The sequence below is a fragment of the Dipodomys merriami genome, unplaced genomic scaffold (assembly GCF_024711535.1).
Source record: "Dipodomys merriami isolate MVZ:Mamm:240054 unplaced genomic scaffold, mDipMer1.0.p SCAF_29, whole genome shotgun sequence".
NCBI classification, from domain to species: Eukaryota; Metazoa; Chordata; class Mammalia; order Rodentia; family Heteromyidae; genus Dipodomys; species Dipodomys merriami.
The window spans coordinates 18683263-18911625 of NW_027204381.1; the positions used below are offsets into that span (position 1 = coordinate 18683263).

Below are 228363 nucleotides of genomic sequence, written 5' to 3' on the forward strand. Positions count from 1 at the left end.
TGGCTCAGGGATTGCAAGCCATCAGGGAAAAGAAAGAAGTGCTTTTGTATACATTTTCACTAGGGTCTTTCGCCTTCATTGCAAGACACTTGGATTAAAGTCATCCCTACTCCTTACTATTCTAAAAAGGAAGAAGTCTTTCTGAAAGAGGCCTATGGAAAAACCACCAACAAAACCAGACTTGTGTCCTGTCACCATTACTACAGCGGCCAGGTGCTCTGGGACTGGACGGTTACTAGAGCGGCCAGGTGCTCTGGGACTGGACAATTGGCTGGATGCAGCGCCATCCAGGTGTGCCCTCTCTCTCTTCCTCCTCCAGGATCTCCCGAGTGCCCACTGATGAACATGTCACCAAATGCCAGCCCCGGACCCCCTGACCGGTGGGGGGTGCTGGCAGCTGTGAAGGAGTGGATTTTGCTCAGTGATTAGCAATCCATTTCACAATTTATGTTCCAATGTGCTGATGAGTCTGCCAGGGGCAGGGCCCCGTCCTGCGCTAGGCCTGGTACCTAACAGACACTCACCAAATATTTGCTGGATGAATGGCACTGGCAAAGGGTCGTGGGAAGGAGCAGGCCTTGGTGGCAATAAAGAAACTGCCCTCAGCCCCATGCCAGACCTGCTCGGAGCGCTCATCTGAGGACAGGGGAGGTGGATTGAGACGGATGAGCTGGGGCTGGAGGCTTGAGTCAAGGAGAGGAACTCTCCCACACCAGTATTTTCTACACATCTGTTCTGTTTGAGGATCTTGTGGCACAGCCCCCGCCCCCCCCCATCCCACGCTGGGCATTAGGGCAGGGCAGTCACCAATGCTGCACAATCCTCCTGCCCTCTTTCTCAGGCAGCAAAGCCCATCCACGGCCAGCACGGGAGGCACAGACAAGATGGGTCCCGGCAGGGGAGGAGGATGGGGAAGAGCCCCGCATGATTGCTATTTTCTAGAGCCCAGAAGTCTCCAGACCTGGATCAAGGAGATGCGCTCTGCCATCTCCGGGAGCTAGTTTCAGGGAAGCGGCATGTATGGCAAATATACGGGGTTCCAGAGACTGGAGAGCCCGCTTGGTAGACTTAGTGGTAGACTCAGGACTTCCAAAGGCCTGGACTTGAGTCCCAAAGACCTTTCTCCCCCCCTCCCCCGCCTCCAAGAACTGGGCGGTTATGTCCTCTCCTCACCCAGTGTTTCCGTATTCCTAAGCTTTTTTTACAGAAGACTTCCATTCATTCTCTCAGCCTTGCCAGGACCCTGCAGGACATCCTACCCCGCCATCCTAGAATCTGGGATGGAAAAGTCAAGTCCCCTTTCTGTTCTACAGCTTGGGTGGGTGCTTGGGTGGGTACCATGTTGCCAGGCTGGGTTGGAGTGACCCATCACCCCACAAAGATTCCAGTGAGGGCCCCTGGCAAGGCACTCCCCCGCCCCTTCCCAAGGAACATGCCTAGGATTTTGTTTTCCATCCACTCAGCAAACACAAGTGCTCCCTGCAGAGGGGGTAGAGTCCAAGCAGGTGTCTGGGACACAGCGTGAAGAGGAGTTAAGTTTCTAAAGAATGCCAGGTTCAGAATGCAAGGTGAGATAAAGAACGGCTCAAAGCCCCGCCCTGAGCCCCCAGCCTGAGCTCGCTCCAGCCCCACCCGCCAGGTGCTTCTCCCCAGCTAGACTCTGAACCACAAAGTAACACATCAGCATTAGAACATAATCAGGTTTTTATTTTCACAACCTCCTACTGTCCATCCAAGTTACTAAGTTGTAAAAGCCCCACACAAACAAGGACAAAAGGTCTTAGTAACTTGAGTCTGGAGATTTTTTTTTTCTTTAGTTCAACATAAATGAGAAAGAAAAAAAAATACCTCTGACATTTTTCAAGAACAGAAACTGGAAAGTATATTCATATACATTCAACATATACTGTGCATATTATTACTACAATACAAAGCAATGGTGTTTTAAAAAGTCTCGTTTGCAAGATGGCACGGTTAACAGGCTCCCTGGCTTTCTCTTCCACACACCCCAGGACCCTGTGAATGGCTCAGGCTGCATGGGCCTGAGCAGCCTGGGTCGGGGGCAGTCAGTTGGCATGAGCCCACAGAACTTGCCAACTGCCTTCTGAGCTTTCTTGGCAAGCCCCGTCCTGGCTAGTTGTTGAGGACCCTGCTGGACAGAGGCGTGGCTGGGGGCATGAGGACGTGGGATGGGTTTGCGGCAGTCCACGCGAAGCACAGCGGGTCCAGGAGCCGAGCTGCTGCTGTCAGTGGAGGATGAGTGCGTGGGGGCCCTGCCAGAGACGCCAGGAGGCCATGCTGGGTACCCGCTTTCTTCTGTGCAAATTTAGGATGAAAGACAAAGGGGGCTGGGGACCTTTGATGCTTTTCCCAGTCAAAATAAGTAAAGTGTCTCTGGCTGTGGAGATCAGGAGAGAAGCCAGACCCCTCTGAGCCCCCAAGCAGCAGAGAAGACTTTGGTTTCTAACGACGAAGAGGAAGAAAGTAAGGATGGAAGCACTCGCTAGTGTGTACACGCTGCTGGAGCTAGGGAAGGGAGGCCACGGCGCCTGGCACTGGCACAGGAAAGAGCCGCTCACAATCACAATGCCAAAGGAAACGCTTCAAACAAAAGGTGCAAGTCACAATGCAAATCAGAACAAAATCTGGCTAAACATTTCTCTTTTAAACAAAAAGTCCTTTGTCTTTATTTATTAATAACAATAACAACAATAATAATATCAACATTTACCAAAAACAATTCCTATATGATCAAGAATTAAAATATAGGTGCCAAGGATGCTCAGAGAAGAGGCAGAGGAGGAGCGGGGAGGGGAGGAGGGGGGAGGAAGAGATTAGGAGAGGCTGGACCCAAGACAACCTCCTATTCTTATTCTTGTCTGTGACAAAGAGGCAGAAAGAGAAAGGCATATATATGTATATATATACATATATATGGAGAAATAATCCCTTTTATAGCACAATATAAAATGAGAATGAAAGATGACACAAAAAGCATGGAGCACCACTGTTGGGTGTTCAATACATGGTAGAGCCAGCAAGATGGTAAAGTTTATAAGTGTGCAAGTCACAGAGGGGAACTGCATTGTAACCAAAGGAGCCTCAGGCTGACACCTCCTCACTGGAACCCACCAGTGCCGGTCACCCTCACCTCTGTGCAAAGTCCTGATATGCTCTTGCTGGGCCATATGTTTTCAGTGCTGCCAGCTGTAGAGACCTTTGCAGGTCCCAGGCTTGGGGTTTCTCTCTCTTTTGCTCTCTGATTGCTCTCTAAAGGTTGAAGACCATTGCCCCTGCCCGTCTTCCCTTCTCCGCCATAGGGCTTCCAGAGAAGTTGAGAAGTTATGTGCCAGTGTCTGCTCCTGCAGAATGCTGCGGAGAGGGAGATGCTGCCTGGCTGACGCTGGCCTGTGGCGTCTGGTCTCTGAACACTACCTGCTTGCTCTCCTGTCTTCACAATGGAAAGAAAGGAAAACAAAACAAAACAAAAGAAAGATCAAGAAAGACAGAAAAAAAATCATTTCTAAAAGATGATACCAAAAACACAAAACAAAACAATCACAAACCCAAAAACGAAACAAAAGAAACCACCAACTCAAACACACCAAATACACTTTCACGAAAGGTGGAGAACATGGATTTCCTGTTTATTTCCTTGGTGACTTGGTCATACAAGCAAACATAGCAAACCCCTCAGAACCCCAAACAGCAGCACACTGATGAGCCTAATGGAAGGAAGGAGCTGCAAGGCTCTGGGCAGGGAGAAACACAATGGCAATTTGGTGCAATGCTGCTGGACACTGTTGGTTTACAATCAGCTTTCTTCCCAAGCTGCACGCGATCTGCAACAAAGCAGACACAGGATGCGTTTGACTCAAATACTCCCTTGAAGTCTGCTCCCCACCCCCACACTGGAAATGGAACCCAAGGCCCTGTGCATACCAGGTGAGGCTGAACTACATCCCAGCTCTGTAATCTGGAGCTACTTTTTTTTGGTCGGTCGTGGGGCTTGAACTCTGGGCCTGAGCGCTGTCCCTCAGCTCTTCAGCTCAAGGTGAGTGCTCTACCACTTGAGCCAGAGCACCACTTCCGTTTTTTTGAGTGGTTTATTGGAGATAAGAGTCTCACATACTTTCCTGCCCGAGCTGGCTTTGATCCGTGATCCTCAGATCTCAGCCTTCTGAGTAGCTAGGATCACAGGCGTGAGCCGCCGGCGCCTAGCTGGAGTTATTTTTTAAATATACACCTTCCACATTTTACCTCAGGTACTTGAAGAGGCTTGCTGTACTGAGACTTTGATACACAGTTGCCTCCATGGCTTCACTTTCTTCAAGTCTTTTCAGTATAGCTGGATGTGTTTTCTTACTGGGTTTCATCCTTTAGGACTTAGCAAGTTACCCAGAGGGCAACTCTGTCCTTTGCAGCCATAGCTCATGGTCCCTATGAGGTCTAAAGCACCTCCATCACCAGGTGAGTCACGTGTTTTTTCTCTGTAATTAAACCATTCCTCTGCATGCCCCCGCCCCGAGGTGTAGTTGTGAAAAAGAGTGGCACCACACGTGGAATGTGTCACCTGGTGGGATCAGGAGCTGGCACTGGGCCACCAGGCTGGGTTGGCCCTGGCCAGGATGACACTTACTCTCGGTCTCTTGTTACACGCCCGCCTGCTCCATGCTGAAGGAGACCTCAGGGTGCTTGTAGCTGAGCAGAATATCCGTAATACACGTGGACGGGTAGCAAGAAGAGTTTAAATGCTGGCTGCCGTCACTCAGGTCTGGGTGTTCGGGACCTCCCAGACTCACCCCACATTCTGAAAGACCAAAGGAACATGTGAGATTAGCAGGCAGCCAGGGCTGGAGGGCAGGCGGGCAGGGGGAGACACAGAGGGAGGAGCCCTGAACATCTGCCTGCAGCTCCAGCTGTGTGTGCTCCTGTATCCTTGTCCTCGCCCCTTTCCCACCCTCAAGTTCGAGCAGACGGTGTGGCTCCTCAGGAGCCGGGCCTCTGGAGGGGGACAGTGAGGGCGGTGCCCACAGGTTCCCAAGCCTGAGCATTCCATCCAGCAGTCACACTAAGGTCCTACCCGCAGAAAGCCAGGATCCCACACAGCACATGCTAAGATGGAAGGGCTGCTTTCTGCTTGCTTCCTGCTCCTAATGGACAAGGACCTGTAGATCCGAGAAGCTGAGCACTGGCATGCAGAGGAAAGGACCCCGGGGAGGATGGAGGGAGAACCTGCAGGACTTCCCCGGGGTTGCTAGGCTCAGGCCCCTCACCTTCATCTTCTCCGTCCTGAAACTGCTGGCTGCCCATGAGTGACGTCTGACTGAGAACCGCATCTGACATCCGGGCCGAACTCAGTGCCTTCCCAGCCACCAGGCTCATTCCTGGCAAGTTATCCAGCTGAACCTGCGGCAAACAACCAGGAATCGTGAGGACCCCGGGCGGCCGGCCCCTCTCTGGGTTCTGCTAGCAGAGCCCCAGTCATGGCTCCTCGGCATCACCAGTGCAGGGGACTGGCACAGCAGAGCTCGGCTGCAGGTGTATCACCCGCAGCCCTCCCCTCCCCTCTCCTGAAGGCCAATTCAGGGCACCCAGTGCAGTCACTCCCCATGACAATGGAGCCGTCTCTAGCTACCTGGGCTAAGGGTAACTAGTACAATGGAGGAACTGAACTTGTAATTTCGTGTAACTTAGGTTGACATTCGCACAGACACGCATGGCTGGTTCCTGTCATATTGGTATCACCGGAGGAGCCCGCCATGAAAGACAAGGCTCCACTGGGCCAGGTCAGGTGCGCTAGAGGGTGGCAGCTGCTGGTCTCCCCGCTGGGCCTGAATCTAGAAGAACTTCTAGAACATTCTAGCTGCTGGCACATCCTCGTGATCCCCCAGCCGAAGGTGTAGAGGCTCCACCATGTGAAGGTTGGTCTGAGGGTTAATTCAAAGAAAGGCTCCCGCCTGTCATCCTAGCTCTCAGGAGGCTGAGATCTGAGGATGGCAGTTCAAAACCAGCCTGGGCAGGAAAGTCTGTGAGACTCTTATCTCTAACCAACCACCAGAAAACTGGAAGTGGTGCTGTGGCTCAAGTGGTAGAGTGCTCGCCTTGAGCTGAATTGCTGAGGGACAGCGCCCAGCCCAGAGTTCAAGCCCCACGACTAACAAAAAAAAAGAAAAAGAGAGGAAGTTCCCATAGTTGCCAGAGGAGCTGGATTGAGAGGGGGAGTGGAGGCTCCCTGGATTGCTAGGTTCTGACTTCCGCAGCCCTCCACCCCTCTCGGAGGCGGGTGAGACTGACATACGTAGGCATCGTCGCTATTCTGGATTGTGTGGTGTCTCTGGAGGGTCCGGGGCCTGTGGTGTTCTCCGACCAAGGGCCGCACTGGGTACCCCAGCCCGGTGTGATCTGGCAGCTCCATTGCTTGTCCCGGAGAGCTTCCATCCATGCAGTTCCCTATGGCTGCATCTAAGAGACAGAGCAGAACAGGGTCAGTGGGCCGACAGCTTCTCCCAGCGAGGTCAACTCCCATGAAGGAAATGACAGGCCTCCCCAGCGAGGCTGGGCAGGCACTCACCGCTCACCCCAGCTGCTTGGTATTGGTGCTTAAAGCAGCCCAGACCAGCCTGACAACCCCTGGCCTTACAACAAATCTGCTTCCCCAGCTCCCAGCTCAGGCCTCTCCTCTCTCTACTTCTCTAAGTGCTGCCTCTGCCTCCTGTGGCTTCACCTTTAAAACTATTTCTTTTTTTTGTTGTTGTTGTTGTCAGTCGTGGGGCTTGAACTCTGGGCTTGGACGCTGTCGCTCAGCTCTACCATTTGAACTACAGTGCCACTTCCAGGTTTCTGGTGGTTTATTGGAGATAAGAGTTTCACGGACTTTCCTGCCCAGGCTGGCTTTGAACTGAGATCCTCAGATCTCAGTCTCCTGAGTAGCTAGAATTACAGGCGTGAGCCACCGGTGCCCAGCTTGGCTTCACCTTTTATAGGCAAATGCTCTTCTTCACGTTTCTGTCATCTGGCTCCAAGGCTTCAACTACTCTGCCTCTACATAAAGGATTCCTGAAATGTTCCTTGAAACTCCAGATCTATATATATCCAACTGATGCTAGACACCTTCCCCTGTCCACCCAGGTACATGACACTCTGTCCAATTCCCCCATAACCTGTCATTCCTTCACTCACCCTTATGTTGGTGCTTCATTTGCCTAATCTTCTAGGGTTAATGTCATTACCTAATTCCTGGTCCTTGAAGTCTAAAGAGTCTACCTGGGCGGCGGTGGACACTTCTTCATCTTTCCAGTCTCACTGAGAAGTCTTGGATTATCCTGTAACCACCCCCAACCATTCACATACAACAACTCCTCTATGGATGTCCAAACACTTTCTCTCACAACACACCTCCCATCCTGTCTTCCAACAGCCTCACCCACGTTGCCCACCTACACATCTTGAGTTCTAGTCTGATGGAGCCATTTAATTCACAGTTCCAAGCATCTGCACCTGCTCCTACTGTTCCCGCTGTTACAAGACATGCCGGCTCCTTCTACCTCCATTCCTGCCAACCCACATCCATGCACCCATCCAGGTCCACTCAAGTGCTGTCTGTCATCTTTATGAAACTGTCCCTTTCCAACAGAAACAGATCCATACTTTAAAATTTTATTTTTCCTGATTTCTTCTTCTCACCTTCAGAAGACGATGTCTCCAATTATTCTAACATTACCTGATACCATGTTCAACTGTGCAGTCTTAATTATTCAAAGACAAGAAGTTCTTTGAGAGCAAGAATTATTTTTTTATGTATGTCTGTAAGCTGCAGTGTTCCAGACTATTGTTCTATGCCAGTAAGTATCTGATCATTGTCTCTTCACTGGATATTAATAAACAGTTTTCTTAATATGGATGGAGCTCCTGCGGAAGAGGAATGAGCATCTTGCCCTGAGCAAGGTCAGCCAAGAAAATATCCAGGACATGCCGAACTTGACAGGACCTCTCCTGGTGGCACTTTTGGCTTTAGTCTTTAAGGGTTAGGAACCAACATATGTTGGTTTTGTTGTTTTGTGCCAGTACTGGGGCTTGAACTCAGAGCCTCAAACTCTCCCTTCGCTTTTTCCCTTAAGGTTGGGCCACATCTGCACCTTTGGCTTTTTGCTGGTTAACTGGAGCTAAGTCTCTAGGAGTTAATTCTTCTGCCCCAGGTTGGCTTCAAACCAGGATCCGCAGATCTCAGCCTGAGTAGATAGGATGACAGGTGTTAACCGTGGCACTTAAAAAAAATAAATACAACTTCCCTGTGTTTGAGGAGCAGGTGCTCTACCATTTGATTCACACCACCACCCTTTTTGCTTTTGTTATGTTTCAAACAGGGGTTGGCTTTTTAAGCCAGCCTGGACCCGAGTCTCTTATTTATACGGCTCATGTAACTAGAATGATAGGTGCATGGCACCATGACTAGCTTTTAACTGGTTGAAATGGTGTTTCAAGCACTTTTTACGTGGGCTGGTCTTGAACCTTGATCATAATGATTTCAGCCAAACAAAGCAGCTAGGATAACAGGTGTGAATCACTAACACAGAGCTAATGCTAACTGTGCCATTATCTATTTGGACAATGAAAGCAAACACAATACCTAAGTGTTGGGCAAAGGGTTTCAGGTCTCTTTAATCAAATGGCTTCCTGTGATAGTCAAGGAGAGGCCGGGCTGGGGTAGGGGGAAGGGGGAATAACCGCTCATGGCTAGGAATGCAAGCCATTCAGGGGAAAATCAGAGGATGGAGGTGGGGAGACTTCCCAACTACCAAAGATGAAGACAAAGAGATATCTCTGGAAAGTTCTTGGAGTAAACAGGCCAAAGGAAAAGCCAGAAACCAGCTATTTTGCTACTGAGAGCTAAAAGCCAGCAGAAAGAAGATAAAAGTAAGCCTACACAAGAACACCTACTTGCTCTATGAGATTAGCTTCAGCCATCTTGACCACTCAGCCAATTCCTCTGTTAAGACAAGGTCCCATGTGGCCCCTGGGCCAACTTCAAGCAGCAGCAGGAAGCAGAAGTGGTGAACACCAGCTTTGTGGTTCCGAGACACAGCATCAGTAGCTGAGTCTTACTTTTTCTCCCTTCCTCCCTCCCTCCCTCCCTTCCTTCATCCTGTCCTCTTTTTCCTCCCCCACTCCTTTTGTTTGTTTGTTTGTTTGAAGACAAGGTCTCAGCACGTAGCACAGACTGGCTTTGAACTCCTGATGTTCCTACCTCTGCTTCCCAAGTGTGGGAGTAACTAGAATGGTAGGTGCACAGCACCATGCCCCGCTCAAAGTAGTTGCTAATATCTGTACTCTCGTATAATAATATCTTTCTTCTCTCCCTCTCTCTCTTCCTTTCTCCCCTCCCCCAACTAAGCTCTGCTGTCTATCCACTCAATTTCAGAGGTGGGGGTCTTCCTTCCTTTAAACCTTGATTCAGAGGTGGATGTAAACCCCACCAGCTGCACTTCCTTGCTTCGCCCAAAGAGAAACACCAGTGCTCTTCTGTTTAGGATTTTGTTCTTGTTTTTGTTTTTGGATCATTATCAAACAAGAGAGAGCAAAGTTGACACAATGCACACAGTCCTGGTTCTTGGTATTTGGTGCCTTTCTTCCTAATTTAGAGGACTGCGGTTTTTGTGGCCCATGTTTTGTTGTTTTCCTTTCCTTTCCTTTTTTAATACTTAAGATTGAGGATTTTCCAAATCCAAATACCCAATACCTTTTTGGCTCTGCCAAAATCATGCTGATCTGCTCTCTTCCCAGACTTCCTATCTGGGATGCAATGCAACTCAACAAGTTAGATCTCTGAAGGGGACTTGGGACCCTAGCCCCCACCCCCCCTCCGGTTCCTAGCCACCATAGGTGAGTACCTTCCCTTTACCACACACTCCTCATGCTCCGCCCCAGCCCAGGCCCTTAGCAAAAGAGCCAGCCAGCCACAGACAGAAACCTACACCATCAGGAGCCAAAGTAAATCTTTCCTTCTTGTAGAGCAATTTTCTCAGGTATCTGTCACAGTGTTGAGAACTAATTAACAACTTGTCTCCCAACTTGGGCAGATCCTGTAACCTCTCCTTATTTTCAATTTCTCTGCCTGAAAAATGAGGGTGGCCCAAGGACTCAAAAAAAAAAAAAAGATAAGCATGAAAAGGTCTCTGATAAATGTAAAGGATTACACAAGTCAGATATGATTTCCAACAGGAGGTGGAGCCCCATCTAGAAGTCCTCTGTAGCTGAGAGCAGATTAACCCACTGCATGGGCAGACTAACCCACTGGCCAAGGGACATGACTCCCCGGCCTCCAGAAACCAGCAGGACTATTGCAAGGAAGATGTCTTCCAAGAGGTCAACCCAAGAGCATTAGCCACGCAAGGCTGCCAGGTTCAGAGGGGCGGGCAGCTGTCTCATTGCACAAGGGAAATGCACAGGACCTGCCACACCACCGCCCACCCCAGGGGACTTTCGGGCAGCTTGCGTAACTTCTGTTGAATCTGTCAATGTTGACTCATCCTTATTCATTTACTGGGTTTTTAAGCATAAATGAGAGAAATGACATGTTTACATATTCCTCTAAAGGCTGCAGCTGACTGAGCTCAGAGAAGAGGATGTAGTTTTCAGAGGGCTCAAGGTGGCAATCTCACTGGTGCAGTGGCTGTGCTGTTGCATGTGTTTACTTGCAACACCTGAAAATCAAGCCTATGTGACACTGAGAAAGGAAGACACACCTTACTTTTACTTTCAGAGTGGCAGACAGGGTTAGTTCTGAAATGTCTATGCATTTGCAAGGAAGCACTGGCAAGCTGCGGCTCAGTGCCGTGCCGACAAAGCATGCAAAGAACCACAGACGCCGGGGCAATGGGGTCTATGCTTCCTTGGGTAACGCCACCATTTCTGCTCATCTTCCCGTAGGAAACTCTACAGATCACATGGGCTCTGCTGTTTGATCAGACCTCCCTCCCCCCACTTTTTTTTTTTTTTTTTTTTGCCAGTCCTGGGGCTAGAACTCTAGGCCTGGGCACTGTCCTGAGCTCTTTTGCTCAAGGGTAGTGCTCTATCACTTGAGCCACAGCTCCACTTCTGGCTTTTTCCTGGTTAACTAGAGATAAGAGTCTCATGGCCTTTCCTGCCTAGCCTAGCTTCAAACTGGGATCTTCAAACTACAGGCTCCCGAGTAGCAAGGATTACAGGTATTAGCCACGGGCGCCTGGCTTGAACGCCTCTTATAGCACTCTCTGCACTCATTACTTGCTTTCCCCATGGAGAAGGGGAAGTTCCCTGCCGGAATGTCTTTCACTTTTTCCTCTCTACATTCTCACAGCATCTGTAATACCTTTTAAACTACTGTTGTACAAGAGAAACTTAGTAAACGACATAATTATTCTACCATGAAAGTAAACAGTGGAGTGTTTGGGACTAGGAAGTAACTACCCAGAAATGGAGGGTCATTAAAAGGTCATTAAAAGAACTAGCAGGTTTTCCTCCCTGATCAAACATAAACACAAGGGCTAGCTCCCCCTTCTTGCCTGCAGAGAGGTGGCGTAGTGCAGTGTTATAACCCTTTCCAGGCAAAAATGGACAGCAGATAATCTGTCAAAATTCTTTGGTAAAGTAAAAATGTAGCTTAGGTGTGGTGGTTCATGCCTGTAATCCCAGCATTGAGGCTGAGGTAGGAGGATCATGAGGTTCAGGATAGCCTGGTCTATACAGTGAGACCCAGTCCCAAAAGAAAAAAAAGAGAGTGAGCTGTGGTACGGTTGGAGCATACTTTAGTAAAGCACACTGGGTAGAAAGGAAGGCAGCTTGTCTTTGCCCTCAAACGCAGCAGGAATGAAGGTCACAGCTTCTAGGAAAGCTCTGATGAAAGGTCAGAGGGAAAAGATGAATTTCAAAAAGCAGTGTGTGTGTGTGTGGGGGGGGACCCAGCTAAATTGGAAGTAACACAGTAAGATCAGGGCAGCCTTGAAATGAAGTGTATACACCCTTTATTAGAACTCTTCCACCCTTATATATATTTTTAAATTTTTATTCTTATAAAGTCTCTGTAACTGCCAGGTTTGCCTTCAATTGGTGATCCTCTTGTTTCTGCCTCCCAAGTAGCAGGCATATTCCCTGGCTCTTCCAGAAATCCACAGTACTGTTTGTAAGGGATAACAGCGGTGATACTGATGGATGTAAGGAAGCAGGGAGGAGGAAAAGGGAGGCAGCAAGCTAGAGGAAAAAGCAGGACAGAGCTGACAAAAACTTAACTAGAACAACAAAGCACTGCCCTGAAGTACAGCCTCAGCTGGACAGAGGGAATTCTACCCAGGACCAGGTGATGGTCTGAGAATTGCCCTCTGACTGCTCTGCTTGCCAAGAGAACAGAGCATTGTGCCAAGGTTCTCTCGACATGATGCAGCCGGAACTAGCCCACATGCTGCATCTCTCCACTTGGCTTCTCCTAATTCCTTCATGGACAGGACACTACAAACTAAACAAGCCTGCTCCCTGGCCCTCAGATTCCCTTGAGACATTCTCCCCAAACCCAAACACCAAAATTCTTCACATTCAAATGCTGTTCAACTGCTGGAACCTGACCTATTCCCTTGCAAAGTCCACCTCTCCCTCCCTGGGTGCTCCCACACAACATGGACCATAGCCTGCCAGAGCTTTCTTCTGATAAGGAGACAATAGTGAAGATGAGTCCTCCTGACGTTCCAAACAAGGATGGAAGGTGAAGAGAAATCAGAGAAAGTAAGCATTCAGGTAACATACTCCAAAGGTATTTAAATATTCCCTTCCTCTTTTCCAATATGGGGGCTGAACCCAGGACCATTGCACACGCCGAACAGGAGCTCTACCGCTTGACCCATGTCCCCTGGTCCCAAAGGAATTTAAACTCAAGGCAGTCCAGGCTGAGGAGGGAGGAAAGGTGAGGCTCCAGCTTGGCTCTTCCTTCAGTGCTCTGCACAGCAGGACATGCTGTGGGGTGAACTGAGTCACTGGGGGCCCGGGAGGACAGTTACTACTTGCTGGCTTTGACCCTGCACCAAGGTCTTGATCTCTGCACCCCAGTTGTCTTTTTAGTAATATGGAGATAATGAGTCACCTTAAAGATTAAATGAGGGCTGGGTACAGCTCAGTGGCCAGAGCACTTGCCTACTGTTGATCAACAGAAGATGGGATGGGGGGACAGTAGAGAATTATTTTGAGCAAATTATAATATATGCACATTTGAAATACCCTTAGTGCAATTAATACAAACTTACAAAATGAATGATAAGAAAGTCAAAACAGGGTCTGATGGGGTTTGAAGTGGGAGATGGCTACCAGCAGGAGAGGGGAGAGCTATGGAAAAGAGTGAATGAGGTTGAATTTGGCTTATTTACATGTATGGAAATAGAACGATGACGAGGGAGTGAGGCTCATGGGCACATGTTGTATATACATGTGGGAATGTCAGTGCGATCCCGCTTGTACAACTATGTATTCCAATATAACAAAATTGTTTGCCTTGTATGCATGAGGCCTTGGCTGGATTCCCAGCAATGTAGAAAGAGAACTGAATGACTTTGTGCACAAACTGCATTTGGTGTGTGGCACATGGAAAGCACATCAGGCTCTCTGGGTCTTCCTTTCATACCAGCCACATAATGCCAACCTGCTAGAAGCTCAACTGGCACAGGAATCTTTTCCATAGCATGCTCGGCCTCCTGGCCATACCCGTCCTCTGCTGGAGGGTTCCAGGCTGTGAAGCAGCCTGTTCTGTGCACAGTTCTCCCAGGGGCTCTTCCTAGGAGCTGAAAACTTGCTGCGATTTCTATCCCGATCTTAGTTCTTCCCCATAACACAAACCCAGAAAAGTTGAACCTCTGTGATGTTTCTCCTTAGCTGTTCCCTCCCTGGTGGACACCCCCAAGGTCTGTCTGCTACTCTGCATCGGACCTGTTTTGAAAGCTCCTACAGCCCATCCACCTGGAGTACAGCAGCCACGAGGAACACAACTGGATAATGCCATCTGCTCAAAAGCTTGGGACCTATTTTCCCTCCTATCAGAGCACATAATAAGCACATGTGAAATCAACGGGTTTCTTTTCTTCACATCACTAGCTTTGTGTTACAAGATCTGATTCCCCAAAGAGCTGAAGTGTTTGTGAGTTTAAGGGTACAGGAGCAGATGCAGGCAGTGGATGCAGGGAAGGACGGAAGGAAGGCCCACTGTTGGCAATGCAGTTGACAGACACATCCCTTGTGGATGTCCCCTGTGGATATCTCCTGGTTGTCTAGGCTGAATGCTGATGGAATTACATTTCTGAGAATGACTGACAGGAACCCTTACCTCTTTCACATGGAAATGAATGTACTCATTAATTCTAAAGTGCTATGTGACAAAATAGCACAAGGCCCCCGTGACAGTGGAATAGTAGATGATTAGCTCATAATACTTCAAACTGATAACATTTTCATCACAAATTCTTTTGCACACAAACATGTAGAAACATGAATCTTCCCAGGGCTGTGCAAAGGAGAATTATTCATCCTGTCCCCTTTTCACAGATGAGGAAAATGAGACTCAAAGCTTTAAATGACAATTTTACTGCAGTCATGGTAGAGATAAAGGCCAACAAGAAGCTGTTTTGACTCCTGGTTCAACATTATCCTATTTCCCTAGTGCTAGCTGACTTTTCTACTGTAGTAGCTATTTTGATGGCATTCTGAATTTCGGAATTAAAAGAAACCATGATACAAATAGGGGAAAACAGATACCTTAGTGCTTATTAGTCTCTTATCATTTTATCATTTGATCTGGAAAACTGACTATCCACCAATAACTACTTTTCTTCCTGCTTCTCCTGGACTTATGTGGAAGGTGCTATAGGAAACTCTTCCCCCCACCCCCCTCCCCTTAGGAACACAAGAGTGCAAGCAGAAACTATTGACATTCCTGAGTCAGGCGAACTAGGGCAGACTCTTACCTCGGCTGGGCACCTTATTTCTACTGAATGTGGCAGTGGGCTGATGTCCGTAGGGATGCATCCCCAAGTCCTGGGCGTGATTCACGGTTCCTAGCAAAGATTCCGCGTCCCCAGGTCCACCGGTACTCAAGAACAGAGGGCTGTTGTGGCAACCTTTGGTCAGTGCACTTGAGTGCTTGCTGTCTGGAAAGCCCTCCTTGGCCCCCTCGCACAAGCAGTCCTCTTCCATGCTCTCTGAATGCATTAGTGCTGGCTGATGGGCATACCCATGGGTCGGGGTCGGCGAGGAAACCTGGGACATACATTCTTGCGCCCTGATCTGGAGAAGATGCTGGGGGCTGGTGTGGTGATGATAGGAGTCAGCACTGTGATAAGATAAAGCCTGGCGCTCTGTCATACTCTGTCCCCCGAGGCTGGGTGCCAAGCTCCCAGCATCCCCTTGGTTCATGTGCCTGAACAATTCTTGATACTCTTGTTGCTGCTGCTGTTGCTGCTGCTGCTGCCGCCTTTTAATGAGCTGTGCAAACTCTGCCGGAGGCAGCCGAATGTCCGAGTGGCCAGTGAGTGAATGCCGGGGAGACAGCAGTCCTTGAAGGATGTGGGGTACCTGCTGGTGTCTGCTATAGTCTGGCGGCGTGGGGGACAGCAGAGCCTGCTGTAGTGCCGATGTAGTATAGTGTGGCGGCTGGTGAGGGAAGGTAGGGAGCTGGTCAAGTGGAGGAACTTTCAAGGCTTGCGTTGGAGGGAACCCCACTCCTGTTGAAGGGCTGTAGCTGCTGGGGGAACCTCGGGACTGGTCCGAAAAGAGATGGGGGTGTAAATGTGCCTGGTCGTAGTTAGCAGGGGAGAACCGATTCACATTCAAGCTGCAGACACAAAAGGGAGTGAGTTCCAGACATTGGTGTGACAAGTGTACTAGACAGATGCCCTGGGAAAACAACTACTACTGTGCCCGCCCAGGGAGCACCCACATCCAGAGAATGGCGGTGCATCCCGAAGAGGAGACTGCACCCCACACCTCACTCGCTTTTCCAAATCATTCAAGGGACTTGGGGCCCTAGGAATGTAATTACTTCAAAGGCAGCAAATGGACCTATCTTGAAAGATCACATGAGCTATTAAGAGACATCAATCTCTTAGAAGAGTGACAGAGAGGGACTGACTCCTGTAAGAATAGACAGGGGGAACTTGTATTTTCACACACTCCTTCATAGGCATTTTCTTCTTTATACGCCACCAGTGGGCACTTGGCTGGTTTTCTCATCTGTCTCATTACCATTTCAAGTTCATCCTAAACCCACCGCCCTGCATTTAGAAAGGGTGAAACAGACTTCATTAGACACATTCTTTTCTAGCTTTTGCTCATCCTGTTTGGAGCTTCCTTTTGCCCAGCTTACCTGGATAGAGGGCTGGGTATCACTGGGCAGCCTTACCTGTGGGCCTCTGCACTGTCAGCACTCAGCTGCTTGGACAAGGGTCGATGCCCGTAGCTGAAGGTGGCTATCAGGTTGGCCCGGTGCTGCATCTGAATCTGGCTAGCACTGGGGCTGATGGAGATGCCCCTCCCAGCGGAGCCTGCAGTGGCCCCCGCCATGGTGCTGAGCATGTCAACCGGCTCTTGTACTTGGATGGTCACCTGCTGTGACTGGGTGGGCGGCTGCATGCCCAGGCAGGTAAGTGCCACATTGGGAGGAGGCGAACAGTTCTCAGGCTGCTGCTGGAAGATTGCACTGCGAGAGGGTAAGCCTTGAAACTGGGAGGGAGGTGTAGCACCTGGAGAAAAATCCCAGAGTGACCATGAACTGAGTAACAGAGCCAACAGGGAGACTGGTATCAGACAGCCTCTGAAAGTCCTCTCAAACTTACTGCATGTAACACAAGACAGAGAACTTGTTAAAAAAAAAAATTCCCAAATCCTACTGTGACACTATGATTCAGTAGGTATCATGGATCCCCCAAGTTCCTCTGAAAGTTAGTGTGTGGATAATACTTTGAGTAGCTCAAATAGAGAACACATCTCAAATTTGAATGTCTCTACAAATGGACCAGAGATCTGGTTAAAGTACACATTTATATTCTAGTTATTACAAATGAGGGAAACCATGCAGCCTATGTTTCTTTGGGTCTGGCTTGCTTTGTTTAATATAATTTTTTCCAAGTCTTTCCATTTCCTTATGGATAGGGTAATGTCATTCTTTCTGATGGAAATTATATATATATATTCTTAATACATTCATCTCCTGAGGTACATCTGGGTTGAATCCATATCTTAGCTATGGTAAATAATACTGCAATGAACATAGTTGTGTTGGTAGCTTTAGTGTGGCCTTGTTTGTGGTCATTTGGGTAAATGTCCAGGAGTGGGATTGCTGGATCATAGGGGAGCTTATGTTTAGTCTTTTGAGGAACCTCCATACTGCTTTCCAGAGTGGTTGAGAAAGTTTACATTTCCACCAACAGTGCGGTAACATTCCCTATTGGCCACATAATAACACAATCTGTTATTATTAGTTTTTCTGATAATGGCTATTCTAACTGGGGTGAGATGGAATCTCAATGTTATTTTGATTTGCATTTCTTTATGGCCAGAGCTGTTGACTGTTTCTTCATGTGTCTATTGGCTGTTCTTATTTCTTCTTCAGAGAAGTCTCTCTTAAGCCTTTGCCCACTTACTAACGGGGTTGTTCTTTCTTGGATATTTTTAGCAAAGGATCACAACAGCTCAACAGGTATGTACATATGACCATATAAAATGATACTTATTGAAATGAACTCTAAGAAATGGAAACAGGAGTTTTTTTGTGTACTGTTTGCAGTTATTTCTTTTCTTTTTCTTTTGGTTTACTTCCTGTTGTTACTGGTTTTTATTTCTGTACCCTTTGTTTTGTACATATGTTTATCTGACTGGGGGAAGAGAAGGGGAATCACAGAAAGGGAGGCACAAAGGGTGAACCAAGGCAATAGTAATACTCACTAGACACTATGTTGGAAATGAACTTTATAACTTGCAGGAAAGGAGAGTGGGAGAGGGTGGGAAGTGGGAGAAAATGGGGGAGGGGGTATCACTGTTCAAAAGGAAATGTACTCATTACCATACTTATGTAACTGTAACCCCTCTGTACATCACCTTTACAATATACCTAAGGCTTCACAGCCAAAAAATTCAAACCAAGGTGGTATGGCTCTATAGCCCATAACCCTAAATACTACGTTATTTTGCCTTTCAAATTATTCATGGCACTCACAATTAAGAGGCTAAAAACAAAACAAGAAATTTGAACAAGCAAATCAAAACCACTCAAACAGAATGTGTCATATAACAGTTTGACTTGGACTTTTCCACTCACCATGAGACTGAATCATGGTACTGTTGATGGGGGGAGGACTATTACTTGGTTGCTTGAAGAGATGGTTGTTGGGGTGGTTGGGGGGTGGGCTTGAAGGTTGAATCCTTAACCTTAAAAAGGACAAGATGGATGGGGGGAAAAATTTCCGTAGGTGACAGAACCATCTTGAATTAAGTCTCAGCCATATAATACACATCAGTAGAACCATTATTTTTTAGTTTTGATAGGCTACTATGGTAGAAAACCACAAATAAGTCATCTACCACAGTCAATTTAAATCTTCTCCACATCTGTTTTACCATCTCCCCTCCTTCCCCTCCCCAAACTCAGAGGCAGAGGTCACCTTGGACCACTGTCTGGCTTTTGTACAAGATGCCAGATTCCTTTGCTCAGAGAGCTAAGAAAATGAAGTGGTGATACAGGAAGCCAGGATTTCAGAGATCCTGAGCTTAAATTGATTTGTTTTTCCAGCAGATTCTTCCAAAATAAATGCAAAAGTTGGTCAATTTCTCCCATCAATCAGACAAGGACATTATGCCACAGAGTCGATGACTTAGGCATAACACCAAGTGATTCATTACCTCTGGAGCTGGTGGGTGAGGAGGGCGGGCTGATTTTCACATACAGCCTGAAGAGGTGGGGAAGGCTGAGGAGGACAGATAGAGTCCTAAAACACACATGAGGGGAAGGAAAAGAAAACTGTGAGCTTAAAAAATAAGCAGAGCTATTCTCAGGAAAAGAAGAAACAGAAAGAGCTATCTGTGATTTATGCTTCAGTTGGTCCTTGAAAGGTCTGGTAACCTTTACTCAAATATAATCAACCAGAAGTGAAACTCCACTTTGCTCAGAGCATTCCCCAAACCAAACCAAACCAACCTACCCCACACGCAGGCAAATCAGCCTGGAAGCAAACTCCAAACAAGTTGGAGAAAGCAAAGTGACAGCCTACTTGAATTTGCTGCTGGAGAATCTGATGGTGCTGCTCCTGCTGGTATAGCATATGCTGCTGCTGGGTCTTCTCCAGGGTTCGTTCATCAATCTGCCCCCCGTACATCTTCTGCAGCTGCTCACATTCCTGAAGGGGAAGTAATTCATATGGATAGGTAGTGGCCAGGCCTACCACAAGCAGTGATCTCAGTAGATACAGATTTGTCCCAAGGGCTCAGGGGCAAAAGAGCCATCAAAGTAGAAGGGTCTTTGATGAGCAGTTTACACGGGTATCTGTACACTAAATACCTTCATACTGTTCTATGTAAATGAATGGGAAGTTCCAAGGACACCAAAGGCCCAGGAAAGAATGAAACTATCCAGTGTAAACTCTGTGTGCAGCACACATGTCACTCAAAGCTTGGTAATTGGGAAGGTAAGGGGATGTTTCCTATTTCTTGGAGCACCAGTCCGTACCAACGGGAGAGCCAATTCCACTAAGACCCAGCACCTTACATCATAGAGTACCAAGGCTGCTCAGAAATATCTTCCCTGGTGCTTCCTACTAAAGCCTGGGCTCAGAAACCCCTTTCCAATGAACTACAGAAATGAGAAAATCTTAATCACTTAACCCAGGAATCAAGTTTGATCCTGGGGAGAGCTACACTTAACAAAAAAGTGGGATGGGCAGCGGAGAAAGAAGGATCAGAAAGCTTTATTTCAAGGTTAAAAACTGCAGTGCTGCTGACATGACAAAGTAGGAACTTTACCACCCTAGTTCTCCTGCAATACTGGTCTCTGTCACCCATGCTCCTCTAGAAAGGCCGCCATCTCTCCCATTACCTGCTGCAACTGTTTGATGCTGCTGCTGTTGCCCATTTTTTCCAGATGAGCTTTGAAGGCCTGGATGCTTGCAGCCCCATCTGAGAACCGGCGCACAGGGGAGAATCGCTCCGTGGGGAGGTGCAGGGTGTTGGAGTCCTTGTAGGTGGAGCTGAATACATGGGAAGAGAAGGTTAGGGGCTAGGACTCAAGTCACAAGGGGACTGCTGTTCCAGATGAACACAAAGATGGCTGGCTGCATGTGAAACCCCGCGTTTATGCCACTTCAGAAGACAGTCGGTTTCCTACCCTACTTCCCTTTAGAGAGCTCCATGTACTCATTTTTTTTTTTTTTTCATTTTCACTTACCTTCAGTTGTCTACTTTCCAGGCCTGGAGAGGTCCTGGGATCCCATGCATCCAGTTCTTATAAATATACTACAGCAGAGAGAAGTTCCTCAACACCGTGGAGTGGCTGTACAGGAGCTCTGGTTTTTATGGTTTTTAAAATCACGTCACTAGCTGATGTCTTTAGAAAGCTAAAATTCACCAGTTCACCCAGTTTTTCCCTGAACAGTAACCTCTGTATGACCCCAGTGAAACCACAGTCAGCACTATGGTCAAAGGTCTGACAAAGAACTCAGGGTTCTGAGCTACAAAGAAGAGGGTGGAAGTTGGGGGAGGGTGGAAACGGGGACTTCTGATCCTGGGATGGAGACAGCACATGCTTCGGGAATGTGGGCCTCAGGATCCAGCACATACTTTGTGAATGCAAATGAGGCTCAGAGCAGCCCCCACCCAACCATCATGGACACACCCCACTGCTCAATCAGAAACAGCCAGCATCTTACAGAAAGAAAGAGTAAGCTGTTGATAAGGAATGCCCAAGACAGCATCAGGGCTAGAAGCTAACACTTGTACTTGTTACCTAATCAGAAAGAGATATTTATGGTTGGAGGTATGCAAATAAAAGACTGCCATGGCAGCATTCCAGAAGCTGATGGAAAGGGTCATGGCTGCATGTCCAGGGCAGAGATGACATTAGACTGAGCTACGGGTGAATGATGGAACACTCTGCCAGCTCTCACTATGGACTGAAGCAGAATCATAGCAGGTTAACAAGCAAGCTCAACTACAGAGTGGACAGGGAAGGACTGAGGAGAGATGGTTGTGCAGAGATGTCAAGAGAATTCTGTCAGCAGGTGAAAGCCCTTTACCCTGTCATTCATTTCTGTTTCCGATGTTACCTGAAGCGGACATGGTGGTGCATTAATGACATGCATGTCAACACCTACTTGCTTCTTTACTTAAAAGACGCATGGATTTCAGGGAGAGGCAATCCAGAAACAGTGTTCACGAAAGTTGATTTCAGGAACATGTTCTCAAAACTTTATCTTTCTGTCTTTCCTTCAGATTGTTTTCGTTAAAGCAAGTGCATATAATTTTCTCTGCACTTTTCAAATCCTAGCCTTCCAATATTTTCAGATAGTGGACAAGTTTCAGATTTATCAGCAAAGCTATGATCTTCGAGCAGTCAATACAGTCTTTCTGCACAAGCCACCATTCTCTTCCATCAGAGCAATCACATCCCAGGTCTAGGTAGTTTATGATTCTTTCCGAAGCTGAGGTTATGAAGCGACAGTCCCAGTCATTAATTTCTCAGGAAGAGTTCTAAAAGAGCTGGCTGCTCTGGAAGCACTGCTGGAATCAATTATGCTTGATTTTAATTTTATTAACAGTCATGCTCAAACTCAAGACAGCCTTCTATGAGGCCAATGTTCCCACTACACTCTTCAAACAGAGACTTGGTTTCCCAACTAAGTAGAATTCATCTTCTGCTAAATATTTTTAGTTATAATTTAACTTAAAAAAAATCAGGGGCTGGGAAGGTGGCTCAGTGGTAGAGCGCTTGTCTTGCATGCATGAGGCCCTGGGTTCGATTCCTCAGCACCACATAAGCAGAAAAAGCCAGAAGTGGCGCTGTGGCTTAAGTGAAGAGCTGAAGAGCTGAGGGACAGCGCTTACACCCAGAGTTCAGGTCCCAAGACTGGCAAAAAAAAAAAAAAAAAAAGAAAGAAAGAAAGAAAGGAAAAAAAAAAAAAGAAATCATGCACTTTGCAGGAGTGAAAAGGTTGGTCAGATCCCTCTTTGGTCTTCCTGGTGGTCTTCAGTCATTACACCCCAGAATGACAGGAGTATCTGTTGCTGTTGTTTTTAAAAATAATTTCCTCTAGAAAATGAAAGGAATTCAGTAACATCCAGGCCACTCATTTCAGTGTTTTTATGGCCTTGGAAAGTTTCTCTTCTCCCCTGAAAACTAACTTCACTCTCTTGTGTTTCATTGTGTACAGTGACCCCCACCAAGACATGCTGAGCTTACACAAATGTCCCACCCATTACACAATCTGCCACTCATAAGACACTCATTTGCTTCTAGTGTGAACTGCCTGGGCCATAGAAACCCTTGAAATACCATAAAGTGCTCACATGGAAACAGCGGACGGACCTCTAACAGGCAAGGCCTTGATAGTGACTACAGGCAGGATGGATATCACATAGTTGTGCGCCAAGTGGCCTTCCTTTAGCAACAGATAGAGAGTCTGTGACAAGGATTGATTGGAACTGTGTTAATCATCCTGTCTTCCTGAAAGAGTAACTCCGAGGAACAACCAAGACCTAACTCAGAAGACAGGGCTAAACAGCAGACTCTGAAGAGGGCAGAAACATCAAGTGGCAGACTAGAGGAAGGAAAAGTGAAGAGGAGGAGAGAATTAATTTAGCATCTTCCAGATAAGAGTACAGAGCCCAAAGCTGTAAGTAGTTACAGGAAATGCACAGGAGAGGGATGGAAGAGGAGTCAACTCTCCAAAAATCATCAGAGTACTTGTTGACATGCACTAACAACATAGGTCCTGACAGATTTTCATTTGAAAAAGACTTTTTTTCATGCCACCAGTTTCCTATGAGAATCTTCACTCTTGCTACTCCTAACAGACCTTTTGCTAAGTGATTCAGTCATATAAAAAAGCTTATCTTACTTAGTTCAGAGTTCCAACGTGGCACTAATTATGTCTGGGTCTGCTCAGAGTTCACCTGTCCCTGCTGATTACGTGATGCCTAGTGGGTAAGCAGCACAATAAAAAACACTGTATCAAGCTTGGCAATGTGAGTTGGTCACAAGCTCTCATAACCATACAAAATCTCAATTTTGTAGAAAAGCTCAAACAGTTGGTGGTGACTTTGAAAAGAGCTCTAGAATAGACATGGCCTAAGGTCTTCACAGAAGAAAATTATCTGCTTACTATAGCCAAGTGTCCTTTCCCTCCTGCTTGTAGGCTAACTTGAATTCAATGATGCTTTTCTGATCAGGAAGGTTAAAGTTAAGAAAATTCATTATAAATATGGCAGGAACCTAAAAAGAGATTTTGCCATCAGAATAGTGAAAGGATGCCTTCTTAAGCTAACCACTCAAGAGGATGCTCATTCCCCAGAGATGTGTCTGCTTCAAATGTGTTGTTCGGGGAATACAAAAGGAAGTGCCCATTCTTTTGAAGGTGATGAATTATTAAAGGTCAAGTCTATCAATATTGCTACTCCAGCTCCTTCTGAAAGTTTCACTTCCTTGAAGGTTTCAAGTTCAATTCATCTATGATTCAATTCATCTATGATTCAACATCTAGAAGCACAGGAATCAGCTGTGGACAATAGACAGGTCTGCAAGGTAATGGGAAAGAAGAATCTCACATTGCTCCAGGGTCCAGAAAACTTTTGCCCTGTGGACTGCTGAATGCCAGGAGCTAAGAAGAGTGAGTTCAGGATGACAGCTGGCTCTAATTAAAGCTAGTCACTGGGAGACTAGTCAGAAGGGCGCCTATCCGATGAGCCTCAAGGTGCTCACACTGCCATGTGGCTACTCACCGATGCTGATCAGGTACCAGGTGAGGAGGCCAGACCCGGGAACGGAAAGGTTGCTGTCCTAGCTGCCGCTGCAGGTCCGGTGGGATCTCAGCTGTAGGGTTGGTCATGGCCAGTGTATGTCTTTTGGACCTATTTGCCAAGTATCTGCAACAAGCAGGAGCACATTTCACAGTAAAAAAGACAGACAGAGATATTCCTCCACAAGAAGCAACAGAAGTTAATCCAAAGTGCTCAGTGAAACAGTGCCAGAGCTCCGAAAGGGCTCCATAGCAAACAGATCCCTGACAGGATGGAAGTAAAACATGTCTAACTGGCCAACAAAAGCCGGCATAACACGAAGTGGCTGGATTTTGAATTTCAAAATAGCCACTGAAGAGAAGAGAAATGCAGATCCAGCTCACAAAGATAGGAGGATTCGTTTTCCTTACTTCACATCATTCCACAGAAGAATTTATTTTCTCTTTGTCAATCTTCCCTCCTAAATTCCCAAGCTCCAAGTCAGAGAAAATAAGCCCTAAGACCTTTTTTTCTAGAGATGAGTCAAGGGAGATATTCAGAAGGATTCTTCATATAGCCCTAAGTCCCACAGGCCCCCGGTTTTGAGGCTACATTCACTACACACGATAGAAAACAGACTCTTTCATTTGGGGATAAGTGAGTTTCCAAACTACCTGATACTCTGTGATTACAACTCGGTCACAAGAGAAGAAAAACTGATGCTGGCCCCAGGGACCAAGGCTCTGTAGAGGATGAAGAAGTCAAATCACATGTAATGTTTAGATTGGGGGGGGGGAGGAGAGGGGAAATGCAAGAAAAACAGACGAGTCCTTCCTAGCTGATGACTTAATTGACTCTGAGGGTCTCCAGAGCCACACTTGGTCAGCACCATGACCAGACAGGTGTCCCCTTCATCTGGATGATGGCTTCCCCACTACAGATCATTTTCTAGGGCATGAATAAAAGAAGCACTATTCCTTGCCATTCCAGCAAAATGGAGGGCATTCTATCCTTTTAATGTCAGCTGAAAGAAGACAGAAGGAGAACCTGGAAAAACCAAAGTCCAAGACAGAGATACTGCTGTCTCTTCAGATGGTAAGGTGGTAAATTTACTAATTTCTTATTTCTTCATGACTCTTGTAGGGCTCATTTGTAACCTTATATACCCTGTCATCAGCAAACTACAGAAACAACAGTAACAAGGCAAAGAGAAAACTCAGCCCCATTTCTCCTCTTAGTAAACTGTGGAAGGAGCTGAACACATCCCTGCTCACTGTGGGCTCACCATGGTTCTTCCCACACTGGGCCAGTTTCTCATTAAATAGCAGCTCCTGAGACCAGGAAGACAGTCTTGGCCAGCAATCAATAAAATCTTTTAAAATGGTCTTGTTTTATTTCTAACTACCTTGCCCACTTTAGCTAAAATCAGGTAACAGGCTGCAGAGTATTCAGTGGTTTGCAAACTTGCCAAAGAGTAAGGTATCAATCATTTAATGTCTACTTGATAAAGACACCCAAAGTTTCCCCAAGAGCCCATGAAAACCACTTTATTTCAATTTCCTCAAAGGAAAACATATAATCTTGAAGAACACCTGTATTTCTGGGGCGGGGAGGAGGGGGAGAGAGATACATGCTGGATTTTGGTGAAGTCCCTCACCCCAGAAACTACGAAAGACGACTCCCACAAGGGGGCATGCATGGAGCTGAAGATCAGGGCTACGGATCTGAGGTCAAATGAACAGTACAGCATGCCTGATGGTCATTGCCGTTCGCTGTGAATTAGGCATCTTTCAACAAGGTTCTGCAAACAATGGGTATTTACATCTGTGCCTGGCCCACATCCCATATTCTTTTTTGTTTTGTTTTTGTTTTCCTCCAATATCTCTTTGTTGGTACAAGGGAGTGGAAGAAACACACGACAAACAGTACAAGAGGTATTCTTTCATCCTCCTGGAAAGAAGAGTCCATGCCAGAGGTCCATGGCCAGACTAGCTAGGATCACTGTCATCTTAAATCTCCAATTCCTTTTCAGTAAACAGTTCTTGGCAGGTAGGAGCAGGCTTTGCGCCTTCTGAACACTATCGGAGTTGCAATATGAACACAGGGGGCAAGGAAGGAAGGAGGGAGGAGAGAAAAAGTTCTTATGGTTATTGCTGTCACTTAGGGGGCTTCCAGTGGCGCTTACAGAAATGAACTTTTCTGGGTAGTCTTCTGTTACTTCCATGTGGGGAGGAACATGCCATCTGGCTTGAGCAAAGAGACCACACAAATGTTGAAGCTGCACTGTACCACCGCCTTGGGCAGAGGTGACCTTTCGCTGGTTGCAGGGGGAGCCTGCCCAAGGACGTTCTGCAAGCACTGCCAGATGCCACATTACCTCTGCACAGCTTCCTGATCGGGCTCCCCATCCGAGCTCTCCTCGTCCACAGGGGTAACTGCTGGCACTGCCTGCAGAGACACAGGGAGGAAAAGTCCAAGGTGGCGGCTCATTCTATAATGCCTCTCTCTCCAGCAACCAAGGTGGAGCCAGATTGTCTGTTAACTCTCCTATTTACAAAACATCCCTAGGACCTCTGGCCTACACGGAACTTTCATATGCCTGTTTGTTCCATTTTTTACCTTGCTCTATTTCTCTTCATTCATCCAATTATTCATCCAACCAATACCTGGATACATACTATGTTATAAGATAAAATGAGAATTTATAGATAAAAGTTCTTGCCCTCGCTTAGTATTGTAGTGGAGGACCATTATGAAAGCATGCCCAGACCCTTTAGAAGGCGGTGCCTGGGAATTACAGAAGGCTCCTGGACGAGGTGACTCCTGACACATGAAGGGTGCATAGGGGCCAGCTAGCAAACAGCAAAGGCTCAAAGGCTGAGAGACAGAGGAGGTCTGAGGGTATAGTGTCAACCTAGACTGTCTAGAAACTGGCCTGTGATTTTATATCCACTGTTATTTCACAAGTTTACATGTCAGGACTTCAGGAAAGTGTAATGATTTCTGAAAGCACACGTTCATATATAACAATGACAGTACAATTCAGATAGCTGCAATTCAATGCTTTAAAATGGTATCACCCATAAAACCAAATGAGATGAGAACCATCCTTGTGACTATGCCTCCTTCAAAGCTCAGTCCCAGCCTGGCAGTCACAGGAGCACCTCCTTCAGGTTCTACAGCAAAAACAATGCTTCAATGCTCACAAAAAAGTATTTTTTAGAACAATGAATGATGATTACAAAACAAAACAAAAAAATCTTTTTGAAATAACTATGGTGTTTGAATGCTTCTAGGGTTCTCAGCCTTTACTATAGTTCTGTAAGGGGAAGGTGAATAGTCAGGCAGAAAGTAACTGCAGTTAAGGCAGGGGAAGAATGTGGTGACCCTTTACAAATGGCCTTGAGTATCACACAGAGCAGCTTATTTTGAGAAGGGCAGTGGTAAATCACTAGAAGGTTCTTATCATTAAGTAGATAAGCTCTTATAAGATCTGTATTTTTTAAAACTCTCTTAGTTACATGGTAAAAATTGATCGTGGTGGAAATAGGAACAAGCCTAGAAGTCGCTAGTTTGGAGGCTACTGTAATAAGCTAGGTGATGAATGACAGTGACCTGAGTTAAGGAAAGGGCAGTGAGGATAAAGAGAATTGAGATACTTAGTTTGCAGGTGTCAGATAACTGATTTGATAGAGAACGTGAGGGAGATGGAAGAACTAAAGATAAAGTACAAGTTCTTAACATTATAGACAGTGTTATTCACTATCATGGGGAGGGAGAAGCAGGAGAGAACTGGTTTTTTGGGGTGCCATATGGAATGACAACTGTGGACACTTGTGAGAGACATGCAACTAAATCTATCCATAGGTGATCATTCATACAGTTGTGCGGAAGTTGGAAGAGCACCAGATGGTCATGGAAAAGCTTATCCAGAGAGTATATCAAGTGAGATGGGAACAGGGCTTAAGAGAAAACTCTGGGTTTTTGTCAACTTCCAGGAATAAGCAGAAAGGAACACAGAAAAGGAAATGGAAAAGGACAGGCAGGAGGAAAAACAGAGAGTGGTATTACAGAAGCCAATAAAAGAAAATATTTCAAGGGGGGAAAATGGGTCAACAATGAACTAATAGAGTTGGGACATCCAAAAAGATAAAGATTAAAAATGCCCACTAGATTTATCAACAAGAACTTGTTAGTGACCTTGGCAGAAACAGTGTCAGTGGACAGAGTCAGTCACCCCATCTGTCATGAGTCTGTTCCTGATACTTCCTAACCAGTATTGATCTTGCCTGTCCCTGAACGCCTCTGACACCTACTGTCCATGCTACCCATACTGGCTCTTACATACAAATACAGGCTGTTAATACTGTTCAGCTAGTCTACATAGAATGATCTCATCTTCCATATGATAACCTCAGTGTATCAACAACTACAGACACAAACAATTCTTTTGTGTCTTGGACCACAGTGTTACTCAAAGCATGCCCCGTGGACTCATGCCAGTCCACACAGTGTTTTGTTACCCATCTATGACAGGACAGGAACAAAACTCAAAAGCAAGCTTGGAGACACTTTGAAGAATAATTTTGTCTGCTGAATCATAAATTATTTTTGTGTTTTTTACATATTTGGTATGTTTTTAACATGTCATTTTTCTAATGCTTCACTTCTACTATCTGTTATAAAGCTAGCTATTCATGATAGACTAACATGGGGAAAAGACTCTCAACTAGAGTTGGCTGAGAAAGCACTCCTAAAACATGTTGAAAAGGCTCTGGACATAGTTAACACACAATTTTAAAATACTATGAATGAACAAATTATTTAATGAAAGAGTGATCTAGGACAAAAAAAACCCCAACAACACAGAAAGAACAAAGCAGGAGGGCCAAAAAAAAAAACCTTTCAATGTTGCCATCAGAAAAAAATTGATATGTTACCTGGCCCACATGTACTCACACTACTGGGAAGACTGAGATCTGAGGATCATGGTTCATAGTTAGTCTGGGGAGGAAAATCCATTAGATTCTTATCACAGAACAAGCCAAAAGTAGAGCAGTGGCTCAAGTGGTAGGGTACTATCTTTGAGCAAAAAGAAACTCAGAGAGTGCTCAGGCCCAGAGTTCAAGCCATTGGACCAGTGAAAAAGAAAAGAAAAGAAAAGAAAAAAAAAAAAGGAAAAATGTGATCAAGAGACACCGACTGACTAGATTAGAGCCAAATAATCAAGTAATGTAGGTTTTACCAAAAAAATATGAGGAGGTTGCCAGAGGCATGGCTCAAGTAGCAGAACACCAAACTACCAAGTTACTCAGCCCTGAGATCACATCTCATTAGTGAATAAAGAGTTGGTGAGATGGTCATTTTGGAAATCAGTCTGATAAAAGATTAATGACAGAAGGCACCGTTTGATTCAATGGCCTTCCATCAGGGAAAGTGCTCTGTGGGCAAGAAGCTGGGCCACTCCAGCTGGAATGCAGGTGGACTTAACTAAAGGTCTGGCAGCCGGGTCCAAGAGGAAGAGGTTCTCCAGGAGGTCTACATGGAAATGATCTAAGAAGTCAGTCAAAAATACACACCAAGTTGAGCACCAGTGGCTCCTGCCTATGAATCCTATCTACTCAGGGGGTAGAGATCCAAGGACTGAGGTTTAAGACCAGTCTGGGCAGAAAAATCCATGAGACTCTGATACCAAAAAACTAACCCAAAAAGGCTGGAAGTGGAGTTGTGGCTCAAGTGGTAGAGCACTAGCCTTGGGCAAGAAAGCTCCACGACAATGCACAGGCCCTTACTTCAAGCACCAGAACAGACACAAATAAACAAACACCAAAACACACTGTCTAAAGAAAATGGGAGCCAGGTGCCAAGGGCTCATACCTGTAATCCTAGCTACTCAGGAGGCCAACATCTGAGGACTGGAATTTGAAGCCAGCCCAGGTAGCAAAGGCTATCAGACTTCAATAAGCTTTACTTAGAAAAAGCCAGAAGTGACGTCATTGCTCAAGTGGTAGAGCACTAACTAGTCTTAAGCAAAAAAGCAGCTCAGGGACAAAGTCCAGGCCCAGAGTTCAAGTCCCAGGACCAGCCAAAAAAAAAAAAAAAAAAAGAAAAGAAATGAAAACAGGAATACACTGAGCTTGGAAAAAGAGAAAATGGAGACATTTATGTTGGTTACCAGTCCCAGGCCTTCATCTTCCTTATCAAGAGCTTCTGAATAAATCAGCTAGGCTCTGTTGCTACTCACTGGTGTCATGGTGACAAGTGGGGAGGGTCCCCGTGGGCGCTTCAGCAGCTGCTGAGCATGCAGTTGGATGTTGGCTCCTCCATCTGATGCCCTTCGGCCAAGGGGGCCCATTCCATTCAGCAGCTGAAGGGTGGGTGGCTGTAGCAGAGACTGCTCCTGCCGGGAGACCAGGAAGGACACACAGATGAGATGCGCAGAGAACAGCCACGCTGTCATCTACTAAAGTTAAAGATGCTTTGTGATGCTCTCCCATTATTCAATCTCCTTTACAAAGAGGAAATCACCCTACTCTAAGAAAGAAGGGAACCCTGAAAGGGAAGTCCCCTGAAGCCTCTCATAAGGAGAGGTTTCTCCTCTGGCAAACCCTTTCCCATATCAAGTACCTTATACTCAAGCTGCCCTGTTGGCTGCAGATTCTGCATGGGCAGCAGGTTGTGCATGAAGTTCATGTGAGGCGCCACCTGTGGGAATGGGGCTTGCGGGCTGACTCCAGGAAAGCCAGGAAGGAGCTTCTGCAGGTCCTCCATGACCTCCGTCCTAACAGAAAACAGGAAGATCAAGGAGTTGTGGTTAATACTCTCACTCAAAGTGTTTACTCTCCCAAAATGATAGCATTGCTAATCTATGTTCATTACAGTCATTTTTAAAACTTTCTTCCTAATTTGCGTTTTTCTCTAAAATCCCAAAGTAAAGCAGAAGTCTCATTTGTGGAAAGTGAGTCTATGTCACTTTTACTGCTGAGAACTGGAAATCACTATTTTTCATTGACCATTGCATAAAACCAATAGCTCTGAGCCAAAAGGCAACACTGGCATGAGCCCAGGTCAGGTTTTCAAAGACTGGAGATGAACAACATGTTTCTGAAGAGCACAGGCCATCGTTAAGATAATGGCTGCCTGAAGTAGCAATTGATTCTCCAGGGAAGAAATACAATTACTCCTGTGAGCGCTGACAACACAGATAAGCACTGGATGGATGTACAGGGCTGTCTTACTACAACAGTAAGTTTTACAGCAGACTTTAAAATAGGAGATCTTTCTACTAACTGCAACTCAGGACTCACTTCACTCCTCTGCAGTTGATACATTCTAAGGAGCCACTATGGTCTCCTATTGCCTGTTTGATCATAGGCTGAAAACAAGAAACATAAAGCAAAGGAATCAGCAGGTATAGGAGTCTTTTTTGGAAGTTCACTCAGAGAAAAGAAGTGTTTATAAGAAAACCAGTTTTGCTCCTAGTTGAGCTTTCAGTATTCTTGCTCAACCTTTTCTTCCCTCCTCAGTAAAGGAAACATTCAATAGGGAGGTAAGCCATTTTTGATGCTGAGAGTCTTCAAACTAAAGAACAGACATGGAGCAAGCTGGCCTTCAGTCCACAGAGCATCCATTGGGGAACAGCATGACAAATAGCTGTCAGGAAACATACTGGGAAACTGGTGTGGTTTTGGATTCTTGTCACATGTATAAATTACATCATATCACTTGTCCTCTCTCTGGATGAATCTTGTAGTCGAATGTGTGGCAGGTATTTCTATTTGTGAATGTTAAAGGGCTTTCTGTTGGTGTCTCAGAAGACCTCCATCTCTGTGGACAAATGTGCTATCAGACTCCTCACCAAACTACTGGCATGATGGCTGCTAAGTATAGTCAAGCCATTTCTGACCCAGCAGAGTCGGTGATATTTCAATCAGGTGCCTTGGCCACTTACTTAGATTGCATTTGGAAGATACTATGAAGTAGGAAAAAAATGTGCCATGGTAGGCACCAAAGCCAAAGTAGGCATTCTTTGCCTTAGTGCTGGGCAGGGCTGTTGCCCACGCACTCACCGTGGGTCAGCCACCCCCACCGTGTGCCTCCTCATTGACAAGTAGCGAACCAAGGCTTCGGGGGAAGGCTCTTCACCCTCATCGCTGTCCAAGTTCACTGTCCCATCCGGCTGAGGTGGAGGGAAACACAATCGACAGTTAGAAGGAGGACAGAAGGAAAGGAGGTGGGTGTGGCTTCAGTGGCCAACTGCCAGTGGGTGCTACTTGCCTCCACAATTTGATTCTCAGGGTTGATCAGCTGCACCTGGGGGACGCTGATGCTCATGGCAGTGCCTGTCTGCTCTGCCTGCAAAGCAATACATATAGACACACACATACTTTAAATAATGACAGCAATAATGACTGCTAAAGCCTGTGGTTCTTCTGTTCTTAGAAGACACACTAAGGAAGCATTCTCTGAACAAGACAGTATCTCATCAAAACATCACGTTGCTACATCTGCTGTGGCCATCCATCCTCTCAGTCAAAGGAAGGTTCAGATCTTGACTGGCCTCTGACAAAGGCAGAGAAGACACTCTCTTAATTTAGGGTTGGGGAGCAATGGATGACCCTTACACTCTGGTGTTACTTGTGATGATCTAGCTCACTGGAGATAGTGCCTACCTGGATATTGACTGGTGCTTGAAATGCCATGGCTCGGGGCATGCTAGGAAGTGCTCCAGGACGCAGAGTTTTATGTCTCTTATGTCGATCACACAGCAGGCTGTAGATTGCACTATAGTGATCATAGGCATCTGATCTCAATGACTACCAAGAGAGAAGGGGAGAAGTGAAAATCTCTGATGAAGTGATATGTCAGTGACCAAAAACCCTTCCAATAATACCAGCAAAAGACCAAAGCAACTTCTTTCCTTCCTTCCCAGGCCCAGCAGAGGTAGAAGAAAAAAACGAGATGAAAAGAAAAGCACCCAAGTTCTCAAGAAAGATTAAAATAGCCAAGCAGGATAAACACCACATCTCACTTGGTTCTCCACTCCATCCCACACACCTGTAGTGTCCGCTCTTTGTCCAGCCCCATGTCCTCCATAGCCAAGAGGACATCATCATTCAGGGGTTCTGTCTGTCTTTCTTCCTTCAGTTGCTGGCATTCAGCTATTAACTGTAACATGAACAGAGGCAAGCTGTCAAACTCCTATTGATCATGTCAATATGGCAAATCATATGGAACTATCAAGCTGTTCTATGGCCCCCTAGAGTAGGACTTTTAGGGCCTCAACATCTAAGTAAGACAGACAGGGCTCTTCTATTTTCTGAGCTCCTTGGGGTAACTGGAATGGCTATAATGATTTAAATAAAGGTATGTTACAAAAACCACTGAACTGAACACACTAAGAGAAAGAAGACATAGTGAGCCGTAGAAGGGTGGGTGATCTTGTCTCCAAAAATCAACTACAATTTGGAGGCAAATGATCAAGAGCCTATATTACCATTCCAACAGTTGAGTTGATTTTTACAGTTCTTCCTGCTCTTGACTTGCTTGCTGCTGTTGCATTACTCAGTACTTGGTTGCCAATGCCCATGTGTTCAGGTCATGGCCAGATCACAATCCCATGCAGGAGAGACTGCTGTATCTAAAAGGAGCTTCCTGAGGCCAGGGGTTCCCAGCTCACCCTGTCAAAGTTGGGATCGGCATCCCCTAGCTTCATCCACTTGTGCTTGCAGATCTGCTCCATGGAGAGGCGTTTATTTGGGTCTAACACCAGCATGTGGCGGACCAAGTGCTCGCACTCTGCAACAGACAAAGAGCCTGTCTTCAATCTCTGGTGAGCGGAGGTATCAGTGCAGCCCAGGAACCAGAAGCATGGCCAACAGGAAGATTCTCAAGCCACCTGTTCCAGTTTTGTCTTACTCTCCCCAACCCTTCACTATTCCTTTGCTTACTCTGGAAGGAGCTGGGAAGAGCAGAGAAATCAAATGTGCAGTCTGGATAGTGCCATCACTAAGAGCCTGGCCAGAAAAATCTGGGGACAAATATGGATTTCATTTATTTACATTATCGATAGCCCCATTTAAAGTAATAAATGACAAATATAATGTCCTCTGAAGAGATTATCTTATGCAGTTCTCAAAGTATTACAGTCTCCCTTCCTACACGTATTGTTATGTGCATATTAATGGTTTTGGCTTAGGTGTGTAATACATTCGTCATAACAATGGCACCAAGTGTGTAGGAAGAGAGGAAAAGGCATGGGTCACCCCTACCACACACTGACAATTAGCAACCCTTATTTAGATTTTTTTCAATGTTAACACTACAGGTACAGAAAGCTGGGCTGTGAGCTACAGAGACTCAGATCAATAGGTATTTCTTACTGGGGCAGAAAAAAGAAGATTCAAAATTAATAAAACTATATACAGGTTTCAAAGCCACTCTCTTATTTCTAAATTTTCTCATCTGTAACCTAAGGTGCTGAGGATCAAGGGAGCAGTACTTGGGACAAAGTTGGTAGGCAATGACGAAACAGTTGTAATAACACTTTCTGGTTATTATTATTATCTCAATGAATCCCACAGCAATCCTGAGAGGAGTGGACTATCATCATTCCCAATTGGCTGGCTATGGTGTTGCATGTCTAAGATCGCAGCTAACTGGGAGACCCTACAGATAGAAGAATCATGATCCAAGGCAGGCCTAAGCAAAAAAAAAAAATAAAATAAAATAAATAAAACAAGACCCTGCCAGAAAACCAACTAAGGCAAAAAAGAACTGGGGGCATGGCTAAAGTGGTAGAGCATCTGCCTTGCAGGCAAGAAGCCATGAGTTCAAACCCAAGTTCCACCTACCACACACACACACACACACACACACACACACACACACACACACACACACACACACACACACACACACACACACACACACACACACACACACACACACACACACACACACGTACAAATTAGGCATCTGTAGATTTCAAACCAACAGACTCTCCTTCCACCTGGTGGTCTTAACCATGATACTCTATGATCTCAGTATTGTAGGAGCTGATGGGGGTAGAAATCCCTGCACTATTAATTCAACATCTTCCTTTTAACCATCATCCCTTGCTTAGATGGATGCTCACTGGCTTTCTGCCTTCATTTTTGTTCTATTGCAATCTGTTCCCTAGAGAGAACCAGAGAACTTTCAGAAGCATAAATCTGGGCCTACTGGCTGCCTGAATAGAACCCTGCCATCTCCTCTCTTAATCCTCAGAATAAAATTCCATATCTGTGGGCTGATAAAGTCCCCGACTAGTCTTTACACATGCTCAGCACTCTCCTGCCTACTGGCCTTCACACATGCCTTTCCTTTAGCCAGAATGGTCACTCCTCAGAGCTGGCTCTTCGTCATCATGCATGTAAGAATGTAAGTGTCACTTTTCCAGAAAGCTCTTCCTGACATGTATGTCAAAGCTGGCCTCCAGTCACTCTCCATTATGTCACATAAACGTTCTTCATGCAAGCAACTTCTTTGTGAAATAATCACACTTATATATTTCCTTGTTCATTGACTGACTGTCCCATCCCAATGCCATATAGTATCAATTCTCCAATACCAAAAATGTTATCATAGCTAACAGGAGCTGAATAAATATCTACTGAATAGATGAATATTTATCAAATGCTTAATCAAACAAGATTATGTTTGTGAATATGCTTTGTAATTCACTTCATCTTTATAGCCACCCTAAATTAGCTACTATTATCACCCTCATTTGTAAATGAAGTGTTTTAAAAGGCTAGTGGGGGCGGGAAATGTGACTTAGTGGTAGAGTGCTTGCCTAGTATGCAGGAAGCCCTGGGTTCGATTCTTCAGTACCACATAAACAGAAAAATCTGGAAGTGGTGCTGTGGCTCAAGTGGTAGAATGCTAGCCTTGAGCAAAAAAAGCTCAGGGACAGTGCCCAGGCCCTGAGTTCAAGCCCCAGGACTGGCAAAAAAAATAAAAGCTTGTGGACTTAGCACCAAAAGAATGGCAAAGCTGGGACTTCAAGCTATATTCTGTGGGGGAAGGGGCAGTACTTAGGTTCAAACTCAGCACCTTATCCTTTTGCTAGGCAGGTACACTACCACTTGAACCATGCCTCCAGCCCTCTTCATTTTTCAGATAGGGTCTTATGTTGAGCAGGGCTAGCCTCAGATTTCCACAGAGATTACAGGTATGCCACCATACCTGGCTTACCTTTTTGCCTAAACTAGCCTCAAAAACTACCATCCTCTTGGATCTCTGCCTCCCAACTAGCTGGTGTTACAGGTGTGAGCCACTATACCTGGCCTAAGCCAGCCTCTTGACTACCTTTACTGCACAGCTTCTAGTGAATGTAAATTCTGTTTGAAATAGGCCAAACTCTGCAACTTCTATAGCATTTGATATATGCCATTCTATATCACTTCTTAAAAGGAATATTAAAATATTGAAAGTAATTAAAATAAACTATTTTTTAATGTATTCTAACTTTAAAATAAAATACAAAAATTCTCTAAATCAAAACAATTTTATATTGGTATCAATTTGTCTTGCTTTATAATCCAAACTATAAATGTAATATGGATTTAAAGGCTACATTTTCTAAATTCTCTGAAACAAAATACCTTCTGTTATGGAAGTTTTGTTAGGATTACATTTCCACAGTACCAAGCTATATCCTGCAACTGACCGACATGAATGTTTATAATCTGAAATTACTTAAGGAAAAAAATAATGTTCCTAATTGGAAAGTAGCTAGATTTCGTGTAGGGAGACCAGGGCCTGCTTAGAAAGTCGTGAAGTTGTTATTAAGGCCTCTAGATGGCACTCTTCTGTTTCCCTTTGGTCTCTCCATACAACATAAAACTCAAATGATCAAGGCCAAATCAGGTTTGGTCATGAGCCTGCTTTAACATGAGACATTTTTTTTTTCTCCCAGACAATTTCCTTAATCTAAAACAAGCAAACTTCTATAATGTCCTAATGTTTTAAAATGTATTTAGTCAATTCCAGAACCTTGAAACTTGTTTTGGGTCAGATTTAGCTATTATTTAGCCTTAGATACCATGAAAAATCACTAGAAAATTTTTGCATCAGAAATTACTCACAAACCTTGCATATAATATTTAGTTGCTGGGGGGGAGGAGGAGCGGGGAGGATGGGAAGGGATGGGAAGGGGAAACAAAGGAGGAGGCTACCAATGCTTGATAAGAAATGTACTCATTATCTTGCCCATGTAATTGTAACCCCTCTGTACAGTATTTTCACAATTAAAAAAAAGAAAAATAATATTTAGTTGCTAAGAGTCCATGATATCTAGATACCCAAGATACCTGGAGGTCCAAGATTAGGAACTCTTGGTTACAGTGTCAATACCTCAAGGATGGGGCTGGGAAGGTGGCTCAGTGGTAGAGTGCTTGCCTTGCATGCATGAGGCCCTGGGTTCGATTCCTCAGCACCACATAAGCAGAAAAAGCCAGAAGTGGTGCTGTGCCTCAAGTGGTAGAGCACTAGCCTTGAGCTGAAGAGCAGAGGGATAGTGCCCAGGCCCAGAGTTCAGGCCCATGACTGACAAAAAAAAAAAAAAAAAAAAAAAGCCTCAAGGATAAGAGCTTTTATCTTGGCTGTCCTACATAATACCCAACAGAAATCTAACATATCTCATCTGTTGTGCAGACAATAAAGGATGACAAAAGGCAGAGTGCTAGAGTAGCAGTATCGATTCATACTTTATCAGTGTCATGCAGCTCATAAAATTAAGCTCAGATCTGGACAGAATGTTCTTAGTATATGGGAAGAGGGTGAAGATGAAGGAAAGAAATGCTCCCAAACATAAAATCACAGCCATAGGATGGACAGTCCATTTAAATGAGTAGAAGACAGAGCCTCAGATCAAAGGGTATAAAACATCAACTTTTCCAGATGCCAAAACGTGCTGGATTTTAATGTCTAAAATGGTCCTATCCCTGTCCCCTCCTAGGGGGCAGAGTCTCTCCTGCTGATGAACCTGAAACGCTCTGGGCCAGGCAGGAGTACGCGGCTCTGCTGTGTGAGCCAGAGCAGTAGCTACCCCTCCCAGGCCACTTTCATCTGCTCACACACTGCTGCCGAGTGGTCTCCTCAGTGAAATCACTGTTGACCACGAAACCCCATCTGCCCAGAGCATGCCTGCCCCGTCCCCCGACTGCGCTCGCCCCCACGTCGAGGAGAGCCAGCTTCTGTATGGGCAGGGAACTAAGATGGGAATGAAGACAGCCAGTGTGATTTCACTGACCACAACTTTCTGAAAAAGACTAGTATTTGACTGAGCGGGGAGGATTTAAGGATGGGAGGGTGGACCAAAGACCTACTTAAAATTCATTAAAAACAGTTTCATAGAAGCTCTGCCTCCAGTTCCTGGCGAAGAAGAAATGAAGTAACCTAAGAAAGAATTCCCATTTTCTGACTGAAGCATTGAAAACCTGACACCTGAAGATAGGATCAAAGCCATGAGACTTATTTATCCTGGAGAAGAGAAAGAATGGGGGGGGGGGGGATATGCTGAATGCTCTTCAAGAATCTAATAGGTTTTTTTCCCCAAACAGTTGATTTGTATTATGCTACCCAAAGGCCTGGATGTGAGATCATTAGGAAGTTATGAGTTCAATGTAGCACTGATTTCTAAGAATCTGGGGAAGTGTGAGGAAGCGTCCAGCAGACAGGACTGCACCTGGGGCACAACTCATTTCACTCAGTACTCGGGCAAGATTTTCCTTGAAACAACTGAACTACTTGCTCCCCTCCTCTCCTAAGTCCAAAAAACCATATGTAATCACATTAAGGCAATCGGTTGTCTACAAAGTGGTAATCTTACTGTAACTAGAAATGCAATCAGAGGCTAGTATTTGAGATGACATCAGAGGACTCCTACGCATAAGGAAGACTGGATAGCTCTCAAGGATGTCAAACATATTTTACCCAGTGTGCATCCTTACTGCCTACCAAAGTACCTGCCACAGGACAGGCCCTCAAAAGATGGCAGTTGAAACAAGCACTGGGCTAGTGATTACCAAAACCCTTTTGAGCAATTTTAATACCTAAGAAGCGGGGAGTGGTAGTGGTAGTGCACACCTGTAATCTGATCACTGTAATCCTATTACTCAGAAGGCTGAGGGACTGGTGAGCTCCAGGCCTGAATGAGACAGTCTCCAAAAACAAACACCAGAAATAACACATGGGAAATCCTAAGAATCTGAAAGATTAGGCATTCTCCATGCTTGAAGCTGGAATAGAAAGCCTGTCACTATTTCACTGAAGATTTTGATGTGCCATGATATACAAAAAAATTAATTGATCAATTCACTCAAAATATCATTTAATAAGAATTACTCCTCTGTACATCACCTTTATAGTAACAATAAAAATTAATTACTAACATTTATTGAGCACTTAAGGATAAGCAGAGTAAACTCTTAAGCCACTTACTTTATATTCTAGCCCTTATTGCTTACTAGTTAGTACCTCCACAGTTTATAAAGACATTAAAAATCAGAAGAAACGCAACCAGATAATAAAAGGGAGAGTCAGTTATTTGTGGTTAGTCTTTTGTTTTGTTTTGTTTTTATTTTTGAGACAGGCCAGGCCCAGGTTGGCCTCGAAAGCACAGTTCTCCTGGCCTCAGCTTCTAGAGTGCTGTAATTACAGGCATGCACCATCACTCCTAGTTTCTGGTCCCATTCCAGTTCTTAACTTAAATTGTATATAAAGTAATAATTACTACTACTGTTTTAAGCAATGCCAGCATATCTTTATAAAAACAATTTAGGGTGCCAGTGGCTCACATCTGTATCCCAACTACTCAGGAGGCTGAGATCTGAGGATCATAGTTCAAAGCAGGTCTAGGCAGGGAAGTCCCAGAAACTCTTATCTCCAAATTAACCACCAAAAAAACAGAAGTGGAACTATGGTTCAGGTGGTAGAGCCTTGAGTTCAAGCCCCAGTACAGGCACATAACACACACACACACACACACACACACACACACACCTACATCACAACACAACACAATTTAATTCTCTCCTCTGAAAGATTGAGTACCATGTAATCTTCATATATTTCATCATGACAGAGTCACCACAAACTAGATTACTTCCAAATGTGCTGGGTAAAATCATGGTCAGAAAGCTATGAACTATCTGGGAAACAGCTTTAAAGGGGAATGGCAAGTTGGATGAAATGAGAAAACCTTTCACTGGGAAGAATAAAGCACACTACAGAAGAGCGAGCTTAACCTGTGCAAGTGGTTACTGCAAGGTGATGAAGTCAATGACGGAGGAGGAGAACCACAGTGCTCCCCAGGCACGCAATTGCAGACAGGGAACAGGGACAAGCAGAAACCAGGGAACCGGATCATCGGAATCCTCAGGCAGATCCTGTGAAGGATAGCCAGCTGTTCCTTAATCCCTTCATGTGATGCCAAAGTACAAGACATGGCAAAGTAATCATCTTCAGCTATGTGGTGGAGAAATGGTCTGAAGAAACTGAGTCATAGATTCTTCCTGGCCACATAAAGCTAACTTTGAGCTGGTGGAAACAGGACATCTGTGTGCCAGAAGACACTGGGAAGAATGCAAAGAAGAAACAATTGCCTGGGAAATTTGCCCTTTCTATAGGTGTCTGGCCTCGGGTCTCCTAGGCCCTTCCCATTCAGTCAACATTGGGGTGCTCAGAGGTAACCTCAAAGCACCGAGCCCAGCAGTACTTTGTGTCTGATCATCTGAGCATGTTTCTAGGTAATGTTTAATCCTTGATTAATAATCTGCTTTTACAATTAAAAAAAAAAAGTCCAGAGCCGGGCGCTGGTGGCTCACGCCTGTAATCCTAGCTACTCAGGAGGCTGAGATCTGAGGATCGCGGTTCAAAGCCAGCCCGGGCAGGAGAGACCGTGAGACTCCTATCTCCAATAAACCACCAGAAAACCAGAAGTGGCGCTGTAGCTCAAGTGGTAGAGTGCTCGCCTTGAGCTGAAGAGCTGAGGGACAGCGCTCAGGCCCAGAGTTCAAGCCCCACGACCGACAAAAAAAAAAAAAAAAAAAAAAAAAAGTCCATTCACTGTGTCCGGCTCAGGCACTGGTATGGGACAATCCTGGCATAGAACCACATTGTTTGGGGCCTGAGTCTCTATGCTCTAGAATTATTCTAAATGTTTGAGATTCAAAGCTCCCCTTTCATGCTGTCTACCAAAAAGAAAACAACAGCAATAAAAAACTACACATAAAATATGCAGTTTTTCTTCCTGAAAATAAAGTGTCATAATAGACTAGTGGCCATCTTGAAATGTCACAGCATGACGCTGAAGAATAATTTAAAAGTAAAACACAAAGTGGATGTGTGGCTCAAGCAGTAGAACACCAGCCTTGAAAAAAAAAAAAACAACCTAAGAAAGAGCACAGGCCAAGTTCAAGTCCCAGTAATAGGACATATACAAATACAAAAACAGTAAATAAAACCATATGGGGGGGGCGGGTGCAAGATCTTTTCCTTTGGGAAGAAGCTGACCTTAGTTAGGAACCCTCATTCTACTTGTAGACTAAGCCCTAGAAATGACATTTGATCAGAATGCCAAGGAAGCTCTATCACTGCCCATTACTAGCTAGGGTGACAGGTATTTTTACATAGTTGCTGTGTGACATTTGTATGTATAACAACTCACTAATGTGCTAGCCTGTAGATGCATTCAGATTACCTAAATGTTATGTCTCACAAAATAAATGGATTTTGCTGTTGCAATGAGATTTTGTTATGTTGGATATTGCCAGGCTAGTGTAAAACTACATATTTTCTAAAAATGTGCCAAGAATTTTTACTTTATAGTCTTTCTTTCCCACACAGGGCCTTATTTTGCAGCCCAGGCCAGCAATGAACTCTTGATTCTCCTGCTCCAGCCTCCACCTGTGGTTGTCTCCCCCCCCCCCATCCCATTCACGGAATACTGGGAGTACAGGGCAGGGACCACTGTAATTTATAATTAATTAATTTTATTTTATTGCCAATCCTGGGACTTGAACTTTGGGCCTGAGCACTATCCCTGAGCTTCTTTGGTTCAAGGCTAGTGCTCTACTACTTGAACCACAGTGTCACTTTTGGCTTTTTTGAGTAGTTTATTGGATATAAGAATCTCATAGACTTTCCTGCCTGGGCTGGCTTCTAGCCACAATCCTCAAATCTTAGCCTCCTGAGTAGCTAGGATTACAGGCACAAGCAACCAGTCCCTAGCTCCCGCTATTATGTATTATATGTTACATATGAAAATATATAAGCAAATTCTATTTAGGGGCAATACTGGGGTTTGAATTCAGGGTCTTTTGCTCTACTACTCAAGCCACACCCTAGTCCTAACATTTCTAAATCCAAAGTTAAAGGAGTGGTTATTTAAAGTATTAGTTAATACCACAGTTTTACACAACCAGACAAAATATACAACTTAGAATTAACTGTAACAGAACTTGATCTAAATCAGCACCGACTACTAAAATTTCACTCAAAAATTAATCACTAGGCTTAGTTCCTCTAACACAATTGGCACTGAGAAATATTTGTTTTCTGTTCTTTTGGGAGGGAAAAACAGGAGTTCAATACAAACTAGAATGCTTCAGTAAAATTTCAAAAAGGATCAAAGTATAGAATTCTCTGTATTCTTGCCCTCCCTCCCCTGCAACCCAGACTGGGGCTTGAACTTGGAACTTCATGCTCACTTAGCCTGCTTGTTCATGGCTGGCACTCTACCATTTCAGCCACACCTCCAGCTTGGCTCTTTGGGAGATGGAGTCTCTAGGACTATTTTGTTGGCTTTGAGCCTTGATCCTCCAAGTTTCAACCTTCTGAGTAGCTAGGATTACAGGGTGAGCCACCAGTTCCTGGCTTGGTTTTAGTTTTTAGGGCAAGGACCTTCTTTCTTTTCTTTTTCAATTAATTCAATATGCTATTAATCACCAACCATACACCAGTGAGAAGTTAGACATGTTAGGCAAGCAAGTACTCTAGAGCTGAATTTCCTTATTTTTTCCAGGTAGTTGTGATGCTGCCAGAATTGAGCCAGCAATGAAGTGACATTAAATATGGAGATGCCCATATTTAATTCTAGCCCCCACTTTGAAAAGCCCCAGCTTCCTATACTGTGCCACTAAGAGTTGTCCATTTTAGAGCTCACCTTCATACAGGTTTGCTGCTCATACCAACATACCATTATTCAGATGCTTTTCTGAGTTCTTCTATCAATTATTATTATAGAATAAAATTCTACCTCAGTTTTACTCCAAGCTAATACCCACTACATGTGAACTCTTTCTTTGATAAAATTATGCAGATGTAGATGGACAAACAGATCCACTCCAGGAATCCTTTTTACTTGGAATAAATTGTCAGCTATGTATTTATTGAGAACTAAAATGTAATCAGTCCAAGGTAGATGGTCTCTGGAGCCTGACTGCCAGGGTTCAAATGTCAGTTCTGCTACGTACTAGAGGTGTGACCTTGGGGGTGTTCCTAAATCTTACTGGACTAGTGGTTCCCATCACACCTTACCTCACATAACAGCTTCACTCACTGGGTTGTTTTGAGTATAAGTAATAATGCCAGGGCTGGGAAGGTGGCTCAGTGGTAGAGCACCTTGCATGCATGAGACCCTGAGTTCGATTCCTCAGCACCACATAAGCAAAAAGAAAAAAGCTGGAAGTGGCGCTGTGGCTCAAGTGGTAGAGCACTAGCCTTGAGCTGAAGAGCTGAGAGACAGCGCCCAGGCCCAGAGTTCAGGCCCCACGACCGGACCCCCCCCCCAAAAAAGAACTCTGAGCCCGTGAGTGCAGAGAGACTGGTGGGTGAGCAACTTCTCTCTCCTGCCCTGTTCTCTCTAAACAAAGTGCTTTTAGCCATGCAAGGAGCTGTGTGGTTCTTGATGAGTAAGCCCAACAGGGAAGAGCTATTCGTCTGTAAGTGGAAGCTTTTTGGCAGTAGCTGCAGGGTATATTCTCCATCAGAAGCATTATGTAAGCCTGGGTCTTGCATTCCCAGTGATAAAATGCTTATGCAGTATTACAACTAATTAAGTCACAATGAAGTCTAATCAATAAAGGCTCGGAAATATTGTCCACAAGAGATCTCTATGCACTCACCATCACTGAAGTTTTTTTAACTGTAAATTAATTTTCATTCAGTTAAATAAACAATCTTGCTATGTTTCCTAGCAGGTGGTAAACTAGAGGAATAGGGCAAACTAAGCCTTAACACGTAGGTATCCCTTGGTTGAAAAAATATATAGTTAGTGAATAAATCTGATACTCATAAACATTTAAGTTGCTACCTTCTAGTAGGAAGAGAGGGGGGTCAGTAACAGCACTGTTGACATGTATGGCCATCTAGGTTTTCTACTCTGTAATAGCCCAGAAAAACAAAGTTTTATCCTCTGACCCTTCCACAATTTAGGCTGGAGGTTATCTAAAGGATGTGCTCTGAGATCTTATAAGAAGTTGAACTCCTAAAACACGGGTCTGAACCCAATCTGTTTTGCCTGGAACAACAAAAAAATGCCAACTCTATAGTAGATTGACATTGTTTTAAAATTTCAAGTCACCTGGGCTGGGAAGGTGGCTCAGTGGTAGGCTGCTTGCCTTGCATGCATGAGGCGTGAGTTGGATTCCTCAGGACCACGTAAGCAGAAAAAAGCAGGAAGTAGTGCTGTGGCTCAAGTCATAGAGCACTAGCCTTGAGCTTGAGAGCTGAGGGGCAGTGCCCAAGCCCAGAGTTCAGGCCCCACGACCACCACCACCACCACCAACAAAACAAAACAACAACAAACTTCAAGTCACCTATAATCTACAAAATAACCCAAATAATAAAAACATATAAAAACCAATTGGTCTATTGAATAAACAATTCAGACCACCTTGAGTTACCTAGGCAGGAACAGGTGGCTCACATTTATAATCCTAGCTTCTCAAGTGGCTGAGCTACAAGGATTGTGGCTTGAAGTCAGCCTAGGCAAGAAAGTCCATGAGACTCTTATCTCCAATTGACCATCAAAAAGTCAGAGTGAAGGTATGAGGGTAAGGTTCAAGACGTGGAGAGCCAACCTTGAGAGAAAAAGCTAAAAGACAGATATGGAGTTTAGTACTGGCACCAAAAAAAAAAAAAAAAAAATTAAGGGTGATTTTTTTCTTAACTTGCCATGTAGGCTAAAGATGGCCTCAAACTCTCAATCTTCCTGCTTCAGTATCCCAAGTGCTATGATTACAGGCATGTACCACCACACCCGACTTTTACAGCAACTTTTTAAAGATCACTGTAGTTACTATGTTACTACTATGCCAAAGGTACAAAGACTAAGGAAGGAGACCAGTGAGCAAGAGACTTAGAATAACTCAGATGAATGATGTTGGTGGCTAGATTCCCAGAATGATATAGAGTTGGTGCTGGTTAAAAGTCAAATTCAAGGAAAGCTACATATTCTTAGGTAGACATTGGTCATAGTATTTTATAAACATAGACTCCTTTGAGCACTGTAACAACTCTTTATGAGATGTTAACATTGCCACCCTCCTTTTGCAGGTGATGGTACTGAGGCTAGGAAATACTAAGTGGCAGAACTAGAAGCTGAACCTAGACAGTGGGGCTCCAACAACATTCAGCATTTAATCGGATGTAAAGAGAGAAAAAAAAGGTCAATGAAAGGTTTTGGTGTGAGCAACATGGAGGAAGTGTTGTTAACTTGGATGGGGATAACTGAGGAAGACAGCTTCAACGGGAGAAATATCTCAGACCTGTCAAGTTTGCCTAGGCAGCAGGTGTCCACCTGAACTGATACCTCAGGTTAGATATCAAAGTAAGATGCTGTTGAATTGAGGACATGTATTTGAAATCATCAGTGTAACACTGAGTACAACAAGATGAGACCACTCTTGGGGCAGTCAGGGACTATGCACTGGAACATACTAGTGTTCAGAGATGAAGGAATTAAAGAGGGATCGTCTACAGAATGACTAGTGTGGAAATCCAGAGTCTGCTTGTCTGAAAGCAAAGTGAAGACAAATGTCCCAAGAGAGGAGCGAGGAGTTGTGGAGCTTCTCAGTCATGGAAGAGGACCCAGAACTGGGTGCTGGATTTACAAGTATGGCTTTGGTGGATCACAGGAACAAGAGCCTAAACCATGTGCTATGAGAGGAAGTGAGTGGAAGGCAATGAGAAGAAAGAACTAGAGCACTTTTCAATTATTGTATGTTTTAATTTTTCATAACAAATCTTGAGAATCCCACACCCCCAAATCAGACCATGTCATTCCTCTGTCAAACCCTCCAATTCTTCACATTTCACTCATAGTAAAACAAGCCTTTCCATCAACTGACTAGCCCTCCGTGGGGCTTCCCTTACCTCTGTGACCTTCCTTACCTTGTGCTGCCACCCTTCCCTCCTAAGCACACATCCATCAGGTGCTCAAGTGTTGGAGCACATTCCCTCCCTGGGGTTGCTGCAGGGGGGGAGGGGCACTCTCACACAGTCTCACTGTCTTTCAGTCTTTGCTCAAATGTCTCCTTCTCTGACCACACCCTTCCAGACCATCTCCCACCACCAACCAGCCTGAGCAGCTTCCCTATTGCATTCAGCAGTATCTCATATACAACTAAGTCATCAATTCTGAAGAGACACAAAGTTAAATCTAGTCCACATTTCTACTTATTTTAAAGTGCAGTTCCCATGTACTTATATTTTGCTGCCAATTCAGTCAACATATATTCTTTAAAACGAAAACAGATGATTAAGCAAAACCCAGTTCTATCCTGAAAATGTCTACATATATATGTACATATATAGCTATATACATATATACGGTGGAAAATGTTGTACAATCAGGCATGATGGTGCACACTTGCAATCCCTGTACTTTGGAGGCTGAGACAGGAAGATTGTGAGCTGGAGGCCAGTTTAGACTACATATCAAGACCCTATCTCAAACCCCCTAATTAGTCAAAAACAAAAATCCCAGTAGATGCCAAGTATCTGCTAAATGTAGACTTTGGGTATCTGTTTTTGGTGTTAAATTTTTGCAAGGACTACTTACCCTACTGCCCACTTCTTTAAAAAAATAATATTATTTGAGTCTAGTTATCTATGACACAACCAAAGAAATGAATGGCATGAAGACTAAAGCCTGCTTTCCCCTTAGCATTTTGTTATAATGAACAGGAGTAGGGGACAGGAATTTTTATTGCATCACTACTGTGGAATGGGTCTACTGACCCTTTACATACATTATTTAACTTAGTCCACATAGCAGTTTATACTTTGAGGAAGCTAAAGCTCTGACAGACTTAGTAATAGGCAGGATCCAAATTCAAACACAGGCAAAGCTGTGTGATGATGCCAACGCTGGTCCTCCTCTTACCAAACCTTGCCTCCTGCGGGTGTCAGAACAGCTAACCAGCAGTAAGAAAGGTTGTTTAAGTATGTCATTTCTCCACCATTACAAAACCCCTGGGATAACAAAGCATGTCTCAGTTTCCACGAACCCAGTAGTAGCTGTGTGCTGACAAGTTCCTTACCTGTGGACATAAAAAATGGGATGCGGAACTTTCCACTGAGCACCCGGGCCCGCAGGTTCTGCAGCGTGCTCCCGTCAAAGGGCAGGGCACCGCACACAAGCACATAAAGGACAACGCCAAGACTCTGCACCCCAAACAGAGAGGACCAACAATTAATCCACCAGAGGAGACAAGAGAGGCTGTTACAGTTGTGAAGATGGAGAGTCACACAACAAAGGATGGAAGTCTTCTTTTTCTTTTCTTTTTTTTTTTGCCGGTCATGGGGCCTGAACTCTGGGTCTGGGCGCTGTCCTTCAGCTCTTCAGCTCAAGGCTAGCGCTCTACCACTGGAGCCACAGCACCACTTCCAGCTTTTTCTGTTTATGTGGTGCTGAGGAATCGAACCCAGGGCCTCAATCTTGCAAGGCATGCACTCTACCGCTGAGCTACCTTCCCAGCCCCGAAGTCTTCTTTTTCTATGACATACCATGCAGCAGTGTGGAGGCCAACCTGCATCTGAACAGTTAGCTCAACTCTGCCTCCAGACCTGAATTTGGGGTAAGATCCCCAATTTTTCCCCAGGGCTTGTTCAGGCATAAGGCATGCCGCAACGACAAAGAATAATGTCTGTTCTTGGTAAGGGTGCCCAGCCGCATTGGCCCTTGGGCTTTTTGTAGATGTGAAAGGGTTGGTTTGAAACCCAAGGCTCAACCCCTAAAATGAGTGCTGGAGAGAAGACTGCATGCAGAATGGGGAGTGGAAAGAGTGTGTGACCATGCTCTCCACTCACATGCAGTGCTGAGCGTCCTCCAGGACGAGGATGGGTGCCATCTGGTGATGGGCTGGCTGGGAGTAAGAGAAGGCAGCTACTCACCCAGATGTCCACCTTGGGCCCATCGTACTCCTTTCCTTCAAAGAGCTCGGGAGCCGCATAGGGAGGGCTGCCGCACCATGTCTTCAGCAGCTGCCCAGGAGTGAAGAGGTTACTGAAGCCGAAATCTAGAAAGACAAATGGACACGGCTCGTGTAGTCATTAGATGAACGTTTGGAATCGTCAGGTTTGAATATAAAATTCAAAAAGAGAATGTTTGAAGCTGGGTGGCTCACACCTATAATCTTAACTACTCAGGAGGATCTAGGTTCAAAGCCAGCCTGGTTAAGAAAGTCCCTGAGTCTTATCTCCAATTAAACACCTCCAAAAAAGCTGGAAGTAGAGCTGTAGGTCAGGTGGTAGAGCACTAGTCTTGAGCAAAAAAGGCTTGGGGACAGCACCCAGGTCCTGAATTCAAGCCCCAGGGCAGAGAGAAAGTAGAGAAAGAGGAGAGAGGGAGGGAGAGAGGGAGGAAGAAAGAAAGGAGGAGAGGAGAGGGAGGGAGAATGAAATGAAATTAGTGGGTAGATCAGTGGTAGGGAGTTTGCCTACAGGTACTCCAGGCCCTAGCTTTCATCCTCAGTGGAATAATGGAGGGGACTGGATGACTGATGTTAATATAACAAGGACTTATAGGCTGCTTTTGTTTTTGTTTGTTTTTTAAAAGCACCGATTCTTCACTTAGTCCTGCAGACTTCCAAAAGAAACTAAAAGTAGGAAAAAGACATTCAGTCTCTCTATCTGCTTCCATTTTATATCTGTCTCCTTGCTCAATCTTTCTCTAGTACACTGACTGACCTTGGGCTCCAGGAACAAAAGATCTGACAGATAAATGTCTTGAGACAAGAGTGGAATCTACCCCCAGGCAGCTGTGGCTCTCCATTATTGTGACAAGGTCTGCCTGGCCCATCCTGAGATGCAGTGACCAACGAAACCACAGATGACCAAGACTGACTGGCTCTGCATGCTTCTCAGTCTGTGTGTCTCTCTCTAAAACCTGGGAGCTCATGTCAGTACCCCCTGAAGACAGGGCTCACGACTCTGGTCCCCTAACCTTCCTGGTACAGCGATAACATACTGGATGAAAGTTCCTTCCCTGCTTTTCACCGTCATTTTTTTTTTCTGAAGAACATGTTAACTTATTTTCAAACTGAACGAGAAGGTTTATAGTTTGGCTTCAGCTCCCTCCTACTATTCTAAGGGGTGGAAAGAGTAGGAGTGAGTCTTTAGGAGAAATACTAAGAACATGAGCCATCATCAAAGCTTGTTTCCTTTGACACTGTTTTCTTTGTGAAGATTTACTGTTCAGACTATCAATAAACAAACTTGTGCCATTAAGTTTGTGCTTCTCCCCCTCTACAAGGAGGAAAATGTTAACAATCATAGACAAGGCATTAGGAATCCAACATGAGAAATATCCTATATAATGGATCTGCTAATTAGGAAAATTTATAGCTAACCTGTTTAGGCCCTGGGCTTAGACTGTTAATAGATACAGAAACTATCCCTACTTCTCATCAGCATGATGGGAAAGAGGAAGGCCAGTCATGAAAAGGACCTGGTGCAGGTAGATCCTTGCAAACCAAGTTTTAGAGTTGTCTTTCTACATTATTCCCAAAGACTTCTAACTCCTAGATCTCCTTTCTTTTTTTTTTTTTTTTCTTTTTTTTGGTCAGTCCTGGGGCTTGAACTCTGGGCCTGGGCGCTGTCCCTCAGTTCTTCAGCTCAAGGCTAGTGCTCTACCACTTGAGCCACAGTGCCACTCCCTAGATCTCCTTTCTTGAGCCTTTTAAGAACTTACTATCCATTCTCTTCAGAAAAACCTTGGTAATGTTCAGTGTATGCAGACCTTAGGTGCAAATTAAAGTTTTTGTGTTTCAATACTTGTAGAATAGCCAAGAGTGGTAGCACACATCATAAGATTGGGAGCCTGAGGCAGGAGAAATATGAGTTAGAGGTTAGCCTAGGCTATTTAGTTTAACCCTGTATAAAGGAGGGGGGAAAAATTAGTTGGTAAGGCTTTACATTCAATTTCATTCATAGGCAACATCAGTTAAGTACTCATTGTAACAAACATCATGTTAGGTATTATGAAAGAGTTTAAGAACAAAAGAGTTCCTAAAGAAGTAGAGGAAGAATACATCTTTACAAGAGAGACAGGTGTTTCATTTTGTTTTGTTTTAAAGGAGATAGAAGAATAGGTCTTATGTGTAATATGTGAGTATAGATAAGTAGGGGACATTTCTTATAGGGACTCAGGAAGACTTCAGAGAAGTCATTTCTGTCCATTGATGAATGAAAATATTTAGTTTCCCATTGCTGTCATGATTCTAATTGTGGTCCTGACCTCCAAACCCCTGTGATCAGTAAGATAATTTTAGAAGTTTGGAAGGAATGACTAGGAGGGAGAAGCTCTAGTAGCTGGCCCACTGCCATCGTTAATGTGAGAGGAACTAGCAGCCCAGAGGTTCAGGAGAGGACTAGCCCAATTAGTTTATAGAAGTTTAATTCTGTGACTCTTTGAGGTTCTGCTGTATATTAAAAAAAAAAAAAAACCCACACAGTAGAGACCAGGATAAATAAAACTATGTCCCCTGCATTCGTTCACAAACTAGTAGAGGGTATAAATACATAATACCACTAAGTATACTGTAAGGCAGAGTGATGGCTGGAATGGAGAGGTATAAACAAAGGGCTGTGGAAGCATGGAGGAGGAAGCCATTAGCACGATATTTTCTGCAGGAAATCAGTTAACACTTTATACAGGAAGTAATATTTGACTAGACCTTGAAAATAAATGATATTTTAAAGGTGGAAAGAGAGGAAAAGGCCTGGCATAGAAAGGAAATGGCTTAAGAAAGAATGTAAACACAGGATGTTAACAGTCTACTAATGCTAGAGATAGACAGGAAAGGTGAATTGGGGCTGGGCAGAGAAGGCCCTTTAAAGACAATGCTCAGAGATGAGACTTTGTGGTCAGCTCATGGCAGCCACCAAATGATTCTGAGAAAGGAAGTAATAGCATATGATTTATATCATCCAAAGCTTTGAGATGAAATGATGCCGATAGTAAGGAAGCATCAATCCACAGCTTCTCACCTTGAGAAGATATGAAATGAGTGGTAGGAAGGTGCCTAGGCCAGCCTTAAACTGTGATCCTTTCAATTGTCACCCTCAGAAGTAACAACAAGCCTTGGAACAGAAAGATCCTAATCACTCCTCTAAAACCACAGGTACTTAGTCATTTGGAAGAACTCTGGAGGGCTGAACTATCCCAGCTCATCAGTCTTGGGAAGAAAAAGGGAGAAGGCTTGGGATCATTCTAATGGCTTGCTTTCACGGAACAAGTACTATCAACCATACTATCACATGCTCAAGTTCAGTTCACATGGCCCAAGATGAAGAACAGTATTAGATCAAACATTAGTAAATGTAATGATAACTTCATGAATTTTTTTGAATTTTTTTTTTTGGTCGGTCGTGGGGCCTGAGCTCTGGGCCTGGGCACTATCCCTCAGCTCTTCAGCTCAAGGCTAGCACTCTACCACTTGAGCTACAGCGCCACTTCCAGCTTTTTTCTGCTTATGTAGTGCTGAGGAATCGAACCCAGGGCCTAATGCATGCAAGGCAAGCACTCTACCACTGAGCCACCTTCCCAGCCCTATAATGATAAAGTTAAATTAAGCACAGAACAAGAACAGTACAAAAATAACATGGAAACTTAAGACATTCAGTGCTTAATACACAAATGGGAGGGGAGGGAATGGGAGGGGAAAGTGGGGAAGAGGAGGGCAAGGGAGAGGAGGGCAAGGGAAGGGATGAGAGGATTCAGTGTTAAGTTCAAAAGGTTAAGTAAATATGCTGGTAGTTTTGATATATACTAATAAATGCCAAAGGAAAGGGTAAAGACCTTTCCAGAATATCTGTTTTTACAATAGGGAATGGGTAAGTAAAGTAAAGCAATCATTAAACATGATGACTACATATGGAATAGCATGGGGAAATTCCTGATTTAAATGTAAAAAGTCAAAAGCAGCATGTAAATTATACATACACTGATTATAATTATGGAAAACTTACACTGGAAAAAAAGCAAAGATAAATCCATTCAACAGGATGACAGGCTTAGAGTCTCAAAGACAGTCTCAGATGACAGTCTCAAATTACAGTTTGAATATTTAGAAATCTCTTGCTCAAATCTCTTGTAATTAATTTTTTGAACATAAAGATTTATACATCATCTTGAATACAAATTAAAACACTGAACCATTAATTTCAGATAATTCTCAAATGCCAAGGTTGATTTAAAAAAAATGATGTCTGTTAGTGTTTATCTGCGGGCAATGGGAAGGATTAATGTCCTTATCATGTAAAACAGTCTGAAGAGTTTCAGGAGAAGAGAATGAGAACATGAGGCGTGGGTTAGGATGGGTCTCCAACACAGCAGAAGCTGTGATGTGGGGAAGTGTCCCTCCAGCCACGTGGCCTTTGCTCACTTACTGCTCTACTCCTAATTGGTTCTTACCATAATTTGTTAAGTCTCCTTCCCAATGCCCAACACCCTAGCTGGTTAGCATTTGTCTGCAGCCTGAAATGGCAATTTAAAACCCGTTCTCTTAATGCACAGCAGCAGACTTTAATTTGAACCATATGTCTGTCTTTCAGGATGGTTTAACTACCAGAGCTTACTACACCAAGTATGAGAGCTGAAATTCTTTATCCTAGGCAGGATCTTCAGCCTGGGGCTATATAAGGGTTATATATTGAATCCCTAAAAATAAGGCTATCATTAACTGGCTATGTGTAATGTGGTAAGGGGAAGAGGGAGAAATGAGTGGCATTAATTTAAAAATCAGAACAAAACTGCAACAGGAAATTTTCTTATTTGGTCCACCACTTCACAGCAATACCCTTGACTTCTTTTTTGGCTGACCAAAAAACAATCCAAAGCAGATGTAAAGAGATTCAGCAGTAAGCTACAGCAGCCAAGCCCTCTAGGAGTACCCGAGTTTCCCTTCCCTGTATAAACTTGGAAGAGCAGAGAAAAAAAGGAAAAAAGGAAAGTGGGAAGGACATTTATCTATCCTATATGAAGAACTGGACCAGAAAACACTGTGACAAATTTTCATTTTTTCAAATCAGAAAGCTTTTGAGGACCCACAACCTCAACAATTGCCATCAGAGACAAAGACCAAAAGCAGAAATAATTCTGCCCTTGGCTAATTTCTCAATGGACTGGCAGGGAAGTGGAGGACTTTGGTGTACTTGCTAGAGGTGACTCAAAGAGCCAGTGATTAACACCAAGAGAAGATCCTTATGTAAACAGGATTTAGACTGCTATACAGACTGTTAAAATGGAATATGACACAGATAAGGGAGCTGTTTTTCTTTTCTTATACTGTATTAGTGGACTAGAAATCATGTCACCTGAAGGTTCTAGAACTGAACAAAACAAGAGTCAGAATTATGATGAGTGATGGTGTGCTTCAAAGCCCCTAGGAATCCTTTCAATCTTAAGAACAGGCCATGGGAAGTCTTCAGTTTTTAGAAATCCGTTCCAAACCCTGGCTCAACTTCCTAACTAGGGGCTAATAAAGAAGTAATGCCAAAAGCTACTGCTGACAGACCGAGGATATTTACACAAGAGAAAACTTCATTGTTGGAAACAAGAAATCAACTTATTTCTGGGGGTGGGGTTGATACCGGCAAGAGATTGGCATTCTCAGGGGTAGATCTGGTATTTTCCTCCAACACACTTAGCAGACAGGATCACTAAAAACCCTCGCTATTTGTATATATTATAACCCAACCTTCTGCATTCTACCCTTCTGAAAAAGCCAGAAGCCCCCAAAACTTCATCATCAGAGAGACACTTTCTACAAGCCATGCAAATGGAATCCACTAGAATTCTTGAAAATATTAAGTGAGTATATTATAATCATATTTCTAAATTATATGAAGGTAGAATTATGGAAACTCAATTATCCAATCAGGTAACTTCCCCCATACAAGGGCTTGAACTTAGTTCCTTATGCTCTTACTCATGGCTGGTGCTCTACCACTTAAAAGCCTCATTTCCTGCCTAATTTTTTGTAGACTAACTGAAGTTAGAGTCTCTCAGACTTTTCTGCCTAAGCTGGCTCTAAATCTTAATTTTTCCAGGTCTCAGCCTCCTGAAAGCTAGGATTACAGGAGTAAGCAACTGGTCTGGAGTTCAATCTGGTAATTTTCTAATATACGATGCAGTAAAATTTCCTTAAATTTTCAACAGAAAATTTTTTTCAACAAATTTAAGATATCAAACGGAAATATAGTAAATGGGTATAACAACTATTTGTTTATCTATGCTTTTTCAAGACAAGGTCTCCTTTCATAGCCCAGGCTGGACTTGAACTCATAATCCTCATGCCTTAGCATCTCAAAGGCTGGGATTTCAGGTGTATAGCACCAGGCACAGCTCATATTTTGTTTTGTTTTGTTTCTAAAAGATAAAAGGATAACAAGTTTTAGGCAGTAAATAACATTTTTAATTAAAAATAATGCACTAAAATGTTGGTAATATATTGAATTTTACTAAATACATGTGTGTATACATTTTATATAAATGTAGTATGTACATATTATGAATGCTTGAAAATTTTCAAAATTGTCGTTTTTCTGCAGCTTCACTAAGATGCTGATAAATTTCTTTTGTTCTTTTCTATGTCCTTCTCTCTTTCAATTGTCATCCTTCAATTCTTTTGTTTTCTAGTTATCACCTAAATAAGTGATTTGCAATTAATAGATGATAGCATGGAGATCCTGGAAGCTGAGAAGAAGCAACAACAATTTCAAGGTACACAAACCAGATGTTTATGTAAGAAAAGCCTATGGCTGGGGAGAATTCTTATCCCAGCTTCTCAAGTCAGCATGTTTACATATCCTCAAGTGCAACCTTAGGATGCCAAGTGGTACAAAAGCTATAACCTGAATAGAATGTGTCTTGCTGGAACACATCCTAGGTTAAACTAAGTTAGTAATCTTAATATTAAAACAAATAGAACACAAAACAGGGGTTGGGAAGGTGGCTCAGTGGTAGAGCGCTTGCCTTGCATGCATGAGGCCCTGGGTTCGATTCCTCAGCACCATATAAACAAAAAAGAAAAAAAGCCGGAAGTGGCGCCGTGGCTTAAGTGGTAGAGCACTAGCCTTGAGCTGAAGAGCTGAGGGACAGCGCCCAGGCCCAGAGTTCAGGCCCCACAATCGGACCCAAAAAAAAAAAAAAAAAAAAAAAGAACACAAAGCCGACAAGAATGTTAAAGTTAAAGCTTGTGATTAAAAGTTTGTTTAAAGTAGGTCACCCCAGACCATCCTTGTCCCCACTCTGTATGAGTTCATTCCCTTCCCTGTGTGGGGAACCATAGTGGGGAATCTGAGACATTCTGGGAACACAGTTATGGTGAGTAAGACTCTACAAACAAAAAGTTGTTCTTGATCTTAGTAGGGTGTGATTGTTTTTCAAGATCGCTAAGACTCCACTCAAACCCCAAATCTACAATTGATACTAAATGGATGGCTTGTGTTTTTAACTTTTTTTTGAGAGGCTTAAGCACTGCCCTTTAGCTTTTTTGCTGCTGCTCTGCCACTTGAACCACAGCTCCACTTCCAGCTTTTTTTTTTTTTGCTGGTTAATTGGAGATAGGAGTCTCATGGATTTTCCTGCCCTGGCTGGCTTTGAACTCAGATCCTCAGATCTCAGCCTCCTGAATAGCTAGGATTAGGAATGTGAGCCACTGGCACCCAGCCGATTTCCCCCCCTTTTTTAAAAAAAGAGATGCAATGGACAGCACTGAGGTCAAATTCTTCCACAGTACCTTAAATCCAGGCACTCTGGAAATTCTTTCCAAAATATTGGCGTTTCCGTAGCTGCCCTCCAGATCTCTGCTATGTACTGGCTGCCAACTAAAGCAGAAGCACGGGAGCGGAAACTGCCTCAGGGAGCCATTCTGGGAGTCGACATTTAAAGGGAAAAGTTTCCAACTCCCTTAGATTAAAAAAAAAAGTTTCCATAATTTTCAAAACATTCTCATAATATCTGATTCTTTGAAGGACCTTTTCTTCAGGAAGCCAGCTACCTTTCAGGGTTTTTTTTTTTTTTATCTTTTTTTCTTCTTGTAGTACTAGGATTTGAACGGAGGGCCTCATGCCTGCTAGGCAGGTACTCTATCACCTGAGTCATGCTCCCAAGCCCCAGTTGTTTTAATTTTATTACTTAACCTCTGGGGAAAGTTCTAGAATTTCTTTCAAAGAACAGTGTACCCAACATTAAAAAGTAAGACATCATTTTTGCTGGCAAAATTGCTCATGCCTGTCATTCCACTAATGCAGATGGCTATAAGCAGGAAAAATGTGGTATAAGGCTGGTCCCAGGCAAAAGTGTAAACTCTACCTAAAACTTAGTAAAAAGGGCTGGCTCAAGGAGTAATGTACTTGCCTAGAAAGCACAGGCCTTGAGTTCAAATCCTGGTACCATCACCAACAGCAACAAAGAAAATGACATTTTTATTTAAAGTTTTAGCACAATCTCCACTCAAAATATAGCTTTGAAAGTGCCTTCTTTTGGCTCGGGTATTTGATTGGTTATCTAGTCTCAGAAATTCTCCCATGTTTGTCCCCTTGTACTTGTTAATTTCTGCCTTTCCGTATCGATTATCACCACCCTCAAGCAAGATTTTTAACATCTGGCAATCACTGACTGGTCTTCTATTACTTTTCTGTCCCCGCCCATCTTTTTTCCCTATCTAGTCTGAAGTTAACTTATTATGCCTTATACTCAAGCAATCTCATAACCAAGTAAAAACAATAACTCTACCATGTCATGCACGAGTCCTCTACTTTATTTTAGAAGGGGGGATAATGTACCATGTGCATTCTCCTCAGCTCATGCTGCTCCAACTTAGCTTCCCAAAATAAAACCTCACATCCTCCCCTGTGGTGTACAACTGGCCTTTGCCAGTTCTCCTCCCACTTCCTTTTATGGTCTAGTCATGTGACCTTTCTCCCACCTCTCAAGTCCGTTAGGTTCATCTCTCTCAGGCCTCCACGCTGCTCTTCTTAGGCTCAGAGGCTTTGACTGTCCTAGATAACTAGATATCCAGTATCTCACCACAAGGCATTCTATCACATTATCAGATTCTATCTTCACACAGTCCTTAGAAGAGCTTCCTGGCCTGCGAGTACTGTCTATCAGTCCCCATCAGAATGTTAGTTCTAAGGGACTGTTTTATCCACTGCTGCATCTCCAGGGACTCAATCAGTGTCTGAACAAAGGAGATGCTGACTGACTAAGCCTCTGGAATTCTCATCTGTACCCTACTGGTCTTAACTCAAATGTTATAGCAAGGGCTATGTCTTTATCAGCCCTGGTCCAAAGTTATGATGGTACCTGTCACAGAAGAGGTCCATGCTAGCCAGTGGCAGTGGGAGGGAAGGGGAGAGGAAGGGGAGGGCAGGGAGGGCAACAAACAGGATATGGCAGGATATGGTTAGCATCCCTGAGGAATTCGCCGTTACAGAATTTTACAAACTCAAGTAGTTTCTTCATCCTCTACAATCCTGCGGTTATTAGGTTGTCCTGTTAACATGGTGAGGAATCACCACACAGCGAGGCATCGAACTCTAACCAGCTAGCACCAAGGGATCAAGTCTCAAGCTGAGAGTCATGTGCTGGCTCTCCATCCTTCACCTGCTTCTCCAGAATACCTCACACATAGGAAGCATGGGAAATAAAGGTCAGAAACGAAGAATCCTCTTCCCCAACAATGAAACTCCATATGGAAGAAGTTCACGTGAGTACCCTTTATAAGAAGAGGTGCCACTGTTCAAAAGTAAATGTACTCATGACCTGATTCTCGTAAATGTAACCCCTCTGCACATCACCTTTACAGTAATAAAAATAAAATAAAATAAATTTAAAGTTTTGAGATGGTTTTGTATGTGCATGCACATGTGCTGATACAGAACCTGAACTCAGGGCCTGAGTGGTGCTCCTTAGCTTTGCTCCAGTGGTACTCTATCATAGCTCCACTGATAAGAATCTTACAGACTTTCCTGCCCACGCTGGCTTTGAACTGCAATCCTCAGATCTCAGCCTCCTGAGCAGCTGGGATTACAGACGTGAGCCATTAGTACCCAGCTAAAGTTTTGGAATGATATATATGCCAGAAAATGAAGGGGTTCCAACGCTACGTAATAAACTGTACTGAAAACACCCACTGTAATGAAATTAAGTGATAAATGTGAATTTGCTTTATGAAGGGCTTTAAAGTATAATTTTGGTGATAGTCAACTTTTATAGCTCTACAGGTGTGCTGCCCATTGAGACAGTGAATCTTGCAGGCAGGAATGATATTTCAAACCACTGTTTCTCTTCTCTGATATCTAAGCTCGCAATCTTTTTGAACAACAGGTAAGTCCCAGATAACCACTGAAAATTCTTATTTCTGAAAACTTTGTTAACTTTACTTTTCCAAAATAAAGTCTTTTTTTGCTGAAAATGACCAATGCTTATTCTATATGATTCATGGCAGAAATATAATTTTAAAATTCTACAGTAAACAAGTTTGCTACTGTTATTAAGAAGAATTATTTTTTAATTCTAAGCCCAGGAAGTAAAGTTATTTTCCAAGGTTTCATTATCTAGAAGTAGAACAGAAATTCTCAGACAAGACTTGAAGCACAGAGAAGTGGGAAGTACTGAATGATGGCTAACTCTTTTTTTTTTTTTTTTTTGTCGGTCGTGGGGTTTGAACTCTGGGCTTGGGCGCTGTCCCTCAGCTCTTCAGCTCAAGGCGAGCGCTCTACCACTTGAGCTACAGCGCCACTTCCGGTTTTCTGGTGGTTTATTGGAGATAGGAGTCTCACGGTCTCTCCTGCCCGGGCTGGCTTTGAACCGCGATCCTCAGATCTCAGCCTCCTAAGTAGCTAGGATTACAGGCGTGAGCCACCAGCGCCCGGCTTTGATGGCTAACTCTTATAGCAGCTCTAAGTGCAGTGCCCAGGAGCAAGCTTGCTCTCTAGGATGGTACTAAACATAAACTGCCATTCTCTTACAAAAAGGAGAAAAAAAGCCACTTAATAGTAAACATTAGCATAAAGAAGACTTTCTTACATTTCTTAATTTGAATTATTATTAGCTCCAACTTAATTTGCTACTGTAACATAGAGTTTAAAAATAAAATACTGGGGGCTGGGAAGGTGGCTCAGTGGTAGAGCGCTTGCCTTGCATGCATGAGGCCCTGGGTTCGATTCCTCAGCACCACATAAGCAAAAAGAAAAAAGCCAGAAGTGGCACTGTGGCTCTAGTGGTAGAGCGCTAGCCTTGAGCTGAAGAGCTGAGGGACAGTGCCCAGGCCCAGAGTTCAGGCCCCATGACCGGACCCCCCGCCCCCCCCCCCAAAAAAAATAAACACTGGGGCTGGGAAGGTGGCTCAGTGATAGAGTACTTGCCTTGCAATGCATGAGGCACTGGGTTCGATTTCTCAGCCCCACATAACCAGAAAAAGCCAGAAGTGGTACTGTGGCTCAAGTGGTAGAGTGCTAGCCTTGAGCTGAAGAGCTGAGGGACAGCACCCAGGCCCAGAGTTCAGGCCCCACAACTGACAAAAAATAAATAAAAAAAGAAAAAAAAGATACTTTATAGTAACAGTATCTTCTTTCCTTTCAGTACAAAAGATCAAACTTACAATACCAGATAAGCATTTTCCCACTAAATTCCATCTATACTCTTACTTTTTTAAAAATAGGTTTCAATATGTAGCTAGCCTTCAATCTCACATTTTCCTGCCTCAACCTGCCAAGTGCTGGGACTATAGGAATGTGACACTTCACACAATAAGACTAACTATATCTTTAATATATAACTAATAACTAAGATGAACAAAGCTTTAATGTAATAATCTCTTGTTCTTAGCTTGGGGTGGTAGTCGTTTTTTAAAAAATCTTTTTCATGTATTTCTTTTTTCTTACTGAGATTTATAATATGTTATCAAAAATGACCCATTGAAAAGATCAAGGATCTAGAAATTACTTTTCGTTCTTAAAATTACAGCAGATTTCATTACCTATCTGACCTAATCCTGTCAAAACCATCCAACCTACCTCTCCATAATTAGTCATGTTCTACTTGGCTTCAACTGGAATCATTTCTCCCACTGGCCCATTAATTGCAAAGAAGACTTGGCAGGTAAGAATGGGAACTTCAATTGTATCTAATTTATGTGCAAGAAAGGAAGTTCAGGCAATGACTGAGATGCGGAGTAAGGGTGGCATGTAGGAGGGAAAAAAAAATAACACGAGCAAAGGTAGATACTGTGTCAGGCCACAAAAGCTAGGTGCTTATTTACTCCTTATGTGCTCTGAAAACAAGTAATAAAAATGTAAACACTGGGTTAACAAACTTAAAAATCTTGCCCAAGTATATGCACTAACATGCAGAGGGCCCTAGGCTGGCCGCCTGCACCCCAGAAATCCGCAATCATATCCAGCATGTTTAGACTCTTACTGTGACTACCTAGCTGGCAAAGAAAGCACTTAGGCACCTTGGCCAATAATGTAATAAACTTGAGCTCTCAACTCTCACCCTGCCAAGGAAGAAAATCTTTAGAAATGCATTTCACAAGCTGGGAACGTGGCTCAGTGGTAGAATGCTTGCCTTGCATGCATAAGGCCCTGGGTTTGATTCCTCAGCACCATATAGGCAGAAAAGGCTGGAAGTGGCACTGTGGCTCTAGTGGTAGAGAACTAGCTTTGAGCTGAGGGATAGTGCCCACGCCCAGAATTCAGGCCCCATGACTGACCAAAAAAAAAAAAAGAAAGAAAGAAATGCATTTCACACCTAAACTTTTCAAGGTAATTATATTTTTAACTGTATTTCAATCTTTGATATAAAACACATGCTTTTTTTTAAATCTGGGAGATAGGGGATATACAACGTAGTTCTGGGAAGAGTCTGACAACCAAAATGCTTTCTCATTTATAGTTTTTATGTGACCTGCAGTCACTTTTTTCTATCAATAGGTGGTGGGCTTGTATTTGTAGGCAAAATGTGAATTCAGCAAATGTGAAGCATGAGCAGATCAAGACAGTGAAAAGAGCATTTTGGGCCTAGTCAGATGAGTAGACTAGTCAGATTTGAGGCTGGCTTCAAAAACACAAATTCTGTTTAAAACTAACTGAGAGCCTGGTGGCATCAATAGCTAACGCCCATAATCCTAGTTACTAGGGAGGCTAAGATTTGAGGATCGAAGCCAGCAGAGGCAGAAAAGTCCGTAAGACCCCTCTAAAATATCAGCAAAAACACTAGACTGGAAGCATGGCTCATGTCATGAAATCTGGACATATATATTTATGTAAAGAAAAGAAAAACACTCAGAAAAAGCTTAGAGATAAGGTTCTTAATCTACTTTGAAGCATCTTAAGATGGGATAACTTTTAATAAAGCATTATATATGGGAAATATAATGCTTTATATACTTGAGAAATAAAAATAGCTAACTACTTGTATACAACTGTAAGATCTATTCTTATTAAATTATTATAAAATTTTGGCCTTTAGAAAGAGCAGGCTTTATGTTGCCAGCAAAGGCATAGACAAACCTTTGTCATCAAAGCTCAGAGGGCAAACAATTTTAGCAATTTCCCTTTCTACTTTATTTTATTCTTGATTATTCAAAAAAGATTCATCAACTAAAATAACAGTATTTAAAATATCACCCTTTCCTTTCTTTCTCCCTAGTTTAATGACTACTGATATTACATTTTTTTAATGTTTTTGTATCCATTTTCAAACTATTAAAAAAATTCCAGAGCGAGGGATGGTGGTGAACATTGACAATCCCAGCATTCAAAAAGAAGAGGCAAAAAGATCGAAGTTCTAGACCAGCCTAGGCTATAAAGTGAGACCCTGTCTCAAAAAAAAAAAAAAGAAACCCAAGGGCTATGGATGCAACCCAGTGGTAAAGTACTTGCCTAGCTGCAAAGGCCCTGGGTTCAATCCTGAGCACTGTAAAACATGAATGAATGAATGAATGAATGAATGAATGAATGAATGAATGAAACTCAGACTTGGTATGCAGCTCAGTGGTGGAACACAAGCTTAGTGTACACAGCCTAAATTTAATTCCTAGCAACCAACCAACAAACAAAAGCAGGTTTAATTTTTGCTATGTATGCATTACTTCTTTCTGAATAGATGGATTAGATGATCCTTTGCTTTAAGAACTCTAAAGGAAAAAGGCTCCTTTGTTCTCTGCACACCCTAGCACACTTCTCACCTGCTATTTTGATATTCAGATTGGCATCCAGAAGCAAATTTTCAGCTTTTAAATCACGATGAACAATGTTCCGACAGTGACAAAAATATACAGCTGTGACGATCTGTTTGAACTTCCGTCGGGCTTCCTTTTCTGCCATTCTGCCATGGGCCACCAGGTGGTCTGTGTTAAAGAAGAACACAGTCAGTTCTCTCTCTTTTTTTTTTTTTTTCTGTCGGTTGTGGGGCCTGAACTCTGGGCCTGGGCACTGTCCCTCAGCTCTTCAGCTGTCGACTAGCGCTCTACCACTTAAGCCTCAGCCCCACTTCCGGCTTTTTCTGCTTATGTGGTGCTGAGGAATCGAACCCAGGGCCTCATGCATGCAAGGCAAGCATTCTACCACTGAGCCACCTTCCCAGCCCCAACAGTCAGTTCTCATTCTGATGCTGATACAATTTCAAAAGGCAGACTATGAGGGATGCAAAGGGACCACACCAAACAATAAAAAAGTAAAATGGGCAAAAAGACAATACCAAACTTAGCAGTCCTAGTTGGTACTATTTGAGAAAAAAAAAAAAAAAACTCTTTCGAAATATCCAAAGTATTTTAAGTATAAATCCTGTTGTGCATGAGAATGCGCTCGCACCACCATAAGAAGTAAGTGTTTAGAGGATTGAATGGTATTGTTCAAGAATTCTAACATTCAACATCTTCCTCTTCATATCCCGATTGCCAAAGATTACATATACATGAACAAACACGCATGAAGATAAGTATCAAAAGTATTTTCTGTGTTAAAGGATGTTCAAAAAGCAGAGTCCCAGTAATCAATTGTTTTAGGAATGGGTAGACTTGTTGGAGAGAAAATTACCTTCTACCAGACTCCATTAGACTTCCTTAAAGCTCTATAATTTGACATAAAACATACTTCTCTGGTCACTTAGCAACACATCTTCATCTTTAAATCTGCATTTGTTGAGCTTCCCAAATGTTTTTAGAACCATGTCATTAATTTTTACAGATAATATCAACAGAAAAGCAAATGAAGCTTCTGCCAAGTTAAATGAAATTATTTCATTAGCTTCATTGCTAAGGTATAGCAAAATAATTTACATGTAACAAACAGTAATAGGCAAGTTATCTCAAAATTAAAAAAATAATTTGACTGATCCATAATTAATACAGCAAATTATTTTAAGTACCATCCAAAATTGGCAATATGTATACACTAAACCAATGACATATATACATTTTGAATGCATTTGTCATCACATGTACCCTGAGATAGTAATAAAGTAAAAAATAAACACTACAGATAAATGTACTGTTGTTTATCAACAGTAGTAGTTCATTACCACTACCTAGTTATAACCTAGTTGTTTTGGTGAAATCTCATACAACCTCAGAACTAATCAATAATCTTTTTTTCCCTTAGAATAAAAAGTAAATACATAGTAAAACCTGACTGTCAAGACTAAGAAATGAGAGAAAGGGCTAACAATCCATCAACAGTAAAGTTGGAAAAGAAATCAAACTATATTTTGACTACAAAATCCTGGAGTGGAAAACTATTAGTAAGTTGAGTATCTAGGAGTGGGGGAGATACAGATCAAGGCTACAGCATGTACTTTGCACGCTTGAGGCCCTGGGTTTGATCCTCAGCACATACATACACTTACAAGTCAATAATTTAGATTATTAAGAAAGACTACTCCAAATTTAGTGTAGGATGGCTGTAATCTCAGCAATGGAGAGGCTGAGGCAGGAGGATCATAGAGTTCAAGGCCAACCTGCACTAACGTTTCTAAAACAGAAAGAAAGGAAGAAAGGAAGAAAGGAAGAAAGAAAGAAAGAAAGAAAGAAAGAAAGAAAGAAAGAAAGAAAGAAAGAAGAAAGAAAGAAAGAAAGAAAGAAGGAAGGAAGGAAGGAAGGAAGGAAGGAAGGAAGGAAGGAAGGAAGGAAGGAAGGAAGGAGGAGGAAGAAAGAAAGAAAGAAAGAAAGAAAGAAAGAAAGAAAGAAAGAAAGAAAGAAAGAGTTCAAAAGAACTTCAAGAATGGTTGTAATTTATGTTTACTTATATACAAGATTTTGAAGTATGTCCTTCAAAAACAATCACTGCTATTTCCCAGGTGCCCGACTCAATAGAAAAAAGGAGAAAGAAGGCTTTATCCTAGATGTCAGAGGCCTGAAAGACAGCTTCCTATAGGGACTTAGATGAAGTGATAAGTGAGTACACACTCTGGTGTGTTTAGGCTTCTGAGAGAGCTGTCACATGAACTTTAATCCCTGCCTAGGGACAGTAACTTCACATAAGCTTACAGAACCGGACATCCATCCGATGCAGAGTGTTATATTTTAATTGAAGAGGTCATTCTCTAACAGTACCTGTGTCTCTGACCCCTTATTTCTCTTAAGAGGGGGCTAATTATTCTAATAATATGTTTTAGTTGCTAAACTTTGTCTAATTAAAGAGCTTTGAAGAGACAGCTATTCTTGAGAAACATAAAAATAAACTCTTATGAAGGTTTACCATCAGAAGCTCATTTGGGCAAGCACCCATTAATTAAAATGCCCAAGAGACATCCATCTGGCAGTAAACACTAATTACCAGAACACATCAAAGAGCTTCTTAAATGTGACAGAATGATTAATTTTGTGATTTCCAAAGTAATTGATTTTCTTTTATTTAAAAAAACTCTTTATAAATGTCTAAAGTATTTTATCATAGAGGCCAGGAGCTGGTGGAATGCAGCCGAGTTCTGTTTTATCTCCATAATGACACATTGGTCGTCCTTGGACAAAACATTTATACTGCCAATAACCCCCACCTCTGGGTCTGTTAACCAGAATTAACTCTCACATGGCATAGGCCTATAAGGGCTGGTATACTGGAATGAACTTTCACTTAAGAGTTACCAAATGTGACAAAACTTTAATTTTCAAAGATGTTTAAGAACACCTTTTTAAAGGTCTACTCAGTACTATACAGAAAATATTTAAGCCGGGCGCCAGTAGCTCATGCCTGTAATCTTAGCTACTCAGGAGGCTGAGATCTGAGAATCACAGTTCAAAGCCAGCCTGGGAAGGAAAGTCTGTGAAACTCTTATTTCCAATAAACCACCAGAAAACTGGAAGTGGTGCTGTGGCTCAAAGTGTCAGAGCACTAGCCTTGAGCTGAAGAATTCTGAGACAGTGCCCAGGCCCAGAGTTCGAGCCCCACGACCAAAACAAAATAAAATAAAATTTAAGTTTTTCATCAATAGATGACGATTCTGAATCATTTAAAGATAATTACTCTGCACATCAACTTCACTGTTAATAGTCCTAGTGGTAATACACTGGGTAAAATTGTAACTTACCTCACACATAAGTCAAACTACAATGCCCCCCCAAGTCACCTTCAATATTCCTGTAATTATAGATATAAAGTAGATACACAAATCACTTATGGTTTCTTGAGATGTAGCCATTGGGGTTTGCCTCAAACTTGCAACTCTCCTGTTTTCACCTCCCAAGTGCTGGGATTACAGTTGTGCATACCATGCCCAGATACACAACTCTCTTTTTTTGAAAAACAAATACATACACACACACACACACACACACACACACACACACACACACACACACACACACACACACACACACACTCTCTCTCTCTCTCTCTCTCTCTCTACAAACATTAGGTACTTCCTCCTTGCCATGGTATCTGGGTTCATGTTTTCTTTTGTTAGAATCCTGCTCTTCTTTGTGGCTCAGTCCCATTCATACCTTGGCCTTGGCCTCAGCTTTTACTTTTACCCATCTGATGCCCCTCTTTAGCCCCTGAACATTTGCTTTCAGTGTAAACCTGCAGGATCCTGTGGTGGTGCCAGGAAGCCAACAGCTTGCCGTGGTTTTCAGTCCCTGCTGAAAATGGACTTTCAGCTGCCCACTGACAAATGACTGCTTTATATTCCTATATGTTCCACGGGCAGGCTGCAAAAATTCAAGTTCTAATTTGATACTTCACTTTTGAGTGAAGAAATCCAGTGCACAAGCCCAACCTAAACTTAACACATAGTTAGTTTACAGCATTTGAATAAATACTGGGGTTCTTTCAGAAGGCAAATAAAACAAAATGGCCTCTGAATCCACTCAATATTCAAAGTAAAATAGAGTTTGAAACTTATGATGAAAAATTGTTCCACTTTTTACAGGCAATTCAGTAAGCTAGGTCTCCTGAGGACTGGCAACAAATCCCACCACAGCCTCAGCCCCACTCCCCACACACCAGCCCAGGACATCTTCTGGTATGTCTGAATTGCTGCCCTCCTTCCTAGACAAACCCTCAATGAGACATGGGCTGTATAATGAATGTCCACCACACTAAGTCCCTCCCACTGTCAACTAATTATTTATCTACCTACTAGGTCTGGAGCAAATTTAAAGTTTTCTTTTACCATAATTCGCTTTAGCCAGCTGAAAAACCACACAGATGAGATAATTCTTGGTGTTCTCCCCTTCCAAGTCCTTACCACATGCAGGGACTAGGTTCTCTCATTTGTAGGTCACCATAAATCACTTGACACTGAACGTCTTTGATCTTTATCTGCTCTTCTCACTGATTTTTTTTTAAAGTTAGTGACATTAAGAGATTTATATCCCTGCAGAGGGGTAATAGAACTAGAGAAGGGAATGAATTCTGCAGTTTCAAAAGTAGTGATGCACCAACACATAAAATTTGCTTCAGAACCTACTGTAATTGTGTTCTAATCTGGTGGGGGGGAGAAGGAAGGGAGGGCAGAATGCCTTGTGGTTCTAACCTCAGGTTCTAACCTCTCAAAGAGCAAAGACACACAGGAGCCAGTCTTCACTTCCCTAGCCCTGCTTCACTGGAGTGTCAGAGGAATGCCACTAATAGGTAGTGGTGGGAGCTAACCTTTCTCAAAATAAGCCACTTTTCCACCCTCGATGGACAGTGTCTCCATTTGTCTGCTGCCTACGAGTCACAGCTAATGCAAATACTGCTAAAAAGCAGCAGACCCTGAGTGCAGGTCAGCAGTGGGCAGCAACTCTGCATTTCTCAGATGAACAGTGAGCCGAGCCAAGAAAGAAGGAAAGCAGCACGCATACAAGTCTTATGTGGCTACCTGAAGACATTTCTGCCCACTCCGAGCTCACCACAGCTAGCCCGTTCTTGACTCTGCCACTAGTTCTATCATTTCTTCTTCCTACACCCATGGAAACGACTTCCTGTTTACCAAATAAATGCTTCTCTCCAAAAAAGCCAGGGCCAGGACAAAACAACCCAGCTGCTGAGAGCAGGTTAACACAAGTGCACTCACTTTTTCTTTTATTTTAAGAGGACACTCTTCTCTTTAAATAGTACACTGACGCTGGGCATGGGGCACCATTCCTGTAATCCCTGCGCACAGCAGCAGAGGCAGGAAGATGAGTTCAAGACAAGCTTGCACTATATTTGCAGCCCTTGTTTCATAAGGGCTTAGGCCTAGGGTACCTCTGACTAGAAGAGTGTTTGGGGCTTTATTTCCTTTAAAAAAAAATCCATCTACCGCACACCACACCACCTGACTTGTTGCTTCTTGTCGTCTTCCTTTTGGTATCATTGTGACATGCAGCTATTACCTCTACCTTCAAACACATCCCCAGTTCAGTCATTCCACATCCCATCTCCATCTCTCTCTAGTTAGGGATAACTGAGCAGTCACTGTCTTTCTCCTGGATATTTCTCATTAGATACTATTGCAAACTCTTCCTAATATTTCACTGAACTAGCATTCTTCCTTCTGCCGATAGCCTTCTGCATCTGCTCTCAGAAAAACAGCAAAGGTGATCTTTACTTTTTACTTTTTGAAAAATTATAGGTTCACAAGTAGTTGCAAAGATATTACAAACAGGAACCGTGCACCCTCCACTGTTTTCTCAGTGGTGAAATTTTACCTAATTCTAAAACAGTATCGAAGCTCAGAGTCTGACATGGGTACAAAGTGTGTACCGTTCTAGGCCATTTTAGCACACATAGAGTTAATACATGTGGGGTCAGCCCAACTCCTACACATGCACACACACCCCTCTCTGAATGTGCCCTTCCTGTTTTACATCTTTTTTTTTTAAACATGCAACATCTTGCATGACTAAAACACTTAAAAATTGAGTCAAAGGAAAGAAAAGGTAATTTCTGAAAGTTGAAGGCAAGCTGTAAGAGGAATAAACACAATAATTCTGTGTATGTGTATGGTTGTAACATAACCAGTCAGAGGAAAAATTTTAACTGAAAATAAAATTCAGAATTTTCCTATGTATCTTTGTAATAGCTTGAGTATTTGTATATCTTCAAAATTCATGCTGAAACTTAATCTCCAATGTGACAGTAGGAATAGGCAGAGCCTTAAGGAATTATTAGGGCCTAAGGGCGGTGTCCTCATAATAAGAATTCATGCCTTTATAACAAAACTTAAAGGAAGAAGTTCCTACCCTGGAGCTTTCTCATGTGAGGACACATGAGCAAGGCACCACACAGGCACGAAGGAGAGAATATACCTTCATGTGACCCCCTTCATGTGACCCCCAATCTGTGCTCCTTGATCTTGGACTTCTAAGCCTCAGGCTACAAGAAATAAACTTCTAGCATTTATAAATTATCCAACGCAAGGTGTGTTCTTATAGCATCCCAAATAGCGGAAAAGAAATTCCTCCTGGGACATATTCTAAATGCAACACAAATAACAGCACAAGAGTATCCTTATTATTTGTAATACTATTCATCCTAGGGTTTTGTTTTATTTTGTGGTGCTAGGGATACAGCCTGCTGATACTGTTTTGATAAGTTATTATGGTAAAGTCATTTGGAGTCACAGTTTTCTGCATAAGAGATAAGACAGTAAAAATGTTGAAATTTTGAATTTCCATTGGAATGTTAGTACAAACTCCTGTTTACTGTTCTCTCTGTCTGTCTCTCTGTCTCTGTCTCTCTTTCGTGTGTGTGTGTGTGTGTGTGTGTGTGTGTGTGTTTCTTCCTAGTTTATCCCTGAAGAAACCTTAATCAATGACAACCCAGTGGCACTAATGAACATTCCTAGTCTCCAGACTCCAATCTCTAAATGCTATGTTCCACTAGATTACAAGAACCTCATCTCCAAGTCTGGGACAAGATAGGCCTGTGCTATTTTGTTTGAAAACAAAAAGGCTATCTCAGATTGTTGAGATCCTATTGATAGGATAAAGGGTCAACTTAAAGAGGCTCCCATAGGCTAAGTGGATAATTTGAGCTTCAACAGAATAAGAAATCAGTAAGCTGAAATACATCAAGCATATTCAAGTTTATATTTCATAATTATACTTGAAAACATACAAAGTCAACCTGACCGGTCTCTACTAGAGATTGATAGGGTACCAGTACATTATTTTGAAATATAATATAAAAAAGAAATCATGCACTTACATTATAGTCAGTATAGTTTCTAAATAGCTTATGAGGTAACGTTCCTTACAGAAAAACTGTACTTAATAAACACACAAAGAATGAAGGAATTAGAAAAAGGTTGCACTTTTAATAAAATAATGTATCAAGGAAATTAAAAGGGTAATTAAAACATTTCGCTAAAAGGTGATGGGAAACTTTACAAGAAATGGATTATGTGAAAAAAATACTGAAACCAATAATTATTCTAAATATCACTGAAAGTGAGAAAAATCAGACTTTATGCAACACTTGAAGTAATGCAATATGAAAACTATGAAGTATTCCTGATTTCCACCAGAAGACCAAGTTGCATGACATAATATGGATATGACTACTCAAATACAGAATATAAAAAACGGAATATAATAACCTCGTTTGTTAAATAACACATAAAAATATACTGGCAGGGTAGGAGGATGTCACAGATTATAACATGTTTAAGACACTTACCAACTCAACCAATGTAATGATTTTTTGTACTCTGATCTGAGCAACTATTAGAAAGATACTTTGAGACACCTGCAGAAGGCTAAATATGCCTTACCTATTATATAATAGTAAGAAATTACTGTTAATATTATTGAATATAAAAACAAATTTCCTACAGATTGTAGATTTCTGTTGTTTATGAACAAATAGCTGGTATTGGATTTACTCTCCTACTTTAACAATAATGAAAGCTGGACCATTTGTAGGCATTGAACAATAACAAACTCAAAACTGTAAGTTTTTACAGAAAATGAGTACAAGAGGTAAGTCCCATATTCACCCTATGCCACCACCTAAGAAAACAGAATCCAAACAAAGAAAAAGTAGGTTAGAGTAGAACAAACAAATCAGAGTTAGGAGATGGCTAGCTCTTGGATGGTAGGTTGGCAAAAAACAAAGGAAACAGAGAGAATAAAAGAGTATCAAAGATCAGCATAGAAACTCCACTCACACCCTTGTTAACTCCCAAACTGCACATGGGCAGAGCTAGATTATGAGGAGGCATAGTGGAAAATCACGGCCAGGAGGCAAAGAGCTAGCCAGAAATTTCTGGAAGCCTCACAGTACCCAAAAGATATTATGTCTCTGCTTAAAAGCAGAGACTTTGGTGAATATTCCAAGCACTAAGTTGAAATTCTAGAAACCTATACCCTTAAAATAAGGGCTATGCCATAAGTAATGGCAAAACTGAAACAGAACCACCTAACAAAGTCAAAACTCAAGCCTCAACAGGATCGAGGTGATCCGCCTGTAATTTAATTGCCTGACTGAACAAACTTGGCACTATAGAAGTAATCCAGAATCTCTGTAACAATCACTTTTCATGTCCAATACACAATGAAAAATTGCTAGACGTGGAAAGAAGTGGGAAGAGTGAGCAATAATCAAGAGATTAAAGTCAGTGAGAGCAAATCTGAGAGGCAGATATTCAGAGTTGGCAGGCATGGACTTAAATAACCCCATGATCACTATATTAAAGAAAACACAGAAAAGGATGCACAAAAAGAAAAAGCGAATTTCATAAGGGAGACTTAGAATCTATAATATATATCATCTATAAACATATATTCTAACACTGCAAATATCAAAGAATTTATTAGCTGGTTTTAACCCCTGGCTACGACAAAAGGTAAGATCAATGGCCTTGAGATAGGTGTCGTAACTAAATTGTGGGGTTTTTTTTGTTTTTTGGGGGTTTTGTTTTTTTGGGGTTGTTGTTGTTGTTGATGATAGTTGTGGAGCTTGAACTCAGGGCCTAGGCACAGTCCCTGAGCTTCTCTGCTCACAGCTAGTGGCCCACTACTTTGAGACACAGCTCTACTTTCAGCTTTAAGAGTCCAGCAAACTTTCCTGCCCCATAGGTGAACAATCTATTTGCCATCTCAGCCTCCTGAGTAGCTAGAATTACAGGTATGAGCCAGTGACACCGGCTTAATGATTAAGTTTTTTAAAAAAGTCTTTACATACAAGAAAAGTATTAAATATTCATGAGTGAAATCATAGAATGCCTTAAGTTTGCTTTAAAATATTTTATCAAAATCAAACATGGAAGAGAAGTTATGGAAAAATGAAAAAATCAGTAAAACTATTAGTATTGTCAAAACTTGATGAGTTTTATAATTGTTCTCTTTCTCCTTATATACATCTGAAAATGCTTACAGGAAAAATGGACTTTTTCAGGGCTGGGAATGGCTTGGTGGCAGAGTGCTTGCCGAGCATGAATGAAGCCCTGGGTTTGATTCTCAGTACCATATACACAGAAAAAGCTGGAAGTGGCACTGTGGCTCAAGTGGCCGAGTTCTAGCCTTGAGCAAAAAAGAAGCTCAGGGGGCTGGGAAGGTGGCTCAGTGGTAGAACGCTTGCCTTGCAATCCATGAGGCCCTGGGTTTGATTCCTCAGCACCACATAAGCAAAAAGAAAAATGCTGGAAAGTGGCGCTGTGGCTCAAGTGGTAGAGCGCTCGCCTTGAGATGAAGAGCTGAGGGACAGCGCCCAGGCACAGAGTTCAGGCCCCACAACCAGAACTCAAAAAAAAAAAAAAAAAAAGAAGCTCAGGGACAGTGCCCAAGCCCTGAGTTCAAGTTGCAGGTCTGGTAGAAAAAAAAAAGGACATTTTCATTGGTTTACCTGCTCATTTATAACAGTGAATAACACAAAAGCCAAATGTAGACACTCAAAGTCTATCACTAGATGAATGGATAACAAAATATGGTGTGTGAAATATAAATGGAATAGTATTCAGTCTTAAAAACAAAGGAAACTCTAACTCATGCTCCAACATGAATAAATTTTAAGGACATTATGCTAAGTAAAATAATCCAGACACAAAAGGACAAATATTGCAAGATTCCATTATATAGCATGCATAGAATAGTCAAGCTTAGATATAGAAAGGAGGATGACTGACAGGGACTGAGAAGGATGGGAGTTCCTGTTTCTCTGCCTCTCTCTACTCCCTCCCTCCCTCCCTCCTTCCCTCTCTCTCCCTCCCTCCCTCCCTCCCCCCCCTTTCTCTCTCCTTCCCATCCCCCCCACTCCTCACATACACACACAGAGGAAATATCCTCAGGACATCAAAACACACTGAAATGCAGAACACTGATTCCAGATATGAAATGTTTAAAAATCTCTTAGTAGGTCAAGTATTTATAAAAGTTATGACTAAAAATATTTTTTTCAGGGGGTGGAGACAGTTCTGAGGTTTGAACTTGGGCCTTGTGCTTGCTAGGAAGGTGTTCTACCACTTGATCTATGCCCCCAGCCCTTAAAGATCTTTCTATATTTCTATTAGCTTGTCAGTGAAAATACATTTTCAAAAGAGTTAAGACTTCATAAAACGCTCAGGAAAAGTATGACTAGAGAAACCAGGCAAATGCATTCCTTTGTAACTTACATATAAACTATGCACACACTGCACACAGTCATTCTCTTTGGCATTTACTTTTAGGTCATGATAGAATGACAGGATGACCAGGCAACTACGGCTGTTCTGCACGGAAGTGAGGTCAGCTGTGGGTGGCTTCTTCATACATCTTGGAGAGATCACAAAGATAAATGCTAGCCATGTCCAGAAGTAAGAAAATAAAAAATAGAGGGAAATGAATGAGAAAGTTAATCAGAGGAAAAATAGACAATAGTTGTTTTGGTTCAGAGTGACTAGATAAAGATACTATGATACGTTGTTTGTGTGTTAGGATACTTTAGCTTGGTCTTAGCTAGTTTGTATAGCAGGAGGGAATAATTTATTAAGAAAAAACAGCTGTAAAGGTATGAAGAATATTGAAGATAAATTAAAATGTCTTTTTTAAAAGCCCCATACTAGCAAGTTCAAAAGAACATGGTAGTGTTCCTGAACATGGAACAAGAGAAAATGACTTATTGAAACACTTGGCTACATACCTAGTCAATATCTGGTACATGAAGGAAATGCACTTAAGTGTTTTCCACTCCCTATTCTACCACTAAATGTTTGCAGACCCATGGCATAAAGAAATGTATAACATATAATGTTATACATATATGTATAACATATATATATGCATGTATGTGTGTGTGTGTATGTCATCATTAGGAATGTTATTTTAAGACACTGAGAGTGTTCATAATAAATCATACACATTTCAACAGGCTCTTCTTAAATTAGTAATTTGTTTTAGATGCCCATGAGTTCCGCCTCTATTCAGGAAACTTTACTTGATAAAGTGCTGGATTTATGACAACATGGTCTCCAGCAGGAAGTTGGGGATATGTATCTAAAGAAATCATATTGTGTAAGTTTTAAATTATGAGTTTAATGGTTTACAAAAAAAACTAGTTTCTCAATTCTTCCGGTATTTATTAAGCAAGGCCATACTGTCAGGGCTGTCCCTTTATAATACAGTGCTAAATACTTGACATGCGATATCTGTCTTAATAAAGTTGGTAATACTCATTCAATAACCATTTAGTGAAATCCATCACAGTGTTTTTAATTCATAATCTGCATAGTTAATGAGAAAACCCAAAAGATGTTTCAACTGGGTACCGTGGTTTACACCTATAGTCCTAGTTACTCAGAAGACTGAAATCTGAGGATCAGGACTCAACACCAGTCTGGGCGGGAAAGTCTGGGAGACTCATCTCCAGTCAATCATCAAAAAGCTGGAAGTGGGGCTGTGGCTCGAGTGAGTGGTTGAGCACCAAAGTTAAGGGGAAAAACTCAGGGATACTGCCCAGGCCCTGAGTTAAAGCCATAGTACCAACACACAATGTTTTCTCATTCAGGTCTTCACAGAACAGTGACATTTGACATGGGTCACAAAAGTTAAAAAGAGCAGCAGGGCTTTTGAATCTGTGTCCTGATGCCTCCCAGTTATAGCCACCATTTCCACTACCTCTTGTGAAGCTAATCATTAGTATCTTGAAGGAAAAAAAAAAAGACAAACATTCTTCAAGTAACTGGGAAGTCATTTATGAAAGCTCTTTAAGTAGCTTCACATGTCTATGGTTCATGCTTAGTCAATGTGCATACACCCTCTTCTACTTCCCTGGCCTCCATATTTATCAGATAGTGAAACCCAGTTCCAGTCACCCTAGGCAGTGTTTGTACCCACAGCAGTGGACAATTACTTTGAATTCTTTTCTTTCTGGTGACAATCTATCAAACTCCACTGAGTTCAGCAACTACTCCTGTGATCATATCTTCAACTTGTCTCTGCTTAACATTATGCTATCTCCAATGCAGCCTGACTATTCCTTTTTTGAAATGCTTGGGACCACAAGAATTCCCTACTCCATAGTTACTCAGAGTTTGCAGGTTTTATCTGTTCATCCCTAATCCAAACATCCAAATTCTGAAATGCTCCAAAATTAAAGGTTTGGTGTTTTTTTTTTTTGAAAAGTCATGGGTATCAACATACCTGCTACAGTTCTACAAGCCTAATTCCCACTAGGCAATGCAAAGAGAGCCACATGACATCTCATAGTGAATAATAAACAACATTCATAAAAATCATTTGTTTGAGATGGGTCTTGCTTTTGTAGCCCAGGCTAGCCACAAAGCCTCCATTCTCCTGTACCTCCATGCCCTGAGAACTAGGATTACAAGTAAGCACCACCACACCTGGTTTTCTTTTAGTATATATTTTTTATTGTAAAGATACTGTATAGAGGGCTTACAGTTACATGAGTAAGGTACTGAATACATTTCCTACCACACCTGATTTTTAAAAAGTTTTTACTTTTATCATTCTCACCATGGTATGTCTATTTGTGGATCACTGTATTTAGCTCACTTATGAGCTCATTGAGTTTTCTATATTCTTATAGGTTATTGCTTTTCAGTATATTTGTAAAGTTTTCAACAATTATTTCCCTTTGCCCCCCCTCCTTTTTCTCTCCTCTCTTTCTATACTCCCCAGTATACATACACTGGTATACCTGATAGTGCCCCAAATTTCCCTGAGGCTCTGTTTTTAGTTCATCATATCTCTATTCTCTGGTTTGCGCAATCTCTATTGATCAAGTATGCTTTTTCTTCTGCCATTTTGAATCCATGTCTAAGCCTCTCTAATGAATTTTTCTATTTCATTTATTTTACTTTTTAACTCCATAACTTTCATTTGTTTTCTTAAATAATTTCCCTTCATTGGCATTCTCTATTCTAAGTAACATCACACATTCATTTATTACTTTAATTTTGATTCCTTTATTTCAGGAAACATGTTTATAATGTCTCTCAAGTTTTTCTTCTAATAAATCTGACATCTGGTCTCACTAAAATAGACAGTTTCAGTGGTCTGCTTTTTGTCCAGCAGATAGTTTGTACTTTTCTTGGTTAGTTTTGCTTTGATTTTGTATGTCTTATAGTTTTGCTGTTGTTGGAAACTGGACATCTTACATCATTCATTACATGTACATGTCTCCCATCTTCCCAGGCTTGTTATTGTCAGTGGAGCTTCAGACACTGCTCCTCTGGGAGGTGAAGCTATGCTATACCCAGCATTATGCTAGGATCACCATGTTTTGGGTAGGATTCTCTTCTGGTCTTTTTCTGATGAAACCCAGCTCTTAAACTCCACTGATTATGGCTGATTGCTCCATTGTTTTAAACAATGCCCAGGGGCATAAATTGGCTTACAAACAATACAATCAAATTCTGGCTCCTTTGAAGGAATGGTTTGTTCAGATTGTAGGAAAGTTCTTTCCAGATGTCTTATTCCCTGAGTCTCTCTGGTGCAAGTCAGGCTGAGGGCTGGGCCAGTTTCCTGAAACTTCTCCCTCACTTACTTACTACCACCCCTACAGCTCCCGAGTTCCTTAAGGAAGAAATTAAGAGCTGTTTTATGGTGTTTTTCTCACCAGGCAAAAAGTGAGCCAGGACCTAGAACTAGAGGTGGTAATAAACTTCTGAAAGATAACCCAATGCAGGAAATGAGAGCTTAGGGAAGTAGAGGGGAGTTCAGCTTGCAATCTTCTCAGTGTGCCTCACCTGGCATAGAACCACTGTCTTAGGCGGCTAGGTAAGAATGCCCTACATCTCTGTATTCTCAGCATGTTCCCCTGATTTCTACAAACCAAGGCTGCGTAGGAGAAGAAAGTCTTCATCTCTCCACTGCCTCTGCAGGACAGCATCAGCAACAGATAACTAATTGGGAGAAATATGGTAACTGCTGATGACCTGCTCTTCCTGGGAAGAAAGCAACCTGTCCAGATGCTAGTAGAAAGGAGACTTAGCTGCACAGGTATAAACTGAATGGATTATATTGGTTCAAGTACTACATACTATCAGATGCACCAAATTTTCATAGATGTTCATGAGTTCCTTCATTTGCCATTTGTCCTTAGGACTCCTCCAACCCTAGACTCTTCCATATACTTTAGAAGGCCTGTTCCTTTTATTCTTTCCTGGGGGAAGGGGAAGGGGTTAAACTCAGAGCCTTGCACTTGATAGGTATGTATGTGCTCTACCACTTGAGTCATGCTTTTAGTCACTTTTTATGTTCCAGATAAGGTCTCAAGAAAGAGTCTCACTTTATTCTAGGACCAGCCTGGGCTAGGCTCCTTCTACTTGTGCTTTCCCCATGTTACTGGGGAAACAGTGTGCATCCCTTTGTGCTGGAATAAACAGGAAAATACCACCATGCCCAGATATTGGTTAAGATGGAGTCTCAAGAACTTTTATGTCCAGAGAGGCCTCAAATTGTGATCTTCCAATCATTTCTTCAAGTAAGATAGGATTACAACTATGCCCAGCTTTTTGTTCTTTAAAAAAAAAAGTTTTTAAAACAAGCTCTGATAGGGTTAGTGGTGAGACTTTCAGGAAGGGAGAAGCAAAATGCCAGACTGGAAATGTGACTTAAGTGGCAGAGTGCCAACCATAAGCAAGAAAGTCCAGCAAGAGTTAAATACATACATACATACATACATACATACATACATACATATCTACATAAGGTTTTCATAGTAGTCTTTGCATTAATCATGCCAACAGTTGATTCCCATTTATTTTTGTGTTAGTCAGCAAATGGACCTTGATCCTCCTATTTTATATTTCCTTCCATAGCTAGGATAACAAGTATGCCATCATGACCAGTTTCTTCTGTTGAGACGGGCGTTGTTGGCTCACATCTGTAATCCTAGCTACTCAGGAGGCTAAGATTTGAGGATCACGGTTTGAAACCAGCCCAAGCAGGGAAGTTCATGAAACTCATCTCCCATTAACCACAAAAAAAGCTGTTACAGAACTGTGGCTTATGGGGTAGAGTGCTAGCCTTGAGGAAAAAAGCTCAGGGATAGCTTCCAGGCCCTGAGTTCAAACCCCAGAACTAGCGCACACACACACACACACACACACACACACACACACACACACACACACACACACACACACACACACACACACACACACACACACACACACACACACACACACACACACACACACACACACACACACAAGTGAATTTAGATTGGAAAGTTTACTCTCTTTTCCTCTACTTGACTCCACTAATCACTGTTAGCAAAGAGAAGACTTCTGTTTATTTTGACCACTTCAAAGTCAGATCTTCTAGTAACAAATTCTCCTGCTTATTTCTGATATTGTGCTAAGGGTAAGTGTAGGAGGAAAAAAAATCACAAAACCTCCAAAACTATGAGAAGAACCATGAAGGGAAACAGGGAGCCCGGTAAGGATTGCAGTTACATGTTGTATTTGAACAAGCTGTAAGGTGTCACTAGGGCACGAATTCTGTTCCCAGTGGTGCTGACTCACATGACAGACACACTTGAGGGAGTGTTGTTACACCTGACCTTAGCTAGAAACAACTGCCAATAGGAAGGCCCTGTCACAGGATCAGAGGGACTGCTTGTTTGGGGACACCTTTAATCTCAACTCCCAATACCTCACTAGAATACAAAATACCTTTGCTAAGCAAACAAAGATGCTAGAGAAATTTAACTAGGTGAATCCAAAGAGTTAGAATTATTTTGTTGAAACCAAATAGCTGTAGCAGAGGACAGTTGTTCACATGACCTAACACTGAATAGCTCTTTTTGCTTTGCCAGTGTGCTCAATAGCTGGTTAGAGAATGCAATAAATGTACTTACCAAAAATTTCCCCTCCACTAGCATATTCTGTCACCAGATAAATCATCCGTTCTGTCTCCATAACCTGGTGCAAAGGCAGGAAAGTGACAGACAGTGACACAAATGACAGGCAGATATCAGAAGAAGAGAAACTGATAACTTTTCTCATTTGAAATATTGATAACCATTACACTTAAAGGAAATGTAAAACACTTTGGGGAAAACAGATATAAATGTTAGGAGTTCTTCAAGCAGGAAGCATTCACTACTGAGACACGGACACAGAGCTTCCGTGGAGAGCTCTGCAATCTGTTAAGATCGCAAAGCTGAGAGGCAGAGCAGAAGCTAAGAACTAAAATGTCACGTTCAACACCAATCAAAAAGTGCCCGCAAACCCAACCCAAATAAAAAACACTTTAATGAAAATATGAGGAATTGTTCTAGAACTGCACAGAACTCCATAGAGCCTTAAAAAAAAAAGGAAATGATAACTTTCCTTCCTACCATCCATTTACTCAAAAAATACAAACCCTTTAAGTAACAAATGATTTATGCGTATTATGTCTTGATCCCCATTTTGCAACCCTTTCAAAATTCATGTTGTCAGTCTTGTCTTCCTTTTTAATCAACATATTCCAGCAGTCAAATATATGAATATATACCACACTTGCTGAAAACATTTTAAATATCTCATATATAAACAATAGAGTAAAGATTTCCCCAGTAACTAACTGCATTTCTAGCGCTCCTCTCAAGGAGCACAGGATAATGTACCATGCACTCCTGCAGAGCAGTGTTGCACAACAGAAACACAGGCATTGCAAATACAGCTTTAGCTTTTCCAGTTGCCACCTTTTTTTTAAGGGGGTAGGAGGGAAAGGGGAGTGCAGTACTGGGGCTGAAACTCAGGACCTCATGACTGTTAGGTAAGCATTCTATCACTTGAGCAATGCCCCAGCCCTATTTACATTAGCTGTTTTTCAGAAGAAGGTCTTGTGCCTGTGGTGGTTAAAAAGAGATAGTCTCTTAGAAGACTTTCTTGCCTGTGCTGGCTTTGACCCGTGATCCTCAGATCTCAGATTTCTGGGTAGCTAGGATTATAGGCATAAACCATCAGAGACTGACTAAAGCCAAAGGTTTTAAGACACCTTCAAGCCTATAGAATAGGACTTCAGGAAATACCAAGAAGTATGTTCTTGGGTGTCATTTCACTGAATTCTGTCTGATACTCTTCAATAGTTCTGTTCCTACTAATTCATTTCATCACATAGGCAGCTGAGGCCAGCAGAACTCTAAAGCTACAGCCTCAGCCACACATTAACATCGCAGCATGTTTTCTTTTCCATAAAAATAACAGGCCATGCAAGTGGGCCCAGGGCCCCATGCTGTTGGTGTGCTTTCTTCAGTCTTATGCATACTCCTGTGTCTGGGTCAGAAGCCTTGACTGCAGTCTAAGAGCAGCAAAGGAACTGAGTGGGTGGCCGCCTCCTTCACAACTTGGGAGGGGACTCCTGCAGTGGAAAGCAGGGAGCAGGGCTGGTCCTGAGCACAGGCAGCCACTGCTACCAGCACACTGCAATCTGAGCAGTTCCCAAAACCCCACCTTGCCCAAAATATGTCTTCCACCAGCCTGCTAAGTCCCTCCCCTTCTGTCTGAAATTCCATCCATCAGATTTACTGCTTTTTCAGTAGGGCTAAAGGATCACTCTGATGATGGTATGAAATATGTGTATTTCTTTTTTTCTTTTTCTTTCTTTTTGCCAGTCCTGGGGCTTGAACTCAGGGCCTGGGCACTGTCCCTGAGCTTCTTTTGCTCAAAGCTAGCACTCTACCACTCGAGCCACAACATCACTTCTGGCCTTTTCTGCTTATGTGGTACTAAGGAATCAAATCTAGGGCTTCATGTGAAATATGTATATTTCTTAGGAAAGGAAGAAAAGTATAACAAAAACCTCTTCCATGACATAGAATCTCATCCTAGATTATCAAAATTAAATGCTTCCTTAGAAAACTACACCCAGGACTCTGTTAGAAAAGGGGTAGGTTTTGGGGCTGGGAAGGTGGCTCAGTGGTAGAGCGCTTGCCTTGCATGCATGAGGCCCTGGGTTCGATTCCTCAGTACCACATAAGCAGAAAATAAAAAGCGGGGGGCTGGGAAGGTGGCTCAGTGGTAGAGCGCTTGCCTTGCATGCTTGAGACCCTGGGTTCGATTCCTCAGCACCACATAAGCAAAAAGAAAAAAGCCAGAAATGGCACTGTGGCTCAAGTGGTAGAGCGCTAGCCTTGAGCTGAAGAGCTGAGGGACAGCGCCCAGGCCCAGACTTCAAGCCCCACGACAGGACGCCCCCCCCCCAAAAAAAAACAACAACAAAAAAGAAAAGGGGTAGGTTTTAATTGAGGTAAGAAGCTATTCTTAAAATAGCTTGTGCCTCAAAGTGGTAGAGTGCTAGTCTTGAGTACAAAAGCTCTGAGATATTACCCAGGTCTTGAGTTCCAGACCCACAACTGAATTGCCATCACAATTTTGAACATGAGCACAAAAATTAATTTCTGAATAATTTTATGAGAGTCACCAATGGCTCATGCCTATAATCCTAGATACTCAAGAGGCTGAGATCTGAGGATCACAGATCAAAACCAGCTGGAGCAGGGAAGTCTGTGAGACTCTTAACTCCAATTAACCACAAAACAGGTCAGAAGTAGAGCTGTGGATCAAGTGGTAGAGCCTTGAGTCCCCAGGCCCTGAGTTCAAACCCTAGGACTAGCACACACACACACACACACACACACACACACACACAAATTGTACAAGAAAATAATATTCATTATTATGTTTTCACCTCTCCAAAGTCTTTGTTCCTTTGGGTTTCCCACCCTTCTTTAGGACTGTGAACTTAAGTAAAGTAAGGTCTTATCACCTTCTAAACAATCTCTTTGGGTAATTCTTGCTGAGAAAGTCAGCAAGTTCTTAGGGTATTATTTTGTTTTGTTTATGTTTTGAGGGTAGGGGTGTTTGTTTATTCTTAAAGCAGGGACGCATACAGGCCAGGCTGGCCTGGAACTCAATGATCCTCCTATCTCAGCTTTCCAAATACTAGGACTACAGGTACTTGCCACCTTGTCCAATTTAGAAAGGATGTGTTTGTACAGGTGTGTTTTTTGATTCACACCAGAACCTCATTCATATTAGGTAAACTATACCACTGAGTTACAAGCCTGTCCCTCCCCCAAAAAAAATCAATGTTATTTTTTACTTTTACTGCCAATCCTTGGGCTTGATGTCGGGTGCTATCCCTGAACTTTTGTGCTCAAGGCTAGTGCTCTACCACTTTGAGCCACAGTACCATTTCCAGCTTTTTGGTAGTTAACTGGAGATAAGAGTCTCTCAGACTTCGCTGTCTGAGCTGGCTTTGAACCAAGATCCTCTTGAGTAACTAGAATTACAGTATGAGCCACTGACATCCGGCTAAGGAATCAAATTTTAAAGAATGAATTAGTAGCTGGGTGCTGGTGGCTCATGCCTGTAATCCTAGCTACACAGGAGGCTGAGATCTGAGGATCACAGTTCAAAGCCAGTCCAGGCAAGAAAGTCTGTGAAACTCTTATCTCCAATTAACCACCAGAAAACCAGAAGTGGCCCCGTGGCTCAAGTGACAGAGCACTCGGCTTGAGCTGAAGAGCTCAGGGACAGCTCCCAGGCCCAGAGGGCAAGACTCACAGCTGACCAAAAAAAAAAAAAAAAAGAATTAATAGGACCTATTCAAGGTTAGTCAGACCTCACTAGTAAATAGTGAGGAGAAACAGGATATTAAATACTGAGTGAGAAAGTGAGTAGATAGTGAGATGGACATATGAACACAGAAACAGAGAAAGTCACAGATTGTCAACATCCACATGTTCTTCAAAGGCAGCTTCAGATAAAACAGACCAATCTGATTCTACAGCCATTCACCCACCATGCCAGGAATCTTCCTACCTGGTAGAGCCTGATGATGTGAGGGTGGCAAAGCATCTTCATTATTTGGACTTCCCGGAATATCTTCTTCAAGTTTTCTTCATCCAGCTGGGTCTTATCTATGATCTTAATAGCAACCTGTTGACAGAGGAACAGTTCACTTAGGACAATCAAATTCACTTCAAAATATAGTCTATAAAATACACTGCTAGTGTTTTGCTTTCAGAATGTCAATGAGGAAAACAAATTTAGTCTTTGTAAAAGGACAGGAAATGGGGCCCTAGAACAAGGTCGTGCCAAAGGAACAAACTCTAGAAGCTAATGGGTCTTCTGAATTTCTTAAGTTGCTTTCGGGGGGCAGGGGGGGGCGTTATATGCAGCCTCTGGGCCCCATAAGATGTGGAATCATTTGGTACATGACTGGATAGACAAGTATGTTTCTTGCAGGCTCCTGGTTGACTGCCCATGGCCATCTTCCTGTATTGGTCATCTTGTATGGCCCGTGGATGATAGTATAAATATCCCATTGGCCCTTGGCAGAAAAAAAAAAGGTTCTAAATCCTTGGTCCATTCAAACCCTTGACCAAATATTTCTTGACTGCACAGATGTGGTTATGGTCCCAGAGAGCAGTATATAAGGCCTCATGTCAAGATAAGAAGCTTATAGGACAGGTATGTGAGATTTTAGCAAGGCTCCACCAGAACTCACACAGGGCTACTCACACTTCACCAGTGCTTATGTAGCTCAAGAGGAAGAAGAGTAGGGTCAGTTTTGTGGTAGCAACAATTCTGAATAGTGATTGTGTGTCAATAAGTAATCCTTCTTCATGCTTTACATCTATTAACTCATTTAAATCCACAACACCAGCCAGGCACCAGTGGTTCATGCCTATAATCCTAGTTACTCAGGGGGCTGAGATCTGAGAAGAGCTGAGATCTGAGGATCATGGTTCAAAGCCAGCCCAGGCAGGAAAAGTCTGTGAGACTCTTATTTCCAATTAACCACCAGAAAAATGGAAGTGGCACTGTGGCTCAAGTGGTAGAGCGCTAGCCTTGAGCTGAAGAGCTCAGGGACAGAGCCTAGGCCCAGAATTCAAGCCCTATGACCCCTCCCCCAAAAAACCTGCAACACCAGTATTATTATGAATCTTGTCTTGTTAATATGGAAATAGAGGCACATAGTAAATAATGAACCTCAGAAGTGATGTACAGCCAGATCCAAAGATCCTTCTGTGCCATATAGACATTGCTCCCACAGAGAATGTGTCATTCCATTTGACCCATTATTCTGAAGACATCAACATCAAACTCTTTTGTTGTTTGGTGTTTTTTTAAAAACACAAGTTATTGATGTGTAGCCCAGGCTGATATGGAACTAGAGATTTTCCTGTCTCTTCCTCCCAAGGTATATACCATCACACAGCAGAACAAACATTTTAAAGTAGAATGAAAGGTGGAAAACTTGGTTGTAACCCACTAAAGTGCATCACTGAAAATGATAAGGAAATATTTATATCTATTTCAATTACTTCAGTTATCACCAATGTAAGTTACATGAAAACCTGAGACTAGACAAACCTTAGCCCCCTCCAATTCTTTAGATTCCAAGTTGGTTTTTTTTTTTTTTTCCAGTTTTTTGTTTTGTTTTGTTTTTGGTCAGTCATGGGGCTTGAACTCTGGGCCTGGGCGCTGTCCCTCAGCTCTTCCGCTCAAGGCAAGCACTCTTATCACTTAATCCATAACTCCCACTTCAGGCTTTTTCTGTTTATGTGGTGCCAAGGAATCAAATCCAGGGCCTCATGCATGCAAGGCAAGCACTCTACCACTGAGCCACCTCCCCAGCCCCTAGATTCTAAGATTTTATATTCTGAGAAAGGGAAAAAAATTCTACTGAGAAGCAAGGAAAACATAAGGAGCAAAATTCTCAACTCAGAGAAATAAAGACAGAATGGAACATACATGGTAAATTATTTGAACAAATAAAGTAATGAATACCATGAAGATAACTTTAGTTGGATTTTTTTCAGAGATGTCAGCATGAAGAATATAGAAGACAAGTTTCAGCTCAATACTAAGACCATGGAGCCTTGCTTGTAGATGGAATGTGATGGACTGAGCTCAGGGGACAAGGAATAACCAGCCATGGCCCTAACTTCAAGGAACTCACAATCTAGCAGGGAAAGAGACAGGTGCGCAACAGATGATAGAACACCACAAGTACAATGAACAAATAATAGAGCTCTGCACAGTTACAGGGATGGAATATAGGTGGATGGTCTTCAGCTAGGGAAGAGACTTATATACAGGGAAAGAATTCATGAAGAAGGAAGTTTGACAACAGAAAGAATTACAATGGGTAAAAAAGGTGGTAGGGAAATTAATTGAAGAGAAATAAAATCATCAACAGATCTTGCCAACTGTTTGGTCTATAAGAAATCTTGAGCCACGTAAACCTTGAGTCACATCCAGGGTCCCTGTGACCTTGAACGACTAGCATGTGTGTGGTCTGTGTCAGATCACATACAGAACTGTAACTGCAGCAACTGGTCTGCTATCTGCACCTGCTTCCCTCAGGACAGCTCTCAAAGCACAAATACCATGATAAGCGTGTCTATTGAAGAAATAGTTGGGTTCTTCATAATTATAAATAAAACCTTAATTAGGACTGGAAGGAGTGCTTTCATTTATGTAATAGGATCAAGAACTCACAAGCAAATGCTCACAACAGAACTCCAGTGAGGTATGTTGGAAATGGTGGGAGGTGCGTTCTGAAGGAGCAGTGTGTGTTACGTGTGCTTGATGTGTATGCCACGTTGTGTAAGAGACGAGTGTTGATGTGAACATCAGGACCTTCCCACCCCTCACATCCCACTGGCTGACAGGACATTCAGAGAAAGCTCTTGAGATAATTGACCAGACTTTTGCACTTTTTCCCTCCCACCTGGTCACACTGTAATTGAAGAAGTCATAAAGTAGACATTTTGTAGTGGACTCACCCTGAACTGCACTGGCTCTCTGAGGCACAGAACATTCAGAATGGAATGGTCAAGAAAACCAACCCTATCATCAATGCGCACAAAACTGGACCTTAACATATATCTGGTTCTGAATAAAAGATTACAGTTTAGTGAAGACAAAGGTACAGTATAAATGTGGGTTTACTTTTTTTTTTTTTGCTCGGTTGTGGGGTTTGAACTCTGGGCCTGGGCGCTGTCCCTCCGCTCTTCAGCTCAAGGTGAGTGCTCTACACTTGAACCACAGTGCCACTTCCAGTTTTCTAGTAACGGTTACTTTTTTTTTTTTTTTAAAGGAGTGCATTTGACTTCTTCGCATAAGGGACTGCGGTCCTATATATTGAAATGCACTTTTATCTTTTAAAGGAAATTCCACTAAGAATAAATTGTTCCTAGAAGGTAGGAGTTGTTTTAATACATTAAAACATCAAATTCCTGTCTGCTCTTCAGTGCAGTGAGATTAAAGATTCCATAAAACAATGGAGGGTGAAGCGTGCCTAGCAACAGCATATACAGCCTAAAAGTAAGGACCTAACAGGCCTGCATTCACAGCAGTCAGGAAACACAGGAGAATCTCAAGTTCAAGGCCAGCTTAGACTATGCAGTAAGAACCTGTCTCAAAAAAAGAAAGAAAAACAAATACTCTGAAGAAGTCATGCTGCTCAGATTCAAAATTCTGGAATTATTGATTCATACTATTAAGCAAGTCATTTCATTTTCTGGTGGCTTTATATCTATAAAATGTGGACAACAACAGAACCTTATTTAAAGGATTGTTGAGGATGAAGTGCTAAGCACTAATGAGTAAAACCTGCTTACTATACAGGGTGGCATGAGATAAACACATTGCAATAGTAATTGCCTTATCCACAGCTTCACTCTCCCCAGCTTCAACAACATGCAGTCAAAAACAATATTAAGTGGAAAATTCCAGAAATAGACAATTCTGAAGTTTTAAATTGTATACCATTCTAAACAACATGACAAATCTTGCACCACCCTGCTCCATCCTGCGGGGGACATTAATCATCGCTTTGTTCAGCACTGAACATGCTATCTTCTCATCAGTCACTTAGTAGCAACTTAGTTAACAGGTCACAAGACTGTCACTGTACTGTAGTGACCCTTATTTTACTTAACCAATGGTCCCAAAGTCCAAAAGCAGTGATGTTGTCGATTCAGATTTCCCAAAGACAAGTGATCATGTTCTGTAAGTGAAAAAGTAAAAGTTCTAGTTTTAGTTAGAAAAGAGAGACTGGACAGGTGTGGTGATGTACATTTACAATCTCAGCACTCAGACTAGCTTAGGCTACAAAATGCAATCCTTTCTTAATTTAAAAAAGGGAAGGAAGAAGGAGCTAGGTATGGGGACACATGACTTTAATCCCAGAACTAGGAAGGCAGAAGTAGGAGGATCTCCATTTGAGGCCAGTCCATGTCTGTGCTACACAGTGAGTTGTAGGCCAGCCTGAGCTATACAGTAAGACCTTGTCTCAAGGGAAATAAACAACAAAAAAAAAATGAAAAGAAATTGTGTACTCTAGCTGTAAAAATTTGTGCACAGTAAGACATTGAGAAAGAGCATATTCACATAACTTTTCTTATACTACACTATAATTGCTCTACTTTACTATTAGTTACTGTTGTCAACTTCTATACCTACCTTATAAACAATCTTAAGTAACTATGTATGGGAAAAATGCTGCATATAAGAGTTCAGTACTACCCACAGTTTCAAGTCATCCACTAAGAGTCTTGGAACATATTGTCCACTGTGGTGGTGTGGTTACCATCTAGATTAATTACAGATAGTGCTACTGCTAGTTCAATGTTTTCTAGAATAGAGCTTTAAACTTTGGGCATAAAAGCATGGATAAGACTGACTTCACTAAGTAACATAATCCTGAATCTAAAACACATAAAATCCTTATTCAAAGAGCACACTGGGGGGCCCAAAAGCAAAGCAGCTAACCATTAGTGGTTGACATTCAGAACCAACTGGTTAGTGCCTCTGATGGGGGAAGAACAGGAAGGGAACAGAGCTGGGGGAAAACACATTCCATTCAGGAAAGTCACCCTGGGCCACAGGATGGAGCCCACAGCAAGACCTGACCACAAGGCTGCACTTCTTCACAGCAAGCCAGACGCCCCCTGCACTCTCTAGCAAGCAGCTAAGGCCCCCGAGGAAACTACTGCGACTTGGTGGTGGAATAAATGCCTCCTGGGATGACTTAGGAGGAAGGTGCCTTCCTGAGGCTGAGCTCCTACTATAGACACAAACTGAAAAAGGGAGGCTTTCTAACATGCAGACGAATATTCATGAAACAGAGAAAATGCTAAGTGGGAGGGACGCGTGATTATTATGAGAATACCGAAACAGAATAATAGGTGCGAATTTTCACAGCTTCAGGCCACACAACAAATGTTTACCTTCAAATACAGCTCAGTTGCTTGAAAAATTAAATGTCTATAACAAAAGTAAATCACCAAGTAAACAGAAGACAAACTCCCAAAGAATATGCTTTCAGACTGAGGCTGGAAATCTGTGAATCACAAAGACATATCCTTCTTAAATTGGCATATAATAAGAAAATAATGAAACTCAGATCACTCTAGAAGGGGGAAGAAAACAGACATTTTCCCTATCAGTGTTCACTTCTAAAACTATAGTTCCTTTAACTCATCTCATCATAAGCACAGTAATGTTCAAAGAGAATGAAGTTGGACAAAAACAATGTTTTTTTTTTTACAAAAAGGTTTAATTCACTTGTATATTCTGCTATCACATTGATAGGCAAGAATAAAAACTAATGAACCAGGGGAAAGTTTAGCATTAAGATCAGAACTTGTTTTGATCTTAATTATAGGCACTGGTGGCTCATGCCTATAATCCTAGCTACTCAGGAGGCAGAGTTTTTAAGAATAAAGGTTCAAAACTAGCTTAGGCAGCAAAGTCTGTGAAACTCTTATCACCAATTAGAATATGAGGAGTAGTGCTATGACTCAAAGTAGTAGTGCTAGCTTTGAGTGAAAAAGCTCAGGGGCAGCACACAAGCCCTAAGTTCAAGCCCCACCAAAAAAAAAAAAACTAAACTAAAACTACAAAGTATGCAAGGTGGTATGGTTTAAGTTGTAATGTATCTGCTTGGCAAGCAGAAGTCTCCAATTTGAACTGTCCCCTCAAAAGAAGAGGAACGTGTGGCTGGAAAGGTGGCTCAGTGATAAAGTGCTTGCCTTGCATGCATGAGGCCCTGGGTTCGATCTTCAGCACCACATAAGCAGACAAAGCCAGAAGTGGCTCTATGGCTCAAGTAATCGAGCACCAGCGTTGAGCTGAAGAGCTGAGGGACAGTACCCAGGCCCAGAGTTCAGGCCCCACAATCAACCAAAAAAGAAAAAAGAAGAGGAATGTAAACTATCTCACTGATAAATTTTATATTAATTATATGTGAAAATGATCATCTTTTGATACTAAGCTAAATGAAATATATTATTAAAACTATACGTTTCTTATAGCATTTAAAAAATCACTATTAAAAATATAAATTTTATTTTTATTTATTTATTTGGGGGGGGTACTGTCATGGGGCCTGAACTCTGGGCCTGGGCACTGTCCCTCAGCGCTTCAGTTCACGGAAGTGCTCTACCACTTGAGCCATAGCGCCACTTCCGGCTTTTTTCTTTTTTGCTTATGTGGTGCTGAGGAATCGAACCTAGGGCCTCAGGCATGCAAGGCAAGCGCTCTACCACTAAGCCACCTTCCCAGCCCCAAAAATATATATTTTATATATGGCCCTCAAGCTACTGGATAGAAGTGGTCTAGATGAAATTAATAAATTAGATAATGAACCTATCAATTAAAGGAAGTGTTAGATGGAAATGACTCTAAAAGATCTGACACAATATGGAGAACAGACTGTTACTCATACCACAGAAACTTGGCATAAAGACAAAGGCATTCAATGCTCAGTCAAGGCAGTGGCCTTGGAAGAAATCAAATAAGGTCTCAAAAGTCTAAGAATTCTACTGAATTCCATTAAAAATGTATATCGAGCAATTGATCCATTTCTCGTGCCTGAAGGGTTCACTACAGCCCGAAGACAGTGGCAGTTCTCAAGGTTTTTGGTCTAGGATTCCTCTTTAAAAATACAGAGAAGCCAGGCACTGATGGCTCACACTTGTAATCCTAGCTACTCAAGAGGCTGGGATCTGAGAATCATAGTTCAAAGCCAGCCTGGGCAGGAAAGTCCGTGAGACTCTTATCTACAGTAACCACTTAGAAAACCAGAAGTGGCACTGTGGCTCAAGTGGTAGAGCACTAGCCTTGAGCTGAAGAGCTGAGGGACAGTGCCCAGGCCGAGTTCAAGCCCCATGACTGACAAAAAAAAAAAAAAAAAAAAAGATACAGAGAATCTTCAAGAAGTCTTGCTCAAGCAGATAGTACATCTTCACTATTAAAGTAAAGTAAATTAAATTAAAGCAAACTTTTAAGACATTTCCTTAGCCAGTCACTCCATTTTTTTTTTTGTAGGACTTCATTCTTTCTCAGAGCAAGAAAGGGATGGTTGCTAAATGATACTCAAATGCTTTTTACGTCAGCCACAGTGGATTTCTTTTCTTCAAAAATTACCCAATAGATTACCAGAGAAATGGGTTAAAAGAAACCCCAAACCAACATAAAGTCTTAAGCTAAACATGATAAACACTAAATGGCCGTGGTTAATATTGTGTCACATGGCTGCTGTCAAGATACAGGCTGGCCACACATGGATGCAGTCAGGGTACAGGCCAGCCACATTCTTGGGAAGGTCCTAACCTTTGCACTGGAACGCATTTTCTAACTGGCATCCACATTTCAGGGAACAAATCATCAAATATCAAGAGCCAAAGCAAAGATGCGTATTTGGAAAGAAGTGCTTATTCATGCATGTGTGCGTGTGTGTGTGTGTGTGTGTGTGTGTGTGTGTGTGTGTGCGCGCACGCGCATGTGCGCGCATGCACACCAGTCCTGAGGCTTGAACTCAGGGCCTGGGCACTGTCCAAGAGGGTTTTTTTGGTTGTTTTGTTGTTGCTGTTGTTGTTTTGCTCACAGCTAGAGCTATCCCACTTCAACCACAGCTTCACTTCCACCTTTTTGCTGCTTAACTGTAGATAAGAGTCTCATGGACTTTCCTGCCTGGATTCAAACCATGATCCTTAGATCTCAGCCTCCTGAGTAGCTGGGATTATAGGCGTGAGTCAACAGTACTTGGCTGTATTCTATTCATTTTATACACGCTCATGATTGTTTCTGTAAAACTTAAGGAATGGATGGAGTACAGGTTGCTGCCAACTCCAGACAAGGGGCCTCAACATGGCCACCACCGATAAGAGTCTGGCAGCTCTCAATAAACTGCAAAGGAAATAGTTAACCATAACTTAAAATATCTAGCATTTCGGGAGGGAATGGTTGAACTTTCATTTTTCTGTGCTTATCTGGTCTGTATCCCGAATGATGAATACAAAAGAGCTCATGTGTTTGCTGTGCATGCAGGATAGAGAATGGACAACCTACTGAGAATGGGAAAATATACCATGAAACATGTATTATTCTTGGAAGCATTTCTAAGCTGGAACATGGTATATTGTGCATAATTAATACATGGCATCTGAAGCAAGGGGAATTTTCTGGTGATTACTTAAAATTCAAGGCACAGAAGGAAAACTTCAAAGACAAAAAGAAAATGATTTCTCCGTTCCAATAATTCCCATCTGGTTTACATTTACCCTCTCAGAAAGCAGAAGTCCTAGAAGTGTCTCTGATCTTATAGGCAACTCTCTTAGGCATACTGACATTATTGTGGTTATTATTGTTATATTAACATTTACCAAGTGCCAACAACAGCGTGCCAAAAAGGGAAAAAACAAAACCCAAGATGTCATGGAGCCTGTAAGAGACGGGAAATGAGGTTGGAGCTACAGGGTAGAAATAGGGCAAAGAAGAGACCAAGAAAATAGTTTGGTACTCATTTTTTGCTGAGGAAAAAGAGAAGACAGGATTGAACCCAAAGCTCCTGCATTCTAGGCAAGTGCTCTACACACTGAACTATACCCAAATCCGGGAGATGCTTTGAACAGAGATGGATTGAATAGAAAAGTATTAGAAATGAGGAAGCAAAAAGTTTGAACTAAATGATTAAACAAGAAAGTTCCAAGAAACAATAATCTAAGAAAGGGGTATAAAGACAAAGTAACTGATATAGAAATGTTTTGAAATGAAAGAAAAATGAAAAATATCTCACCCCAAAAGTAATTTAATTTAGAAATAAAGGTATGGTGGAATGATGTGTGGAGAACTTGGCAATGAGGCCTGAAAAGAGAAGTTCCAAGGCAGAAAGCTGAATGGATTTCAAGATGAACGTTCTCAATGAAGTACACACTACTCCTTTCTGGAGTGCTAACTCACAGATAAAAATAACACAGACTTGCAAGAACATGTTTGTGAGGGAACACATTTAGACACAATACCTAGAATGGTCAGGCTTTTTAAAGCACTTTATCCCACAGAGATTTATTACACTGGGTATCTTGCTGACCTTACAAAGGCAATACTGTTCTCAGGAACAAAACCAAAATGGCTTATATGTTAAATTACATGAACATGGCCTCTGAGGCCTCATCATACTGTCTGCATGAAATGACAGGAGTTGGAGGGGAGGAAGGAAACACAGGCAGAGCTCAATAGCTATTCCTCCTAATTGACATCTCCCAACTGTTAGGTAATGAGAACTACAGGAAAACAGGATGCAATCTCCATTATCAGAGAACACCTCACCATACTTGTTTTTGAAAGTCTTATTTATCAGGTATGCTTAGATACTGGGAGAGTGAGCTAAATCTTGGCTGGGGAGAGGGGAGGCGGTAGCTCACACCTATAATCCAAACCACTCAGAAGGCTGAGACCTGAGGATAGTAGTTCAAAGCCAGCTCAAGCAGGAAAGTCTGTAAGACTCTTATCTCCCCCTAAAAATTACCCCAAAAAAGCTGTAAGTGGAGCTGTGGCTCAAGTGGTATTGTACAAGTCTTGAGTAAAAGAAGCTCAGGGTCAAAGAGCAGGCCCCAAGTTCAAACTCCAGGACCAGCACCAAAAGAAAAAAGAAAAAGGTGAATTTTGATCAAACCATGAGGCCTAGTCTGAATGGTCATGGTACTGAGATGCCTGCCTTGTGCCTCCCAGCGGTAAGCAGCCAGCTTCATGAGCCCACCAGGAGCATGGCACCATCATCTCAATAGCTTATTAATCAGAACTGCACACCACCTCAGCTGGCAGGTAACACCTTTCTGGAATTCCATCAAAATCAGAATGCTTTGTGTGATGACTTTCCATTAGCTCTAGCTGAGTTCTTTTTCTTTAATAATGGTCACATTTTTCAAAAAAGAATTCATTTCCATAATGAACTTAATATTTCATACAATGGGCAATGTGGTTTATATAAAACGAATCTCTGGAAAGTCTGGTAAGCATTAATTCTCAAATTAATTTTCAAATCAGTTCTCAAAATATTTACTCTAAAAAGTGGGAGGGGGAGGAAGATAAACAATATCCATTAAAATGTAGCTTATTATTACTGAATTACACATAATCACATTAATTGTCCAATCACAGCTACATGAAAAAATATACTTAATATAGGAGAGTTAACATTTAACAAGATCGGGCCTTTCTCTTCACAGATTACATGCATCCTAAATACTGACCATCTCTGAGAGTATTAAACTAACATTGAAGTACAAGTCTAGAATCTTCAAAAGCTGAGAAAGCAGCACCAAAAACTTAACTTAAAGAAAATTATCAACTGTGTATTGATTCAAATATTGAATATTGTTATAGTGAAAGGAATTAATAATTAAAATTATTAATTGCAATTTAAGCAAAAGCCAATCTATTATACCATCTATTAAACCTTTTACATCTCGTGATGATAGTAATTTAGCAAACTGACATGGCCTTTAATTCATTGCTAAAGAGACCCAAAAAATCATCTAGACATTAGCAATAGTTTCACTTAGAATAAACATATTTTAGACATTAGCAATAGTTTCACTTAGAATAAACATATTTAAAGGTTGGGGATATAGCTCAATGTAGTACACTTGCTTAGCATGCTCAAGACCCTGAGTTCAGTCGCCAGCACTGGACATGGCTCAAGTGGCAAAGCACTAGTAATGAGCAAAATTTAACTAAATATGTATTTGTGTATGTATATATACATAGAGAAACATATAATCCCAGCACTAGGGAGGCTGAGGGGAGGATTCCAATTCTATACTAGCCTGAACTATACAATGATACTCTTATTTTTTGTTGTTGTTGTTTGTCATGGGACTTGAACTCAGGAACTGGGTGCTGTCTCTGAGCTCTTTTGCTTAAAGCTAGCACTTTACTACTTGAGCTACAGCGCCACTTCTGGTTTTCTGGTGGTTAATTGGAGATAAGAGTTTCATGAACTAAAAAAAAAAAAAAAAGAGTTTCATGAACTTTAACTGCCTGTGTTGGCTTTGAACTGTGATCCTCAGATCTCAGCCTCCTCAGTAGCTAGGGTTATAGGCACAAGCCACCAGCACCCTACTCCATGCCCTTTCTAAAAAGCCAGGAAAGCAAACAAACAACACATGGGACTAAACCCTGGAGTCAGGAAGAATGGAAATCTAAGGCTAGCCTAGGCTACAAAGTAAGACTCTGTTTCAAAAGAAAAAGGAACAAACAAACACTAAAAAAGCAAATCATAAAAATGACATTTGTTTGCATAAATACTACTTTAGAAAAACAGATCACATTAACACCAGCCTGAAAAAAAAATCACAAGGAAAGAGATTTATGATAAGAAAATGAAGCAGGACACTGAGAGCTGGAAGAGTATAAAACGTTGGCTGATAATAACTTTATAGTGAAAGTCATTCTTTCTCTGTATTTAAAAGTCCTTATGAATTTTCCTGAGGATTCTGGGTCTCAATTTTCTTTAAAGACAAAGCAAGCATTTTTTGGAAACAAAGTCCAAAGAAAAATCTCTGCAGTAAATCTTTCAGAGTAAAATGGCACAGGGAGGATGAAAGAACTATCACATACAGCAGAAAAAACCTGTTCTCTGCTAAACAAAACCTCACAATAAGCCCTACCATGCGAGGCCAAAAACGAAGGTCTACTGTAATTAAACCTGAGTAGCAAGTTCAGAGATAGACACAACTTTGAAGAAACTTCGCTCTGGTTAAGTTTGCACATCACTGGGCCAGCACACAGAGAGAGCCGTAGGTAGAAATTGGGACTCAAGAGCTCCAGGCTCCACTCAGTCTCTAAGAAACACTTGTGACTCAGGCAGACACTTTACCTCTGGTGTCCCCAATGTTCTTGTCTATTAAATAAAGGTGTGTCTGTCCTGAATTACTCAGACAAGGTTGTCACTGTGGCAGCTCCTAATTAGAACTCTGGGAGATCTGAGGTTTACTTTTATAAATTTTTATTTATTTTTAAATTCTAAGGTTCATTCATATAAAATAAATCAGAATCACTAGTAAGATAACTCACTGGGTCTAGAAATAAGACCCCTTGGTCAATAAAACTCTTGGACAATAAAACTATTCAAGCCTTCTAGTTTATAGTTCTGTACTGTAAGGCCAAATGATAGTATATAGAATGATACACTTATCCCATGTTAAGATACCCCTGGTAAATAAGTTAAATGTCACTGTCTTAAGACAAACAGCAATCAAATCAATTAAGCTAAAGCATAACACTATTTATCTAGGAAAGCTTTGTCAGTTGTTATTAATATGTGCATTAGTGGAAGGTCAATGTTTTCTACCATTAATATCAAGAACACTAAATAATCAATAATCTTGACATTACTTCCTATTCCGCTTACAAAACAATAATGAGAGGTTAAGTGGGATGTGATTCAGGCTGCAATTAAGTCAGACTAACTAAATCATAAATCATGAACTAATAGGGAGATGCTACATGGAAAACCAAATTCAGTGACTTTATTCAAATTTAATGGTATTTCCACCTATACTAAGCATCTTAGAAATGAGAAAGTTAAAGTATAGGTTTCGTTTGTTTTTTATCTAGAGTAGATCAGTATATTAGCATAAACATAAACATAATAATAATAATAGCTAAAATGTATTGAGTACTTAATACGTGCCAGGACATTTTTCACATATTGGGATGAAAAAAATTAAGTAAACAAAAGTAGATACAATAATAAAATTAAAGTACCAATCAGCTTCAACAATTATTAATTCATAGAGAACTTTTGTTGAACTTCCTCCAAAATCCCAGTCACCTTATCATTTTATCTACAATTACTTCAGTATATACCTAAAAAACAATCTACTTTTTTTGGAAACATTTATGATACCATTATCACACTTAAACAAATGAACAGTAATTGCAGGCACACACAAAGATGTTGGTGCTATTATCACCATTTTATAGACTTTTCTGAGGCATATGCCGCCCATGACATCATTTATCCTGGTGATAAAGCAGTGTGTAGCAGGAATGAGATTTCCACTCAGGCAGTGGAGAACTTTGAGTTCTATGGTGCTACTTCTCACAACTAAGTTTTATGGTAATGAGCTCTTAAAGCTAATAAAGGAAGGAATGACAAGCAGCATCAGATTTCAGCAAAATTTGGAAATAAGTAAAATATATCCAGCACTCCACCTAATGACTCCCTTCCAACAGCACAGTACAGAACAAGGAGAAAAAGAGTAACTTTATATGGACAAATCTGATGAACTTCAACCAGGTGATAAGTCACCATCAAGAGTAATGGCATGTGGACAGTAAGTTCTCTTGATAGGTGATGTGCTTCTGTTATCTTATTCTCCAAAACTTACCACCCTATTCTGATCAGACAATTTCTGCTTAAGAGACATTCTACAGAATACAGCAAACTGTCAAAGTCATCAAACATAAGGCAAGCTTAGAGAGCCTGTGGAGATGAAATGATGATTAAATGTAACATGGCACTCAAAAAGGACATTTAGGAACGTTGTAAGCTTAGCACAGGACTTAGGACCCAAGAAGTGGAACCCACTTACGGTGTTTGAACAACTGTTAATAACTAAAGAGACTTCTTGTGATTTAAGGGGAACTTCTATATTATTACCTTTTAAAAAGCCAATGAGTAGAGAAAATGTTAAAAATTGGTTTCAATAATACTACATTACCAAAATAATGAGAGCAACAGAATTCTGACAGAAATGAAGTAACTTAGGCAGTAATTAAATAGGTGACTAGTCAAAACTATTATTCAAATCGATTCACTCATGAATATGTATAAAAGTGTATGTTTATATCCCACCTGCTTAAAAAAAAAGACTAAGGTATATAGAAAATCAAACATATGAAATGGAGTAATTAAAAATAAAAACAAATAGGTTCTTTCACCCTTGTTTTCTCAAAGCCACAGTGCATGGGAAAGGGATAAACACTACCAATCAGCAAATACTCCGTGGCTTTACCAGCATCATGTGTACATGTGCACACTCGGGCAGAATTCTGGAGCATGAGCAAGGGCACATTCAGAGAAAAATAGAAATCTCTACTTTTTAACAACAACAAAAAAAAAAACGATAAAGAAAGTTAAGGGAATTTGGGGGGTTGGATGGGGGGAAGAGGGTATTGTTATTCAACATATTGTTGTTTTGTGGTCCTTCGTCCAAAGTAGGTCAGGTCTGTGCGTAATTATTGGATTTATTATGACTTCAGAAAAGGGAAGCGCTGTCAATGCAAGAAGGCTTTTAACAAACAGCAGAACTGGGCTAAAGGAGAAGCAAAGAGTGCCTCTGCTGCTAAGCTTAAATGCACACGTATGTGCATACATGTATGCATACATACATGCATATACACATACACAAAATAAATTAACTCTTGTTTTTAATAACAGTAAAACAATTTAGAAGACAGGAAAAGAAGCCTGGTTTCTCAGTCTGGACCTATACTACTGAACTTGAAACTTGTGGATAAATTCTCCTAACTTTATCTTTTTCCTTAGGCTTGTTACCCACTAACAAAGATGACACTAAAGAAACTCCAGGGGAAAAAATTAAAAATAGATTTACTGGAGCATTTTATGTGCAAGAACACATGCCAAAAAAAAAAAAAAAAAAAAAAGAACTAGTATTTGCATTACCAAAAAAAAAAAAAAAAAAAAGCATCCCTTTAGCGTTCAAAAACACTTGTAAGAACTTACTATAAAATATATCATAAACAAACCATTGTTCCTTATGTTCTTTCCACTACTCCAGTCCCCTCACTCCAAGAAAACCACTATGCTGAAAGTGGCTAATCATTGATTTGAATCATAATTATTATTATCTCAAACTTCCTCTTTTGATTCCTGTTATACTTGCAATATTCCTCCACAAAGATGAAAATAGTGGTGGTTAATTTATTTTATACTTGTTATCCTTTTGTGAGTATACCAACTGTATTTCTTGCTTTACAGTTACTATGTATTTGGGCTGCCTGGATTTTTAGCTATTTTGAACAGTACTTTAAATATTTTTTACACATTTTAATCATGTTTTCTAGATTATGAGTACAAGAATAAGGTATATACCTAGGAATCACTAGAAATTAACTCATGTTATGGTTGTACCCATCTGCAGGGCTGCTCCTACTGCTCTTCACCATCCCAACAACTTTCATTCATTTAAATTTTTTTCTAGTAGGGGTGAGGAGGAGGAGGGAGTTAAGAGAGGACAAACAGTTCCTACATTTTTTACATTGCATTTTTGATTACTAAAAAGGTTGAGGATCTTTTCATTGGTTCACAGATCATTTGTTTTTGCTTCTGTGAAATAAACTTTGTGACTTCTATGTCCATTTTCTACCTTTTAATTTTTTGAGGGATTTTTTTTTAAATACTTAAGATCTCTCAGTATATCTTCTCTCAAGTCATGGGAGCAGAACTCAGGGCTGGCTTGTTAAAGCAGTGCTTCACTTGAGCCATGCCCTAGTCCTTTGGCTTTAGTCTAATTTTCCAGACAGGATCTCCAAACTTACACCTAGCTTGGACCATGATCTTATCTCCTACTCCACTCCAAATAGCTGGAATCACAGGTGTGCACCGTGCCCAACACATCTCTACTTCCTGTAGGTATACAAGCAAAGTTGTATAGAGCAAATAGGCCTGGAAATACTATTTTAGCCATATTTGGAATACCACCTGCCACCACCTAACCAACTCATACTTACTTGCTTCTTCTGCAAAACTGCATCTTGCAACTTCATTTAAAACGTTCTTTGAAATAGATCTATAATACGGGTCTCTACAAAGACATGAACTTGATTCTCCCAGATACTGGGGATCCACTGGGGTTTCAGTTTAGATATTTCAAAGCTTCATGGGTCGTAAGAAAGCTAGCTGCAAATTCCTGTGATTATGGACATCTGGTAGTGTCAAAGGAAACTGTTTTCTCCCTCTATCCAGATACAAGATTGTAGTGAGCAAGTCTCTGTAAGTGAGGCATGACTTCTCACTCTTGCACCAAGCAGTTTTCCCTGCCAGGGTCCCAGTGATGTGCTCAAATCCTGCAAGAAAACAGCACAATGCCATCACACTTCACCTTACGTCCCAGGAGTTTGCTTTTCTTGTGCTAGCTTCAGAACTTCACACGGACTCTAGCCATATCATTTATTCTTCACTTCCCTAGCTAATTTAAAATTGTACTGACCAGAAGGGATTTCTCTACACATAGAATCTACAGCATTAATGGGGGCTGAGGGGGTGTTTTGTCATTCATCTTAAGGTAGTTCATTTTTTAACAAATTGATCGATACTTTCAAGAATGCATCTATATTTTAAGAAACATAATCTACTTTATATATGAAACATTGTGTATCATTTCAATGAAAACAGTTTCAAAAATGTCCTTAATTGCTGAAGGCTTGGATTAAATGGTACAGGCCCAAGGTCCTGAGTTCAAGCCCCAGTACTGGTTTTTAGGGAGGATAAAAGTCCTTAGTTGATCTGCTTCTTACAAAGCAAAGCTTAAGAGATGTTAAATTTTATTAAAGGCATCGACTTGTGCACTAGATTCCTCCTATATTTTAACTATTATTGAAGTTTGTGCCTTGTAAACACTATTAAGAAGGTTTCGAATTATACTACCTCAGAATAAGAAATTTTTACTAACTTAAAATCCCAAGTGTGTGTTGGGTGTGGGGACCAAGAAACTATTTCTAGGGTCAATATCTTCTCTCATTCCCCCCTCCCCCCCATCATAGGGCTTGAACTCAGCCTGGATGTTGCTCAAGGCTAGCACTCTACCACTTTGAGCTACAGCTCCACTTCTGGTTTTCTGGTGGTTAACTGGAGATAAGTGCCTCATGGACTTCCTTGCCCGGGCTGGCTTTGAACCATGATCCCTAGATCTCAGCCTCCTGAGCAGCTAGGACTACAGGCATGAGCCGCCAGTGCCCAGCCTTTGGGACAGTACCTTAAGTTTACACAAATGACACTAATCTATTGTGAGAAGACCTAAATTCAATTCTCTTTGGAAAAAATGGAAATGAGGAATAATTGATATTTACAAGCACTTCTTTGAAATAGGTACCCATAGTCTAATCTTTTTTTTTTTATGGTGCCATTAGTCCTGGGGCTGGAACTCTGGGCTTAGGCTCTGTCCCTGTACTCTTCAGCTCAAGACAAGCGCTCTACTGCTTGAGCCATAGTACCACTTCTGGTTTTCTAGTGGTTTATTGGAGATAAGAGTCTCATGGACTTTCCTTCCTGGGCTGGCTTTGAACTGTGATCCTCAGATCTCAGCCTCCTGTGTAGCTGGGATTACAGGTGTGAACCACTGGTGCCCAGCTACTTTCAGCTTTTTCTGAGTAGTTTGGTAGAGGTAAGAGTTTCACAGACTTTCCTGCCTGAGCTGGCTTTGACCATGGTCCTCATATTCTAGTCTCCTGAGTAGCTAGGATTACAGGCACGAGCCACCAGTACCCAGCCCACAATCTAATCTTAAAAATGAATCCACAGTAGCATTCCAGGCTCAAAAGCAGCATCAGTTTACAGAGGGGAGCACTAAGTAAACCTCTATGACAGGAAGACAAGACCCTGGCAATGTTCCATCTCACCATGCTGAAGGCAATGGATACAAATGACCATGTTCCTAAAAGAATGGTGGGCAAACTCTTATATCTCGCAAGATAAATGGCTATTGTGGTAACAAGTTGGCTCTGGCAGGAGGGTTTAACAGCAAGCCATGGAACAGGCCACTTACTGTTCTCCATCTTCTGTAGTATCAACTTTCCAGTCAGCCTGATGAGCACCAGCACATGGAAATACATTCCCAAGCAGCTCACCCCACAGGCTGCATGCACATTCTTCATTTGACCTTACTCTACTCCCTTCTAGGTCCTAACAGAACTTGGCAGATGTTAGAATCTGCTATGTATAAGCTCTAGAGACTAGATTAGAAACTCAGCAAGATATGCATTGGGTGCTGGCAAAAAAAGGGGGGACGGGGGGGTCTTAGTGTACTGATTTGGATTTGCTCACTTAGGACATGGACAATTCCAAAAATGTGTCTTGGACCAATGAAGCAAACAAGCAAAACTAATTAGAAAAAAAGCACATGTCATGCACATCCCAACAGGGGCTTGCAAGTCTTCTGAGATCATCCTTCTCTCCAAACCAACAAAATACCAAAGCCATTATGCAATTTGTGGTTTCTTTGCATAATTGAAGAAATTAATAGCTTCAGATACAAAACTTAGCTCTACCCTGAAACATTCTTTCCCTGCTTTGGATCTCTGCATGTAAAAAGTTCAAAAGTACCACACTCCCAAACCAGGGGCCACAGAAAGTTCTTCACATTCATTGGCAAACTTTCTTCCACAGCAAAACTTCAAAATTATGTTTGGATGAGTTTGGTACATGTGAAAAGAGCCTGCTTACACGTCCTGTTGTATAATAGTTTGTATTTACCAAATTAAAATTTGTCTATGCTATACTGTATCTCCTATTTTATATAGTTAATTCTCTTATGTTAACAGCAAATTGTTAGGCATCACAACCAGGTAGAATATAAAGTGGGACACATGTTACTAAGTTTAAGAGTTAAGCCTGCACGAAGTGAGTCCTCAGCCTGAATTGTAAGTGACCTGCAGACTTCCAGGTCTCAGGGGCAAAGTTACATTCTTCAGGTTTGTTGTAACAGAGTAATGAAGATTTCCTCTGGGTAATGAGGGTGTTCATAGAAGTTCTCTGATCTTCCTAGTACAGTTTATACTACTAAATAAATATGATGCCTGTTCATGCATCTGGACATTAAAATGAGAGTCAGTACTCTGGGCCCACTATAACCCAGTCAATTTTTGTCAGCTTTGCAGTGAATGTCTTTACCTCCATTGATCTACTTGTATCTTTGGAAGAACCTTTAGATGTGTTAAACAAGACAAAAGGGTTAGCATGAATTGAGCACACTAAGAAAACTGGGTTCTCTTTTTCTAAATTTTATGTTTATTTAGGTCAATAATGAATATACTTAAAGAGAAGCTGCTGCTGGGGTTTTGTTGTTGTTTTGTTTTGTTTTGTTTTGTCAGTCATGAGGCTTGAACTCCAGGCCTGGGCACTGTCACTGAGCTCTTTTGCTCAAGGCTAGCACTCTACCACTGTAAGCCATAGAACCACTTCTGGTTTTCTGGTGGTTAATTGAAGATAAGAGTCCCATGGACTTTCAGATCTCAGCCTCCTGAGTAGCTAGGATTACAGGTGTGAGCCACCAGTGCCCAGCTGAAGCTGTTGTTTAAATGAAATTTTTATACCTTTTAACACCATCCTAGAACAAATTAGTATTACAACAAATGCTTGACCAATAAATGGAATAACTAAGATTAAAAGGGCTTAATTTCCCCCTACAAAGAAGTTGAACAACTTATTAATTAATCCTAATTTAGCATTTCAGACATAAGCCACCTTTTCATAGCTGTGAAAATTTAAAGGAAGGATGTCTTTTGCTCATAGTTTGGAAGGCTGGGTCCACAACTGGTTGGCCCCATGCACTTGGACAGAAAACATGGTGGCAGGAGTGTGTGGCAGAGCAGGCTCTTAACAGGCAGACAGCCAGCAGAGAGCAGGCAAGGGACCCAGGGACCAGGTATGTAACCCTTAAAAACAAAGGCATGCCCCCAGCAACCTGCTTTCCAACAGAGCACCTATCAGCTACGTAATAGGCGTTCAACACAGGAACCCATGGTGGACATTTCATATTCAAACCAGAACAGGGACCAAATGTGAACAGGACCTACATTTATAAAACTTTATTTGATCTTCCTTCTCTTGGTAGTAAAAATGTTTTTCATAAACATAATAGTTTTCAAAGACAAATAAATCACAACAAAATCCTATAGATACCATTTTCAGATTTTTCTCTCAATAATATCTCACAACCCATAAGACTGGCATAATCACAGAAAGTCAGTTTAACTGGGAAGTATTTTCTCTATTATTTAGCTTAAACACACACACACACACACACACACACACATACACACAGACACAGAGTGATAACAGAATAAACTTAGCCCTATGATTGAAACTGTTATAACTGACTCAAAAAAATTTTTTTTGATTTTTAGTATTTTTAGAAACCTAAAGGTGATTTCTTTTCTGTTCCTCTCCTAAGAAGACAACAAAGGCAGATGTTTAGGAAAACCTGCATGTTCCTTTGGTGCAGTCCTAAAGCAACTGGAGACTTGGGAGGGGGAACAGAGCAGAAGAGGGGCAGTAAAGACGTCAGCAGGGTGCTAGGGGAAGCCAAGTTGCCTAAGAAACCAAACACAGAAGAATAAGAGAAGAAAAAAAATCATTAGTTGAAAAAAAGCTCTGAAATGCTTTTGCAGGAGCTCAATCCCTTATCCTAAAACACACACAGCAAATGGATCAATTGTCACCAATGACAAATGGAGCCCACAAGCACACTGCCGGCCAGAGTGCCTTTTCTAAATTACATAGTACTCACCTTGAGATTAGTGACCAGAGCACATTAGACATGGATAAATCTTTTGACAGCCTAAACTCAAAATATACACGTTTGTATGTTTTAGTTATTTTATTTTGTTTTTGCCAATCTTGGGGCTTGAACTCAGGGCCTGGGTACTTTTCCTAAGCTTCCTTTGCTCAAGGGTAGTGCTCTACCACTTGAGCTTTTTTTGGTAGTTCACTGGAGATAAAGAGTTTCGTGGACTTTTCTGTTAGAGCTGGCTTCCAACCACAGTCCTCACATCTCAGCCTCCTGAGTAGCTAGAATTACAGACATGAAACACCAGTACCCAAATCTGTATTACTTTTCTCAAAAAGCATTAAATTCAGCTTAGCATTCAGGGTTGGGGAACCCAACATACATTCCCTACCTCCAGCCAATAAAGTCCAAGAAATCATTTGGTCCATGACAAACCTGCACATCTGCAGCCCATAGCCTGTCTGCCTATATTGATCATTTTAGATAGTCCTCAAATAAGGTTATAACTTACAAATGGCCCTTGGAAGAAGAAAGGTATACATAACTCACTCCTATTTATAATACAATGTCCATAAAGTAACTCAGTAAACCAAAATAGCTAGACTCCCTTCCTTAGCCTTAAAATTCAATTTCAAGTTATGATTTGCCAGGTAAGAAATTACACGGTATTCTTTCTTGTTATTTTACTTTACAAAGTATTCTTCATGGGTAAACAGTAAATAGTCATGAAAAAAGTTTGAAATGGACAGACCTATTTGAAGTCCCCAAGCCAAATCTTTGTTCTAAAACAACAAGGCATGTTCTAGGATAGGAAGAATGGTACACACCTACAATCCCAGCAATGGTGAGGCAGGAAGACTGGGAGTTTGAGGTTTGCTTGGGCTACTCAGCAAGACTCAATTAATGAGGGGGAAAAATACATAATAAAGCAAAATGGTATACATACATAGAAATGTCACAGTGAATAACTGCCTATATGCCAATTTTTAAAAAGCAATGTTAATCATACTTTCTCTGAAAAATCTTATTTTAAAATGAGCAATTCTTTAAAGGATAGATGTTAAGATTTGGTTTCTGAAGCCTGTACTTCTCTTTATAACCCAAAGAAAGTTGTTTGCCCTTGAAATTATATGTGAATCCTAGACTTGTGGTTGGTTTCAATGAAATAACAATTAAGGGAAAAACAGTGCTTGATAAGGATTCAATAAAAGATCACAAAACCCCTTTGGGAGTATCTAATCAAGCTCCTCATCCCGACCACAGTAGAATGATTATGTAATTCAAAGTATCCCTGCATAATACATAGTCAGACTTTCTGAAACACCCCTGTCCTACTGCACTAGAGACTCCAAACTCACACCAGCAGATGGCTTTCAAGATCCTCTAACAGCTATCTTCAGCCTGGCACTTGTGGCTCACACCTGTAATCCTAGCTACTCAGGTGGATGAGATCTGAGGTTTGGGGTTTGAAGCCAGCCTGGGCAGAAAAATATCTTTTTTTCATATTTTTTATTTATTTTGCTTGAACTCTGGGCCTGGGCACTGTCTTTGAACTTCTTTTTTTTTTTTTTTTTTTTTTTGCTCAAGGCTAGCACTCTACCATTTGAGCCACAGCACCACTTCTAGCTTTTTCTGTGTATGTGGTACTGAGGAATTGAACCTAGGGCTTCATGCATCTGAGGCAAGCACTCTACCACTAAGCTACATTCCCAGCCCCAGAAAATTTTCTGATTCCTATCTCCAGTTAACCAGCAACAAGCTGGAAGTAGAGCTGTGGCTCAAGTGGTAGAGTGCCAGCCTTTAACAAAAAAGCTAAGCAAGAACATGAGGCTTAGTTCACGCCCCAGTACTAGGACATGCATGCGCACACACATATGCACACTCAAAGCTCCAAATCTGAACTCCAAAATAATTTTGTTTAGGCCTACTGCTCTTCACTGCCATACAAAGCATCCCAATTTTTGCTTCCTTCTTTGCAAAATTATGTGTGAAAGGGTCTGTGCTTTCATTCCTATTGTACCTGTGAAAATTTTACCTACTGTTTAGAAAAGTAGCCACCTGGGAAGACTCCAATATTCTGATCCCCTACTGATCACACCTAATCCTCCCAACAACCTAGTTCCTGCCAGTAAGCTTACCTGTTCTCTACTTGTGCCAATTAATTATCTACCAGATAATGATCTCCTTGTATCTTCCAAAAGAAAACTATCCAGCAAACTATCTGGCAAAATGCATGTACTTTTATAATGCTGTGTACCTGCTTGTTTTCAAAAATAAATATATAAAGAATTTTATTCAATAAATATATAACCTTTTAATTTCATGTTATGGCTTGATTATGCCAAAAAAGGTGAAAATACAAAGTATTCTTTTAAATATAACTGTAATTTTATTATCAGAAAAATACCAATAGCTTATACAAATTCATCCAAATCCAGTGAGTGACATAAGGATACATAAAAGAGCCATGTGAGGGCTGGGAAGGTGGCTCAGTGGTAAAGTGCTTGCCTTGCATGCTTGAGGCCCTGGGTTCGATTCCTCAGCACCACATAAGCAGGGGGGGAAAAAGCCGGAAGTGGCACTGTGGCTCAAGTGGAAGAGTGCTAGCCTTGAGCTGAAGAGCTGAGGGACAGCGCCCAGGCCCAGAGTTCAGGCCCCATGACCAGACCCCCCCCAAAAAAGAAAAAAGCCATGTGATACTATGTTGAAAATAAACTTTACAATGTGGGCTGGGGGGGGGGGGCAGGCAGGAGGAGGGGGGAAGTGGGGAGGGAAGTGATGGTAGGGGGAAAACAAAGGAGGAGGTAACAATGCTCGCTATGAAATGTACCCATTACCCTACTCATGTAACCCCTCTGTTCAACATTTTTTTTACAATAAACATAAAAAAAAAAAAAAGAGCCATGTGCTGGTGGCTCACACCTGCAATCCTACCTACTTTGGAGGCTGAGATCTGAGGAACATGGTTCAAAGCCAGCTTAGGAAGGTGTAAGGTCCGCTCCTGGATGGCGAGCAGACTCCACCCTCCTCGCAGCAAAGTCTCCACCCAGTACCTGCGTTACCTAGGCAACTGGGACACCTGGAAGAGGTCACATCTGCATCCGCTGAGGTCACATCTGAATTTGATGTGGCCACACCTTTCCCCACCCATACCCTACATAAGGCCTAACCCAGGTCCAGACTCTCCCTTTTCTCTCTCTGTTCGTTTCTAGCTCTTGCTGCTCTTTTCTTGCTCTCTTGCTCTCTCTCTTTCCCAGCCACGTGGAGTGCCAACCTTGCCTGGTCCCAGCAGGTCTACCCCTTACCTGAATACCACGTGAGTGCTACTGTTCTTACCCCACTCTCTGCTCTTTTCTCTCTCTTTCCTCTCTTCACAGCTCTCTCTCATTCCCAGGCCTTTCCCAGCCACGTGGAGTGCCACCCTTGCCTGGTCCCAGCAGGTCTACTGAATAAACCTACCCCTTATCTGAATACCACGTGCGTGCTGGTGCTGTTCTAACTCGGCTACCTCTTTTTAAAAACCTAACAGAAGGAAAGTCCATCATACTCTTATCCTTCAATTAACTACCAAAAACCCAGAAGTGAAGCTGTGGTTCAAGTAGTAGAGTGTTAACTTGGAGCAAAAAAGCCCAGAGGCAGTGCCCAGGCCCTGAGTTCAAGCCCTAGTTCAAGCACGCACGCACGCACGCACGCACACACACACACACACACGGAAATGGAGATGGAGATGGAGATGGAAGAGGAGGAAAGAAAAAGGGAGAGAGAGAGAAAAAACAGAGAGAGAGAGCAGGGAAGTTTATTGCTTAAATGCTGAAAGTCTCTGAGCAATAAACTCTGGAACATCTAATCCCCCAGAAAGTCTCAGCCAAGGGCCTGGCACACGGACAGTCCATCCAGTCCAGGGCTTTGCTCTTTCTACAACTTTAAGATCATCAAAACGTTCAAGAATCACCAGAGAATTAAAATTCTATGTAGGAAGTTAAAAGTAAACTTTTTGTTAAATAAACACAGTTGAAAGTATAAATTAATTGACCTATGAATATAGAAATTAACCATAATCTAAAACCAACCCAAAAAATTGTTCTTAATCAAACTAAGAATATACAGATAATTAATTTGACAGAGCTGGGGCTCAGTAGTAAAACACTTGCCTAAGATGTGTTGAATCCCTGAACTATGCAGGTACAGGTTGGGGGGTGGAGGGAGAGACACTAATTTTACAAAGGGACCCATCTTGACCAAATCAAACAGAATACAGACAACTCCAAGCAAAAAGGTTACAATACAATCAAGGCATGTTCCAAATCAGATTTTAGATTTATATAACTAATGACTGCTCAGAAAATTCCTGAAAAAAATATTCATTTTCAATACTGGGCATTGTGGCTCACATCTGTAATCCAAGCTACTCAGAAGGCAGAGATCAGAAGAATTGTGGTTTTAGCCTGGCAAGGATAAAATGTTCATGAGATCCTAACTCAACCAATAAAGTTGACCATGGTGGTATATGCCTGTCATTCCCAGTTATGCGGGAGGCATAACATCACAGTCAGTCCAGGCCAGCCTGGGCAAAAGCTAGACTGTATTCAAAATAACTACAGCAAAAGAGCTTGGGGACATGGCTCAAGTGATCAAGTGCTTGCTTATAAAATCCAAGGCCCTGCATTCCCCAATAATATCCAGAATAGACAGGGAAAGAGGAAGAGTAGAAGGAGGAAGAAGAGGAAGAGGAGAAGTAAAGGGAATGGAGGGAGAGAAAGAGGAGGGATGAAAAGGACAGGAAAAAGACCATCTAACCCTAATCTCCTAAATATGTCTGTATTTTTTCCTATGTATGTATTTACCTATACAAAATACATACTTCCTACACACACACATACACACAATTATGAAGTTTTTGGTTCATGAAGATATAGTTTTTACCATTTAAGAACACATGTTATTTAGCTTTCAATAAGACAATCTCAAAGATGAAACTGAAAATAAGGAGTATAAACCAGGTGCCCATGACTGTAATCCTACCTACTCAGAAGGCTGAGAACTGAGGATCACAGTTAGAAGCCAGCCCAGGAAGAAAAATCCATGAGACTCTTATCTCTAATCACAAAAAAAAAAAAAAAAAAAAAAAAAAAGCCAGAAGTAGAGCTGTAGCTCAAGTGGTAGAGTGCTAGCCTTAAGCAAAAGAAGCTCAGGGACAGTGCCCAGGCCCTGAGTTCAAGCCCTAAGACCAGTACAAAAAATAAAAATAAGGAGTAAACGTTTCCAGTTTAGAGACCTATCACTACTTAATTGCTTCCTGTCAAAATGTGTCCCTGTGCACTAAGAGTCCCAGCCCAGCATGTACAAGGCTTTGGATTCCTTGCCCAGGACTGCAAAACAAACAAATAAGTAAAATAAAATACCTACCTAGTCCCTACCTCCACAACAATGCTTTTTGTCTTTTTAAAATAAATCCTGCCACTTTACAAGTAAAACAAACATAATTGTAACTGTTATCTTCGATTGTGAGTGACATGGACATAAGATATATATCTAATATTAGATGTTTATTAGATAATTGTATTCTGTTACTGTTGCCAAAAACTTCTGCCAGGTCACATTTAGCTCAAAAATCTTATGTAACCTCTAAATATTAGCAGTCTTTTCAAAAACACAAAGTGCAGTACCAAATGAAAGTATTCTGCTCCCCTGCTTGCCAGCTACTTCCTCAATGCCAGCGCAGTTGGAGGCAGCAGCACCCTTGCTTGTACAGGACTGCAAACGACACAAGCCTTCACACACCACAACCTTCTAGCAATTAGCTACACATTGTTCCAATTTGGAAGTCATATCAATCCACTTGGGATTTGTTTGTTTTTTAACTACTTTCTTAGACGTCCCTTTGAAAAATCTTAAGTGCATTTTAATGCATAGTTCTGTCAGGGAGCCAAGAAATAATAAAATAGGGATAATATCAGCTCTCTTTAATGTTGTCACATTACTAAAACATTAATGACAAAGCGCGTCACATTAAAGTGATATACCATATAAAAGTAATATTAGATCCCATGAAATTACAACAGATTCATCTGTTGTTACCTCCCCTCAAACTAATTTGAAAGACAGAATATCTTTCAGGCACAAGATTTTTTTTTTCCCCGATTTGTCCACCTCATTCAGATACTGAGAAGGACAGCCAGCATGTGTTTCTTAAAGACTATTTAATGCACTTGCTGATGCCAACATAACTGGAGGGAAGATAACTAACCCAATGAGATCTTCAGTCACTGACACTGGATCATGGTGACGTTCAAAAAACTGACAACAGGTTGCTTAGCAGCACTTTTCCAAATGCGGTCACATGAACAGAACTGATACTGTTCTTCCCCACAGACTTGTAGACCAGCTCTACCCACAGAACAGTGCCCACTGATGTCTCAGCAAAGAAACTCAACTGAAGAGGTTAATTTGCTTGGCAAATATTCTTCATGTAGAAGAAAAGAACATAGGATTACCACTCACCCAAATGTATAGGTGGGGGCAGTAAACAAGTCTTCCTCTCCCATCATTCTCTCAGACTACTAAACTAAATCAATCAATATTATAAATCATCACCTCTCAAGGTCTAGAGACCAGTTGGGGATCTGGTTCTGAATTCTCATCCTAGTTAACGACTATTATTCAAGACCACTAAAAGAAAAAAGCCGGAAGTGGCGCTGTGGCTCAAGTGGTAGAGCACTAGCCTTGAGCTGAAGAGCTGAGGGACAGCGCCCAGGCCCAGAGTTCAGGCCCCACGACCAGACCCAAAAAAAAAAAAAAAAAAAAAGTTAAAGACCACTACAAGTGTACAACTCTGACCTTACTGCCAACGATTTTCATCCAGACCCTAAATGTGTCAGCCCAATCCCATTACTGGATTAACCACAGTGTCTACTTACTCCAGATTAAAGTGCTAAACTCTTATTTCTTTTACTTTGTTAGCCCCATCCTTTGCTACCTCCCTATCTCCTTTTCTCTGAATTACAGATTTTTCACAATTTCCAACAATGACAATACTTGCCCTGAAATGTTCTGAGTAACAGCTCAAACATAAACCTTCCGTCCCACAGTACTGTTCTCTGTGCAGGAACTATGACAGCACTCTCCAGCCCCATGAGAATCTTCAATGCTGTCTCCTTCCCTTTTCTCCCAACTGCTAAGTTTCTAAGTTTCTAAGAGCAGATTTTAAGGAACATGTCTCAATGCAATGAAATCTGCCTTGACTAAGGTTACCAATTAACCCAGCAAGTATTTCTCAGCTCCTATCATAACTTCCCAGATGATCTGACAGAACTTGCCACTCCTACTTACTTCTGCTTCCTAAAAAAGGAAACCTTTCTGGCCTTTCTGCACCTCCTTATTATCCCCTCTATTCCTCTTCCCCCCACAACCTGGCAGTGGCAGAGGAGAGGGGAGGAGGGCTCTCTAAAAGTCTAATTTGATCATGACACTCTCCAGATTACAGCTCATTTGCGGTTAAGCAAACTCCTTAACATGGTTTTAGGTGACTGCTTAATTCCCTTGGCCTCATTTCTCTACACACTTTTCCTTTCTTTGCACAGTCCAGTCAATTCTTCTAACTCCGCTGGCCATTTTCAGATATTATTTCCTCAACTCAAATACTTGTTGCTTACTAAATCCCACACTTGCAGTTCACACAGCTTTCTTTGGCTGGCTCCAGTCTAAGCTTAGAGTGAGTTAAGATCTACAGTGTCACAGTTAGGATCTACAGTGTTTCAGTACTCACCAATGCTAATTGCTTAGTTCTTGTCAAATCTGCTGCTAGACTGTATACTTCCTGAAGCCAGCAACTCTATCTTGTTCATTTTAGTAACCCAATGTATTACTATGTGCTTAACAAATGACAGGAACTTAATACGCATCCCAAATTAATGAATGGAGTGTGCCTTTTTCTGAATGTCTAGTACAATGTCCTTAATTCAGATCACGCACACTCACACTGCTGATGGAGCCCTGAGCCTGGCACATTCAAGGCAACCACTTTACCACTGACTTACATCCCCAGCCTAGGGTCTAATGATTTCTTGCTTAAATGATTTCAGTAGTCTCCTAATAATGAGTGACTCTCACAAGAAAGGTATTCAAAATCTCCCCATTATCTACAGAACAAATGCAAACTCGGCTGCACCAAGACAAAAGTTCCTCTAGAGTCTAGTCTCCACTCCCCTAACTATCCTTCCCAGCCACCACCACTTCTCACACTGCCACAGGCTTGGCCTTAAGAAACCACTGAGGGTTCCTCAAACTCGCCAGGTCTTGCCAAACCTGTCTTTGTATCTACTCTAAGTTCCCTCTCCCACTGTTTGAAGCTGCCTTTTGAACATGCTAATAACACTTAAAGAACTTTTGAGACTCTAAACTGATCTTAATTTGCAAATATTGAGGTAATAGCCTCAAAAACCAAAACGAAATCCTGTCCATTCTAAATCATTTTTCTCAACAGAAGCAGAATCAATTCACATGTTTAAGTTTCTTTCGTTGTCCATGTGGGCACCTTAACCCATTACTAAGAAAAAAAAATTCCACATTCTGGAAAAAGAAGAAAAGAGAATATTTCACACAACATTGGCATTATAAGAAATACACTTTATAGGGGGAGGCTGGAAAGGGATGTGAAGGGTAAACAAAGGAGGCTGCAATGCTTGATAAGAAATGTACTCATTATCTTGCCCATGTAATTGTAACCCCTCTGTACAGTATGTTCACAAAAAAAATCAAATAAAATAAAAAAATAAAAAAAAGAAATACACTTTAACCTAAAACAGAATCAAGTGGAATTCTCCATCTAATAAAACACTTGTCACCAGCACTTCTCTTGTGGAGATCATGTAGGAGGAAGGCTTGTCATCTGACAGTATCTCCCAAGTTAGCATTATGCAAGTATCAGAATTAACAGGCAGAAACTAACAGTTACTGTCACCAAAGGGCCTGTATCCCTGGGTGAACTCTACTGTGAAATGAGGTGGAAGATGTGGTTTTCCTGTTCTGAAATCCAGCCTGTGCACAGAGCTTACAGGTAGCTAACACTGGTAGAGTGCGGGTTTGCCAGCATGAAAGGCAGTCAGTGTTCTACCTTAAGCACACATGCCTTGTCAAATAAATGCTGCCCTTGTACCTGCAGGAGCAATTGCCACCACGAGGAACAACAAAATGAGCTAGGCAAGAAAGAGTTGTCTGCTTGCTACCATGCCAGCTCCTTTCTACGGTACTGATTTCTACTCCATGATGAGAAACTAGCATAGACTTTATCAGGTCTACACTATTTGAAATTGGACAAGATCTAAACAGACTCAAACAAGGCTGCATGTGCCAACCCTCACTCATTTCTGTTCAAGGAGTCTCATGAACAAGACAACACAGAAAGACTTGACTCAGGGCAAATCTGGCGTGGAATTCACTTACTGGCTTTGCATTTGAGGTAATCTGTTTAACTTCTGTAAGCACAGTTTCCTTCAATATAAAAAGGACGTAGTGAAAGTATGGTTTTCAGGATTAAATAAAATAGTGTATTCAATGTAATGCCAGGCCTATAGTTTGCAGTTACTTCTATATTGCTGTTACAGCTGTCCTATTGCGTTACATTGCATCAATACCAAATTCCACATACAAACAGGTAAAATTCAAGATGAGAATTTAGAGTCAGAGGAATATATTTATTGATGGGCCTCAGGTTAGTCACCATTTCAGATGTAAAACAAGAAAGGTTCAGAAGTAAACCCTAATTACTGTGTATTACTGCCTTCACCTGGGCAGCCACAGAAACCATGGAGAAGAAACAGCAAAACAACTACTAGATCAAAGTAGTAGCAGAATCCCACCACAGGAATCACACATCAAAAATTTTCTCACCAGGCACTGGTGGTTCATGCCTGTAATCTTAGTGCTCAGGAGGCTGAGATCTAAGGATCATGGTTCAAAGCCAGCCTGAGCAGAAAAGTCCATGACACTCTTATCGCCAATTAACCACCAGAAAACCTCAAGTGGTGCTGTGGGTCCAGCGATAGAGAACTAGCATTGAGCTGAAGAGCTCAGGGACAGCACCCAGGCCCAGAGTACAAGCCCTACAACTGACCAAAAAAAAAAAAAAAATTCCAAGGCTGGGCACCAGTGGCTCATGCTCAGAAGGCTGAGATTTGAGGATCGTGATTCAAAATCAGTTCAGGCAGAAAAGTCCCTGTCAGACTCTTATCTTCAATTAACCACTCAAAACCCAGAAATGGAGCTGTGGCTCACAGTGGTAGAGCACTAACCTTGAGCAAAAGAGCTCAGGACAGCGCCTAGTCCATGAGTTCAAGCCCCACGACTGAAAAATACTTTCTCCAAACCGCATCCTATCATTTATTGACGAGGAATAAAATTGATAGAAACCTAAATATGCAACCCTAAACAGAACTAGTCTAGATCAAGACTGGACTTAACCTTCATTAGGTTTTGTCAGGGCAGTTCAATGAATCCCCCTTTAGGAATCTCTGTTGGTTAAACTAATGAGAAGCATTAGTTGGACTATTCAAACAGAATCCCTAGAAACACCTGGGAAAGTATATTTTGCTAATGACTCCTGACAAAAAGTATTAAGAGAAAAACATAAACCAAAGACAGCAGGCACTAATATTGGACCCATTACTTTTGTTCTCTTCTTAAATGCACCACACCACAATTACAAGAGCATTCTTCCTGCCTGTCAGTAACTTGATTCCAACCCACTGTGATGTGATTCCCACCGCCTCTACCCCAGGACCCCACCCTGGGCAACAGGAAAGAAAACAATATTTGATGGTGAAGTCCCCAAACCAATGCTTTCTAAGTGAAACTTCATGTTATAGGACTTACACGCTGGAAACCCTGTAAACAGACATCTGGTCCAGCTATTGTAATTTAAGGAATTATGAATAGCTCTGTCTACATTCAACTAGTTAATGTCAAAGCTAGGCAGGATTAGCATTCAAAATCTCTATCTCTTAATCCAGTATTTTTTGTGCTAAATCTGAGACCAATTTTTTAAATGACCTCTTCTCCTTTTTCCCTATTGTACACTGAAAATATAAGACAAAAGATGAACAAAGAATGAAACTCTTGAAACAGGGAAAAACTGCTAACATTTACTGAAAACATGCTATGTAACAAGCATTGTGTTAAGCTCTGAAATTCGTCATCTACTTTAACCTTTATAATAATCCTATAGATAGGTGCTACTCTTAGCATCCTTTTACAGAAAAGGAAATTGATGTTAAATAACTCAACTAGAAAATGATAGATGTAAAATCTGAACTCAGTTTGATCTCAGTGTCTATGCTTCGGTGGCTACAGAAAAGGAATCACTAGAAAAGAAGCCCCACTGGTCAACATCTACAAAATGCCCTCCTTCCAAGGACACTCTGTTGGGGTCTCTATTTTGGCCTTAACAGGTCAAAGCCCCAGAAGTTTCTGTACAGGATTCAGAGTGCTGTAATCTTCCCAAATCTAGTTAGGCAGTCAATATCTGCCTTTGATAGAGCTATCAGAGAGTAAGTACAGCATGTCTCTTGGATATGGACCAGGTTGGACCAGGCTATTGGCCAGTTCTAATTTGAAGAATGAAGGGGCCAAAGAGGATTTCTCTTATTAAAACTAGACATGGCCAGGTGCTGGTAGCTCACACCTGTAATCCTAACTACTCAGGATGCTAGGCTCTAAGGATCCCAGTTCAAAGCCAGCCCAAGCAGTCAAGTCCATGAAACTCATCTCCAATAAATCACCAGAAAACTGGAAGTGTGCTATGGTTCAAAGTAGTAGAGCACTAGCCTTGAGTGAAAAAGTTCAGATACAGCGCCCAAGCCCTGAGTTCATGCCCCAGGCCCACAAAACAACAACAATGAGACAAACATCACTGAGGTAACTACACATATTTTCTATTACTTTCCCTGCTCGATCTGCTTTACTCTGATTGTGTCCCTTGGCATATGATATGAAGGCTGAAATAAGCAAAGTCAACAAGGATTCTTTTTTGTTGTCTGGGCTTCTTTGTTTAGCTCTGTTTTGTTTGTCTGAACTTGTCTTGCTACCTAGTCCAGGCCAGCCTTGAACTTGCAAACCTACTACCTCAGCCTTCCAGCTGCTCTTTCTGCTATAAAAGGACATGGAATGAAAGCAGGTAGTAGTAGTGAAGAATAGAACTTCTGGAAACTACGTGAATGGTTAAATGTAAAGCCTGGGGAGGAGGTGTTATTTTTGCTCACACAGGCTCCTCAGGCTACCTAGCTACAGAACAGAATGCACAGTTGGCACCTGCTATATTTTTCTCCCCAAATGAAAACAACAACCTTCACAGCAAAGCCCCTTGTCCCCAATTAATCTTGTGTTGAAAAATTACACAACTATCATAAAGAAAAACCAACTGATTATAAAGTGGCCCTTGCAAAGCCACTAACAACAGAACAATCCTGTTCAATGAAAAAGAAAATATAACTAGAGCTTATGTCTCAAAATTGGATTACCACCCAGAATTCACTATGATCTCACCAAACCCACGGTGAGCAGGCTTAGAAGCAGCAGCTCTCTACTGAAAGCAAAGACAGAAGAAGAAAAAAAAAAAACAAACATTATTTTGGTGAACTAAATATTTGTGATATGTCTTTGATTAAAGGCTTCCCTTACAGAAAACAATACTAGTTTCTCTAAAAAATAATAATAATCTTAAATTCCAGAGTTACTTTAAAATTCCGTTAGAACAGGCTTTTAATTCAATTTATACATTTAAGACAGAAAATAAGGAAGACACGAATAATGTTTGGTCATATAATCTATTGGTTATATAAATCAAATTTAACCAATAGCTAACAGCTTCTGAATCAAAAAACTGAATTGGAAGTAGCCTTGTGTTTGCTAAAATTATTTCTTTGAAGAACGCCATGAAAGCAACCTGGAGATAAAATTACTCCAAATATGTTTTTTAAAGTTATGCCAAGTAGGATGACATTGTCCAGAAAGAAATGTACTCATTACCTGACATATGTAACTGTAACCCTTCTGTGCATCACCTTTCTAATAACAATAAAAAATAAAAATATAAAAAAGTTATACCAAGTAAAAGTAATTAGATAAAAATACTGGTTGTTATTTTTAAGAAACTATAATGCAGAAAGTCATGGTTTGTTTAAAATGTTACCATTTCATAAAAACTGTAACAATCACAACTGCTTCATAGGACATACATCTAAGTCCACTTATTAGCATGCTCTAACAAATGTGTGGATCAATATGCCTTACAAATCCTTCAGAGATTCCCCATTTAATAATTCACCCTTATTAACTTTCTTTCGTAATTAATAAGCCCAATCCTGGGTCAATGCCAGACAGACAGAAAAGTCTATGGGAGGTTATCTCCAGTTATCCTGCAGCTAGAAGAGCGGTGTGGCTCAAGTGGCAGAGTACCAGCCTCTGAGCGAAAGGCTAAGCAAGAGCATAAGACTTGTATTCAAACCCTAGTAACAACACTCAATCGATCTATCTATCTATCTATCTATCTATCTATCTATCTATCTATCTATCTATCTATCTATCTAGTACATTATATGTTATACAAAACAGGTTATATATACAATGTATAATATCATATATAGTATATAACATATATATACATATATAATTGAGAAATAAGGTCAGAGATGAAATCTCGAATCTCCACACCCCTCTTTTTGTTTCCTTCAAGTAGAAGTTGCAAATGTTTTGCTCTAAGAATGCTGATGTGTTCAAATAGCTTAGTCACACTAAACCACAATGAGGTGAGAAGTAATAAAACCATGGCAAAGAGGGGTGTCTACGCATGTATGTATGACTCTGGGTGTATTAGGATTACATTCTTAATTCCAAAAGATGGCTTTGCATGAGTCATTGTTTTGTACCATTTTCTATCTACTGTCATATGTAACAGAGAATGGACTATTCCCAAATGGTTGTTTTCCACAAGGATAAAACAGGGAATTTCTCTTTTTCCCAGAAACAGAAATTCTGGTGAGAATGGTGACACCCACAAAGAATCATTTACCCACAGTTTTTCAGCACTGAGAGAAGTTCTTTGGGGTGCACCCAGGATCCATTCATACATAAAGTTCTGTATAGTAAAGCTGAACAGGTGCCACTATATAAGGTTCTCTAATTGGTAATCTGGCTGGATAAAACCCCAAACTGGTTTCTTTTCTCCTTTCCTCTTCCCCCTCAAAAAAAAAAGTGGGGAGGAGTGACTTGTTTTGTTCTGTTCTGTTCTCTCTGAGGAAGGCCTTGCTCAGGCTGTCCTGAAATTCAGGATCCTCGGGCTTCAGTCCCTCAGTGCTAGGACTGTAGTATGTACCACCACACCCACACATGAAAGGTTTCTGAAAGTGCAAAAGCACAGGCCTAGTATAGACTAAGCTCTCAGTAAAGATTACTGTAAATTTGGGGATGGAGGGATGGGGGGGTTGAGGAAAATTTGATGCTCTATCTATTACCACTCCCACTTCTTTATGACTTTTTTAAAAACAAGATAGCACTGAATTGATAGGAATCCTATAAGAGAAAAGGTCCTGTGTATATGAAGAGGTCACATATGAACTAGAATTCATTTGACTCCAGATTAGCTATGCCATAACCCTAGTGGGAAGAAGGCTGGTTATATAGCTGTTTTATAGCCAAAGGAGGCAAAACCTATAAATCCTACACATGAGAAAGGCAATACAGATTTCATTATTAGCATTAGCACTTGGCCCTAGCAAATCTCTCTCTAAATCTGTTTTCTCATTTGTCAAAGAAAAATATTTAATGGATTAGATAGCCTCAATAAGGTTCAAATTAGACAATGTTTATAAAAGCACTTCATGAGCAAAATATAAAACATATAGTATTATTAATAATTAAGCAATAATATTTTGTTATGAGTAGAGATACCATGGATGGGGGAATATGAATGTGTGAAGAAGTGATAACCCCTGTGCTAGTTACTTTCCAATGTCTGAGAGAGATTTGTTTTGGAGAAGAGATTTATTGTGAATCATGGTTTCGGGGTTTCAATCCATAGTTGGCTGACTCCATTGCCTGTGGTGAGTCAGAGAATCATGGTGGCAGGAGCATGTGGAAAAACAAAACTTTACCTCATGGCAGCCAGGAAGCAGAGAGACTGACAGAGCGAGATGTAACTGACAAGCTCTACCTTCTAAAGGTATGCCACCAATGACCTATTCTATCCAAGCAAGCCCCCATAGTTTCCACTATCAACCAAGATTTCACTCAATTATGAATCCATCTGTAGATTGATCTGGTCAGTAAAGCATAGTCCTTTATGATCCAATCCATTCCCAGAAACATCAGCTGCACTAGGAACCAAGTCTCCAACACATGAGCCTTTGGGGGATGCTAACCATAGCAGCTCCTAAATTGTCATAATATCTATGGATGTAAGCAGTGAAAGGATGAGATCCCAGATATTTATGCAGCACCTAAAAACAATAGCGTTCAGGTATTCTATAGACATTTATTTGCTGATTCTGAGCAAATAACAGTGTCAGAAGAGAGAACTCCTGTGACTTCATCCTAGACTGATTATCTTTGATAACAGGAACTAATATTAACAATGTTTAACAAATAGAATAGGTAGACAGCTCCTAGCCAGTCAATACACTGTCAGAAGGCAGATGCTGTGAAGGAGGCAAGAAGGAGAAATATCAACGAGAATAGAAATTCCAAATAATCAAAAAACAGAGTTACTGTAACATTACAGAAAAGGGATAGAACCTACAATCTCAAAAACGGGATGGGCACTAGAAAGCACAACACAAGTCTTAATTTTGCAAATGAAGAAATGTGAAGTCCTGAGAGCAAAACTGCTCTTCTTATTTATTTATTTTTGGTCGGTCATGGGGTCTGAACTCTGGGCCTGGGCACTGTCCCTCAGCTCTTCAGCTCAAGCTAATGCTCTACCATTTGAGCCACAGGGACACTTTTTCTGCTTATGTGGTGCTGAGGAATCAAACCCAGGGCCTCATGCAGGGAAGGCAAGCACTCTACCACCGAGCCACCTTCCCAGCCCCTAGAACTGCTCTCTTAAAGGTCACCATGGGTCAGTGGAAGCTAAGTGGCTTCAAAACAAAGTCTTTAGCAGTTAAGTTTCATTCACACCCCAAAAAACTCATTACAAACTAAAATCTCTCCTCCTCTTGGCCAATATTTTCATTTAAAAGTCAAATCTTCCTTAATAGATTGTGAAACATAGGATTCAGTCCCTCTCTGATCAAATTCTCATTCATTACCATTTTGCTTGATAAGGCTGGACTTCAGGAAAGTCAAGAACAAATACTGGAATTACCAAGATTTCTAAAGGATAAATGATTCCAATATACTACAAAAAATGTCTAATGAAGCTGAATGCCAATGGCCAGCCCAGGCAGGAAAGCCCATAAGACTCTTATCTCTAATTAACCACCAGAAAACCAGAAGTGGTGCTGTGGCTCAAAGTGGTAGAACACTAACCTTGAGCAAAAAAGCTCATGGATAGCACCCACGCCCTGAGTTCAAGCTCTACAATTGACAAAAAAAATAAATAAATAAATTACCTAATGAATGTTTTAGCCATTGAGACTCAAAATGGAGATTATATCAAAAACCTTGTCATTGTGAAGGTGGTACCTAATTGTGATTGTGAAGAAATTGCCCTTTGTTGGAAATCTTCTTTTTTGAAATAGGGTCTTGCAATGTAGCCCAGGCTGGCCTTGAACTTGGATCCTCCTGCTTCAGGCCCCTGAGTGCTGGGACAAGTATGTACCATAGGCTTTAGAAATCATTACTGACAACTAACACCAGAGCCATAAAGCAAATCATTTTCTGCCCCTGAATTTTCCTTAATCAAAGAACACAAAACAACAATTTACTGATTCTTCTGAGCTGTAGGGGGGGTACCCACTTCTACTTGAAAGGGAATGTAGTTCAAAGCTGTACCCTCCCTAAGGAAACCACAACCACATCAACTACCAGTAGCTAAAATAAACACACACAAGAAGAAATAACCTCCCCCGAAACCAGGGAGTTGACTAATGAGCCAGATGAAACTATATATTCATTTGTCAAAAATAAATAAATAAAAGTACAGTAAAACAGCCAAGTTGGAAAAAGCACACATCCTTTAGGAGAAAGCCTATGTCATGTGTGGTAGAAAAGAAGTAGCCTTCAGAACTATTTGGGCAAAAGGGAAATGGAATCACGAGTCCGTCAGAGAGGCGCTTATCAAAGGTCAGCCAACAAGTACAAATTTGCTCAATCACTAGGGTCAAAGCACATGGACAGAACTCCACAGCAGCATGGTGACGTGAATGAGTTTTACGAATATTCTGGGGACACAAAAAAAGTGAAGACCTGACTAGTACAATGGTCTCTGATGTGTACTTGGTAGATAGACTACTAAAAAATGTGTATTTTTAGCTCTACTTTTTCTTTTTTAACCAGTCTTGGGGCTTGAACTCAGGGCCTGGACACCGTCCCTGAGTTTCTTTTGCTCAAGGCTAGCATTCTACCACTTGAGCCACTGTGCCACTTTTTCTGTTTATGTGTTACTGAGGAATCTAACCCAGGGCTTCATGCATGTGCAGGCAAGCGCTCTACCACTAAGTCACATTCCCCACCCCCTTCACACACCCTCCCCCTCCCCCATCCCACCCCACCCCTGCTTTTATAGAAAGCCATTCATTCTCAATTTCATACATCAGGATTGTGTTGCGTTGTGTTATGATGTGAGGATGTGAGGATAGAACCAGGACTTGACTTACAGCCCTTAAGGCTAGTTTACTTCTCAATGTCTTTGTTAATCATTATTCAAAAATCCCATTAATTAGTCTAGAACTAGCTTAGAACACTCTTTGCTTACAACCTCAGACCTGCCAACCAAGAAAGAATTCTTTCAAAGTAAGTTTTCCTTTATACTAAACTATCAGTTGCTATAGAAACAAAGGTCTGGTCATTTTATCAGACAAGTAACTGAATTGGAGACTGACTGAAAAGAGGTCCAAGTGAACTATCTGAATGACTGAGACTTTCTCTATCTTGATTAAGATGATTAAGATAGTAGTTTTAATGACTCATCAAAACTCTTAACTGTATGCTAGGCATTTCATGGTTTGTAAATTTTACTTTAAAATGTAAGAGTCCAAGGCACTTTTTTTTTGTTGGTCATGGGGCCTGAACTCTGGGCCTGGGCACCATCCCTCAGCTCTTCAGCTCAAGGCTAGCTTAAGCGATAGCACCACTTCTGGCTTTTTCTGCTTATGTGGTGCTGAGGAATCGAACCCAGGACCTCAGTGCATGCAAGGCAAGCATTCTGCCACTGAGCCACCTTCCCAGCCCCTCCAAAGCACTTTTTAATTGCCAAACCTTTGAATTAGGAAGCAGCAAGGGTAAGGCCCACGTTGTTCTTTTTTCCTGTGGTTTACATTTCCACTTCTGAGCACTAATTAATTCTTCAGGCGTTAAATACCCGAGGGGCTTTCCCAGCAGGCTCTGGGGAGAAAGAAGGGCCTGGGGCAGTGTGGACACTAGCATGTAAACCACATCCATCAACTAGAGCTGCCTCATACATCATCTTAAACAAAACAAACTGCCTTGTGTTAAAGGCATCTTCAGCGTCATCATGTGATAGCTCCTCTTAGGCAGATGAAGAGAAGAAATGAATTGCAGTTTCATATATGGCCTCGTGGTCTAATGCGTCTCTCAGTCATCAGTGAGCTGCTTGTCAGATAGCTGAAGGCCAGAAAATGCAAAATGACACAGTTGTAAATAACTAATATACAAGGAAACTGCTACCATCTTCTGAGAGTAGACAAAATGATAGTTTAGCCAAGCAGGTCTGCTCTGTCTAGAAACAAACATAAGCAGAAATAAATATACATATGAATCTGTTTTGAGAGTTAAAAAAAAAACAACCCAGGAAAGAAAGTTTACTCTGGAACAAAAAGAACTCCTAGGTAGAAACAGCAGTTTTAATATTGGTAGACCATAGAAAACAACTAACTGAGGTTAAAATACAACAACAGATTCAGTTCTTACACTAACTCCAGTGCAACTCCAAAGTCATTTTTAGTAACAGTCTTCTTAAAAAGTACGTTTTACCTGGTGAGTTTGATTGGGATACATCGTATGCATGTATAGATATGTCACAAAGAACGCCCCCCTCCATACAATTAATGCATGATTATTTTTTTTAAGTGTATTATTTTCAGGGACTGGTGGCTCATAGCTGTAATCCTAGCTACTCAGGAGGCTGAGATATGAGGATCATAGTTCAAAACCAGCCCCGGCTAGAAAGTCTGCAAGACTCTTATTTTCAATAAACCACCAAGAAGCCAGAAATGGAGTTGTGGCTAAAGTGGTAGTACGCTAGCCTTGAGCATAAAAGCTCAGAGACAGCACCCAGGCCTGGAGGTTCAAGCCCCAGAACACACACACACACACACACACACACACACACACACACACACACACACACACACACACACACACACACACACACACACACACACACACACACACACACACACACACACGTATTATCAATAGACACTATATATCACATTTTAATATATATTTATTTAAATAATTAATTACTGTTGTTGGAGAAGGGTCTTGCTCTGTGTACTGTCTAGCCTCACTAGAACCTTCCTGCCTCAGCTTCCCAAGTGCTGGGAAAACAGGTGTGCACCAAGCCCGTAACACACATCAGGTTTTCTAACTGGTTATCTATCAGTAGGCATGGTAACACACACCTGTTATTCCAAACTCAGGCGGCAGAGACTGGCAGCTTCCATGTTTGAGGCCAGTCTGAACCACACAGCAAATAATAAAAGCTGTCCATATTCATTTCTGACATTTTTCTTTTTTTTTTTTTTTTGGGGGGGGGTCCAGTCGTGGGGCCTGAACTCTGGGCCTGGGCACTGTCCCTCAGCTCTTCAGCTCAAGGCTAGCACTCTACCACTTGAGCCACAGCACCACTTCTGGCTTTTTTTCTTTTTGTTTATGTGGTGCTGAGGAATCGAACCCAGGACCTCATGCATGCAAGGCAAGCACTCTACCACTGAGCCACCTTCCCAGCCCATCTGACATTTTTCTTTATTTCCTTAATAAAAAAAAAACCTCTGCTTTGGTCTTCTTCGTTCATGTATTTTAATTGTATGAAGGAGCTGCATTGTGCTATTATTTTGTTCTATTCTTATATACATGTATAAAGCACTTCAATCCTATACAATTCTCAACTTTACCTCTCATTCTCTCATTTCACTCTTCCTTCATCTCTCATTCTCTCCGTCAACAGTGCCCCAATTTTACACTCATGTCACTCATTAAAAAGTCACTTTAAGCCAGGCATTGGTGGCTCACACCTGTCATCCTAGCTACTCAGGAGGCTGAGACCTGAGGATTGAGGTTCAAAGCCAGCCAGGGCAGGAAAGTCCATGAGATTTATCTCCAACTAACCTCCAGAAAACCAGAAGTGGTGCTGTGGCTCACCTTGAGCTGAAGAGCTGAGGGACAGCACCCAGGCCCAGAGTTCAAGCCCCATGACTGAAACAAAAAAGAATCACTTTAGCAAAATCCCATGTCTCATCGTATATGGAAGAGGCAGAAGGATCAAGAATTTGATGCTAGCCTGTGCTGCACTGTGAGTTTGAGGCCAACCTGAGCTACACAATGAGACCGTCTCCCAAACAGAAACAAGCAACCACAGAACATGAAAAAAAAGAATGGAAAAAACTAAAGCCAAAAATGTCATTAAAAATGTGTGAATGATAAGAAGGGGGAAAAACATTCAAAGAATTCTTAACACCACTGGAAAGCCTCTTCTTGTAGAAAACTTGGAAAATACTACAGATGTAAGTTTGTTTCAGAACCTAAGAATTTCTTACCAAAAAAAAAAGTTGTGTTTCTAAGCTCATGCATATTCATGATGTGATTCATTTGCTGGGAACACTCAGTCATCCAGATGCAGTGGAAAAGCTACCACTTTAAATGTTCAATCTCTCCCATCAGCCTTAAAGGTTATAGTAGCATTTCTTGACAGCGCATTAGTCACCATGGTGCTAACTATACATTCCTACAGAGAAAAGGTGGAAAACAAGGCGGGCTAGGAGTACACAACAACAGTTAGAAACGTCAAACCACATTAGAAAATAACATGGAACTCTGCATGCTTCATCATCCCGGAAAGAGTACATCACCAACTGTAAGAATTTTGGGCTCCTTTCTGTACACCTGACTCACCATGACCTATCTGCTAGGTCTGAACATGTGATGAGACAATGCAGAACAGTACGGTTAACAAGGCAGCAAAACTACAGCATGAATGGTAACATAATCTGGGGATTGATGGTTATGTTTACCTAGTTTTAAGTAATTCCCCTACTTCAATGAGACAGCACATTACATGTATAGCCTGAATGGACAGGAGACTTGTTATTACTGATAATGATTATAACTAAAATTTGCAGATTATTTCTTACTTAAAAAGACATGTTTGTTAGACATCTACTGTATATTAGTAAGATACTATTTTCAACTCCTAAGGAAATAAAAAGTAGATACAGCTCCTGCTTCAGGTGTTTGAGAAGGTGCATTATAATCTAGTCTATTGGTCAGGGAGTGGGGGAAAGGACATGCCATGAGGGAGAAGCTTTTCCCTGAAGAAGTTCCTCTCCATGGGAAGTAACAATGTTAAGCTAGTGATTGGCATGAAGAAATCTGGGAAGTACATGGGAGAGGGAGGAAGCTAGTCAGGGAAAACAAAAGCAAGTCCATAAAGGCCAGGGGAAAAAATATCAACTAGAGGAAGGCATTGCTGTCAAATACCTGAAAGCCATACTTGGCAAAGGCAGAGGTCACACTGACAAATCAGCTCACAGGTACCATGGAAGGTGAACACATGAGTTTATTTTACAGGAGATGTGAGACATTGAGATTGAGGAAAACACTAGAACTTATCAGTTGAAAAGAAAAACCAGTTTCAGTGAGCAGGACTGAACTAGGAATATGGACCCAGAGCTATGCATACTAATAAGACTCCAATACAGCTGGGTGCCAGTGGCTCATACCTGTAATCCTAGCTACTCAGGAAGCTGAGATGTAAGGATAGAGGTTCAAAGCCAGACCAGGCAGAAAAGTCCATGAGACTCTTATCTCCAATTAACCACCAGAAAACCAGAAGTGGCGCAAAATGGTAGTGCATTAGCCTTGAGCAGAAAAGCCCAGGGACAGCACCCAGGTCTCCAGCCGTGCCCAGAGTTTAAGCCCCATAACTGACAAAAAAAAAAAAAAAAAGGTCCAATGCAGGAGGGTAGTCCATTTGAGGACTGAATTATGACAATGAGAAAGGGTAGTAAAAATACTGGTCCTTTGGAAGTTATTGACAAGAAGCGCTGAGTAAAATTCCAAGAAAAAGGGAGTGAGGGCCTAGAATTCAGGCTTTTCCACTCGGTGGGGCATGGTCAGCAAAGACGGGAAAGTTGGTTTCGTTAGAGAAAACAGAGAGCCAGGGGTTAGTTCTGAGTGAAGCTTGTCTGAAACTGCCCAATTGTCCAAACTGCAGAAGAAATAAGACCAAGCTTTAATTCTACAAGAAGAATGGTTTAATTTTATAGTATAACTATGCAATGAACATTATGAGCCCTTTAAAAATTATATTCACCCTTCTGTACATCACCTTTCTAATAACAATTTTTTAAAGTTTTAAAAAATGTTATATTCATAGATAATTTTAAGTGATACACACACAAGATGTTGAATATTTTTTGTGAAAATACCATACAGAGGGGTTACAATTACATGAGCAAGGTAATGAGTACATTGTTGCCTCCTCCTTTGTTTCCTCTTACCATCCCTTCCCATCTCCCCCCACCCCACACAAAAGAAGATGTTGAATATTTTGAAGAGTGGGACATAATGTTATATATTCACTTAACTAACTGTATAAAATAAAAATGCACAGATTAAAAAGGTATAAAACTCAACAAAATGTTAATGGATATTAATTAAGATTATGACAATATGGCTTTTGTTTCAGCTTTAGCTTTCTTTTCTGCATTTACTAAATTTAATGGTCTTCATATATTACTTTTATCTATTTTACAATTAAACTCAATATTTTGAGTATACTCATTATCATTTTAATCTATAATGCCCTAATGGCTTATGATATAGAAAATTTCTGCACTTACACAAAGTCTGCACTTTCTCTGTCTCCTTGTGTCTTTTCTAGTTTCTAATTGGCTTATTTGGGTTTTGTTACTAGAGCCCAAAGTTCTTTTTTTGTTTAAGGTCAAAGATTAGGACTGGAACTGATGCATTTGCTCACTGGCTACTCCTCTACCGACTAAGCCACATCTCCAACTCCCAGAGCTCTTTATGTATTCTAGTCACCTCATGGGTATCTGCAGGTGACTACTTCCAGGACAACCCCTCCCATACCTAAACTCACAGATGCTCAAGTCCCTTGTACAAACTGGCATGGTATGTGTATATTGCTAACACACATCAGTCCACAGACATTCAATCAGCTCTACATTACTTAGAACACCTAACAGAAGGTAAATACTATCCAAATAGTTGCTGCACTGTATTTCTTAGAGAATGACAAGAAAAAAAATCTATACATATCCAACAGTCATACTTAAATTTTTTTTCAATCAACAGTTGAATGGATGCACAGATGCAAAACCCAAAGATATGGCAGGCTAATTTTTCTAGTCTTTTATTGAATTTGAGATTGACAAATACTTGTAAGAAATTAAAGCAAAAAGGGTTGGAAGTATGGCTCAAGGGACAGAGTATCTGCCTATTGAGCATAAGGCCTTGAGTTTAAACCCCAATACTACTGGCAAAAAAATAAAAGATCATTGAATATTTTTGCTTTTAGATGGGTGAATTTTATTGTATTTGAGATAGAGACAGAGACACAGAAAGAGAGAGCTACTAATCTACTAGTAATATCTATGTAGCTCTGTGTTATTCTGAGTTTTCTATTCTATAATGCTGGCCTATGAGTCTAACCTTCACCAACATCACACAATAAATAAGATAAAATGATTATTCATATCTTTTTTTGTATTAAGCTATTCTAGTTCCTTTGCATTTCCATATAACAATTTATAACAATCTTGTCTCCTTCTATAAATAACAAGGTTGGACTTTTATAGGAGTGGCATTAAATTTATATAACAACTTGAGGATAATTATCTTTACTATATTGAATTTTCTAATTCTTGAACATCAATATATCTCTTTGCTTATTTGGGGTTTTCTGCAGAGTGGAGAAGTTCAAATGACCAGACCAGTTTCCATCCAGTGAGCAGAGAGGGGTGGTGTGTATACTTGTCCCCAAATACATGCACATATCAGGTCTTCCTTGCAAAAGTCTTCTACTCACTGATTTATTAGATAGTGAACCTAATCCCCACAAATACAAAAATATAACAGTAATAGTAATAAAGGACCTAGTTCTCTCGGCCTCAGGTGCTCCCTCTTATAATCCTAGCTATTCAGGAGGCTGAGATCTAATTATCCAGCCCCGGCAGGGAAACACATGAAACTCTTATATCCAATCAACCACTAAAAAGCCAGAAATATAGCTGTGGTTTAAGTGGTAGAACACTAGTCTTCAGTGGGAGGCTGAGGGAAAGTATACAGGCCCTGTGTTCAAGCCCTAGTACCAATACACATACACAGACACACACGCGCACATATACCTAGCTCTACCCTAGTTCATCTTGTTTCTAGCTGGAATATAAATAAAAAACAGAAAGCAAATAAAAAGGTGGAGAAAAGGGTGTACTTCACATCTCTGAATGCATTATGGTTGAAGAGAAGGGCCTCTTGGGATCTTGTTAAATCTTAATTTTAATAAAAATCACTATTAAATTTAATGTGCAATATAAAAGGAAGAAAAAGTAGAAAGGGGAACCAGAAGGGAAAAAGTCTGTTAGAGTTGCAGCAAGGGCCACTCAGCATAGGGGAAGAAAGAATATTACAAAACAGAATGCAATAAAATGTTCAGCTCACTGAATTCATGAGAAAAAATCCCTGTGCATCTCAATATAATAAATATTTACATGATGACCCTAAGACAAGATGATGCGTAATATGTTAAATGTGCATTGCCAGGAAAGTGTCACCAATACGATCCTGGGCTTTGTATCTAGTAGATCCTTGAACTAAAACACATACTGGCTCTATGACCTTGACAAGTTCCTTAGATTCTTTGAGACCCAGTTTCCTGTCCTATAAAAGGGAACAAATAAAAAGACAATGAGTAACGAGAGAATCCTACTGAGAAAAATGTGAAGCTTGGCTGCGAGAGAATTATTTTTGGTGAGGCAACAGAAACAGCAAAGAAAAACACGTAAAATTGAAAAACAGAAATAGAAATTAAATAATGTTATGTGAATTTTGCTATAATTCAAAAATAATTTAGCTGAGATCCTCTGAGTCATATCTGTAATCCTGGCTACTCAGGAGACGGAGACCCTATTCAAAAACAGTGTGAAAAATATATTAAATGACTTCTTGGGAAGCTGGGAATGTGGCTTAGTGGTGCAGTACTTGCCTTGCATGCATGAAGCCCTGGGTTCAATTCCTCAGTACCACACATACAGACAAGGCCAGAGGTGGTGCTGTTGCTCAAGTGGTAGAGTGCTAGCCTTAAGCAAAAGAAGCACAGGGAGAGTGTTCAGAGTGTTCAGGCCCTGAGGAGTTCAAGCCCCAGGACTAGTGAGAGAGAAAGAGAGAGGGGAGGGGAGGGGAGGGGGGGGAAGGGAAGGAGAAGGAAGGGAAGGGAACCCCTTGGCAGAATATGGCTTCCAAAAGGACAAAGAAAAACATAAAATAAGAAAAAGTTGGGACTGGGGAGGTGGCTCAGTGATAGAGTGCTTGCCTTGCATGCATGAGGCCCTGGGTTCGATTCCTCAGTACCACATAAGAAGAAAAAGCTAGAAGTGGGGCCAAGGCTCAAGTGGTAGAGCGCTAGTCTACAGCTGAAGAGCTGAGGGACAGTGCCCAGGTCCAGAGTTCCGGCCCCATGACCGACAAAAAAAAAGAAAAGGCCAGGGCTAGGAATGTGACTTAGTGGTACAGCGCTTGTCTAGCATGCAAGAAGCCCTGGGTGTGATTACTCAGTACTACATAAGCAGAAAAAGCCAGAAGTGGCACTGTGGCTCAAATGGTAGAGTGCTAGCTTGAGCAAAAGCTCAGGGACAATGCCCAGGCCCTGAGTTCAAGCCCCAGGACTGGCCAAGAAAAAAAAGAAAGAAAGAAAGAAAAAGATTTTTTGTTGCTGTTGTTTGTATGGAGACAAGGCCTCACTATGTACTCAAGATTGGCCTGGAACTCACTATATAGCCCAGATTGGCCTCAAACTCTTGATCCTCCTACCTCAGTGTCCCAAGTGTTGGGAATACAGATATGTATGGTAATTCCCAACAAAAATGACCATTTCAATTCATTAACAAGAAGGGGGGAAAAAATCCCTAAGGAGCTAGGAATGTAGTTCAGTGGTAGTCCTGGGTTCACTTCTAATGTTACAAAGTAGACAGAGCTACAAAATAGACAGAGCAAAACTAGAATGTTTTATTTAATATTTATTAATATGCAAGGTCTTAACATTTTACTTGTCATATAACAACTACTGTATGTCATTTGTTCCCATTTTTTATATTAAGCCTAAGTTCAGGATAGTGTTATTTCTCCTTCTCCTCTTCTCCCAAAAAGGAAAGGTAAGTATTAATCTAGGGAGACGTGTGATTTCCAGTCTTTACTTTAAATCTTGGTTATATTTTAGTATTGTGGGGACAACAGGATAGCAACGTTTTGTTGACTTTTTTTGTGTGTGTGCTGGTACTGGGACTCAGTAGTACCTCATGCTCTGGCTCAGCATTTCTGCTGACTAAAGCTCTTAAGCCATGCCTTCAGTTTTGGCTTTTTGCTGGTTAAATGGAGATAAGAGTATCAGAGCCTTAAAATCCTAGTTACTCTTAGATCTTAGTCTGAGGATTGAGGTTCAAAGCCAACCCAGTGGCAGAAAAACCTGAGAGATTTATCTTAAATGAACTAGAAAAAAGCCAGAAGTAGAGGTGTGGCTCAAGTGACTGAGTGAAAAAGCCCGCACAAGCACAGGCCTATGCACACACTGTGTCTCAGATCTGTCTGCGCAGGCTAGCTTTCTACAATAGCCATAGATCTCAGCTTCCTGAATAGCTCAGTTTATAAATACGAGACAACAGCATCTCTCAGAGATGCCAATGTTTTTATCAAGGCACACTCAGGAAAAGTCGAACCAATTCTGAGAAGTTTCATAATTTATCTACCATTGCGTAATACCACAGTAGAAAGAGTGAACAACAGCCCTTGCCCTCAAGCAGCTTACATTAACAGTAAGTCAACCACAAGATAATGCAAAGCAAAACAAGATTAATGGCCACATGACTCAGAGATTAGGCTTTTCAACTTCAAAGAGAAGATGATCACCTTGGGCAGAGAATGCCTCACTAAGGCTGAGAAGCAACTTGAATTAAGCAGGTGGTCAGGAATGGTGAAGGTCTCTGGAAAGAGCACTGGCTCACACTGGGTCAGGACCCTGTCCACCCAGTCATCCCTGCCCCGACTGCATTCAGAAGGCTCCAGGCAAAGGAGATGAATCTGACTCCTTTTACCAGCATAGAGCAGCAAATATGAATAAGATAGAAAAAAAATTTTAAGATAGAAAAATATCTAACAATTCCGTTCCTGTCACTCCCAAATAATGAAGTAAGCAAACATCCAGTCCTAAAACTGGGAAAAATAAACTTCAATGACTCAGCTTAGGACCAGCTGTAAATGAAGGCTTAGAATTTACCTCCTGTGTAAGTGCAGTAATTGCCTCAGATAAAGAGTCATCTCCCAAGGCAGGGAAAAAAGATGACAATCTAGCAGAAGATGGGGGGAGAAATGCACAAAAACCAACAGAACCACCACAGAGCCAAGAATTCAGAGGTGTTTTCCTTGCCAAGAAACAAGTTTGTTCCTATGCTAAACACCTTTCCTGTTTTCACATGGTTTTTCAAATGCCAAATGCCACAAGAAATCTTAAAATCATACCACTTCAGAAGATCTAAAAAGTTTTCTGATGTCTCTTTTTGTTGTGTGTTCTTGGGAAAAGAACTGTTTTTTGTTTTTTTCTTTTTGTTGTAGAAAGGATTGAAGTAGGGCCTCTAGTTAGGCAACAACTCCACCACTTGAGCCCCTCCCCCGGTACCAAAGAACCAGTCTTATCCTAAATCAAAACAAAGCAGAACCTTTAATCCAGAATCATTTATACCAGATATGTGAGTTTACATAGCAGACAATATTTTTTAAGGCAGAAATATCCTGTGTGGGGACTCTACTTTTAGCAATGCTGACTGGTCTTGGCCTAAAGACAACCTTCCATCTTCCAAACACAATCTTCCTGTTTGCGCAGCCTCCTCTGAACCCACTCAACCAAAAACAAAAAAACAAAACACACTCAAAGAAAATGTCAGAGGACTGAGTGCAGTGGCTTATGCCTGTAATCTCAGATAGTAGGAGGACAAAGATAAGAAAATCAAGGTCCCATACCAGCTCCAAGCAAAAAAAAAAAAAAAAAAAAAACAGAGTCCCTATCTAAAAAATAACTAAAAACATGAAAAGGAGCTAAGGTCATGAATGGTCGATCACCTGTCTAGCAAGCTCCAGGCCCTGAGTTCAAATCCTAGTAGCATCCATTAAAAAAAGAAGACAGAAATTTCAGACTATGAACTGTGAAAATTCATAGCCATATCGCTCCTGGCTTTAATCTAGAATGAATTACAAGATTTATTATTTGCCTGACTCTCCCTTCATCTCTGCTATGAACTTTGTATTTCTTCCCTGTGAATCAGAGGTAAGACACTTCCAAACATCCCACATTCATACAGGATCTCTGATCAGAACTACTTCAGCACTATAGGAATCTTCAGCTAAAGGGCAGACTCTTGACTCTTGAGAAGGTGACGTAAAAGAAAAGGCAGCCAGCTACCAGGGGCTCATGCCTGTAATCCTAGCTACTCAAGAGGCTGAGACCTGAGAATCACAGTTCAAAGCCAGCCTGGTCAGGAAAGGCTCTGAGACTCTTATCTCCAAATAACTACCAGCAAACTGTAAGTGCAGCTGTGGCTCAAAGTGGTAGACCACTGGCCTAGAACAAAGGAGCTTAGGGACAGCGCCCAATCCCTGAGTTAAAACCCCATAAAAAAGAAAGAAAAGGCATATTAACAAAACACACCTTCCATAATAAATTAAAATAGCTGGGTATTCAGACCCCAAACATAAAACTCAAAGGCAAGAAAAGTTTCAAAACCAACACTACAAATGACTCAATTCATGACCTGGCTAGATATTAATGTACCTAGAATTCTTACTGGCCATCATAAATGGACTGTCTTCAGCTCTCCAATTAAAATTCAGTTGAGGTTACTGGTTTAAAGATAGTATTCTTCTTGAGGCTGGGAAAGTGGCTCAGTGGTAGAGTTCTTGCTTTTGCATGCATGAGGCCCTGGGTTTGATTCCTCAGCACCACATAAACAGAAAAAGCTGGAAGTGGCACGGTGGCTCAAATGGTAGAGCGTTAGCCTTGAGCTGAAGAACTGAGGAACAGAGCCCAGGCCAAGTTTAAGCCCCACGACCAACAAAAAAAACAACAGTATTTTTCTTTAAAACACACACACACACACACACACACACACACACACACACACACACACACACACACACACACACACACACACACACACACACACACATTTTGTAATTCTTTCAAAGTATTTAATAGCTGATAAGGTCTCTGAATGCTCTTCTGACCCACAGAGGTGAGGAAGGTGAGAATGGCAAAGACAAGCTCAGCACCCACAGTCCCAAGCAGAGTAATGCATCAACATCAACTACATCCGCATCTGGGGGAGGGAGGAGTTGGGGAGGTAGGGAGGGAAGGGATGGTAGGGGAAAAGCAAAGGAGGAGTTAACAATGCTCTATAGAAAATGTACTCATTACCTTACTCGGGTAACTGTAACCCTTCTGTACAGTATTTTTACAATAAAAAACATATATAAAGCAAAACAAAAACAAAAAATAAAAAAAAAAACTTCCACATCTTCAGAACAGACTCAACAGGAAAAAATGTTAGTGCTGGGGCTTTGGGCTCCTACATCTGGCACTCCCTAATTTTCTCTTCTGAATCTTAGACCTGTGCAAATGTAACCATACCTCAGCTTGTTAATACTTAGGCATCACCAAATGATGCTGCTGAGACTTTACTTTTAGGTAGAGATCAGGGAGGTCTCATGGAAGAGATATACCAGAGCTAGACCATGATTTGAAAGTGGAACAGAATCATAGAACAGTCTAGAAAGGAAGCTCCATTGAAGAAGTATTATAAAGTATGGTGGTCGATAAATCTAGAAATGGAGGGAAGATAAGGGCCAGACAGTTAAGAAGCCAAAAATCCAAAAAAGATGTCAGATATAAATACCATAATCATGTCATATCTTTTTCTCTTTTAATTATATATATATATATATTTAAATTATATTTTAAGTACATCAGTGTTCTGATATACTTACATAGTGAAGTGACTACAGTAGTCAAGTACATCAACAAATCATCTCATAAAGCTATCCTCTCCCCACTTTTTGGTAGTCCTGAGGTTTGAACTCAGGGCCATAGGGATCTTGCTAGACAAGTGCACTCTTGAGTCATACCTTTAGGCTTTTTTATTTCATTTTTTCTGTGCATGTGCTGATATCAGGACTTGAACTCAAGGCCTCAAGCTTTCACTTACCTTGGGTCTACCTGGACTTTGATTCCTTCCCACAATGGCTAGGATGACACACACACCCAACCAACATACCCAGTCTTTTTTGTTGAGATGGGAGTCTCATAAACTGTTTTTTATTTTGGCCCAGGCTGGCCTCAAATCATGCATGATATTCTTGGATCTTTGCCTCCCATGTAGCTGGGATGACAGACAAATACTGCCACAACTAGAGATTGGTTGATGTGAAGTTTCACTACCTTTTCCTTAAGGCCTCAAATTGAGAGCTCCTAAATAGCTAGGATTGCAGAAGTGAGCAACCATGCACCTAGCTGCCCACTGTCAACCCTGCTCTTCTTGAGAAGAGCATCTACAAATCTACTCTCCTAGTAGAAATCATGAATAAAATACAACATTGTTAACTCGGTCTTTACCTTGTACATTAGATCTCTAGAATGTTGAATTTTTAATGTAACTAGTATTAATATGCTTGGAGAATGCATAGATGGAAGTGACAAAATAGAACACTAGGAAATCAGCGGGGCTGGGAATGTGGCTTAGTAGCAGAGCAGTTGCCTAGCATGCAGAAAGCCCTGGGTTCGATTCCTCAGTACCACATAAACAAAAAAAGGCTAGAAGTAGTGTTGTGGCTCAAGTGGTAGAGTGCTAGCCTTGAGCAAAATAAGCTCAGGGACAGCACCCAGGCCCTGAGTTCAAGCCCCAGGACTGGCAAAAAAAAAAAAAATCAAACCAGGAGTGGTAACATTCATCTATTAATCCAAGGACTTGGGAGAATCAATAGTTTGAAGCCAGCCAAGAGTACCCAATGAGTTCCAGGCCAACCCATCTTAAACTAAGAGTAGATTAAATAATATATGGGGGGGGAGGGGGGAAGGCAGGTAAAAATCCATGAAGAGGCAGTGTCTTATAGCTCTGTAATCTGTCTTCAGGAACACTGCCACGGGAAGCTCACAGACTATTCTGGAAGTCACTCTCATAATCAAGCAACAAAGCAGCAACAAGTATGAGCCACAGGCTTGGGTTCCTACTGGACAAAACTTTCCAGGTTGTTCTCGGAAGATAATGCAACTAGAATTAACTTCTGATTTCCGTGTGGAACACAGCCCAAGGATTTCACAAAGTATTTTCCTCCACTAATCAAAAAAAGAGGCTGGCAGAGCCTGTTTATCCTCACCGGTTTTTTTTCGTGTTTTTTTTTTTTATTTTTTCTTTCCAATTTATCATTTTCCATTCTCTACTCTCCCTTTCATACTGGCCCACTTTCTTCCTACATCCTCCTGTTCTCTTTATTTCTCCCAGCGCTTTGTTCAACTTATCCTCTTGAGCCTGCGGGCTGTCATTCTCAGCAGAGACAGTGTTGCTGCTAATGACTGGCATGCAGGACAAGAACAGGCACACGCACTGCGATGCCTCCATTTGCAGCCACAGCAGACACTGATCATCCACCAAAGGGCCGTTTCCACAAAGCCCATAGCCTGCCAACAGAGGGCACAGCACATCTCACCTCCTGAGGGCGAAGCCCTTCACACAGGTCCTGTGTGTTCTCCTCGGCACTCTTCAGATTCCATCTGCTGAAATAGGAAATTCACTAACACACCTGGATTACAGTTAGAGAGGGAATACAAATAGTTATGAGACCAGAGTTTCTCACAGCACATCTCCAGGCATCTTGTTTTACAAAATCAGTACCCTTGTCTTGAGGAAAGCAGAGACCCTTCCATAGTCTTAGTATCATAACCAAGAACCTTTGCATGCTCACTACATAAGGATAACAAAATGGATGAGGATGAAAACACTTTCAGGAGGGTCTTTTTTTTCTCCATACTGACTACCTGAATGCTTTCAATAAGCACTGCAGAGCTGGTTTCTCCTCTGAGAATGAGTAACTATCTCCTAACTAAGGAGAACCAACTACTAACATGCTGTAAAACAAAACCTTGCCTTAAAATAATTAATATCTTTCTCTGTTCAGCTAAGAATGTGAAGTATAGCAACATGAAGACAAATATAAGACTCAGTCAATGATAGCATATAACTAAGCTAATTAAGATAAATTTCAAAAATTGTTTACTTAGTAGCCGCCAAATTCTATAAGGAAAATAACTGTTGGTATAATTATGCAGTTTTGTATCTCATTAACTACCATAGTGGAAGATTATGTATTGTGCAACAATGATATTTGTTGAGCCAATAAAATCAAAAGCTACTGTCAGAAAGCTGTGTTTATATATCCGTTAGAACAGTAAATCCTTTTCCCCTTTCAAAAGTAAGACAGGGTCACAGGAGTTGCCAAAACAATCTCCATATGTAAATTCCAAATTGTTTACTCAGTTTCTTTAACCTATGAAGATTGAGAAATACAGTAGTCTTTGATTCAACAAAGAGTATTCTACCCAACTCCATAGGACCGTGAAACAACTCCAAAGACCAAAGATAGTCCAGGTTTAATATTAAAAGACAACTACAGAGAAAGAAAATAGAACAAGCAATTTCTAAACTACAAATAACTTCTGCTTCCCTAGGGGTGACATGGATCGAGATATATTTATTCAAACTGATTTCTTGAATGGTAACTCCCCTGTACTGCTACTTAAAGGATAATAAAATATTAATTTTTTAAAATCTATATTATATAACTGTAACCCCTCTGTATATTAATTTTACAACAGCAATAAAAATTTTAATCTATAGTTGATCATGTAAATCAAAATCTACTAGCATATAATAATAAAGTGAAAGTTTAATCCTTTGCCTGAAGAGACATCACAATTTTCCATTAGTTTTAAATGCATTTTTGTTGTTGTTGGTTGTGGGGTTTGAACTTAAAGCCTGGGCACTGTTCCTGAGCTTTTTCGCTCAAGGCTAGCATTTTACCACTTTAAGCCACAGTGCCACTTCTGGTTTTCTATTGGTTAACTGGATCTAAGAGTCTCATGGACTTTCCTGCCTGGGTTGGCTTTGAACTGTGATCCTCAGATCTCAGCCTCCTGAGTAGCTAGGATTACAGGTATGAGCCACTGGTGCCCAGCTACATTTTTTTTTAAATACTGAAGGCAAGCTGGGTATGAAGTCAAGCTGTAATCTAGCTACTCCAGAGGCATAGGCAGAGGCAGGAGGATGACCAACTCAAGCAAAGGTAGGAAAGAAAAGACCCAGTCTCACAAATAAAATGAAAATAAAATGGCTAGGGACCTGGCATGCATGAAACCCCAGGTTCAATCCCAATCCCACCAAAAAGATACTGAAATCTGTTGAATATTTAACTGTGTATTAACAACTATACACGAAAAGCACTATCATTCACAAAACTAATTGCAAATGACATTATTGCACAATTTCTCTGAAGACATCTAAAGTCTTCCCGATCCCGCTGTTTACACACAGCCTGAACATAACAAAGCCTACCTTTATATCAAGTCATTACCCAGATGAACATTAGCCTGAGATGTTCAGCCAAAAAGTTCATGTCTAATCTTTCAGCCACATCTTGGACTCCAAATCTCATTGACATATTTCCTGTTCTGAACTTTATATTTTATATTATTACATTCACTTTCTATCAGCCACCTCAAATCTTCTGTGAAATGAAACACAATATAAGTAATGTTTTATTCACTTTTATACCTCAACATGTAGTACAAGACCTGGCACCTAAGTTCTTAATTATTATTGACTTGACTTGAAGTTTACTGTAGTTCTGGCTCAGTAAGTCATGTCAGAAGACTACAGTGAACATTAGCAATATTGATTATTTAGGTGGTAAGAAGCCACAGGCCCTACTTCAATGATCCTGACAAAGATTTTGTCAATGAAGAACAAAGGAATGCCAAAAACTAACTCTATTTCTTGAATTTCTTTAAAAGAAATAGTCACAACATTTGTACATAACCAATGGAAAAAAATAAGTACAGGCAAAGAATTATTGGATTACAAAATTAAAATTATATTGTTTTTACTTTTATCTTACTTTCTAAACTTTAGGGAGTAGATGAATATTAAAAATCTTCTAAATGAGTTTAGTACTTTTTTTTTTAAGGCCATTTCAAGCCTGGGACTGGCAGCTCACTCCTGTAGTAATCCTAGCTACTCGGGAGGCTGAGATCTGAGATTGCAGTTCAAAGCTTGCCAGGTAGGGAAGCCCATAAGACTCTTATCTCCAATTAACCAGCCAAAAGTCAGAAGTGGTACTGTGGCTCAAGTGGTAGAGCATTAGCCCTGAACAAAAGGTTCAGGGACAGTATCTATGCCCTGAGTTCAAGCCCCAGGACTGGCACAAAAATAATTTTGTTTTAGTAATGACAGCACACCTGTACCATTCTAGTTCTATATACAGCAAAGTACAGTATCTCTATACTGTAAGTCCTGCTTAAACAAGATGTGAGTCTCAGTGACTAAATTTTAATTATGACTCATTCAGACAAGCCAAGACACACTACTAAACAAAAAGTAAACTGCTGACTTAGAGATTTAATGATACCAAACAATGTTTGAGATTTAATGATACAAAACACAACAATGTCTGCCAGAACAGTGTTTGCCTCCTTACCATCAAAAAGCACCAAGACTGATCAGTTTATAAAGATGGAAGACCTCTTCATGCCATGTTTTTTTTTTTTTTTTGTCGGTCGTGGGGCTTGAACTCTGGGCCTGAGCGCTGTCCCTCAGCTCTTCAGCTCAAGGCGAGCGCTCTACCACTTGAGCTACAGCGCCACTTCCGGTTTTCTGGTGGTTTATTGGAGATAGGAGTCTCACGGTCTCTCCTGCCCGGGCTGGCTTTGAACTGCGATCCTCAGATCTCAGCCTCCTGAGTAGCTAGGATTACAGGCGTGAGCCACCAGCGCCCGGCTTCATGCCATGTTTTTATCAAGTACTAAAGAAAAATATGGCTCAAAACTTGACAGTGGCCAGGTCCAGTGGCTCACACCTGTAATCCTAGCTCCACAGGAGGCTGAGATCTGAGGATCACAGTTCAAAGCCAGCCCAGGCAGGAAAGTCCATGAGACTCATATCTCCAATAAACCACTCAGAAAACTGGAAGTGGAACTGTGGCTCAAGTGACACAGCACTGGCCTTGAGCTAAAGAGCTCAGGGACAACACCCATGCCCAGAGTTCAAGCCCCATGACATGAAAAAAAAGAAACTTTAGGGTCCTAGCTGGAGTGTCACTCAATGGTGGAGTTCATGCAAAATATATTCTCAAGGCCTTGGGTTTAATTCCCAATACCCAAAAGAGCCACCAACCAGAGCATGACTTTAGGGTCCAATCCAAGTTTCTACATAAAGAAGGCAAGTATGTGAAACTACCAATACTGATGCTCCAAATAGACAATAATGTCTCTACATCAGACCCGTCTCCATGTGAGACACTGCCTAACAATGTTCAAGAACAAAACAAGGAGTTCCACACCGGTTAAAAAAACAGTCACTGTAGAAAGTACCCATGCTAACTCTGTACACTTCAATATTCTTCTTAGCCTCCAAAGTCTTCCATTCTAGAATTGGTTACAGTTTGTCAATAGAAAACCAAATATCTGCTTCCTGATTTGGGGGTGGGGGGAATCTCTGTTCATCAGCCAAGGTACTCTGAACAGTGAGAGCTGCAGATGGCATCTCCCCTCTCTGGCCTCCTAATTCCACATGGGTTTGTAGTTATTCTTGTACTACAAGAGTATCAGTTTCAGAATGTAAGTCTTATAAGCCCCCAGGAAAGCCATTCTGGTGGAACTGTTCCAGGGAGTTTCACTTGAGCTCTATAAAGAACCTAAGAGGCCCAGTCTATGACAAGAGCAACAGTAATTGCTCTATTAGTTCCCGTCTCTGTCCTATAAAGACCAAAGCCTGGAATTGTCTGTAATCCAAAAGCCATTTTAATATTCTACTAGAACACTGAAAGAATGGGGCTTTCATGGAAGGCACAAGTATGAAGCTAATCATGATTCTCAGTTACTAATCTTGATGCAGACTTGTTCCAATTCCCAAATCCAAAGAAGTAGAAGAAATCCATTTTCCCTCTTCTCCTCATCTTTCTTCTTTCCCTCCCTCCCCTCATCTTTGCTCCTTCCTTTGCCCCCACCACCCCACCCCTGTCCACTTTTCCCCTGTGGTGAGACCTATGACATGTTTAACAAGCCATGAACAGATTTAATCGCCTTTGAAATCATCAGAAAAATAATGAACCCTAAGCTAGTCCTACATCACATTAAGTAGCATGCTCCATGACTTTGGAACCTGTTTTCTAAACTTTAATCACACCTGTAATAATCATTTGTGAAAAATGTATCTACTCAATTGATCAAATTTAGATTTCAAATTTGAGAGATACAATATCATACCATTTAATTTTTTTTTCCAGCACTGTAGATTGAAGGCTGGGCCATGTGCATGCTAAGCAAGTGTTGATCATTTGAACTACGGCCCCAGCCCCAGTGACAGCTTTTCTTATATGAGGAAAACAACATTTGATCTGCTGAGTCCTTTGGCCAAGGTCACCCAGCCTGTGATAGAGCAAGAATTAGGGTTTCCTGACTCCCAGTTTCTGTTCTTTATGAACATAGGAATCAGATAATGAGAAAAAGCCCTACTTTTCATCAGCGGTTAAGTGCAATGGGCACTTTTCCTATCCATCTGTCTGCTAAAGTATACAATCCTTCTCTGTTCTGCACAATAGCCTGTGTGGTAACAGGCACATAAGGGCCAAATCACTATTCAAGGGTCATTTACGGAGCATGACACAACACGAAGGCACAATGCCCAAGCAGCAAAATATCGTGACTCAGTAAAGGCTTTATTCTGGTCCAACTATGTATAAGTATCCCCACTTTATCATTAAACTAAGAAGGTACTGGGGCAGAAGCCATTTCTTTTCCATCTTCACAGTCTTTATACCATACCATTCAGAAAGCCTTTATCCAAAAACAAGTTTGAATATTTTTAGGCCAATGCCTACAATTCTTTAATAAAAGTTTAAATCGACGCAAAAAGAAAAAATAGTTATACTTTTACTTAAAATATCAGAATGTGCCCATTTATAGGTCATATGTAGCTGGATATATGGCTCAAGTAGTAGAACAATTATCTAGCAAACACAAGGCTCTGAGTTCAAACACTAGTACTGTCAAATATACAAATTAAATTAAATTAAATGAGCCTCTAAAAGCCAAGTGTGAAAGCACGGGCCTGTAATCCCAGCTCTGAGTGGGAGAAGCAGGAGGATCAAGAGATTTAGGGCAGTTGACTACCAGTGGCTCACACCTGTAGTCCTAGCTACTCAGGAGGCTGAAATCTGAGGATCGTGGTTCAAAGCCAGCCAAGGCAGGAAAGTTTATGAGACTCTTATCTCCAATAAACTACTTAGAAAAAGCTGGAAGTGACAGTGTGGCTCAAGTGGTAGAGCAATAGCCTTGAGCACAGAGAGGGTCTGGGACAGAGCCCAAGCCCTGAGTTTAAGTCCCAGGACCAGCAAAAAAAAGGCGGGGAGGGAGCCTGGGAAGGTGGCTTAGTGGTAGAGTGCTTGCCTTGCACGCAAGAGGCCCTGGGTTCAATTTCTCAGCACCACATAAGCAGAAAAGAAGTGGTGCTGTGGCTCAAGTGGCAGAGCACTAGCTCTGAGCTGAAGAACTCAGGGACAGTTCCCAGGCCCAGAGTTCAGGCTCCACAACTGACCAAAACAAAGACTAATTCTAAAAAACAATTATTATGACACTAATTTTAATCACTAATTGCAATGAAATCTCAACACTGAACAATTTGATACTCATTATCATCCATTTTAAAACTATAATAAATAATATTCATTTCTTGGCTGGGTGCTAGTAGCTCATGCCTGTAATCCTAGCTTCTCAGGAAGCTGAGATCTGAGGATCACAGTTCAACGTCAGCTGGGGCAGGGAAATTGGTGAGACTCTTATCTCCAACTAACCACCAGAAAACCAGAAGTGGCACTGTGGCTCAAAGTGGTAGAGAGTTAGCCTTAAACAGAAAAAGACCTCAGGGACAGCGCCAAGGCCCTGAGTCAAGCCTCACAACCAACAACAAAAAAAAATTTATTTTTCATATAAAATGCTGCATTCTTGTTCTTCCAGAAAATATGTATAAATTACATTTATATTCCATTTATTTCAAAGTGTTTAATTTTAACATAATTTTAGTTCAACTTTCCTATAAAGAAATATAAATTATGTCTGACTTAAAGTACTTTGTTGTACCTGTTAGTAGTACACAACTGATGAAGATAATGCAAATATGTTATAAACTTTGATAGCTACATAGAAAAAGATTAATCTCTTAGCCAGGTACTATAATCCTAGTGACTCAGGTGCAGTGGTTGGGACCATTGGTTCCGTGTGTGTGTGTGTGTGTGTGTGTGTGTGTGTGTCTGTCTGTCTGTCTGTCTGTCTGTCTGTCTGTCTGTCTGTCTGTCTGTGTCTGTCTGTGTCTGTGTATCTGGGGAGGGGGGGGAGAGAGCACAACTCTATGAGAAACATATCCAACATAGAATGATAGAATTTTAACCTACTATACACTTAACAGTGTCCGAACCTACTTCCTTTAAACTATTTTATCATTCCTGAGTTAATAAATTTGCCTGCAATCTAGAAGATTTTTAGAACTTAATCAACTATTTAATAATATAAATATTTACGAAAAATAGAGTAGATGCCAATCATCCCATAAATGCTTTAGAGGATAAATTATAAGGAGGTATACAAAGTCGAAAAAGCTTTTCCAAAGTTTGTTTATCTAATTTTCTTTTGTAGAAGGGTAATGAGACATGTGGATTCCATCCTTGCCTGGTCTGCTACTACATGCCCACCCGCGTCCTAGGGCCCTGAGTAATAACCAGGCTGAAGTCTGTGACTTTCTTCTCCCACGAGGCCTTTGCCTCACTTGGAACTCAGAACCTAAGAATTATTTTTTTATTTTTATTATTTTGCTGGTCCTGGAGTTTAAACTCAGGGCCTGGGCACTGTCCCTGAACCTCCCATGCTCAAGGCTAGTGCTCTACTACTTAAGCCACAGCACCTCTTCTGGCTTTTTCTGTTTATGTAGTACTGAGGAATCAAACCTAGGGCTTCATGCATGCTAGGCAAGCACTCTACCACTAAGCCACATTCCCAGCCCCTTAAGAATTCTTTCACCCATATTTTATCATGCTAAGTGAACAGTTCTGAACCACATTACAACTTGGAGAGGGAGAAGGAAAGGGGGAGGGGGAAAGGAGAGGAACATATATTTAGATCTAATTCACATACTATAAAAGTTTGTAATTTGGTAGCTTTTAGTACAGTCAGAATATTATATAACCATCACCACCAGAATATTTTCACCACCCCAAAGAGAAATCCTATTCCCACTGGCAGTGATTTTTCCCTCCCTCCTTCCTCCCAGGCCCTGGCAACCACTAATCTATTCTCTGTCTCTATGGGTTTGCCTATTCTGGCCATTTCATTCAGATGGAATTATACATGATGTGGCTTTCCATGGCTGGCCTCTGTTACTTAGCACACTGTTTTCAGGGTTCCTCTGTGCCAGCATTATAATAGTACTCTGCTCCTTTGTGGCTGAATAATATTCCATTGCATGGATGCAGAACATTTTGCCGATCCATTCTTCAACTGATGGATGTGTGCATCTTTTCCACTTTTTAGCTACTATGAATAATGCTAATATCAACATTTCTGTACATGTTTTTGTGTGAATATGCTTTCACTATCTTGAGTACACATCTAAGAATGGAAAGGCTGGATAATATCATAACTTTTCTATTTTTATTTTTCTATTTTATTTTATTTTTTCTATTTTTTATTTTTACAGTACTGGATTCTGAATTCAAGGTTTCAGGCTGGCTAGGAAAGGGCTCTATAGCTAAGCCACACCTCCAGACTTCTACACACTGGTTATTTTGGGATAGGCTCTTGCTTTTATCCCAAGTCAGCCTAAACAGCAAACTTTCTATTTATATTTCCTGCTATAGATGGGATGAAAGGCATACACCTCCACACTCATCCTTTTTTTGTTGTTGAAATGAAGTCTCAAACATTTTTGTCCAGGCTGGCATGGAACCAGAGTCCTACCTCAGCCTCCCATGTAGCTGGGGTAACAGGCATAAACCACCATGACTATGATTGGCTGAGCTGGGATTTCACCAATTTTTTTCCTAGACTGGCCTCAAAACCTAATCCTCTCTAGCTCTACCTCCCTGAAAGCTAGGATTACAAACTGGGGCCTTTAGCACCTGGCTTATGTTTAACTTCTTGAGGGCGTGCCAAACTTTTCTAAAGTGACTACTACCTCACTTTACAGTCCCACCAAAATATATAAAGATCCACTTTGGAAGATAAATTTTATTTTCAAAGCTTTCCCTTCCAAGACCTCATATTCCTTTATAATAAAAAAGCACAAGACTCTAGGATGAGGGTCAGTAGCAGAGCCCTAGCCTACCATTCACAAGGTCCTAGATCCAATCTCCATTACCACCACACACACACACACACACACACACACACACACACACACACACGCACACGCACACACACGCACACACACACACACAAAAGCTTGTTTTTCCTAAACCAATGTGTGGGGTGCTTCTCTCTCTCCCTCCTTCTCTCTTTTTTGGAAAAAAAACTGTTTGAGATTGAATGTCGCCCACAGCTAGAGTTCCCTGCCCACATGTGGCACAGCCTGATTCTCACCAGTCATGATTAGAATCTAACTGTGACTACATCTTCTTTTTTTCAACAATGAGCATCACACACTAGGCAAGCACTCCACTGAGCTCATCCCCAGTTAGTGTATGTTTAAACTAGCTTATTTTAGGAAAACACACTCTCTATGAAGAACATAAGTGTTAAGAAAATAAGATATTGAGACTAGCTTCACCAACACACACAAAATGAGTACTGTGCCCCCATTTAATTACTTAACGAGGTTATACACCCTTTCTGCCTTTGGAAACGCCTCTTTTGAAATTACGTTCAAGGCCAGTTCATAAAGGCAGATACAATCAGTCTTATGATGTCATATAGTCATATCTTTTTCCTTTAATACTGGACTGCCCTGTTTAATCACTCGGCTAATTTGTTTTACAGAGTTGAGTCCATATGGTACATGGCCACTGCCACAAATCCAGTCCAGTGGGAGGGAAGAGAGCCTAAAGGAAGGGAGGGGAATGGAGTGAAAGGGAGGAGGAAAGGGCAATTTTTTACTACTGAGAAAATTTTTCAAAATGGGAGTTTGTTCTGTTTTGTTTGCTTGCTTGCTTGGTTTTGTTTTTAGTGTCTCAAACTGGCCTATAACTCTTGATCCTGTAAATATTAATTTTGAAATTTCTTGTGATTCTATAAAATTTTAAAATAGAAGTGAATCCACTGGAAAATGGATTTCAGGGCTAGGGATGCTTAGCAAGTGCAAAGACCTGAGTTCAAATCTTAGTCCAAATGAAAAATATGGCTCTTAAGAAAGAGGCATCCAAGGGCTGGGAAGGTGGCTCAGTGGTAGAGCGCTTGCCTTGCATGCATGAGGCCCTGGGTTCGATTCTTCAGCACCACATAACAAAAAAGAAAAAAGCCGGAAATGGCGCTGTGGCTCAAGTGGTAGAGTGCTACCCTTCAGCTGAAGAGCTGAGGGACAGTGCCCAGGCCCAGAGTTCAGGCCCCATGACTGGACCCCCCCCAAAAAAAAAGAAAGAGAGGCATCCATTATGCCAAGAGTAGGAAAAGAGGGGGGGGGGCATCCAGCCAGGTGCTGGTAGCACAACTGTAATCCTAACTACTGAAGAGGCTATGAGCTGAGGATCATAACTCAAAGCCAGTCCAGGCAGGAAAGTCCATGAGACTCATCTCCAATTTCCAATTGACCACCTAAAAACTGGAAGTAGAGCTGTGGCTCAACGTGGTAGAGTGGTAATCTTGAGCAAAAATGTTCAGGAAAGCACCCAGGCCCAGAGTTTAAGTCCCACAACCAAAAAAAAAAACAAACCCACACAGCTCATTGAAGAGCACAGTGAAAGAAAGGGAGAAAAGGAGAGCAGAATCAGGATGTAGGGAGCTCTGTGATGGTTAATTTCTCTGTCAAGTTGACTGGGCTGGGGGATACCCAGATAGATAGATAGCTGGCAAAACATGAATTCTGAGCATGTCTGGGGGATTGTTTCTGGAGTATACAAGCTTTGAGTAGTACACTAAATACAGAAGATCCACCCTCACCAACATGGGTAAAAGGCCCTAATCTGTGAGTCTCTGCCCCCACCCCTCTCACCTCCCCTCAACAAAGGAAAAGCAAAAGGAAGACAAATTCACTCCCTCTTCTTGAACTGGGATATACAACTTCTGCCCTGAGACTCCAGTTTCTGGTTTGTTCTCAGGCTTTACACCTGCATACAACTTCTCCAATACTCAAGCCTTCAGCCGTGCTATCATGGTTCTCAAGCCCTCAGGCTCCACTGAATGACACCTCCAGTTTTCCTGGTTCCTAGCTTTCAGAAGGCATCTCATGGAACCCCGCCTTCATCATCACGTAAACTTCCTCAAGTGTGTGTGGACATGCATCTCCTATTGTTCTGTTTTCCTAGAGAACCCTGATATGTCAAGCTAAAGAATTTGGAACCCATCCTGTACACATCTTGGAGGATTTTGTATAATGCTTGAGAAAAATCAAAGCAGGGCTTTAGAAAGATTAATATGGCAGCAGTAGGCAGGACAGACTGGAGAGAAGAGCCTCAGTGTGGAAAAACCAGTTATTATTGCAATAGACCAAGCATGGTGTGATGTGAAAGGCTGGCAGTGAAACCGAACCATAAGGGGTTTAATGACTTAATACTCTGCATTTATTTAAAAAGCCTGCAACTGGTATTCATTCTGAGTTCTGTACCTCGCTTAAAGTAAGAAATCTCTTCTCACCAACACTTGGGGGCTGAGGCAGGAAGACAGAATTCAGGGCCAGCATGGACTATACAGTGAGACCCTGCATCTAAAGAGGGGGACATTGTGGGGAGAAGAAAAAAAGAAATCTCTTCTCTGAATTACTAAAAGAGGAAAGACTTTTAACATTTTAATCTTCAGTAGGATTAAAAGCATAAACCTGAAAAGGCAGAAACAGTTCAATTTATACCCAATATAAAAAAGCAAACGAACAATTGGATTTGCTGGTACCCTTTCCAGCCATGGACTAACCTTTTAAGTAAAACTCTTTCAAAGGTCTTATGCATTGGGAGGAACTTCCAATGAAGAGCTAAGGGACAGCCGGCTCTCAGGTACACTCTACCTGTTAGAGGTAGGAAACTTGATTGTAGTAACAAATGTCTGGTTCAGGAGCCCACTAGACCAGATCCTGAACAGTTTTGTGTTTCATGTCATCCTTTCAGAAAGCAATCATTTCCAGATGTCTGAGGCGGATAACTATGATACTGGAGACTCTGGTACCTTACTATGGGCTAAGCAAATCACACTGCTGATGGATGCTTATTGAGGCCCCATGTGTAGTAGACACTGATGACAAAATAGGTATTAGAACAATACTACCTTTAAAAAAGCCACAGTCCATTGGGAAAATGTCCACAAAACGAGAACTGTAATACACACTGGTAAATGCTATTACATATAAAGGTATGTAAGAAATGTTTTGGGAATAATAAAAATAGCTATATTTATATTTCATTTTGGAAGGCCCTTTTCAAAGCATTTTTTCTATAGTAAATCACTACAGCTTCACAAGACTATTATTATCCACTTTTTATAGATAAGGAAACTGAAGCACAAAGAAGTTAAATGTTTTATCCCAGTTTTGCAGCTATATTATTAACCAAGGAGTCTGACTCCAAACTAAGGATTGCAATTACCTGCTATACTGTCTCCTAATGAAGGACCGGTTACTGCTGTTTTGGAAGGCAGTTAAGACAAAAGAAAGAAGAGAGTATATGACGTACCGAAGACCCACCTTGAAGGATGACCCACAGTTCACCAGTCAGACAAGACACTAGGAGTAGAAGGCTGAGAGTTTATTTTCAGGGAATGGTTAAGGGACAATGCTCAAGAAGAAAAAAGAATGCAGGAATAGCAACAGTAAGTCAGACACAAAGGCATGCAATTTTGAGGACAAGATTGTAGGTTCCAGGAAGAAGACAGGAGGCACTTGGACTTGTGTCTACCAAGTCTCTGGGAGGTTGGTTCACAACATTTCCTGCTTGCTTGTGTGTGTGTGTGTGTGTGTGTGTGTGTGTGTGTGTGTGTGTGTGTGTGTGTGTGTGTGTGTGTGTGTGTGTGTGTGTGTGTGTGTGTGTGCGCGCACAGCCATGCACACTGATATTGGGGCTTGAACTGGGGGCCTTGTGCTCTTGCTTGTTTTTTCTACACAAGGCTGGTGCTCTACCACTTAAGCCACAGCTCTACTTCTGACTTTTTGCTGATTAATTGGAGATAAGAGTATCATAGACTTTCTTGCCCAGGCTGGCTTTGAACCACAATCCTCAGGTATTAGTTTCCTAAGTAGCTAGGATTACAGATGTGAGCCCTGCTCTTTATGCATTGAGAATCTAGCAAGAAAATCTCTGTTAATTATCCATGTGATTTATGAAATCATACTTGGGACATCTCCTCATTTCCACCACTCACAACAGCTTAAGTGTGTCATCTGCTCTAAGGTGGGGCCTTGAGAGCAGAATTAGGTTGTGAGGACTCCTCCCTTCATGAGTGGGATTAGGAGCTCAAATAAAGGGCTTAATAGAGGGAGTGCATCCCCCTGTCTGTTCTCCCACATTTCCCCATTCAAGGTCACAGTATTCCCACTGAGGAACACAGCATTCAAGACACCATCTTGGAAACAGAGACTACACCTTATCACGCAAAAACTGGCCTACATCCTGCTCTTGGACTTGTCAGCCTTCAAGCTGTGAAGTTTTTTATAAACTACTCAGTTGGCTGGGAAGGTAGCTCAGTGGTAGAGCGCTTGCCTTGCATGCATGAGGCCCTGGGTTCGATTCCTCAGTACCACATAAGCAAAAAGAAAAAGGCTGGAAGTGGCGCTGTGGCTCAAGTGGTAGAGTAATAGCCTTGAGCTGAAGAGCTGAGGGACAGCGCCCAGGCCCAGAGTTCAGGCCCCACAACCGGACCCAAAAAAATAAAATAAACTACTTAGTTTTAGGTATTTTGTATTTTGTTAAAGCAACACAAATGAACTAAGATAGTTGCTAAGGAAGTCCTTTCAGTGGAAGGACTTGTCAAAGAATAGGCAGACAGAACCAACAGAGGAGACAGAGTAGATAAGAGCTAATAAAACACAGTCCAGTCAGACACCAATGGCTCACACCTGTAATCCTAGCTACTCAGGAGGCTGATATAAATTTGATATACAGTTTGAAGGCAGCCTGAGTAGTAAAGTCCATGGATTCTCTTCTCTGCAATTAACCACCAAAAGGCCAGAAGCAGAGCCATGACTCAAATGGTAGAGTTCCAGTCTTGAATGAAAAAGCTAAGGGACAGCACCCAGGCCTAGAGTTCAAGCTCCAGTACTGGCACAAAAACAAAACAGAAACAAAACATATCCCCAAAGAACAAGTGGCAGGATGGAATCAAGCCAATGCAGGTGATCACAATTTCTATCCTAAATGCTGGAAAGTGTTTAGTGGTTTGGAGGTGAGCCTACCAACTCCTTTCCAATGTGCACATGTCTTTCAGCCCTTTGTCCTACTCCACAACATGGCAAGGCATATAAAGTCAAGTGTGGAGATCACTGCCTAAAGTATGAGGGAACTCCCCTTTCATAGTGTTGGGAGACTGGGAATGACTTAAAAGTCCATCAACAGGAGAAAGGTGAAACAAAGTCAAATCTGGTGAGATTTCCGTTAGTTTTTTGTTTTTTTGTTTTGTTTTGTTTTGGTTTTTTGTGGCCAGTCCTGGAGCTTGAAGTCAGGGCCTGGATACTGTGCCTAAGCTTCTTTTGCTCAAGGCTAGCACTCTACCACTTGAGCCACGCACCACTTGCGGCTGTTTATGTGGCACTGAGGAATTGAACCCAGGGCTTCATGCATGCTACGCAAGCACTCTACCTCCAAGGCCATGTTCCCAACCTCCATAACTTATTTTTTTTTACTGTGTGAGAAAATTGTACTCATGTTTGGTTGTAAAAAATAGTACCTACCTACCCTCAATGGTGACATCTAAGCAAAATTATAATGTTGTAATTTAATTTACAATTTAAAAACTTTAGAATATTATGCATATAGCAGATATTGTATTTTTAAGTGCCCATACAATGTGTCTAAGCCCAGAAGAAGATACCTATCCATTTTTTCTTTGCCCTTTTCTCTCTCTTAAAACAGAATCTCATTGTGTAGCCCGGGCTGGCCTCAAACTCAGGATCCCTCTGCCTCTGCCTTCCAAATGCTGAGATTACCAGCATGAAGCACTATGCCCAGCAAAGACATATTTAACTGACAACTGTAAAAAGTGTAAAGTTAAGGAAGAAAATAGAGAGCATAATGCAAATTTTACACTGCCTTCCCTTTATTTAGTTTTGTGTGTGTGTGTGTGTGTGTGTGTGTGTGTGTGTGTGTGTGTGTGTGTGTGTGTGTGTGTGTGTGTGTGTATCTTTCTAGGATAAACACAGTAAACAAGTAGAGGGGTTAGATTCTGAAACACGGTTTCTTTTAACCAACAAGTAATTCAGTCATTTAGTAACAAGGGCTCTGTCATAAATTACTCAATGCCAGGCTCTGTCCAAGGCACTAGTGAATAAAAAATTAACCTGACAGATGTGATCTCTGACCCCAGGAGTTTAGAGTCAACTAAGAATGTAGGTATTAACCAAAAAAAAAAAAAAAAAAAAGGAATTGCACAATTACAAGCACCATTTCAATACAGGACAGCAGTTTACAACACAGGCTCTGGGTTCAAGTTTGCTACCAAGTGGCTGTGTGACTCAGAACAAGTGACTTCATACTCTTGCTTCAATATTGTCCCCTATAAAATGGAAACAATCATAGGTCCTTTTCTTCTTCACCTTCCTTAACTCATGGAGGTCTACGTGGAAAGTGCTTAGAACAGTCTCTGGCCCACAATAAACACTCATACTTTTGTTATCATTGTTGTTGTTACTTCGATACTGTTATTATTTCAAAAGAATCTAAGCTACCTTGAAGCAGATGGGAGGTCAGGGAAAACTTCTTTGAGAAAGTGACCTGTAAACCATATTCCCAAGACAATCACAAATTAAACAAGAAAACAGAAAAGGCATCCAGTAGAGAACATACAAAGCCCTATGCTTGCTCACGGTGAACTTGGCAAGAGAAGTGTCTGAAATGAGGCCAGTGAGGCCGGAGCACTGGACTAGGAGCCCAGACAGGCCACGTCAAACTTCAGATCTTACGACATTCATCTGAATAATGGAAGGTATTATACAGGAAATAATACAATAGATGGGTTGTTTCTTTCTTTCTTTGAAAGGTCACTCTGCTGAAGTTCGGAGCCAGCTGCGATGGAGGGAGGTGACACCAGCTTAAGGAAAATGGGTAAGGATTTAGAGAAAACAGCCATTCTGATGACAGAGAAAGAGACAACACTAACGAGAATAACAAGCACAGATGTGGCTAGACTCATGAATTAGTAATAGAACAAATTAATACGATTAAATCATTTCTTTTAAGCCCTAGTGCAGGAACACAGAGAAAGGGCAGTATTGTGAATCCACAGCTGGAGAGCTGCATGGCGTGTGGGAGAGAACAAAGATGCAGGAGAATGGAGGCCACTTATGACTCACTGAGGAGTGACCAATCCTGGTGCCCATACGGGTCAGTGATGCCAGGAAGAACACCACAAACTGAGAGCCACGGAGGATGAAAAGGGGCTGGTGAAGTCACAGCAGAAATTCAGCTAACAGCAGAACTGAAAAGATGGGGAACTGCACTCGGAGCTAGAGGCATGGCTCAAGTAATGAGTGCCTGCCTCGCCTAGCAAGCCTGAGGCCAGTTCAGTCTCAGGAACTGCAAAAATAAATAAATAAATAAACACACAAAGATCTACTTAGGTGTTGGGATAGGCACACTAATCCCATGGGTCAAGAGGATTAAAAGCTCAAGGTCAGTTTAAGATTCACACTAATGACCTGTCTACACACACACACACACAGACACACACACACACACACACACACACACACACACACACACACACGATGACAAAAATCAGAATGAGATTATAATGTTAAAAAGTAATACACATGGATACTAAACTATTTACAAGGATGCGCCTAATTTTTAGTTAAGATTCTTAAATATTACACCAGAAGGAATGTATTTTTAAGTAGAATAAAACAGGATGTCTTGACAAAAAAAAGCTTAATATGTTTGTTCTGCCAAGAAATTTTCAAGGACTTCCCTGAATAGCCATTTGTGACTCAAGCTCTTAGAAAGACATATAGAAAAGGAAACTTACTTTTTTCTTTTTTCGAGACAGCCGTACTATGTTGCCCCAAATAGGCCTTGAACTCATAATCATCCTGCCCCAGCCTCCTAGGGTAGCTAGGAACTACAATTCACATCGTATGTGAAAGCTAGAATTAAACAGGAATGTAAGGTTTTAACAAGCCACAGTATCTGATAAATCAAAATACACAAATCTTAAAACTCACCAATGAGAAAACAACTTAAAATTAAGAAAAAAAGACCAGGCCCTTGGGAGTCTGAAGCAGGAGGATAGAGAGCGTTCAAGGACAGCCTCTGGTACAAAAGGAGTTCCTGTCTCAGAAACAAAACAAGCCAGGAGCAATAGCTCAAGCCTGTACCCATAGCTACTTGGGATGGAAAGGTTGGAAGATTGCAGAGGATTCTAGGCTAGCCTAGAAAAAAGGTTCATGAGACTCAAGCAATGGCCAAGCAATTACCTGTTCCTAAAATATTATGACATCTGGAAATTTTCTCATGTTATCAAAATTATCCTAAGTTTTGGGAGGGTTTTGTTTGTTTTTGCTTTGGTTTGGGTGTTTTAGCTGTGTTGGGAAGTGAATGCTAGGCAAGTGCTCTACCATTTGAGCTGTACTCCTCGCCCTTGCTAGCTTCTCTACTGTTGCTTGATAGTACTGGAGTTTGAACTCAGGGATTCATGTTTGCTAGCCAGGGCTCTTCTGCTTGAGCCACACCTACAACCCATGGTCTTGTCTTCTGCCCAAGACAGCTTGGACTACAATCCTATTTAAGCTTCCCACACAGTTGGGATGACAAAAGCATATCACCACATTCAGCTTTCTAGCCTCAGTCACCTATTCCAGCCTCCTGATTGGCTGGAATAATAGGCATGAGCCACCCATGCTCTTGTTTTTGAGACAAGGTCTCACTACTACCTCTGCCCTGGCTGGCCTCAAATTCATAATCTTGACCCTGCCTCTCAAGGAGCTAGAATTATAAACATGCATAATCACATCCAGCAAAAATCTCCTAAGAATTCTTAAAGTAAAATGTGTCAACTATTTGTGCTCTCCAAATGGGCTACCATATTTAATTTCCAAAGGCACTCTGACAGAAGCCAGTCCCAGGTCAAAAGTGAACTGACTAAACCAGTCAAGATAGTTAACGATATAACACAAAATACTGGCCCTAAATAGAAGCCATATGTCCAAAATATGCCTAATAATACCAGATTGCAACTGTTTGAAAGAATCCGGAAGAAAATATAGCAACTTAATATTCACTTCTGTTTTAATTAAGAATCATTTCACAGTCACTAACCTGTAGGGAGGGGGGATTTCTGAACCATTTGTCACCTCTCATTAATTGCAAACTCTAGCCCCCAAATCACTAAGTGGAAAAAATGGTATGCTCTGAAGAAGACTGCCAATGGAATGTTTTTTGTTTCATTTTGTTTTGTTTTGTTTTTCCCCCCCAGAAAAATGGTTCACACAACAGAAAATGCTCATTTAGGTTCACTTGACTACCAACTTAATTCCTAACCAATTTGGAATTACTAGAAGTAACCAACCAAGAACTAAAACATAATGGACAAGATGAAAACAAAATCAAACACACTGAAAACACATAATGGGGCTCCACTTTGGTTTTTCATCTCTTTTGCGAAAGTTGGAATATGAAGCCAGTTAATCACACCTGTACTCCTAGCTACTCAAGAGGCTGAGATCTAAGGACCTAGGTTAGATACCAGCAGGGGCAGATAAAACCAAGATATTCTTCTCTCCAACTAACCAGTTTAAAAAAAAAAAAAAGCTGGAAGAGGAAATGTGACTCAAGTGTGAGTCAGCCTTGAGTGAAGCCCTGAGTTCAAGCCTGAGTATCTCTTTCTCTCTCTCTCTCATTCTCTCTCTCTCACACACATACACATATACACACATATACCCCCTCCCCAAAAAAATGATTCCCTAGAGACTGTAAAATTAAAACATTCATGTGCTCTATAAGCTGACTCCATCCCATCTATAGAGAATACCTTCTATGTTCACCCAACTAAATTCATTTGCTCTCCCCCAAACATAGTATTTTCCCTTCCCGGAATGCTGCCCCTGTATTACTCCCAAACTGTATTTTTAAGTGTGTATGCGTGGCACCAGTGACTCACACCTATAATCCTAAATACTCAGAAGGCTGAGATCCAGAAGATGGAGGTTTGAAGACAGTCTGGGCAGAAAAGTCCAGGAAACTCCATCTCCAATTAACTAGCAAAGTACAGGGTTGGAGGTGTGGCCCAAGTATTAGAGCACTAGCCAAGCAAACAAGCCAAGCAAGCTGAGTTCAAGCCCTCATACCAGGGAGTTTATTACGGAACCAAACATTCTTTCCTTTCTCTGAATTTCTAGTTTTAATCAGTAGAAAAAAAAAGGGGGGGGGCTGGGAAGGTAGCTCAGTGGTAAAGTACTTGCCTTGCATGCATGAGGCCCTGGGTTCAACTCCTCAGAACCACATAAGCAGAAAAGCTGGAAGTGGAAGTGGCGCTGTGGCTCAAGTGGTAGAGCGCTAGCCTTGAGCTGAAGAGCTGAGGGGCAGTGCCCAGGCCCAGAGTTCAGGCCCCATGAGCAACAACAACAACAAAAAAAATGGCATTATTTTTCTTTTCTCTAATTGTGTTTTGCTTTTAAGTCTCTATCTCCATCTATAACAAAGAACAGTCTTAAAGATGGGTGGGTAGTGTGTTTCTCCCGTTGGAAAGATGGTGGTCCTGCTATCCGCAGGGCTGCACTGCATCTGATGCAACGTTCAGAGGATGAAAACCTAAACCATATCCACTTGGAAATATCAGCAGTAATCATGAGCTCTGCTAGGACTTTTACCCTGTCCTAGCCTTGTTTATCTCTGAGGACTGGATACCTGAAGGCTCACAGGTGGGCCAGCTGAAACCAGCTGGATCTAAGGGCAGCCCAAGTGACCTCTACATAACCTCTAATTATTATAATCCCATCTGCATGCTAAATGACACACCCTCACTGTCTTGACAGTTGACAATTGCCATGGCAGTTGACAGTTGCCATGGTAACAAGTAAGAAAGCCTCACAAGAAGGAAGCGAAGCAGCATCTGATTTCCCAGAAAAATCTCTGCCCATTCTCAGAAGTCAGGAATATTCTTCCCCTCTGGTGTCCTAGCCCATCCCTCTTTTCTTTTTTCTTTTTTTTTTTTTTGTTGGTCGTAGGGCTTGAATTCTGGGCTTGGGTACTATCCTCTCTCAGCTGTTCAGCTTAAGGTGAGTGCTCCACCACTTGAGCCACAGCGCCACTTCCAGTGTTCTAGTGGTTTATTGAAGATAAGAGTCTCACGGACTATCCTGGCCAGGCTGGCTTTGAACCACAATCCTCAGATCTCAGCCTCCTGAGTAGCTATGATGACAGGCATGAGCCACCAGCACCCAGCTCATTTCTTTTACTCTATATCCAACCACCACAGTTCAGAAGCTGCTTTTATTAATTTATCTATTGCTTCTACTATTGGACAAGAATAAAAGTCTCTCCTCCCCAACTGGTGCTTGGTCTTGTTATTGATCCCAGAATTCCAGGACACTGTTTTGGAGCAAAATCTGTTACAACTCCAGTGAGGAAGGGAGAAGATAGAGGGATAGATCCAACACAATTCCATACATTAGTTGTGGGACATTCTTAGCTGGGGGGGGAGGGGAGGATCATTTCTATTTTGGAAATTTTTAGACATATATATAAATAAAACCCATCTATTGAGCCTCCTTCTACTCATCAGCTGGCTTAGACAATCTTATAGTCCATTCCTATCTCTATTCCTGACCGGTTCTTCTCAGACTCCATTATTCTCTTATCCATCTATACTTCAGTGTATACTATCAATACTACCTAAAAAATAATAAATTCTTTATAGTTGATATCTAGTCAAATTCAAATCCCACCCACCCACCCCCCTTCTCTTGGTGCTGATACTAGGGCTTGAACTCAGGGCCTTGAACTTTCACTTGGCTTTTTCTGCTCAAGGCTTGCACTCAACCATTTGGTACACTTGGTGCAACTCCATTTCTGGTTTTTACTGGTTAACTGGAGATTTGCTCTCTTGGATTTGTCTGCTTGGGGCTGACTTCAAGCTTCGTCCTCACAGCTCTGCCTCCTGAGTAGCTAGGAAGTAGCTAGGTAGGAAGTAGCTAGGATTACAGGCTTGAGCTACCAGTGACCAGCCAAATTGTCAAAATTTTGTCAGATAATTTTTTGGCATTTGATTTGTTCAAATCACAATCTTAGGGTGATCTCACCAGAGAAAACTGTTTCCTTTTCTCTTGCTCCATGAGGCTTTACTCCTTCCTTTTCATATAGTTACTTTAATTTTTAGGTGTTGTAGAAGTGCCCTCTACTCGCTTGCCTAATAAACATCCCTTCCAACTCCCAATGCTGAAGTCTGCCATTACCTCAGAGCTTTTACACATGCAGAAAAACATTTACTTCCATCACAACAGCTTCCTTCCTTCACATTTAAGTTGTCATATTCACTTACTACTCAGGAAGAGTTTTCCACTCTAAGAGCATATAAACGTAAATAATACCAGCCCATTAAAAGATTATTTTCCATTTCTATTAATCTTTCTGAGGAGTTCAATTTGAATTTTAAGTTATTACGTTATTCAACATCCCATTTGAAGTGAGTTACTTTTAACACCTCATGAACTAAAGCATAGTGATGAGTATATAAACCCAAAAAATTATAGCATAGTGCTAAGGACACAACATTAGCTCAGTTCTATTATGAGTCACAGGGGACTAGGTAAGAAAATAGGCGATAATCATCTCAAATACAACCGTATCACTAGAAAATAATATAAATGCAGACAATGAATCCATTGGGTCATTTCCATCTATATACAGCATAGACTAACTGAAGCAGATAACAAATGGCCTAGAGATAAACTGACTGGTTGGTTGGTTGACTGACTGACTCATTTTGGCACTGGAGACTGAACTCAGGGCCTTGCACATGCTAAGCACACTGTCTACCCCTAAGACACATCTCCAGCGTCTAGAAGGAACTTTTTTAGACAGATTAATCATCGTGACTCCTACTAAGCCCTACAGCTAGTAACTATGAAAGTGAGCAGGACAGACTGAATTAAAACCCTTTTAATTACTTGTTTATTTGAGCTCAACATTGTAGAAGACAAAAACTAACCATCTTGTCTGCCCTTGAGAAATTTTAACTCTGGCTGGTAAAACAATATTCTTACTTAAATAAACAGTCTACAATGTGAGACATTTTATCAATAAGCACTGACCTGTGACTTAAGGAAGACATGTGTTAGAACGGGCTAAAGAACTCAAACAGAAGCCAGGTGTGCTGGTAAAATTGGCCATCTGCACTCTGGAGGCTGTGGCCTTGTGAATTCAAGGCCAGCCCGGATTATGTAGAGATCCAGACTAGCCTCGGCTACATAACAAAACCATTTCTCCAAGACAGAGACACAGACAGAGACAGAGACCTACCCTGTATAAAGTACTAAAATGAGTGGGTCCAGAAATCACATTCTGTTACCTTGCCACTTTTTTTTTTTGGGGGGGGGGGTCCGGTCGTGGGGCCTGAACTCTGGGCCTGGGCGCTGTCCCTCAGCTCTTCAGCTCAAGGCTAGTGCTCTACCACTTGAGCCACAGCACCACTTCCAGCTTTTTTCTTTTTGCTTATGTGGTGCTGAGGAATCGAACCCAGGGCCTCATGCATGCAAGGTAAGCGCTCTACCACTGAGCCACCTTCCCAGCCCACCTTGCAACTTTTTAATAGCACGATTTGGTTAATTCCAGATCTGCAGCAATCACTTGATATTTAAAAAGGACAAATAAGATGTAAAATCATCAGAAATACATTTTATCACCCCAAATCAAACCAACATGTAGGACAGTACAGGCAATATGTATGATTAACAGAAAACCATAAAATTAAATATAACTGGAAAAAATTTAAAAGAATGGTTACTAAAAGTGTAAACAGCCACTGTTCCTAAAATAGTTACTTGACTTTAGTATTATTTGGGATAACTTGGAGAGCATGGTATATTTCTCCAGAGAGGAAACAATAGCACTAGCTGTTAAAAACAGTAGAAAGATTTTGTCCCTGATATTTTGGCTATCTGGAAATGTGATTAGGTTATCACCAAGTTCAAGGTCTTGGGTAGGCTGTGTAATCAAATGACATGAGACTCACCACAATTAAGCAAGAGACAGGAGAACATACCATAGCAGCAAAGCCAGTGACTAATGTTGAATCACAGTTTCCAAGTGATTTATTTCACCAAAACATCAACCTCCCATATTAACACTTCTTCCCACCACAACAATGGTTGTGGGAAGTACATCAAAGTATTATCTGAAAAAAATATACATGAATATTTGCAGGCAAATGCTAAGAGATGGCAAACAATAAAGTCTAGCTATGTACCTACCATTGGTATGTACAAATCTGTTAAATCAAGGAGAGTCTTACACCTCCAACTTCAGAATAGGAGAATTCATAATTATGGGACATCTCTGAGGACATGGATCCAGCAGTCAGAATGTCCTACCTCCAAAAGTTTCAAGACCTGGGTCCCACCAATGATGGTCTTTAATGTCAGCTATATAATCTCTGTATTTTAGGAAATGCAACTTAATGAAGGCACTGGAAATGTTCTCTTAAAGCTACATGTGGGGCTGGGAAGGTGGCTCAGTGGTAGAGTACTTGCCTTGCATGCATGAGACCCTGGGTTCAATTCCTGAGCACCAAATAAGCAGAAAAAGACAGAAGTGATGCTGTGGCTCAAGTGGTAGAGTGCTAGCATTGAGTTGAAGAGCTAAGAGACAGTGCCCTGGCCCGGAGTTCAGGTCCCACGACTGACAAAAAAAAAAGAAAAAGAAAGCTACGTGCGCACAAGTGCATTCTTTTCCATTCTCTCCATATTCAGAGTGACTCTGGAAAGTTTTTATCATCTGTACTGGTCATGTTTCTCAGCATTCCTTCTCTTCTTTCTACGTAAATCATCCACAACAGACATGTCATCTAGTCATATGTTAACATGACAGTGGTATGACTCTAGTTAGTTCTATGCAGCTGAAATTGGAATTCCACTTCTCCACTGCGGTACCTAACAAGAGCTTTGGATCATACAGGCCTACTTACACACTTTAGCTCAGCTACTAGACAAGCTGTTTAAGTGAACCTGCTCCCTGCAAATCTCTTGACTAGAAAGAATGACATGAAGTACAGAAAACACAATTTGGCACAATATAATAATTCTTACCTTTTTTTTTTTTAAGTGCAAGCCCAGAACTCTAACACTGTATGCCACTTTCTCTCATTGGCTAGTGCTCTATCAACTGAGCCATGCCTCCAACCCCTTTATTAAGGATTGTTTCTTTTTTTTTTTTAATCCTTTTTTAGTATATGATAATTAAGACAGAATGCTGACCAAGCCTACACTCGGGTTTCCAAACAGTATTAACTATATAATGAAAGCATGAATCAGCTTCACATTTCTTCAGCTCTGAGATGACTTGCTTATCCTTACAGTGTCATACGGTCTCTGGAAGAAGAAAGCTCTTTCCTAGTCCTTAGTTTTAAGTCCAAAATTGTTGACTATTGCAAGCTTCCTCTGCCATTAACATGCTAGCCCTCCCTAACTTGGGGCCTCTAAGAAAATCCTGTTTTTACTGTTACCATCCCTGTTTCCTGACCTCAGGCAGAATATATTTCCTCAATAAATCTTGAATTCTATTTGACCCCTAGTCTCTTCAGTGTCATGAAAATCCCCAGTTCCTCAAGAACTACCCATTTTTTTGTTGTTGTTTTATTAGTTTCAACACAGTATCCCCTCCCACTTATAACAATTTCAACAGGTTTCATTAAGAATCACCACGTTGGTTGTGGGTTACCATACTACTAAACACCAAGATGGCAGTCAAACCATGATGTTCTGCCAATGCCTAAATACTTTTCTGTCCCTGTCATAGCTCACAACTAGCTCTTCTCATTCCTGGCAAACAAGATCCTGATGTCTACAACAGAGGTGTGTCCCTAAGCTCTCAGGATTACTTCACCTAAGTTTATTTCCTCTTATTCTTCTCCCACAGCATTTATGTCTTAGGTAAAGTGAAAAGATTCTCAAATATGAGTCTTCTTGACCTTAGTTCTCTCTCCACTCTGTACTTAGGCTAGTTCTATATAAAATGTTATATATACTAGAGCTGAGGACATGCCTAGTGCATACAAGGGCCTGGGATTTCAATCCTCAGCACTGCAAAAACAGAATACATTAAAAAATGTAATTAATTAAATAAAATGCTGTGCTTACATCACAGGATACTGGAAGGATAAATAAGATATTTTAACAGGATATACAAATTTAATTATAACAAGCTCCTATTATGATTTAGTCAAGATAAAAACCTTAATATACATAAAGAGAACTTCTATGGTGCTGGGGATGTAGCTCAGTAATAGAGAATCTACCTAACATGCATAAAGCCTGAGTCAGAATTCCAGCACCACAAGGGGTGAAAATCCCCTAGCATATTTCATAAGCAAGAGATTGAAAACAACTCAAATGCCTAAACGTATGATATGTCCTATCATTAAGATGCTGTACATGGGGCTGGGAAGGTGGCTCAGTGGTAGAGTGCTTGCCTTGCATGCATGAGGCCCTGGGTTTGATTCCTCAGCACCACATAAGCAGAAAAAGCCAGAAGTGGCACTGCGGCTCAAGTGGTAGAACGCTAGCCTTGAGCTGAAGAGCTGAGGGACAGCGCCCAGGCCCAGAGTTCAGGCCCCACAACTAGCAAAACAACAACAACAACAACAAAGATGCTGTACAGTTGTGGTTTGTTTTTCAAATGAGAAAGTTCCATATTTGGTTCCATGTAATAGTCCTCAGAATGCATCAGTGGAAAAAAATAAAATGTAGACTAGTATGTCATTTTTCTATCATTTGTTTTAAGAAAGGAAGGAGAATAACAGCTATATAGATTTACTTATATACACATAAAATATCTCAGGAGGGTTAGGGTTGCATCTCAGTGGAAAAGCACATGCCTCACAAGCATAAGGCCTGGGATGGGTCCCCTGCATCTCCCTCCCTCTCTTCCCTCCCCCCCAAAAGAAAACCTCAGGACACATAAGACACAAATAACATCAATTGCCTATGCGAATGAGGACTGGATGACTTTGGGATAAAAGGGCAAGACATGCCTCTCTTGTCACTCTTCTGTAAATTGAACCATTAATGACGATGACAGCATATCTGACAACTCATTTCCTGGGCAAGCTTCAAAATCACAATTACGACCACCTAAAACAAGATGAGTTCCCTTCCATGATCTCATTCAATCAAGTGACTAAAGATAATTTATTCCTTCTAGTCAAAGTTCCTGACTTGCTAATTATGTGTCTGTACATTGGGCCTTTCCACACTGAAGATTACTTAGAACTCTTAAAATGTATTGTTTAGAACTCTACTTCAATCCTCAGACCACACCATCAAAATCTTCTTCACATTGCCTACCTTCAGGGCATGCTGGGAATCCATTCCAATGCTAACTCCTCCGAGCCACACACTAAGGTCTGCCTCCTAACCACTCAAGCTCACCACAGTACCCCAGTATCCAGGCACTCACTAGTCTGAATTTCACGAATTAGGTATACAAACCAGGGGGTAGGTGGCTCATGCTTCTCATCCTAGCTACACAGGAGGCTGAGATTCTGAGTTCAAAAGATCAAAAGATCTGATTCAAGGCCAGCCCTGGTAGAAAAAGCTGAGACATGTATCTGTAATTAACCAGCAAAAAGCCAGACGTGAAGTTGTGCTTCCAGTGGTAGAGCACCAGCCTTGAGCAAAAAAGCTAAGCAAGAACACAAGGTCTTGAGTGCAAGGCCCCAATACACACACACACACACACACACACACACACACACACACACACACACACACACACACACAATTAGGTATCTATAAGGAGGTGTACACACACACACACACACACACACACACACACACACACACACACACACATTTAGTTAAGAAAATGTTCACCAATCTGTCAGAAAAAAAAAAATCCTTCCAAATATTTCAGAATAACTCTTACACAGGAGTAAATAAAATTGAACCCCCAAACAACATTCTTCCAAAGGACATTTTTAAATTATACTGCTTCAACATGCCTTTAGTCACACTAGAGAAAGAGATCAAGACCTGTATCACTGCTTCCAACTGCTGCTAAGGCTCCCTGCATTCTCGCTCCCTCTGGTGAGCAGGTTATTTTTGGACCTTGCCTATGAAGCAGCACTTTGTTGACCAGGAGCTGCATCTGAATATTCCTTTCACATTCAACCTTGGTCCTGGCTTTCTGGCACAGAGCTCCAAAACCTCAATGGAATACATAATGAAATGCTGGGTTACTTTAGGGCAAGAAGGTTAAGCCTACAAAAGCTTTCTAATTGGGAAATCTCTTCCATGAAAGCATATAGAAATTTGCTGACTTGTTCTTTCCCCCTTTCTACTGTTCCAATAACTATCTGCTTTCTTTGGAGTAAATCAAACACAAAAATCCAGCCACCTAGCAAAGCTCAAATATAGACAGGTGTTTGGTAAACAGACTATTTCAAAAGGAACAAGTCAACAGAAGATAACATCTACTAGTAAGTTGCTTATTGGTGTGCTGGAACAGTTAAGTGCCTAAACATCTCTCAGTGAGGACTAGCATGGAGAAAAATGAAAAATGTAACTGAAAGAAAAGCAAGCCCATTTTCTACCCACAGAAAACTTGCAAAAGAAGAATCCATGTAATTCACTAGTCCAGCCACACAAAAACCCTTTATTGCAGAGCTATTTTCAGTGGCACTTAATTCCAGGGTGGAGACTAAGGGTCCCAAACAAACCTATTTGAGTTATTTTTTCTCCTTTAATAATTCTCAAGTCCATAGTTTGACTTATTAGTCTGAAAGAGCTTGCCAAAACTCTTGTTATTTATTTTTAAAAGAAAATGGCCAGCCATGAGAAAATATACTTCTAAGTTTGTACTTATTTAGAATTAATAGTTGCATTGAAATGTTCTAGAACATTCCAATCAAAAAAAAAATAGGGGGGCTGGGAAGGTGGCTTAGTGATAGAGTGCTTGCCTTGCATGCATGCATGAGGCCCTGGGTTTAATTCTTTAGCACCACATAAGCAGAAAAAGCTGGAAATGGCGCTATGGCTCAAGTGGGAGAGCACTTGCCGTGAACTGAAAAGCTGAGGGAAGCACCCAGGCCCAGAGCTCAAGCCCCACAACAGAAAAGAAAAAGAAAAAGGAAAAAATAGGGATTTTTGTCACAGTAAGTCTGCCTGTTCTCTCCTGTGTTTCCCCAGACTTTAGAAGACATCTCTGTTCCAAACTCCTCTCATACACACTCTGAAGTTGCTTCCTGAACTGAAGTTGCTTCCTGCATTAGAAAGACATTACAGAAAATCTCAAATTCTGCTTCACAGCATATGAATTTCTAATGTTTTAGGGAGAAGAAGAGGCCACACCAAAGAATAAAACAATTGCTCAGCAACGTTACCTGCACCTCACCCGTGTCACAGCAATGAATCAGTGCAATACTGAATACCACAGGAGGGGCCGGTGCCATGCACAGGGCAGGAAATCAAGGTCACTACGCTGAGTTCTGTGTAACACTTTTTAAGTAATACCTGTTGGATCATCTGCTTTGCCAACATAATTATCTTGATACCTTTCCTGGCATCTTCTCTCTCTGTATTCTTCACTTAAAAATTATGAGGAAAAAATGTTTTTCTAGCAATTGCAAAAGTTATCAAATGAGATTTAAAAAGGAAATCAAATCAAAACTAAAATATGCTATAGAAAAACTCTTCATTACATAATATACCCCCAAAATCATTTCGGTGGTACAGGCTGACTCTCAAAATTGATTAAATGTTCAATCAGTAAGTTAAGTATGTGTCTCCTATGAAATAGCAAGAAGGGAGATTACTGTTCTCCAGCTGTGGTACAATGTATCTATGAATGATTAAGAGGCTGGGTGCCAGTGGCTCACGCCTGTGATCCTAGCTACTCAGGAGACTCAGATGTAAGGATCATGGTTTAAAGCCAGGCAGAACAGGAAAGTCTATGAGACTCTTAGATCTAATTAACCACCAAAAAGCCAAAAGTGGATCTGAGACTCAAGTTGAAGAGCACTAGCCTAGAACAAAAATACTTAGGGTCAGTATCTAGGCCCAGAGTTTAAGACCCAGGGTCAGCACAGAGAAAAAAAAAAAAAGAATGATTAAGAAAAGGATGGGTTGGGTTGGGTTGGGTTGGGTTAGGAGGGTTTGAATTGAAACCTCTTTATATAACTACTTAAAGATAATAAATAATATAAATAATATAAATAAATAAGCAAATGTTTTACAAACTGGCACACATAAAAGTAATCTCTGGCAATTAATATATTTGGGGACCCTGAGCTCAAGCCCCAGTACTAGCACAAAAAAACTAAAAAATTCTTTGTCTTCACAAAGCTTACAGTTAAATGGAAGAAAAAAAGCCATTAAAAATAATAATAACTTATGAAATTAAAATAGAAATAAAGCAGGAGCCAGTGGCTCAGACGTAAATCCTAACTACTCAGGAGACTGAGATCCGAGGATCAGGGTTTGAAGTCAGCCTGGGCAGGAAAAAGCCCTGGAACTCTAATCTCCAATTAATCACACGAGCGCGCGCACGCGCGCGCGCACACACACACACACACACACACACACACACACACTCTCTCTGGAACTCTTATCTCCAATTAATCACACACACACACACACACACAACTGTAAATGCAGATGTGGTTCAAGTAGTAGCCTTGAGCACTGAGCACTGAGCACTGAACTCAGTATCCAGGCCCTGAGATCAAGCTTCAAAACCTACACAAAGTAATTGTAATAATAATAAGCTGAGCTATGATACATACCTAAATTCAAACTCTGGAGAAGAAAAAAAATCTCAAGTTTGAGGCTAGCCAAGGCTATATAGAGCTTGTCTCAGAGAAAAACTAAAAGTTAAATTAAATGTATTAAATTAAATAAAGGAAGGGCTGGGGGTTTAGCCCAGCGGAAGGGCGCCCGCCCAGCGCGCACAAGGCCTTGGGTTCAGTCCTCAGCCCTGGAAAAAAAAATTTTAATAAAGGAAAGATTTATATTTAAAAACAAAACCAGGGCTAGGAATGTGACTTAAGAGTAGAGTGTTTGCCTAGCATGCATGAAACCCTGGGTCCGATTCCTTAGTACCACATACACAGAAAAAGCCAGAAATGGTGCTATGGCTTAAGTGGTAGAGTGCTAGCCTTGAGCATAAAAAGAAGCTCAGGGACAGTGCCCAGACCCTCAGTGTTCAAGTCCCAGTACTGGCAAAAATCAAACAAACAAGCAAACAAAAAACATAAAAGTATTTGAAGAAAACATGGGTAAATATTTTAGAATAAGAGCTGAGTAGAGCAGCATACCTATTCAAGAGACAGAAGAGCCCAACAAAGATACTCAAGAGCCCAAAAACAAAAGTGCAAGACCAGCTCTAGCATCAGAAAAAGACACCAAGTCATATACTCTAAAGTCGGGCAAATTAGCATGGCCTCACTTGGAAGACAATTTTCAACAGCTACAGCTTTTTGGTGAGACGCGATAGACAGATCTCAGTGCTTCCCATATGAGAAGCAGGTGCTCACCACTGAGCCACATTCTCAGCCAACGTCTTCAAAATGTGAAGTATTTAATATGTTGACCTAGTTATTCCAATTGTAGGAAATTATTATACAATTACTGAAAAAATGAAAAAATTAGCTTCCAAAGAAGATCCCAATACTATAAATATCATGATGGAAAAAAAGAATTCATAACTTTTGGCAACTAACTCAGGTCTAATAAAACTCTCATATTTTCTTTTAAGCAAAGCTGACCTAAAAGTCATATAAATAGTAAATAGTACAAAAACAAATAAATGAAATAGGAAATCAGCATTTCCTTGAGCTAGTCCCAAATGTGCAAATAGAAATGTTCAGAAATATTAAGTAATGTATTGTTTACGATAAAATTTTCAATTCTTAAAATCTGTTAATAGGGTACTTTTTTTTAGTGATATGAGGTTTGAACTCAGGGCCTCCTGCTTGCTAGACAGGTATATTCTACCCCTTGAGTCATGCCCTGCAGATCCTGGAGTACTATTTTTATAAATTATATTATACTCATATTAATTTAATAAATTATGTTATACTCTAATGGTATAGAAATGATTGAGACAAGGGCAAAAAAATACTACATGGAAATGTTGGAGATATTTTATTAAGTGAAAAACAAGTAGCAAACTAGTTGTATGGTATGATCCCTTAATAAAAATATCTAGTTATAATGTATATATGTGCATGCACACACACATGCACATACATGAGCATGTGTACGTGCATATTTCCAGTACTAAGGATTGAACCTAGAGCCATGCATATGCTAGACAAGCGCCCTACCACATAAGCTACATCCCCAGCCCTTTCCTTTTGTTTTTGAGATCGGTTCTCACGGTACCTTTGCCTTGAACTGTAATCCTACTGACACAGCCTCTGGAATAACTAGGATAACAGGTCTGAAGGATCTTACCCACTTTGTTTATAAAATACTAACATGTTTCTGGACAGAGGGAATTAGCACTTTGTTAATTGTCAAGTTTTTTTATTTTGTAAGATACTTGTGCCAGGCACCGGTGGCTCACGCCTGTAATCCTAGCTACTCAGGAGGCTGAGATCTGAGGATCACAGTTCAAAGCCAGCCCAGGCAAGGAAAGTCCGTGAGACTCTCATCTCCAATAAGCTACTAGAAAACTGGAAGTGGCGCTGTGGCTCAAGCGGTAGAGCACTCACCTTGAGCTGAAGAGCTGAGGGATAGCACCCAAGCCCAGAGTTCAAGCCCCACGACCAACAACAACAAAAAAAAAGATACTTGTATCATGGGCTGGGAAGGTGGCTCAGTGGTAGAGCACTTGCCTTGCATGCATGAGGCCCTGGATTCAATTTCTCAGCACCACATAAGCAAAAAAGAGAAAAAGCCAGAAGTGGCGCTGTGGCTCAGTGGTAGAGCGCTAGCCTTGAGCTGAAGAGCTGAAGGACAGCGCCCAGGCCCAGAGTTCAGGCCCCATGACCGGACCCCGTCCCCCCCCCAAATTAAAGATACTTGTATCAGATAGACAGATAGCTAAAGAATGTCCTGTGAGGGGGCTGGGAAGGTGGCTCAGTGGTAGAGCACTTGCCTTGCATGCATGAGGCCCTGGGTTCAATTCCTCAGCACCACATAAGCAAAAAGAAAAAAGCCGGAAGTGGCGCTGTGGCTCAAGTGGTAGAGTGCTAGCCTTGAGCTGAAGAGCTGAGGGACAGTGCCCAGGCCCAGAGTTCAGGCTCTTTACCAGACCCAAAAAAAAAAAAAAAGAATGTCCTGAGAAAGAAAGAAGTTTATGAAAACAGAAGACGGGGTACAAAATGAGCATGTAGAAAAATCATTATGTACATATCATTTCAGAGTTCGAATAACTATACAAATTAACAAATTAGAGAATCAAAATTGATCATTTTTGTGCAGCAGACAAAACTAAGAAGACAATCCATGGAAGGGGAAAAAGTATTTCTAACTCATGTATCTGATAAGGAACCCAAGGTGAATTTAAATAACCGCAACTATCTGAGAGGTAGTTTCAAATTTTAATGTGACTCCAAAAGTAGATTCTTGGCCTAAAACAGCTAAGAACCTAAACTGGTTAATTAGCATTGATCCACTCTCAGGCGGTGAGTCTACCCTTTTTCTGGAGCTCATTTAGAGCAGGGCATTGGATGGAGCTGGAGACAGATGGAGGGGAAGAGAGAAGACAAGAGGAGGCAGGGACTAAAATCACAGACCACCCTTCTCATGTTAGAGGCCCATGCATAATACGTTTCAAACACCTTATTTTCTTCCTAAGGATTGTAAAATCCTTTAAGAGATCCTAAAGTACCATCCCAACATTTAATTGCCTCCAAGAATTACTACATATCTAGACGTTGTTTATACTGCAGTTGACTTGGACACAAGATTATGGTCAGCATACAGCTGGCCCACTGACCAGGAGACTAGAATAACATCACTGTTGATGCAGAAAGGGAAAGAAAGCCAAGGACATACAATCACTAAAAACATTATTTTGAGGGTTTAAAATAATGAATGACTAAAAACCTCATCCATTGTCAGAACACTGCTTATGCAACGTTAGAACATTTTGACAGAAGCAAAGAACAACAGGAGGCAGGAAGCAAAGACAGAAGTAAGAAATCTTGCAGGTGCCCAACTAATCTTAATAAGAAATACACAGCGCTGCTCCTGTATTCCACAATAAAAACAATTCTGTTTCTCATGGCATATGAAGCAAGATTTCTACTGCCAAAAACAGAAGAACTTACTACATGAAAATGTCAGCTTCTTCCGTGGAACACTACACTGGCAGTGAACAGATACAAACTTTTGAACTAGAGAGTTTGGACTGTTTCCTCACCAAGCTTTTAATATCATTGAATTTTATCAAATTCACTTCAATTCATACAAACTCTAACATGAGTGGAGAAAATGCCACCACCCAGTATACATTATAAATACTAAAAAAAAAAAAAAAAAAAGTATATAAAACACGTATGGATCAGGTGCTGGTGGCTCACACCTGCATTCCTAGCTACTCAGGAGGTTGAGATCTGAGGATTGTGCTTCAAAGCCAGCCCAAGCAGGAAAGTCTGTGAGACTCTTATCTCCAATTAACCACCAGAAAACCAGAAGTGGCACTGTAGCTTGAAGTGGTAGAATGCTAGCCTTGAACAATAGAGCCCAGGGGACAATGCCCAGGCCCTGAGTTAAAACCCCACAACCCACAAAAAAAAAAAAAAGCACATATAGCTTTTGCTTGTACCCTGATTCAAAACAAGTAAGTGATCAAAAATGCCATAGAAACTGAAGCCCTACATGGTAGCACACATTAGTAATCCATCACTCAGAAGATGAAAGTAGGAAAGCCCAGATTCCACGCCATCTGGGTTACACAGCAAAACCTTTTCTACCACTCCCCTCCAAAAAAAAAGAACAATTTTTTTGTTAAAGACTCAGATAAGGGGCTGCTGGCTCAGTTGGTAGAGCACTAGCCAATGAATGAAAGTGGCAGGTACTGAGTTCAAGTTCCGGTCGTGGACCTAAATAAAAAAGGAAAAGAAGAGAAAAAGGCTCAGTTAATAATTCTATCTCTCAGCAACCTTTCTTCTCTTCCCTTCAGCAATTTCTCCAGTGTAGAAATTGTGTCCCCTTGGAGCTGGGAGGGTGGCTCAGTGGTAAAGTGCTTGCCTTGCATGCATGAGGTCCTGAGTTCGATTCCTCAGCACCATATAAGCAGAAAAGGCCAGAAATGGCACTGTGTCTCAAGTGGTAGAGCACTGCTAGCCTTGAGCTGAAGAGCCAAGGGACAGTGCCCAAGCCAAGTTCAGGCCCCACAACTGACAAAAAAACAAAAAATGTCCCCTGTGAAAGATAAGAAAAGAATAATGCTCCACAAAAGCAAGTGAAAGGTTCAGATATACGCTTACTCTTTTCTTTCCTCTTACAGTTTTGGTTCAGGGAAAAATAGAGTAGGCAGCTACATTAACCCTCTTCTGCCCTGAACCTTATCTATGGCAGTAGGCTTAGAAGCAAAGTAGTGACTTAAAAGCTTCCACTGCCATGCCAACCGAGACAGAAGGGGAGACAGATAAGACAGCCTGTGCACTGGCTGTGCAACAGGCTTTTTACACACTGCTGTGGAGGCAAAGTGCTGCAATCTTTCTGGAAAGCAATGTGGAAATACACGTATCAGGTGTCTTGCAAACATGTGTTCCCTCTGGCCCAGTAATCTCACTTTCCTCCACAATCTACCCAGAGCAGAGAATCAGAAATACAGCAGACACAGAGACAAAACAGTTATTACAGTGAATTTATGAAGTGAAAATAAATGAATAAATAAGGAAATCTTAAATTATGAAAAGGGTTCTAAAACTTAATAGTAATTGTATCATGGAAAGATATGTATCCATTAAAACTGATACATATTAATAGTTTCTAGTGATAAGACCAAAGGGGAAGGGACAAACTGTATCAATATGATCCTATTGAAAAATACATAAACAGAAAAAGCCGGAAGTGGCATTGTGGTTCAATTGTAGAGTGCTATCCTTGAGCAAAAGAAGCTCAGGGACAGTGCTCAGGCCCTGAGTTCAAGCAAAATAAATAAATAAATGTATAGACCATAGTAAATATATTTAAAAATATTAATAACTACTGTCTCTGAGTAGCAGGATTATAGGTGATTAGTTTCTCTAGGGCTTTGAAGTCAGAACCTTGCGCCTATGAGGCTGACAGTCCAGACATACCTTCAGTTGTGCTTTTTGCTGGTTATTTTTTGGAGATGCAGTACAGAAAACATTTTTGGCCCAGCTGACAAGGAACCTCAGTCCTCCAGATCTCAGCTTCCTAAGTAGCTAGAATTATAGGTATGAGCTGACAGCATCTGATCTCTTGCTTCAGTTTAATTTCTGAATTTTCCCAAAAGCTGTTTCCTTCCTTCACTTCCCTTCTTCCCTCCCTCCTTCCCTATCCTCTTTCTTTCTTTCTTTCTTTTTCTTTATTTCTCTCTTTTTCTTTCCTTCTTTTTCTTTCTGTATTCAGGGGTTCATGCCTCCTAGGCAGGACCTCTACTATTTAAGCCACACTTCCAGCCCCAAGTTTCCCAGTTTTTCCATGAGTAAAAAGTTACTTTTATAATCAGAAAAGAGTGGGAAAAGCTGTAAAGGGAGACAGTAAAAATAGACTGTGTGGTTGAGGTAAAAGCATTTATTATTATACTTAACACCTTGTTTTCCTTCCTCTATTTGGTCCAAGCTACAAGCATTTGACTGTTCCTTTAACTTAACCCCTTGTCTACCCTAACAAGAATAAAGTCTATCTTCTAGAATCAGTAGTTATATTTTACGTTGACATGACATAGCAAATACATGCTGAATTAATGGTTAAAAAAAAAAAATCCATTGGCACATGTAAGAACCAATGAAAAGTAACTCATTAAGATTACCAGCCAGCCAGTTCAGTGGCTCATGCCTATCATCCTAGCTACTCAGAAGGCTGAGATCTAAGGATCAAGGTTCAAAGCCAGCCTGGGCAGGAAATATCCAAGAGACTCATCTCCAACTACCAAAGAGCCAGAAATGGAGCTGTGGCTCAAGTGGTAGAGTGCTGAGCACTGTCCCTGACCACAAAAGCTCAGGCGCTGAGAGTTCAAGCCCAGGATCAGCAACAACAACAACAAAAAAAAAAAAAAACTGCTGGCCAATAACATAATTTTTTGTCTTTTTTTTTTCCTTTTTATTTTAAATCAGGTTACTTGGTAGGAAGAAAAGAAAAAGAAGCAACTCAACAAGTAGTGTAAAGTTATCTCAGGACATGCCAGTACGGCCGTTTCACAGATCTCCACAGGAAGAAAGGCTCCCAGGCAGAGGAGGGGAACTGGAGGCATCAGCTCACCACACTGACAACATTGGTCTAAGGACAGCAACTCACAGGGAAGAACCTGCCATTTGAAACAAGGGACTTTTGGGGTTGAGGATTCAGCTCAGTGGCATAACACATGCCTGGCATGCCCAATTCCCTGGGTTCAAGCCCCTTGTGGGCGGTAGGGGGGAAGTAGCAAATTTCTGCCAGGCATAATGGTACCTGCCTATAATCCTAGCACTCAGAAGACAGAAGCAAGAGAATGGTGAGTTTAAGACCAGCAAAGACTACCTGTCTCTCAAAAAAAAAGTTTTAAAAAGTCTAAGATAAGCATTAAGTATCCGCTTAATGCTTATAAAAGTGTACTAAACACTAACAGTTTATTTCATTGCATTAAGTTATACTGTACCATCCCATCAAGCAATAAAAATTATTTTTTTAATTTGAAGGAAAATGATTTGCACAAATTTCAAGTATGTCCAAATCTTGCCAGACTATAAATGGTACATAGCTTTTAGTTATCTAGAGAAATCTTTAATCATTGTTTAGAGATAAGACTAAGGTACTGTGTGGGAAAGACAATAGGGGTAAAGGCAAGGAGACTTGGTTTCATTAATATTCCTTTGTACTTTCTGAATCTTGTGTTATATGCCATCTATTCCTATTTCAAAAACATTTGAAATAAAGTTTTTAATTCAAAAAAAAAATTTAGTATCAAGAAATGTGGTCAGAGCTAGATGTGGAAGTGCATATTTATAATCTAAGCATTCAGGAAGGCAGAGATAAGATAGGAGGACTGAAATTTGAGGCCAGCCTAGGTAAAAAGTTATCTATCACTAAAAAAAAAGTCAAGAGTGATGGGACATACCTATAATCCCAGTTGCTCAGAGCAGAGAGAATAAGATTGCAATTCAAAGTCAGGCACAAACAAAAGCAAAAGACCCTATGTGAAAAAGAACTAAAGCAAAAAGAGCTGGAGACCTGGCTCAAGTGGTACAGTGCTCATGCAAAGTGCAAGTGCAAAAGTAAAAAGTGCAAAAAGGTCTTTGAGTTCAATCCTCAGTACCACAGAAAAGAAAAAGAAAAGAAAGAATGGGAGGAAAAGAAAGAATTATGAAATGTGGGTAGCTAATTTAAGTTGTTACTTTTCAATCTACCCATGAGCTGGAAGAAAGAAAGCATACTGCTGGGAAGCAAGTGTTAGAGCTGAAACAAAACAAAATTTCCTAATCAAAACCTACATTTAGTTTAAAATAACTGGCAAAAATAACCAATTGAGTGGCCCAGCCCACACAGACAAACTTAAAACAGGCAAGAGGTTTTCTTCTCCTTCCTAGTCAGTTTCTGGAAAATAGAGCTAAGTATTCACAATTTGATTCCCTCTTGTTTGAAAAGCCAAATCTGATCAGTGACAGAAACTCCTTGTATGGAGATCACACACCTGCTGAACAGAAATATGTTCCTCACATAACTTCACAATGGCTCATCCAACAGTTCTGTAGCTTGTGGGACTATACTCTGAACAGCTCCAAAAGGGGGCCTGCGGAGCGAATTCAGCCTAGTCTGCTGAAACTATTCAAGAGGCTGAAATCGGAAGACTGAGGTTCAAAATCAGCCCAAGAAGAAAAGTCCATGGTATTCTTATCTCCAATTAACCATCAAAAAGCTGGAAGTGGAGCTGTGGCTCAAGTGGTAGAGTGCTAGCCTTGAGCTGAAGAGCTGAGGGACAACGCCCAGGCCCAGAGTTCAGGCCCCACAACCGAACCCCCCCCCAAAAAAAAGAAAAAGAATGTGATGAATGAATGAATGAGTGAAAGAATGAATGAAAAAAGGAGAGACTCCACCTCATAAGAGAAGTGTCTAGGTATTTTTACAATCAGAAGCACTGGGCAGTAGAGAACATTTTTCTCTTCAGAGCATTCATTTTATTTCCTTTTATGCCATGAACTAGAAAACATTAGCCAGATTGATGCCTGGAAAATGAAAACAACACTTCTGGCACAGAAATAACTAGTCTGGGCACCCCTGGCTTGAGCCAGATCTATGACTTTCTAGGGAGCTGGCACCAAAATCACAACGCTAAAATAAACATCTTTGATGTGCAAAGTAGAATACTAATATTCTAACTCTGTACAGACTAGTTAGTACTAATCGGTCTTCACAAACTTTCCACAGAATCAGTAACCCCAGCATGACAGTATCAAAATGAACTTAGTCATCTCTCAACAGCCACTAGACCATCTTCCTCAAATGTATCTCATACAAATGCGCTTTCAATTTCTTTTTGACATAAGTCTTTGTTCCATTCACCAATGAATATTGTTTTCAGCTTTTTAAATAAAGGGCACAAGTACTACCTCATCTGCTTCATTGAACTCTTTCTTAAAAGTAAACATAATGCTTTCAGCCCTCTTGGAGTTGTTCTCTTCATGAAATGGATTTGCATGAAAACACAGCACACAAGTCCTTGCTGCTCAGTCTTTGGAATAGGGTCACAGGGGCAAAGTTTTTTCTCTGTGTAATATTTAAAGTTAAGAGTCCTGAGCCAGGTGTTGGTGGCTCACGCCTATAATCTTAGCTACTCTAAGGACTGAAGTTAGAAGGCAGACAGTACAGGAAAGTCTATGAAACTCTTATCTCCAATTAATCACAGAAAAAGCAGGAAATGGATAAGTGGCTCAAGTGGAAGAGCACTAGCCTTGAGCAAATATGAGCTCAAGGACAGTACCTAGGTCCAGAGTTCAGCCCTATGACCAGCAGAAAAATAAAAAATAAAAAATCCTGAGCGCAGGATATAGCTCACTGGTAGATAATTTGACTAGCACACATTAAGCCCCTGGGTTTGATCTCAAGGTTGAGGGAAACAAATTCTAAACTTCTTCTAAGTAGCATGGCACATTCTGCATACAAACACAAATGTAGCTGGGCGCTGGTGGCTTACACCTGTAATCCTAGCTACTCCGGAGGCTTCGATCTGAAGATGGTAGTTGGAAGCCAGCCCAGGCAAGAAAGTCTGTGAGACTCATCTCAATTAACCACCATAAAAGCCATGAGTAGAGCTGTGGCTAAAGTGGTAAAGAGCTAGCCTTGAGCAAAAGAAATTCAGGGGGGCAGGGAATGTGGCTTAGTGGTAGAGTGTTTGCCTAGCATGCATGAAGCCCTGGGTTCAATTCCTTGGTACCATATATCAAAAACAAATACAATTAATAAAAGGAAAACATGAAGAAGAAAAGGGAGAAAAGGAAGAAGGGGGAGGAGGAGGAGGAGGAGGAAGAGGAGGAGGAAGAGGAGGAGGAGGGGGAGGGAGAGGAGGAAGAGGTGGAGGAGGAGGAGGAGGAGGAGGGGGAGGAGGAGGGGGAGGAGGAGGAGGAGGAGGAGGAGGGGGAGGGAGAAGAGGAGGAGGAGGGGGAGGAGGAGGGGGGAGGAGGAGGGAGGGAGGAAGAGGGGGGGAGGGGGGAGGAGGAGTTGTTGTTGTTCAGGGACAATACTCTGAGTTCAAGCTCCAGGACTGGCAACAATAACAAAAATCAGCACCCTTAGGACTAGAATTACAGGAATGGAACTCTACAACCACCTGCCAGTATGGTAAGCTTATAGGAACATTTTAACATATTTTCCACCAAATTTAAGTGAATTTCTAAAGAAAAGACCATGCAAACCAATTGTTCCATCATCAATATGACAAAACTTTGAGCCTGGTGTGTCACACACTCAAGAGGCCGAGGCAGAAGCATCCTGAGGCTAGCCTTGGCTATACAGTGAGATGCTGTCAAAAACATGAAGACTGGGGGAAAGCAAAGGAAACAGTGACATTGTACTAAAAAAGAAATGTACTTATTACCTGACTAATGAAATGGTAGCCCTTCTGTACAACACCTTAATAATAACAGTAAAATTAAAATTAAAAAGCCGGGCACCAGTGGTTCATACCTGTAATCCTAGCTACTCAGGAGGCTGAGATCTGAGGATCCAAGTTCAAAGCCAGCCCAGCCAGGAAACTCCCTGAGACTCTTATCTCCAATAAACCACTCAGAAAACTGGAAGTGGTGTTTCGCCTTGAGCTGAAGAGCTGAGGGACAGAGCCCAGGAGTTCAAGCCCCACAACCCACAAAAAAGAGGAGGAGGAGAAGGAGGAAGAGGAGATCTAGAGAGGGAAGGTGGGATTAACTTTGAGCTCAAAGCAAAAGCCAGTGTTAGTTTTAATTGGCCAGCTCTCAAAAATGTTATTACAGGGCTGTTATTATATGGCTTAGTGGTAGAGTGCTTGTCTAGCATACATAAAGCCCTGGGTTCAATTCCTCAGTACAACATAAACAGAAAGCTGGATGTGGCACTGTGGCTAAGTGGTAGAGTGCTGGCCTTGAGAAAAGAAGCTCAGGACAGTGCCCAGGCCCTGAGTTCAAGCCCCAGGATTGGCCCCAAAAAAAAATTATTTAAAAAGTTCATTGAAAAGCTGGTTTAAAGTGATAATTTCAGGGCTGGGAAGGTGGCTCAGTGGTAGAGCGCTTGCCTTGCATACCTGAGGCCCTGGGTTTGATTCCTCAGCACCACATAAGCAAAAAGAAAAAAAAGCTGGAAGTGGCGCTGTGGCTCAAGTGGTAAGCGCTAGCCTTGAGCTGAAGAGCTGAGGGACAGTGCCCAGGCCCAGAGTTCAGGCCCCACGACCGGACCAAAAACATAAATAAATAAATAAATAAATAAATAAATAAATAAATAAATAAATAAATAAATAAAGTGATAATTTCATTATATTAGTCAACCCACATTCCATAGGAATTAGTCCAAGGTATCTCAAAGTAGCATCTGTCATGGCAGCAAATTGTTCATTTTTGGTTTTTTGTTTTTTTTTTACATGAAAACACATCAAGACTGCTTCTACCTTACATAAAACCAGTCATATGCAGTCATATACTCTTCCCAAGGGTATATTTAAATGGAGCCTGTGTCTTAATTCATCCTGGTTACTACACCTGATGCTGCTGGTTATGAGAATGATGACACTTACTACATGCTTACTAAATGCCAAACACTGCACTGGCAGCCTGACACACACTGTCTCACCTAATTTCACAACACTCTTACCAGTGAGGTCAGTACTGCCATACACCCATTTTACAGATGCAGAAACCCAAGCAGAACAACCCAAAATCATCCCACTTTAGTAAGCAGCAGAGGATTCAAACAAGTTGGTCTTACCCACAGCAGTAAATTGGTCTTATCCCACACCGAGAACCGACAAGTGATTTGTATTTGTTGAAATCACAGTTTGTTGAAATCAGTTTCAAACTATTTGTCCATTGGCAGGGTGCCAGTAGTTCATTCCTGTAATCCTAACTACTCAGGAGGCTGAGATATTGGGGATCATGGTTCAAAGACAGCATGGACGGACAAATCCCCAAATCTTCTCTCCAATTAACTAGCAAAAAGCCAAAAGTGAAGGAATAGCTCAAGTGGTAGAACACCAGGCTTAAGCAAAAGACCTAAGCAAAAGCACAAGGACACTGGGTTCATACTCCAGTACACACACACACACACACACACACACACACACACACACACACACATACACACTAGTACACATGCACATGCACACACAAATTGGCTAAAGGATTTTAGTCATGTATACTTGCTTAAACTTACACAAAATAAATCTCTTTTTGTTCCTATTAGTCCAATTAGTTTGAAGGTATAATTAGGCATAGGAAACAGTCTGTAAGTCATCTGAGAGCAGAAAACTTTTTTTTTAATCCCTTTACCACCTTATAATGATTCTAACAAAAGAACAAAGAATCTTAGGCTAGGTTCATTCCCTCCCCCCAAAAAAAAGGAAATCAATGCAGGTAAGCCAAAGACAGGGTGAGCTGTGGAGCAAATCATGAGCAGAGTACAACACAGATGAATACTTGCTCCTGTGAATGGCTCTGCAGGGCTCTAATATCAAGTCTGAGCTCATAAAGCCACACTGCAAAAGTACCCAAACCAAACAGGAAGTCACTCCCTTTCTCTACTGACCTTATTCATCCCAGGGTCCTACACTAGGATGTTTAAGAGTTAACAGAATTAAAAAAAAAAAAAAAAAAAAAGTTAACAGAATGTGAGGAAGGGCCAGCTTCACCACTTATTGTTGGATGAAAAATACAGTAGTTTGGTCAATAAATGAGCCAACTTCTTGGTCCCTAGACCAGGTCATATAAGAAAAGGTGGTCATAAATATCTCCCCAATGTTCAGAATATACCTATTACCTAATCTCCTTCAGCCAACACAGCATCAGCTGAATTACCTGAGTAAAAATTTTATATAGTTACATTTTTTTAAAAAAGACCATTCAGTAACCTAAAAGGGGGGAGGGGGGAGATCACATACCTCTAAAAAACAAAAAGTATTACATTGTAGAAAAAGATGGAAAAGATGGAACTCTTTGCTTCCATCTGACCTGACTGCAGAAGTAAGATAAATGCTGCAGTGCTAGGGGGAAAAAAAAATCTCCCTACCTGAATAACAGAAGCAGCAGCCTCTGCGACTTCTGTACCTAGGTACCTTCCCTGCTATTATATAACCAAACTGTGGCCTGAATGGCCCTGGTTCTTTGTGTAAACAGCTGCTGGGCACATCTGAGCTGTCAGCAGTTGAGCACCCCTTCCAGATAAGCAAGAAGCAGGCCACATAGTGCTCATGGTTCTCCCAGAGCACATGACAGATCCTTATGAATTAAGCTTCACTCATGTCCTCAGAGTAAGCAGCAAAAGAGGGGGCACTTGTAACTGTAACTAAGAAATTGCATACTGCTACAGAAACACAAATGAATGCTGGTGTGGTCTCTTCACACATGCAACTCATTGTCCAAGCCATTCAAGACTCATTCAAGACTGAATATTTCCATACATAGGAATTGCATAACTGCACACCACAAATGATCAAAGATAAAAACCAACATAAACAGTGACACCCGTTTATAAACAAGCCAATGTTTTAAATGCTGCAGTCCTAAAGGATACCAATGTCTCAGAGAAACACACACACACACACACACACACACACACACACACACACACACACACACACACACACACACACAGAGGAAAATTAGAAAGCGGGCAAACCAGCCATAATTAGGCACTAGCTCTGCTGACTATTGAAGATAGAAATGTCTCTTTTATATATAAAGCCAAGAATCAACTGTTCACCATTACATTTACGGAAACATTCAACCTTGCCTGTCATAGATTTTTTTAAATCAATATTTTGGTATAGCTAAGGACTGGAAGGTTCAAAATTTTGTAAATCATAGGCACCAGGCAGCCAATTAAGTTCATGGAGTCCATTCCCCAGAGGTCAGAGCAAAGTAATCACAGAAGCACAAAGTGATTATTTAGAGGAGAGGGGAAAGGAAAAACAAAAAGGGGAGGAGGAAAATAACCCAAACAAGCAACAAGGCACATTGTTTGTAAATTTGTTTGTTTTGGCTAACATTGTTTGTAAATTTTGTTTGTTTTGGCTAACAGTAAGCAAGACTCAAAATGGGGGGGGGGGGGAGATGCACCAGAGTATTGAATTCTGCTTAGTCTCTACAAGCTGTGAAGTTGAGGTTGCCATTCGAAGACTTGAGGCCCTCAGATAAAACAGACAAAAAAAAAAAAAAATAGCTGAAGAGGGTCCTCAAGAGGAAGTGAAACTGGCCACAGCCACCCAGCCAGCCACCCTATAATCCCTTGACAGAGCAAGAGACAGGGAAAGAAACTCAGGTGGCAAGTTAGCTGGAGAGAAGGCCCAAATAGGTCCCTGGCTTCTGGAAAGGAGTGATTACCACAAAAGCAAAGTGGGGGGGGAGGAAGAGAGGAGGAGGAGGGGGAGGGGGAGGGGGAGGGGAGCAGGAAGGGGGGAGAGGGAGGGGGAAGAAGGAAGAAGAAGGAAGAAGGAAGAAGGAAGAAGAAGAAGAAGAAGAAGAAGAAGAAGAAGAAGAAGAAGAGGAAGAAGAAGAAGAAGAAGAAGAGGAAGAAGAAATAATAATAACCCAGGGACTAGGCTGAGGGGAATTGGAAGGCTTTCGTAGGAAGCAGCAGCACCAGTAAGGGCTCTTCCTTCCTTGGGCAGAGGGAAAACACAAAGTGCAGTTTTACATATAATGAATGAGTACATTAAAAGTACTCATTCAAGTGAGATGTTTGAGCGAAGAAAAATTAGGAGTCAGAAAGGGCTGGGGGAGGGGGCGGGTGTCCATCAAAACTAAAGGATTCCTCTCGCTGTTTTTCTAGTCCCATCCTCCCACAAACGAAGAACGCTATATAAAAGTGCACCCCAAATTTCCTTTAAAAAAAAAAAAAGGGAAGGAATTTTGTCTGTATCCATAGATGGCTTCCTAATTGACCTTGGCCAATTTCACGACTACAGCTCCTCAAATCCCTTGGGAACCGAAGGGCCCAAGGAGTTGAAGTCCTCTGGTGAAGGGCCCCCTGGTCCCCAGCCTTCCTCCCTTCACCCCTGCCAGCCCACCCTGGGTACCACACAGCCCACACTTCCAGACCCTCCGATGATGACAACTAAAAATAACCGGTAACCCAGCGCTCCCAATTTGTTAACCCTTGATGGGCTAGCGCCACGGATAAACCTGGGCCCCCAGGACCTCTGTCTCCCACCCGTTTCCCGGGCCCTTCACACTCACACACACACACACACACACACACACACACACACTCACACCACATTTCCTCCGCATTCCCCCGTGTTCTCGATTGCCTCAGTGTCCCCTTCAGGCTTCCATTCGCACCATCCATCCTTATCAGTCTTAGGTGATCGAATGCGGATTCCGATCTCGGTCCTAAGGTGCCAGGTGCCCTGCACCCTGTGTCCGTGCCCGGGGACGGACGTCTCGGGGACCTCAGAAGCGCAGTTCTGCACCACCACCACCACCCCCCTCCGCCGGGTCCGCAGTTCCCGGGTCCCTCGCCCCGGTCCCCTCAGGGTCTCCGGAGTCCTCCCGGCTCCCTGACGGCCGCCCCCCCCCCCCGGGCTCCGGCGCCTGCTCCTGGCCGATCACCCCTCACGACCCTCCGACGCAGCCCGCGGACCCCTGCCCAAGCCCGCCGCTCGCTCGGCGCCGGGGGGACCCCCCCCCCCGCGCCCCTCCGGCTGTGGAGTTTCCCGGTTTCCTCTCCCGGGTCCGCCGCGACCCCGCGCGCGCCGGTCTCCCCCGGGCCCCCAACGCTCTCCCTCAGGACGACCCCGTTCTCTGACCCCGGGCCCCGGAGACCCCCGGAGTCCGGGGGGTCGCGGGACTCCCCCGGCCCCCGCCCCCCCACCCGGCGTGCCCGGGCAGCGCAGCGCCTCAGCCGCGGGGCCCCGGGCGCCGGTACCTTGGCCTTGGTGACGAGGTGCGTGGCCCGCTTGACCACCGCGAAGTTGCCCTTGCCGATGGTGCGGTCGATCTCGTAGTAGCCGATGCGAGCGGGCATGGACCCGCGGGAGGCCGGGGCTGAGGGGCGCGGCGGGCCGGCCGCGGGGGGTCCCGCCGCGGGGGCAGCCGGGGGTCCCGGGGCGGGCGGAGGGAGCAAGCGGCCCGCCGGCCCGGTTCCCCCTGCTCCGGCCACGGCAGCCCCGCCAGCTCCGCTCGCCGCCGCCGCCGCCATCTTGTTGTGCAGTGAAACCTCCGGGGCCGCGGGGAGCCGACTGGGGGGGGGGAGGGGGCAAAGGGGGGGCGGGAAAGGAGCGGGGAGGGGGGGTGGGGGGAGCTGACGGACGTCACTCCGGGAGGCGGGGCTCCCGCGGCCGCCGGGCGCCCGGCGTCATGGCAACCGCGGGTCACGTGCCGACGCGCGTCACTGCCCGTAGCCATGGCAACCGTGACCTCACCGGCGAGCTCGACCTTCCCGAGTGGGTCCGGGCTCCTCAGGCGCCGGCCGGCTCCCGGGTGCCCCCCTCTGGGGAAGCAGGCTCGAGAGCACCGAGGGTGCCCGCAACTTCGAAGCCTTCCAGACAGAGTTGGAGTGGGGGGGAACCCCAAGCCGGGACGCCACCCCGCCCTCCTCCTGGTCCCGGCGCTGAAGTGATCCCCACGGTGACCTCTGTCCCAGTTCAGCAAACACCCAGCCTCCCTGAAAAAGGATTTCCTCATCACCAAAAATACCAGCCGCGTCCCACTTCAGCCCTTCAGGCCTCGGCGGCAGGAATAGCTGCGGGACTGACGCGGCTGCAGCCCGCCGGCCCGCCAGGCGGGACTGTGCGGGAAAACTCCGTCCTCGTCCAAACCCGGTCCACCCTGCGCGCCCGTGTACGTGCCTCTGGGCCTAGAGAGAGCCGGGGTCTAGGTCAAGGGCGTTCAAACCCATCCCGTGTGAGCCAGCAACCCAGTCCCTGGGTGGGTGAGGGCCAGAGAACGTACGTCATTTTCCCTTCCTACCACCCGCGTCATCTGAACGATTCTATAGCTAGATGTCTGTCGGAGCGTCTGCAAACTACTTCTGTTGCTTGTATAAGCCTGGTGAGACTGGGGTGTGCACTGATGGAGCCATGTCATGTTGAAAGATGAACAGGCCCTTAGGTAAGTAATTCACAAAATAAAAATTCCATCCTTACTAATGACTCTACACAAAAAAAAAAAAAAAAATACTAAGGGTGATCAAACTGACAGCGCCAGCAAATGAAGCTCATGTCCTTTTTTCCTCCCCTATTATCTGACATTTCACACTCACCACTAGCTTCCAGACACCACCACTACCACCTAGATTGATTTAACTAGAGGTGGGTATGGAGAGTGGAAAATTAGGCTATTAATGAGACAAGACTTTGGTAAGGCTGGGAAGGGAAGAGGGAAAACTGCAGACATTCCCGTGTGTATTGTCCTGATCTCTCCGCAGATGGTTATTTGTCTCTTGGAAGCAGAACTGTGCTGTCAGGTTACTGTATGCACAATATTAAAAACTGACATCCTAGCTAGATATTGGTGGCTCACACCTGTAATCCTAGCTACTCAAGAGGCTGAGGGACTGGGATGTAGCTCAGCGGCAAAGTGTTTGCCTAGGACGTGCGATGTCCTGGGTTTGATCCCCAGTTCCAAAAAAGAAAAGACAATAAAACACACACTCACAGTTAAGATACCAGATGCCAGTGGCTCCTGCCAGTAATCTTATCTACTAAGGAGGCTGAGATCTGAGGATCACAGTTCAAAGCCAACCTGGGCAGAAAAGTATGTGAGATTCTTATCTCCAATAAACTAACAAAAAAAGCTAGAGAGAGAGGTGTGTCTCACGTGGTAGAGTGCTAGCCTCGAGCCAACGAAACTCAGAGCCCTGAGTTCAAGCCCTGGAAGAAGAGAAAAGAGAAGAGAAGGGAAGGGAAGGGGAAAGGGGCAGAGGGGAAGGAAAAAGGGAAGCTGACGGGAAAGGGAAGGGGAAGGGAAGAGAAGGGAAATGGGAAGGGAAGGGAAGGGAAGGGGAAAAGAAAAGAAAAAGAAATGGACACCAGAGCATGGTAACTCTTTCAGAATGGGAATATATGTTTACTCTCTGTCAAAGGACATTTCCTAGTGCTGAGATTCCCCATCTGACTATGAGTAATAGCTGGGACTAGGATGAGACAAAATGATCATCCCAGAATTGTCTTAGATGCATTCCCTGGTGGCTAGTCCAAATTGCTAGCACAATTAACAGTAATTGGCTCCTTTACAAGGGAATAAGAATGAGGATGGAGTGGACATTGCTCCTTGTACTGGCTAAACCTATACAACAACTGAGTTTATTCAATCCCAGAGCAATTACTGGGTGTGGCCAGCCTCTCTTAGAACTTCATAGCCCTCCCCTGCAGCTGGGAGGGACTTTAGCCTTGGTGCTGGGCCTAAGAGCCCCAGTTTTATCATCTCACTGGAGGGGTTAACAGAACCCTTTGCTGGCAGGCAAAGCAAAGCCCTGAAACAGCACTGATACAACTCTGACTGGTAGTGGTGTATTTAAGAGTGTTCTCCACTCACAGAGATAATTTCCACATCAAGTATAACTTGGCATCAAAGCCAACACTGGGAGGACTTAAAGACATGGAGTTCATTTCCAAATAGAAGAGGCTTATCAACTTAGTTCTCAATAACAAGCAGAAAGTAGCCATAGACCATGTGCTGTGTCATTCATGCTCCTGGCCTGTGAGACTGGTAGATTGTGTGTCCCATTGTGATTTGTGATGTGGATGAACACTTGCTTGAGGGTTTGCCCTGAAGAATCTTTAGTGAGAATATAAGAAATGAGGAAAGGGAAGTGGCGCTGTGGCTCAAGTGGTAGAGCGCTCGCCTTGAACTGAAGAGCTGAGGGACAGCGCCCAGGCCCAGAGTTCAAGCCCCACGACCGACAAAAAAAAAAAAAAAAAAAAGAAATGAGGAAAGGGTTCCTTGAAGAAGATCATCAGGGGAAAAGGAAAAGAATCTAGATTCATGTATGTAATAAAGATACAGCCAAGCACTGGTGGCTCACACCTGTAATCTTAGCTACTCAGGAGGCTGAGATCTGAGGATAGGGGTTCAAAGCCTAACCAGCCCAGGAAAGTCTGTGAGACTTAATCTCCAATTAACTACCAGAAAAAGAAGTGGTGGAGCCCCAGCCTTGAGCAAAATGCTTAGGGACCGTGCCCAGGCTTTGAGTTTAAGTACTAGTACATGCACATGTGCACGTGCCTGTGCACACACATGCATACACACACACACACACACACACACACACACACACACACACACATATACACAGATGCTGACTAACATACGTAGGGAGGAAATAGACTTTGAAAGGCCCTGAAAGCAAGACAGAGCAGGCAGCTGAAGCATCTGAGAGCAAACAAATAAACAAAACAAAACCACATCTGAACAAAATGCCTGTGGGTGGCTTCACTTGTAAATGGCACCCCAAAGCAACTCGCTGCTTACCTTTGCCCTCACAAAACTGTGGTGCCTTCCTGCTGCAGACTCAGGGAAATGATTTGAGGGCTACATTCAGAGACCCTATAGTCCAGCTGAAGTATGGCTCAGTAGTTGAGTGCCTGCCTAGCAAACACAAGGCACTAGGTTCAAACCACAGTACTCCCAAAAGAAAGAAAAGTACTGGGAAAAGCAGGGAGCTATCCAGATAAGAATTTGCCAACTCTTTCCTGAAAAAGAAAAAGGTATTTTCAAAGGTAACAAGAAGTCTTTTTCCAACGTAATACCATTCTGCCTTTTTTCTAGAATTGGAAACAAGCCAGTCCTGGGGCTTGAACTCAGAGCCTGGGCAGTGTCCCTGAGCTGCTTTTTTGCTCAAGGCTAGCACTCTACTACTTGAGCCATAGCACAACTTCTGGCCATGTCTGTTTATGTGGTACTGAGGAATCAAACCCAGGACTTTATGCATGCTAGACAAGCACTCTACCGCTAAACCACATTACCAGCCCAGGCATTCTTGATGAACACAATAAAATATTAGAAGTTTCAAAAGGTAGTATACAGTCTGAACACCACTGGGCACTGGTGGTTCATACCCAGATTCCTAACTGCTCAACTGCTCAGAGGCAGAGATTTGAGTGATACCAAAATAATTCTCTTGTCATTGATCTCTTCCTCACAAATTAGAAATGTTGTACTCAAAAAATATTAAGATCTTGGAAAATTTAGCTCTCTGTGTGTGTGTGTGTGTGTGTGTGTGTGTGTGTGTGTGTGTGTGTGTGTGTGTGTGTGTGTATTCTTTTGAACCAGTGCCAGAGCTTGAACTCAAGGGCCTCATGCTCTTATTCAGCTTGCACGCTCGTGACTGGCGCTCTAGATTTTGGCATATTTAGATCCTTTTTTTCCACTTGAATATAAAAGTGTAGCTAATTCTAGGAAGTTAGAACATTTCACAGAAAATAAAAGCATACTTCAAAGTGTACCTAGGATAGAAGTCTCCCCTTGTTTCATGGACCCTACCTTTTTGCAGAACTTCCCAATTCCTCCTTTCCAGGCCTTTTGGCCTCTCTACTGACCCAGTTGCCTCCTGCTGTGCAGCACCTGCCTTGGGAATTGACCCTGGGCCCTCAGTGCTCACCTGCAAATACTTCTTTTATTTCCAAAGGAAAGAGACAAGACAGCTCATTTACCACTCATTGCAGCTTCCTTGCACAAAGTAGCTTTTGCTCAGGTTTCTGATGCTGCCTTTGCTTCCTCTCCACCCCAATTTTCTCCAGTTCAGCTTCAAAATTCTTCCATCGCTTGAAAACGAAGAGGAACCCTATCCCTTGTCTGCAGAGACACCTGCTGGTCAAAGCTCTAAAGTACATGATGGATGCCTAACTTCCTTTTTTTTTTTTTTTTTTTTAGAGAGAGAGAGAGGCCTTCTAGTTCTTTCTGTTTAAATTGCAGGCATTTGGAAACCACAGGTCCACAGACCAGCCAAAAAGCTGGAATCCAAATGGAAGCTGGCTCCAGGAAGTTGGATTTATTTATGGACAAAAAGCAAGTCAAGTCCAGTAGGGTCAGTTTACAGTAGGGTTTTAGGCTTAGGTCATAGCCTTGCCATAGTTTTATTACCCTTTATCCACTGAGTTCTTGTGGCATACTTTTTTCCTTAGGGATGAAATTATTTCCATTTATTTAACTGTGTGTGTGTGTGTGTGTGTGTGTGTGTGTGTGTGCGTGCGTGCGTGTGTGCCCGTGCGCAATGGGGTTTGAACTCAGGGCCAGGGCATCTCCCTTACTTTTTTTGTTTTTGTTTTTTTTTTTTTGTTTTTTGTCAGTTGTGGGACTAGAACTCTAGACCTGGGTGCTCTCCCTCAGCATTTCAGCTCAAGGCTAGCTCTCTACCACTTGAGCCACAGTGCCACTTCCAGCCTTTTCTGTTTATGGGATGCTGAGGAATCGAACCCAGGGCTTCATGCATGGGAGGCAAGCACTCTACCACTGAGCCACCTTCCCAGCCTCTCCCTTAGGTTTTTTGCTAAAGGTTGAAACTCTACCATAAGCCATACTTCAATTCCAGCTCTTTGCTAGTTAATTAGGTATAAGAGTCTCATGGGCCTTCCTTCATGGACTGGCTTGGAACTGTGATCCTCAGATTTCAGACTCCTGAAAAACTAGGATTACAGGTATGAGTCACCAGTGCCTAGCTTTATTTTTATTTATTTAAATTCAAAGCCAAGCACAGTGGTACACACCCATAGGCCCATCTACACAGGAAGCTAATTCAGGAGTATTACTTGAGCCCAGGAAATCCAGGTCAGCCCAGCCAACAATACAAGACCCTGTCTTAAAAAATAATTTCCCTCATTTGGCACACTTCAGGATCAGTCTGACATGAATAGTAAAAGAGTGGTTAGATCTGGACTTTTCCACTTAGAAGTTTATCTCTGGGCTTCAGGTTTTCTCTCTGAAAAAAAAATCATCCCTGCTTCATGAAGTTAAGAGAACGTACCCAAGGGTGGATTTCCTCTCCCTAAATGCCAAAAGCAGATTCAGTAGACAATAATATGTTGTCTTTCAAATCTATTTCAAACGATTAGAAATGGTTGAGATTGGGAAATGGATCAACTACAGAACTAAAGGAAGAATGTGAGAGTTTTCAATGTTTTTGACTTGTTTTCCTAAATACATAGGGTTCAGTCTTTGGAAGTTGGGCAAAGTTGTGTTTGTGATAGGACTGTGTATGTCCAAAGGAAACATTCTTCCACTCAAACTTCACAAAGTAGTTATTATCCCAAAGCCAGTCTCTTACCAAACTTTCTCTTTTTTTCTTTCACTTTTGGTTATGCTATGAGAGACTAAACAGGATCTCACACAGTAGGCAGGAGATCTGTTATTTGAGCCATGCCTCCATTCTGTGTGTGTGTGTGTGTGTGTGTGTGTGTGTGCGCGCGCGCGCTAGTGTGTATGCTAGTGTGTGTGCTAGTCCTGGGGCTTAAACTCAGGGCCTGGGCACTGTCCCTAAGCTGCTTTTGCTCAAGGCAAGCACTAGTACTCTACCATTTGCGTCACAGTGCCACTTCTTGCTTTTTTGGGGGGGTGGGTGGCTGATTAATTGGAGTCAGATTTGTTTGCTTGGGCTATCTTCAAACTTAGAAACTTAAATCTCAGCCTGAGAAACTAGGATTATAGGCATGAACCACCAGTGCCCATCTCTCATTGAGACATTTTATATCTTCTGAGCTATATATGCCTGGGTGGCCTCAAATGTGGGGTCCTCCTACCTTAGTCCCTTGAGTGCTAACTACAAGTATGTACTACCATGCCCAGACTATACTACTACTTGACATGTAGAATCCATGTTCAGAGTCAGTTTCATTTTGTATAAAGAACACCAACTTGGGCTGGGAAGGTAGCTCAGTGGTAGAGCGCTTGCCTTGCATGCATGAGGCCCTGGGTTCGATTCCTCAGCACCACACAAACAGAAAAAGCCGGAAGTAGCAATGTGGCTCAAGTGCTGGAGAATTAGCCTTGAGCTGAAGAGCTGAGGGACAGTGCCCAGGCACAGAGTTCAGGCCCCACGACCGGAAATCCCTCCTCCCCCCAAAAAAAGAAAACACCAACTTTGTTAGGTATAGCAAGACCTTATCTCAAAAAAAAAAGAAAGAAAGAAAGAAAGAAAGAAAGAAAGAAAGAAAAGAAAAGAATGGAGAAGGGACTTGTAGAGTAATTCAGTGATAGAGCACCTGACTAGCTATCAGAGGCTCTGGGCTTTAAAAAGAAAGAAAAATGAAAAAGGAAGGTGGATGGAAGGAAAGAAGGTAGGAAGGAAGGAAGAAGGGAGAGAGGGAGGGAGAAAAGAAGGGAAGGAAAGGAGGAGGGAGGAAGGTAACATTGCAAGGAAAGAGGAGAGAAGGAAACTTCCACAGGCAGAAATAAATTTCTCCCCAATCCCTTTCAGCAGTTTTACTAAGAAAAAGCTCTATACAAACCCACTCCATTTCCAGTGATTTAATGGGCCACACAGATGATCCCATTATTCCTAGGAAACTCCCTTCTCCCTTCCCTGGAGTCCCTGAAGACTCCCTCATGGTTATAATCAACTCAGCTGGTTCACTGGCAGCAGCCATGTCTGCTATTTCTTGTCTCTCCCTTGTTGCTAGACCTCAAGGGCTGTCAACTGCAGTCTTCTTTTGGAGACTGTCTCTTGGGCTGAATTATTTTCAGCTTCTCTGTGTTTATCTAGTGTCTTGCTGATTTGGGGTGGGGGGTTGAATGTGTACACAGCTAAAAACTGCTGCTTCACAGCTAGGAAACCAGCTGTGCAGGGCCATCGGACAGATCTAAGGGGAGATCATGAAGCAACTCTCTTCCTGAGTGAGGTTTGAAGTATAAATTGAGGAAAGACCTAGAATGATATACTTTGACTCACCTCCCTACTCCTGGTGGAGCCAAGCCAGAAACATAATAGAGAAATGTCAGCACGATTTCCATAGAAGACAGCACAGCATGGCTGTGCACAAAGCCAGTGGGTTGGGGAGGAGTACACTAAAACCAAATGCATAACTTCACTGCCCGCTCCATAAAACCACAGCTGCAAACACTTGCCAGTGTGCAGGTGAACTAGAAGGAGAGGGAGAGACAGACAGAGGTGGGCATGGACTTTCCTGCCTGGACTGATTTTGAACTGCAATCCAATTACAGGTATGAGCCACCAGGCCCAGCTCCTGAGACTCTTACCTCCAAACAATCAGCAAAAAGCCATAAGTGGAGTGGTGGCTCAAGTGGTAGAGAGAGTTAGTCTTGGGTGAAAAAGCTAAGCCAAGAGTGTGAGAGACCTGAGTTAAGCCTAGTACCTGTGCACATTCTCTCTCTCTCTCTCTCTCTCTCTCTCTCTCTCTCTCTCTCTGTTCTCTCTCTTTCTCTCTCTCTCTGTCTCACTCTCCTCTCTCCTGTTATTTTATTTTATTTTTTGGGGGTCCGGTCGTGGGGCCTGAACTCTGGGCCTGGGCGCTGTCCCTCAGCTCTTCAGCTCAAGGCTAGCGCTCTACCACTTGAGCCACAGCACCACTTCCGGCTTTTTTCTTTTTTCTTATGTGGTGCTGAGGAGTCAAACTCAGGGCCTCAGGCATGCAAGGCAAGCTCTCTACCACTGAGCCACCTTCCCAGTCCTGTTATTTTTTTTTAATATTTTTTATTGTAAAAATACTGTACAGAGAGGTTACAGTTACATGAGCAAGGTCATGAGTACATTTCCTATCAAGCATTGTTACCTCCTCTTTTGTTTTTCCCTTACCCTCCCTTCCCTCCTACCTCCACAACTACACTCCCCTCCCCCCTCTCTCCCCCAAACTGTAAAGTTCATTTTTCAACATAGTGTCTTGTACATCTCATTGTTACAGTGGGTTAACTTGTATCCCTATTGAAGCATTTTGTTTTTTCCCTTGCCCTCCCCAAGCTAGAGAAGTGTATATACAAGATGCAGGGCACTGACATAAAATATAGTGAAAACAGGGGTTATACCGTGGGGGAGGAACATACAAAGAAACAAAAAAAAAATCACATGGCACATTATAAAGACATTAGGAACAATAGCAAGAAAGAAAAAACCACTGGTGTCCCTATCTTGGGGTTCATTTTGCTTAATATAATCTTATCTGGTCATACGTACATAGCTTTTGACCTTTTCTGCTTGTCCCAGACATATACTAGTTATTGCAAATAAGGGAAACCATGGGACCTATGTTTCTTTGGGCCTGGCTTACTTCACTTAATAAAACAAGTCTTTCCATTTCCTAACAAATGGGGTGATGTCATTCTTTCTGATGGAGGCATAGAATTTCACTGTACTACATTTTCTTGATCCATTCATCTACTGAAGGGCATCTGGATTGGTTCCATATCTTAGCTATGGTAAATAATGCTGCAATAAACATAGTTGTGCTGGTAGCTTTAGTATGGTCTTGTTTGTGATCCAGTACTCTACACCATTAGTAAGATTTCTCTAGTAACTATAGAAATGATCCCTGAAAGGATAGTCTTTATTTTGATTTATTTTGGTGAAATGAGTTTGAACCTAGGGCCTTGCATTTGCTAGGCAGTTGTTCTACTGCTGAGCCACAGTTTGTACAAGTTATTAATTTTTTCATTAAGATGTTTAAAGAAGAGTTATCATTTCATAAGTCAGATAATGAGTAAATTTCTTTTTTTATGAGTAAATTTCTTAGTAGACAGCATTGCCCCTTCCTTCATTTTCCCCCTCCCATCCCTACCCATAAGTTGCATAGTTCATTTTCTACATAGTATCTACTGAGCATCATGCCTGCATTTGTTCATCCCGCCTCCCCCCATTTCTGTGTTTCCTCTTGCCCCTCCCCACAAGACAGAAAAAAAGGACAGGGGCTGGGAAGGTGGCTCAGTGGTAGAATGCTTGCCTTGCATGCATGAGGCCCTGGGTTAAATTCCTCAGCACCACATAAGCAGAAAAAGCTGGAAGTAGGGCTGACGCTCAAGTGGTAGAGTGCTAGCCTTCAGCTGAAGAGCTGAGGGACAGCGCCCAGGCCTAGAGTTCAGGCCCCACGACCAACCAAAAAAAAAAAAAAGAAAAAAGAAAGAAAAAGAAAAACAAACATCAATGACAACAACAACAACAAAAAACCCATACTGTACAGGTTATTTTTAGATAGGACCTCATTCCCTGCCTCGGCACATGCCCAGACCTTGATCCACCTATTTTGGGTTTCCTGATGTAGCTAGGAAATAAGCATACAGCTATTGGTTGAGAAGAGGGTAATAAGGGTAAGCCTGGGCTGGCCTTGAATCACAATTCTTCCAGTCTCAGTCTCCCAGTAGCTAGGATTACATAGATGAGCCACCAATTCCCAGGTCCCAGAAAACAGAGCAGTGGGAAAGGCCCAGAAAGCCCATGAGGGTAGTGTCATGGCACTGCCAGCCTACAGAGGTACCAATATCCAGCAAGGACCACAGCACAATAACTGGGAGCATTGTTTCCACCAGAGCAGTGACAGTCACTGGCAGGAACTATGTTGCCCAGACTTGTGGGGAGGCAGCAATAACTCTGGACAAAGCCCTGGGGAGATTTTAGGATAAATGATGGGAGATAGCATACAGACTTGCTAGGACCATTGATAGAGGAGGCTCCTATACTAGCAGATGAGCCTTTAAGAAAAAAGGCAATAAAAGTTCCCATGGTACAGAGTGATCAAAGGAGACAAAGAGGGTAGTAGACTGCAATCAATGGCATCTGAGAGGAGGTAGTAATGGAACCTTGAAGTTCATCCCTTGTTGCTCTGAGGCTTCATTTTATATGTCAATTTGTGTTTACTAAGATACCGGGATAGCCAGTAAAATATTATTTCTAAAAAGGGTGCTTGTGAGGATGTGTTCAGATGAGATTAGCATTTGGATCAAGAAACCAAAAATTAAAAAAAATTAAGATTCACACTCACCAATGCGGATGGGCAGCAACCAGTCAGTCAAAGGTGCATTTAGAACCAAAAGGTAGGGCATCGGTGACTTTATGTGTGTATCTCCCCCACTTCCCTCTCCCTCTCTCTTTCCCTTTGAGACATCCCTCTCCTAATGCTTTTAGTCATTGGTACTCCTCTTTTGTTTGTTTATATATAATACTGAGATTCTAATTCAGGGCTGTGCCCTTGCCCTTATTAGTACTCTACCACTTGAGCCACACCCCTATCCCTTTCTGTTTTGTTTTCCTGTACTGTTGGTGGGGTTTTTGTTTGTTTTTTATTTTGTCCAGAATTGGCCTCAGTCCAAGATCTTCCTACCTACAACTGCCCACATACCCAGGACTACAGATGTGTATTATGCCCGATTATTGATTAACATGGAGTCCCATGAATTTTTTGCCCAGTTGAGCATCAAACCACAATCTTTCCCATCTCTACTTTCTGAGAAGCTGGGTTTGTAGGCATGAACCACTGCACCTGGCTATTGATCCTTCATGGATAGGCTGGAACTATACCTCCAGCTTTCTTCGAACTCCAACTTGCAGCCTCCATAATCACATGAGCCAGTCACTCCTAATAAATGCGTTTCCATGTATATTAGTGTGTGTCTCCTATTGGATGTATTGCTCTCATGAACCCTATTAAAGAACCAGGTATGGTAGTTCACACCAATAATCCTAGGTATTTGAAAGACTGAGATTGTGAGAATCACAGTTCAAAGCCTTCCCAGGCAGAACACTTTGCAAGACCCCATCTCAACCAAGAGCTGGGCATGGTGAAGTGTACCTGTTATCCTAGCTGAAATGGGAAGCTTAAAATATAGATAACTATCTAGGTAAGGCCTAAGCATGAAGTGAGACCTTATCTTAAAAATAACCATCACACACACACACACACACACACACACACACACACACACACACACACACACACACACACAATGGCTGGAAGTTGGCACACACACACACACACACACACACACACACACACACACACACACACACACACACACACACACACACAATGGCTGGAAGTTGGGCTCAGCAATAGAGTGTATGCCTGGCAATGAGAAGCCCTGAGTTCAAACCCCAATGCCACCAAAAACCAAAAAAACTCAAATACATTCACCATGGGTCCTTAAAGTTGAAAGGTACCTCTTACACCACAAGTCTTAGAGGAAATGTTCAACTATTACTTCCTTAGTACCCACAAACAGCTTGAAGAGAGTCTCTTTAACAGGACTACACCAGGCTGTGAGCCGGGCAGCAAGTTTCCCTGGCAGGTAGTTCCTCCTATTTGCCTCAACTCAGAGCAGAGGCCATTTCTGCTTATTGCAAAGAAAGCTTTCTTTGTGTTTTCCCCCTCCCCAGGGACCCAATGGAGACAGAGAATCCTTAAATCATTCCCTGGTGAATAGGTTGTTCAGAGTCCCTTATGCTACCCAAGAAAAATCAGAAACAGGTAGAAGCTGGGGGTGCAAAAGAAGTAGTTTATTCATAGCCTTTTCCCACTGCAGATTCCCCACAAAGGTTTAAGGGATACCCAGGAAACTTGCAGCAGTAAGTCTCAAGTGATCTGGTAGTTGCCACAGGCAACACTCTATCTTCCCTGAAAACAGGAGACAGGTACACTTTTTGCCTTTGTTCTGTTTTGTTTTGTTTTCAATATTGGAGCTTGAATTCAGGGTCTACTAAGCAGGTAATTTTCCTCTTGAATCATATCTAAGTCTTTCTTGCCTTAGTTACTTTTCAGGAAAGGGCTTTCTTTTTATATCCAGGCTGGCCTGGAACACAATTCTCCTGTTTTAATGTCTTTCTCATAGCTGACGACAGGTACAAGCCACCATATTGATTTTTCCATCGAGATGAAGTCTTACTAAATGTATGCCCAGTTTGGTCTTGAATGATGATCCTCCCTATACCCACCCCTTGAGCAATTAGGATTACAGGTGTGAGCCACAGTGCCTAGCTTCTCTTTGCATTTTTAGATATATTAGGGATGATGGTATAGGGGTAGAGAGAAAAACTGATTGCTTCTAATTCTGAATTCACTTTAAAGATGACTACTCAGTAGACTGAAAGTTGAATCTCCTTTCCATTTTTCTAAGGTGGAAGGATTGCTCTTTCCTGTTTGAGAGAAGAGACATGTTATAGTGAAGTTCTCAAAAGCAGGGCCTTGGGCTGGGAAGGTGGCTCAGTGGTAGAGCGCTTGCCTTGCATGAGGCCCTGGGTTCGATTCCTCAGCACCACATAAGCAAAAAGAAAAAAGCCGGAACTGGCGTTGTGGCTCAAGTGGTAGAGCGCTAGCCTTGAGCTGAAGAGCTGAGGGAAAGTGCCCAGGCCCAGAGTTCAGGCCCCACAACTGGACCCCCCCCCAAAAAAAAAATCAAAAGCAGGGCCTCAGTTGGGCATTGGTGGCTCACGCCTGTAATCCTACTCAGGAGGCTGAGATATGAGGATCTCGGTTCAAAGCCAGTCTGAGCAGGAAACTCCGTGAAACTCTTTTTTTTTTTTTTTTTTTTTGTCGGTCATGGGGCTTGAACTCTGGCGCTGTCCCTCAGCTCTTCAGCTCAAGGCGAGCGCTCTACCACTTGAGCTACAGCGCCACTTCCGGTTTTCTGGTGGTTTATTGGAGATAGGAGTCTCACGGTCTCTCCTGCCCGGGCTGGCTTTGAACCGCGATCCTCAGATCTCAGCCTCCTGAGTAGCTAGGATTACAGGCGTGAGCCACCAGCGCCCGGCTCCGTGAAACTCTTATCTCCAATAAATCACCAGAAAACTAGAAGTGGTGTTGTGGCTCTAGTGGTAGAGCACTAGCCTTGAGCTGAAGAGCTGAGGGACAGCGCCCAGGCCCAGAGTTCAAGCCCCATGACTGACAAAAAAAAAAAAAGGCAGGGCCTCTCATTGGGTTTGATCCCTAGCACAGCAAAAAATGGAGAATCTCAAGGACTTCACAAAAATTTTCTCACAAATGTAAGATATTCAGTACTAAAATGAAGTTATGAGCTGAGACTACGGCTCAAGTGCTAGAGCAGCTACCTTGCAAGTGTGAGGCTCTGAGTTCAAATTCCAGTACTGCAAAAATTAATAAATACATAAATATAGAGAGATAAATAAAATCAATGTTTTAAGCCAGGTGTAGGTGGCCTACGCCTATAATGCTAGCTACTCAGGAGGCTGAGATCTGAAGATCGCAGTTCAAAGCCAGCCAGGGCAGGAAAGTCTGTGAGGCTCTGATCTCCAATTAACCACCAGAAAACAGGAAATGGTGCTGTGGCTCAAAGTACAATGCTAGCCTTGAGTGAAAGAGCTGAGGGATAGCTTCCAGAGCCCGAATTCAAGCCCCATGATCATAAAATAAAATAAAATGAAGTTATACAAGATTCTGTGGGTTTATTGCTTTAGAACAACTTACGCAGTTTCTACTCTTTTATCAAAATATTTTATAATCTCTTTGATACCATCCTTTGAGTTCCCAGACACTAGGGTTTGAACTCAGGGCCCTGGTGCTGACCATTAACTTTTTCTGCTCAAGGCTGGTGCTCTATCATTTGAACCACAGCTCTATTTGTAACTTTTTTTTGTTGGTCATGGGGCTTGAACTCAGGGCCTGGGTGCTGTCCCTGAGCTTTTTCACTCAAGGGTAGGATTCTTTGAGCCACAGCACCATTTCCAGTTTTCTCTAATTAACTGGAGATTATAATAGTCTCATGGACTTTCCTGTCCAGGCTGGCTTTGAACCACAATTTTCAGATCTCAGACTCCTGAGTAGCTAGGATTACAGATGTAAGCCACTAGTGCCAGGCTACTAGCTTTTTTTTTTTTTTTTGTGGGTCATGCTTGAGCTCTGGGCCTGGGCACTGTCCCTCAGCTCTTCAGCTCAAGGCTAGTGCTCTATCACTAGAGCTACAGTGCCAACTTCCGGTTTTCTGGTGGTTTATTGGAGATAAGAGTTTCACGGAGTTTCCTGCCGGGATTGGCTTTGAACTGCGATACTCAGCCTCCTGAGTAGCTAGGATTACAGGCGTGAGCCACCGGTGCCCGACTGCTACTAGCTTTTTGATGGCTAACTGGAGATAAGAGTCTCATAGAGTTTTCTTCCTTAGGCTGGCTTCAAACTACAGTCCTCAGATATCAGCCTTCTTGCGGAGCCAGAATTGCAGGCATGAGTCACCAGTGCCTGCCTCATAGTATTCTTTAAAGTTTGGAGTTTAGTGTGTGTGTGTGTGTTTGTCCCCCTCCCTCCTCAGGGAAATCTGAACCCCTTGACTAGTTTCAAACATGGAAGGCTCTGCCTATACACCATCATAGCTCCTAATGCGATCTACCCTTAAGAGCTATCTCAGGTGTCGCTCCCCCAGTGATTTCCACTAGCAAAGGCTTAGCACATCTCCGCCTCCCTCCTTCTTAGGATCTCAGGGGCATTTTAACATATACCACGGCATCTTTTCAATATTGACTTTATAGGCCTTCCCCTAAACTGGATAAGTTATTCAGGCGGAGACTGGAGCTCGCCCATCCCGCTAGGGTGTCACCCACAAAAGAAACAGAAGTTCCACCCATAAATCCAGGAGGCTGCCTCATTAACCTCGGGGCCTCTATTTCCAGTCCGGTTTATTCCCTGGGAGGAGGAGGAAGCCAGGTTGGCCGGATGGGAAGGGAATGGCGTCAGTGTGAGGTCACGCTACATGGTCCTGAGTGCCACCTTGGCATGGCATCCACCACACCGAGGTGACAGGAACGCAGAATTCAGGGATGCAGCTGGAGGAAAGACAGAGACCCAAGTCACTCAGACTACCTGCAGGAGAGAGAAGAAAGCGGGGAAAGTGGCGGGGCGGGGCGGACGCCACACCTGGGCACCAGCCCCCAGCGCCCGCCCAGAGTGAAAGTTAGGAGACAGCGCGGCCACGCAGCGGCGGGGCCGGCGGCGTCGGGGGCGGGACTTCCGGAACCCATTTGCCTGAGTGGCAGGGGAACCGGAAGTGGAGGCGCTGCTGCTGGTGCTGGGGCCCGAGGAGGGACGCGCCGGAGCGGGGCCGCCGGGATTGAGCAAGCGACAGACGCGCCACCCGCCGACGCCGCAGCCTCTTGGGGCCCGCACGGACCCTCTCCCTGTGTGAGTGCATCCATAGTGGCGGGGACCCGTGGCTCCGAGGTCGGGGCGGGAAGGGACCGCGAGGTGTTATTGTGAGAGGCCCGCGGCCTCCCCTCCCCCACCCGCGGCCCCTCCCCCGCGCCATCACCGGGGCGGCCCTCGGGGGGCCTCGCGCCGGCCTGCTCCGCGGCCCGGCCGGCCTGCGCCTAGGATCTCCTTCCCAGCCTCCATCCCCAAGCGTGGAGACTTTTCTCGGCCGCGGGCTGGCGCCCCCTCCCCGCTTTTCCTCGTGGAGGAGCGTGGCGGGGCGCCGCGCCCTGCCCACCCTCCCCCCCACCCCCCGGACCGGGCCTCCCCGCACCCCAGCTCCCGGAGGCCGCGCGTTCACGCCTGCGGGGGCTCCTCCTGCCTCCAGACGCAGCTGTTACCTTTTCCCTCCATCCCCGAGGGGAACCTCTGTGTCTTCTCCTGTCGCTTCCAGGCGCAAACCTGAGTGTGTGAGCGTGTGTGTGCGCGTGTGCGCGCGCACTATCTCCCTTCCCCTTTTGTTGAGAATTTTCTACTCGTTAGAAACTTCTCTGCTACCTCCTTCGAGATTCCTGTCGGGACCCCAGCACCTTTTAGAGATGAGACCCTGAGAGACTGATGGTTTATTTACCCAGTATCAAGTAGCTAGTCAAACGTCAGTGGATTGTGGGTTGGCTCGTTTGCGTCTCAGCGCTAGAGATTGCACCCAGAGTCTCGTGCATACGGTTCACAAGGTTCCTCCACTGCATCTGGTCTTTTTTTTTTTTTTTTTTAAAGACAGGATCCGGTTAGGAAGCTCAGACTGACTTTGAACTTTTTAAGTAGCCTGGGCTGACCTTGAACTCTTTATCATCCTGCTGAATGCCTTCGAAGTACTGGAATTACAGGAGTAGGCTTAGCAAATCTCCGGGCCAAAACTTAAGGTGGATAGACTTTTTTCCTGAGTGTCTTTCCCACCCGAACCAAGTCCCATTTACTGGGTCGGAGACTTGAGTTCCACAAATTTGATTGAGTCGTTGTAGAGTACTCATTATTTGGTCTTCCATAGTTCCCAGGTCAACATTGATTTCAAAATTTAGATACAGACCTTAAGAAAACCTACCACTTTGTAGAGCTGCCTATGGAGAAAGGAAAGACCACTTAGAACCTAGGACTTCATTTTGTACAGCTTTAAATTGGGTGGAGAGGTTGAGTGTGAGGTAAAGATGTGGAGAAAGACAAGATACAGAGGGTCATGATTGCCTTTCTCTTCTTCCTTTGCGGACTGTGTTCTGACATAAACGTTGCCTCCTTGTGAAGGAGCAGGGGAGGAAATAATTGTGCATTAATTTCTTGGCTAGGGCATTTGATGATAAATAATGGATGTGCTGGACCCTTGTTATCCACCTGCCAGCCAATGAGGCAAAGTAGACTGCCAACTCTGTCTGAAGCAAAATGAGTCCTCAGGTCTGAGAGGAAACCTAAATTAATTCTTATTTCATTGTTCGCCATCTGTTTCATGGTTCAAATGTACTTAACATAAAAATCCAGTTGAGCTTGAGAATATGTGTGTGTGTACATATGTATATGTGTATGTATATGTATATATGGGGGTCTTGGGACTTGAACTCAGGGCCTAGGCACTGCCACTGATCTTTTGTGTTCAAGGCTAGAGCTCTAACATTTGAGCCACACCTTCACTTCTGGTTTTTGGTGGTTGGTTGGAGATCAGTCTCACAGATTTTCCTGCTTCAAAGCATGGTGCCCAAATCTCAGCCCTGCATAGCTAGGATGTCAGGTGTATGGCCTTACAATAATTTTTTTTTTTTTTTTTTTTTGTCAGTCATGGGGCTTGAACTCTGGGCCTGGGCGATGTCCCTCAGCTCTTCAGCTCAAAGCAAGCGCTCTACCACTTGAGCCACAGCATCACTAACGGTTTTCTGGTGGTTTATTGGAGCTAAGAGTACCATAGACTTTCCTGTCTGGCCTGGCTTTGAACTGTAATCCTCAGATCTCAGCCTCCTGAGGAGCTAGGAGTACAGGCATGAGCCACTGGTGCCTGGATAATATCCTTTTTGAAGGTGCTTTCTCCACAGATAGTATAATTGCCTGGAAATATAAGTGTTGTATTTTCATAATCCGAGTTAAATAAAGAAGATAGAAAAGGCAGGGAAAATGTGCAATTTGCTTACTCTTCCTGAAGAACTCATTTTGACCTACATTAAAAGTTGCTTCTCTCAGACTGGTAGAGGAACTCAAGAGGTGTAGAAAGACTTCATAGAAAGCATGCAAGAGCAAACAATCTTGAGTTCAAACCCTAGTATTGAAAAAAATTGCTTCTCTAGAGTATAGTCTGTCCTGGAAATGGACAAAATTTTTGTTTACCCACCTTTTGTCATTCAGCCGGGTTTGTGTTTTTTTTTTTTTTTAACAGACCCGAGTTTGCTTTTCATAACTTGTTATGAATCAGTAAGGTGAAATGGAACAAACCAAATCCCTCTGTGTTGGTACCTTTTTTATGTGTGATGCTGAGGATTGAACCCAGAGCCACAATTTTTTTTGGTCAGTCATGGGGCCTGAACTCTGGGCCTGGCCACTGTCCCTCAGCTCTTCAGCTCAAGGCTAGTTCTCCAGCACTTGAGCCATATTGCCACTTCCGGCTTTTTCTGCTTATGTGGTGCTGAGGAATTGAACGCAGGGCCTTATGCATGCAAGGCAAGCGCTCTACCACTGAGCCACCTTCCCAACCCCAGTGCACTCTCACTGTGGCATATTAGAAGCTCTCTTCCCTTTTAAAGAATTTTTCTTGCAGTTTCATTATTCTAAGGATGTCTGTATTGCAAAATTGTCCTTTACCTGGGACAGGAATCCCACTCAGATTTTTATGGTATACTACAAAAGATTCTTTTGGGTAGCTACTGATTATTCATTTATTTTTGTTTGTTTTGCAATAAAGTCCCCAAGTTGAATACTAAATGAATAGTGCCCTTGGTTCTGCATTTCTGGCCTGATTTTTATTTTTTACCCGTACCAGGGTTTAAATTCAGGGCATCTTTCTCAGCTTTCTGGCTCATGGTTGGTACATTATCTCCTGAGCCCAGCCCAGCATTTTGCTGGTTAGTTAGAGATGGGATCTTGAGGTTTTCTTTCTGCTGGCTTAGAACCTCAGTCCTTCAAATCTCAGACTCCTCTGTGAATAGCTAGGATTATGAAGCTACCTGTGCTGGGTTTCTGGCCTGATTGTTAAAGAGGAGAACACATGGACTATGGCTCAGTTTTCTTTTCTGGATGTTTAAAACTGTTACCACTTTAGAAGCCATAGACATTGGTGAAAGCATGAAAGTTACATTGTATTGTTAAGATTTTTTTTTTTTTTTGGATCGGCAAAAAACAAATCCAAGGGTCTGAGGCACAAAGAAACAAGTTTTTTACTCAGATACTTTGCCCTTGGAAAGGAAGGCTGACCTTGTATTCATAGTTAAAGAGAATAAAAGGATGACCAAATTGGTTGTGTTTTTAATCGTTTCCAGTTTTCATTGCTTTAGCTTAATTTTAATTTTTATTTATTTATTTATTTTGCTAGTACTGAATTTTGAACTCAGGAACTTATGCTTTCTCTGCTTGCTTGACTGTTGATCTATTATGGAGTGCTTCTAGCCTAGCTTTTGCTGTTGTATGTATATATTTATTTTCAGTGGTGGGGCTTGAACTCAGGCCCTCCATACTTTCCTTGAGCTCTTTTGCTCAAGGCTAACACTCTACTGCTTTGAGCCCCAGCTCCACTTCGTTTTTTGAGTAGCTAATTGGAGAAAAGAATCTTAATGACTGTTCTCTGTCGTGTTTAGGCTAGCTTTGAACCAAGACCCTCAGAGCTCAGCCTCCTGAGTAGCTAGGATTATAGATGTGATGTTTATTTTAGAGATGGAATCCTGCAGACTTTTCTGCCCAGACTGGCTTCAGACCTTCTCCTCCACATCTCAGCCTTCTGCATAGCTAGGATTACAGATAGAAGCCCCTCATCTCCCTCCCACCCCCCCCCACACTCTTTGCCAGTGAAGAACTTTAGAATTCAGATGAAAGTAATTCTCTCGAGTTCAAAATGTCATCAAATATAGGTAGTGATATAAAAATGTAAGTGAACAACTTGTTAAACTAGCTTATCATAGTTTCTTTATTCCTTTCTATATGAAATATAATATCCTTTGTTCAAGAGTAATAGGCTTTGGTTTGCTCAACAGCAATAAGGGTTAGGATATTACCTCATTGGTAGAGCACTTGCCTAGCATGTTTGATCCTCAAACAATCCCTCCTACCCTCTTACCTATTTGCACACATGGACACACAAAAGGAAGAAGGAAAGAAAAACTCTAAACAACAATGAACATAATAGATTGAGTATCTTTAATGCAAAATTGCTCTGACTTTTTTTTTAAACTATCATGATACCACAAGTGGAAATTTCCATACCTGACTTCATATGATAGATCATAGTCAAAAGGCAAGGCACTAGCAACATTGTACAAAATTACTATTAGGCTATCTAAGGTACATGTGAGACAAATGAAATTCATGTTTTGGATTGTTCCTATCCTGAAGATATCTTAGTATGTGTTTGATGTGTTTGTAGATATTCTGAAATCCAAAACATTCCAGATAAAGATGTCCAACTTGTACATCTCTTTAGTTTCAAATTCTACCCCTCTTATTTAATCAGCTCTTAGAACCAGAGAACAGATTCCTTAGATCTGAGTGCAATTTGATTTTAATAATAAAGTTCCTTGAACTCTGGGCCTGAGCGCTGCCCCTCAGCTCTTCAGCTCAGTGCTAGCACTCTACCACTTGAGCCACAGTGCCACTTGTTTTCTGGTGGCTTATTGGAGATAAGCATTTCATGGACTTTCCTGCCCGGGCTGGCTTTGAACCTTGATCCTCAGATCTCAGCCTCCTGAGTAGCTAGGATTACAGGTGTGAGCCACTGGCCCTGAATTGTGACTTTTTAATATTGCTACTTTGGATAAATTGTTTATCTGATGGATGAATTTTGAAAAGCCACATCTGTAAATTAGTTTGTAGATCTAAAGAGATGTTAGTTTAGCTGGACATCAGTGGCTCACGCCTGTAATCCTAGCTCCTCGGGAGGCTGAGATCTGAGGATCGAGGTTCAAAGCCAGTCCAGGCAGGAAAGTCTGTGAGACTCTTATCTCCAATAAATAACCAGAAAACCAGAAGTGACGCTATGGCTCAAGTGGTAGAGTGCTTACCTTGAGCTGAAGAGCTGAGGACATCGCCCAGGCCCAGAATTCAAGCCCCATGACCAACCAAAAAAATTCTGAGGGGTTGGAGGCATGGCTCAATTGGTAGAGCACTAGCTAGTGACTGAAAGCAGCAGGTACAGAGTTCAAGTTCCAGTCTTAGACCTAAAAAAATTTCTGAAACATTCAAGTGTTTGGACCCTACTCTGCATCAGCCTTTGCTCCTATGCTTGCTTTCCCTTTATGCTGTCATTGTGTGTGTGTGTGTGTGTGTGTGTGTGTGTGTGTGTGTGTGTGTGTGTGTGTGTGTGTGTGTGTGTGTGTGTGTGTGTGTGTGTATCTGTATGTACCTTCTCTTTATCTTCAAGAGAAATCTGCCTTGTGAGACAGATTATTTTAGATTGTATCCATTTATTAGAAATTTGTGTTGGGGCTGGGAAGGTGGCTCAGTGGTAGAGTGCTTGCCTTGCATGCATGAGACCCTGTGTTCGATTCCTCAGCACCACAGAAGCAGAAAAAGCCAGAAGTGGCGCTGTGGCTCTAGTGGTAGAGCGCTAGCCTTGAGCTGAAGAGCTGAGGGACTGTGCCCAGGCCCAGAGTTCAGGCCCCCCCACCGACAAAAAAAAATTATCTCACTGTGCTGTAGCAGTACAACTGAGTGGTAAGGTTCATGCTTAGCATGCTTAGATTCATTGCTTAGCACCTGTGCTCCTAGGTTGTGGGTGTGCACGTGTGCGCGCGCGTGCACACACATGCACATACCAGGTCTGGAGCTTGAACTCGGGGCCTCGGCATTGTCGCTGAGCTTTTTCACTCAAAGTTCTACCACTTGAGCCAGTGCTTCACTTCTGGCTTTTTGGTGGTTAGAGATAAAAGTCTCATGGACTTTCTTGCCTGGGCTGGCTTTGAACCTTGGTCTTCAGATCTCAGCCTTCTGAATTGCTAGGGTTTGCTAGGGTTACAGGCTTGAACCACCTGCATCCAGGCTGCTCCTTGTTTTCAGGGCTTTACGTTTTGTTTTTTAATCTCACCTATGTGTACTTATATCTCACTTTCCATCCACTGGCCTTCTTTTTTGGCTTAGGGTCATGTAGCCTAAACATGTATCTTTTTCCAGATAATCTTTGGGAACTTTAAGACAGCTGTTTATCTCCTTGTTTTTTTTTCCTTCTCTAGTTTCTCGTTAGGTTGTAAATATAGCTTGTTTTTTTCAGCCATGTCTAATTGTCAGCCATCTTGATTCCTTATCAAAATTCTTTCATGTCTTTGGTCAAGATCTAAATATTAATATCACCCTAAGTGGTGTTTTTAAGACTAGTAATGAAGTTGAAGAAGACATTTTATTTTGTCTTAAGTGATGAAGTGTATTATAACACTCTTTTTTTTCAGTAATAAGATTTGAACTCAGGGCTTCATGCTTGTTCACTTGAGCCACACCTTCAGCCTGGTTTTTTGCTGGTTGATTGGAGAAGGGAGTCTTACAGGCTTTTCTGCCTGGGCTGGCTTCAAACCATAATCCTCTGTTCTCAGCCTCCTAAAAAGTTCTACTCAGGAGTTCTTTTTTTGTTGTTTGTTTTATTGTTATTTTGTTTTGTTTCATCGGTCATGGGGCTTGAACTCTGAGCCTGGAGGCTGTCCCTGAGCTCTTCAGCTCAACTTGAACACTCTATCACTTGAGCTACAGCACCACTTCCAGTTTTCTGGTGGTTAATTGGAGATAGGAGTCTCACAGACTTTCCTGCCCAGGCTGGCTTTGAACTGTGATCCTCATATCTCAGCCTCCTTAATAGCTAGGATTACAGGCGTGAGCCACTGCGCCCAGCTTGTTATTGTTTCTTTACTGGGGATTGAATTCAGATCCTCACACTTGCTAGGTAGTGCTTTATCACCAGAGCCATATTGCCACTCCTTTTACATTGTTTTCAAGATGAGGTCTAGGTTTTTTTGTTTTTTTTTCCCATGTTGGCCTGAAATCATCTTCCTTGTGTTTTTCTGTGTCACTGGAGATGGTATACTTTAGCCATTTGGTTGAGTTGGAGATTCTTGTTCTTGCCAGGGCTGGTCTCTAACTGCAGTCCCCCAATCTCCACTTTCTAAGTAGCTAGGATTACAGGCTTGAGCTATTATATGAGCTACTGTATCCAGCTTTTGGTAATTCTTTAGTGTATAACTGTAATAGCCTAAAGGCTGTAATGTAGATTTCATTGTGCTGTATTTTATTTCTTGGTATCATTTGGTACTTGCCATAAGTAACATGTCATGAGGTACTAACATAAGTATAAAATGTAACAAGGTGCTGGTGGCTTACACCTGTAATCCTAAACTACACTCAGGAAGCTGATAACCAGAGGATGACAATTTGAAGCCAGCTCAGGCAACAAAATCCATGAGACTCCTCCAAAAACAACAGCAGAAAGCTGGAGGTGTGGCTCAAGTGGTAGAATGTCAGCCAAGCAAGTAAATTTAAGTCCTGGGTTCAAATCCTACAAAAATACTACAAAAAAAAAAGCATGCTTCAGGAGATTATTTTACACTGCATCTTAGCTAAAGGGGTAAGATGATCATGGAACATATTTTTAAAATGTGATTCACTGGCTGGAGCATGGTGGCTCATGCTTGTAATCCTAGCTAGCTGCTCAGGAGGCTGAGATCTGAGAATCAGGGTTCTAAGCCAACCAGGGCAGGAAAGTCCATGAGCCAGAAGTAGAGATGTGGCTAAAGTGGTAGAATGCTAGCCTTGAGTACAAAAGGAGCTTAGAGACAGCGTCCAGGCTCTGGGTTCAAACCCCAGGACCAGGGGAGCAGGAAATGTAGTTTACTGTGATAGTCAATGTGGTACTGTGCTACAAATGTGGTTTAAGTGATATTCAAACCTGTTTAGAACTTTAGTGATACTGTATTTTTGGTATTTAATATTTAAACAAACAATCGTGTATGTCTTAAGTTTATCTCTGTTGAACCCCAGTTAGTTTTTAGGTAAAACCCATAATGGCACTGACATGTAATATTTTAGGTGAGTGGTAGTGTACATTTCTGTTAATAAATGAAAAATGACATAGACATTCTTTCTCAGGTGTAGAATGAGCCAAGGAGACTCGAACCCAGCAGCTATCCCACATGCAGCCGAAGATATTCAAGGTGATGACAGATGGATGTCTCAGGTAAAAGGAGGTGTATATGTATATCACATGGGGGTGAATCTCTTCTGCTTTTTAGGTTCTTTTGACCAAACTGCATGCGATCAATTTTGATATTCAACAATAATGTTTTAAATTACAAAAACATTATAAATCACAAAAGTCTTGTGTAATGAGTTATCTGATCATCAGTGTGCCATTGGATCTGAGGGATTATAGTGTAATTTAAAAATTTTTATGTTGCAACATACATAGCCCATCAAGTTCATACCTGTACACACTGCAGGGACTATATATGAGTCTCTCTGTACCTGATAGTCACAAAGAAGAGGAGAGTCTGTCTCAAGTGGGAGAGCACCTGCCTAGTGAGTGCAAAGCCCCAGGTTCAATCCCTGGTAATGACAGAGTCAAGTGATTAAAGTAATTGAACAACCAGATTTTCCAACTGGGTTCCAAATGATGATAAGCTAGATTTTTTTCTTTGGTAGATCCATTGAAGAATGTTTTGAAGAGTAGCAGTATCTTTGAGGACAGTCAAATATGATGCAGTTTCTCCTTAAATTTAATATTCATCAGTGGATCTTAGTGATAGTGATTGTTACTGTAGTGGTTAAAGATGATTTTTTTTTTTTTTTTTGTCGGTCACAGGGCTTGAACTCAGGGCCTGGGCGCTGTTCCTGAGCTCTTTTGCTCAATGATAGCCCTCTACCACTTTGATACAACACCAGTTGCGGTTTTCTGGTGGTTAATTGGAGATAAAAGAGTCTCATGCACTTGCCTGCCCAGGCTGGCTTTCAGTCTTGATCCTCAGATCTCAGGTGTGAGCCACTGGTGCCTGGCTTAAAGTGATTTTTCTTTTCTTTCTTTCCCTATTTGATTATGACAGAATAGATTTCTAAGTATCTTTGAGTTACTATATTGCTCAAACTTTTCTGCTTCACTTTAGAGGCTCTGTCAATGATGAAAATTAACATTTTCAATAGAATAACCAATATCACATACCTTTTATGTGATGGAGTGAGGACATATCCCCTCTTTTTTATTATTACAAGATGCTACAGGCTCATCTTTTACTTTACTTGCTCTGCTTGTAGAAATCAACTATTTCTCTAAGAATTCCTGGTTCCTTTCATTGAAGAATAGTATTTATTTAATTATTTAATTTTTGGAGGGTTGTTTAGTTTCTGTAGTGTTCTCTTGGTAGCAAATCCCACAGTGAGTAATAGCCAAGTCTCTTCCATTCTTCCGTCCCTAACCTATCATGGAGAGCCTGACAAAATAGTTGATTCTGAAAAACAAAACCATCGATCATCTTAACACTGGATGAGCTGAACAAATGCCACTCCACATTTCTATCAAGAATGGAACCACGCCACAGGATCCTAGCGCAGGCCGCACGTGAGCTCAGAGGCAAGGGCACCTTCTGAGAAAACATGCCGAGAAAAGCAAGTCTTGGCACTGGAAGGCTTCCTCCAAACTTCTGATGTATGAGAAAACAAATACCCAGTTCAGGCTACAACAATTGCTTGTCTCTGATGGATTGTGTGTTGAAGAATCGTATGTAGAAGCTAAGATCTGGCATTTAATGTATTAGTAAAGAAAGTATTTTACCAAGTGAGTTAACTTTTTTAATTTAAATAGTTGTTCATTTGAGCATTTTTCTCCTTCGTGCTTATTACAAGAATAATTATTTAACTGGGAGATATTTATTTATTTATTTATTTTTGTTGGCCATAGGGCTTAAACTCTGGGCCTGGACGCTGTCCCTGAGCTCTTCAGCTCAACGCGACACTCGGCTACTTGAGCCACAGCACCACTTCTGGTTTTCTGGTGGTTAGTTGGAGTTAAGAGTCTCACGAATTTTCCTGCCTGGGCTGGCTTTGAACTGCAATCCTCAGATCTCAGCCTCCTGAGTAGCTAGGTTTACAGGTGTGAGCTACCAGCGCATGACATTTTTATTTTTTTAAGATATTGTCTCTGTATTCCCCAGGTTGTCACTGACGTAGCCTCACAAATGCTGGTATGCTAAAACATCATCCTAGCAAATGCTAGGCTGAATTCAAACCCTAGTATCACCAAAAAAAAAAAAAGAGGGAAAAACACACTATAAAAATAGTGCCAAATGACTGATACATGTGTGTAAAGTACATTTATATAAAATTATTCTCAGTTTACGTCAAAATAATGGTGGAAGTAGGGTAGGATAGTGGCTGGGTGTGTAAATAGGATAATACTTGCCATATATTTAAATATTGCCATAGCTGGTGATGAATACATTTTTTATTGTGTTACTTTCTACTTTTTGTTGTGCCATTACTAGGACTTGAACTCAGGCCCTCAGTGCTGTTCCTTAGCTTGTTCATTCAAGGCTAGCTCTCTACCACTTGAGCAACACCTCCACTTCTGGCATTTTTAGTGGCCCACTGGAGATAAGAGCCTCTTTGACTTTCCTGCCTGGACTGGCTTTGAGCCTCAGTCCTTAGAACTCAGTCTCCTGAATAGCTTGGATTACAGGAGTGAACCAATGATGCCTAGCTTGTCTGCATTTTCCATAGATAAGCATTGTTTGTTTGTTTCTAGGGTAACATTGAAAGTCTTGACTAGAGATAAATTTAATAGGAATACTATGAAAACATCAGCTAGAAAATTAAGGCCCAGCAATAGACAGAACAAAATATTTGTAGTAAATATATTATCAATAAAATGTCTTCAAGCTCTGCTGATGGCTCATGCCTGTAATCCTAGCTACTTGGGAGGCTGAAATCTGAGGATCTTGGTTTGAAGCCAGACCAATCAGGAAAGTTCAAGACTCTTTTAACTCCAGTTAACCACTGAAAAGCTGGAAATGGAGCTGTGGCTTAAGTGGTAGACTCCTGTCCTTGTTCAAAGAAAGCTCAGGAACAGCTCTCAAGACCTGAATTCAAACCCCAGGACTGGCACAAAAAATAAAATGTCTTCAAGATAATTATTTAACTCTTGAAGCAACTAGAAGAATTGAATATGAACATTAGATATTGATGGGATAATTCTTTTTTGTAATAAAATAATTCATAGAATACTGTTCTTTCTCTTAAATAGATACATGCTGAATGGGTTAAAAATGTCATGCTTGCAATTTACATAGTTAGGTGCATGCATACACACACATACAAACACAGAGATAAAACCTAGGAGATTGTTTTTCTTTTTTTTTTTTTTTTTTTGTCGGTCGTGGGGCTTGAACTCTGGGCCTGAGCGCTGTCCCTCAGCTCTTCAGCTCAAGGCGAGCGCTCTACCACTTGAGCTACAGCGCCACTTCCGGTTTTCTGGTGGTTTATTGGAGATAGGAGTCTCACAGTCTCTCCTGCCCGGGCTGGCTTTGAACCGCGATCCTCAGATCTCAGCCTCCTGAGTAGCTAGGATTATAGGCGTGAGCCACCAGCGCCCGGCGATTGTTTTTCTTTTTAAGCTTATGGAAAAAACACACTTTTTATAAATCATATGAAATCTATTTTTCTTTTCTAGTTTCACTACAATTTTAGTTTTCTTGAACATAGTGGAATGTTCAATATGTTAAAAATAGGAAGAAATGGGGCTGGGAAGGTGGCTCAGTGGTAGAGTGCTTGCCTTGCATGCTTGAGGCCCTGGGTTCGATTCCTCAGCACCACATAAGCAAAAAAAGAAAAAGAAAAAAGCTGGAAGTGGTGCTCTGGCTCAAGTGGTAGAGCGCTAGCCTGAGCTGAAGAGCTGAGGGACAGCGCCCAGGCCCAGAGTTCAGGCCCCACGACCAGACCCCCCCCCCCCCAAAAAAAAAGGAAGAAATCTTTTTTTCTCTTTCTTTCTTTCTTTCTTTCTTTCTTTCTTTCTTTCTTTCTTTCTTTCTTTCTTTCTTTCTTTCTTTCTTTCTTTCTTTCTTTTTTTTTTTTTTTTTGTCGGTCGTGGGACTTGAACTCTGGGCCTGGGCGCTGTCCCTCAGCTCTCCAGCTCAAGGCTAGCACTCTACCACTTGAGCCACAGTACCACTTCCGGTTTTCTGAGTGGTTTATTGGAGATAAGAGCCCGTCTTTCCTGCCTGGGCTAGCTTTGAACTGTGATCCTCAGATCTCAGCCTCCTGAGTAGCTAGGATTACAGGCATGAGCCGCTGGCGCCCTGCTAGAAATCTTTTTTTCTTCTTTTTTCTTTTTTTGCTAGTCCTGGGGCTTGAACTCAAGGCCTGCACACTGTCCCTGAGCTTCTTTTGCTCAAGGCTTGCAGCCTACCCCTTTAGTCACAGTACCATTTTTGGCTTTTTCTGTTTATGTGGTACTGAGATTGAACCTAGTGCTTCATGCCTGCTAGGCAAGCACTGTACCACTAAGCCACATTCCCAGCCTGGAAGAAATCTCTGTAACTGTAGAAAAAAATTTTCCGACTAGACTGAAAAAGTTTTTTATTTCTTTATTTTGGGGGGGTGTTCGGTCGTGGGGCCTGAACTCTGGGCCTGGGAGCTGTCCCTCAGCTCTTCAGCTCAAGGCTAGCGCTCTACCACTTGAGCCACACAGTGCCACTTCCAGCTTTTTTCTTTTTGCTTATGTGGTGCTGAGGAATCGAACCCAGGGCCTCAGGCATGCAAGGCAAGTGCTCTACCACTGAGCCACCTTCCCAGCCCTGAAAATTTTTTTATTGTAGTTGTTTTGTTTAGTGTTGGGGATCGAGCCTTGCAGATGCTAAGCACACATGCTTACCACTGAGCTACACCCGCCCCCTTCCCTCCTCCCCCACCCGAATAATGTTTAACAAGAACTGGTGGAACTTTTTTTTTTGCTGGTCCTGGGGCTTGAACACACTGGGCCTGGGTGCTGTCCCTGAGCCTCTTTGTGCTCAAGGCTAGTGCTCTACTACTTGAGCCACAGTGCTACTTCTGGCTTTTTCAGTTTGTTTGAGATAAGAGTCTCACAGGGATTTTTCTGCCCAGGGTGGCCTCAAACCATGATCCTCAGATCTCAGCCTCCTGGGTAACTAGGATTATAGATAGGTATGAGCCACCGGTGCCAGGCAGTAATTTTCCTTTCTAAGCCAAGAAATCTCATAGGAAAGTACTATTACTTACCCCCTTTCCCCAAAACTGGTGTTTGTACTCTTGGCCTGGAGCTCTCATTTGGGATTTTCATTCAGTCCTGGCACTCATCACTTCAGCCACAGCTCCACCTCTGTCCTTTGTGCTGGTTATTTGGAGTTGACTATCTCATGGACTTTGCTGTGCAGGCTGATTTCTAACCTCGATCCTCAGATCTCAGTCTTCTGAGTAACTAGGTTTACAGGTGTGAGCCACCAGTCTCATCTATTAATACCACTTTCTATCTTTATTTACCACCAGCACAATAGATTCGTCCTGGACTGTAAAGACAAAGAGCCTGATGTACTGTTTGTGGGAGACTCCATGATACAGTTAATGCAGCAGTATGAGGTAAAGAGGATGGAGGGTCAGGGTGATTTTTTGGTTTAAAGTATATGTGTAGTCATTACTAACAGTTTCATTCTGAGCTGTGGAGTCCTTGATGACTCATAGACTATTTCAAAGTTGAAGGGAGACAAGACCTACCTAGTGAAGTTCTTTGTGCCACTAAGCATGGGGAAACAAAAAAAGTGTTGTTCATAACTAGATTCCCTTTGTCATCTGGTTTCAAAGACATTTGATGTTGACTGTTTATGTATGTCCTGGTGGTGATTTTTGATTCTTAATTTCTGTTTGCTTATTTATATTTGTCTGAGTAATAATTCTCATTTATTATTTGTATTTTTCTATTTTTATAGTGAGCTGTTGAAAATCTTTTTAGGTGAGGTAGTCTTCCAAGGGAAATTTGGCAGAAAAAGATAGCTTTATTTCTTTGAGAGTCCAGTGTTCAAACATTTTAAAAATCTCATTTCTGCCTCTCCCTGTTGTTTTTTAATAGTTGAATCAACAGAAAGAGTTGGTACAGTTGACAACTTTTTACAACGTTGCTTATCACTTAAGAGGCACCAGATTGAGCTGTGTTTCGGTTTGTGAGGAATTGAGTTACAGTGGTGAATGCATATCACCTTGAGTGTTATATTTGAATGGAGACATGGGAGTGTTTTAGCTGCCTCTCAGTACATTTATTAAAGGACTTTATTTTCCACTGGTTTTTATCTTAAATCAACTTTTTCTCTTTAGATATGGCGAGAACTTTTTTCCCCACTTCATGCACTTAATTTTGGAATTGGAGGGGATACAACAAGACATGTTCTGTGGAGACTAAAGAATGGAGAACTGGAGAACATTAAACCTAAGGTGAGGGGCTAAAGGCCTTGGGTTTCAATTCTAGTACCACCAAAAATAATCTTAAGGTGAAATGAAACTTACTTTTAAAGAATAGCTATAATCTTGAGTGTTTTTGAAATTAAATGTTTGGAAGTAGTAAGGAAAAAAAATGACTAAAGCACTACAACACTCCCTGATGCCTCTTAAAGGTCTGTGATACCATCATATCTTTTCTTTTTTGGTCAGTCATGGGCTTGAACTCTGGGCCTGAACACTGTCCCTCAGCTCTTCAAGGCTCTGCCAATTGAGCCACTATGCCACTTCTTGCCCGGGCTGGCTTTGAACCGCCATCCTCAGATCTCAGCCTCCTAAGTAACTTAAGATTACAGGCATGAACCTTGGTGCTCAGCTCCATTTTATCTTAAGAATGTTCAAAAATGTATTTTGAGCTTGTTAGATTTTCAAAGATGAACTTCCAGCTCTATGATGATGGAATTTTTTTCTTCCTAGTGTAATTGTGACATTTAAATATTAATATGTTTGTAATTCTGATACATGATAGGCATAAATGGTTTTAGAGTAGGTGCCTAGTTAATTCAATACCATTAAAAGAAATTCACCTTTTGTTGTTTGATTTTTTTTTTTTTTTTTTTTTTTTTTGTTCCAGTCGTGGGGCCTAAACTCTGGGCCTGGGCACTGTCCTTCAGTTCTTCAGCTCAAGGCTAGCGCTCTACCACTTGAGCTACAGCACCACTTCTGGTTTTTTTCTTTTTGCATATGTGGTGCTGAGGAATTGAACCCAGGGCCTCATGCATGCAAGGCAAGCACTCTACCACTGAGCCACCTTCCCAGCCCCTTGTTGTTTGATGTTTGAAGTAAGATTTTTTCCTTTTAATTCTTACCTCCACTATAGGTCATTGTTGTTTGGGTAGGAACAAACAACCATGAAAATACTGCAGAAGAAGTAGCAGGTGGAATTGAGGCCATTGTACAGCTCATCAACACCAGGCAGCCACAGGCCAAAATCATTGTATTGGTAAGTAGTCTTTGATGGGTGAAGCCTTATAAACTCCTCAGGTGATGGAGTTTGTGATACTTCTGTTCATGTCTCTTTGTGCCACCACTAGGGCTTGAACTTGGGGCCTTCTGCTCTCACTTGTCTTTTTCACTCAAAGCTCAGGCTGTACCACTTAAGCCATACTTCTAGCTTTTTTTTTTTTTTTTTTTTTTTTGTCGGTTGTGGGCTTGAACTCTGGCCTGGGCATTGTCCCTGAGTTCTTCAGCTCAAGGCTAGCACTTTACCACTTGAACCACAGTGCCACTACCAGTTTTCTGGTAGTTTATTGGAAATAAGAGTCTCATGGACTTTCCTGCCTGGGCTGGCTTTGAACCGTGATCCTCAAATCTCAGCCTCCTGAGTAGCTAGGATTACAGGCATGAGCCATTAGAAGCCACCTGGCTTCTTCTAGCTTTTTACTGGTTAATTGGAGTTAAAACATCTCATGGGCTTTTCATGTGTGACTTTTAACCATGATCCTCAGATCTTAGCCTCCTGATTATCTAGGATTACAACCCTGAGCCGCCAGCACCTGGCAGACTTTTTTTTTTGGTCGGTTGTGGGGCCTGAACTCTGGGCCTGGATGCTGTCCCTCAGCTCTTCAGCTTAAGGCCAGTGCTCTACTACTTGAGCCATAGTGCCACTTCCAGCTTTTTCTGCTTATGTGGTGCTGAGGAATTGAACCCAGGGCCTCATGCATGCAACGCAAGCACTCTACCACTGAGCCACCTTCCCAGCCCCACTGGCAGACCTTTTAATTTGGTATATGCAAGCCTTAGATTTGATCTCTACCACACATAAAAAAAGTTTGCTTTATTGTTCTGGGGAATCAAGCACTAGTCTTAAGCTACTGTTTGTTTTTTTTATTTGTGGTACCTTTCAAATGTTAGCACAGTTAGTATCAGCTTATCAATAATCTAGTAATAAAACTAGTCCTAGTAGCTGTGTTCACATCTTGATTGTACAGGTGATCAGGAGCTTTTGTTTGACTGCTTTAACTTTTTTTAGTTATTGGTTATATCTCCAAATATGGAATAAATGAGAGGGGATCCTTTTGCTCCCACAAAGAAATTAACAGCTAACAGATTCCAGTTTTTTTGGTATAATTAGAAGTAAGTATATTGACCAAATAAGCCTGTAGCCATCAAAACATTGGATTGGCTATGCTGAGTTTCTCTGTGCTTCTGGCCATTTCTGCCAACCCAATTTCATAAATGAAGCCAAGAAAAGTTACTCTAGGGCCTAGTAGGTGGTATACAATTGTCCCAATTTTTTTTTTTTTTGGGGTCCGGTTGTGGGGCCTGAACTCTGGGCCTGGGCACTATCCCTCAGCTCTTCAGCTCAAGGCTAGCGCTCTACCACCTGAGCCACAGCGCCACTTCCGGCTTTTTTTTTTTTCCTTTTTGCTTATTTGGTGCTGAGGAATTGAACCCAGGGCCTCAGGCATGCAAGGCAAGCACTCTACCACTAAGCCACCTTCCCAGCCCCACAATTGTCCCAATTTTTTTTTTTTTTTTTTGGTTCCGGTCATGGGGCCTGAACTCTGGGCCTGGGCGCTGTCCCTCAGCTCTTCAGCTCAAGGCTAGCACTCTACCACTTGAGCCACAGCGCCACTTCCGGCTTTTTTTTTCTTTTTGCTTATGTGGTGCTGAGGAATCGAACCCAGGGCCTCGAGCATGGAAGGAAGGCAAGCGCTCTACCACTGAGCCACCTTCTCAGGCCAATTGTCCCAATTTTTTGAGCAGCATCAGCTCTACTTCATTAGGGACCTGGTAGTGAGGGCAGGCCTCAGATGTCAATTACTGACAGTTTAACTCTTCACAGATTGTGGGCAGCTAGGTAGGGACATTGTCATGTCCTTGTCCCTGTCTTGCAACAAAAAGCAACATTCTACCATTTGAAGTTTTTGAGATGCTTAACAAGGATAGAAGGAGATGTGTCAGGATAACAAGAGTCATAATTCTGTACAGCTCTTTTGAGCCCTAAAATCATATAATTGTCAATCGAAGTCCTAATGTTTTGTTGGAAAATTTAGAGTAGACATAAACAAGAATATACTTTGTATATAAATTTATTATTTGATTTTCATTTTATTTATTTATTTTTTGTCGGTTGTGGGCCTGAACTCTGGGCCTGGGCGCTGTCCCTCAGCTCTTTAGCTCAAGGTTAGCCCTCTACCACTTGAGCCACAGCACTACTTCTGGCTTTTTCTGCTTATGTGGTGCTGAAGAATTGAACCCAGGACCTCATGCATGCAAGGCAAGCACTGTACCACTGAGCTACTTTCCCAGCCCTGTTTTATTTTTCAGAAAATATATATTTTTTAATCTGTTCTCAGGCTTAAACTCTGGGTACTGTCCTTGAGCTTTTGTGCTCAAGGCTAGTGCTCTACCACTTTGAGCAACAGCTCTGCTTCCAGATTTTTGGTGGTTAATTGGAGATACGAGTCTGGTGGGCTTTCCAGCCTGGACTAGCTTCTGAACTTCAGTCATCGGATTTCAGCCTCCTGAGTAGCTAGGATTACAGGTGTGAGCCACCAGGACCTACCTGCCTAGATATTCTATTTTTTTGTGGAGTAAGACTACTTACCTTTCTCCTGAAACTGATAATGGGATTTCACCTTAATAATAGTAACTTTTGGTTTTTTGTTTTGTTTTGTTTTTTTGGGTGCGGTTGTGGGGCCTGAACTCTGGGCATGGGCACTGTCCCTCAGCTTTTCAGCTCAAGGCGACCACTCTACCACTTGAGCCACAGCGCCACTTCTGGCTTTTTTTCTTTTTGCTTATGTGGTGCTGGGGAATCGAACCCAGGGCCTCATGCATGCAAGGCAAGCACTCTACCACTGCCACCTTTCCAGCCCCTAATAATAGTAACTTGTGTATGTGATGTGATCATCGTTAGGTATTCACCAGTTAAAAGGTTGGAGCATCTTTCAATACTTATATATATAATGGGACCAATTATATGTAAGGACTGTTTCTGGTTTGGGATGAGAAAACCTTATTCTTGTCATACAATAATGGCTTTTCTCTTAACTATCACAGAATCACAGATATCTGGTATGTATAAAAATTAGATCATTAACATACCAGTTAAGAATGGCCTCAGAGGGAAGTGGCGCTGTAGCTCAAGTGGTAGAGCGCTCGCCTGAGCTGAAGAGCTGAGGGACAGCGCCCAGGCCCAGAGTTCAAGCCCCACGACCGACCAAAAAAAAAAAAAAAAGAATGGCCTCAGAAGTGTTGGTAGGCTCCAGTGGCAGAGCATCTGCCTAGCAAGTACAAAGCTCTGAGTTTAAACCTCAGAACCACCTAAAAGAAAAAGAATGAACTCAGCAAATGGTGCTGTGACTCAAATGGTAGAGTACTGGCCTTGAGCACAAAGAGGCTCAGGGATAGTGCCCAAGCCCTGAGTTCAAGCCCCAGGACCAGCAAAGAAAAAGTTAAGCCAGGTGCTCTGGGCTTAGACCTATAATCCTAGCTACACAGGAGGCTGAGGTCTGAGCCAGCCCAGGCAGGAAAGTCCATATGAATCTAAATCTCCAATTAATAACCAAAGTCTGTATCTCCAATTCACAACCAAAAAGCCAAAGTGGGGCTGTGGCTCAAGTGAGAGCACTAGAACTAGTGGTAGAGCAAAAGAACTCAGAGATAGCACCCAGGTCCCAAATTCAAGCCCATGGCCAACAAAAAAGAAGAATGAACTCAGGACACCTTTTTGTGTTTGCGTGTGCAGGTTCTGGTCCCTCTTGCCACTTGCTTGGTTTCTTGGTCAGATAGCACTCTACTACTTACACCATGCCTCTGATTCTGGCTTTTTGCTGGCTAGTTAGAAATAGAGAGTCTCTCAGCTTTGCTTAGGCTGGCTCTGAAGTGAGCAGAAAAGTCCACCAGACTCCATCTCCAACTAACAAGCAAAAAGCAAGACTGGAGGAATGAATTTCTCAAGTGGTAGAACACTAGCCAAGCAAAAGAATGAAGCAAATGTGAAGTCCTGAGTTTAAACCCCATTACTACAAAACAAAAACAAAACTAAACTAGTTCATTGTTTAGAAAAAGTGTCAAATAGATCAAATACTCCATGAGTGAATGAATGAAACAATGAAACCTTCTCACTTAATGTCTTCTCTGCTGTCCCAGGGTTTATTACCTCGAGGTGAGAAGCCCAACCCTTTGAGGCAAAAGAATGCCAAGGTGAACCAACTTCTCAAGGTTTCACTGCCGAAGCTTGCTAATGTGCAGCTCCTGGATACAGATGGGGGCTTCGTTCACTCGGACGGTGCCATTTCCTGTCACGACATGTTTGATTTTCTGCATCTCACAGGAGGGGGCTATGCAAAGATCTGCAAGCCCCTCCATGAACTGATCATGCAGTTGCTGGAGGAAACACCTGAGGAGAAACAAACTACCATTGCCTGACCAGCTCCCATCAGTGTTCACAACCTCCCAGCTTCCTCAGATCAGTTTTGTCACTGGCACTACAGAATCCTCTTTCTTAAGGCACTTTGCATTGTAGAATGTTCCCGGATGCCCACATCTAGTGTTTGAAGGGAAAGAGGGTTTTAAATTGGTCCTGTATATAGAAGGTTTGTTTGACACAAGAAAATTAGCCAAGGAAGATTGTTTAAATTTTCATTTCAAATCACAAGGGGACTTTTTAGTTGTATATGTGACACATTCATTGAATTATTACTGTTCTGTTCTTCCTAGGACATCATCAAGCCTAAGTACTACACAATATGAAGGTTCTTTTCTTGGCCTTTTTTCTGTGGATTATGTCATACGTAGTAATCAGAATCACAACTACTTGGCTTTAAAGTACATGTCTTTTCCAGTTTTTAAGGTCTGTAATTTAGCCTTTTGTTTTTACTTTGTTTTGCTCATATGTATCCTCAGTATTTTGTTAACGTATAGCATCAAATTAAACATGCTCGTCCCTCAAATATGCAAGAAGCTATAGTTACCAGTGAGTTTGCTCCTCTAAATCTTTCCCATGCTTAACAGTGAGAAACATGTTCTGTCCCCTTTGGGGAACTCTTTGGAAGGTATTATGTATATGCTGCTGAATATCATGTCTATAATAGACCCATGCATGCAGCCTTTTTACTCCTTTTCCCCTCACTTTTCTTTCCTTGTGGAGGGGTCCTTATTAACATTACAAGCTTTTATCACATTAGGAGCTTTGTTGCTGGAAGTATAAGTCCCCAGCCAGCTACCCATAATGATATTACTGATATATCTCATTCTTGTGTGGTGTTTTGTGCTGTAGAGTCCGTGTGGTGGTATCCATATTCAAGAGTTCTGGTTTGCTTTCCAGTATAATCTGTTACAGTCTCCTTTACTCAGAAAAAAAAAAAAATCAGAACTCTTGTTTCTCATTCCGTAATAGACCTAACATTGTATTTTATAGTATCAAGGTGTATTTTTTTTTTAGTTTTATTTTTTCCTTCTTCAATGCTGAGGATCAAACCCAGGGCCTAGGACATACAAGGCAAACACTGTATGGTTGAGTTATACTCACAGCCCTATTTTTTTCTTAATTGGTTTAGCTCTTAAATTAGTATTAAAAAAAGAGTTGGCTTTTTCCATGTGGAAACAGTGAAGCTGTTCTCAGAATAGACATTGTACCTATATTCCACCATCTTAGTAAAAAGGAATGAGGTTTACTTCTTATTGCTTTTTAACAACTTTTGTCTTTTTGTTTTTTGGTACTGGGAATTGAACCCAGGACGTTGCACTTGCTTAGGCAAGTGCTTTGCCAATGAGTTATGTCCCAGCCCTATTTCCTGTTTCTTGATACATCTTCATCTAGGAATTTTCTTTCAAGAGAGCTTGTTATAATTTTTACTAGTTTGCTTGAGCTACACAAACTTGTATTTAAAGAATAATAGAACACTAGGTGTGTTCTTGTCTAATATACCTATAGAATATTTACAAACTGGATCTGCAGACATTTAAACTGGACCAGGTTGAGTACTGAAGTAACCCATCCCAGTGACTGCCTAATGTTGCATTCCATAACTAACATCTACGCTCTGTGTTCTGCTTGCTAAGCAAATGGCAAGGCTGTGTGTACTGAGGAGTTGCTGACTTGTGTTAAGACCCACTTGTGACTGAGAAAGATAGAACTTGTGATGGGTTATTGTTGAGGCTTTTTCTAGAATTTTTTTATTTTTTTTAAAAACAATGTTCTGAATGTATCATGTCTTCATTAGTAACAAAAAATACACATGGTGTTTACTAAACTTGTTTACTATATTCAGTTTTTCTTTCTATTTGTAGTAGCCAAGATTCTTGAGTTTTCAAGACAGATTGTTTTTTAATGAGCTAACATTCATTACAGGAAGGAAATTTAAGCCAGAATTTTGTGTGTAAAAAGACACTTTTCTATCCAGGTCTTTCTGTGTTTAGAGTATGGGAAGATGGTTCAAATAAATCTATTAGACTACTTTTGCAGCATGTGCTTTTAGCTTCTCTCTTGACTGAGGATCAAATAATCCCTTTGTGATCTGGCCTTCAGCTCCTCTGCTTCTATATGTAAACCTCTGATATTACTACATTTTATATCCACCAGAGCTATTCAAGCAATAGTATTTGAACCACTAACTAGCCTTTTAAATAAAATTCTGCCCCATTGCTAATGTATAGAGATACTGAGTCCACTGTCTTTTCTTGCCAGGTTTCTTTGCACTGCTTTAGGCAAAAAAGTGTTAGTCTTTTATTCTTTGACATCTCAGTCTTGCTTCAGTAACAAAACTTCCTGCTTAGGTCTTTGTACTTTTTAAAAAATATGTGAGTTTAATGCACTGTCCATATAAAATGTCCTTGTCATAGTAATTAAGGGGCCAACTTACCAGGCAGTTAGCACAGGTATTGTTTCCTTTGCCAGCAAAATTTAATCCCTTTGCCCAACCATTCCTGTTACTTGACAGCAAGTAATGGGACTATACAGCTGATATCTGTGGTTCTGTCTTCAAAGTGCAGGTTGGAGATGTATTGCCAGGGGTGATCCAGGGCGGGTTGTTTTGCTGCGTGTGCATTGTAGCTTATTCTAGGCAAGTGATCTGGCTACCTCCTTTTGTCCACTGGGACTGTTCAGGACATCTGCCCAAACCTGAATCTTCTGTCAAAAACAACAAATCTTGAGTAGCTCTGCCCCTGTTCTTCGAAATTGTAACTTAAGTCCCAGCTTTCTGTTTTTATTTTTTTTCTAACTTAGTCACTGTTTACAGTTGTATGCTGAAGCCTGTAATACTGTCTGTACTGTGTTGTATGAACATTGCCAATTTTATATTTATTGCAGTGAAGAAGAAACTAAAAATATATGAAAAGGAGGAGCATGGCTCCTGAATCTGTGTGGGTGCATGTGGGAGCAGTAAGTGGGGGCCTCTTGAAAGGAGACTTTTTGGAGAGGGGCCCCAGACTTGTTGCTGCGTTCCCCTCTGGGATCACTGCTGCTGGCTGACTGAACTCCCCAAGTAGAGCTTGTGACTCTGCTTTGGCAAAGTTTCCTTGACTAGTAGAATTCCTTGTTTAGTGCATATTTCAATATAAATGTCAACATTTCACTGAAACTTGCTGATGTCTTTCTGTTTCTCTTATCATAGTTTGGATTCCAGTGGGAAAAAGAAGGGATGGTTTTTCCTGCCATATCATGAGCAGAATGGATATATTTCAGTCATCTTGCTTCCTTACTGTGGAACTGAATGTACCAAACTGACTCATCACTTATCATCTGGGGGGACAGGGAGTGGTAGGATGGGGTGAGTAAATAGGAAGCCTGAATAGATGAAGGGAAAAATGGTGCAGTGGAATGTTTGTGATTGGACAAGAGTGTTTGTCAAAAATAACTTTTAAACCATAAACTCTTTGTCCCCTAATTTTAGTTCTTAAAATTTATTCATGGAAAATATCCTAAGTGCCCCAGGACTGCGCCCCCCCCCCTAAAAAAAAGTTTCAGGATAATATTTTCCATCCATTAATCTAGGTGCTTTATGTAGCTGTATCCCTGTATTACTATTGGCTAAGAGACTCAAAAGACTGAGTATGATGCCTAAGGTTGATTATACATTAACTGATTGTTCTAGGATTTGGATCCAGCTTTACTTCAAAGTTCTTACCCTCCACTGTTCATTCAACCTGAGGTATCTTTTGGACCCTAGGTTTTGATTTACTGAGTTTATGAAGGATCAACCTCTGCTTGCTTTTCACTTGTCTTCCAGACTAAGCAATAGCTTCCTTCAGTCTTTCCTACACACAGTAGTGTTTTCTCAGTTCTCTCCTATGTGGCCACAGACTTGTTAAAAGTGTTTCACACCTTAACCCAGCAGAATTAAAACCTGTTAATGGAGTAAGGATTTTTGGTGGCATGCCTGAAGGAGTTCACAGATTGTCTAGCTGCTATATTAAAATGAATAAGATTGTGATTCACAGGATAACACTACTTGGACAAATTAACTTAAAATATAAAGAAAATGGGGAGGCTTAAGTATAATCAAAATGTATTACAAAAAGGTTAAAGTAGATAGGTGTTGCTAGCTTCCAGTGCCACAGCAGAGGGGCCACAACCACAGGTGAAAATGTCAAATGAGGATTTGCATCCAACTTTCAGGCGGCACAGCTGCTTCCCTTGAAGGCTGTTTTTACACTTCGCACTGGAATGGTTTTGCCACCGATTTAGTCTAGATGCATACTGGGACAGCCTTATCTGAACTGGGTGAACATCGATGCACTGAAGACTATAGGATATGTACCTTGAACACAGACACATTTATCACCCTCACCTCCCAAGATAAAACGGCCTGCCCCAAGTTCTCTTCTTCTGTGGACCTGAGGCTAGAGCAAGGGTCAGTTACTCATCAGTATCTGTCCCAAGGACACACCACACTGACACTGACAGCTAAAGCATATGCCAATACACTCCTCAAAAGCTTCTACAGAATGATAGAATATGGAAATAGTTGAGATTTTCTTTCCCAGTTCTTTCCCCCCCGGCCCTCTGTTCCCACCATCTAGTCAAAGTTCCTTTCCTGAGACCTTGCTGGGTTGTACCTAATTATCCCATTTGAACCTTTCAGTGGCCTGAGACAAGAGGAAGATGGTGTGTCTCAAGACAAAGCTCCTTCACCAGCATCTGCACCTGGAGAAAACCTAGATAAAACCAATAGGACAATCTGTCCCCTGTGTTCCTCCAGCCATGGCAGAGGTGAACTCTTAAGCTGGCTGTTTTCAAATAGCCCATGACACAAAGGTCTTAAACACTTTGAGAAGTTAGTCTTTCTTTGATTCTTGCCTGACTTTAGACTGTGTTTCATGCCTTTTGCTTATTTACTGGCACATTTTAATTTAATACATTTACATACAAGCTTTATAAACACAGATCAAGCTTTGCCAGCACACTGGGAAAGAATTTGTAACATCAGTGTGCTCCAGCACATTTGGTTGATAACCACTAACTTAAAAGGTCAAGTCCAAGCTACCGAATGTCATACCCAACAGACATCATGACTTGGCCCTCTTCATTCCTACCCTCCCCCCATTACTTTGAACCAATGACATTGAATTCAAGTCTATGCTTTTGCCCTTAGGTGGTACTGACTAAAATATTCCTAACACTGCTGATCTGGCTCCTTCTCATCTTTTACCCCACAGGGACACCTGGTATTTTCTGACTTCCCTATTTTAGCTGGGTCAACATTGGGTCTCACTTCTGAGTTCCCATGAGACACTGAGTAAAGCATTTTATTATTATACTTAAACTCCATTGTATGCTAACCTGAATGAATAGGAAGCTCTTTCTAGTCATCTGGCTAGTATGTGTCAAAATCAAAACTGGAACACAAATCTTTAGACTTTAGTGTCTTTAAATGACACCATGATGCAGCTTTTGAGAAACAAAGTTTATTCTTGTTAGTATAAATACAGGCAAAATAGAAACAATTCACTTAACAAATGTAGGACTGGGTACACCTGAGCCCAACTTTTGGACCCCTAGCTGGCACATGTTATTTTGGCCCCAACCCTAAAGAATATGGCTTCTGGTGGCTCAGTGGTAGAGTGTTTGCCTTGTGTGCATGAGACCCTAGATTTGATTCCTCAGCACCATATAAGTTGAAAAAGCCGGAAATGGCATTGTGGCTCAAGTGGTAGAGCACTAGCCTTGAGCTGAAGAGCTGAGGGACCGCCCACATCCAGAGTTGAGGCTCCACAACCGACAAAAAGAAAAAACAAGGCTTCTTTTTCTTGAATAACTGAAAATGAGGAACTAATAAAACTAATGAGTTGCTTTTTTTTTTTCCAGTTCTGGGGCTTGAACTCAGGTCCTGGGCACTGACCCTGAGCTTCTCTGTGAGCAAGGCTAGCACTCTACCACTTGAACCACAACACCACTCCAAGTTTTGTATTTTGCAATTGACTATTCACATTTTTTTTTAAAGGGCTGGGGATATAGCTCAGTAGTAGAGCACTGTGTAGTATGTTCAAGGACCTAGATTTGATCTCCAGCATTACAAGGAAGAGAAAAAGCAAAAAGATGCAACACATACCCAATACAAAAGTAGTGGGTTTCTGAGACATCTTTTGGAATTATTAAAACTAGATGGAATTAAAACATAATTTTTATAGAAAAAGTGGATAAGAAAACCATCTTGTGGAGGATCACTGGAATATTGTGAGAAGGCATGAGTTGTAAGCCAAGAGTATAGAGAGAAGAGTTCTTTCAGTTAATGAGAACTATTTCTGATAAGGACTGGGGAGCTGTATATAATCTCTATAGAGCCAGAGATGGGCAAAAGCCAATTGGTTGCATCTGGATTTCTTAGCCAGAGGGCTCAGCTTTCTTGAATACGAGAACCACTGGGCTGGCTGGCTCTTTTTCAGTGATCAGTAGAGGCACAGATTTGATCTGATAAATTATTTATCTGCTTGTGTCCTGCAACCTGATGCCCAGACTCCTTTCCTGGAAAGCTCTCAGGGTTCCATCACACGGCTGCAGGAAACCAGAAGCAGAGCCTGAATGTATTGCAGCTGTCTTCTAGGATGAATGGTGAAAGCTCAGTTTTAGGAAATGGAAAGTGACTGATCTGTCTCTGGCAGAAAGTCCTGCCCACGTGGTCAGAGTTGTTCTTCCTTGTCTCCGAGGTTTGTTTGTTTTAACTTGGCCTTGTACTTGCTGGCCAGGCAGTCTAAACACTCAAGTCACATCCCCAGCCCTTCTTTTTGCCATTGTTATTTTTTTTCTCAATATGATTTGAATTTGTGCCTGGGCCAGCCTGGACCACAATCCTCCTATTTACTGTATTGTTGCTGGATGACAGGCTTGAGGCACTATACCCACTTTTGTATTGATTGAGTTGACCTGGCTGGCCTTGAACCTTGAGCTCCAAATCAGAAATTTCCTGATTTCAGCCTCTAGAGCAGGTTTACAGGCAGGCATGAACCACTATCCTTGGCTCTTCTTCCTATTATTTAGATTTTTTTTTGGGGGGGGGGTCCAGTTGTGGGGCCTGAACTCTGAGCCTGGGCACTGTCCCTCAGCTCTTCAGCTCAAGGCTAGTGCTCTACCACATGAGCCACAGCGCCACTTCCGGCTTTTTTCTTTTTGCTTATGTGGTGCTGAGGAATGGAACCCAGGGCCTCAGGCATGCAAGGCCAGCGCTCTACCACTGAGCCACCTTCCCATCCCTATTATTTAGAATATTGAAGAAGCCAAACCCAACAAGATTGTGCAGTGTTAGAACAATGTAAATTAGACTTGGCTCCTGTAGGCTCAAGAGTTTTAGGTCATTTTTCTGAGGCACCCAAGGCAAGGGTAGAACTTGTTCACATCAAAGCTTTTATTTACTTTTTTCTGGCAGTACTGAGATTAGATCTCAGTCTCTTGAATCCTCTCTAGAGATACTCAGCCTAGGGCATCCTTGTTGTTTGTTTTTGTTACTGGTGTAGAATTCAATTTCAGGGCCTCAGGCTTAAGTCACACCCCTGCAGTTTCTCCTTGAACTTGTGACTATCCTACCTCAGCCTTCTGAGTGCTGAGAACTGCCAATGCCTTGTCCTTGCTTGTTTTAGTGGTGCCAGGAATCAGTTGTTGTTTTATTTTGCTGGTCGTGGGGCTTGAATTCAGAGCCTCTTTGTGCTCAAGGTCAGTGCTCTACCACTTGGAGCTATAGTGCCACTTCTGGCTTTTACTGAGTAATTTATTGGAGATAAGTCTCATGGATTTTCCTTCCTGTGCTGGCTTGGAACCACAATCCTCAGATTATAGCCTCTCAGTCTCTTGAGAAGCTAAGATTACAGAAGTGAGCCACTGGTGCTGGCCTCATTGCAGTTTTTATAGTATCCTCCTCTTGGTGCAGTCTTTGGTTCATTCTAATGCCCCTGAGCCAGCACCCCAAACTTCACAAAGCCCCAGTGCCTTACATTGGAACTGGGCTTGGCCAAAGCTGCTTGGTAAATAGCTGTTTGGTCCATTCAGCACTTGAGTTTGGGAATGATGGTCTATGAGGCATTAGGAGTCATCTGAGACTTATGACCCCACCCTTCAGGACCAAGGTTGGGTTGAACTTTTTGTGTACAATTACAGAGAAAGCAGTAACTAGACCTTCGCTAAAAGCCAAAGGCACTGCCTGAGCCCTCCACTTTTGGGTGGAGGTCTCCCTTTCTCAAGTCCAGCGTTGAGACCCAGCATTCTTTCCTTTTATGCTGACTGCTAGAGCCAACAAAAGGGCTTTCTCTCCCCTCTGCCAGTTCTTAGAAAGGGCCTATTCATAACAGGTCGTGCTGTTCCCTTCTTAGGGGGTGGAGCAGGGATTGAGGAAAGTTCTGCAGACCTGAAACCTCAAGAAAATCTGGGACTGCTGCCCTCACCCAAGGTCTGTACACCCAGAGTGTTGCAGATTCACAAGTTAAGGCCTGGCGACCTTGCAAATGGGAAGGATCCTTTCTGGATTCTTTTTATCAATATATTGCCAGATGAAAGGCAGCGCAGGGGAATGGGGGTAGTCTACAGTTAAGCTCCAGGAGTGTTTCGCTGGCCTCAAACCCACAGTGTTCCTGCCTCAGTCTCCTGAGTAGCTGGATTTGTTACTGTCATTTGCTCTCTTCTTTGTCCTCAAGTATGTGCTCTGCTTGCACAGAGGATTGCTCTAATTCACCCATGAACTTAGAACAGTACCTGGTGCATAGTAGGGGCTTATCAAATATTTATTGTGGAAATGAATATTTATGACTTGTCAGTGAATCAAAGCCCTGGTAGTATAGAGACACTACTACAATTTTGCCTGCAGAGAGAACCCTGACAGGCCTAGGTGCTTTGGTCAGGATCTTCAGAGTTCTTTTCTTTTAAACATCTTTAACTTGTCTTACAGCAAATGGCTCAGTGCTAAAGGCTTGCTTAGCATCAAAGCTCTAGATTTGAACCCTAGCACTATAAACAAAATAACCGTAAAAAACAAACAAACCCTAACACACACATTGTAGCAAATGCATACATTTTGTTTTCAGTTTGGTGGATTTAATCCAGGCCTTCCCATATGCTAAGCCTATGTTCTTCTGCATTTTTTAAAAGTGCAAAAAAAATGAAATTTAGAAACCACACACCATCTAGCGATTTTCCTCATCTTCTGGCACTTTTTCTATACTTTTGGAATTTGAGGAAACTGGTATACATTGTTAGTTTTAAATCACCTGTAACTCAAAAGCGATCCTTGCTGAGGTTTTATTTTATAGGTGTCTATGTATTTGCAATATATGCTGTTTAATGTCCCCATTCTCTGCTCACGTGTCCAGATAAACATGGATCATCACTTTTGCATGGTTTAGGATCCTAATGCATCCGACCCCACGTCATTGTCCTTTGAGTTTCCCAAAGATCACGGTGATGCCGCAGCTGCCGACACATTTTTAACCTGTATTTCTTACTCGTAGGGCAGAGTCGCAGGAGTGGAATGACCGGATCCAAGGGTTTTAAGGTCTTTTAAGCTCTTCGGAATATTTTCTAGGGAAGTCCTCACCGATCGTGACACCGGAGGTCGGTGTCTCTCGGTGGGCTCGCTGCTAATCAGCCTCCGCACACAGTCCCAGCTAGGAAGGCGTCCCGAGGCTGCGCGACCCCCCTGCGGTGGCGGGGGGGGGGCAGGG

At 42.1% G+C, this 228363-nt stretch overlaps 2 protein-coding genes across 4 annotated transcripts; one reads left to right on the forward strand and one right to left on the reverse strand.

The window, feature by feature from the left end:
- Positions 1 to 1686: 1686 nt before the first annotated feature.
- On the reverse strand, positions 1687 to 182718 carry Sik3 (SIK family kinase 3). 3 transcript variants are annotated; one of them, XM_070038535.1, is made up of 25 exons: positions 182430 to 182718; positions 83213 to 83329; positions 79258 to 79321; positions 62739 to 62900; positions 48430 to 48554; positions 47577 to 47700; positions 33665 to 33783; positions 33043 to 33153; positions 32658 to 32801; positions 32263 to 32340; positions 32055 to 32164; positions 30613 to 30766; positions 30230 to 30385; positions 26363 to 26433; positions 23989 to 24132; positions 20093 to 20243; positions 19272 to 19397; positions 18904 to 18989; positions 18323 to 18432; positions 16409 to 16748; positions 14976 to 15841; positions 6302 to 6465; positions 5277 to 5409; positions 4640 to 4810; positions 1687 to 3842 (listed from the first exon to the last, which is right to left on the reverse strand). In XM_070038535.1, the coding sequence occupies exons 1-24, from the start codon at positions 182700 to 182702 to the stop codon at positions 4653 to 4655; spliced, it is 4086 nt and encodes a 1361-aa protein (XP_069894636.1). In that variant the 5' UTR covers positions 182703 to 182718; the 3' UTR covers positions 1687 to 3842; positions 4640 to 4652. The 3 variants fall into 3 exon arrangements, with proteins under 3 accessions (XP_069894636.1, XP_069894638.1, XP_069894637.1); XM_070038537.1 differs by lacking the exon at positions 182430 to 182718 and adding an exon at positions 136603 to 137069; XM_070038536.1 differs by lacking the exon at positions 23989 to 24132.
- Positions 182719 to 198419: 15701 nt separating this feature from the next.
- Pafah1b2 (platelet activating factor acetylhydrolase 1b catalytic subunit 2) lies at positions 198420 to 219186 on the forward strand. The gene is made up of 6 exons (XM_070038538.1): positions 198420 to 198558; positions 206869 to 206956; positions 212269 to 212358; positions 213088 to 213204; positions 214088 to 214210; positions 218368 to 219186. Exons 2-6 carry the CDS (start codon positions 206876 to 206878, stop codon positions 218644 to 218646), a joined length of 690 nt encoding a protein of 229 aa, XP_069894639.1. The 5' UTR covers positions 198420 to 198558; positions 206869 to 206875; the 3' UTR covers positions 218647 to 219186.
- The last annotated feature ends 9177 nt before the right edge of the window (positions 219187 to 228363 follow it).

What these genes read in the sequence shown, in the direction of transcription:
- Sik3 (XM_070038535.1), bottom strand. Translation starts at nt 182,702, where the DNA reads ATGGCGGCGGCGGCGGCGAGCGGAGCTGGCGGGGCTGCCGTGGCCGGA. An exon ending in TAGTGGAGGGGAAATTTTTG is followed by an intron (nt 62,901 to 79,257) that starts GTAAGTACATTT and finishes TCTTTAACACAG; the next exon opens with ACCACCTGGTGGCCCATGGC. An exon ending in TCAGGACGGAGAAGATGAAG is followed by an intron (nt 4,811 to 5,276) that starts GTGAGGGGCCTG and finishes TTGGTCTTTCAG; the next exon opens with AATGTGGGGTGAGTCTGGGA.
- Pafah1b2 (XM_070038538.1), top strand. Translation starts at nt 206,876, where the DNA reads ATGAGCCAAGGAGACTCGAACCCAGCAGCTATCCCACATGCAGCCGAA. An exon ending in TGGAGAACATTAAACCTAAG is followed by an intron (nt 213,205 to 214,087) that starts GTGAGGGGCTAA and finishes CCTCCACTATAG; the next exon opens with GTCATTGTTGTTTGGGTAGG. An exon ending in AGGCCAAAATCATTGTATTG is followed by an intron (nt 214,211 to 218,367) that starts GTAAGTAGTCTT and finishes CTGCTGTCCCAG; the next exon opens with GGTTTATTACCTCGAGGTGA.